Here is a 243,793-nt window from a genome sequence, read left to right as displayed (position 1 = left end):
ATATCAGTGTGTTGGCTGACTATTATGCAAGTGTTTATACGAGTCGCGTTCTGAGAAAACTGGCCTTAATGTGCGTAAATGTCGTTCCAGATTAGCCTGTGCAGTTCGCACAGGCTAATCAGGGACGACACTTTCTGCCTTAACTGGATTTTCGTGTGGAAGAGACTTCCTTTAAACAAAATAAATACCAATGTTGCTACGAATACTCTCGAACGTTTCTTCACGGTTTCGCCAAAAGCAATATCCACAATGATTCGTTCACGTTAACTCGTGTTTTTGTCTGTAAAATATGAAAAATTGTAAAAAACAAACTGAAGTATAAAGATACATTGTTTGAATACTCAGTTTTTATTGACAAGCAAAGTGGAAATTATAAATATATCCGTTGCCTAGTAATAAGGTGGTTTTCATAGGGACCGGGATGTTGACGATTCGATCACCAAAGGAAGCGACGTCTGACACGTGGCTTGTTCTCTAACGCCTAGCAACACGGAAAGGAATCGTGCGTTTAGGTGTTCATATGTAAGATGTGTAATAGGTCCAACTGCATCGCCCTTTATTGCTAGGGATTACAATATAAAAACATACACTCCCCTTTTACTTTTATAACAATTGAATTGTATTTAGTAAAGCGGTGTAGAATATACCATTTTAAATGTGTTGGTTTTACCCAGTGTGCATTGTGTCTGTTAACATAATAGTCCGATCAATACGAAAAGAAACTTAGCATTTGAGACGCGTTCTGAGAAAACTGGGCATAATGCAAGTGCGAAAAGTGTCGTCCCAGAATACCCTGTGCAGTCCGCACAAGCTAATCAGGGACGACACTTTTTGCCTAAATTGGATTTGTGTTAGGAAGAGACTCCATTTAAACGAAAAATGTCATAAGAGCGGAAAGTATCGTCCCTGATTAGCCTGTGCGAAATGCACAGGCTAATTTGGGACGACACTTTACGCACAAGCATTAAGCCCAGTTTTCTCAGAACGCGACTCATTTATTCGTGATCTCAGCGGTCTAGCAGGCTGGTCGAATACGGCAGGGAATCATTATACATTCGCTTGCAATAAACAATTATGTATTGCCAGTTAAATTGACAAAATTGAAAAAAAATGTTTCATATTCGCTAATTTTCGTTTTAGTTATGATATTTGTGAGGAGACCGTAATACTGAACATTTACCATTCTCTAAAATAGCCTTTATATGCATCTTTTGACTATTTATAAACCTGAAAATTATTAAGCGTTGCAACGCGAAACGATTGAATTATTTGGAGAGTTCTGTTGTTGTCGTTAGATTTTGTGAAACTACGCGGATTGCTTATATGAAGTATAAAATACTTCTCTAAATGCATAAGGAAGGATGGGCAGGTCGGACCACAAAGACCTCGTGAAGAGGCCGGTAGGACCTGTAAATAAACTCTGATATACGATTACGATAAGGAAGGATGGCCGAGTGGTCTAATGCGCAGCCTTTTTACTCCAGGACTCCAGGGGTCAGTAGTTCGAGTCCTGCTGAGGGTTACCTTTTTTCATTTTTTTAAATTTTATTCTTGATTTTTTACTGGAGCTTTTTAGATCTAATGTTTAAATGTATCAATATAAAGCATTTAATGACAAACTTCAAAAAAGGCCCATTTAATTTAAACAAATATGTATCTTTAATTGTGTACAATAAATTTTACACGTTTCACATCGTTCGTATAATAAGTCAATTTTAAATAATGTTCGAAGTTCTTATAAATTTAAATATACCGATGATAATTGATTTTAGTTATTACATAAATGCATACAGTTTCGCGAAAGAAATGACTTGGACTCCAGACGATTTGACAGAAATTGATTGAAAGAATAGTCTATATAGTTAACAAATACATGCCTACATAACCATGTTTTTGTTGTTCACTATATTTCGCTTGCACACTCAGTCTAATGTCCATCATCAATAGTTAAACCAATGTATGATCCGCACTCAAGATATCAAAAGGCATCGGATTCTTGCAATTGGCGTATGGAGGTACACACTAATCTCTCTGGTCATGCGGCGTTACCCGGGTGCTCGTCTTGGGACCCAAAACGCGGGTCTGATCGAAATTGACAAACGCGCCACAGTAGCCGCAAATGGTCGCTACGCCGGAATCGCCACTTCGACCCTTTGGCGTCATTCGATTGCTCGACTTGTACCAAAGGCGGTCCTTGTCAAGGCAGACGAACGCTCCACAGCAGCCGCAAATGATCGCTACGCCTGATACACCCGATTTGTCCTCCGGTTTTACCCGGGTGCTTGACTTGGAACACAACAGGCGGGTCAGATCCAAGCATACAAACACCCCACAGAAGCTACAAATTATTGCAACGCCGGAAAGGCCAATGAACTTGGAAAGAAATCTGTTGTCTTCGGCCGAGCTCATTTGCCTACGCATCGACGAAAGGTTGCCTCTATCCAACGTCAAATTCTGCACGAGGGCGTCGAGTTGACGGTCATCCACGGTGTAATTTACGCACGTGTCAAGACAGTAACCATCGGCTAGGAACAAAGTATGAATATTCATTTTGCTACATCGATTTGTAAAGCATACACAATAAATGTTCTAAGTTATTTCTACCGTTGTGTGAAGGGGAAGGCACATTCAATGTGCAACGAAATAATATGGCGGTATAATTTATTTTTTTCGAATTTACGAAACATGCATTTTACACATGAATCTGCGCTTCTTCAAACTGTCTTTTACAATGGCCTGCAACGACATTGAGCATTCGTTCAATAACAACTTATTTATCATTTACACACACTCCGTTGACAAAAAAAATCATTCAGATTCAATACAAAAAAAACGTATCAGTTTATGGACCCAGGCTAAAGGTTTACATCACATACACTTGAGGCTTTTACCTATCAGACATTTTGGTTGTGGAACCCACGATCCGTTTGACATACACATTGTCTCTGCAACTTCGGGCGCGAAACCCTCCTCACATGTGACCGAGTATGTGACGCCTTTCTTGGTGTCGTTGGCAGCGGTAGTACCGTAGCTGTAGACCAACGAGCCACAATCTGTAGTAGTATTGCGAAACACAATAGGGTGGTACACAAACTTGACCCTACAGCTTTGTATTTTCATTAAATTGTTTGCTTGATGGGCGTTTATTGTGTGGTTTATACACATGGCCGGACATAACCTATCGGTTTGGAATCCCGTTGTATGAATGAGTCTTCATTTAGCTAACTTTCTTGCCTATTATTTTATCCATTCTAATAGATTTAACCAAATCCATGTTGTGCAATGTATGTCATTTTGCAGATACAGTTTTAGTGGATGGGTATATCGTATAACGTGCAGATAAAGCCAAAGAGCTGAACATTGTTTTCTAATATTTACTGTTATGCACTTACGAATAAAAATATGAGAGCGCTGAATATCACTTGATGTTATTTGTTTAAAATATATCTGTCAATTGTATCGTGTAAATGTTTCCTCTCAAATGAACTTTCAGTTGTGTATAACAAACAAATAAAATATAAACGAGATTAGTGACTTTAAAATTACAGCCATCAACAAAGCAAACAACCACTTTTGATTCTGACAAATTTAAATACAGCAACGAAATAGTCAGTTTGAAAGAATGATAACCTGATTTCACGCGGTACTCGCAAATCGATTTGTAAAGCATAAACAATAAAAATGTAAGTTATCTCTACAGTTGTGTAAAGGGTAAAGTCTATTCAATGTGCAACGAAATAATGTGGCCGTATATTTGATTTCTTTGAATTTACGATACATGCATTAAACACATGAATCTGCGCTTCTTCAAACTGTCTTTTACAATGGCCTGCATCGACATTCAACATTCGTTCAATAACAACTGATTCATCATTTACACACACTCCGTTGCAAACAAAATCATTCAGATTCAATTTAAAAAACGTATTAGTTTTGGACCCAGGCTAAAGGTTTACATCACATACAATTGAGGCTTTTACCTATCAGACATTTTGGTTGTGGAACCCACGATCCGTTTGACATACACATTGTCTCTGCAACTTCGGGCGCAAAACCCTCCTCACATGTGACAGAGTATGTGACGCCTTCCTTGGTGTCGTTGGCAGCGGTAGTACCGTAGCTATAGACCAACGGGCCACAATTTGTAGTAGTATTGCGAAACACAATAGGGTGGTACACAAACTTGACCCTACAGCTTTGTATTTTCATTAAATTGTTTGCTTGATGGGCGTTTATTGTGTGGTTTATACACATGGCCGGACATAACCTATCGGTTTGGAATCCCGTTGTATGAATGAGTCTTTATTTAGCTAACTTTCTTGCCTATTATTTTATCCATTCTAATAGATTTAACCAAACCCATGTTGTGCAATGTATGTCATTTTGCAGATACAGTTTTAGTGGATGGGTATATCGTATAATGTGCAGATAAAGCCAAAGAGCTGAACATTGTTTTCTAATATTTACTGTTATGCATTTACGAATAAAAAATACGAGAGCGCTGAATATCAGTGGATGTTATTTGTTTAAAATATTTTTGTCAATTGTATCGTGTAAATGTTTCCTCTCAAATGAACTTTCAGTTGTGTATAACAAACAAATAAAATATAAACGAGATTAGTGACTTTAAAATTACAGCCATCAACAAAACAAACATCCACTATTGATTCTGACAAATTTAAATACAGCAACGAAATGGTCAGTTTGAAAGAATGACAACCTGCTTGCAAGCGGAACTCGCAAATCGATTTGTAAAGCATAAACAATAAAAATGTAAGTTATCTCTACAGTTGTGTAAAGGGTAAAGTCTATTCAATGTGCAACGAAATAATGTGGCCGTATATTTGATTTCTTTGAATTTACGATACATGCATTAAACACATGAATCTGCGCTTCTTCAAACTGTCTTTTACAATGGCCTGCATCGACATTCAACATTCGTTCAATAACAACTGATTCATCATTTACACACACTCCGTTGCAAACAAAATCATTCAGATTCAATTTAAAAAACGTATTAGTTTTGGACCCAGGCTAAAGGTTTACATCACATACACTTGAGGCTTTTACCTTTGAGACATTTTGGTTGTGGAACCCACGAACCGTTTGACATACACTTTGTCTCTGCAACTTCGGGCGCGAAACCCTCCTCACATGTGACAGAGTATGTGACGCCTTCCTTGGTGTCGTGGGCAGCGGTAGTACCGTAGCTATAGACCAACGGGCCACAATCTGTAGTAGTATTGCGAAACACAATAGGGTGGTACACAAACTTGACCCTACAGCTTTGTATTTTCATTATATTGTATGCTTGACGGGCGTTTATTGTGTGGTTTATGCACATGACCGGACATAATCTGTTCGGAATCCCGTTGTAAGAATGAGAATTTATTTAGCTAACTTTCTTTCTTATTGTTTTACCCATTTTAATAGATTTAACCAAACCCATTTTGTGCAATCTATGTCATTTTGCAGATACATGCAGATAAAGCTAAAGAACTGAACATTGTTTTCTAAAATTTACTGTTATGCGTTTATGAATAAAAAAATATGAGAGCGCTGACTATCACTGAATGTAATTTGTTTAAAATATTTTTATCAATTGTATCGTGTAAATGTTTCCTCTCAAATGAACTTTCAGTTGTGTATAACAAACAAATAAAATATAAACAATATTAGTGACTTTAAAATTACAGCCATCAACAAAACAAACAACCACTATTGATTCTGACAAATTTAAATACAGCAACGAAATGGTCAGTTTGAAAGAATGACAACCTGCTTGCAAGCGGAACTCGCAAATAAATGACATGGTTCTGTCTGTCCCTTCATACGCGATGTCCCAACGGCCGGACGGGGTCAAGTAGGCAAAGAGCGCCGAGATATTCGTCGTATTAGGTAAACCTGTGAGCAATGTGTTAAATGTTTTGAAATAAACCTTTTAATGGAGAGATGTATCGTGACTTTCAGAATAATAAAATAAATTTAATTGAAAATTAATATACAAAGAAAAACATACAGAAAGGCCTAATAAGTCAATTTGAAATTAATGACAAAATATTCCCGTTTATAGTATGCCAAAACTAGCCGTCAACCCTTTGTTCCAAAAGTTAATCTTATACGTACCTCCAACGAACTTTTTGTTAAAATAAGCAAGATTCGCCGTTGCATCTCCCCCGTCAGCCCACACAAAGCCGCGAGTATGGGTATAATTCAGCCCAATCCATATATACTCGTCACTAAAACAATATTATTAACTATGATTTAGGCTTAAAAAAGTATTTGTAATTGCCATACACATAAAATAGAAGCGAGATTATTGACTTTAAAATTACAGCCATCAACAAAACAAACATCCACTATTGATTGTGACAAGTGAATAAAAAAATAAAGTGAAAGTGAGGTTAAGTGAAAATAACAATGCTACTGTTAATAGTATGCGTACCTGCGATTCTTCCAAACCTATCAGCCAGGCTAATATCAATAACAGTTTCTATCAAAACTTCATTCCTGGCAATGTAAACACACTATATCAATCATTCCTGGCAATGTAAACACACTATATCGCAGTCGTTCATTTAAAACAAGGATGCCATATGTGAACCTGCTTTGAATGCGAATTTTATTACTTATTGATTAAACCGGTGTCTACCTTTCTTTATTTTTATATATGTCTCTCTAAAATTACCAAAGGCATTCATCATTTTTCACTCGATAAAAACATCTTGTTTGTCAATTCATCCCAAAACAGCTTGGCCCAGGCCTGTTTAGTCGATTTTGTCAAAAAGGTATGGCTCAACTTACTACAGGTTGATGCTGTCCAGATATATGCTGATGTCGTTGGATTTCGGCATGGCGAGAAGACCATTGTCCGGACACGTGATAGCGTTCATGGTGAAGGCGCCGGTATACAGTCGATAGCAGCGATCGCCGAACATATACGGGGCACCAGCTAAACACTCTGGGGTGAGATTTGTGATTCATGAGTTTATACCTTATATTTATCGTACTTACGTTCACATGCATCGCAATACATGGATTATTGATATAATTGACGAGATAACTGTCAACATTCTCTGGCTGACTTTGAACCTAATAGCGTGTTTTGTCGTTTACCTTGTGGATAGGTCTGGCATATGTGTCGGTTCGCAATACGTTCGCACTGTGCGTTATTGAATCCGTCTGTCTTGATTTCCACGCAGTCTTCGTCATTCCCTTTGCTGTCCTTAGGCTCATCTGCAGAGTTTCGCATCATACATCATAAACACTAAAATTACAATAAGTAGTCGGTTGGGTATGATAACACAAACGATTAACTTGATCAAATGTGATTGAACTGTGTGTGCAAAACAGCGATTGAACAAAATTTCGGAAACAGACATGAGACTTATTATTCGAAGTAAAGTTTTGGTTTGAAGAGTAGAATAAAATATTTAGCAAACTATTTTATATTTCCATTTTCATACTTCCATTTTTTATATTTTAATTTATAAAGAAAACTTGAAAAGAATTAAATGAGCGATATAAAGGCGACACTCGACAGTGACCAAAGAAGAACGACAGTTAATTGTACGCATGAGCATATCTTAAATAATCAACATGTTGATAAAACAAAGTTCGTAGATGTAAGGTTATTTCATGAAAAACACTATCTACCTGCGTAGATATTCATGGTCGTATGTTGTGTTTCATCTTATGTTAAATCTTAAGCGATTGAAATAAGCGATTATAGTTGACAGTCAACAAGCCCCATGTAATGTCGCGTGCCGTTGTAAATGTGCGATTCCGCATTGATTACCATGTGCCATGATTACCATGTGCCATTTAAAAGCTATATACGATAACACGTGACAAAGACATGAAACACAACGCTGAACAACAAATCTCGGTTTTTGTTGTAACATTTTTGTTTGCTTTAAACTTGAATTGACGATGTGTCATTCAAATTGTTAAATGTACATAAAGTCTTCGTTTGAAGCGTTTCTATATAATGCTTTTATTTAAGTGTCGTGTTCGTGTGTCACCTTAAAATGAGCGAAGGGCGACATTCATTTAAAATAAACCGTTTCAGTAGAACGATACACTGAACTTGACAACACTTGTAAATAACTTCATAACCTGAAACATTTAAACAACGTACTTAGTTTCCAGTACGTAGATGTGGACAGATCTTCCTGGTCGTTCCATTTGAAAAACATTTCTTTGCTGAAGTCCGTCAGTCCGATCCACACGGGTTCGTGATTTCCCGTACTAAAATGAACAAATACTAAACTTAATGTGGTTGCTGGTGATGCTTTTATCTTTCGCTATTTATGGTTTTTATGTGTTTTTGTTTTAAATTTGCACCCGTAGTGCGATCGTAACGAATCCGTAATATTATGGAACTATTTGTTTAATCGCTAAAAAAGTTATTGAATTGCTTGCATCGGTTGCAAATAAGTAATTCTTTTTGGTATATTGCGATGACTATTTCAACATGAAAACGCGATATATTAACAGATGAAACGAAGAAAATGAACCTTTTGTAACTGCTTTTTTACATCAAAACACATATCCGGAAACAGTCATGTACATTAATTCTCAGTCGCAAGTATATTGTTACTATTTTACTAATTATCCTTAAACAACGTAAACAGCTGTTTGATACCTTTACACTTCTCACAACTTTGCACAAAACTATAAGAAAAAATCTACTTTATTTATTCCTTTGTAATAATTCATAAAAAGCGTCGTAGCTGCTATACTTTGTTTCATATATTCTCACTATTTATAATATTACAAATGATATCATATGTACAGCTCAGACTTCTTACCCAAGGATATTATCGCGTATGAATTGCATCTCGATGGGTGTTTTAGGCATTGCTAGGAAGCCTCCGTTGTTATGACAATCCAACCAGGCGGCGCTGTATGTGGTCTCCTGACTAGAGACCGTGTAGCATGTATCCGTGTCAAGACATGTAGTGTCATACGTCAGAAGATCTGAACATCCGAACAAACATTCTATTACAGCACCACTCTACCAGGACACATACACACGTAAACAAAATTGTATTAACCCATTTATGCCTAGTGGTCTCTCCCATCCTTCTAAATTAGATCAATTTATTTCCAAATTAGGGATGTCTAGTACATTTTATATATATTTATTTCTATATTTAATATATTTCTTACATGAATTCCTTGAAGCAAACAGCGCAGACCCATATGAGACGCCGCATCATGCGGCGTCTCATCTGGGTCTACGCTGTTTGCCAATGCCCTTTTTTCTAGACGCTAGGCATAAATGGGTTAAAGGTATTGGTCATATTGAAATCTGAAAGGACAATCAGGCATGTTAATCATGTCGATAAATCAACACACTTTATCGCATCGTAAGATATTTAAAAAGCGGCATGTATTCACACAATCCATTCTTAGACTTTAGACTGAATGAAGAGATTAGGCTCAATAAAACAACTATAAAGTATCCCAGTAAAAGCATTGGTAAATAGTCCGGTCTACAATACATTTCTCACTCACTTTCGTAAGGGTCACGGCTGAGCAGACACTTGACAAGTGCAGTGATGACAATACACTTGACCAGCATTCTCTGATTCATGGTAGTTCTTTTTCTTCCACCCGGTTATTGAAATACGATCTTTTTGAGTCGCGTTCTGAGAAAACTGAGCATAATGCATGTGCGTAAAGTGTCGTCCCAGATAAGAATGTGCAGTCTGCACAGGCTAATAAGGGATTACACTTTCCGCTTTTATAGTATTTTTAGTTTCAAGGAGGTCCCTTCTTACCGAAAATCAAGTTTAGGCGGAAAGTGTCGTCCGTGATTAGCCTGTGCGGACTACACAGGCTAATCTGGGATGACACTTTACGCACATGCATTAAGCCAAGTTTTGTCAGAACAAGGCCCAAATGTTTGTAAAAAATTACACAAATATACATATATGCATATAAAATAAGGTTTCATGCAGATGCACAATATATTATGAAGGATCTACGATGTAAATCTTCACATTATATTTAAAATTAAATATTACAATGTAGGCGGAGAGTGCCGTTCTAATTCACGGTGTTCACCGCACATGTCTAAAATATTATCTTAAAGTGTACACTAATGTAATAATTCTAATAAGAAAGGAAACAACAAACGAAAGTAATTAATTGATATAAATTAAAATGAAGATATTCGCAATTAAAGCTTATTTAAATTATTGGATTGCTATAAGTTTACATTTAGATTACTTACTTGGTCATGCAGCATATCGGTGCCAAAACACTTAAGCAAGCAAGTAGCTTTGACAAGTCTTCAGCAAAATACTACAGCATTTTCCAACCTCATCACAGTATAACAAGGCGACCGTAATGTACAGTTTGAGCCAGTGTTCACCTAATGGATCATCTACATACAGCACAGCATGTTATAAATAAATGGGAAACGTTTTAAACTTCAATTCTTTCAATAGGTCACTTAATAGTTTATATTGACAATAATTCGTCAGCACTCTAACCTAAATGCATTTGCAAATATTCATCAAAGAATTTAAATAAAAGCAATCAAGTACCGCTTATTATGTCAAGTTCATTCGGAAAATTGAGGTTCAGTTCCAAATGAGGACGCACGACACTAGCGCGTGGGTCATAATGGGTGTTATATTTGTATAGTACACTGTGTACCCGCAAAAAACGATCAATACATGAAAACAAATATAAACAACTCAAACATGGAGATACAATAAAATATTCACGATAACAGCAATAATACGACATACGTAGACAATTACTTAAACGGCGGAAATCACCACCCGTAGCCCGTGTTAAAATAAATCAGTGTACAACTATTTCAAACAACGATGCATCATTTGAGTCAACAAAGTCTCCAAGAACAAACATCTATTATCAGTCTTCGATCAGCTATTATAATATTTTCCATGGCATCACTCATGTATGATTATATAAATACACTAATAGGTGTTAATTATTACTTGTAAATGGCGTAAAAGTTGTGATCAGACGAGTCCCCAGGAGGAGGGCACGTGAACATTTACAAGCTATAGTGACGTAGCTGACGATGGAATCGATTCATTGTGTCTTGTTATGAGAATATTGGGCTTTATGCGTGTGCAGAAAGTGTCGTCCCAGATTAGCCTGCTCAGTCCGCACAGGCTAATCAGGGACGACACTTTCCGCTTTTATTACATTTATCGTTTAAATTAAGTCTCTTCTTAGCAAAAATCTAGTTTAGGCGGAAAGTGTCGTCCCTGATTAGCCTGTGCGGACTGCACAGGCTAATCTGGGACGACACTTCACGCACGAGCATTAAGCCAAGTTTTCTCAGAATACGACTCCATTGAACTTTCCTGACGAAGATACTGACCTTTTCTGGTGGCAAACATTGACCCCATACACAGATTCTTATTCAATTAATTCACTTTTGTTTTTCCATTCACCAGATCTGCATGCAAAACACGGCATTCCAATAAGTCAGTGAACGTAAAAAAACACCAAAACCATCTTAAACCATGTTATAACATGGTGTTAATTGGAAAAGAATAAATCGCTTATTATGACATGAGGTCATACAGGCCCTCAGTTGCTTAACTGGAAAATGTAGAAACTAATATTCTTTGTTCAGTGTGTGCGATGTTTAAGTTTGAACCTATTTGTTTTAGCTCGATTGGTTTGAAATAATAAGGTTTATTCGAAACGCTCTCGAGTCCGTTGGCTGGGTATTGAACTAGTACTTTGTATCTATGGGGGAAAAGTAAATAACGATCCCACAGTTGGGATCAAACCCGTGACCTCCCGATCGCTAGTTGGACACTTGTACGATGTTTGTGCTAAAACTGTTGCTCTTATCAATCTGTTTACTCGGAATGACAAAGATTGAATATGTTACGAGACAGTATACACCCTTTTTGCGGTTGTGACTTCATTTTGTTTCATGAGCCTCTAGAGTTAGTTTAACTTTGAACCCGTTGGCTTGATGTGAACAAATTTAGTAAAGGGCCATCGCTTGATGTCGCACAAGTAGTACACACACACACACAGAAACACAGAAACACACACACACACACACAGAAACACAGAAACACACACACACACACACACACACACACACACACACATACTTGTAAAACCTTCCAACCGGGGAAATGTGTTCTAAACCTACCAACCGGGGACCACCATTTCCACATATTCTAGAAAGCTGAAAGTGATAAAGAACAGACAAGTTTCGAACCTAAAATACGATTTTGATATAAAAATTATGATAAATAGGGTAATAAATCAAAGAAAATTTTACATGCACACCGGGGAATTATATGCGTACCAAATGAGGAACTGCGATATGTGCCAATTGGGGAACGGTGTATACCAACAGGGGTACTAAATGCCTTTTGTGATTGACTCAAATATTATTCACATCAAAATAAGCATAAGAGACATAACGCAAATCAAACAATACATTTATGACTTCATCAGCTTTAAGCCGACTACAAGCATGCAAATGCTGCATTATACCATAACAATCATGGTGCAATCAATCAACAAATAAATACAATTCGTTCTTAAAACTAAAAAATAATGTTATTTTTTTTCAAGCCACGCTATTTGTCAAACCGAATGAAGGAGAGGGTGAGGCGGCTTATTTGTTTAATTCCTTTTTTCATCAGAAAAAAGCATTCACGATTTTCACGTACTATGAAGTTTTTTATCCTAAAAGTAGAACTGCCCATATGCATGTAGATTGAGTAGTGTAAATTTACTTTGTCCTTACTCTGACATTATAAAATAACCCATGCATTTAATCCCCTGAAACAGGTAAACATCAGAAAATTCATTCACACGCATGGCAACTTCCACTTCACTTAAATTGTCTTTAATACATTTATTGCATTTTTAAAAATAATAAAATCTGTAACTTTAAACAATCATGAACGTTTCACAACGAATGTGGCGAGGCCTGAGAAACTAAATAGTTTAGTAAACTAGCAAAACGACTTGATAACAATGCATTTTGATGCGCCAGTGACTTAGTCTACGGCGGTAGGTCAATCTGAATAATGATCAGTATTTATTGTTATAATATATGTATTCCAATTTTACAACTGTGATACCATTACACATGTGCTGTATTAAAAAAATACAGTATGTATGCACTTGTTTGAGTAGAGAATGCCAAAAAACGGGTTAACGTTAATAATGAACTTACATTTAATTCTACCTGTCGAAATAACAGATTATATTTTAAGGAAAATAGTCACTGGCAATCGCTTTGTTTTCCCTTGCAAACCAAACACCTTTTTTAAGATTTGAATTCACGTATTTTGTTCAAACTACATTTATGTAAACCAACTTATGTACCTAATTTTTGCATAAAATATAATAGAAAGAGTGTATTTTAAGCACTGAAAAGTTATGCCGATGTGTCATCCATATATTATTTGTTGAAAACAATATAAAAGTTATCATGGTGTTGTTATACACGTATAATTACCGCTGACTTTGACAGCATTATCATTATATAAAAACACTAATAATTAAATATGAACCAAAGCAAACACTTATCATACACGTAGTTTAATATTATTTTAAATCACTTACATTATAGTATATATACTTACTGGGATTGCACATGTGGATCAATTGTAAGTGTCTTGTTGGTGCCAACTTAAAAATAATATTACCAACAGGAAAATTATAACAGTGTGACTCAATTCTGAATATTCAGCACCAAACCGAACAAGATCAATTTCGCATACATGTCAAAACACTTAATTACATTCCAGATGGCAGATAACATGGTTAACATAATGATTAATCACTTAAAACAACCGACATTATAGCATCATATCGCAAAGTCTATAAACATGATTAATTATTAGCTTTGTGCATGCATTTGCATATCACATATAAATATATGTTTCAAATATGTACAGCTTGTTCAAGTGTGTGTATATGAAGAGTATTCGAAAAAACAAGTAAAATAAAACAAGTAAAAAACAAGTAAATAGCTTGTGTTAGAATGCATAAAAGAGGTCAGTCGCAAACGCGATAAATTGTTTTAACAATATCTTAGTCTGGGAAATGGGTATGTTAATTGATCTTTAACCATAAATGAGACAAAAACATAACTAAATCTGGCATCTTAGTAATTTTCATCTATGTTGAATTATAAACTTCAATTAAAAACATGGGAAACAATGCATAACTCCTCGCGAATTTTTGTAGATCAAGCAATTTTGATATGAAAAACATATAAACATACCAATTATATACACAAAGCAAATATGTGAATTGATAGCTAATGAGAATATCTACACGCAAAACAAATGCACAAAAATCTGTGTAGGAAATTATTGTAATGTTTAACAACTATTTAATCAATTCTAGTGCGATATTTACGCAATAATTTACATTTTGGTTAATGTTTACTTTAAAATAACTCTTAAGTACTCAACTGCCAGTCAGACACATGTCATTCAAAACAAATTTTGTAAAATTGACAAAACATTCATTTGTATTCTTCATATTGTAGCAGTAGTTTAGCAGTAGTTTTTTATGTTATTTACATTTATCTTATTACATCTAAAAGTGTTTGTTTGTTATGCTTGAACAAAATGTTTGTTTCCATTTATCCGACTGAATTTTGTTGTGCCTTCTCTGAACGTTTAGCCTTCTAGATTGATGTGTTATCATGTTTGCTATATTCATTCATATTCACCAAGTTTAGGGTAAAAAAAACACTTGTATAGTGAGTAACTCGTAGAAACTCGTAATAGAAAGTACAAAGAAACACTCTTTGGCCGAACTATATACCATTCCTAATTTGTTCGGCGATATGATTATGAAAAAATATCGTTTTTGACTGAACCGTATTAATAAAACATTCAAATACAATAAGCACACATATATCGTTTTCGAAAAGAGTATATAGAACAAGAAAACACAAAAAAATGTGGCAACTTCATCCTTTAACGTATTCTCCTAAACGTGCATTATATGTGTTATATTTTTTTAAGTTAAAAGTCCCCGTCGCTTTTTTGTTTTAATTAAATTTCTGCAAAAGTCTTTGAAATTTTTCCAACTTCTGTTGTGAAGGTCATTCTCACTTTCAATACATGCAAGTATTTCTTTTTTCCCTGGTAATTTACCCATTATCAAAAAACGATCAAAGTGTCTGTGAACAGCTCCTTTTTCGTTTTCACTCCATTGCTTTTTGGCTGCTTGTTTTGTTCTCCTGGTATTTGAAGTACCCTTTTCTGTACATGGATAATAAATCACCATATGACGTCGCTAACTGCCATGTGTCAGATATTCATATTGAATATATATATATACTTCAGTACAATTTTTCATAGCAAAATTACGACAAAAGCGTCCAGGTACTTACGGCACCTGATAATGACATCGATGTCACACGACAAATTTGGAAACATTATTTTGCCTAATGAATCAAACAATTACTTTTTTAAAGATTGGCTGAATACACCGACGTAGCATGTCATAACATATACCAGGTTGTTCCAAACATGTTCTCAAAGTTCGAAAAAGTATACAATGCATATTTTTTACAGATACTAATAAGACAAAATGTATGCACGGTTAAATGAAAGATATTGTACTTCTCTGGACAAATGTGTTGGAAGAAAAAAGAACTGGTTAACGGACTGTGGTTCACGGTAAATTCTGTATGTATTGTGCGGTGGTGGGTATAACATGAACTATCTTTTCTTACCCATGTCAGAATGTATCGTATAGCAAAATATCGAGTAGACGCTATTGTTTTTTTGTCGTTAAGATAAAATATCAACCAATGTCCATATGTAACACGCAAGTTAAATTTCCTAATGTTTCAGAGTTTCATACACAGTAATTGGCAGCGTATAAGTCTTATACTGAAAATTAAAATTAATGAAATTACACTTCTTGGATAAGCGATAATTAACGTTTTTGTGATTATTATGAATTCGATGTTTATAGACTACAGTGGTTAATACACATGCTCACCAGTTTCATTGACAGGTGTAAATTCTAAATTCTTTGTGTATATGAAGATTTTGAAAAACAAGTAGTTCATAGTCACTACAACTGGTAAACAATATTTTATTCTTTTTAAATTCGCATAACGTGTGCTATAACATGTTAATATAATGATCATCGCCGTACGTGTTATGTTAAGCCCAAATACCAATTAGCATCACCCGGAATAAATATTTGCACAATATAATTTAAGGCAAAATTACGCCCATTTCACTTAAGACTAAACCAAACCAGAAAATACGCCTTAGTAGCTTCGACATAGTGAAATATTACAAACCGTCTCATCGACTTCTTCCGTGTGTACGGATGTTGTTTGTCCTGGTTCCTGGCTGTCCGTAGATCTAGTAGTCATTGTGTTGCCTATTCAAAACAACAATAAAAAATGGAATAACACATAATTTAGTCAGAGTTAAAAAGTTCGTTATTCATGAAACCATTTAGTACAACACATTGGCATTAATTCCTTGTACAACAATTACAACAATTTCATGATGTTCATAATATGTATTTAGGCATGTGTAGTAATAACAAATTCACTGTGAAACATACCCTTTTTTGTTCCGTACATTTCTGAAAATGCAAAAAACAAATACACATTATCAGACAGAACGCATTTCAAGTAGAGCTTGACGACGTTTAATGATAAACCATTTTCATTCACGGCTAAAAGGTATTTAACCAGAAAATACACCTTAGTAAGGCAAAATTACGCCCATTTCACTGAAGACAAAACCAACCAGAAAATACGCCTTTGTAGCTTCGACCTTGCGAAATATTACAAACCGTCTCATTGACTTCTTCCGTGTGTATGGATGTTGTTTGTCCTGGTTCCTGGCTGTCCGTAGATCTAGTAGTCATTGTGTTGCCTATTCAAAACAACAATCCAAATTGGTATTCGACATAATCTAGTCAGTGTTAGAAAGTTCGTTAGTTATGAAACCATTTAGTACAACGCATTTGTATTAATGCATGTGTAGTAATAACAAATCACTGTGAAACATACCCATTTTTTGCTGCGTGCATTTCTGACAATTCAAATAACAAATCCACATTATCAGACAGACCGCATTAAAGTAGAGCTTGACGACTTTTAATGATTAAACATTTTAATTCACGGCAAAAAGATATTTGAATATCTGTATTTAAAATGAATAACTCATGAATGAACATGAATGTTATCATAAAACTGATTGGCTATATTTATAAAAATAATAATTCAAAAGACATTTAAAGCTAATTTAAAATGTGATAAATATCAGTGATAAATCCATCGCAAATGCCATCTTTACAATAGAATGTACCTTTCTCCATGGAAGTGTTGGTACTCCATAATCATATCGGAGTTCCTCGCCAATTGCAATGTCTCTGTCGGCGAAAGTGCATAGATGGGGAGCTTGGTTGACTTCAACTATTTTCATTACACAATTTGTTTTGCGTCTCCATTTTCGGCATCATTTATCATTCGACCCTCATGAAATATATCGTTGGTAGCGTCAATGCTGAATAAGACATTTAAATAAACACTTCTGGTGCTTTAAACTAAAATAACGCGCATGCCATATTTAATTATTATGGTGAAAAAACTAAAGATAATTCTTCTTCTAATGGCGTGATGTAAACGTTTGATGTGCAAAGTAAAGATAATTTGTAGTTACCAGCAAGATTTGTCTCTGTATTTAAAAAAGTAAATGAAGCTGCCTTGACTCTCCTTTTCATACTACTTTTCTAATTGCCGTGCATGTTTTACTCGTGTTATCAGATCCCCTTTGTATTCGAGAAGAAAGCCTCCTTTTTTAAAAGGCTTAGTGGCAAAGACTTCTTCGCCTGAAATATTTATATTTGTAGACATTTTATATTAATAATCATTTTGGTCATATAATTGAAGGCTAGATATAGGCGCCAATAGTGTTTTATTCATAAATAATCAATAAATCTTTATGCTACTTCCATACTTCTGCCCAGTATTAAGTAACCCAATAGTCCATGTTTGTTTTCTTCTTTTTAATGGAAAGGGGCTACGATGTTCTTTTATAATTTCTAAACGACTTTAAACATAACCATATACAAAAATATTTGTACCTATGACATCATTGACGGTTTTTACTTCAAAACCTGGTGGATCAACGTAATTCTGGCAGTACGTTCTTGCGAGATCAAGGGGACTTGGACCCTTTTGGCTACTAGATGTTAAAATGGAAATGTCGATGAGAAAAACAACAAGAGCTGTCAGCTCTTGTTTATAGATTGGGGTCATGTTGGTCAAGAAGGATGCAAAATATGAAAGCAGCATGTCAAGGAACAATTAAAATATTTGTGGTGGTACGCAAACTTTAACAAAGACTTATTAATAATATGCATATTCTAAGTGGAAAAAGGGGCCATAATTCTTACAAAATGTTGTTTACAGTAGTCTGCTCTTGTTTATAGATTGGGGTCATGTTGGTAAAGAAGTATGCAAAATATGAAAGCAATATGTCAAGGGACAAAGAAAATATTTAAGGTGGTACGCAAACTTTAACATAGAATAACCAATAATATGCATATTCTTAGTGAAAAAAGGGGCCATACTTCTTACAAAATGCTTTTTTACAGTTGTCTCCTCTTGTTTATAGATTGGTGTCATGTTGGTTAAGAAGTATGCAAAATATGAAACCTTATGTCAAGGGGCAAAGAAAATATTTGAGGTGGTACGCAAACTTTAATAAAGATTTATCAATAATATGCATATTCTAAGTGGAAAAGGGGCCATAATTCTTACAAAATGCTTGTTACACTTGTCTGCTCTTGTTTATCGATTGGGGTTATGTTGGTAAAGAAGTATGCAAAATATAAAAGCAATATGTCAAGGGACATAGAAAGTATTTGCGGTGGTACGTAAACTTTAACAAAGATTTATCAATAATATGCATATTTTAAGTGGAAAAAGGGGCCATAATTCTTACAAAATGTTGTTTACAGTAGTCTGCTCTTGTTTATAGATTGGGGTCATGTTGGAAAAGAAGTATGCTAAATATAAAGGCAATATGTCAAGGGACATAGACAATATTTGAGGTGGTACGCAAACTTTAACATTCCAACGCTCACGCTAACGCCGACGCCGGGGTGAGAAGGATAGCTCCAATATATATATATATATATATATATATATATATATATATATATATATATATATATATATATATATATATATTTATATATATAACGAACGAAAAACTGCCTAGAGCTCTACTTTGTTTAACGTATATTTATAAAATATATTCGTGAAATATGTACCGTGAAACAAGCTTTGTAATCAAATGATATTTATATAAATCGATCTTTAAAATTCGTCATCCAGTATTACTTTAACGTTTACATAAAAACGCTTTTTAATAGTAATTGAAAGTTGTAAACATAATTAAAAAACTTTCCTTAGTTTAATGCGTTTGTTTGCTCGAAACTCCATTTTTTCAACTTACTTTCACTAAATGATATAAATACCGAGTGTATGATTTTTAAACAGCGCAACCGGGGAACTGTTATAAGCCTGGATACACACTCGATTGTAATTTGGTGAAGATTTGTGTATATTTTGTGCATGCCACAAACCCGCTAATCGGGGAAGGCGTTGGATTTCTAATTTAAATTGACAGTTTGGTATTTTATACACGTAGATTAGAGATTTGCGCCTAAAACCAACCGGGGAATTCACACACACACGCACGCACGCACGCACGCACGCACGCACGCACGCACGCACACACACACACACACACACACACACACACACACTCACGCATTCTGTCTGTCTGTCTGTCTGTCTGTCTGTTTGTCTGTCTGTCTGTCTGTCTGTCTGTCTGTCTGTCTGTCTGTCTGTCTGTCTGTCTGTCTGTCTGTCTGTATGTCTGTCTGTCTGTCTGTCTGTATGTCTGTCCATCTGTCTATATGTCTATCTGTCTGTCTGTCCGTCCGTCCGTCCGCCCGCCCGCCTACCCGCCTACCCGCCTGCATGCCTGCCTGCCAACCAACCAGCCTGTCTGTCTGTCTGTCTGTCTCTGTCTGTCTCTGTCTGTCTGTCTGTCTCTCTGTATGTCTGTCTGTCTGTCTGTCTGTCTGTCTGTTTGTCTGTCTGTTTGTCTGTCTGTCCGTACGGAAATAGGAGAAATTCATGAGAACTTCTTATACAATAACATGTGCTCTAGCACACACAAGTTTTTGGAAAATATAGCTTAGCACATATAAAATCTTTATATTAAATGCATGATTTTAAGCATGCTATTTATTCAAATGAATCTTTGTGATGTTTGCTTACACACATAACATTAATTTACACACCTAAAGTACGTTTAGTAGAATACTGAACAAGTTGACTTTAAATTTTTAATGCCAAACCAGAAAATATAGCATATCAAAAAGAAAGAAAAACTAACACATTGTTGTTTTGAATACCCGTGGAATGAAAAGAAGTTCTGTTGGCTTATGCCCTGGAATGGGAGCATCCCCGGTTACTGGGCGTCTTTGACGGGGCATGCATTGACCATAAAGGCAGGAGAGCTGGTGCTGTGGAGCATGCTTCCAGCTGCAGAAGTGAATTTCATGTGATATTAGTGCTCTCATAATTTGATGATGATTCACATGATGTTGTGTGTGTGTTCTTTGAAATCATAAGTATTTCAATCATACTTAGTGTTTCTTTTCACATTTTTTCCTGGCTGATTTATCAGCTGGTTGATCGGTACAAAACTAACACACTTAGTATTAGTATGTTTCTTCTTGAGTCAGAGATATTATGAGAAACAAATATTTTATGATACATATATGTCCAATGTCTACACACCTTATTTTGACTGGCTCGGAATCAAATCTGCGATCTACATATTACATACAAGTCTGACTTTGTCCATGCTAACATACCCGGATGAAATGCTTTTGATAAAATGGGTCATAATTCATTTTATTTGAGGTAGAAGATCAAAGACAATTATTTGGCATATCTTTGAATGTTTTCATCAACAAGGAAATAACTACATATTTTGGAAAAAGTAATATACCTGAACGTTCCTGTGATGAAAGCAGTATTATACCTCAACGGCTCATACACATCAAAATTTCACATTTTTTCATGAACTGAAAGTTTTAAATGACTAAATGATTGTATCAATTTTTGCTTGTGTTATAGCCTTCATACAATTAATAGTACTTGAGCATAATTAACCTATAGCATTTTTTAGCAAACGAAGCATACATAAAGTAAAATAGGGAGGGTACAGTTTATTAAAGATTTATTAAATCGGTTAAACGTAAAGTGTGTACATGATTGATAAAACCTGTTCGAATTTCGTTCATAACATTATTTGGTAAAATGTGTTTTTCATGGGTTTTGTGGTAAAATTATGAAAATGGTGGATGCTTTCATGGAATCTGATGATGTTATATCTTTACCTATATGCGATATATTTGTACAAAAAAAACAAAAATGTATCTTATTATAAAGAAAATAGTTTGCCTTAGGGAAGCAATAATTGTAGTTAATTGTCATTGTGGTATGGATATAATTATTATGTTGATTGTCTTCTGGATGTTAATATTTTTTTGTATTGCAAATAGCTTACCACTCTGCGGCAAATATTATTGTCCTGATTTCTATTTATGTATCATTCGACCTGTTTTACTGATTAAAATGCAATTTTGGACTCAGGTTACATATCCATAAAGCAGGAAATTTTGATTAAAAAAATAACGTCGCTAGCAATAAGACCTCAAATATTACTGTTAAAGTATTCCAAAAATTAATGACTTGAAACGTGGTTAGTATTTGCCAGCTCAGTAATCTGGAGAGAAACGAATAACTACAATAGAGTAATGTACGCAACTACTTCTTTCTTACCGGGGTATAAGTACAATACAATTTAAAAATAAACATTGCTTTTATTTATAACTATAAAATTGACCCATAACTCTCTAAATATATACATGAGTACACATACTTTTTAAAATAGCTGGCACTTCATCATCGATTATCATTTCATAATGTTAATGGATAACCTGTTTGCTTCAGAATCAAACTAAAAAACAAACAGTATCCAGAATCCAAAATGTAGTGTTAATTTCTACCGTATAGCTTAATCATGGCGTTGATTGCATACAAGCTTTGATATACATTTTTAACATATTTGCTTTGAAAAGGTCTTGCGGTTTGTGGATGCTCTAATTTTTATCAAAATAAATTACTGAGTGCAAGACACTCTGTATCGTTTTGATGTGTGTCAGAAGTACCATCCTAGTAGAAACATACCACGTGACAAGACTGCTTTTAGTTCGGAATGCTTTGTGCATTCATTGCTGTGATCATCACACCATGTGATTGGATAGGGAGGCGGAAAACTACAACGGGCGAGGCATGGTATGGTATTGCGCAAGGGGGGGGGGGGGTTAGAGGGTTAGGGTTAGGGTTTGTGTTAGTGTTAGGGGTCGGGTTAGGGTTTGGGTTAGCCTAAACCCAACCCTAACCCTAACCCGACCCCTTACCCTAACCCTTACCCTAACCCTTTTTTGGGGTTATCACCCCTGACCATGCCTCGCCCGTTGTAGTTTTCCGCCTCCCGATTGGATAAGCAATATAATTACTTTCAAAATTGACGTCATTACATGAGCTTATTAACGGTTATTGCATTTCACCTTTTAGAAATTTAAAATGTGATAGGATGTAGTTTTTGTGTTGTCCTATGTTGTACCTTGAGAGCGTTACAATCCTTATTTTGTCAACATGCAAGAGATAAAGAACCGATAGCGCAAGTTATACATCCCAGCAGAAACGTTCGTGGTTTAACATTTTATTTCGTAGAAGTAGAATAGTTCCGATTGATGGTGAAATCCAGTGTATAAATAAGAGTCACTCGATGTGTGTGTTACCATTATTTTACATGCGTGTTTAAACTATTTCTGCAGTTTAAGGATTTGAAATTCGACACTATTTAGTGTAATAGATGATAATCTGTGATTTAACATTAAGACCTTGAATTCAACTCACCGAGATAACTATTTATACACACTTGATGGGTATGTTTATTCACCTGAAACACAAATGATCACACCGGTAATTACTGAAAACGGCTGTTTACCATATAATTTAAATGGATAATGTAGTTCATTTATGTAATCTTCGATGTGCCAAGTCAGCCAATTGGAGATTTCTATATCTGTAAAAAGTAAACGATCAAGGTAAGTTTTTTTTTTTGCTTTATTCTGAAACATTTTGTGTTTTTGATACAATTAAATTTGATACATCTAACATAGTTGCGCTAAATGTTGTCTGAGATGAAGGCTTTCAATGCATATGGGCCGTGCTCTGTGAAAAGGGGTTTAATGCATTTGCGTAAACGGTCGACCCAGATTAGCCCGTGCAGTTCGCGCAGGATAATCAGGGACGACACTTTTTCACTTTTATTGTATTTTACGTTTACAGAAAGTCTCTTCTTAACAAAAATCCAGTTATGGCGGAAAGTGTCGTCCCTGATTAGCCGATGAGGACTGCTCCTCACAGGCTTATCTCGGACGTTACTTTACGCACATGCATTTAACCCCTTTTTCACAGAGCACGGCCCATATGAAGTTTTTACCGTTAAAAACGTGCCTCAGATTTATTCAAACGAATATTCTCTTCAATCGCTTAATTTTTTTAAATGTGTGGGTTTATTTGTTTATTTACAAGTGTGCATTTTGTCATAATTATGGTATAATTGTGAGTTTTGGCGTATCTCTCAATCGGTTCAACCCCAAAGTATTTGCCATCAACGTTCCCAGTTTCAAAATCAGTGTACACCTTACGAAGACTAATCGGACGCCTGAAAAGAAGTCAAAATTATATTTTTGCATCAAACTAATTATAATAATGTAGCTGGCACTATTAAAAATATGCCCTATTTTACGCGTATAATTTCGGTATTTTCAACAAAATAATTGCCTTTGGTAAATCTATCAGGTAAAACTACACATTCCATTTATCCTTCAATCATATTCATTACGTAAATATTAAGGTTCGAACGGTTTGTTCTTTTTAATACATGTGTATTCTATAGACGACCCAAGCTATTTTCGTCGAAATCGGATGTAAGTTCCTGCAGGTATCTATACAAACTGTGGAATCAATATGGTATCTGTATGTCTGAATCCCTGTAAGTTCTTTTCAAGTGTCGTTCTTTTTAAGTAAATATTGACGCTTTCTTAATTTTAATCGCGATTGACAGGTATGCGATCTATTGTAAATGTACTTTATTTAAATTAATATCAGTTAACGTACCAGTCATTATAATGCATCGGAATTCTATGAGGGAATATCCTTTCATATTCCCTTTTTTCGTTGCAAAATGAAGAAAAACAGGTGTTTTTTTCTCACTTTTATTGCACACAAATTTAACCTTGAATCAAAATGCATGAACAGGAATTATCAAACTTGTATATTTCCTAAAAAAAAGTGCGTAAATTTACGAACATTTTTAATGCAAAAAGAACACATTTGACATCAACTAAGAAATTATTCGTAAATTTACGAACATTTTAAGGGAGAAAAATCAGTAGTTTTTTTCATTGCTTGTCACCATGTGGCATAAATTTATGAACTTCTTTTTTTTTAAAATATATGATTAACAAAACCATTATTCGTAAATTTACGCACTATTAAAAATGTTCAGAAATACTTGGTGAATTCATAGATTCTTACCAAAACCAGACTTTTAACAAAACCATACTTCGTAAATTTACGCACTATTTAACATTTTCATTGGTAAATTCATAAATAAAACCATACTTCGTAAATTTACGCACTGTTAAAAATTTTCAGACATAATTGGTAAATTCATATTCTTAGCAATACCATACTTCGTAAATTTACGAACTAGTAAAACTTTTCAGAAATACTTCATCAATTCATATATTCTCAACCAAATCTTACTTCGTAAATTTACGCACTATTAACAATTTTCCGAAATATGATGTCAATTCATATTTTCTTAACAAAACCATACTTTGTAAATTTACGCACTATTATATATTTTCAGAAATACTTTGTAAATTCATAGATTCTTAACCAAAAAATACTTCGTAAATTTACGCACTATTAAAAAAAAAACAGTCATAGATTCTTAACAAAACCATACTTCGTAAATTTACGCACTATTAAAAACTTTCAGAAATACTTGGTAAATTCATAGATTCTGAACAAAGACATACTTAGTAAATTTACGCACTATTAAAAACTTTCAGAAATACTTGGTGAATTCATAGATTCATAACAAAACATACTTTGTAAATTTACGCACTATTAAAAACTTTCAGAAATACTTGGTGAATTCATAGATTCTTAACAAAACATACTTCGTAAATTTACGCACTATTAAAAAATGTCAGTATTTTGTGAATTCATAGATTCTTAACAAAAACATACTTCGTAAATTTACGCACTATTTAACATTTTCAGAAATACTTGGTAAATTCAAAACCATACTTCCTAAAATTACGCACTATTAAAACTTTTCAGACATAATAGGTTAATTCATATTCTTAATAATACCATACTTCGTAAATTTACGAACTAGTAAAACTTTTCAGAAATACTTTGTCAATTCATATATCCTTAACAAAACCATACTTCGTAAATTTACGCACTACTATTTTTTTTCAGAATTACTTTATCAATTCATATATTCTCAGGAAAATCTTACTTCGTAAATTTACGCACTATTAACAATTTTCAGAAAAATACCAGGTCAATTCATATATTCTTAACAAAACCATACTTCGTAAATTTACGCACTATTATATTTTTTCAGAAATACCCCGTACTTTGTCAATTCATATATTCTCAACAAAATCATATTTCGTAAATTTATGCTGCATTAACAATTTTCAGAAATACAAAGTCATGTACTTGGTCAGTTCATATATTCTGCAGTGTTTTTTTTATGGCAATTTCGGGGCCGATATTCGGCCCGATTCCCCTCAAAAAAGAGTATATATTTTACCCCCATTTTGTAGAAAAAATCCCCTCCAAAATTAAAAAATTTTTTTTTTTTTTTTTTTTAAATAACTGTCTTATGATAAATATACAGGGCTCAACATTTATGGTTGTTCTATTGCCCCTGGCAAGTAAAAGTTGGGTCTGGGCAAGTTATTTTATAATCTAGTTGTCCGACCGGAAAAGTGCCAAAAAGAACAAAGAGCATTTAATTTATACTTCAATTGCTGTAACCATTTTGTTAAATGTTCAAAAATAAAAAAGGTTTTGTGGTTTATCATTTTGGTTTATTAAACAATATGAGGTTTACAGTTGATGTGATATTACATGTTTGGGCAAGTTGCTTTACGTTCAGTGCAAGTAGATTTTGGAAGTACTGGCCCGGTAGGGCAAGTTGGTTTTTCGATTAATGTTGAGCCCTGATATATCTCAAATTTATTTCATAAACAACTAATTAAGTATATAACTATAATTAATATGATTTTGAATTATTATAAAGAGTTATATTAAGTTAGTTTTTCCCAAATCAGTTAATTTAACATGAATTGCATTTTTTACCCAAAATGGCCAGGGAAAGGCCTGATGTATCTATATTGTGTCAATATTCGTTGATCAAAAACATTCCAATTTGGTCCATTTTATTGATAAAAAATGCTCACATTTTCCATTTTATCGATTTAAAAAATCCCAATTAGACTCAAAATGGCAAGGAAAACAAAGACTGTGCATGAAGGCTGAACTGTCTGAAACTAATGTTGAAAAAATCATTGGTATATATTTAAGAAAAAGGGCAAAGACATTCAGCTGTGAATATTACATTCATGCATTCATGTGTATTCATATAATAAATATCATTACATATAAGAGTAAATTTTTAATTTTCCCCTTTTCCTGAAAAACGACGTGTTTTTCCCCTTTGGACGGGCCCCGCCACCATTCCCCTTTAGGTGAAAAAAAACACTGAATTCTTAACATACGTTGTACATTTACACACTATTATATATTTTCAGAAATACTCGGTACTTGGCAAATTCATAGCAAAACCAGACTTCCTAAATTTACGCATTATTAAACAATTTCAGAAATACTTGGTGAATTCGTAGATTCTTAACAAAACCAGACTTTGTAAATTTACGCACTTAAAAAAAAAACAGAAATACTTGTATAATTCATAGATATTTAACATAACCATATTTCGTAAATTTTCGCACTATACATTTTTTTCAGAAATACTTGATAAATTCATAGATGTCATCATTGTTGGTATTTATACGAACATTTTCAGGGAAAAGGTCTTTTTTTTTGCATTAACAATCAACATTTTTGATATTTCGTATTAATACAAACTATTATTAACTGTCATCTTTGTTCGTATTAAAACGAACATTTTCACAAACAAAGTCATTTTATGCATTAAAAATCAACATTTTTGATACTTGTATTAATACAGCTATTATAAATTGTCATCATTTTACATATTAATACAAACATTTCCACGGATAAAAAGTCAGTTTTGTCACTAAATATAGTCAGTCGCGAGAGAGCCTAGTCTTTTTTAAGGAGAAATTTGCACAGATTTTCTCCCATATTAGTGTCAGATACTGTTGGATTGTTTGTGGATTTCTTGATGAATTCTTGAACTAGATTGTCAGGTTTTACAACAGGCAAAGTTTTCAATTTGAATTTAATGTCTGGTGCAACATGACTTTCTGACCCATCAGAGCCTTCGACATCATGCTCTTGTAGTACCTTTACTTCTGCAGCGTCGGCTTCAAAAGCTTTTTGCTGAGAAAGAACTTGAAGATTCGCTTCTGATTCAGCCTTTTGTTTCAAAAGAGCTGCTTCTTGTTGAGTATATTTCAGTTTTATCTTGGCAGATTCGGCTTCTGCTTGTTTCAATGCGATGAGTTCACTCCTACAGCTAGAGGATCTCGAACTGTGTGTCTTCACACCACCATGGACAGAGTTTGGCTTCATGCTGGACATGACTTTTTTTAATATTGATAGTTTATTTTGGTCAATCTTTTCCAGCGCATGTAACTTTGCTTTTTCCTGTAGCGACACATCTGTAGTGAGAGCCGATAATTCTTTAAGACTTGCTTCACTTTTCACATTTTTTTAAGTACACTTCAAATTTGTCTTTAACTTTTACGTAACTTTCATAGGTAATTGCTGTTCAATCAGGTTAATTTCACCAACATTACTCTCATAAGTTAAACTACTTACTATGCACAAACTTTCAGTCACTTTGCGCCATGAAGCAGAACAGCGCTTCCTAAAGTCATCAATTCTCTCTTCATAAAGAACCCTTCCTTTTGCAGAAAACGGACGTACATGCTGTGTTGACATACAATAAACTTTCTTAAGCCTGTTGAAATACAGACGAGACTTTAGTGCGACCAGTTTTGAACGTGGATTTAGTTCGATGTCCAGTGTGGTGATTTTTAACCTACCACCGTTCTTTACTTACGTTCATTTTTCTTTGGGTAAATTGTTCCTTTTAGTTAATATATTAAAAGCGTCCATTGATTTCCGGTAAGCATTGTTGACGTTTAATTCATTGTTGAAAATATGCCTAGAAATTTATCGTTGTATGTCGTTGTATGTTGTTTTTATATCCATTTGTTTAATAAATGTTTATTCTGTTGATAAAGACCAGAATCTCATTATTATGCTTTATAATTAAGTCAAACCACTATTACGTAGATCTCAACTGTATCACTATGGAAATGTCCGAGTAACGCCGCATGAGCAGATAGTATAAAAGCGCGCGTTTCTTCTATGAAAAGTCAGTTGTACTGCCGACTTCGTCGAGTTAACATCGCGAAATTAGGTAATTAAATTATATTATTAACATACATTAGGGACTTTGGGCACATAGAGACTGGCTATCCTCTTCAAACGTTCTGAGAGCCTTGAAGTTGGATTCCTACCCCTCAGCAGCCCGGGTCGCTAATAGTTGATATATAAGTCACATACCTTCACACAACACTACAAGGCTCCATACCTAGGGTAACGAGTCACACAGACTCGGAGTCATAACGAAGTGTTCCGAGACACAGGTCTCCATACATAGTCTCGAGGTCATACGTCTCCATACATAGTCTCGAGGACATAGGTCTCTATACATAGCTCCGAGGCATAGGTCTCCATATATAGCTCCGAGACATAGGTCTCCATACAAAGCTCCGAGACATAGGTCTCCATACATAGACCCGAAGACATAGGTCTACATACATAGACCCGAAGACATAGGTCTCCATACATAGACCCAAGGCCATAAGCGTAAATAGTGGGGTTCGAGGTCATAAGAATATAGCAATTGATTACATTTGATTTACTGTTCCAAACCAATTATTATATTAATAACCAATCATAAAGCAAGGTAGCTTGAGGAAAATTATATACTATTGTATTGTGCTTTGGGTTATTGTCTGAACCATACTATAAAGACCGACGCTCGGTCGAAGGCACGTTACAAAACTTGGTGGCAGCGGTGGGATAGCAGGATATCAGACCGTTATCCGTTACCTACAGCAACAGTATGGCGTCAGGCGGAGACCGAGAGCTCGATGCGTTGTATGAAGAGCTAGAGCAACTTCGAATACAAAACCAGAGACTCAGACTAGAAAGTGAGATCTCCGGGCTACAGCTAGAAATGGATGAGATGGACACAGGGTCGACCGACCGCAAAAGACTGTCTCGAGGGGCAGGTATGAAACAAGAATCGTCAAGCCCATGTTTCTCAGAACACACTCGAGCACCAGACCTGAAATATGCTGAAGATACCCCGAAGTATGTGACCAAAAGACGGAGTACATCGCGACCCCAAGCAGAGACCCCGAGCAAGGAGCGTACCGCTATAATGAGACCTGCGACATATGATGGTTCGGGGTCCTGGTCCGATTATAAAGCACATTTCGATGCTTGTTCAGAATTAAACAGATGGACTGAAAAAGAGAAGGGACTGTACCTTGCCGTATCGTTGAGAGGTCAGGCACAGGGTGTATTTGGGAATTTGTCCAAACACTGCAATGACTATACAGAGCTTGTGATAGCTTTGCAAGAAAGGTTTCAGCCGCCCAATCAAACAGAATTGTACCGGGTGCAGCTTCGAGAACGAAAACAGCGTGCATCGGAGAACTTGTCAGAACTAGCGCAGGACATCAGAAGGCTGACAAATTTGGCTTACCCTACTGCCCCAGCCGATGTTAGAGAAACCCTTGCAAAAGAGCAATTTTTAGATTCGCTACATAGCGTAGAGTTGAGGATACGAACCAAACAGGCTAGACCATCGAGTCTGAATGATGCTGTGCGTCATGCAGTCGAAATGGAAGCCTACTACAAAGCTGAGCAAAAGCACCTTGCCTCAAGTCAGGTGCTGACAACAAGTACTGCGGAGGGCGATAGCCAGATCAAACACCAGAACGACCTCAAGTCCTTGCAGTCTGCAATTCAACAGTTACAAAACGAGTTTCGTGAGTGGAAACGACAAAGTAATAGTGCCTCGAGATCATTTCAACCTAGGAATACGAGCTCAGATAGACCACGGAATAACTTCCGAACACCTCGATGGAACCCAAGGCGCACTAATGTTCCCAGGTATAATAATAGTCAAAGGTCAAATACGAATGCGTCACATAAAATGGACCGAAGTACAGGTGACAAAGGTGGTGAAGTTAAGAAATCCACTTTCAATGGGGCCGGCTTATTCTTCGTAACAGCACACATCGATGGTTCTGCTGTAAGCTGTCTTATAGACACAGGAGCTACACTTTCACTGATGTCAACACAGACCTGGAGTATGATTTGTGGCAAGTGTACCGAACTCAAATATTTTGACAAGGACATTTTCGCGGCTTGTGGAACGCCGCTTAATATCAAAGGTCAAACCACGCTAGACCTACGCATTAATGGGAAAACCTACCCAATCACGACGATAGTAGCAGACATTGATGGAGAAATCATGCTAGGTCTTGACTTTTTCAAGCAGTATCAGTGTCATATTGACTTGGCATCAGAGCAGATACTAATTAATGGAGACAGGTGTTCTATCAAAAGCAAAGGAGCTTCAGTATGCGCGGGTAGTACACCAGCGTCGTTTGATTTTAAGATAGAGCATAGACCACGTCGGTTGCATGGAAATGCTGATGATCTAAATTGGAGGCAATTTAGACAGTGCGGTGAATATTGTCCTGACACAAGAGATGTAAAACCTACAGTGGATATCATCGAACAGAGGAAACCCCAGGATGCTGATATAATATTAGATATTGTCTCAGCTCAGAACGCTGATGCAGATGTTTCACGTCTGAAGCAGTGGATCCTGGATAATGCACGACCAAATAATGCTGACGTTGCAAAATGCAGTCTTTTCCTCAAGACACTACTTAATCAATGGGAGCGTCTCGAAGTTAGAGATGATTTAGTAGTGCGGAAATGGGATGTGTTTGGGACCAATATTGTGTATTGGCAGGTCATCGTTCCGTTCAAACAAAGGCGAGTTGTGTTGAAAAACATGCATGGTATCAAGGCACCAGGACACCTTGGTATTAAGAAAACGTTTGAAAAGATTAGACAACGATATTACTGGCCTGGACTTCGACATGATGTGAAAATCTATGTGAGCGGTTGTGACGTTTGTGCTAAACGCATGAGTCCTGCTCGATCAAAAAGGAGGACCATGGCGAAAACGAAGACTATCGCAAGTACTAGCACCTCGTTTTCAGTATGCAAAAAGGATGTACCGGTTACGGTTAGCTTCCGAGACCATATTATGACGTGTACCTTGAAGAGACTCGCATGCAAGACGTGCGGAGTGAACTTCAAGAAGGTCGTATACCTTAAACGACATTATGCCCGAACGGGGCACGATAAAGTTTCGCAAGGCAGTGACAAGGGATGTTGTTATGAGTCTGCCAGTGCTTGCGCGAATGCAGTGAATGATAAGGAAGATCAAGGCGAAAGTGACTGGGATTCCGATCCCGAGATCAGTGTGGACGAGAAGGGCTCTTCTTCAGACGAAGATAGTGACTTTGAGTTAGGTAGGACTGTTAGAAAGAGAACGGCTCCCACTCCTGTTCAAGCGCCGGTTAAGCGAGCCAAAGGTTCGGAGTCTGAACATCCTGGACCCAGTTGTCAAGTCAAAATCCTTGATGAACAGTGTAGAGGCATTGATAAGGTAGAGACTGGGAAGTGGTTGCGTAGTAGCGGCGTTCGAGCGGATTACAAACCGAAGGGAGAGAATGCCGTTCAAGTCGACAGTGTTGTCCAAATGAACAAAAGTACGCAGGATGCAGTTATCGTTGCTGAAAGGGGGACACAGACACGAGACAGCGTGCAAATGCTAAATGAATGTCAGTGCAACAAATTGCACAAGTGCAATTTTTGTGGAATATATTTCGAGGATATGGCCATGTACTTCATCCACCAGGGTTGCCATACCAATGGACAGCCTTGGAGGTGTAATGTGTGCGAACACACATGTAATGACAGGCAGTCATTCTTCATTCATGTCACAATGCAACACAGTGCTTAGACTGTGAAATATGATTGTTTTATTTTCTGTTAATCATTGACACTTAGGTAAAGTGCATATTACTGTTACAGAGTATTAAAGAGTATCATGTTTTGTTAATTTTTGGTGTTCTTTTAAGACTGCTTTGATTTGCCATGTTATGTTGTTTAAGAAAAACAAAATATATATATATAAATACATGAATAAGCGGGACGCTTAAAATCGGAGGCGTGGGTAATGTGGTGATTTTTAACCTACCACCGTTCTTTACTTACGTTCATTTTTCTTTGGGTAAATTGTTCCTTTTAGTTAATATATTAAAAGCGTCCATTGATTTCCGGTAAGCATTGTTGACGTTTAATTCATTGTTGAAAATATGCCTAGAAATTTATCGTTGTATGTCGTTGTATGTTGTTTTTATATCCATTTGTTTAATAAATGTTTATTCTGTTGATAAAGACCAGAATCTCATTATTATGCTTTATAATTAAGTCAAACCACTATTACGTAGATCTCAACTGTATCACTATGGAAATGTCCGAGTAACGCCGCATGAGCAGATAGTATAAAAGCGCGCGTTTCTTCTATGAAAAGTCAGTTGTACTGCCGACTTCGTCGAGTTAACATCGCGAAATTAGGTAATTAAATTATATTATTAACATACATTAGGGACTTTGGGCACATAGAGACTGGCTATCCTCTTCAAACGTTCTGAGAGCCTTGAAGTTGGATTCCTACCCCTCAGCAGCCCGGGTCGCTAATAGTTGATATATAAGTCACATACCTTCACACAACACTACAAGGCTCCATACCTAGGGTAACGAGTCACACAGACTCGGAGTCATAACGAAGTGTTCCGAGACACAGGTCTCCATACATAGTCTCGAGGTCATACGTCTCCATACATAGTCTCGAGGACATAGGTCTCTATACATAGCTCCGAGGCATAGGTCTCCATATATAGCTCCGAGACATAGGTCTCCATACAAAGCTCCGAGACATAGGTCTCCATACATAGACCCGAAGACATAGGTCTACATACATAGACCCGAAGACATAGGTCTCCATACATAGACCCAAGGCCATAAGCGTAAATAGTGGGGTTCGAGGTCATAAGAATATAGCAATTGATTACATTTGATTTACTGTTCCAAACCAATTATTATATTAATAACCAATCATAAAGCAAGGTAGCTTGAGGAAAATTATATACTATTGTATTGTGCTTTGGGTTATTGTCTGAACCATACTATAAAGACCGACGCTCGGTCGAAGGCACGTTACACCAGTACCAGTCATCTCCATCTGCTACTAGCAAAGTGTAGGTCAATTTACTTTTCTGTTCTGGAAACAGATAGCGGACCGATCGTGTCGAAAAAGAACACTGTATGTGGTAATATTCAGTCTTTATTCTTAGATTCAACTCGATGTATGTGGTAAATTGCTGCAATAAAACAAAATAAAAGATGTTCAGTTCTGCAGTAAAGAACAATGAAAATGATGTATTGTAATCAAAAAATACTTTAAATGACTGAAAAAAGGTAAAACGTATAGCCTATATCTAAGTTATAAACAATGACATAGTTACGAAAGCAAAGCTTTGGAAATTACCCTTACATATAGGACATATAGCCGCAACTGGGTCGAAAGGGTAGGTACGACGTAATTTGGGTACGAATAGCATTTACTGAGAAAACCTGAATGAATGAATATACCTCATAAATAATTACTGCCTTAACAAAATACAAGTTATATAGCATTGATAACATGTGGAAACTTACATCATGCGGGGCAATTGACCGGTATAAACGTCTTAAGAAAATGCCGAAATAGCAATATCGGCAAACGCCTCGATTTAAAATTCGTAGGTGAACACACACTGATATATCCAAGGGAAGTAAGCAGCGCAATATTATACGGTTACATATGATCGATATAGCCAGCACACAGGTTTTGTTAAAAATGTATACAAATTGCTAGAATTATTAGTTTGTTTCTCATTGATTGTGTTTTGTTGTTTGACAATAAATTTTAAAAGGATAAAAAACAAAACAAAGAAATGTTCATTTACATAGAAAAACAAATTTTGCTTTCGTGTTCGCTGGGTCGTCTGCACTGAGGAAGGTATAGCGTCCATGATCTTAATTTATGGAAGACATAATTGTAAATATCTTTGATCTTCATCAGTTTTTTTGCCAAAAATTATATACATGTACTTAAATTAGTATTGAATTCAGTATTTATGAAGATGGCTGGTCTTCTGATAAACAAGAATTGTAATCATGCCTTCTTGTATAAATTAATCATGTTAAAATTGCCAGAAACCAGCTTTTTATGGCTTTGTACTTTTAAATAAAATCTACCAATTAATCGCTACTTACAAATAATGTTTGAAATTAGCAGGAAATTATTTTCAGTGCGCAAATATTATGATTATGCATTAAAGAAGTGCAAGACATATATTGAAGTATAAAGAATAGGCGGTGTGCGGTAAAAATGCCATAGGTAAAAATGCCATAGGTAAAAATGCCAGAGGTAAAGTGGTAAAAATGCCATAGGTAAAAATGCCAGACGTTATATAGTAAAACAGATTTTTGAGCAATATTTTTTAAGGATATTGAGTATTGTACGGAAACATTTTTTTTAATTGAACATGTTGTTAATGGTTGGGAATTTGTGTTTCTTTGATGAATCGGTCATTCAAGAAAACTTATTAAATTCATTGTAAAAGGATAGTGAGTATTGTACGGAAACATTTTTTAAATTAAACATGTTGTTTGAGAATAATGTGTCAGTAATACATGTATTCTAAAGATTCACATGCTTTTTTTAAGAAATGAAAGATTCAAATGTGTCTTATTTATATTGTATCTGTGTCTTAAATGTGTCTTATTTATATGTGACTACGTGCTTATTTTTTGAAGAAATGAAAGATTCATATGTGTCATATTTGTATTTTATTCATGTCTTAAATGTGTCTTATTTAAGACTACATGCTATACCGCCAGTGCGATGCAATAGATCTTATTTCTTAATCTCCACTTTCACACTTAGCGCTGTCTTTAATTAGGCTACCTCTATTTCAAGGACAGATTACTGAAAACTAAATAAAAAGTACAACGGTGATGTTGATCCATGTTGATGTTGATTCTAGCTCGATCATATTTAAGTAAATAATATCAGTTCGGAATTATACAATTGCGTATGATATGGTTAGAATATATAGACATTTATTAACATGTATTAACTGTACTGATATCCACATCAAATAATGATTTTACCTGTATTATTTGCCATTGAAAGCGTATTTAAAATAATAATGGTAAAAAAAACGGACGCTTGCAATAATTGTCGTTAAATATTTCAAACGGTATAAATATAAGACAATGGTAGGGCGTTTACTATTTATTAAAGTATTTTTAAGGTACACAACAATTTAGAAATAAATGAAATCAGTTATTTTGGCAGTAAATCCAATTTTTCCAGTACAGTAGCCAGGTGCCTGTGTATTGAGCTAATAAGAAAGCGGTTACTAGATTTACCGAAAGCGCGCGCTTTCGGTACCGGTAGATTATTTGTAGTATTTATCGAACTAATTTACAGTTGCGCACTACGGTACGTTTAAACAAGTTATTGGAAGCGTTTGAGATCGCAATACTTGTTAACATCCGTAAAGGATTAATATGATGATACATTATTATTTTTTTTTTTTTTCTCAAAAATATTTTTTATTAATTTGCATGTGTATGTGTTTCAGGTGAAAGGAAATGGGCTTCCTGTTACCTATGCACTCCAACCACCCGACTTAAAAGCAGTACATCGAATAGCTAGTTTTTTTCAGTCTTTCAGTTAACGGATTAATTGAGTTGCGTTCTGAGAAAACTGGGCATATTGCATGTGCGTAAAGTGTCATACCAGATTAGCTTGTGCAGTCCGCACAGGCTAATCTGGGACGACACTTTCCGCACATGCAATATGCCCAGTTTTCTCAAAACCCGACTCAATTAATGGATGTCAAAAATTATATAACCGGTTAATTGTTTAAAAACATGTTGCATCCCTCACAGTAGTGATTGTTTAGTTATAAAAAGAGTATTTCTGTTATGAAATGAATAAAATAAATAAACGTGTGTTATTTTATTTGTCGTCACTCTTGTGCACAATAATACAAAGTCAACCATTCACTTGCATTGAATGAGATACTTAACACCTGAAAAAAAAACCAGCCCGAGCACACTCTTTCTCAAGCACAAGAACAATTGACACATACAGTGTGTAATGCGCTAAAGAAATTATATTCCACCTTCCACAAGTAATTAGCGCCGTCTTTAATAATCGAGACCTATATTTAAAGAGCAGATTACTGAGAACTTAATAAGAAAAAGCCGAATAATTAGAAGCATACGGTTATAGCACATATATATTGTTGTTTCCAAAAGCTGACAATTTGAAGCGGCAATGTGTTTCATTTTGATGTGACATTAAATCTCAAAGGAAACTCAAGATGACACATGTGTATAAGCAGGTTGCTAATACACTTTTTATCATATGGATTACAATTGTCAAATACAAATTAAGGGTATACGGTTTGAAAAGTAGCGCCGTTCACGATTTAACTGAATACGACACTGAAGTTATTTTATGGAAAAAACCCATCTCAAACACAGTGATCATTGATTTTCGACCATTTTATTCAACAAAAAATGTGTTTCCTTCACAGTTTATTTATGGAACGCTTGAAGGCGCTATTATTATTGCGGACGGTTAACAAATTCAGTTATCATGTAGTTATGAACGGCATAAGACACACATTTGTAGCACAGTAGCAGGCTGATGTATTTATTGAACGTGAATAAAATCATGAACTAAAATGTTTTGAAATGATAAATTTGCCCAGAATAACTGCATAACATTATTCATCTAGCGGCCAAGTGCATGAATCTGCGCTCGACCGCTGTTGGGATAGCTTAAATACGATAGTTTAAATCGAATTCATTTAATAAAGTACAAACATTTTATTTCGGAGCAATTGTGTAGTTGTGCTCCCCATTGAGACCGGGAGGTCGCGGGTTCAATTTTTGAGGAGCGTTTGTAAGATATTTGGTGTGGTGGTAGTGCTACATCAAACTGTATGTGAGTAAGAAACGTGTTTCTTGTAAATAAAATCAATTTAAACGGACTTGTCCACGGATTGTCGTATTTTGGAAACAATCTCACTAAATATAATAGCAACATAAGTTTAGTTGAATACACAATATTGTTGTTCACCGGATTCTAACCCGGTTCCTTTAGAAGCAAAATCTACCTCGCTTCCAAGCAGCCTTTCCAGATTATGTGCAAAGCATAACCGCTCTACTAACACGACGAATTTGCAACTTAGCATTATAAACGGATTATTATTCTACCGATTTCGAATGATGATTATCCGTTAATGAACCAATTTACACGTGTCCGGTTTTTGTTTTTTTTCGTAAATCGTTTCGTAAATTTCAATAACAAAACGTTATGTTCCAAGAATAGTAATGATATGTAAAATGTGCAACTTTAATAAATCAAATCAGTGACAGTGAGAAACAGATACGCCCGACTACCGCACATCATTTGTCAGGCTTCCTACCACAAAACGAAACCATGAATGATTACTTAGACAATGTCGTAATCTTGTGCAGGCTTCTAACCTCAAAGCAAAACAACGAATGATAAATTAGGCAATGTCGTGCAGGATGCACGTTTTTGTTCAGCAGTTCGTTCTTCCCTGGTGCACTTGAAAATAGCTACGAAATTAAACATTTGTCCATAACAACCTGTTAAAAATAAAATTTGATTAATATGTTTTTGTGGTCTGTCTGTTTACATCTAAACGTTATTACAAAATATTTACCGCGAAACATGTTTTGCAAAGGGTGATGTTGATGCAAAGCGAATTTCTGCATTGTACATCAAGAAAAAAAAAATATATTGCCATTGAAGCGTGAAGCTTTCTCAGAAGCATGTTACGCGCTCTGTCAATATTGTAAACATCACGTTTATAGTTGGCGACGTAAATGCACTGGCACAAATAAGTAAATGATTGATGCAAAATTACTAAAACTTTAAGTGTGAATTTAAACATTTGTCATTATTTCGAAAGAGCGTTTTATTTTTAATTTGAAGTTTGGTAAACAAGGAGGACGTGGCTTTTCTTAGAAGACTTGACGCGATGCTAGTGTATTTTTGATACTTGCTTTGCAACTGAATATCATTGTTGGGTTATCAAGTGAAAAAAAGGATGCAACTCTCGTTTGGTGATTGGATATCGGTTCTCAGTCACAACAGACAACATTCCTTATGGTTGAATGTTTCTATCTTAACCGAGTGAGGATATTACCAGTGAGGCCCAGTTTGTACGAGAATGGTTAACAGTAATGTTATTCAACTGATCATTTAACTGGTGTTTAAAATACTATTTTCATGTTAAACCGAGTAAAGTGTCAAAACGTTTTTAATCATTCTAATATAACTCTCGATATACAGTGGAAATCTTCCAAATTTTCTATTATATATATAATGCACCTTCATTGGAAGGCGCACGTCAAATAAATTCCATTTTAACAGAAAAAATGTGAAGTTGTCAAACCACAGATAAAAACCGTTGGTTTTACAAGTGGACGTACCTGTATCACGGTCAAAAATTACTTACAGGTTAATTAACTTAATTGAGATATAAAATATTCCCACACTTAAATAAGAAACAATCGACAATTAAACGAAGTGTGAACAAGTTTGCATGTACATTTTTATTTTTTTGTTTGCATTACTCAATATTTGCAGTTATAAGTTGATTGCAGATATTATCTGTTCAGGTTAAGAACAGTACACTGTCCAAGTCTTAATATATGTATCAGGCACACATTTCAGCCATTTACATAATATTCAATATCGGTTGTAAATAATATCATATAAAACAATCAAGGTATATAAGTTTTAATATTTTAAAAAAGTATTCAAACTGTGATCTATGAAATGAAAAATGCTAAAAATTATTTAGTTAGATTATTTAGATAAGTTATTTAAGAAAAGATGTGAACATATTTCAGGTGGTCACATTCTATAAAAAAATTAAGTTGGAGACACAAAACATTAAGAGATTGTGTCAAAAGAATTAAATAACACTCCGTTGCCAAGATCACGAGACATCATCGATGTTATCAGCTCACTTTGTGCGTGCGCCACTTTTTGTGGATAGGAGGCATGTGGAGTTCTTAAGGAACTCGGACCCAGGATTGTAATAGCTTGCGAACTTTGATTATTTATGGCCCTCATAAAACTGTATGTCTTCCCGAATTATCCGTCATACAAGATATATAGATAACAATCTGAACTTTAATGTTTGATAAACAGGTACAATACTCGATGCGAATAAACAAAATTAAAGAATTAAAGTCGAATCTCGTTGGCTTGTAATCAATTCGCTCGAATTTCCGATTGACTCAAAGTCTCCTCGAAGTACCATTTGCTTTTATTGTAATACATACAATTTTTTTGGTCGTTTTTCTAGGATTCGCAAGGGTCATATTTTCTGATGGCTCGAAGCGCTTCCGTAGTCCCGGTTACAATTTGTACACTACATTTTGTTATTTTATTTTATTTCAGTCTCATCCATTTACATTTAAAACATAGTATATACAAGATATAAAAACACATATATTACAACAACTGTAAATGGCCATTCAAATTTGAATTATAAGAGACAATAAAAATCCAATATAATACAATGAACACATTTATGGTAAAACATAGTGCATGTATTCTGTGAGTGAATGAGTGAGTATCATTGTGTAAATAAGAGTGGTAAGAGTGGGATTAAGGTAGGTGATATGAATACGAGTGAGTGAGTGAGTGAGTGAGTGAGTGAGTGAGTGAGTGAGTGAGTGAGTGAGTGAGTGAGTGAGTGAGTGAGTGAGTGAGTGTAGATGTGTGGCTGTTGAGTATAAGTTAGTAATGGCAGTAGAGGGTTTATTGAGCTATAATAAATTAAAGTCTTGTTTGTTTGGATCGAAGTCGCTTCGAGTCTTTTGAAGTTTAAATCGTTTAGACGAGCTTGGTTAATGTCACGCGATAATTGATTGTACAGTCGTTATAGTACTATATAATGGACAGAACAGAACATATCTATGACATAGACTCTTGGTATACAAGGATGTGATTTCGAAGAAACAGTATCTTAACAATTTGTGCAAAACCGCTACGTTACAATTTCATGCGCTTTAATTAATTCATGAATACCGCACAAACAGTGTTCTTGATAAACTGAACAGAACGATTAACGATAAGCTTGTTATGCTTAAGTCAAATAAATATTCTGTTCTGTTCTGTTCTTGATAAACTAGCGAATAAATATCGTTGTTTAATCTTTCTGTGGTGAGTTCATGTTGTTATTTGGTCACTGTTATTTTTAATTTGCCTTTGATAACTGTTTTTTTATTAGTGGCCTTTAATATTTGTCAATTAAATAATAATTAATATCAAATATATTTTTCTAAAAATGGAAATAAGTTTACAGGGTCGCGTTATATAAATTCGGATTTTTCATATAATTGGGAACGTAATTGTTAAAATAATCGGACACAGTAATGTTTATATCATACTTGATTATTTTAACAAAGCTGAGTTGTTGTGTTTTTGCAATTGTACTCAAACAAAAAAACGAGTTGAGAATTGTAACTTGAGAGAAATAAACACTATCCCCCCAAAAAAAAATCTTAAGAAAATTGTACCAAAATTGTCAATAAATTGGTAATTAATCAGAGAAATCCAATTCATTAGCATTTTTTTACCAATTCATTTAACGAATAAGCAATAAACTGGTTTCTTCAGTGAAAGCCCTAACCCTATATGTTGTCAACTCATTATATAGTCCCGATTTCTGTACACTTTATTTGAGAAAGAAAATACATTGAGTACTCTTTATTGCCAATCCATTGTAACAGAAAAAAGTTTAGTACGATTTATTGCCAATTCACTATATATAAAAAGACAAGCACTTTTTATTGCCAATTCATTATAGATAAAAAATAGAGCATTATTTATTGCCAATTCATTATAAATCAGGGGCGTTGATAACCTCCCAACATTGGGGGGGGGGGCGGTCCAGTTTCTGTACTGGGAACATAAAGAGGTTCGTTTGACATTCGTCCACATGAAAATACACAACAACCAATACAATATGACATGATTAGTAAATAATGTATCCACATTTCGAGCATGCGAGGAACCGTATGCTGCGTAGGATTTGTAGCAGCTGCTTCCGTTTGTCGGCCTTCTCCTTAGCGTGCCCCGCTGACAGCATCTCTCCCACGTCACGAATCGTGGCGGGAAGCGTCACCGGTCGCTCGACCGCCTCCTTGTGGCACTCGCTTTCGTCGTGCTTCCGGAACTTCTCGGTACCCGCTTTCCAGTTGAAGAAGCCGTCACTGATGAAGCTGCCGTTCACCTTCGTGTTGCCGATCTTGCCCAACTTCTTGGCCGCCATGCAGAGATGGCAGAACGCAAGGTCCCGGCTCTGTAAAGAATAACATTGTAATAAATTTTGTGTTAAATATTAATGATAATAATAAGAAACATTATTAAGCAACATTTTTTTTTACAATACGAGTATTTTTTGTATGTTGTGTCTTTTTTTCTAAATTTCGTTTGTATTTAGATCAACGTTAGGTTCATAAAAGATAAGAACGATTGCAAATTAAAATTTAATACTTATATACATACCTCATCGTAGTGGAGCCATGTGAAGGAATCAAACCAACAAGATTGGAATGAACGCTGTTCTGGCTTTTTCTTCCCGAATGTACGCTTAGGAAACGCAAAATTTCGAGGCTGATTAGGAATACTCATTTTGAACATTAAACAATTACATATATGATATTGTTTCAATGATGTCTAATCAAATATTAACTGATGTACTAAGAGAACAAACATATTTTCAAACTAATTACTGTTTTTCACGCGTATATTTACTCAAAATTGTTTTAAGTGGCAGTTACCTTTGAATTAAAGCGATCAATTAAAATTAAAAGAATCGCCTGTCTCTAATCAAAACACCGACAGTGCAATCACGGAAAAGAACAATAAAACAATTAACGCAATGACATTTACCCAGGCCCCTAGTTTATGACACCTAACAAGGGATAATGACACATCACTATTGGCAACCTCAGAGCAGACGGAGAGGGGGCACATGGCTTCTGCACTGACGGCGCGTGATTACAAAAATACTGGGTTTTTTTTTTGGGGGGGGGGGGCGAATTTTTGGGGATTTTACGTTTATTTATATAACGATGACTAGCCGAAATATTGGGGGGGGGGCAGCCGCCCCCCTGCCCCTCCATTATCTACGCCCCTGTTTAAATAGAAATAAATCGAGCACTATTTCTTGCCTATTCATTATAGATAGAAAAAAAAGGAGAAATATATATTTATTGCCTATTCTTTATACTTCAATATATGTCTTGCACTTATTTAATGCATAATCATAATATTTGCGCACTTAAAATCATTTCCTGCTAATTTCAAACATTATTTGTAAGTAGCGATTAATTGGTAGATTTTATTTAAAAGTACAAAGCCATAAAAAGCTGGTTTCTGGCAATTTTAACATGATTAATTTATACAAGAAGGCCTGATTACAATTCTTGTTTATCAGAAGACCAGCCATCTTCATAAATACTGAATTCAATACTAATTTAAGTACATGTATATAATTTTTGGCAAAAAACTGATAAGGATCAAAGATATTTACAATTTTGTCTTCCATAAGTTAAGGTCATGGACGCTATAGTGCAGACGACCCAGCGAACACGAAAGCAAAATTTGTTTTTCTATGTCATTTCTTTGTTTTGTTTTTTATCCTTTTAAAAATGTATTGTCAAACAACAAAACACAATCAATGAGAAACAAACTTATTATTCTAGCAATTTGTATACATTTTTTACAAAACCTGTGTGCTGGCTATATCGATCATATGTAACCGTATAATATTGCGCTGCTTACTTCCCTTGGATATATCAGTGTTTGTTCACCTACGAATTTTAAATCGAGGCGTTTGCCGATATTGCTATTTCGACATTTTCTTAAGACGTTTATACCGGTTAATAGCCCCGCATGGTGTAAGTTTCCACATGTTATCAATGCTCTATAACTTGTATTTTGTTAAGGCAGTAATTATTTATGAGGTATATTCATTCATTCAGGTTTTCTCAGTAAATGCTATTCGTACCGAGATAGGAAATCCACTGGAGGAGGAGTCTTCATCCTTGTATCAGACAAACACAGGAGTGACGAACCAGAAGAGTTGAAATCAGACAACAACCTAGAGGCGGTGTGGACCAAGGTCCAAATTCAAGGAGCACAAGACCTCTACATTGGCGCGTGCTATAAACCACCTTCATCCACTGATCCGGAATATCTAGAGGAACTCAACACCATCCTTACCAGAATCCCAAGAAACGCCCACCTATGGCTGGGAGGTGACTTCAACCTGCCTGATATTGACTGGGAAAATGAATGCCCTAAACCACAGGCCACAAACAACACCCAATGTAAACAGCTCCTGTCAATAGCCAAGGACGCATCACTTGACCAAGTTGTCCAGTCGCCCACGCGTATCACGGAGTACACCAGTAACATTCTTGACGTTTTCTTCACAAACAACATAACTCTCATCAATAAATGTGAGACCATCCCTGGAATAGGCGATCACGAAGCCATATTTGTGGACTCTAGCTTACGCCCAAGGAAAGTGAAGAAACCGCCAAGAAAAGTATACCAATACAGGAAAGCCGACTATCAGTCGATGCGCGATGAGTTGTCCGCACAGACTTCACAGTTTATGGAAAACACCAAGGATATGACAGTTAATGACTCGTGGTCTATCTTTGAAGAGCTCCTAAAAAGGCTTATGAACCAACACATTCCATCAAAAATGCTGTCTGGAAATAAGGTACACAAACCTTGGATCACAAAGGCGGTCAAGGTCCTCCACAGGAAGAGAAATAAACTCTTCGCCCGACAAAAAGCCACAGGAAAGTCAAAAGATCGTCAAAGCTATCTCCAGGCCAAAGCTACCTCTCAGCGACTAGAGAGGCAGGCTTATTGGAAATACATCGAGAACCTCATAGAAGTAGGCGACCAAGAAGAAGACCAGAAAGCCAACAAGCAGAAGAGGTTTTGGAACTTCATAAAGTCAACTAGGAAGGACAACTCTGGAGTGGCACCCTTGAAAGAAAATGGCAGGCTATACAGCGACCCACTAGACAAGGCCAACATACTGAACCGACAATATCAGTCAGTGTTCACCAACGACGAGGACTGTAATGCCAACCCAACACCAGATGGGGAACCGGCACCAACCATGCCACATATCGAGGTTACAACCCAAGGAGTGATGAAGCTGCTGATGAAGCTTAACCCCCAAAAGGCATCGGGCCCAGATATTCTCCCAGCAAGGGTACTAAAAGAACTGGCAAACGAGTGCGCCCCATACCTCTCCCTTATATACCAAAAGTGCCTGTCAGCTGAATCCATCCCAGATATATGGAAGACTGCTACAGTGTCTGCGATATTCAAAAAGGGAGACAGGTACAAAGCAAGCAACTATCGCCCAGTATCACTCACCTGCATATGCTGTAAAATGCTGGAGCATATCATTGTCAGCAATGTCATGGGACACCTGGACAGGAACAATATCCTTACTGACGGTCAGCATGGATTCAGAAGGAGGCGGAGCTGTGAAACACAACTCCTAACTCTGTCGGACGAACTCATGAAGTCACTAGACAAAGGGAAACAACATGACCTTGCCATTCTGGACTTCAGCAAAGCGTTCGACAAAGTTCCACACCAGCGTCTGCTGACCAAGCTGCACCACTACGGCATACGCGGCCAGACCTTGGAATGGATCCGAGCCTTCCTTACAGACAGAACACAGAGAGTTGCTGGCGACGGAGCAATCTCAGATCCCGCCCCAGTAGTCAGCGGAGTGCCCCAGGGAAGCGTTCTGGGACCGATCCTCTTCCTTGTTTACATTAACGACCTACCCCTTACAGTCTCCTCCAAGACCAGGCTTTTCGCAGATGACTGTGTAGTATACAGAGAAATATCCTCGGAGCAGGACAGTGAAGTGCTTCAGGAAGACCTCCGTCGCCTATGGGACTGGGAGAAGCTCTGGGGTATGTCCTTCAACCCAGAGAAGTGCTGCATTTTGCGAGTGTGCAGAAAGCGATCACCACTCCTGTACAGTTACACCCTCAAAGGCCACACGCTTGCATGTGAAGACGCATCCAAATACCTTGGGGTAGAGCTAACAAAGGACATGTCCTGGAAGCCACATATCCAACAAGTGATCAAGAAAGGCAACAGTTCCCTTGGCTTCCTACGCAGGAACTTACGGATAGGCAACGAAGAGGTAAAAAGTGCAGCATACTTTTCCCTCGTTCGCCCCAACCTAGAGTTCTGCGGCACTGTGTGGAGCCCATACCATAAGGAGCAGATCCACGACCTGGAGATGGTCCAAAGACGAGCAGCCCGCTATGTGACGAACAGATATCACAATACTAGTAGCGTCACATCAATGCTCGAACACCTACAGTGGGAAACTCTAGAGTCCAGAAGAACCAAAGCCAAGCTGACAATGGTCTACAAGATAACCAACGACCTCGTGGACATACCAGTCTCGAAATACCTTTCCCCTGGCTCAAGCCGGACACGAGCAAACCACTCCATCAAGTTTCTGCCATTATCGACATCCACTTCATACTATCGCCACAGCTTTTTTCCAAGTATCATTGCCACCTGGAACAACCTACCAGCCTCCATTGCTGAATCCCCTGACTTGGTATCCTTCAAGCGGGGGCTAGCATCAACCAGATTCTGAATAAGTTGTCAGCTCCAGCTACAAAGTAACTCCTAATGACCCCTCGTGGCTGTGCCGGTTGAGGCTCAATCCTCTCAGCGGCCACCGTAGCCGGAGAGGCATGAGGGAGAAGGGCGAAACGTAGCTGGTGTTCTGCTTTACTTTCCTTCTGTCTTTTAACTATCAAGCTCTTCTTACTTTACTGTCCCTCATTCTTTATTCTTACTCTTTCACCACCCGTCGCATAATAATCATGCGTGATTGCAGCGATGTACAATGTAGATGTAGATGTAGATGTACCCAAATTACGTCGTACCTACCCTTTCGACCCAGTTGAGGCTATATGTTAGTGTAATTTCCAAAGCTTTTCTTTCGTAACTATGTCATTGTTTATTACTTAGGTATAGGCTATACTTTTTACCTTTTTTCAGTCATTTAAAGTATTTTTTGATTACAATACATCATTTTCATTGTTCTTTACTGCAGAACTGAACATCTTTTATTTTGTTTTATTGCAGCAATTTACCACATTCATCGAGTTGAATCTAAGAATAAATACTGAATACCACCACATACAGTATTCTTTTTCGACACGATCGGTCCGCTATCTGTTTCCAGAACAGAAAAGTAAATTGACCTACACTTTGCTAGTAGCAGATGGAGATGACTGGTACTAGACATCGAACTAAATCCACGTTCAAAATTGGTCGCACTAAAGTCTCATCTGTATTTCAACTGGCTTAAGAAAGTTTATTGTATGTCAACACGGCATGTACGTCCGTTTTCTGCAAAAGGAAGGGCTCTTTATGAAGAGAGAATTGATGACTTTAGGAAGCGCTGTTCTGCTTCATGGCGCAAAGTGACTGAAAGTTTGTGCATAGTAAGTAGTTTAACTTATGAGAGTAATGTTGGTGAAATTAACCTGATTGAACAGCAATTACCTATGAAAGTAACATAAAAGTTAAAGACAAATTTGAAGTGTACTTAAAAAATGTGAAATGTGAAGCAAGTCTTAAAGAATTATCGCGGCTCTCACTACAGACGTGTCGCTACAGGAAAAAGCAAAGTTACATGCGCTGGAAAAGATTGACCAAAATAAACAATCAATATTAAAAAAAGTCATATCCAGCATGAAGCCAAACTATTTCCATGGTGGTGTGAAGACACACAGTTCGAGATCCTCTAGCCGTAGGAGTGAACTCATCGCATTGAAACAAGCAGAAGCCGAATCTGCCAAGATAAAACTGAAATATACTCAACAAGAAGCAGCTCTTTTGAAACAAAAGGCAGAATCAGAAGGGAATCTTCAAGTTCTTTCTCAGCAAAAAGCTTTTGAAGCCGACGCTGCAGAAGTAAAGGTACTACAAGAGCATGATGTTGAAGGCTCTGATGGGTCAGAAAGTCATGTTGCACCAGACATTAAATTCAAATTGCAAACTTTGCCTGTTGTAAAACCTGACAATCTAGTTCAAGAAATCCACAAACAATCCAACAGTATCTGACACTAATATGGGAGAAAATCTGTGCAAATTTCTCATTAAAAAAGACTAGGCTCTCTCGCGACTGACTATATTTAGTGACAAAACTGACTTTTTATCCCTGGAAATGTTTGTATGAATATGTAAAATGATGACAATTTATAATAGCTATATTAATACAAGTATCAAAAATGTTGATTTTTAATGCAAAAAATGACTTTTTTTGTGAAAATGTTCGTTTTAATACGAACAAAGATGACAGTTAATAATAGTTCGTATTAATACGAAATATCAAAAATGTTGATTGTTAATGCAAAAAAAAAGACCTTTTCCCTGAAAATGTTCGTATAAATAACAACAATGATGACATCTATGAATTTATCAAGTATTTCTGAAAAAAATGTATAGTGCGTAAATTTACGAAATATGGTTATGTTAAGAATCTATGAATTAAACAAGTATTTCTGTTTTTTTTTTAAATGCGTAAATTTACGAAGTCTGGTTTTGTTAAGAATCTATGAATTCACCAAGTATTTCTGAAATTGTTTAATAATGCGTAAATTTAGGAAGTCTGGTTTTGCTATGAATTTGCCAAGTACCGAGTATTTCTGAAAATATATAATAGTGTGTAAATGTTCGACTTATGTTAAGAATATATGAACTGACCATGTACATGACTTTGTATTTCTGAAAATTTTTAATGCAGCATAAATTTAGGAAATATGATTTTGTTGAGAATAAATGAATTGACAAAGTACGGGGTATTTCTGAAAAAATATAATAGTGCGTAAATTTACGAAGTATGGTTTTGTTAAGAATATATGAATTGACCTGGTATTTCTGAAAATTGTTAATAGTGCGTAAATTTACGAAGTAGGGTTTTCCTGAGAATATATGAATTGATGAAGTAATTCAGAAAAAAAATAGTAGTGCGTAAATTTACGAAGTATGGTTTTGTTAAGGATATATGAATTGACAAAGTATTTCTGAAAAGTTTTACAAGTTCGTAAATTTACGAAGTATGGTATTATTAAGAATATGAATTTACCAATTATGTCTGAAAAGTTTTAATAGTGCGTAAATTTACGAAGTATGGTTTTATGTAGAAGAATATGAATTTACCAAGTATTTCTGAAAATGTTAAATAGTGCGTAAATTTACGAAGTATGTTTTTGTTAAGAATCTATGAATTCACCAAATACTGAAATTTTTTAATAGTGCGTAAATTTACGAAGTATGTTTTGTTAAGAATCTATGAATTCACCAAGTATTTCTGAAAGTTTTTAATAGTGCGTAAATTTACGAAGTATGTTTTGTTATGAATCTATGAATTCACCAAGTATTTCTGAAAGTTTTTAATAGTGCGTAAATTTACGAAGTATGTTTTTGTTCAGAATCTTGAATTTACCAAGTATTTCTGAAAGTTTTTAATAGTGCGTAAATTTACGAAGTATGGTTTCGTTAAGAATCTATGACTGTTTTTTTTTAATAGTGCGTTAATTTACGAAGTATTTTTTGGTTAAGAATCTATGAATTTACAAAGTATTTCTGAAAATATATAATAGTGCGTAAATTTACGAAGTATGGTTTTGTTAAGAAAATATGAATTGACCTCATATTTCGGAAAATTGTTAATAGTGCGTAAATTTACGAAGTAAGATTTGGTTGAGAATATATGAATTGATGAAGTATTTCTGAAAAGTTTTACTAGTTCGTAAATTTACGAAGTATGGTATTGCTAAGAATATGAATTTACCAATAATGTCTGAAAATTTTTAATAGTGCGTAAATTTACGAAGTATGGTTTTATTTATGAATTTACCAATGAAAATGTTAAATAGTGCGTAAATTTACGAAGTATGGTTTTGTTAAAAGTCTAGTTTTGGTAAGAATCTATGAATTCACCAAGTATTTCTGAACATTTTTAATAGTGCGTGAATTTACGAATAATGGTTTTGTTAATCATATATTTCTTTAAAAAAAAGAAGTTCATAAATTTATGCCACATGGTGACAAGCAATGAAAAAAACTACTGATTTTTCTCCCTTAAAATGTTCGTAAATTTACGAATAATTTCTTAGTTGATGTCAAATGTGTTCTTTTTGCATTAAAAATGTTCGTAAATTTACGCACTTTTTTAGGAAATATACAAGTTTGATAATTCCTGTTCATGCATTTTGATTCAAGGTTAAATTTGTATGCAATAAAAGTGAGAAAAAAACACCTGTTTTTCTTCATTTTGCAACGAAAAAAGGGAATATCAAAGGATATTCCCTCATAGAATTCCGATGCGTTTTATGTCCTTATCTGTATGTTTTTGGAAATGAATGTTAATAAAAAAGTCTTATTCAATTGTTGAGAAACATAAGTGAACCTTGTTTTAAACAAAACACCCTCGCGGTCCAAATGTGACTATTTGAATTAGTATATATTAAATGATGGGAAATCACATATGTCTCATGTTTTTGTTAACGCCCTTTTTTATCATAATAAAAAGTTGTTAACGAGAAAACCTTTAACTTGCGCGGTAAACGCAGTAGTAGTAGTTGTTCTAATCCCGTTATGAAATAAAGGCATATAAAGTAACTCTATACGCATGCAAATTGTCGATGGGACTGTTTTATAGTAAACCTCCTAATTTTATTTCACAGTAGCCGTTATATTATTTGCTGACAATCTATGAATTTATTGTCAGTTATTGTATCATTATAACCTTCTTATAAAATAAATTTTATATAATATGAGTGAATTCGGATTGTTAAAGCAACTGTCTATATACAAGGGGAAATATCGTCGATATACCCCTTTAACGTTTCTCGTTTATTATGCAGCGAAGTATCATGTGGCCTTCAATAACATTAGAATGGGAAACCCATGGTATGTTTTTCATATGCAGTTTCGTACAAAACGAATGAAATTCGTTACGTTTATAGGTAATTTAATACACAAATTATCCTTTTTATGAACCTTGTCGAATGAGTTAAAGCCATTCTATCTATTGCTATACGTAAATATATTATATAGACGACACCTGCGTGAACAAATGCATACATTATAAATATCTGATTTACTGGTATCAATTACTTCCTTGTATAACACATGTCTTTAAAACAAGTAGCTAATACCCTAAAGTCAATAAATTCACCTTGATAATGTGTGCATACTATTAGGATTACTGTTAAACAGAAATCATCAGATGAACATTTGAAATTTCAACACCTCAGATAAGCATGTTTGTGTTTTGAAGTTATTTCAAGCGATAGGACGTATTACTCACTCCAAAAGATACACCGACATTTCGGCGTCTAAAATCGCGGGTGCAGATATTTGAATAGATATGTCAATAACAATTACACACAAATATGTCAGCGGATGACAGCGCTTATTTGCGCAAATGATGCATTATTGGCGTCGCACTGAAGTGCGGCGACTAGTATATAATACGTTTTTTTTTCGCTTAATGGGAGGAGAAGTTATTTTACGGATCAATGTATATATTTTTGTTTTCAGAATATCTTGCATAGTGGTGATTTTTTTGTGTAAATTAGTGTAAATAAGTACTGCATTTGTGCCTATTACATTTACTAAAACATTTATTGCAAATAATGCAAAGCTAATTCTTTTAATTAATAACTGATCACAGGGACAGGGCAATAATAAAAGATCACAGGCAAATACGCGAACCGGTGAAACTTTCTGGTTTTGTACAAAAAACAAAACTTCATTGTTCCACTATCATAGCAACCACCTAGTTACTAATAAAGGCGCTATAGAGCGCGAAGCGCGACACGTATTATTAATTGTTATAATGAATCTTGACAAAGGAAGCAGCTAATTATCAATGTGGAGCACCCCAGTCTCATTACTATCAAGTCCAAAGGCTTTTTTTAAGAACCACATATAGAAGGCCGCAGGCCTGACCCGTATCTTGCCAGTAGTATGGATCTTTAACCCCGCTCACTATCCAGCGTTTAAACCTCCGGGTTTACATGTAAACCTACTATTAATAGCTTATTAATATCTTAGTTAGAAGATGATTTTTCAAGCGGTTCCGTAGTGTGGTGGCTACACGCTCGCTTTACACGTGAGAGGCCCAAGGTCCGAGCCCCAGTATAATCAAATTATTTTATTTGTGTTCTATGTTAACTTTTTGTTTTGATGTAGACATTTTAGTTTAAATAAATATGCTGGTTGATTGTAACCATTTTTTGTTTTTATTATGCCCATGAAATATATGTGTGAGGAGGGGGGTTCGTAATCACATAAAAACTTTTACAGTGTTTTCATATCAATGAGTACTCAACCCCTATCGTAAATGAGCAACGTAAGAATAAATTCAGAATCATCTCCCCTTGAAGTTGAGAACAATTTTAAATTACGTTTACAAGATGAAGCAGATTTTTTTAAACCTACACAGTTCTGTTCCATTAATGAAAACTGCACACGGATGCCAGTAAAAAAAGGAAACCAATGTAAATAGAATGAACTATGAAATATTTGGGGGTTACAACACAAAATCATAGATAATGGTTATTTGGGGGTTATGACACAACATCATAGATAATGGTTATTTAGGGGTTATAACACAAAATCATAGATAATGGTTATACCAGTATTGTTTTCTATTTTGTTTAAAATAATCGGCCAATATATTTATATTTACAGTAGAAAAAAATCATTCCATGTAACTTCATTGAGTGCCCTTTACACTGAAATTCCCGACGCCTTTTGATGCTTTGCATCAATACTTATCTTATTACAAGTTCAAATACGAGAACTACTTTAAAACATTATAAAAAAAGGGTCAACCCACGAAACTCTCCCTTGAAACATCGTACCTAACTTACATTCACACGTGTACAGCTTAACAAACACATGCAGTCCCTATAGACTTATAAATGAATGCCCTCTTCGCCTACAGTGGGTACTTGGTAGCATAATACCCCAAGAAAATGCTACGAAAGCCGATACTCAATTCAAGTGCAATTAACCCATGTGTTCGCTTCATGTCTCAAATAATATTTTTGGGATACAACCATGTAACGAATTGAAGACTTCACCTGCGGAACAGGATCTACGTTAGGCACAGAAACAGTCTTGTTGGTTGTGCGGTGGTCGAGTGGTAACACTCTGGTCTACCATTCCAGAGGTCCCCGGTTCATTTCCTTGCCGGGACACTGGACATTTCAGAAATGCTTCAAGTGTTTCTCACCCAACTAGAGATGTACTGGTATGAAACCCAGGTAATTCTCGCGTGTATCGGTGCTATACACTGAGTACGTAAAAGTACCAAAGGATCTATTCGCAAAGTGCTAGGGTATCGCACCCGGATTCCTTGTATCTCAATACTATCTCTTCTGCTTGCTGTTTCTTCAGCAAAAACAAAAGGAACCCATTGGTCTGGCACTTTCATGGGTTATCCTTGACTGCGAGGTCAAAAGAAACACAATACAATACAAGTTACGGACCATTTAATTATAGCGGACCGTTCAAACACATAACCCTGCACATAAAAAGTAATATATATGAAATTTGCACAAGCCCAAATGTTATTGTATGTTTTAAAACCGAAAAGTTATTTTATCCACGAAAATGGAAGATTTAGCGAAAGTTTCGTACTATACAGAAAAAAATGCAAACTATTTTTCTGCGATAAATTGGCTTCGAATATCCATTAAATACTAAATATTCATTTCAAAAAAGCAATCGTTAAGATTGTAGACCATTCAACAATTGTAAGGAAGGGGGTGGGGTATGATGATGTTGCGCATCCTCTAAAACATCACATGGAACTTTATGATCAGTTCTTATAGTAATTATGTTCCCGTAGAAAATTGCTTCTTTCGATGTAATTGATTTCATTCTGATTTGCATTGCATAATGCAATGTATTAAATGACAATATTTGAATGGCACTTTTTAAATTGTTATTTCCTGGTGATGGAAATAAACATTTGACGCATGTTGTTTAACGCGAACAAATTTTATTGCAAATGTGAGGCTATTGGTAAAAGATGAATCGGCTTAAACATATCTAGTTTAGTTCAGTTCATGTAAACATAACCCAGTTTCGTGTGTAATCTGCAGCGTTTACAAGTTTCTTGGAATCATCGGAATGAGTTTAAGTGCTTCAAATAATTGGTTATAGGAAAGAGGTATTTTATGAAAATTTTATACCCATTTGAGTATAAATGTTAAATTTGGTTAATAAGACCGTACATATTTTGTTAAACGAATAATGTTAGAATCTTCAGCTGTCAATAGTAGGATCATTCAATGTGGCTATTTAAGCATTTTGAACGTTCACTATTTTTGTTTTTAAACCTTCGTTTGCTAAAGGTATACTTTGGTAATGTCAAAGCGTAAACATAATAAGAACACTTGTTGCAGTTTTTTGTCATATCGAAATAGGGAATAAATACACCATTAAGAACTCGGTTTGACCGCCTTTGGGCGGTATTTTGTATTCAATTATTCAAATGTGACGGTACATGATCAGTGTATTCATAGACATTCAATTAAACGTAGAACGTGTACTTGTGAATGAATTAATTAACAATTGCATTATGTGAAATGAGGTAATAAATTAGAATGTTGGTGTAGTCAAAATAATTATTTAACAAATATGTATTCACCCGCGGTGAGCAGTTGACTACGTATATTACTGGAGTGGCTTAATTAGCAAGCATTGCCATTTTCAATTCAAATTATTTTTAGGTAAAAGTACAACCAACTTACTCTAGCATCTAAAATTATAATCATTATTATATAGTCATTCTAGTAGGGTGGTAGATAATAATAAAGTTTTCGTCAGAAGATCGGTATGTCAAGCATAAATCCATCTAATAAAGCACATCAACTATAGGCCCTCACTTGACATATTACTTTGAAAATAATTTGACGCAGTCGAAACAAAGAACGCTATTCAGATAACAGGTCATTAGTTTGAAAACGTAACAATTTTTCAAAACGATCCAAGGAATTCGTTCACAAAAAAGTAAATATTTCACGGTAAATATTTATTTCGGTTCGATATAAGACAAGACCGTAATATCTCTTTTGATTTTTGCGAAAAAAGGTGGCCCGAGTTGAAGCAAATAATCCTAAACCGGCGCATATTTGAGTTAACCATTGTAAGTAATCATAATCTGGCACTAATTATAGTGAACCATTTCAATAATTCATTAACTGGCACAATTTGGGTGAACCTTTATAAGTGTCCTTATACTGGTTCATATTTTAGCGCACCATTTTTAATTATCATACAAAATGTCACTTTTGTTAGCAAACTATAGCAAGTTATCGTAATCTCGCTCTTACTTTTGCGACCCGTGGCAAATACTCATACACTGTAACTGTTTTGTGAGAACCAAAGAAATATGTCACAATAATTGCTCTTATTTGAGCGAACCATAGCATTTATGATACCTTGTCAATTATTTAAGCGAACGCAAGAACCGGTAGTCATAAAATGGCACTTGTTTGAGTATGCTCGAACAAATGATGGAACAAAGTGAGTGCATATGTATTTTCAACTGATTATCATATGTGTCTTGTTCTGACAAAACTGGGCATAATGCGTGTGCGTGAAATGCCGTCCCAGATTAGCCTATGCTGTCCGCACAGGCTAATCAGGGACGACACTTTCCGCTTAAACTTGATTTTCGGTAAGGTAAGAAGGCACTTCCTTCAAACTAAAAATACCATAAAAGCGGAAAGTGTCGTCCCTGATTAGCCTGTGCGGACTGCATAGGCTAATCTGGGACGGCACTTTACGCAAATGCATTAAGCCCAGTTTTCTCAGAACAAGACACATATGAATAGCCGTCATCGGGGCCACTATCATGCTCTTTACACATATCTTGTGACATCCTTTCCTCTACGTTTTCAAACTTCCGGAAATAGTATACTGAATATACTTTGAATTAAATGCAAATTTACTCGATTCCTACTTTTCAGTTATGGATATTTGACTCTCATGGTTGGCGGTATAAATTATTAACATGGTGTGCGGTTTAAATTCGTTACATGACGTTTGTGGTTAACATTATTTGACACAATGTAAAGAAATAACATCTGCCTTTTTTAAACCCTTACGGCAAACGCATACAATTAAAACGAAAGGGCCTCTTCAGTGTGTTTTTATAGGAATGTATCTCTTTAATGTTGGAGTATGTTATGCTTAGCTGAGTGCAATGAAGTTTTATGAGCAGTTAATAGCCGTAACATTTGACTTGTTTGAGTGAATTCATCGTATATATTTCAGAGGTAGATTATTGCTGATGTGCGATAAAGTGAAACAAATACACTCGGCTAAGAGCAAGTACAGTCATGGATCACAAACGACTAAACGATCTTAACGCCGGAAGTATTGATGATAATACACGTGTTCCTGATGTAGGTAAATCTTTGTACGAGGCTTAGTGTTTGGCTCTTGTTTATTTTATTAGACCTGATTATACATGTACGATGATTTCGTTGAGATAATAACACGATAAACTAAATTAATGATACAATGACAAATGTCAATAACTTTTGCTTTAATGTGTCACTGTTTGAAACAGCAAATTGCAATTTTAAATAACTTCCATCGGAACTAAAGAAAAGTAAATTATATATTATTTGTCTGTGTCATAATCAAACATTGGTCAAACTGATGAAAGTATGTTCGTGTGTCAACTTGGAGACTTTTCCAACGCCACACTTTTCAAACTTGAATATCTCTATGATAAGTTAAGATTTTTTTTAAATTTAAATATGATAAGTTGACTACATTCTGATCAAGGTCACGAAAAAATTATTCATCCGTGGCGATTGACGCTTTAGTACGTGAGGTATGTATAGTTTGGTCTTTTTGCACGTGGAAATTGTGAAACCAAATACTTTTTATACATTTATTTCGATTTCATCATTTAATATGGATTCTTACACCAGTAAAACATAAACTTAGTTTTCAAAAAGTATTGCTTATACGAATATTTAAAAGCGCAACCGCGCATTTGAGTTAATTGCATGTTACCCTCCCCAGCGTCCGATCGTCACTGTCACGTAATTATGTATCGTTCGTGGAAAACACACAGTAACAAACAAAGTTCATTTCCGTTCTCATCGTGATTTATTTGTGTTGATTATATTCTAACACAACGCTTACTATTGTTCGTGAAATACAATTTTACAGCGCGGCGGCCAACATGGCCACCACGTCAAGAAGACGTGACAACTCTCAAAGTTCTTTTCCAAATCTAACAGCAGAATCCCCATCTTACAACAACCACACAGCATTTTATTCATGGGTACATAAACATAAAATTTAGATATTTCCTATCCCATTCTTGATTGGTTGACTGTACTTTTCCCTTGATTTACTAAACCCACCCCTTCGAATAACCCTTGTTGATTGGAAGGATCGCTCATGCATCTACCTTATGTCACAGTTTGTGATGACCATGTGCAGATAATTTCATTAAGCATACTCGATCATATAACCAGATGTTCCTTATGGACAAACCACATTGGTAATATGAAACATAACACTTCTATAATCAACTATGTAAACCCCGATACACATTCAATCCGAACTTGTATCTGTTATGTACCTTGGGAAATTCGAATTACACTTATATAGTTAATTATTTAAATTTCATTTTATACCATATCTGAATTTGGACTTGTTATGTCAGAACTAAGACAAATCAACAGATGTTCCCGATAATTGAACTACATTGGAGAAATGAAACCATACTTCCATAATCAATTTTTCAAACTTCATTACATACCCCATCCGATGACATCTGTTATGTTAATTCCTAAATACCCGCAACATACAGGTACTTTACAAGATGAACTCTCAAATAGTTTGATCACTTTAAACTTTTAACTTCTGTTTAAGTATAAGATAGAAATATTGATGTACATAACCTTTCAACATTTTCTTACATATCAGTTATTATAACAGTCACTAATTAATAACTCAAACATATTATTAAAATAATTCCCTATTATTAAATCTAACTGTACTTAAATTTCTATCATAAGAATAAAATGAAATTGAAGTAAATTTAGAATAATATTTATTTCCACCATGACCACGTGCAAACAGATGACACCATACATACCCTACATGCTAAAGCGTCGGATAGTCAGGGAGGTGTAAATGATTTTATGGTGAGCTTGCCCAGAATGTAGTGAAATGATCACACGAATTTATAATCGAAATCTGAACAAAAACTGATGTATTTCAGTTTTAAATGCGTTGCGTTAGAAAAGTATCCAAGTGTTTTTTACAGTCTCGACGTTTGTCATTGCTCATATAATGCTGAGATGCAATGACTTAAATGCCATAATTTGACCTATTTAGACAGACAGACAGTATTGTTATGCAAATTAATAATATTTTGTGTATCATACGAAACACACAACAATAGCAACACTAACCCAAAGATATCAAATAATGAAAAAGCAAAAACACAAGAATATGCTGATAAATAAAAAATTATTTAAGTTTATACTGTTTGTGATATTAACAAGGGAATTGTATGATCCAGAAAAAGAACAGGTTTTAGGATATGTCAAACGTGGATCTTTTTACTGCATGTCATTCGGGTAAGTAAATGTTGTTTATGTGTAATAAACAACATTGTATTTTTAAGCAAAACATGTAGATCAATGCAATAATCATAGATATCATGATCCGGGATTTAAATTGAAAGTAAAGATAATTACTGATCAAAAGAAGTAGTAGCAAACTGCCTGTTATATATTCATTTTTAGAAATAAAAAGGCAAAATATACTTATGCCAATAAAAAGTTAGATTAAATGTTTTAAGTTAAGCATTTAAGGGATCTTTTCACGTTTTGGTAAATTAAAAAAATGAAAATAGTTGTTTCAGATTCGCACATTTTCGTTTTAGTTTTTTTTTGAGGAAACAGTAATACTGAACATTTACCATGGTCTAATATAGCCATTATGTGCATCTTTTGACCTGAAAATTATAAAGCGTTGCAACGCGAAACGATTGAATAATTTGGAGAGTTCTGTTGTTGTCGTTTAATTTTGTGAAACTACGAAGATTGCTTATATAAAGTATAAAATACGTCTGTCATACATACTTGGCAGGATGGCCGAGCGGTCTAATTGGTTTTTACTCCAAGACTCCGGGGTCACTGGTTCGATCCCTGATGCGGTCTACTTTTTTCCTTTTTTACATTTTATTCTTGGCAAAATCTGTGAAAATGCCCACTTTAACAAAGTAAGGTCCTTTTAAGAATGAGACAAGTTTTTGTTTCAATACGGTCAATAAAACAGACTGGTGTAATTGTTCTTATGCTCTGATGCGGTCTACTTTTTTCCTTTTTTACATTTTATTCTTGGCAAAATCTTTGAAAATGCCCACTTTAACAAAGTAAGGTCCTTTTAAGAATGAGACAAGTTTTTGTTTCAATACGGTCAATAAAACAGACTGGTGTAATTGTTCTTATTGGGACACACAGTTTTTTATTTAATGCTTTTTTTTTTGTGTATTGGAAATAAAAACATGTTCCATTCAAATATAAATAAGAAAGTAAATGAACCATAGGTTATTCTGCCATAATTATTTTCGGAGCTAACACATTCTAAGCATGCGCTCATTATAAATAGCTTCTATAAAAATCATCGACCTCAGAAAATGCACGTGTCCCTTTGGTATAAATGCTACATATACAGATACATATTCTCGCACAGAAACAAAACACATCGATTGCATGTTTAGTTTTTAATAATTAAGTCGGCCATAATTCACTACACCACATCATCATTTCAACATGCGCATGCCACCTTTAAAGGCAAGATCCAATAGAGTATGTAGTTGTTTGAAAATGTGTTATTTGCTTTTAAGGGCATATCGAGCGGAAACATACTTCCTTCCATAATGGTGTATTCGCAATCGACTATCTTTCATCGAACTACCTGAAAATTATTGGACCGTAACACAATGAAAATTTACTTATTCCCACCATTAGGGAAGCGCTGTTTATAAAGTCTATCGAATTCGTTCGGATCACACATCAGTAGTGTCTGAAATTCCGCGTCGAACTGAACACGGGTTGCGATAATGGTATACAAACAAAGGGAATGACAAACAGATTTTAAGTCTGATGGAGTTATGGGAAACATTCATTTCCCATACGAGCAAAAAAATAAATCGGCAAAACTATCATGCCGACAGACGACAAAGCGATATTTTTTTTTAAATTAAAAAACAAAGGAGTGATGTTTTCGTCATCATCATTTTTTTTTCTAAAATGAATTAACCATTTTGCGTTCACAGGAAAACTATGCGCTGACCTCTGATTCATGGAAAAAAGTGAGAGATAATTTGGAGAGAGTACGGCGAGAAATAGAAAGTTACATTAATGGTTCACATCAAAACACAAGTCATAACAATATTAAACAACCAGTAGAAAATACAGAAGACACCCCTATTTCACATGGAAGGGGTCATAGTTATAGAAAAGATGATACCGACGCAAACCAGCCAAACAGAGAAACGGGTAATAAAGACGACAGCGAACCAGTATATTCTACATATTTACAGTGTGGAGACAGAAATATTATGTTGATATGCGAACCAAAGAATAAACCACGTAAAAAAGTCGTGTACAAGCAAGAGGGCAACAGAAATATCATGATCAATCTAAGAGTCAGTTCAAATGCATACCAGTTAGTACAACAGTTAAAAGGCTCTCAGAATAAGCAGGTCATTCCACTGGATTCGGAAGGCTAAGGTATGCATATCAGATAAAGCATTATGTTTCCAAATATGTAGTTGTAATTGGAAGAAATTTGTTTGTGTTTCCATCCGCATGTTGTTTTTCTCGCATGGGCGGGGAGTTGATGCTCAACTTATATCTCGCACCACTCGGCAGCTTGCATAACGACTTCATTTAAATTTAGTTTGTTTCGATTCCGAATTTGGATTGCAACATGAGATAAATGAGACATGCTTCCAAGATCGATTCACCGTTTATAACTTGTATGACAGGTTTGGAAACGAATGTAATTGTGTGTTCGCTTGTTATTTCCAGTTTGGTTGGAAATCAAACGCCGCAGTCAGGTTGAGTCTAGAAAGAAATTTAGATCGCCAGGTCAGAAGGATTCATTCTTTTCGGAAACAAGATCGTCTGCCTCGTCAGAAAGCGACAATCTTCATTATGACACACATAAATTGATATATAGACGGGATGTGGACGAACACAGTTTTCATAGCGATGCCCATGGCAAAAATGCGGAATCGGAAAGTCGAAGCATTGAAGAAAATGCATACGTATTAAACACACAAGAAACTGATGAATGGAAGGACAGTCAGTATGAAATTCTAAGTATTTCAGAAGATAGAGATCTACTAAAAATGAGATTTTCTAAAAAAAGAGGTAAGAAATATCGAAACACAATGTTAAGCATCTTTCAAATCTGTGTATAAAACATTTCCCGACATTTGTGTCGTAAAGCATTCTTATAGAAACGCATTTTTGTCTACCAATGCAATACATGTGGAAAGATATGATTTTGTATACAGATTAGTCTCTTTTCTTCGACATATTTTATTTATGTCTTATAAATAAATGCACGTGTCAATTGTATGTCTTATTGTATGTTTAATTGTACAAGAGTACGTTGTGAATGATTGTTTTGTTCATCATCAGTGTACGCACTCATAGCTTACACTATGGTAAAAGGCATAACACCATATTATGAGCTCCGACTGTTTATTTATAGCTGGAAAACAGGAAGATTTAGAAAGACTTATCCTAAGCCACCAAAAGGTTTGCGATTTTCTGCGTGATTCGTCAAATGCCTTCGACGCGTCGCTTTGTGACTGGATGTACGAAAGCGACGAAGACATATATGATTACATCAAGGGGCAAAGTAAGTTATACAGATACTAACAGGTATGTAATTGTAAAATAAACCGATGCAAGAAGTAAATGAACGTGAAGAATACAATTGACAATACGCTGCCTGTTGACTCTTCTCATCTGGTTACTTTCAATAATTAAAGTAATTAAAAAGCTGCTAATCTACGTATCATAGTAATGGGTATTTATATGAGCTATACTTGACAGTAGTGAGTATCAAAATCTTTATGCCTAATATTTAGCTTTTTAGCCGGATAGTTCGATGCTGTATATATTTTGTCTTTTGATAATTTTAGTACCACCAGGTTATTCTCCTGGAGTAGAAGAAGTGAATCCTGAAGACGACGTTCAAATTGTTAAGTGGACGCAAAAGGAAAATGAAGCCGTGTATGAGTGGACAAGGAACAAAGACATCGAGAAACCGCCGCACCAGCGAGGTAAAGAGCGACGCGTATTTTGTCGTGCATTTAATTTACGAACCACAGTTATTTGTTATTTGAGTTCTGTTATAAATATTTAGAATGCAGTCTTTGTTCAATATTGACGTTAAGTGATTAGAAAATATTGAAAGAAAAATATCGTTTTTAAAAATACAGATTTTTTAATGCAAACTTTATTGAGCATTTGAATGTGTTTTTTGCGACTGATGTACACATAATATAATGATGAGCAAAGCAAACTGTTTCTTTAAAACATATGGATGCAGCCAGCGTGTTCATCGTATGTAAATAAAACTGGTTCAACACCTATTATTCCTATTCAAACGGACTTCATGTTAACTATGATGTATTACTTTTATTCAGCTTTACACAGTGTCCATTCTTCTCCTTCTTGCATTGTCCCCACTGTCCCCGTACGTAAACAACCGCCCTCTGAGGATCCTGGCTTTGGAACATCTCCACACCCGTCCAGACGAGACCGTAAGTGACCTTGTTGTGAATGGGAATTGAAGAATCATCTTAAATGTGTTGAAATTAGGACCTGCATTTGAAATTATCATTATTATAAATACATATATCCCAGTTACAATATAAAGTGTATCCAAGTTACTTTTTGTGTACAATGCTTTTTCGTCAACGTTGATATACTCGACAGGCATTCAAGATTGGGAATGGTATCGAGATGAGCTTACCGATGAAAAAGCCAAAAGGGAACTCGAACATAAACCGGTAAGAACGAGAGTTATATATTTAAAGGCATGTTGATACCAAGCTTTTAAAACAGTATTTAAATCACACGTGGTGGTATGTTCCTCAGACAATATGTAGGTATTCACGACCTTACTGTTTATACAAAATATGTAATAAAAACTTGGAAAACATAAGTAAGATTATTATTTTCCTTAACCCAATGATTTATTGCATATTTGTAAATGACATCCAATATTTTGTAAGTATAACGTATCTCATCGGAAGGTCGATTATAAAATACCTCATAACAATACTGTTTAAATATTACTTTACAAGACATCTTAAGATGGTTTGTTAAACGCATTGAACCTTTAATGTAGCTATCAACTCAATTTAACGGTATGAAGTCTGATGATAAGCACCAACATTAAATACGTGTTCCCCAACCCTTCACTTTGTGTTGCATTCTAAGAGTGTTAATAAACAGATTCTCGCAAAGTTCAGTTCGCCAATCAAAGAACATCAACTCAAAACCAAGATCACACGTAAACAATTAATTTAACATAAAAACCATTGTTTTAAACAAACGTGCACACGAACGAATTTTGCGGGAAATTTGACGAACGATGGTTCTAATGAGTTGATGCGTGCCACACAAAAAACAAATTAACAGCTTAATTCTAAGTTTGCTATTCAAGTTCTATCATTAATGTTCATCTTACGTTTGTTGTTGTTTTCTGAAGGAATTCCTCGAGCAAACATCATCTTAGGTCTACATATATATCAATTATAGTGTTCTCTATCTGGTAAAACATGTTTCGCGACCTCGTTTATCGAATGTGTTCACACAAGACGCCGTGACAAATGTCATCTGTATTGAAATGTATCTGAATAGCACTTTAATATTTGTGAACTTGTTTATCGGAAAGGGGCTCATACAAAACTCCATAATTTATGATATTTAAACAAAACGCGAAATACAATGTATAAAAACTGAAAGTTTAATTTGATTTGTTCAGATTACATACATGCAATTTACATAGATTGTTGTTCATTTTAACGAACATGGTCTATTAAAAACATCAATTTGTACCATAGCCAGGAACATTCCTTGTGAGAAAGACTGCACCAAAAACTGCTGAGCCGGATGGATCGCTGCATGTGTTCACACTGGAGTTTGTGATCGAACACAGCCGAACCAAAAAACTCATGATAATGAAAACTGGGGACGTGTATCATTTCAAGGAATTCAGGCAGCAGGGACAAGAGACCCAGGTACATGACAAAAAGATTCTGTCGTTTATTGCCTGACCATACACTCGAATATGTTTCATACCGGTTTAACACGCCATGTTACTTAAAACTGCCCATATTGGTATATTTAGGCATTATATTTGTTGATTATTTTTGTTAATATTTGATTATAAGTTAAATGCTCATTATTTATAATAAATCAAACGTAAATATATACCAGTACACATACTCGCGTTATTGAATAATACAACTTAGCATTGTGTCTCCTTGTCATTTTGTCAATTATTTCAATACAATTAATGTTTATTGTTTAGACATTCAAAACCGTATCTGACCTCGTGGCCAAAGTTCTTGCCATTGGATTGGAAATCAAAGACCCCAGAACAAATTTATGGACTACATTTCAAGTAAAACCGGTTTGGCTCAGACAATGAGGTTTACCTTCAAGCGAAGGTTGCAGCAAACATTTTGATATTTTGCCACATGTGTTTCAACTTTATAAAAAATGTAACAAGTAAATATTGACAGTGTTTCTCACTCTGAAGTAAGGCCGGCGTTCGAAATCCCAATAAATGCCATACATGTAGCGTATGCCTTATGATTCTTGAGTTTAAATATGGAGTTAAGGAATGGGTAGACAATTATGAAAATGTTTGTTGAAGTGATCGTTGCTATTGTTTGCAGTTTTTAATCTTTAACTTCAACAGTGCTCTGCGAGTATGTACTTATTAGAACTTCCTTACGCATGCTTGCAGTGTGTTTGCAATACATGTCTAAGTAAAGCGTTTAATTACCATCCGCATTTTGCAGATAATTGATTTCTTGTTAATATTCCATAACTAAACATCCATATCAATCATATCATAAACTGTTGAAGTGTATTTGTATTTTAAGTGCAAACATTCCTATTTTGCTGAATCACACAATATGTTAAAAAATCTGACACAAAAACTATTTTCGTTTTACAAAAATGCATCAAATATTTCATGTATTTAGGATAAAATTGCATGTTTACAATATCCACATTGCAATTTAGCAAATGCCTTATATGAACAAGTTGTAGGGAATTTAAAATGTAAACATAGTGAAACTTAGTGGAGGGTTACATTTTTTGTATTGTACGAAGTATTTTTGTTCTTAACAATGAACTAAACGGGGTTATGTTGAAATCGTGTTAATTCAGCTCAATACTCGCATTACAAAGACCAGAGCTATTCGCTTAATGTCACATGTACAGAATCGAACATGGGGAAACATAATATAGACACAAACACGGAAAATAATAAATATTGGGTCGCCATCCGGAAACGGTCGATTAAAAATGCATCAGGACTTAAACCGGTTTTAATAATCCGGTTTAAACAGAGGCGCATACGTATTCACAAGACGCTTATGTGTACATGAAAATAGCATATCAATTAAATAAAAAGTAATCCAACATACAGTATGTTTCTATTAAGTTACCATCAAACCCCGCTATGGTTGGATTTGAACCAAAACCACAGGTTAATAACTTTATGAGGAACAATTAAGCTTATATAAGTATCAAAAGTCATATGCTCATAACTTTTTTATATTAAAATACAAAAAACATCACATTTAACAACAAAAAAGCCATTGGTTTTACCAAATCTTCGTAGTAAAGTAGAGTTTTTTTTCAATAAGCTGCTCTTAACAGTGACTATAAGCAGATTTTATCTGATGCTGCATTCAATGTAGTGGAAGCCTAAAGGGTTCTTTTCCAGAAACGCACTTTATTTTAGATCCATATTGTAAACTGTAAATCACCACTAACTGCAATCTTTTAAAACTTTTAACCAGCCATTTAACCGTTTACACTTGAAAGGAAACACCTACACATTGACTCGGTTGGGCGTTTTCAATTGATTGGCCATATAAACAAAACGTTTTGTTTTTTTAAATGGTATATACATATATTTTAAACATATTTTGACAATTAACTTAATATAATTATTTCCATGGTATTGAGCTAGTAGACACAGCATAACAAATTTTCATAGAACTTGTTCATTTGATCTCCATCAATATGTGCACTCATATGGATAAAATGGCAAAAACTACAACAAATCGTTCAGTGACAATAATCTTTAATAACGTTTTATGTCACTTCTAGTGGGATGAAATGCATATAGTGTACATATTTATTTAATATAATATAATTTCTACATAATAAATGTATTTGAGGAAGATTATCTGAAGAAATTACACTTTTCGTATGCCTACCGCCAATTCATTATCAAGCTCTTGATTTCAGTATAAATGTGTATATCACGTCTCTTTTGAGTATTATAATTGCTTATTTTGATCAACACTTATTCACTCTGATATATGCTGAAATGTTTCTGAATGTGGCTTAATATTTATATAATAATACATTAATAATACAATCCTAAGGTCACCCACAATCCAAATGAAATCCATGCATAAAGCCGCACTTAATCACAAAATGTCAATGTAGTTTAAATCTTACATGACAAGAAATATAAGTTCTATTGGAGACACTATCCACATTTCCACCATTTACATACATGTTACCATAAGCATCAACAGAGATGCCAGTTTCTTTCTGGGCTTCTGCAGAATTCGGCACTGATGGCTTCATATATGTGGAGAACATCGAACCTATTTTTAAATCCTCGTCAACAATCTGAGTTATATCCGGAATAATTGTACCTCGAACTGTAAACAAATACAAAATGCTTTTTTTTCATGAATTTAATTATCCATGTTTACGTTTCATACCGACGCTTTATAGGATTGTTTGTTTTCAGAACAATCCTTTTAAGGACAACGAGCAAATAGACGATTCCTTCACCTCAAATTAGCAAACATCAAAATATGTGTTGCATGATGTAATATGATAAGATGTTATAACTCTAAAAAATATAACATTCTTGTAAATGACTTGAATTTTATCCGCATGAATTAAGTCCGTAAACGAGTTTAGCTTACGTAGATCCGTTGTTCCATGGTCGAAGGTTACTTAGGTTTACTCTGACTCACACTTGACAAGATTGTACATGCCTCTTGAAACTGCTAAAGGCAATGCTTCCATGTGACATCTGAGACATGTCAGCCACCTAAATAAAAAGAAACCAAACTACAAGGTAATATGTCAATAAGGCACAGACATTCTTGATACATCATGCAGTTTAAAAACGTCGTTATTCATAAGCTACAATTAAGAAAACTATTTGATAATATGTAAACATTGTGAATTAAACATACCGTAATAGTTATGTGTTTGCGATAAACTGCTTTCATTAAACAGCAGAATAGCGTTGGTTGTCGGTATCACATTATTTTTGTGTTTCAAACCGCCTTGTCTTTTTACGCACTTTCTTTTTTGCAACAAAATATCACATAAAGTTCTAAAATAAAAACACACCACAATAAGTTCGTGTTTTTATGTCTTTAATTTAAACACATTAATTAATTTCGTCATTTAAGTATATTTTCCGGACTTAGACGTAGATCTATATCCGATCGTTGCCGAACGCTTTCCGAATACAGCGTTATCGCCCGCTTATTACCGATCTGACTACAGCGTTATCGTCCGACTATTACCGATCTGATTACAGCGTTATCGCCCGATTATTACCGATTATTACCGATCTGATAAAGTCCATATTGTCTAATGTTAATCCATCAGTTTTTAATTTCCATGCTTTATTGAAATCAACTTGTAAAATTGAAATTATAAATTTGTGTTAATATATGAAGGAAACTCTAACCGTTAGATATTCTATCACAAATAATATTGTCAACGAAAACTAGTATTCCCTTACTGCCAGTGAAATGATATTAAACTATGTAATATAAAATCGTACTACTTTGTTAATTATACTTTGTTTCAATTGTAAGATTACATTTTGTTTTAACCAATTTTGTATTGTAATTCATGTATTTAGACGATGTACATTTGTATAAGTCTTAATAAACTGTCTGTTCTGTTCTGTTCTTAACGATAGTCGTGTAGCATTGTATGTTAGTATCACTGATTTGGTAGTTTTTGCTTTTTACAAATAAATCGTTATTATTGTGTTAATTAATATATATAACAAATATAATGCATAAGATTCACAATCAGAACCTCACGGGTTATTTTCACGAAATCATCAATGACTTTTTTTCAAAATGCTAGGCTATGAGCCGACAAAGATAGTTCCTGTCCTTTTTACAAGCCATAATATGTAATAATAACTTTCAAACTGATCGTGAGATTTTGGTATTAGTTAAATTGTTTATGGAAGGACATTGTCCTATATTTGTGTACAATTTATGTCTTTTGGTTCATTATAAGGATTATTCCAACGTCGGTTTTTTTTTCAGCTTTAAGTTAATGTTCTTAATGTTCAATTAAGAAGAATATTAAATCGCATGCGATTACATATTGTTTGCGAGTATCTTTGCTGACCACTCTTACGGTGTTCAGATGATAGGTTTAAATGTCGCATCAGAGAATACATTTTCAATTTTGACCCGAGATATGAATTAGGCTTTATCAGATAATAATTTAGTGTATCCTTGATAATAAAAAAAAACTGTCAAATTCGTTTATCAGATGTACGCTTTACACAAGAATAGACATCAGACACACCTTATTGTAAGCACGATTTAAATATGGATACAAATATTCTCCTTGGATTAGTATTGTTTTTCGTCATCGTTTGGATCAGATAATATACCGACTTTTAAAAAAATGGATTCGCATTGGTGGCTCCCTGGACCCCAACGTTTTGACAGTTGACCACTTCAACGGATCGATCTATGCAAATGTTAGCGGACACAGTTTAAAGAAACTATTCAATTTCGACGGCTACAAAATAAACAGAAAAATTCTTCCAAATGATTCTACTTTTCTGTGATTGTCTCGCCTGTTAAACATGTTTTATCAACTTAAAGTTAACTTGTTTTATCGTATTGTTTACGCCACTGTGACTTTGTTTCCAGCCTTAACGACAACACGTAACATAACAAATATAATATAATCTGCGGATGCAATTGTCTTTTTACGCCAACAAGTAGATCATACAAATTAAAATCCGATGTTATTCATGTAAGCATGCCTGGGATCTGAACATGTCATAACAACTGACATGGTATCAATTACTTCCTTGTATTACAAATGGTCTTTTAAGCTGGTAGTGAATACCCCAACGTCAATAAAACCACCTTGATGTGTGCATAATAGTATGATTACTGTAACAAAGAAATCAACAGATGAGTATTTAAATGGTCACACCTCAGGTCAAGAATGTATGTATTTTCAAGTAATTTCGTGGAAAAAACCGTATTACTCACTCCAAAGGATGCACTGAATTTCCGCCTCTTAAATCGCCGGTGCAGATATTTGAATATATGTGTCAATAACAATTACATACAAATACATCAGCGGATGAAAGCGCTACAAATTCAAATACGAGAACAACACCCAACTACGAAACAATATAAAACAAGATAGGTAAAGCCACGAAACATGTCATTGAAACATCGTAATTTACGCACATGCACACATATATGGATAAACAAACACGTATTTTCCCTCTGGACTTATCAATGAATGCTCTCTCCGCCAACAGTGGGTACTTGGTAGTATGGTATCCCAAACAAATGCTACGAAAGCGGAAAGTCTTATGCAAGCCGCATTTGCAATTGCAAGTGCCATTTAACCCATGTTTTCGCTTCATGTCTCAAATAATGTTTTTGGGATACAACCACGTAACGAATTGAGGATCTCACCTACGGACCGGGATCTACGTTAGGCACAAAAACAAGATTTTGGGTTGAAGGTTAGGCACTTATTTACGATTATGCACTTTTGAATTATTGCCAACCGTTAAAAACATAACCCTGCAAATAAAAAAATAATAATATGGAACATATTGTTGTCTGTTTAAAAACCGAACAGTATTTATATCCACGAACATGAGCAATTGAGCAAAAGTTTCGTTTTATACAGAAAAAGCATACATACCATTTTTTTTATTAACTTCGCATTGGCATAAAAAAACTAAGCATTTATTTAAAAAGCAATCGTGATGATTGTAAACCATTGAATAATTATAAAGGGGGCGCTATGATGGTGTTGCGCATCCTCTAAAACCTTTTTGCTTATTGGGCAGAAGTCTAACAATGCTCGAACAATTGATACAATTACAAGTTTTGCTGATTGTGTGTAACAAATACTTACACGTTCCTGTGTATTTGTTATACGATTTGAATGAACAGATTATTTACATGTACAGCTGACATCACGAAAGGTCACGTCAGTTTTGGTGGCTTTTTCAACTAGAAACTACGTAATCAAACAATAAGTGCAACGACTTAAATAAATTGTGCTTAATTGTGTAGTGGTTATGCGTAAATGGTGTGTAATCAAAGCTTTCAAATTGACTATGGTGTAAAATTATGACATACATGAGCAAAACATAACTTGTTTTCTGAGTTGAATATAAACACGTTGGTCATACACAAAAAGTGTACAAACAGCGTTTTTTTTCTTGTCATGACAAATTCATGTCATCTGGAACACGTTCGATATCACGCGCTGTAAAACTGGCAATTTTCAAAAACATTGACATTTTAAAGACAAAATTATGCAATTTATTTTTAAATGCAAAATAACACTTCTTTCTATGATACTATACAACACCTCGCCTATCGATCATCATAGGTCGAAATCAGAAAAAATTGAACTTTAATAACATGTTTTATCGATAATTTAGCAAAAATGTGTATCAAGATAAAAGATATTTAAGTACTGCATCAAAAACAAATCCTTGCTTTTTTTTAAGCTGGCACATCATCATCCATTGTTATTTCATAATTTTAATGGAAAACCTAATTGTTACAGTATTAAGCCAAACTCTATAACCCTGAAAAACACATCAAAGAAACAAGACTTATATCCAAAATCCCAAAAGTATTGTTCATTTCTACCGTGAAGCTTAATGAGGTCGTTGAGTGCATACAAGCTTTGATGTACATTTGTAGTTGAGTGCATACAAGCTTTGATGTACATTTGTAACATATATTTGCTTTAAAAAGGTCTTTCCGTTTGTGGGTGGACTTATTTTTAATTAAAATGAATTATTGAATGCAAGACATTCTGTATCAGTTTGATTTGTGTCAGCCGTACCATCCCAGTAGAACCATACCATGTGACAAAGACTGCGTGTAGTTCGGAATGCTTTGTGCATTCATTGCTGTGATCATTAAACCATACGGTTGGATAAGCAATATACTTTTACAACGGATGTCATCACATGAGCTTATTGTCGGTCATTGCATCACACGTTTTAGAACTTTTTAATGTGACATGATGTAGTTAGTTTTTGTGTTATTCTATGTTGTACATTGTAAGCGTTAAAATTCTCATTTTGTCAACATGCAACATGAAACGATATCGACAAGTTATACCTCACAACAGAAACGTTCGTGGTTTAACATTTCATTTCGTAGAAGTAGAATGGTATTTCCGTTTGATGATGAACTCCAGATTATAAACAACAGTCACTCAAGATGTGTGTAACAATTATTCGACGTGCGTTTATTTAGCGATTTATACAGTGTACGAGATAAATCTCCATACTCACTGTATGGGTATGTTTATTCAACTGAAAAAGAATTGATCACACCGAAAATTACTGAACACGGTTGTTTACGATTGGATTTTAATGAATAATCTTGTTTATTTTTGTAATAATCGGTGTGCCAATTCAGTGGAGATTCCTTTATCATTCAAAAGTGAACGATCACGGTAAGTTTTTTTTGGTTGAATGTGAAACATTTTGTGTTTCTGATACAATTTAAGTTGATACATCTAACACAATTGCGCAAAAATCTATCTTATATCAAGTCGATGCATATGAAGTTAAAGCAGTCGTGCCTCAGATTTATTCAAAATAATTTTCTCTTGTATTGCTTTTAAATTTTTAATGTGTAGATTGATTTTTTTACTAACAAGTTTGTATTTGTCATAATTATGGTATAATTGTGAGGTGCGGTGTATCTCTCAATCAGTTCAAATCCAAAGTATTTGCCAATGTAAGTTCCTAGTTTCAAAACCAATGTACTCCTGATGAAGACTAATCGAACGACTTTAAAAAGTCACAATTATATTTGTGCATCATACTGATTGTAATAATGAAGCTGGTACTATAAAAAATATGCCATATTTTAGGCTTATAATTTTGGTATTTTTCATCAAAACAATTGCCTTGGTAAGTCTACCAGGTAAAACTATAAATGCCATGTATACGTTAATCATCTTCATTACGTAATTGTATAAGGTCCGAACGTTTTTTTAAGACATGTGTATTCTATAGAAGACCTGAGCTATTTTCATATTACAAGACCCCCGGGGATAAGTCAACACCGTTATACAGGATGTATGATCCTGAATGTATACATAAAAACTGTGGAATCAATATGGTATACGTTTGTCTGAATCCCTTTAAGTTCGTTGGTCTTTACAAGTATGCGATCTACTGTAAATGTATTTTATTAAAATTAATATCAGTTACCGTACCAGTCATGCTAATGTTTTTATTTGTGTGTTTTTTTAAATGAATGTTTATTAAAGTATTCTTATTCTGTTCAGGAATACAAGACAAGTGAAACTTGTTTTAAACAAAACAATCTTGCGGTATACATGTGGTTATTTTAATAAGAACTTATTTAATGTTGGGAAATCACATTTGCCTTATTTATAATAACGCTTATTTTTTTAATTTTATCATATTAAAATATTTTATCCCACTTTTACAGCGAATTTGGTTGATTAAAGCCATGTTGATTAAATTTCAATTATAATCAACGTATTTGTTTGCAATCTACGAATTTATTCTTAGTGTTTTATCACTATAACCTTCTTATAAAATAAATTTCTGCACGAAATGAGTGAATTCGGATTGTTAAAGCAACTGTCTATATATAAGGGGAACTATCGTCGATATACCCCTTTAACGTTTCTCGTTTATCATGCACCGAAGTATCATGTGGCCTTCAATAACATTAGAATGGGAAACCCGTGGTATGTTTGTCATTAAAAGCATCGCACAAAAAGGATGAAATTAGTATTATTTAAGGGTAACTAAATACTTAAATTATGCATTTTATAAACCTTGTCGAATTAGATAAAGCCATTGTTATGCGTAAATATATTACATAAATATTCACATGCGTGAACAAATGCATACATTTTGAACATCTGGTATACAGTGTCTCTCATGTCGTGTAGTTTTTATTGTAATGTATAGGCAATTGGTAATTGGCCTTAAATAAATGACAATGTCACTTGCCTAAAATAAAATACTGTCTCACTTGTCTAAAATAAAATATCAGCGGGTAGTAAAACGAATATCTCTCTTGATAATATTTGTGGACTTTTATTATTGACATATAGGAATCAATTAGATTCAACATTTTCCTTGTTAAAGCTCAAGGTTAACCAATTGGATGGTTAAAAGAGCAACATCAACTTATGGAAACAAAAATAACACATTTATATCATAAAGAACAAAACAATGTCGCAAATGTGTACATATTTTGTTTATTATGAACAATCATGCGCAACGTGTCATTGTACTTTTTAAACATACAGTTAAACGTCGTCAATTAACATCTCGCCTGGATGACGATCGCTGCACCCACTTAATCACGTGGCCTAGCGTTACGAAAATTCGACAATTTATAACAAAACATGTTCATCAGTGACTGGGTTTTGTGTTATTTATGATATTATGTAAATACTATACGTGTTTAAATAACATAAACTACCTAACGGGTATTTCGGTTCAACACGCTCTCACACAATTGCGCGAGTACCGAAAACCCCCATAACGCTACGCGCAATGGAGGTTTTAGTATTAATGTACACTTCCTCAATGGTATTTATCGATGTTTTTTTTTCTTCGAAAACATTGTTTTCTGTTGTATATTACACGAACAGGTGTCTTTTACACCTAGGATTTCGGTCAATTATATACGCTTTCCCAGGCCCAACGGGGACCGAAATGCCCCCAAGTTTTTACAAACAAGGGATATCCATAATATCAAACATTGTTAATATAGGAAATTAATCCTTCATTATAATCAAACATTGCTTAATATAGGAAATTAATCCTTCATTATAATCAAACATTGCTAAATATAGGAAATTAATCCTTCATTATAATCAAACATTGCTTAATATAGGAAATTAATCCTTCATTATAATCAAACATTGCTTAATATAGGAAATTAATCCTTCATTATAATCAAACATTGCTTAATATAGGAAATTAATCCTTCATTATAATCAAACATTGCTCATGGGAAATGTAAGCGTCATTATAATTAAAATTGCAATAGAAAAAACATTTTGGTCATTTTCTGAAATAAATTTACGTTCTTTTGAAGCTGCCAATTGCAGACGCTCGCGCGTATACCGACATTCTACATGTTGGCACGTGGATTGCTGATATCGGTAATTTATTGCGTCAGTTTCTGCCTTTAAACGGGGATTTCAGTAAGTTTCGCAAAGCGAAATCATGTAACATGTCATAATGGGGATTTCAGTAACTCGACATATTGAAGCTGACTTTCGTATTTGTCAAGATTATGTTTAAATTCGGCTTTGAAAATGGTTTAACTTAAACGCTTCAAAATAATTATTTATGGTACTCTTAATAACATAAGCATAATTGACACCGTTAAACTGTTTATTATTTACCTTTAAATAAACGGAACTCGTTTACAAATAATGTGAACCTCGATATTTAGTTTTTGAGGAAAATGGCGTTGAAACCGATAGCAACCGGCTCCCTGATTTATCGATTGCTGATTGATCGATTGATGTTTCGATATGATTTCGATTTACAGGTAGAGAGATTTAAATAAGCATGCTGATTAAATCGTGCGGGAAGGTACACACTGTGACTGTTGTGAGAATGGGCTTATATGTACCGTGTTAATTAATAAATTAATATTTCTCCAAAACAATTCTTTCAGTATGTTGTTTTCACAAAGCGTTAACTTGACTCTTTGTCTGTTTATGCGTTTATATAACCATTTAAATCAAGATCTTATATTTGTGATTGGTTTTTAATCTTAATTCTTTCTTTAAACGAATATATTTCGTATTCAGCGTAAAACAAGTTGTATCATTGTACGCCAAAAAGAAGGTCATCTTAATAAAAATGCGATGGAATTTTGTAATCATTCCTGTGATCTGAACATGTGATAACAACTGACATGGTATCAATTACTTCCTTGTATTAAACATGACTCTATCACAGGTAGCTAATATCCAGAAGTAAATAAAACCACCTTGATTATCTATGTATAATTATAGGATAACTGTTCAACAGAAATCGTTAGATACTTATTTGAATTGCAACACCTCATGTAAGCCTGTCAGTGTTTTCAAGTTTTTATTTCAAGCGAAATAAAGTCTTACTCCAAAAGATGCACTGAAAATTCGGCGTCTTAAATCGTGGGTGCAGATATTTGAATAGATATGTCAATACCAATTACACCCAAATAAATCAGCGGATGAAAGCGCTTATTTGTGCACATGATGCATTGCAACAAGTACAAGTACGAAAACAACTCCTAAACAATCAAAGCACCGTAGGTATTGAAGTTGTTCGCTATTGAATAATTTAAGACGCAACTCATTTTTCAAAATAAATCGCAAGTTTGAAATGAAAACAAGCCATTCACATCGATAAAGTGTGTGTCTTAACGAACGGGTCGAGATGTGTGTGCACTTTTTATCATACTTTATATTTTATAGAGATAACTTAGACACAAGAATAACAACATGGCCCTTTTTTGACGTTCTGAAAGCATAGAAAGTATGATGAAAATGATAATGAGAACTGATTATAAAGGTAATTTGCAACAACCATAATATTAAATAAATATTGTTGGAATCTCGAATACCTAATGCACTAAGAATATAATTTCTTGATGGAAATTCCATGTACAATACTTTTTGATTTTGACACCATATACAAATTAAAAATATACAATAAGATGATTGATGAAAATAAATAAAAATAAATATGCGAGCAATACTTTTTACTCACGAATTAGGTAGTAATAAAGACAGCCCTGTTGACGCGTCCCTTGTTGTTTATGCATTACTTGCTACCCAAGCAGTTCACACGGTGTCAATAACTCTGACCTATACATTGATATGGAGCACTCATGCGCTTTGTCGGCATTGCTGTTTTACCTAGCTTTTCGCCTTTAATGATTTTTACATAATGCCAGCTGACACGCATGAATATACTCGAATATTTCATAGGCTGATTCGAGATAAAACCTGTGAACTTTGGCTAAATCACTGTTCTGTTCTGTCTTTGCTCTATGCAAAGGATGTAGCACTGGTCAGTGCAAGGAATTACGGACTACTCTCTGTATGTTCAAACGACAAACATTGTGGCCCACTTACATTGCGCATTAAAATCCATCTCGCAGAATTTCAGGGTCAGTAATCGTTCACTAAATCGTCCGGGAAATATATAATTGACTATCAATAAACACAGTTTTGCTTTGAAGATGAGAAAACAAACATTACCGAAAAAGTATAATGTCACGAAGAGGAAAATCGTTTAATTATTTAACCACAAATGTTTGCCGAACTCGGTAAGCACGTCTGGAAATCGGTTCTGAACGCCTGGATAGGCTTCCCTTATTTATAGGTTTGCTATTTTGAATTCAATTTTGTATCGAAAAGCATTGTGCTAAAATGTGCCATTTACAATTCGCAATGAGATTTTTAATGACCCTCGTCAGGCAAAAATGGGTCTTATTTCATATGCGCCCATCATATATATATATATATATATATATATATATAGCCCACTCAACCTGCGCATCACTCAGTCTGGAGATACATAATGCGACCATAACACATTGAGTGATGTTATAGCGAACAGCATCGCCTCTGACCATACTGCGCAAATGCACAGGTTGAGCTTAAGATAAGCTGGCCGAAATGCATAAGACCCATTTTCGCATGACACGGCTATGAAAGTGTGATTTAAATGTTTCAAAAGAAAACGTCGAAAACTGCGTGAAATCAAATATTAACATACGATATATTTCGATGGTGAAAAAATACACTCATAATAAGGCATGTGAGGACACATTTGATGTGCACTCCCGTAGTATGATTTAAATCTACTTACACTAATGTGTGGTTTGAAAATGATAACACACATTTCATGCGGTGAATATGCGACTAACAAGTGAAAAAACACAACAGTTAAACATTTGTTTTCAATTTAATTATTTAGAAACGTGAATTTCAAACTTTATTTAAAAAGTAAGCATTTGCGCCGACTACCATTCGAAGAGATATTTCTTGTTATATTTAATTGATTTTTATATTCGGCTTTAGCGATTATAAAGCATTGTTATTGTTGTCTATAAGATACCTTTAGTAATTGGTGAACTCATGTTCAACGTTTTATACATGGAGAACTGTGAATTTAAACAAATTTTACCTTCTTCTATTGCGTTGTTAGTACCCGTGACTACTAAAGATCGCCGCTATCTGTTAAGAAAAAAAGAACGTGTCCCAGACCTATCAGATTTAACCGCGCTATAGTAGCATGCACTACAAACGAGGTCACGGAACATCCCATATACTTGTTTAGCAGCTAATATTTACCCGCATCTATTAATAGACTCTGACTATGAATGACCTGTTCTGAGCAAAAATACTACGTCATTAAGACGCAGCAGATAATGGACTATTTTAATCATTCATAAACATGCTCTTCCGCGACAGGTATAATTGACATTGATTTTGATTTGATATTGATTTTTTAGCTCGGGTGTTTTCGGAGAAAATCTGAGGTATTGTCATAGCCAGCTCGTCGTCTGCCGCCCGCCGTCCGCCGTGATAAAACCTTAACATTGGCTCTAAAATCAAAGTGCTTCCACCTACAACGTTGAAACTTCATATGTAGATGCACCTTGAGGAGTTCTACACGCCACACCCATTTTTGGGTCACTAGGTCAAAGGTCAAGGTCACTGTGACCTCTAAAAAAATAAAATAATAATAATTCTGACAAGCTTTCGTTTATTCAAAACTGCATCCGCAGCCGAGCGTTGGCACCCGTTATGCGGTGCTCTCGTTAAATATACGCTTCGTTTAAAATATATCATTTAACTCGATATTCACATAATGTTTCCAGTTGTTAATGAATATAGTTTAAGAACTCAAACCTATTGCATGAATTATACAACCCATTTCTCGCGCAGATGCGGCAGGTACGGCAGTTATCAGTTTTATCGTAGTAAAGAGCGAACTGACAAAAAATGGTTGGTACTAACATTAGAGTTTCGCAAGCGAACAACTATATAACAAGAAAGGTCCACCCACGAAACTTGTCATTGAAACATCGTTACGGTACCTAACGCACATGCACACGTATACAGATAAACAAACACGTACATTCCCTTTTAGCAATGAATGTCCTTGCTGCCTACACTGGGTACGTGGTAGTTTTATACCCTCAAACAAATGCTACGAAAGCGAAAGTCTTGTTCAAGCCGATACTTTTTATCCCCACGTTTTTCGGAGAAAAAGTGGGGATATTGTATTGATATGCGTCCGTCGGTCCTAGCCACCTGCTCCTCATACACTATTAGCACTAGAACCTTGAAACTTACATACATGGTAGCTATGAGCATATGTGCAACGGTCACACTGACGGAATTTTGACCTGACCCCTGGGTCAAAAGCTATGGGGGTTGGGGCGGGGCCGGGTCAGAGATTTTCACTCATTTTTTATGTTATTTAACATTAACTTCTTCATTTCTGCACCGATTTACTTCAAATTGATACTGAGCCTCTCTTATGACACTAAGGTCAATCTCAACTATGCATGGCCTCAAAACCAACCATGGGGCGCCCCGGCCACATAGGCCACGCCCACCCAAAATTGCCTTTTACTATAATTTCTTCATTTCTACACCGATTCACTTCAAATTGATACTGAACCTCTCTTCTGAACATACAGTCAATCTCAGCTATGCATGACCCTATTACCAACACTAGGGCGCCCCGCCCACATAGGCCAAGCCCACCCAAAATTGCCTTTCACTATAATATCTTCATTTCTACACCGATTCACTTCAAATTGATACTGAACATCTCTTATGACAATACAGTTAATTCCAACTATGCATGGCCCTATTACCAACCCTGGGGCGCCCCGCCCACATAGACCACGCCCACCCAAAATTGCTTTTTACTATAATTTCTTCATTTCTACACCGATTCACTTCAATTTGATACTGAACCTCTTTTGTTGCCGGTGGGTTTCCGTGAGGTTCTATCGTGGAGGATAAACTCGTTTGGCTGTAATATATTTATTAATGGTAATAAATATCATTAATATACAACAAAGAGATGTATACTCTTTGAATGTAAAGAATCGAATCTATATAAATATAGCAATACACAAATACAAGTAATGCATGATCCGACGGTGATCCTTAAAATACAAACAATACTAACAATACACACAATACAAAATACAATTTAACAACGAAACATTGTGAAAATACTAAAACATAGTTACCTGTAATATATTTATTAATGGTAATAAATATCATTAATATACAACAAAGAGATGTATACTCTTTGAATGTAAAGAATCGAATCTATATAAATATAGCAATACACAAATACAAGTAATGCATGATCCGACGGTGATCCTTAAAATACAAACAATACTAACAATACACACAATACAAAATACAATTTAACAACGAAACATTGTGAAAATACTAAAACATAGTTACCTGTAATATATTTATTAATATTTATTTGGTAATAAATATCATTAATATACAACAAAGAGATGTATACTCTTTGAATGTAAAGAATCGAATGACTTTAGCAATCATACGATTCACGAGATCGACATTAAACATATCAGTGCACGGGAAAAGGGATGAGTGATCTGAGTATTAGACAAATTATAAACGTGCAACTGTATGGATAAGATGAGCTGAACTTATCTAACCTAGAGCAAAAGGACCTTAACGAATAAATCGAATACTAGTAAACAACTAATCAACGAGTACAATAAGTATTAAAATAACTACCGTTATGAACTCATAGACAAGTCGTGATTTACATTTAAAGTAAACGATATTTAGAAATTGGTACAACAATAAAACAACACAACACAATATAGTTTTAAATTTAATATTAAATACGATCTGTAACATATTACCGTCCTCCGATTTTGATGTCGTCCTCGACATATGCTTCAATTAAATTCGAAACAAAACTCGCGCAATTATCAGTAATACATTATGAACGCGTGAAATCGTCTAAGGAGGATCTCTAACATTTGGAACGTCGAAAAACGCAACTCCGATCATATTAAAAACAGACAACTGTAGACAATAAGGCATATTTAATGTGTAATTATAGCACACACATAATATACACTAGCATACTTAATAATGAATAAAACATCATGAAGATACTCCTTGTAATTTATTTAAAATAAATAAATATGTATAACATATTTTCACGATTTAATGGAGATAATAGACTTTTACACTAGGTAATCTCCAGTGCGCATCCACGCTGGGGTTGTTGTTGCGCGCTTTGTTTTGCGCGGTAACAACCCTGGTTCTCCAGGCTTCCGCTTGTGTGGTGGAACGTACACCGACTTCGATCGACCATTACACCTCAACGTACTGCGTGCTAACGACTGGTCCGAACGCGATCGATCGGATTCTGCATTTGAAGTTTCGTGCGTGTTTGTCGTCTCCGATTCGGATGTAGACTCCGATTCAGATGTAGACGTTACGTCTAGCGGCAGTTGGCGGATTGGTAATAATTGGTTCCGGTGAACTGTCTTGATGATATTCGTATCACTTTCGTGCTGGATCCGGAACACCGGAATCGACGGGTCAGGTTGGCCGATCACAGTATATGCATGTTCTGCCCATATATCGACGATTTTATGAGTTCCTTTTAACCCGTAATTGCGAAGTAAAACTCTGTCGCCCACGTGAATAACAGTTTCTCGTACTTTTCTATCATACTGTTGTTTTGCTTTCTTTCCACGTTCTTGCGATACACGGCTTGCTGTTTTGTAAGCATCCCCTAAGTGTTGTTTGAGCTCTTTAACGTATGTTGACGGTGCTGAGCCTCCAACACCCTGTCGTTTCAAACCCAGTACTGCATCGATCGCAAGTCGAGGGGCGCGTCCAAACATTAACTCATATGGTGAGTAGCCAGTGCACTCATTCCGAGTCACGTTATACGCATGTACCAGTGCTGGTACTGCAGATTTCCAGTCTGCTTTTTTTTCATTGTCCAGGGTGCGCAACATCTGTAACAGTGTACCGTTGAATCGTTCGCACTGACCATTGCCCTGCGGATGGTAAGCAGTCGTGCGCGTTTTCTTTATACCTGTTATCACACAAAGCGTTCTGATCACGCGCGACATAAAGTTCTGACCGCGATCGCTGTGCAATTTCTCAGGAAACCCGTAATGTACGAAATAGTTGTCGAACAGAGCTTTTGCCGTGGTGCGAGCTGTTTGATTCCTTGTTGGAATAGCTTGAGCATATCTCGTCTCGTAAAATGATCCGTGATTACGAGAATATTCTCATAACCTCCCTTTGATGCTTCTAGTGAAAGAAAGTCAATACACACAAGTTGCATAGGTGCCGTTGAGGTTATATTTACTAGACCCGTGGCAAAAGTAGGGGCAGTTTTACTCCGAATACATCTGTCGCATTCTCGTATCCATTTCGTTATGTCACTTGACATTCCAGGCCAATAAAATCTTTCGCTGAATAGAGATATTGTCCTATCTCGACCCTGGTGTCCCATATCATCATGCAATGCTTTAAAAACATGCAATCTGGCCGATTCTGGCAAAACAACCTGTTGTACGGTTTGTTCATGTAACGTTGTTTTATGCATTAGAATCCCGTTATCAATGTATAGATGCTTCAGCACGCGCACATACTTTTTAACTTTCGGCGGAAGTTGACGGACGTTACTCTGATTAGGTCGCCAGTTCAGAACAATAAGTGTCTTGACCTGAGAAATTGTTGGATCAGCATTTTGACCGTTTATCCAGTCATCGGATTTTAGAACTTCCGGTGAGTTGCAGGCTTCATTTATTTTGGTCTGATCGACAACAGGACTTGAATTCATAGGGGTTGAATGCGTGACCAGGACAGCTTGTACCACGTCCTGATCTAGCCTCGAAAGTGCATCGGCCTCAACATTCAACTTTCCCGACCGGTAGTGTATTTTGAAGTCATAGTTCGCTAGTGCGGCGACCCATCTATGGCCACATGCATCTAGTTTGGCTGAGCTTTGCACAAATGTTAGTGGATTATTGTCCGTTTAGACATCAAATGGGATACCATACAGGTAATCATGAAATTTATCTGTGATTGCCCATTTGAGAGCAAGAAACTCCAGCTTACTTGCATGATAATTCTTTTCCGATGTCTTCAGACTGCGGCTCGAAAAAGCAACCACTCTGTCCACGCCGTCGTGTTCTTGATACAACACTGCACCAAGACCGTGCGACGATGCGTCCGTATGCAACTTAAACGGTTTCGAATAGTCGGCAAACGCCAGAACTGGGGCTGTTGACAATTTCTGAACAAGAGTGTCGAAAGCAAGCTGTTGTGCCTCACCCCATGTAAACTTTTTCTTCATAATTGACTGGTTTCCGGATGTGCCGATCAGCAGGTCGTTGATGGGCCGGGCTATCTGGGAAAAGTTTTTAAGAAACTTTCGATAATAACCGGCGAATCCTAAAAAACTTCGAACCTCTTTGATAGATGTCGGTACTTTCCATTTAAGTATCGCTTCGATCTTACTTGGGTCGGTTTTGATACCGTCTTTTGAGACCATATGACCTAGATAAATCACTTCCGGTTTCATAAATTCACACTTGGAGGCTTTTAGTTTGAGCTTATGGTCTTTTAAACGTTGTAAAACTGCTTTAAGTCTTTGAACAGCCTCTGAAAAATCATGACTGAAAACAATGATGTCATCAAGGTATATGAGGCATTCTTTTAGGTTTAATTCGCCCATACAACGCTCCATTAATCGTTGGAATGTAGCCGGGGCATTGCAGAGGCCGAATGGCATCCGGTTACACTGAAAGAAGCCTAAACTTCCTACTTGGAAAGCGGTTTTTTCTTTGTCTTCTTCCGCCATCTCTACTTGCCAGTACCCCGCCTTCAAGCCAAGTTTAGTGAAGTAACGGGAACCGGAAAGGAGGTGAATGGTGTCGTCAATGCGGGGAATGGCATACGCATCCTTGTGGGTACGGCTATTCAGCTTCCTGTAATCAATGCAGAAGCGTATAGTTCCGTCTTTCTTCCGGACAATGACCACGTTGGATGAGTAAGGGCTGGATGATGGCTGAATAGCGCCGATGTCCAACATTTCCTGCACATGCTCACGAACCTCATTTATGAGTCCAGGCGGTACGCGCCTGTAAGGTTCTTTAAATGGTTCGTTATCACTTAGCCGTATATTGTGGCGAACGAGATCGGTATTACCCAGATCTAACGGCCCTGACGAAAAAACATCCCTCATTTCAAACAACATGGATTTGAGTTGCTCTTGTTGTTCCGGTTCTAAATGATAAATATCAATTTTCAGACTTTCGCAGAACCTATCTCTATCTTTCTTGTTTGTTTGTTGTGGTGCACACTTCGCGTTTAATGGTGTCTCTGCGGTATCTGGTGTCAATGAGCGCAGTACCTTTGCAGGTTGCAATTCACAGAGGACGGTTTTAGGGACAATTTTAATGGGTTTGGCTGACAAGTTGAAAATGCGCACCGGAACTCTGGCAGTGTTTCCTCGGCTGTCAAGGCGGACAACACGTGGGCAGACACCAATTCGACTTGACGCCTTCTCTGATGGCTCAGTAACAGCGGCCGAATCCTGTGTTGATTTTCGAACGAAACCGGATATTGTCATAGTTTCGTACGGTGGTAGTTCTACAGTGGATCTGTTCGTAGAAACCACCAAGCCTATGTTCGTCGCCAGAGACGCAGCCATTAAAGCTGCTTTCCATTCCTCAGATAAGTTTTCTAATGGCAGTGAGTGAAGGTGTCGTATCACATTGGTACCAATGATAACGGGTACATTGATATTGTACTCCGTATTGGGCACTACCAAAACAGGTACGTCAAAGGTTTCTTCACTTATGTTTGGAACTGATATGGCTGCTTCGATGTATCCCATATACACAAGTTCGGTTCCGTTAGCTCCTGTAATTGACAGCTGTAAATCTTCTAAGCTATAGAGAAATGGCTTTGGGTCCATTTGTTCATAACAGTTTTGACTAATAGTCGTTACCATGGCTCCACTGTCAATCAAAGCCCGTGTTCGTAAGCCATTAATACAAATATCGGATTCGTTGGAACAACCGATAAGCCTCTTAAATAAATTGCATTTTCGTGGTTTGGGGTCATAACTGGAAACGTCGTCTATTCGACCCTCAATGGCGACGTTTGTTAGTTTAAATGTTCCTTTGATGCTGGTTGATTCGTCATCAATTTATCGGGGTTTGCAGTATGATCATTATTTCGGTTATTCTGATAATAATTGGGGCGTCTCCTGTATCCACCTCTCTGAAACCCTCTCTGTCGGTATTCACCTGTGGTATTTGCAGCTCTATCATTGCCAATCTGCCGACCTGTATGTCCTTCCTTTCTCAAGTCTTCCAACTTTCGATCGAGACTCTCAATTTTCTTCATTAGCTGTTGCAGTAATTCGTTACTTTGACATGCATCTGTCTCAACAGCAAGCTGACTCACTTTCCCTATCTTATGTTTGGTATCCTTGTCCTTTAATAGCTTCACCTCGAATTCCTCTTCGCGTACCTTATTTCGTAGTTCCTCATATGGGACATTATTTTCGAAGTGAACCCTGGTGGCATTTCTCAATTCTTCGCTCTTGAGGCCTCTCCAAAACCTTTTCTTTAGCATGGACCGCCTCTCTTCGTCATCAATTTTGGTCTTTCTAGTTACTTGAAGGAGCATTTCTTCGAGTCGTAAACCCCACTGTGTAACGGACTCGCCAATTTCCTGTTCTGCACTGAGGAAACGGGATAGTAATGTGTCGGTACTGGCGACATTTCCGAAATTGTCTTCAAGTTCGGTCAGGATTTCATCAACCGTTGCATCAGCACGCATATGAAGCATCTTTTTCTTTGCTTGCCCTTTAAGTGCTCTGCGAAGGCCTTGTTTGACAACGTGGTCCGCATATATAACTTTCACACTGTCTACCTCTAATTTGAAATCCTCGAATGACGATTCGCTCCTTGGTACTGGTACCTCTCCTGAAAATGACGAGATGTTCAATTTAATTTCTGTGGCATCTCTCATGCCGTCCTTTTGAATTAGCGTTTTGCCGTATCGTAAAACGTCAGCATCTGGTAATCTTGGTTCTAATGCTGCTTTTTCTTTTTGAAGAGTGTCGATCTTACGCTGAAGTTGGTCAATCTTCTCTTTACTGCTATGTTCAAGCACAGACGCCTTGCCCACTGTCTCATTTTTCCAGTAACCGTCCGATGTACGATTCTCTCGCATCTCAAGTTTGCATTCTATCTTTTGCATCCTCTCAGATAATGAGATTTCCATACCTCTTAGCTTCATTTCTTGAGATAATAATCGCTCTTCTCTGCTCTCAAAACTATGTTTCATGTATCGTTCCTTTTCTGTAAGTCAAACTCTTTCCGTTTCCAATATTCATACATATGCTCTTCTCTTTCCCGATGTTTGCTTTCGCGATCCTCTAGCTCCAGAAGCCGCCGTCGTAATTCTAATTCCCGTTCTGTGTGTACATTTTCTTCCCTGTTACGGATAAGGTGTGCGTGTCGTCCGTATATGCTGTCTGTTTCCGTCTCCTGTTGTTGTGCAGACTTGTTCTGTTCAAACGTCTTGGTTTGCGTTTGTTCGGTGTCATCAACGTACTCATCAACTGTTACGAGGTCACCGACATTTGATCCAAGTCTAATAATTCTTTCCCGTAGTTCCATACGTGCTTCTTCTAGAAATCTGTCCAAATCTTCAAGATTCTCTCCCTCGTGTAATGGAACATAAGACGAAACACGTTGTTGTCTGGTACTACTCGTAATTCGCTCCTGTGTTCGTAATGGGAACTCACATGCATGGACCGATTCATTCAGGCGAGTACGATTCCTCTCCTGGATATATTGTCTACCGTGCCTTATTTCTTCCATCTCTTTTTCTATTTTTCTCCTCTGCAATCTCTCCTCTCTTTCACTCACATTTCTAAACTGTTCTAAACTCATCGTGCTAGCCTAACCTGTCTACTATATATACTGAATACTTATATCTATGTACTTATGTAGAGGCCTCTTTATACTAATCAACAACTAGCACTACTATCAATAAATACTATTCTTTTAAGACAACACTATCTCCTTAAAGCACTATATTATCACAGCAACCTCACGATCACCTCACGTTTCGTATGAAGTTGGTTGCAACATGAAAAAATACTTTTTTCAAACATTCAAATGATGCAGTATAATTAATCCACTGCCCTTGCTCGTAATCTACACTCATTATCTCCCCTGAATTGACCAGTCGCCAACTCCGCCCACATTTTGTCGATCAGCCAATCAGATATCGATTTTTCACACACCCCTCAGCAACGCTTATCTGGCCGCCATTTTGTCCGACAAACAAAGCGTGTTGTACATATGGAATGGACGTAATTTTTAAGAGTTTACACAGATTTTATATCAAATGCATGATCATTACTGTTCGATCATTATTCAAAATTGTAGGTGCTATACATACTTTATAAAAGGTTATTATTTTATCTTTATTTCTTGAACATATGAACGAGTAATGAGAAAACAAACACAATAAATAGTTTAACCACACCAGGTGTGTGTTCTATAAAACGTGTTATACCGTTTGATGCACAATATTATTAAGCAGTTCGGGCAACATAATAATTGCCACACGTGCTTATTAATCTCAGCGTAATTGTCGATGATTAATAAGTAACAGTATGTTGCGTGGATCTCAGAATGAAGGAACATTAAGGCATTGTTAGGTACTGTACACAAGAAAAGAAAACTATTTAATGACTTAAATGATTTCCAATTATATATTTATTTTCTGCGGATCATAAACAAGGGAAATCATTATAAATTGTTAACTTAAATATTGTTTTAACTAAAGAAAAAACAACAAAAAGGTGATTTCAACGCGGCTTAGCCAGCTTAAAGCGACTTCAAGTGTAAAATGTACGGCTTATAATACAACAACAACATTTCTAATACAACATATATTGATACGGGGAGAAATGTGAACATTGCAATTAACATATAAGGGCCATCTTGTTATAAATAAGCAAATGCATAATATGCTAAATGTATTCAATTCGAATGTTCGTGAACAGCACCGTAATACCAACATTTCATTTTTTGATAGTGAAATGTAACAGGTTCGCATTAAACATAAATGAAATAAAATGCATATTAGACTATCTGTTAATGAAACCACGAAATTAGGCATGTATTAAATTATGGTTACAATCAAAATTTAATTTATATCCAAATAAAAAAAATCGGTGTCTTTTTAAAAATAACACAATAAAACAAAGATCTAAACATTTTAAAAAAACAAAAAACCCATCATGATATGGATATGTCATTTGCATTTAATAAAAATATTTTCAAAATTATATATGAATAGCCACCGGGTTCACTGTCAGACGGTTGAATACAAGTTCAAAATCAATATGAAATAAATGCTCATTTTAACAACGGATTTTTCATCACCTCCCTATATGATATGTATAAGAAACGTTTCTGATAGTCAGTCTGCTGTTAACTCATTTATTTTGATTACGCCATTTCTCTCTAAAGTGTTTATGATTGTATTAACGTTTTACAAAGCAGTTTAGGTTAGTGTGCGGCTTTAATAATTTATTTTATAGAAAAGAGCATAATACATCATTACAAATATAGAATTTCCCTCACGTAATCCGCTATAATTGCGATCTGCTTGTCGGAGTTTTCTAATCACTAGACCACGTGACTATGTGGGCGGAGCGATCGATAATTTGGCGACTGGTCAATTGCACTTCCGTTCGCCAGCTTTGAGAAACACTGATTTATTTTATTTTATTTTCTTACGCACTCAGTTTGCTAAATTTTTTTCAATTTATTTGTAATGTGGTCAATTTATTTCAATTTATTTGGAAATTTCCAAAGTTAATTTTACGTGCCGGTATCCTGAATCGAACTCACTTCTCCCGCGAGATAGTCTAAAACGCTCTCAACCGCGCTAATGTCGCTACATATATAAGCGAGCGAAATTAACGATTTTATAGTGCGATACGCGCGTCACTCTCGCGTGCAAAATGCGGAAAATCACGACGAATTACCAATGTGTATAATACAAATACAGCGTATTATACACGTAATGCATTACAATGCATGGTTTCATGTACAATTTTGGTATAAGAATATTTGGTAAATATTTCTGTCGATGCTATAACGTCCACAGAAATATGAAATACTTGTTTACAATACTTAAAATCAAACCCGATACTGTGACTATCTGGACAGATGTAAAGGATATAAATCTGAATGATAATTAATTAGGGATAACACAATAATTCTAGTCTGTCTAATGGTAGAATTTGAAGGTATGCTCTACTGAATTACACCGATTGTACTGATTATTGCGTGCTTAAGTAAAACGGTGTTAATACATCGGTTAGTGAACGAGACAAGTTAGATATTCGTTCTTTTCCAACTTAGCTTAAAATGTAAACAATGAAGCAAGTATATCAAATACGTCTAAATAAACAGTTTCGCAGTTGCGTCTTAAATTAACACCAAGATAACCCGTGACCAATATGCCAAATTTCGTAAAATTGAAATCGAAGTATACTTTATAATTTCGATGGTCAACTTAGTGATAATTTTTACGCAAAATTGCAAATAATATACTATTTGATGCAAACAAATATAAACAGAAAAATACACTCACCAAAATCCGTCGGATCAGCAAAGAATAAACAAAACAATATACTTAGTCCTATACACTATGTAATAAGTCCAATTACAGTGTCAATGCACTATCCAGACTGAACGGCGAATCCAATCCTGGTAACGTAGAATGAAGAATCCTGACGTTGACGTACGTACGTAAAAGTTAATGTGTGCTTATTTATACCGTGAATGTCCCGGGAACGGTTTCTCCGTGAGCAGACAGACCATAGAACGTTCAGCAAACGCGTGTTGTCACTAAACAATCCAAGTTCAGTCGACTGTCTCTTTGGGAATGACTCCCAAATATGTCTCTACTATATCAAATAGCAAAGGCGTAGTTGCCCAATTGAAGCAAATAATGATGCTCGACGATTCAGCGTTGAACAAAACACTTCAACCCTTGTTTTCCTGAATACCACGACGACTTGTTGGGCGCCAATGTTGCCGGTGGGTTTCCGTGAGGTTCTATCGTGGAGGATAAACTCGTTTGGCTGTAATATATTTATTAATGGTAATAAATATCATTAATATACAACAAAGAGATGTATACTCTTTGAATGTAAAGAATCGAATCTATATAAATATAGCAATACACACATACAAGTAATGCATGATCCGACGGTGATCCTTAAAATACAAACAATACTTACAATGCACACAATACAAAATACAATTTAACAACGAAACATTGTGAAAATACTAAAACATAGTTACCTGTAATATATTTATTAATGGTAATAAATATCATTAATATACAACAAAGAGATGTATACTCTTTGAATGTAAAGAATCGAATGACTTTAGCAATCATACGATTCACGAGATCGACATTAAACATATCAGTGCACGGGAAAAGGGATGAGTGATCTGAGTATTAGACAAATTATAAACGTGCAACTGTATGGATTAGATGAGCTGAACTTATCTAACCTAGAGCAAAACGACCTTAACGAATAAATCGAATACTAGTAAACAACTAATCAACGAGTACAATAAGTATTAAAATAACTACCGTTATAAACTCATAGACAAGTCGTGATTTACATTTAAAGTTAACGATATTTAGAAATTGGTACAACAATAAAACAACACAACACAATATAGTTTTAAATTTAATATTAAATACGATCTGTAACAATGGCAATACGGTCAATCTCAACTATGCATGGCGCCATTACCAACCCTGGGGCGCCCCGCCCACATAGGCCACGCCCACCCAAAATTGCCATTTACTATATTTTCTTCATTTCTGCCCCTATTTACTTCAAATTGATACTGAACATCTCTTATAACAATACAGTCAATCTCAACTATGTGAGGCCCCATTACCAACCCTTGGGCGCCCCGCCCATAATAGGCCACGCCCACCAAAAATTGTCTTTTACTATAATTTCTTCATTTCTACACAGATTCACTTCAAATTGATACTGGACTTCTCTTATGACAATACGGTCAATCTCAACTATGTATGACCCCATTACCAACCATGGAGCGCCCCGCCCATAATAGGCCACACCCACATAGGCCACGCCCACGCAAAATTGCAGTTTACTATAATTTCTTTATTTCTACACCCATTCACTTCAAATTGATACTGAACCTCTCTTATGACAATACAGTTAATCCCATCTATGCCTGGCCCCATTACCAACCCTGGGGCGCCCCGCCCACATAGGCCACGCCCACCCAAAATTGCCTTTTACTATAATATCTATATTTCTACACCGATTCACTTCAAATTGATACTGAACTTCTTTTATGACAATAGAGTCAATCTCAACTATGCATGGCGCCATTACCAACCCTGGGGCGCCCCGCCCACATAGGCCACGCCCACCCAAATTGCCTTTAACTATAATTTCTTCATTTCTTCACCGATTTACTTCAAATTGATACTGAACATCTTTTATGACAATAAGGTCAATCTCAACTATGTATGGCCCCTATACCAACCCTGGGACGCCAGCCCATAATAGGCCACACCCACCCAAAATTGTCTTTTATTATACTTTCTTCATTTCTACACCGATTCACTTCTAATTGATACTGAACTTCTCTTATGACAATGCGGTCAATCTCAACTATGCATGGACCCATTACCAACCATGGGGCGCCCCTGGGTCAAACATGCGGCGTGGGGATACACGTCGGCCTCTGCCGCGCCATTTCTAGTTTGAAGTGCAGTTAACCCTTTTTTTCCTTCATTTACCTCATTTCTCAAATAATGTTTTTGGGATCAGGCAACAAATTTAGGACTTCACCTAACGGACCGTGATGTACGTTAAGCACATAAACAGGATTTTTGGTTCAAGGAGAGGCATTATTTTAGGATAATGACTATTTAATTATTGCAGACCGTTAAAAAACAGTTAGCCTGCAAATAGAAAGTTATAATAAGAAATTGGCACATGGCTAAATGGTATTGTATGTTTTAAAACCGAAAAGTAATTATATCCAATAAAATGAGCTATTTAGCGTAAGTTTCAAACTATATAGAGAAGTATATTTCGATTAATTGAGTTCGTATATCCATAAAAAATTTAATGATCATTTGTACAAGCAATTATTAAAGATTGCAGACCATTTTACCATTGTAAATGGTGTGTTGGTGGGGTGGGGGGTATAATGGTTTTGCGCCTTCTCTTAAAACCCACATGACTGTATATAATTTTGTCAATAAAATATATCGTGCTAATAACAAAATAACAATGCTTTATTTTTTATATAGATTTAAATAGGTTTGGGATTCGCGAAATTTTTTTATGCCTTTATCGCTTTTCCTATTGGTGTTGTGCCAGTGACCGGTTGTTCTCTGGAAAACAATCAAATTACGTCATATGTCAAGTCACTATTTCTGTCGCTGATCATGCTCGAAACTAAAGCAGAATGTTTCTTGTTTTGCTTATTGGGCAGAAGTCTTAAAATGCTCTTACACTTGATACAATTACAAGTTTTGCTCAATGTGTGTAACAAATACATACATCTCGTATGCATTCGTCATACGATTTAAATGGACATATTATTTACATGTTCAGCTGACATCACCTAAGGTCACGTCAGTTTTGGTGGCTTTTTCAACTAGAAACCACGTAAACAAACATTTATTACAACGACTTTAATAAATATTGCTAAATTATGAAGCGTAACGCGTAAATGGTATGTAATAAACGCTTTCAACTCGGCAATGATATGCCGCGAGCCCGTTTTTGCAAACAATATTATGGCTGAAGCCATCGGACGTATGCTTCCGACGGTGCGTAAATACGGGTCCATGACACACCATATCCGTTAACTAACCTTATATTAATACATACATTATCACAACATAACTTCGTTATTTTTTTCTGATACGGTTTTAACAGACCGTACATGACTCGGTTTCAAAATCTATAGTCTAGATCAGTTTATGTAAATATAGCCGAGTTAACTTCCGTTTGTAATCTTCAGTGTTTACAACTGTGTTGGATACTTCGTTTCAATGCGTTTTCGTGCTTTAAATAAGTTGTAATAGGTAAGAGGTATTTTATTGAATTTAGACACATTTGAGTATAATTTTAAATTTGGTGACTTATTTATTAAACTGTATACATTTGTGTAAACGAATCATTTTAGAATATTCAGCTTTCAATATTATGACCATTTAATGTGGATATTTTAAATTATAAACGTTCGTTATTCTTGTTTTTAAACTTTTGTTTGCTAGAAGAATATTTTGGCGATGACGAAGCGTTAATATAACAAAGAACATTTGTTGGAGTTAAACTGTGATACTGAAATAAGAAATACGTGCAAAATAAAGAACTCGGTTTTGACAATACGGATATATTTAGCTGACCGCATTTGCAATGCACATAATTACTATTGTCATTTTTTTATTTTCTTATGCATGAGTGAACTGCCATATATAGAGCTTGATTTTTTTGTGTGAAAACTTCCGGCATGTTTACACAGTGTCATTCGCGATAATGAAAAGGAAAGATAAATAAACTGGGAAATTAACTTATTGGAGGAACACATATTTATTAAAGCTTTTGTGAGCAGTTGACTAAGTAGGTTACCGGATTAGCTGAATTAGCAAGCATTGTGATTTTCAATTCGACTTTTTTTTTCTTAAATGGTAAAACTTCAACCACTTGCTGAAGCATATACAATTATAATAATAATTATATTGCCAGTCTAGCATTATGGTTGATAATAATAAAGATAACATCAGAAGATGTTTATGTCGAGCATAAATTCATCTAGTAAAGCACAGTAATTAAGGCCCTTATTTGAAATTTTACGTTGAAAACAATATGATGCAGTCGAAACAAAGAAGGCTATTTAGATAACATGTTTAATTCAAATTAACAGGTTTATTAAACAAGTAAGTCATCATTCAATACGATCAAATGAATGCATATGTAATTATGCTTTAAGCGTTTTATATATTGGTGTGTCATACTTTATACATTTTGTTTCGTGCCTCAGCATCCGGTTATTGATTTATTGTCGTACTTAAATGACAACATGCTAAATTAGATATCGCTTCTAGGCTCAGTAGAAGATTACACTGTTTATGTGATAATGAATGCATTCATTTTTGCAGCCTTGTTTAAAGGTCGTCTAGTGTCACCTATATACTCGTGTTTTATAACTGATCGGTGTATAGGTTTTATCCACTAGTCACCAGTAAGACAATCAGCGCCGCTTTATTACCATTGTAGGGCTTTGAGGAATTTTCCAAGACAAAGCGATGACTAAGCACAGTTTTAATGGAAGACGAACGAACGCAGAGTCGTGTGAATATTAACATTGTGTTAATTTGCTATATCCCGATAATTATTTTAAACATTATATTGTAAGACAAACACGTAATTTAGAATAACTTACTTTCACAACAATTTAAGGAAAGGCGGCCGATGAGTTGTGTAAATTACTTCGTTATGGTTCATTTTGTATTTCATGTTATATCGACAAAATGAAAGTACAAGTTTCGGAATGTTTTGATTTATCATTTCCATGTTTATATAAGTTCGAGTTCTAAAAACATAAACAAACAACATAAGATAATTCCATTTGGGATGCTAATAAGAACGATAAATTGAGAGGTACAGTAAAGCGCTTAAGTTAGTAATATAAGTTAAATGTTTCATAAAAACTAAATAGAGTTATTTGTAGAAGGAGCTTTACGGGTTGAAACACACATCCACGTTGGATTAGGTTAACTGGTACACTGCAATCTTGTATAAATGTGGTTTTGAACAAATAAGCCGAAGTCAATTAAGAACAGTGATATGTTTTCGAATCGAATGTTGGATGGAGTACAATTAATTGACTTTTAAATACTTGTCATTCAATGATAGTTTGGACTTACATGGTTGGTAAGCTATGGCTTTATTGTATTGTAATCGCTTTCTTGCACATACTTGGACATAGGTAACGTTAAGTAGGTTGAAGATTAAGCTGACATAGTGTATTCAAAGTTGAATATGTGGTTACTAAGGTAAACCGGACGGGATACAAACCTAATAAGGTGTGCATTTATATATATTTATTGATTGAAGTCAAGCAAGTTGATAGAAATTGTGAGCTATGTCAGATGTGATCATGTGCTTTTTATCGACCGATGCTAGATGTATTTTAGGCTGAAGTCAGTTTGGACGAGATTTAATGTATGCTTGTAAGAATCATACACAACTTAGACTATGACCGTTAGTCTTAGAAAGATATTTTAGCGCGGTCTTATCCCTGATATAACTATGGAAGAGATAAAACGAGTCACAGTGACATAAACCGAACGGAAATGAAGGAAGATTAGAAACCTATTCATGAACTCGCTCTTATTTTAGCGAACCGTATCAAATAATCATCAAGCGACTCTTATTTGAGCGAACCATAATACATGATCATTTACTTGCCTTAATTTGAGAGAATCATAGAAAATACTTATACATTGTCACTCATTTTCGCGAACGCACGTACCGTTAATAATAAACTGGCACTTGTTTGCTCGAACCATAGCAATAAAACATAAACTGTCATTATGTGAGAGACCATAGCAAGCAATCATTCACTGGCTCTTATTTGAGCGGACGCAAGTACCGTTAATCATAAACTGGCACTTATTTTCTCGAACCATAGCAATTATCATGAACTGGCACTTATTTGCTCGAACCATAGCTATTATCATGAATTGGTACATATTTGAGGATGTCTCAATAGTATGTTCAAAACTGGATTTTCAACGGATATGCATAGCTGTAATGGAGCCCTTTCATACTCTATTTATATATCTTGTGACATCGTAGTCTTTTTGTTTTTAAACTTCCGGACTATGATATGTATCCCACTTTGAAGAAAACACGAATTCATGCGATCCTAATTTTTAATTCCAGTGAGGGATATTTGACACTTGTGGTTTGTGGTATAAAACATTCTTAATATTGTTTGTGGTGAGCATTTGAACATGGCGGTTGTGGTAACAGTTATTTGACACCATGGAAAGGATAAATGTCTGCCTTTTCATGTGATATGGATGAGCGCATACAATGAAAACGAATGTGCGTCGTCATATTGTTTTACCACTTTTGTATATGAGTCTAAACTTTTTTAAATTGTGGTGTGTTTTGTTTAGCTGAGTACAATACACGTTTATAATCTGTTAATAGGCGTTTTTTTTAAGTGTTTGATTACATTAATTGTAACTATGATTTCAGAAGAAGATTGCTTCGTGTGTGCGTTAAAGTCAAACAAATACACTCGGCTTTGAGCAAGTAAAGTCATGGATCCTCAACAACTGAACGATTTTAGCGCTGGCAGAATTGAGAGTGTGGATGATAATACACGTGTGCCTGAATGTGAGGTAGGTATAATTTTGAACGAGGTTGAAATTATAGCTCTTGTGGCTTGGACTTGATTTCACTTTTGTTTAATTTCGCGTGAATAATCATGTGATGATGTCAAAATAACGAAACAGTAAAACGTATCGATAATTTTCGTTTTTTGTTACCGTTTAAAACAGCGAATAAACATTTTCAAATCACGTACATCCCTAATGAAAAATGGGAAAAAAAATTACATGTTTTTTCTTTATCATACATAAATGAGACAGTGGAAAAATTGTGTTGTCGATCTGTGTATTTTTATTTAACTTGAATTGTATGAAGCTTAAGTTCTAAAATTAAAACGACTACTTCCTGACATAATACTGTATTTACAATCAAATGGCTATAATCGGAGGCCTACATATACGATACATTTATAGGAGTGGACCGCCCTGAAATACAGATATGTCCACCATATTAGGGCGCTGAAAATAATATTTCATCAAATAGAAATTGTATCTTATATGTTCGTGTCACAAATCAGTAGGTTCTGAGATCTCGCGCCGAATTTGCAATGTTCTGCGATCATGTCAAACAAACATACGGAACGACATACGGACGTTTTTAAATTATTGCTGATAAACACTATTGCAGCAACATTGTTTGGGCGGACGACAAAGTTGCGACTTATTTAATTAAAAAGCGAATATTTATTCTTTATGTCATATTATTTATTATCTAAAATGAATTTACAAGTTTGTGTTAACAGACAAGCTATGCGCTGACCTCTGCATCTTGGAAAAAAGTGAGAGACAATTTGGAAACAGTACTGCGAGAAATAGAAAGCAACATTTATCAAAGCCGTAAACAACCAATTGAACATACAGAGGATACTTCTATCAAACATGGAAGTAGTTATAGTCATACTAAAGATGAAACCTGCGTAAGACAGCCAAACAGAGAAACTGGCAATAAAGTAGGCAGCGAGCAAGTATATTCTAGACATATTAAGTGTGGGGACAGAAATTTCATGTTAATATGCGAACCGAAGAACGAACCACACGAAAAAGTCGTGTACAAGCAAGAGGGCAACACAAATATCATGATAAACCTTAGAGTCAGTTCGAACGCATACCAGTTAGTGGAACAGGTGAAACACTCTCGGAATATGCAGGTCATTCCGCTGGATTCGGAAGGCGAAGGTGTGTGTATCTTAAATATCATTATCATGACAAATGGTAAGATGTCATAAAATCAAAATAAAGATTGTCCTTATACAGAATGAGTTATTTAATTTTTGCTTTCGCATGTATTTTTGTTTGGGGAGGGGGCGGTGATGCTATATATTTATATATCGCACAAATCGCCAGTAAAAGGAAACAACTTCAATTAACTTTGATTTCAATTTCAATTAAATGAAATAACTATACTGGTAACAGGATAACTACATGAGACCTGCTTCAAAAATCAATGCATCGTTCATTCCTTTTATGACAGGTTTAGAAACGAATGTCAATGTGTTACTGCTTGTTATTTCCAGTTTGGTTGGAGATCAAACGTCATAGTCTGGTTGAGTCTAGAAAGAAATCCAGATCGCCAGGTACAAATGAATCAATCTATACGGATACAACGTCGTCTGAAAGCGACAATCTCCAGTATGACACACATGACTTACTAAACATACAGATGTGGATGAACACGGTTATCAGGCCGATCACAATGACAACAGTAAGAGACCAGAAAGCCGAAGTATTGAAGAAAATGCATACGTATTTAATACAAAAGACTCTAATGAATCTAATGACAGTCAATATGAAATTATAAGTATTTCAGAAGATAAAGATCTACTGAAGATGAGATTTTCTAAACCAAGAGGTAAGAAATATCGAAACATTATGTTAAGGATACTTTGAATCTGTGGTTAAAACATATCCCGACATTATTGTCAAAATAATGCTTATATAAATGCATTTCTCATAAAAATGCAATGCATGATGAAATATTTAGTTGATATACGCATTATTTCACTTTTTGGCAGATTGTATTTATTTCTGATAAATGTATACGTTCTTTTGGAATGAATTATTTTTGTTTCGGTTTATTTGTTTTATTCATCATCAGTGTTTGCATACATAGTATAACAATAGTATGGTAAAATATGTCATGGTGAAAACACATCACGACAAAATTATTAATTCCGAGTGTTTATTTATAGATGGACAACTTGAAGATTTAGAAAGATTGTTTCTTAGCCACCATAGGGTTTGCGATTTTCTGCGTGACTCGTTTAATGACTTCGATGCCTCGATTTGTGACTGGATGTACCAGAGCGAATACATCGAGGGAGGAATTAAACCAGGTGTATACTTCTCAAACAAACCCATACAGAAAGCAAATGCACGTTAAACAAGGCACAAACAAATTATTTAAAAACATACAATTTGTAACATGTTGAATGTAGACGTTTCCCATCTAGTTATTTAAGTAATTTTTGCATTACAATACTGCTCCTGTACGTATCACAGTAAATGGTATTGATATTAGCTATAGTATAAAGATTCTATCGCACCAGAGAGGTAAAATGCGACGTGTATTTTGGCATGCCTTTAATTAATCAACACAGCGTTGCAGATATGTTTTGTCCATGTTTTATTGAAAATGTTTAGGTTGCATTTGTTTAAAGATTAAGTCAAATAATAAACAACAATGTATCATAGAACAGTATGTCTGGTCTTCAGACTTCGACCGATGTGCAAATTATATAATGATGTTCAAAGCATACGGTTTCTTTAAATTATATTTACAAAACTTGTTCAACACCTACTATTTCATTTGAAGACCGTACATGACAATTTGTGATTGAGAATTAAAGTGATATTATGGGCATTTTTCACTGTCGAATTGAGCTGAAAAGAATTAAAAGGTCAAAAGAGTTAGTTAAAATGTGGTTACTGACCAATTATCTGCAACTCATCTTGCTACCAGTTGTTTATTACAAATATATTTTATATGCGATACGATACACCCAGTCCTCTAAGCCGAAATGATCCGTAAAACAAAATTGTGTCTTTGTGTCGTATGACCGAATCTGCATTTAAGCTAAATTTATGTTCACATCGTACATGCATGATCAGTTGTCAAACGAAAGTACGTTTGATATTCAAATGCATTATTATTTTTCTTTCCGGGATTTTGTTTTAGTATGTCGATGCTGCATTAACAAATATAAGTGTATATGAAGTGAAAACACCAAAAATAAACAACGGTTGCGATAGACAACTATGAACTGTTAGATGCCCAAAATATCACTTTAAAGAAGCATCTTGACTGTGTTGAAGTTATGTCATTTATTAAATGATTACTATACTACATATACCTCAGTAATAAAATAAAAATTGTATCCACGTTAATTTTTGGAAATTTCTTTTTTTTCAGAGTTGATTTACTCGCCAGGCATTCAAGATTGTGAATGGTACCGTTCACAGCTTTCGAATGAAGGAGCCAAAAAGGAACTAAAAAATAAACCTGTAAGAACGAGAGTTATATAATTATAAATATTTTTGTAAGCAAAGTACATGGATCACACGTGATGGTATGTTTCTCAGACACAACGTTTGTACTCACGGCCTGATTTTGTTTATACACAATATTTAATAAAAATCTTGGAATACGATTTATATGTAATACGTAAGCTTATTATGTTACAAAATCGGATGAATTATTTCCATATATGTTAATGATATCCATTTTTTTGTAAGGGGCAAATATCTCATCGGAAGGTAGAGTATAAAATACCTCATTATAATTTAGTTTTGACAATTACATAATCGACATCCTGAGATTGTTTGTTGAACACATTGAACCTTTATTGAACCTATCAACTCAATGTAACGGTACGAAGTATCATGATCAGCACACAAAATTAATACGCTTTTCCCAACCCTTAACTTTGTTTTGCTTTCTAAAACTTTTAATAAAATTTGCTGTTCGTCATGACAAGGACATAAACGCAAAAACAAGATCATTTTTGTTTAATTTATAGTTGTTTTAAACAAACGTTCGATCAATAATAAAGAGGTTTGTGCTCAATTTTATGAACGGTTGGTTCGTTCGGATAACATGCCTGCATTTAAAAAACTCGAATATATTTTATAAAGATTAATATGTTTCCGTAGCCGGGAGCATTTCTTGTGAGACAGGCTACAACAAATACTGCTGAACCGGGCGGATCGCTGCACGTGTTCACACTGGAGTTTGTAGACGAACACGGCCGTATCAAGAAACTGATGATAATGAAAACTGGTGACGTGTACCATTTCAAGGAATTCTTGACGCAGAAACATGAGATTCAGGTACATAACAAAAGAATTCCGTCGTTTATTAACTGGTCATCCACTCAAATATGTTTCTTAACGGTTTAACACACCATGTTACTTAAAGATTCCCATAACAGTATCTTGAGGTCTGTTTATTAATTGATTGTTTTGTTAATATTTGATTTTAAGATAAATGCTCATTTTATATAATAAACCATACGTAAACATATAGCAGTACAAATACTCGCGTTATTGAATAATGTATTCTTGTGTTTTTTTTTTTAAATTATTTTAATAAAATTATTGTTTATTGTGTAGACATTCGAAACCGTATCTGACCTCGTGGCCAAAGTTCTTACAAGTGGATTAGAAATCAAAGACTCCAGAACAAAACTATTGACTATATTTCATGTAAAACCGGTTTGGCGCAATACATAAGGTATACCTACCTTCAATCGTAGGTTGCAGCGAACATTTCGATATTTTGCCACATGTGTGTCGTCTTTTAAAAAATGTAACATGATAACATTGACACAGTGTTTCTCACTGTGAAAAGTTAAAAAAAAATCCCGAAATAAGCTATTACTGTATCGAAGAACTTAAGATTATTAAGTTTAAATATGGAGTTAATAATTTGGTAGACAATCGGGAAAACGTTTGTTTTTGAAATATGGAGAATAATTACATGTTTGATTTGAATACTTGCTTAATTAATATGTTCTTCAATCACAGACTACCAGATGATACAGTCTAAGATGTTAAATAGTAAACATGATAACCTTAAAATATTGTTAAATGACATTGTATTTAGCTCAGAACGATTTTTGAAATATAATCAAGTCTTTTTGTATTGTGCAAATATCTAACTGAATGAACCGCTTTGAATTGCTTGGCTAGTTAATTGCAGTTCTTGGCTAGTTAATTGCTGTTTAAATCTATTTTTTGTAAAAGGCTCTTTAAACATACTGACACATTCCATATATACAGACGGTTTATGTTTAGTAATATTTGTTTTTCCTCTTAAACTAATCCATTAATCTGATCTAGCTACTGCACACATGTACATCTGTTTATTGATCTAACATGTGTTAATGTTTATATAAGTATGTGCTTAATTAAATAGCAAAGCTAAACACTTAACTTGTAAACTAATAAAATATTAGCACTTCATAAATAAGTTAGAGAATGTATTTGCTGTTTTCAAACAAAAATGAAAAAGTAATAAGTCTGAGGTTTGTATAACAGGAACATTCAAATAAGAATTGGTACTCGGATTCGATTGTATTTGGTCCCTTGCAGAGTAAACACAATCTCTCTTCAGGCTTCATATGTCGGAATCTCCCGGTATCAATGCGTAATGGCAAGGTTCCAGTTCTGATTTGTGCAATAAACGATCTGAGATGTTTCGGGAGGCACATTGTCACGTAGTTTTCGCACTTATATATATGTTTTATTTGCCGATAGGTTCTGAGTTTCGGCTGGGTTTCGAGGCCCTGCGTCCATTTGTTGATGTCGTTTTTCTTATAGTGTTCGGTTGCCCGACTGAGAAGACTATTTAATGAGATATTGCCCATCGATCTGGATGTAAATGAGTGCTGGAGGTTCAGTGATTCAAAGATGTTTTTAATGTCGGAGTTCCAGCCCTTATTCTGCGAGAAGTCCCAATTAAAAATCCTCTTTGATAGCCTATCGTCTTGCATCTTTACAAGGCGGTCCCACAGGCGCAGTATCTTAATATGGTGTCTTGCGGTAGTAGTCTGACACCCAACGTCGCCGTTAATTACAATATTTGATGCGTGTTTATGCACACCAAGAAAGGCTCGAATCGCCCTATGTTGTATAGTGTCGCATTTCGAGTATGTTTTGTATCCACAAACACCTGAACTGTAATCCATCACAGGTATAACACTGCTGTTATAAAGTTTGGTGTATACGGTAAACGTTAGTCCATTAATTGTTTTAGCTTTATTTAAAATCCCACCGAGAGCCCTGCCCGCCGATTCCGCCAGTGTGTTAGCGGTAACGGAGAAGTCAAGCGTGTCTGATAAAATGCACCCGAGGTATTTATAACTGTCCTTTATATTAATAGCGTGCTCTCCAATGTTAAAGGCACACGTTGTTTGTTGCTGACTTTGTTTTCGGAAACGCATAACGCTCGTTTTCGAAGGATTTATTTTCATGCGCCATTTTTTGCACCATGTATCGATTTTATCCAGCATCTTTTGGAGATGTTGTGCGCTTTTGCTTAAAATAACAATGTCGTCCGCGTACAGTAGGATACATATATTCACCGTTGATCATTATACCACAGTTCATTTCCTTCAATTCAAGAGCAAGATCGTTTATATAGAGTCCAAATAACGTCGGTGAACTTATGTTTCCCTGCTCGACAGAGCATTCGATGTTGTGGTAATCGATTAAGTGATTGTTAATGTTCACCCTCGCTTTCGAAGTGCTGTAAAGATGACGTAGAACGTGATAGAAACCCTATCAAATGCTTTCATCATATCAATAAAACATGTATACGTTGCTAGTCCCTCTGCCTTTCTGTTGCGAATGATGGATCACAGTGTGAATAGGTGATCGGTGCAAGATCTAAGTTTGCGGAAGCCATTTTGCTCATCGACAATTAGTTCGTTCTGGTCAAAGTATTGTGTCAAACGGTTGTAAAGAACACTCGCGAATATTTTGCTCACGGCCGGAAGTAGGCTGATACCGTGGTACACGCGGGTCGCACGTGTTGTTCTTCGGAATTGGATTGATTATTTACGCGGACCACATAGAGGGCGTTATCCCAAATGTAAAACATTTGTTGAACAGTTCGGAGAGCAGATGGTATGAACTTTCATTTTAAAAACTTCGTACGGAAGTGAGTCCTCTCCGCATGCTTTACCGTTTTTGCAGTTTGAAAGAGCTTTTATCACCACCGCTATGCTTATTGTTGTGTTAAGCATCGGGTTCGAGTTATCGTCATTAACATTTTCAGCCTCTGTGAACTGTTGTTCGAGTTCCAATTTAAACTTCTTTACTTCTTCGTAAAATTGTTCATCAAAGTTTGCGCCTTCGCACGCTTCCGCTTTGTCAAAACGTTTTTGGAATTCTCTCTCCCAAAATTTAAGGACACTTTTATTGTCGGTTACTATCTTACCATCTTCGTCGACTGTTTCCATGGGTATTTTATGGCGCCAAAATTCTTTTGGGTTTTCCGTGCATATAGTTTTCAGTTCAACTTGTTTGTCCCTTTCAGACTGCCGCTTACATCGTATAATTTCCCTCTCAAAACGACGTTGCTTTAATGTATACAGGCGCCTGTATTTAAGTTTGTTTCGTTTGGTACTGTGACACTTTAGAAATGCATGTTCACTTTCACACACATCTTTGAAGAGAGAGTCAAGGTCACTGTTCCACCACAGTTTTGACTGATGACGGAAGCCCTTTTTTGATCGTTTTGACATGTCACTGTGTTTTACTTTTGCAAGGAGTGCTTCATAGTATAAGTTACACACCTCTGTATATAAATTATCGATTTCACTTTGGCGCAAATTACACGTTTGTATTCTATCGATCATTTCTATCAGTCAGTTGTTTTCGATAAACTGCGCTGGTATTGAGTCGTAATTAAACCTCTTCCCATTTATTGGATTATTATTATCAGTACACATTCGTTGGCTCTGTTTGTTTCATTATTGATTAACGTTTTAACAGTCATTGTAAAACATAGTACTGATTGGTCAGGCATTGCGCAATCTGGTTTAATGTGGTACCTATTGCTGAGTTCTTTAACGGTATGTACCTCGAATCTGTTAAATAAATCGATGTTCGAGTGTGGGGTGAATATGTAGTCTACCACTGCTTTCCCTTTAGTAGAAATTGACGTGAAATTGTCATATTCCGGAGAAATACGTCCATTTAATACGCAGAGTTTCGCTTCTCCTAAAAATTCGACAAATGATTCACCGTGCCTATTTTTTGTTAAGTCAATTGGTTTTCTGACATTCACATTATCTATATTTACGATGGTGTCGTTTAAATCCGAGATTCGTCCGTTTATGTCACCGCAAAACAATAAGCAGTCCGCATTTGAGAGTAGGTATGCATTGCCCGTTAGATGATCAAAGAATTCGTCCACGTGCTGGCATCAATCTGAACCTTCGGGCGGTAGATAACATACTGTAATGACAATTTAAAACGATGATAGTTTGTTCGTAAGCTTTAGGCTAAGGATGCCTTCGAAAGGTTTGCTATCACACGTTAGATAGAAATTTTCTTCAATCGTGTGTTTAATAAGAATCGCAACGCCTCCTGATCCACATGTTGCTGTTTTCTTTAATTTCTCCCTGTTAAACAAATATGGCCTGTAGTTCTCTATAAAAATAGTATCCGTTGATCTTAATTTTGTTTCTGTTAGGCAAATGATATCAGCATTTAGTTTACTTTATATATCCCTCTTGGGTAAATGGTTGTTCTGTGTCCATCCGTTAATGTTATATATCGAGATTTTAATTGTTTTGGCACATAGCTGGGTGGTATCTTATTTTTGCGATAGATCTGCAGTAAGGGGCGTCTCTGGGATTGGTCCGCGATAGCGCTCCCCTGCGATAAAAAAGCGCTCCGTTTCTAAATCGAACTTCTTTCTTCTCGCACACAGCTTGCTCTATCACAGGTTTTAACCGTAACTTCAGCTCTTTGTCAGTTTTAGAGAGGTCGTCGGTTATATAGTTAGAGTTGAAAATGGAAAGTTTGTCGGTAAAATATCGTACTTTAAATACGATTTGTCTTATTTTCCCGGTTTGCTTTGTTCCTGTTCTGTATGCATTTTCGACGTGTATGTCAGTGTCTCTTCTGGGTTTTCGTTATCACGCTAATGATACCCCACTTGCCTTAAGTTGTTTTTGACAACCTGTCGTTCAAATTCTGCCTGTCGTTTTTGTAGATTTGATATAATTTGATTTGCATCAGCCAGCGATTTTTGTACGGATAAATACTGTGCGCTGAGTTTTGTGTTCTCTTTTTTAATGTCTATTATCTCCGAATGTGCGAACTCTATAGACTTGCTGTGTTCTGTGTACAGGTTCTCTGCACGCCCCATTCTTGTTTCATATTCGTCCAGGCGTTTCGTTATAATGATTTGATTTTCAAGCACATTTGAAATGGAAGTCCTAAGAAAACTAAACTGTTATCGTACGAATTGTTCGAATCCTTCCCCTTGTGTTGTTATATCTGGGTGTGAATCCGCCATTACAGGTGCAGTTTTTTGCTTAAATCAAACACTGGAGCGGTGCTGTCACTGTCACTATCAGCAGGGTAAAGCACTGAACATGTTTGCGAAAGAATGTCAATTATTCCATCATTTACATGTCCGCTAGAGCCCTGACGTTGTTGCTTTAAGTCTTTCTCATTAAGATCCGAATTACTACTTTTTGCGTTTCTCTCTGCGTTTCTCTCTGTTCTTCCCCATGCGTGTAACGGGACGTGATTAGTTATACCGATTCACATGCGCGCTTCATTCTGAGGATTGCGTATCACTCATGCGTGACGAGTAACGGAGAAATAACCGAAGTGAGAACTTCTCAATTTGTCACAGCTAAAATCCAATACAAAGATAAAAATGTAAGCATTCATTTATTTTATCCGGTATTATAGCTATTCTTACAACTTTACAGTTCAAATGAATCTAGGATGGTAGAGACTCACATGCGACACACATATATTCAATCATAATCCGTATACACTATATCAGAATCTCACTATTTTGGTTTTATTTCACAATTTATTATGGCGCTTAGAAAACATCGACCAGCCACACCGGAAGCAGAAGTGTATTCCTAGTCTACTATTTACGGACCCAATAATGATAAACCTAATTTTTATGATAAACTTTTTTCTAAAATAGAAACATTTGGACACGGCGACTATATCATATGTGGAGATTGTAATCTTGTACAAGATTATAAATTAGATTATTGAAATGATAAAAATCTAGATAAAAAACTCATGAGCAATTTTATCTACTATTACTAATAATAGAAGCTTGGTAGATACTTTTAGATAAATCAATGTTGATATTAACCAATATACATAGAGAAAACAAAATACTCTTCAGCAAGCCAGCCTAGATTTTTTCCTTGTCACTAGCAATCTTATGCAACACATTAGCTAGTCCGAAATTAAAGCTAGCTACATATCTGACCATCTAGTTATAACTTAAGATTTAAATCTCTTGGAAGTAGCCCATGGTAAAGTACTTTGGAAATTCAACAATTCATTTTTACATGATGAAGAATATCTATAGACTATTTAATTTTTATTTTTAGAAATTAACACAGTATTGCTTACCTGTGTATAACACCGAACTGCTTAATACTATTGATAACAACTTGTTGCGAATTACTTTAAATGATCAATTGTGTTTAGAAGCTCTTTTTATGGAAATCAGAGGAAAAACAATAATGATTTCATCTTACAATTTCAAGGATAGGGCATTTCAAATTGAAACACTAGAAGAATATTTATAAAACAAATGCTGATGAGCTTAACTTATAGCAACAGGGACTCTCAAATAAACGTGAAACAAAATAAAAGGGATCATTTATAAGATCAATAGCAAAATCGGCAGATAAAGGAGAACAACCAACAAAATATGTTTGTTATTTTGAAAAACAACATTCATCCAGTAAAACTATCCCTTATATTATAAACAATGATGGCCAAAGTATATATGATCAAAACGAAACTGAAGCTGAAGTTGAATAGACAGAAACAGTAACAAATGAAACCAATAGCCATTCGGACATATTTGATGAGCTAGAACACTTACAAATAGTTAAACTTATAAATGATGACGGTCAGTCATAATATGGCATGCTGACAATTGCAGAAATCACTGCTACATTTAAAATATGAAAATGAGAAAAGCCCAGACTCAGATGGCTTCAACACAGAGTGTTTCAAAAGTTATTTGAAGGATCATATTAATTTATTCGAAGAAGTTAAAAGTATGCCTACATCTCAGGATCCTTGTCAATTACTCAAAAACAGGGAACTATAACATGCATATCAAAAGAAAACAAACCAAGGCAATTTGTTCAAAGCCTAAGACCTTTAACACTTTTAAATATTGTTGATAAGGTAGCCTCAGGTACAATTGCAAATATATTAAAAACTTTTATAGATAAATTTATTGCCAAAGATCAAACTTGCCTTATTAAAGGAAGATATATAGAAGAAAACAAACGACTACTATTTGATATTTTCAAATACACAGAAGATAACAAAATACCTTGACTTTCAATGACATTGGACTTTGAGAAGGCCTTCGATACACTCTACTTTAATTTTAATGAATAACAGGTATTTCATTTTAATTTTGGTACTATGCTCAGAAATTGGGTCCGTCTTTTCTTATATAACACCATGAAAACTATTCAGATCAATGGGTTTCTATCAGATTTCATTATACTTTAAAGCGGATGCCGTAATTGTGACCCAATCAGCTCATATATCTATATTTAAAGCGCAGACATTTCAGCCATTCTAATTCGAAAGACAAAAACATAAAATGAATTACGATAAAACAGTTTAATACAAGATAGCTGAATTTGCAGATGACATCTCTCTTTTGTTAGAGGGTTCTAATATCTCTTTTTATACAGTTTTGCAGTTATAACATAATTTTGCTTTAGAGTATGGATCGAACATAAACGTTGTCAAAAGATGTATGAACGTTGAATACGATTTATAAAGACATATTGTGTACATCTTGAACATTCATGTCTAAGCAACGAATTGAAGCTTGAACAGATACCACAGACATTCATTTAATTTGTATTTTTATTTTACGAAGGTCTAAATAGATCTGTAGTTCATTAAACACTTAGTTTAACATGTGTAAAAAACAATAACCAACAATGGAGCTTATATTTCTTGTTACCTAACAAGGGTTTTGATCCAGAATCAAAATTAACAAATATTTGAAACTTTTATTTCAAATACTGAAAAACCTTTAAGTGAAACAAAATGGAATGAAATACTACCGACTGCACTTATGTGCACAGCTTTGTTTTAAAGATAACCAGAAATACTTACATACAATGGTTACATACTAGAATAATACATATAATCTTAGGTACTAAATATCTGCTATATAAAATGAAAATTATTGATGATATTAAATGCACATTTTGTAATAAATATGAAGAAAGATTATATCATCTTTTCTGGGGCTGTGAGCACAAACAAAAAATTGTTCAACATGTTCCAAATGTATTGAATAAAAATATGCCCATATGCCTACACTCTCTTGCCAGGACATGATTCTTGGAATGTTTACGGAAAAAATGAATCCTATCAATATATTGCTTCTTGAAATTAAAAGGTATATCTTAATGTGTAAACAAACGAACGAAATCTCGAATGTTCCAGGACTTAAGAAAAGTCTACTTTTATCATGTGAAATCCAAAAACAGACGACTCGACAAAATAATGACTTCCCAAATTGGTCAGTTGTAAGAATATTCATTCAATGTACCAAAGCCAATATAATTCATTATTACAAAATATGTACAACAAATAAAATTTTAGTCGAATTAATACATGCCTACTTTTCAAATTTAAATTGTGTAGTTCTTCTATACAATATCAATGTAAATCTTTATAAACTTACCAGAGAAACATGTTATTTGTTATTCTTGCCTATAATTTTATTAAAATACAATTAATTCTTGTGGTATGATTTTTACAATGTTTATATATTTATAGTATACATAGTGTGTTTATATGTCTCTCTCCAAATACTAGCTTAAATTGCGTGCAACTAACACAAAAGCTTTTATATATATATAGTATACACAGTGTGAATGTATGTCTTTCCTGAAATATAAACTTAAATTGCGTGCAACTAACACAAAATCTTTTCGACCTGCACATACCTATGGACGAGGTAAATACAGTATATTTTCTTCTTAAATAAATAAATAAATAGTGAACATTATATTGAAACTGCCATAAAACATGTTAACTACCTAAACGGAACTATTCATCATGGAAAACTAAAACTACGATGTGTGAATCCGCGATATTATTTGCAGTTGTTTTTTCATCTTTTACTTCAACAGTGCTCTGCTTTTATGTGCTTATTAAAACTACTTTACACATGCTTGCAGTGTGTTTGCAATACATGTTTAACTAAAACGTTAAATTACCATCCGCATTTTGCTGGACATAAAATTGTTTATTTGCTTTATTGTTTCTTTTCCATGTGTAAACATCCATATGAATAACAAACTATTAAAGTGTATTTTTATTTTACATCTGAACTTTCTTGTTTTTTAACAACCTGTATCACAACAAATAAGTTATAAAAATGACACAACAACTATTTATCATTTACAAACAAATGCATAAAATGTTCCATGTATTACGGGTAAAAATGCATACTTAATATAAATGTACTTTCTTACAGTATTCTTATTGCAAGTATTAATTGCCTTATATGAAAAAACGTTAGTGAAGTTAATATATCAACATAATATATATTAACTCCTCTTTTCTGGCCAATGATCAATAGGGCGAGTGGTTGAACTAGTTTATACAGCTCAAACATTGCACAAAAAACCCCAGTGCTTTCGTTTAATATCACATACTACATTCGATTATGCGGTAACATAAAAAAGACACAAACACGATAACGAGTGAATTTGGGGTCCCCGCCTGAAACGGTCGATTAAAAAAAAACCTGCGGACTTACACCGGTAAAAATAAACCTGTTAAAACATTAGCTTAAAGTGTGTCACAATACACTTATGTGTAAATAAAAATAACATCTCAAGTAAATAAAATAGTTATTCAATATACAGTATGTTTCTATGAAATGACCTTGAAACCACGCTATGGTTGGACTAACACGAGAACCGCATAATTATAACTTTATGAGACACACTTTAGCTCATATAAATTTCAAAAGAAACATGCTAATAACTTTTAATTTATTGAAAAAGCAAATACATCACATGAAACAACAAAATAAACAAGTGATGTTACCAAATCTTTGTATAAAAGTAGACAGATGTTTTTTTCAATGAGCCTATCTTAAGAGTGGACTCAATATCTGTAAATAATAAATAGGGAAACAAATCCAACTTAGTGTTCCCTTTATTTATGTGAAGATTGTATCTGATCTTGTATTTAACATGGTAGTGTAACATTGTATGTCAGTATCACTGATTGTGTAGTTTTTCCGTTTTAAATTAATCGTAATTATTATGTAAATTATTATTTTAACAAATGTAATGTACAACGATAAGATACGCAATCAATACACAGCGGGTTATTTTCACGAACTCATAATTGACTTTTTCACCATGCTAGGTCATTAGACGACAATGATTATTCCTGTCTTTTTTAAAAAGCTATACAATGTTATGAACTAAGTTCAAACGCATCGTGAGTGTTGCCTATATTCGTATATTCATTTCTTTTAGTTTATAAAATAGATTATACCGACGTTGATGTATGTTTTTTTCAGCTCTATGTTTAGTAAATTTCCAACACGAACAATAACAATTCGAATTCGAGTAAACATTGTTTGCGAGTATCTTGGATGATCTCTTGAACGGTGTTCAGAGTTAAGTTGCAATGTCTGATCGGATACTACATCTTCAAAATTGAACGTATGCGTCAGGCTTTATCAAATAATAATTTAGTTTATCCTAGATAATACACGACTGTCAAATACGCGTAGCATACTTATGTACGTTTGACATTTAGAAGAATATACAGCAGATGCACCTTCTTGTTAGCACGATTTAAATATGGGTACACTTATTATCAACTCCGCCAAAGACGGTCCAAGCCCTCGATGAAATATGAGGAGGTATGGGCGTAAGCCTAGGTGCCCAACCCCGTTGAAACATTATTGCTACAGAAACGCCAAACAGAATAACAACATACATCACGGACCTTGGAGAAGGTTGACCTCCAGCTGGAGGACGTATGACAAAGGACTGTGAAAGCAGTATCAACTGGAAGCTATCAGGCCGGAGACCATCATTTCAACCAGGACCACAACTACCATCAGTACATAGAATGTTCGAACCATGTACACGACTGGGAAGACAGCACAAGTGGCCGCAGAGATAAGGAAGTTCAACCTCACCATAATTGGGATTAGTGAATCAAGATGGACTGGGTCTGGGCTTAAGCGACTCACTTCCGATGAGTTACTGTTTTTTTTTGCAAAGCATGAGCATTAGGATGCAGCACACAGGGAGAAGCCCTGATGCTTTTCAAGTCGCCTCTTACAAAGAAGAAGAGGATAAACGCGGACATTATCCAGTTCTACGCCGACGATGAACGACAGTAAAAAGGATGAGGAGTAAAACTTCTAAAATAGACTGTCAACCATCATACAAGACAGGCCAAAGAGAAGCATCCTTTTAATGGGTGACTTCAACTCAAAGATCGATAGTTACAACCAAGGATATGAGGAGATCGTGCGGGAAAAAGATGAGGAGAGATGAACGACAACGGGGTGATATTTGCCGACCTGTACTCTAAAAGTAACTTGGTCATCGGAGAAAGTATTTTCCTTCAAAGAAGGGTACACAAGGCAACTAGGGTGTCAACAGACCTGTCAATGAAGAACCAGAATGACCACTTGTGCAACGCAAGAAAGTTGCGTCACTCTCTTCAGGGTGTACGTTTCAAGCAAGGAGAGACGTGGCTTCGGGCCATCATCTTATTGTCGGCCGATTGAAACTAAAGCTGTAGAAGAGTTGGAAAGGAGAGCCTTGCCAACGCCAACGTTACAACACTGCCACACTTAAATAGAACTGAAAGCAAGAATAATTCAAGGTCACTGTCTCCAATAAGCTCCAGGATGGAGCTGTTTCAATAATAGACAAAAGAGCAGAGGTGGCAAAACGTAAAAAAAGCAGTGACTTCAACATGCACAGTCGTACTGGGCTGAAAGTGTTACGCCCACAAAAGGTTCATATAAGCAGAGGCGCTTCAGAAAATGAGGAAAGACGTGAAACAATGGCAAGTGTAAACAACAGCAGAACAAGAGCCGCAAACGTGAAAGCACTAGAAGAGTACACCTAAGCAAAAAGGAACGTCAAGCGTAGTATAAGATCAGTCAAGCGGAACTTTCTTGAGACGCTTGCAACATTGTGGGAAGAGGCAGTTTATCAGAACAGAACTAAAGATCTGTATTCCTTCACCAAGAGATTAGCGGGAACGTTAACCAAGCAAAAAGGCCAGAAAGTGACAAAATAGAGGAGTAACAAGACTATATCCAAGCAATATATGTCCCTTACCGGCTCCACCATATATATATGTATTTGTTGTCATAGCAACCAGAATTTTTGACGTAGTAATAAAATGAAATAACGTGCATAATGTCCATATTGCCATCTATCCATGTTTCAAGTTTCACGAAAAAATATGAAGAACTTTTAAAGTTATCGCAGGATCCATAAAAGTGTGACAGACTGACGGACTGACGGACTGACAGACATACTGACAGACACACAGAACGCAAACCATAAGTCCCCTCCGGTGAAACCGGTAAGGGACAATAACAGATGCTGAAGGGTAGAAGAAGAGGTGAATAGAGAACTTTAAGGAGCTACTCAATAGGAGCTACTCCTGTGAAACCACCGGAGATTCTGTCAACTACAAGCGATCTGCCAATCAAGTGCTGCACTCCCTCAAATGAAAAGATCAGCAGCGCCATCAAGCATTCGAAGAACGGCACATCTGCATACCTGACAGCACACCGTAAGAAGCGCTTACGGCTGACGTGACCAGTGTGGAGCTACTATACCCACTCTTCAGCGAGATATGGGAAGAAGAAGAAATTCCAACAGAGTTGAAAGAAGGTTACCTAATCAAGCTTTCAAATAAGGGCAACCTGAGTTCCTGCTCCAACTACCGAGGAATCACACTGTGGTCCATCCCAGGAAAGGTGTTTAATCGCATCCTGCTAAACTTATTGACAGACCCACAGTAGACCCGCACCTCATTCTATACATAAATGGTGACGTCACTACGTTATTGTCAACTCTATACTAAGACGCATCAAATTATGCTTCCGCCAAAGTAGTTCTGCGTAGGAATGAAAATGTTAATAATGAAAAAAAATCTTTTTTTTATTGTGTGTTTAAAATGGGTTGATAGTGATTATCAGAAACACGATAACCTGACCGACTTTCGCTTTCACTTTTCACTCGTAAAAGAAGTGCTACCCACAATTCCTTTCGCGTTAGTAAATAGATTAGTAAGACCGGTGTGTACACAATGACCCGCACCTCAGTGACCGAAAAGCAGGCTTTCGTGCACGGATCAGATCGCCTCATTCTGGAACAATCCCTGGAGTGGAATTTGCGGTTGTACGTCAACTTCATTAACTATGAAAAAGCGTTCTACAGCGTTGACCAGGAGTCACTCTGTAGACTTTTGACACACTACGGCGTGCCAGGAAAGATCACCAACATCATAAAGATTGACATGCAGAATCGTTCATGACAGATACCTTGCAGATGCCTTTGAAGTAAGAACCGGTATGAGGCAAGTCTGCTTGCTCTCGACTTTACTTTTATTGCTGGCCATAGACTGGGTAATGAAGACATCGACGAATCAGAAGCGGAATGTTATTCAGTGAGCACTCTGGAAACAGTTGGAATACCTCGATTTTGCCGATGATATGGCTCTTCTCTTCCACACCCAACAACAGATGCAGAAAAAGACAAATATGGTAGCGAACAACTCAGCTAGACGGAGCCACACCATAAACATACGAAAGAGCAAGGTTTTCAGGACCAACGCATAAAACACACCAATGAATTACAGTTCAAGGCGAGGCGCTGGAGGAGGTGGAAAGTTTTACCTATCTTGACAGCATTCTGGACAGCGAGGGAGAAACGGATGCAGATGTCAGAACACGCATCGGTAAAGCAGCCTACCATCGGCTGAAAAACATCTGGGGATTCAGTGAAATTTGCATCACAACTAAGATAAGGCTCTTTAATACCATCGTGTAGCCACAACTCCTCTATAGAGCAGTGACCTGTAGAACGGCTGTCTCCGACATACAGAACATACAGGTCTTTATCAAAACCTTCCTTAGAAAGATCCACAAGAACCGCTTGCCAGACGAGATCTCCAACGAGGAATTATGGAGACGAACAGAACAGCAGCCATTTGAAGAAGACATCCTTTAGAGACGTTGGCGGTGGATACCCCACACCCTTCGCAAGCCTGCATCCAATATACACGAGTCAATATCTGACATGGAACTACCGAGGAAAATGAAAGAGTGGTCAGCTTAGAAACACCTGGCGCCCCGACCTGGATGCAGATGCATAGCAGATAGGCCAAACATGGCGGCAGCTAAAGAGACTCGCCCAGAACCGAGACGTCTGGAGGAAGCTGGTATGTGGCCAGATGGGACAAAAGGCACAGATGTTGAGATGATGAGATACTTATTGTCGTTGGAGTTCTATCGTTTTCCGCTATCGTTCGGGTCAGATGCTATACCGACCTTGAGAACTTCATTGCATTGGTGTCTCCCTAGACACAACGGTTCAACATTTTACAGCTTTAACGGATCGGTCTATGCAAAGGTTAGCGGACACAGTTTACAGAAATTATTAAATTTCGAACGCTTCAATATGAAAAGAAAACTTCTTCAAAACGAGTATATGTTTCTGTCATTTTCTCGTGAATTTGTAGTATACCGGCATCAAATAACATCTGAGATGTTTCAAGTATTTAGTAAGCCTATCAGTGGAAAAGACAATGAGGTGTTTTACGTCGCCAACGATCTGACGAATGGTATAATAATAAGTTCTCCAAAGACATGCGTTTCATCACAAAATCCACCACAAGTGTCCATTTGTTATTCTGATTACGTGGTAAAATATCTGTATCCGTTTATACCCGACAAGTACAAGCAGTACTCAACGGGTGCAATATATGACGTGGTTGATCTGTTTGCCTACTTTGTTGACATACCTGATCTGCAATCGGAAGACAAGTGTATTCCCATGTGTGGTGCATTGATGCGGAAGTCCGAGCTTCTACCGTGGACGGAGTTGTTTACAACGCCGTTGTCTCTTCTACACGACTCGTTAAACATGTTTTATCAACTTAAAGTTTACTTGTTTGTTATTGTATTGTTAACGCCACAGCGACTTTGTTTCCAACCTTAATGATTATAACACAAGAAATATAATATCATCTGCAGATGCAATCGTTTTTATACGCCATTAAAATTGGTAATCCAAACTAAAATCCGATGGAACTTATGTAAGATCTGAACCTGTGAAAGCAATTACTTCCTTGCATTACAAATGTCTCTAAAACATTTAGCTGATACCAAGAAGTCAATAAATTCTCCTTGATAATGTGTGCAAACTATTAGGATTACTGTTACACAGAAATCATCTGATGAGTATTTGAATTGAAAACTACCGGCAAGCATGTCTGTGTTTTCAAGTTATTTCATGGGAATCGATCATTTTAAAAGATGCTTTGAATTTCCACTGTCCGCTGTCTTAAATCGAGGGTGCAGATATTTGCAAAGATATATCAATACTGTTGATTACTTTATTACGAAGAGAACAAAAGGGACATAAATCTTGTACAACATATTATAGACTGGCTACCGGTTACATTCCGTTACATGTCAATATAACATATATCTATCAACATCCTTCTTTCTTTAAAAACAATATTATTAAGATCTATTAACAATATCAATTCAAATGATCAAGACAACGGTTTTAACTCTAAAAATAGTCTTTAACTCATAAAACTAAGATTACTTAACAATAGTGATCACTCTTAGAACAGTCTAAACATATAAACTTTTACAAACTTGACTAGAATTAAACATGTTCAAACAGTTTGTATTTTACTAACTTGACTAGAATTAAACATGTCCAAACAGTTTGTCATTTCTTGACATTTTAAAACTCTGATAAAATTATCAAGCTGGTAGCTAAAATCTCCTTCTTTAAATCTAATCTTCAGTCTTAGACATATGAAAACTATTCATTGATTTCACACAAAACCCTCAAGACACTGGGGTCTTTGAATGTTTCCGCGGGGCCTTAGGCCGGTCTGAAGCTGCTGTTGGTTCTGATTCAGAGGCTGCTGTCGTGTTGCCTGCTGAAGCTGTTGCAGTCATACGAGTAGTTTCAGGCGTCTTTGGCGTGCTTTGGTTACGAGTTTCAGAATTAATATCGCAACAACGAGGCGGAGATTGCTCGCGAATCTGCAATTATATGAACACGATTTCAGGCATACAGCCCACTTTCTTCACTACGCACAATATATCGATCACCATTGATATTTTGAACTATGCTTTCCTGCCAGGGCTTTTTTGCTCTGCTTATGGAAATACACGGATTGACCGATTTTTACTTTTGGTTGATCGTGCGCGTTTTGATCGAACCATTTTTTCACCGATTTCTTACGATTCACTCGCAATTCAAAACTTGGCTCTGCTTTCACGCGCGAAGGTACCATTGTGCGAAGCTTTCGATTCATCATCATCTCAGCTGGACTCCTCTTGGTGTCGGCACGAGGGGTGTTTCGTTGCTCAAGGATCGCCTTCATCGGGTCCGTACGCGACTCGTGGCACTTGATGATCAGCGTCTTCGTGGCTTTCACAGCACTCTCAGCTTTACCATTTGATGCTGAGTGGAGGGGCGACGTAATATGATGCTTTATACCCACTTCTGTGTAAAGTTACGGAATTCTGTGGACATATACTGGGCTCCACCGTCGGTTATCAGTTCTCTGGGAATTCCGAATCTAGCAAAGTGTTTTTTTTCATTTTGTCAATCACTTGCTGAATGGCTGCCGCTGTCAGAAGATCCACTTCGATGAAGCTTGAGTGGTAGTCTACGACGACGAGATATAATCTGTTCTGTATTTGGAACAAGTCCGATCCGACCTTGTCCCAAGGTCGTAGTCCATCACAATGTTGTTTCAACTTTTCCTGTTGAGGGGGAGGTTTTCTGTCTTCACACTGTAAACATTTTTTCGTGACCTCTTTCAGTTCTGCTCTCATACCCGGCCAGAATATCGTTCCGCGGGCTCTTCTGTCCATACTATCATAACCTAGATGTGCTTTGTGCAGTCTTTGCAGCATTTCTTTTCTCAGGCTTTTTGGAATAACTATTGCTTCACCTTTGAAGATCACTCCATCTTGCACACTGAGAGTATCTCTGAGAGGGTGATATTGTCCGAGTTCAGAACTAATGTCACTTTTTTCGGCCATCCAGTGATAAGCAAGTGATGAAGCTCTTGCGTTGACGAATCATCTTCTGTTGCACGTCTGATTTCCAGAATTCTTGCATCTGGAAACTGGTCGAATGCACCATTTTTGACATTGCGAATGCCCAACCGATCTGCAGTTTCATTTTCCTTTGATTCTTGGTATGCACGACTCAGAGCATCGCGAACGACGATGATATCATCTGCGATCACAAAAATGCCTTCGAGACCATTCAAAGCTTCGATTAGCTTTCTCGCAAAGATCTCACTTGATACACATAGCCCAAATGGTAATCTTGACCATCGGAATCGTCCAAAAGGGGTTATCATCGTTGTGAGCTTGCTCGACTCTTTATCTTATCGCACATGCCAGAACGCTTCTTTGACATCCATTTTGGTGAACAACTTTGCCTGGTTGAGATTTGGCAAGACATCATCAAATGTGGTAAGTCTGTACCGCTCTCTTTTCAGCACTTTGTTTAGAGGTTGGGGGTCTAAGCAGATACGCAGGCTCTCTGAAGATTTTCGTACCACGGCCACCTGGTTCACCCATTCAGAAGGCTCTTCGACTAAAACAAGAATACCTCTTTCTACAAGCTTGTCAAGTTATTGTTTCACTTGGCCTTGGATGGCGATTAGTATCATTCGTGCTGGCAAAACAACTGGTTTGGCATCTTCTTCTACGTTGAGCTTAGCTTCACCTAGATCACCAAGATCTTTTTCAACTTTCCCCACAAAGGCATCTGTGTTTATCAGGTTCATTTCTTGCACCGTTTTCAACCCTAACAGGTTCTGGAAGTCGTTCGGGACAACGATGAATCTGACATCATAAATATTGTCAGTTTTTGGATTTTTTACAGGTAATGTCACTTCACCAAGTGGTTTCATCGTCGTGTTGTTCCACATTATTAGTGTAGACGCGTAACCTTTGACCTGTGATTTTCTCACACATTTCTGGTTAATTGTGTTGATCTCAGCACCTGTGTCGACTTGAAATTTCACATTACAGTCATTTACTACCATTGTAGCTATTACTCGGGTTCTAGAGTCAAATTGTGCTAACCAGAATTCATCACTTTCAAGTTCAGCATTTTCATCTTGGACCTTGTGAACGTTAAGTCTGCATTTAGCTTGGAAATGATTCATGTGTCTGCATTTGGAACATTTCTTGCCCGATGCAGGGCATTCTTCCTTTTTCGGCGCATGGAGTTTACCGCAGTAATCATACGGCTGTGATTGCGGCTTAATTGGTAGCTCGTTTTGTTTCGCACAGTGTTCTTTTTTGGTCTGGCTGTACTTTGCTGTACTTTGTTTACATCTTTGTCTCTTATTTCCTGGATATGTTTTAATGATTGTTCATATGCTGGACATAATTTGACCGCTTTGTTTAAATCAAGCTCGTCTTCTCTTAATAATAGTTCTTGTAATTTACCGGATGTGGTAAATACTATCTTATCACGGATCATTCTGTCAGCGTCCTTGAAGTTGCAGGTTGAGGCTCGTTTTCTTAACTCTGTTAAGAAATTGTCAAATGGCTCTTGGACAGGCGCTGGCCAGAATCTGTGCGATTCAAGAACTTCATTTTTTGGGGGGTTACAATATATTTATATCATTTGTAGGACCTTGACGGGATCGTTTTTGTGATCCGGGTCTCCCCACGTTGCCTGATCATATATGTAAAGGATATGTGGTCCTGCACAGCGCAGAAGTATTGCGACACGCACCTTAGCGTCCTTTTTGTCAGATCCGGTTTCCGTCATGTAGACTTCGAATTCCCGCTTCCACTTCTTGAAGTTCTCCGTCACATTGCCGTCTGTGACGTTCAGCAAACTAGGCAGTCTGAATGACGATTATCCCATCTTTCTTCTTGCGTTAATTATTATTCGATCGAAGGTCGGAAACAGTGTCCATTTTTCTGTTTCCTGGCGATATAATTCCCACTACGCTGCTACCATGTTGATTACTTTATTACGAAGAGTACAAAAGGGACATAAATCTTGTACAACATATAATAGACTGGCTACCGGTTACATTCGGTTACATGCCAATATAACATATATCTATCAACAAATATCAGAGGATAAAAGCGCTTATTTGCGCGTATCATGCATTACTACAAGTTCAAGTACGAGAAATACTCCAACTACGAAACAATATAAAACAAGAAAGGTTCACCCACGAAACTTGTCCTTGAAACATCGTACCTAACGCATATGCTCACATGTACAGATACATGTTTCGTACTATACAGCAACTATTTCATTCTACGTATATCCATAAACAACTAAGTATTTATTTAAACAAAGCAATCGTTAAGATTGTAGACTATTGAACAATTGTAAAGAGGGGATTGAAGGTGTTGCGCATGCTCTAAAACCTAACCTGAATGTTTATGATATTGTCAATAAAAATATATCCTGCTATAAACAAAATAACGATTATTTAATTGTTGATATAGATTTAAATAGGCCGGTGATTTTTTTAAAAGGTGTGCCTTTATCGCTTTTCCTATTCCGTTCGTGCAAGGGACCGGTTATTCTCTTCCAAACGATCGATTTCACGGGTCGTCGTTAAATGAAAAGCACGTAATTACCAACGTCATCATTCCCGCCGATGATCATGCTCGAGGTTTAAGCAGATTGTTTTTTGTGTGTTTATGAGACAGTAGTCTTAAAATGCTCGTACAATTATTTCAATTACAAGTTTTGCTGAATGTGTGTAACAAATACATACATCTTCCTGTGTATTCGTAATACGAGTTGAATAAACATATTATTAACATGTTCAGCTGACAACACGTAAGGTCACGTCAGTTTTAGTGGATTTTTAAACTAGAAAACCCGTTAACAAACATTTAATACAACGACTTTAATAAAAGTGCTAAAATATGAAGTAGTTCCGCGTAAATGGTATGTAATGATTGCGTTCAACTCGGCTTTGGTGTGCCCGTATTGTCACATAATTCCACGGCTGAAGACATCGGGAGTATGCTCTCGAAGGTGCGCAAATACAAGTCCATCACAGACTATATCCGTTAGCTGACCTGATATTAATACAAACATTATCACAACATAACTTTGATATTTTGTCTTAAATTGATTTAAACTGATCGGGTATACACTCCTGACTAAGATACTTAATATAGCTTCGCCTATTTATATTAATAAATCTAAATCAGTTAATAAGGTTTATAACCTTTTTAATTTGGTTTTTAAGCACACTTATGTATCACCAACATAGCTATTAAAGTACATTTAGTGATGTTTGTCAAAAATACAAACATATGTAAAGATCCCCTTAAACTGAAAGTGACGTGATTATGAAGATCACAATGGCTGGCGCGGATCGTACGCATGCAGTTTTAGTAGCCGTTTAAAAAAAAGATGGCAAAGTCATGAAAATGATGATACGATATATTTTTAATCCAAACTTTGTAATTACACACCACTTGTGTTGATGGTATGAACTATGCAACAAGTACGCGTTTTGAATGGTTTAATTCTTATTAGGGATGCAACAGGTTACAAAAATTAACCGGGTAGCCTATTATAGTTAACCGTTAAATCACAGGTTTATTGCAAAGCTCAAAATAGTTAAATATACCTTCAAAAGCGTTGATTTTGTATTCCACTTTCAAGGATGAGAAATAAGCACATCAAAAATGTATATTTATTTATGTTTTAAGTGTGGTCATATAATGTGATACAGCAGTGTTCAAGCGTTAAAATAATGTAATGGTGATATAATAACCTATAAGCATCGCACGTTAAAATAAACTGTATGTTATCGCAGCTAATAAGAATGTTTTGTGAGGAAAAGTCTGCTGACAGTACATGACAACTATTCGTTTGTAAAATTCAAGCAGATGTGAAATAAAACGAATTTGTTTGTCTAGTGTGTTTGCAAATCACATTTTAAGAGTAGTTATTTTTGCATTTCAGACATGCACGTATTGTCTATGAATTATAATACATGCTGATACTAAGACGTTCATATATGCTACTATCCCATGCAAACCAAAGGTTGGTAAACGTTTATACAAAGATGGATTTTATTTTCTTTGCTGTCTCTTTTAACCAAGCTTAATTAATTGCTTTGAGAATCGTTTTCGTCTATTTCTTATAGTAATTATGTTCCCGTAAAAATTTAAACTTAAGATGTAATACGATTTCAATCTTAATATTGTATAATGATATTTATTAAATGACAATTATTGAATGACAATTGGTAAATGGTTATTACCCTGGTGATGGGAATACCCCTTTAAAGCGTGTACAACGCAAACACGTTTTTGCAAAGTGGCGGTTATCGTTAAACGGTGACTCGGTTTAAAAAATCTCTAGATAGTCTAGTTCAGTTCATGTAAACATAGCCCAGTTAACTTCCGTGTGTAATCTGCAGCGTTTAAACTGTGTTGGATACATTGGAATGAGTGTGTGCGCTTTGAATAATTGGTTATTGGAAAGAGGTATTTTATGAAACGTGTATACTCATTTGAGTATAATGTTAAATTTGGTTGACCATTTATAAGAACGTACATATTGGTTTAAACGAATCAAATAGATACGTCAGCTGTCAATAGTCGGATCATTCAACATACATATTTAACATTATGCACGTTCGCTCTTATTGTTTTAAACTGTCGTCTGCTAAAGGTATACTTTGGTAATGACGAAGCGTAACTTTAAAACATAACACTTTTTGCAGTTAAACGGTCGTATTGGAAAAGGATATACATTCACAATAAAAAACTCGGTTTTAAAATATGGTAAACAATAGCTAACCGTATTGTGGCGGTATTTTGAATCCAGAATTGAATTTGAATGTGACGGTACATGATCAGCTGTTAAAACGTTTAATACTGTTCATAGACATTCAATTACACGTCAAATGTACTTGTGCATGACTTAACAGTTGCAGTATGTGAAATGAGTGAATAAACAACCATATTGGTGTAGTGATACGGATTATTTAATTGTCGTGAATAATCAGTATACTGCGCGTTGAAACACACTTATTATTAAACATATGATTTTAAAGCAGTGCACATATTTCCTAATGTAAATTTTCTTTGAAATGAATAAATTGACCTAATAGTGCTTTGCTTTGAGTAGAAACTTCCGGCATGTTTACACAGTTTCATTCGCGATAAAACAGAATGATAAATAATATTGGCTATAAACGTATCGGAGTAACAAATACTTATTTTAGCTTTTGTGAACAGCTGACTATGTAGATTACCGGATTGGCTGTATTAGCGAGCATTATAATTTTCGATTCGAAGTATTTCTTCGTAAAAGGTAAGAGAACCACCAACTTGCTCTAGCATATTAAATTATTATATTGTCTAGCAGAATGATAGATAATGATAAGAGTTTGCGTCGGAATATCTGTATGCGAAGCTAAATTTCATGTATAAGTAATAAAGCACAGTTATTACAGGCCTTTACTTGAAATATTTCAGTGTAAACAATATGATGCTGTCAAAACCAAGAGCGTTATTCAGATAACAGATCATTATTTTGAAAACGTTATTATTGTTCTATACGATCCAAGGAATACGTTCACACGAAATAAAGAATACAATCTAAATTTGCATCTAAATTTGCATTGACCTTTTCAAGGCGGTATTCCACGTTGTATTCATGTATGTGAGTTTTTGTGTATTGGTGTGTCGTGTCTTATACATTTTGCTTTGTGCCTCGCCATCCGATTATTGGTTTATTGCCGTACTTAAGTGACCACATGCTAAGTAAGAGTTTCTCTCACTGTCTCAGCTGAACATGTACACTGATTATATATAAATGAATGCATGCATCTTCACAGCTTTTTTAAAAGGTCGTCTTGATTCACGTACATACTCGTTGTTCATTACTAACGGTTGTTTAATTCAGATCCACTAGTCACCAGTAAGACAATCAGCGCCGCGGTTTTCCCTTTAAAAGGCTTTGAGGAAGTGTCCAAGATAAAGCGATGACTATGCACGGTTTTAATGAAAGTAGTTTGAATATTTTAATTGTTTAATGCTCTATATCCCGATAATTGTTTTAAACATTATATATGTTTTATGACAAACACGTCAGTTGGACAAACTTACGGAGGAGACATTTCCGTACTTTCACAATCATTTAAAGAAATGCGGCCGATGAGTTGGGGGAAATTACTTCTTTATGGTTAAGATTTGATTTCATGTCATAGCACCAACATGAAAGTGCAAGTTTCAGAATGTTTTAATCTATCATTTCTGTGTCAATATTAGTTTGAGTTAAAAAATATAAAAAAATGAGAAGAGATAGTTTCAGTTGGGATTATCAATAGTGCAATAAAGTGTTAAGAAAAGTGAGGCGCTTAATTATATAATATAATAAAAAATAATGTAAAATTGTCATAGCACTAATTTGAGTGATTTGTAGAAGGAGCATTAAGGTTAGAAAAACATCTATGTTGAAGTTGAATGTAGCTGTGAAAAAGAAGCCGAACAAAATTTAGAACAGCGATATGTGATGTACTTGACAGTTCGATGGAATAATATTGATTGACTATTAAATACTTGTTATTCAAGGATCGATGAGTGGATATTTAAGAGGTAGGCCATGGCTTATGATATTGTAATCGATTTCCTAAACACCCTTGGACACAGGTACCGTTAAATTATTTGATAAGTTGAAGATTAACATGACATCGTGTATAAAAAGATGAATATGGGGTAACTAAGGTAACACGGGCGGGAAAGAAACTTGATAAGGTGTGCCTATAATTATGTTTAAATAAAAGTCACGAAAGTTGATGTAAAAAAAGGAGGAAAGCCCATAGTATTATTATATATATATATATATATTTATATATATATATATATATATATATATATATATATATATATATATATATATATATATATATATATATATATATATATGCTATAATAGAAACAAGGAGTGCAACTTCATTTGCGGAAAAACTACACCATCTTGACTGTAAACCATGTAACTCGAACAATTTTTAACGAATCAACTATACACCGGTTGTTTTCGAAAGCTAATAAAATAATTTATCAGGAAAAAATAACATCAGAACCATTGATCCAGCAGTATTTCGATACCATCCCTCCGAAGTTGACAATTACGGAAAAAAATGTTGGTCGGACACCATAGTGTCAAATAAAGCTTCAATTTCCGATCGTTTCAAACAGCAGAAACACAAAGATTACATGACTGTTCGTCATTTAAACGGTTATTTCCCGTTCAATAAACATTAATGCATCGATAACAATACATTTTATAGTCATTCACACACCATCAAAAGTGTTTTGCACTCCGAATTGTCAGTAAACAACGAAGAGGTTTAATTTGTGAAGGAAGTGTGGGAATTATCTGACGTCATTCGATAAAGCAATGTGTTCGCATGCATTCTTTTTATTGGTTAGCGGAATTTCCCGAGTATCTTCGTAAAAAGGTGAGTGAGAAATTGATGAAAACCGACCAATCGTATTTTTGTGCTTACAAAATCTCTGACGTCATCAATGGGTTTCCCAGAGTCAAAATAGAATTTTTCTGTTTAGATTTTGCAATCGATCCGAAAGACGCGATACAACGGTGTTTACCATACTTTTTCGATAAAAATGGGTATTGTAACCGATTGAAAAAATGTTTAATGTGCATACAGGTGCTGTTTATCTACCGTTTAATGACTTGGTTATTGAGTTTTAGCTCTTTTAAGTGATTGACATGGAAAATCTCTATGTGGTTTTTGTCTATTTTTTCCAGATTTGGTTAGTTTCTAATTAATGTTCAAGAATATGCAAATGAGATACATATATAATTTGGTCTTTAAAATTAAGCACAATGTGTAGCATTTGTTTAAACACTAATTTGTTTGTATTACGGTAAGATATCATACAAAAATGATGTGATATAGTCGCCCTGGTCCGTTTTCCAATTTTGAGTGGCGGTTGCCTGGTTTATATGAACACTTTCAATTAAGTTTATCTTTGAATACAAGTGAAAAAAAAAGTACTTTCTTAAGTAACTAAAGAACTTGGTATAGTTGAAATTAATCCCAGGGGGTGCATGGAGACCCCTTTTAGGACATGGCCTATAGTGTCCGACCAAACATGATTTTGGAAATGGGTCGACTTCTGAGGGCTGGTATCGAAATACTGCTGGATCAATGGTACAGTAAAGATGGTGTAGTTTTTCGGCAAATGAAGTTGCACTCATTGTTTCTAATAAAGCATATATATATATATTATATTATGGGCTTCCCTCTTGTGGATGTAAAAGGGTGAGATGTGTCAAATGTGATCATGTGCTTTTTATCGAGCGATGCTAGATGTACGTTAGGCTGAGGCAAGATTGGACGAGATTTAATGTATGCTTGTGAGAATCATGCACAACTGACACTTAGTCTTAGAAAGGATTCGATATTCTGAGCGCAGAAAAATCCCTGAAATAACTATGGACAGATGAAACGAGTAACTGTGATATAAACCGAACGAAAATGAAGGAAGATTAGAAACTTCTGTATCACAATGGGGTAAACATAAAAATAAATTCATATCGATCATTAGAATAACGATTTGATAAAACAAAACTGATAAAATGTATGTATATAAATATATAATCGAATTCCATAATATTAAATTTAAACTGTACCTATTTCATCAGACCAATAAATCATTTATCGGTAAACATTAACCATACCTTTTCAAAACATTAAAACAAAGAAGCTGGAAAATAAAACAAACATTTAACAAAGAAGTTTTTATGCCCCCGGATCGAATGATCGGGGTATATTGGTTTGGCCTGTCTGTCTGTCTGACTTTCATTCTATCCCAAAACTTTTAACTTGGTTAAAGTTTTGCGATAACTTTTGCAATATTAAAGATAGAAACTTGATATTCGGCATGCATGTGTATCTAATGGAGCTGCACATTTTGAGTGTGAAAGGTCAAGGTCATCCTTCAAGGTCATCCTTCAAGGTCAAAGGTCAAATATATTGCTTTAAAGCGGCGCAGTAGGGGCATTGTGTTTAATTTTTTAATGTCACATGGTACCCTTTTGCATCAATGGGGCGATATACAACTATCATAAAGTGCATAGAAGTATTAATTACGCATAGTACATACTTTGCAAAAGGACCCATCAGAGTTTATACTCACACAAGCAATAATTTTGAAACTGACCCAGATTTCCCATAAACAAATCAATGTGCTCTTACATATTTATACATATGTATAAATGTATGAAAATGAAAGTTGGTTTATAATAAACAGATAATGGAACGATCAATATAGTTACATGGTGGATACTCAGATCAGGAAGGGATTACTCTTCTCAATCTTGGATTTCAAAATGCGTCCAAAAGAATCAAGGGGAAGCTTGGCCCTGCAAAATGTTACGTATTCAGGTTTTTTATGTGTATCTTTTTGTTCATATTATGAATTTGTAAACAACGCTTCTATTTGGAATAGTCTTAAATAATAATAATCATAGTAATGCGAAGAAAAAAAGTGAAAGAAAACAGTTTATCTAACGCAGGATTACATGCATGAGGTTCGAGTGGTTAAAAACAAAGATTTTCTTTTCACCACGGTTGTTTCTGATAAGGACTATTGTGTATGTGAACCGCTTTCTTATTTTGATTATGACCGATTTTTCGTCGTTTTAAAAACACACTCGGAAAGTTTTCGGAGTAACTGTGAAGCGAGATTACAGAAGTTCATGTGAGATGATATACATTCATAGCAACCAATGCTATTGTGAAATCTTGTTTACAGTAAATACGTTTCACCGAAGCTTATAAGCTTGACTCTTTATCCCTATAAGCAAAAGTTTTTCAACTTGGTATTTCATACAATTATGTTGTATGATGATCATGTCTAAAATCCAAAACTTAAACATGGATATTAAACTTGGTCCAATGATGTTTTTTCGGATCGATATAGACCAAAATCATATTCCGTCTTGAAATTTTTGCGAAGAAAGGTGGCCCAAACCGTAGAAAATAATTATAAATTGGTATATTTAAGTTAACCATTGCAAGTAATCGTAAACTTGCACTTATTTTAGTGAAATATCGCAATAATTCATTTACTGTCACGATTTGAGTGAACGTTTGCAAGTTGTTTTAAACTGGCACTTATTCAAGCGAACCATTGCAAATAATCATACAACTTATCACTATGTTTGCTAACCATAGCAAGTGATAGTCAAAGCGCTGAAGGTACTGAATTTGTTCGCTATTGCATAATCTTAGACGAAACTCAGTTTTCAAAATTATGTTGTAGCTTTTTATATCGCAAGTTTGAATAAAGACAACCTATTCAAATTTATAAAGAGTGTGTCTTAAAGCACGGATCGAGATGTAGGTGCAGAGATAACAATATGTTTCTTTTTTTCGCAATTGGTTGCTGCACTGGCAACCATCTTTAGAATTTTAGTTGCCTTGCTAAATAATTACAAGCCTAGAAGCATGTACCTGTTGTGTTATGTGTATCTAATACTTTATTTATTTTCTTTAAATTATTGAGCAACAATTTTGCCTACATGACAGACTTTTAATGCATCATGTCTTGTTGTGAGCCGGTATTGAATCATTTTCTAGGCCTAATTGATCCACAGTCGCCAATTCGTATTCTTTGTTTATTTGGATTGAGTTGTTTCAAGCTTTGAAAAAGCTAGTTGCCCTACTTTTAGCCCAACTGTAACCAACTTTTGAAATTGAGTTTCCTGGGCTTGAATCTACTGGCTCCAGGCTAACAGGCAATCACTATACATGTAAGTTATTCAAGATGTAAGATCTGACAGTGAATTGAACTCAGTCAATTTGCAAGTCTGAAGACATTAAAGGGAACATTTCACATTTTGGTAAATTGACAAAATTAAACGATTTTATAGTTAAGAGAGTTCTGTTGTTGTCGTTATATTTTTTCATCAAACGAGGATTGCATATATAAAGCATAAAATCAACTCTCATGGTATGAGCACGGATGGCCGAGTGGTCTAAACGATTGACTTTTATTCCAAGGGTCAGTGGTTCGAGCTCAGTTGAGGGTAACTTTTTTTTCTTTAATTTTATTGTAGTTTTTTAATGAAACTTTTAAGATCCAATGTTTACAGTTATCAATATTAAGCATTTAATGACAAACTGTGAAAAGGTCCCTTTTAGATGTTTACTTAAAATACCACAAGGTAAAAATTTAGAACTTATTGGTTTTTTATTTGATTTAAAAGTCATTTTGTTTATTTGCCTTGCCAGCGAGGTTACTTTAAAATTATTTTCATATTTTTTCAAATCATTAATAGAAAAAATAATTTAAGCTTCATTTTTGGAAAACAGGGCTTAATGCATTTGCATTAATTGTCATCCCAGTACCAGAGACTCTCTTTAAACGAAAAACATTATAAAATCAGAAAGTGTCGTCCTTGATTCGCTTGTGCGCATTGCACAGACTAATCAGTGTGCACAGGTTAATCTTATTTGACATGCATCAAGCCCCGTTTTCCCTGAAAGCAGCCAATATGTACATATTTCAATGACCAACTGGTCAATGTTGTCACACAAGCTGTTTAACACTATTGATTACATACACCAACTCGCTGTCTGCAGTGTACCAGTTGTGACGTATAAACAGGCTAATCAAAGTGCACAAGCAGATGCGGTGGTTATCGTTCTTAGCGTAGTAAAAAGCAGACCGACTTGAATTGTATGGCAGGAACAAAGCGAACAAATAATAACATCGCTGTTATATGAGAGAACCGTAGCAATATTCATAATCTCTCTCTTATTCGAGCGAACCATAGCAAGCTGTCATACAATGGCCCTTATTTGAGCGAACCATAGCAAGCTGTCATACAATGGCCCTTATTTGAGCGAACCATAGCAAGCTTTCATAAAATGGCCCTTATTTGAGCGAACCATAGCAAGCTATCATAAAATAGACCTCATTTTAAAGAACCATAGCAAGCTATCATACAATGGCCCTATTAGGAGGGAACCATAGCAAGCTATCATAAAATGTATCTTATTTGAGCGAACGATAGCATTAATGAAACACTGTCTCTTATTTTAGCGAACGCAAGTACCGGTAATCATAAACTGGCACTTGTTTGAGAATGTCTAACTAGTATGTCATTGTCGGATATTGTCATATAAATAGTCGTGATCGGGGCTACTATCACACTGTAGTCTAGTGTATCCTATTCTCTACGTTGTCAAGTTTCCAAAAATAATATACAAAACCTTCTTTGAATGAAAAAACAAATTCGCGCGATTCTAACTTTTCAGTAATTGATATTTGACACTTGTGAATTCATAGCATGGTTTGCGGTATAAATTCTTAACAAGACGTTTGTGATAAACATTATTCGACACCATGTAAAGGATAAACAACTGTTTTTTGTGTTCCCTACGAGAAAACGCATTCAATGAAATCGAAAGTGCGTCGATAGTGTGTTTTATCACTTTTGTATTTTAATGTAAACTATTCAATATTGGAGTATGTTTTGTTTAGCTGAGTACAACATGGTTTTATGAGCAGTTAAAAGTCGTTTTATTTGCATTGTTTGAGTAAATTCTCTGTTTATATTTCAGTGGTAGGTTACCGGTGATGTACGTTTAAGGAAAATAAATACACTTGACTCGGAGCAAGTATAGCCATGGATCATCAAGGACTTAACGATCTTAGCGCTGGAAGCATCGATGATAATACACGTGTTCCTGAGGTAGGTATAATTTTGTACGAGGCTGAGTGCATACTTATTGTTTTCTTTATTAGACTTGATTGCACTTATATAATACTTTCGCGGAAATAATGACGCAATGACGTCACAATAATGAACTGGTAAAATATATTGATATTTTCCGATGATATGTTTCACTGTTTCAAACCACAAATTGGAATGTTCAAATAACCAATATTTCTTTATGAACGATCGAAAAGCATAATGTTTAATGGTTTTATCGTGCGTGGTTATTTAACTTGACCTATATGAAGCTTAATTGCTAGGTAAATTACTTCTTGAAAAATCATTACACGGAAATGAGTTTAAAATATGTACAGTTTTATTAGTGAAAATGCTTAAAATCAAATAGCGCCTGAGGTCTCACATAGACACAACTTATATTCATTGACTTTGAGCGTTGAATGAAATGGGCGATAATTCACTATACCATACAATAATGACAATATGCGCCTGTCACCTACATGAAAAGGATGCAGTACAATATTTAATCGAAGGCCTACACATACATAAAACATATCAGACCGGAACGCAACTACTATAAACGCAGGTCAACCATATGGGGGCCTGCATATATCATCAATTACAAATCTTATCGCATCTGTTCGTGTCACAAATCAGTAGTTTTGTATGACGTACCCTTTGGGTCAAAAGTACAAATACGCCAACAGCTCAAATAGAAATCACTGCGGTCATCAATTTATCACTGTGGTGATATATTTGTAACTGCGGTGATACTTTGGACAAAAGGACACAAACATATGAAAAAAAAATGAATAAACTTATCAACTATCCTTATTCATCTGTTTTATTTTATTTTAAACTATTGTTAAATATTTAATTATTTTCTTGAAATAATCTCGGTTCGTTACGGGGAAAATGCTTGAAAACTGACCCAAAAAAATAAATGTAACAGCAGGTATAAAAATATATCAACAGTCATAATTTGTCACCGCTGTGACTAAATAGATATCACCGCGGTGACAAAATTGTTACCGCAGTGACAAAATTGTCACCGCGGTAAAACTTTTGTCACCGCGGTGATATCTATTATTAGCTGTTGGTGTATTTGTACTTTTGACCCAAATGGTACGGCATAGTTTTGATATCTCGCGCCGAACTTTGAATGTTCTGAGATACATGTAATGTTCGACAAACAGACGGAACGACAGGCGGACGCATTGGAATGTGAATGATACACACATTTGCAGCAAAAAAGTTATTCAGCCATACGACTAAGTGGCAACTTATGTAATTGCAATGCGAATATTTTATCATTATGTCCCATAAATTGTTACCTTAAATGAATGTACCAGTGTGTGTTCACAGACAAATTATGCGCTGACATCTGCATCTTGGAAAAAAGTGAGAGACAATTTGGAAAAAGTACGGCGAGAAATAGAAAGCAACATTTATAGTTTACCTCAAAATACTTTTCATCAACGCGGTAAACAACCAGTTGAAAATACAGAGGACCCTTCTATTACACATGTTAGTAGTAATAGTTCTACTAAAGATGAAACCAACGTAAAACAGCCACACAGAGAAAGTGGCAATAAAGAAGGCAGCGAACAAGTATATTCTAGATATATTCAGTGTGGGGACAGAAATTTCATGTTGATATGCGAACCGAAGAACAAACCACAGGAAAAAGTTGTGTACAAGCAAGAGGGCAACAGAAATATCATGATACACCTTAGAGTCAGTTCGAACGTATACCAGTTAGTACAACAGGTGAAAGACTCCCGGAATATGCAGGTGATTCCTCTGGATTCGGAGGGCGAAGGTGTGTGTATCATTATCATGACATTTAATTGAAATAATCATTGTTTTTAAACAAAAGTTATTTTGTAGTTGCTTTCACATGTTTTGTTTTTGTTGGGGGTGGGGGTGATGTTCTATTTATATATCCCAACTGTCGGCTGTAACCGACACAATTTCAATTAACTTAGATTGTTTCGATTTCAATTTTAGGAAATAACTATCCTGGCCACAGGATAGTTATTAGTTAAATGAGACTTCTTTCCAAAATCAATTAACCGTTTATTACTCGTTTGCCAGGTTTGGATACGAATGCCAATGTGTTTCTGCTTTCAGTTTGGTTGGAGATCAAACGCCGTAGTCAGGTTAGAAAGCAATCCAGATCGTCAGATACGAATGAATCCATCTTTACGGAAATGACTACGTTGGCCTCGTCAGAAAGAGAAAAATGTAGATCGCAAGGCAAGAAGGAATCTTACTTTACGGATTCAGGGTCGTTGGCTTCGTCAGAAAGCGACAATCTCCATTATGACACACATGTATATAAACGTGATGTGGACGAAGACAGTTATCACGGCGATGACTATGACAACAGAAAGGGAGCAAGAAGGCGAAGCATTGAAGAAAATTCATACGTATCTAATACAAAAGGCACTGATGAATGGAAGGACTGTCATTATGAAATTCTAAGTATTTCAGAAGATACAGATCTACTGAAAATGAGATTTTCTAAAAAAAGAGGTAAGAAATATCTCAATATTATGTACAACATTTTTTCATTCGGTTTATTAAACATATCCTTACACTATTGACGTAAAGTATGCTTTTGGATGCGGATTATGATATTTTTCGGAACATTTTTGACGTTTATTATAAATAAATGCACGTGTCCGTTTCTAATGGTATGTCAAATTTTACATAAGTTTGTTTGGAATGAAAAAGTTGTGTTATAGTTTATTTTTTATATACATCAGTGTATGTACTCATTGCTCACACTCACACTGTGGCTAAACACATAACATCATAAAATGAGCTTCGAGTGTTTATTTATAGAGGGAAAACTTGAAGATTTAGAAAGACTTGTCCTAAGCCACCACAGAGTTTGCGATTTTCTGCGTGACTCGTCTAATGACTTCGACGCCTCGCTTTGTGACTGGATGTACCAGAGCGACGAATCCATATATAGTTACATCACGGGGCGAAGTAAGTTATTTGTTACACTACCAGGTACATAATTATCCAACACACCGATACAGGAATCAAATGGACGTTTAGATAAAATTGGTTATATGCTGCGTGTGGACGCTCCTTAGGTTACTATATTAATTCCTTAATTTTAAAAGTAACTCACATACGTATCACAGTAACGTGTATTAATGAGCTATACTGGACAGTATAGCGTACACAAATAATTTATTTCTGACAATTTTAGCACCGTGTAATGTTACTGGTGTAGAGGAAGTGAATCCTGAAGACGACGTTATACCAGGTATATGGACGGAAGAGGAAAATGAACCCTTATATCAGGAAACAAAGAATGAAGAACTGGAGATTCCGACGCACCAGAAAGGTAAAGAGCGACGAGTATTTTTAATAGTATTTTATCGAAACATAGTGGTGCAGTTATCTTTTTAACATGTTGAATTCAATCTTTTTTAAATAGATTATGTTAAATACTAAACAGCCATGCGCTAGGCGCACCAAATAGAAAACATTAAATAAGGGATAATAATTGAACGCCTTTACAGATTTATAAATTCAGCAATGATAAAGTATTTGAATGTGTCTTTTTCGACTGATGTGCAAATTATGTTATGATGTCTAAAGCATTCAGTTTCTTTAAAACATTGTGATGCAGCATTGTGTTCATCGTTTTTTAACTTAGCCTGTTATTTCTTTTCAATCGAACGTCACATTAATTCTGGTGTGTATCTTTTATTTAGCCATTCCAACGTCACCTTCCACTTTGCCTATTGTACCACCTCGTTCTCCTCGCATTGGCACCGTTGTCCCGGTACGTACACCAGTACCGCAAGTGCCACCCGTACCACCGCATGTCCCGACCCATCGCGCTACACTGACAGTACAACCCGCACCACTTCCCGGGTCGAATCAACCGCTCTCTGATGATTCGGGATTCAGAACATCTTCGCACTCTTCTAGACGCGACCGTACGTGACCATTTGTAAACGAGAATTGATGAAGTAACTTGAATGAGTTTAATTTATACCTTGCACTAGGAATAGTCATTATTTTTAGCTCATCTATTTTTTGACAAAAAATTTATGAGCTATTGTCATCACCTTGGCGTCGGCGTTTGCGTTGGCGTTGGCGTCGGCGTCGGCGTCCGGTTAAGTTTTGCGTTAAGGTCCACTTTTCTCAGAAAGTATCAATGCTATCGCATTCAAACTTGGTACACTTACTAACTATCATGAGGGGAATGGGCAGGCAAAGTTAGATAACTCTGGCGTGCATTTTGACAGAATTATGTGCCCTTTTTATACTTAGAAAATTGAAAATTTTGGTTAAGTTTTGCGTTTATGTCCACTTTTCTCAGAAAGTATCAATGCTATGGCATTCAAACTTGGTACACTTACTTACTATCATTAGGGGACTGGGCAGGCAAAGTTAGATAACTCTGGCTTGCATTTTGACAGAATTATGTGCCCTTTTTATACTTAGAAAATTGGAAATTTGGTTAAGTTTTGTGTTTAGGTCTACTTTATTCCTACTGTATCAAAGCTATTGCTTTCATACTTGCAACACTTATTAACTATCATAAGGGGACTGTGCAGGCAAAGTAATGTAACTCTGACTGGCATTTTGACAGAATTATGTGCCTTTTTTATACTTAGAAAATTGAAAATTTTGTTAAGTTTTGTGTTTAGGTCTACTTTATTCCTACTGTATCAAAGCTATTGCTTTCATACTTGCAACACTTATTAACTATCATAAGGGGACTGTGCAGGCAAAGTAATGTAACTCTGACTGGCATTTTGACAGAATTATGTGCCCTATTTTATACTTAGAAAATTGAAAATTTTGTTAAGTTTTGTGTTTTGGTCCACATAGATTCATAGATATTGCTTTCATGCTTGGAACACTCGCAAACTATCATAAGGGTACAGTAAAAGGACAAGTTGCAAAACTCTGTTTGTCATTTTTACGGGATTATGGCCCTTTTTTGACTTAGTAACTTTGAATATATGGTTAAAGTTTGTGTTTCGATCCACTTTACTTCTTAAGTATCAAGGCTATTGCTTTCAAACTTCAAATACTTTCATGCTATCATGAGGTTACTGTACCTGGCAAGTTGAATTTTACCTTGACCTTTGAATGACCTTCAAATTATAAAATTTTGCTAAAATTGCCATAAATTCTTTTTTTATGATTAGATTTGATGGATACTTTGACAAAACTACTCTTACCTGACATACCACAATAGACTCCACCCAAACCATCCCCTGTGCCCTCCCCCCTCCCCTCTCCCCCCCCTATTTTTTGTTTTTGTTTTTAAGATCATCTCATAAATGACCACCACACCCTCACACTATACCCCCCACCCCCCCATTTTTTTTTTGAAACTGTTAAAGAAACAAATATTTATTTTTATTATTTTATGTTTGAAATACCGTCCAACCATCGCACCCAAGAATCCCCCCCACCCCACCCGAATCCCCCCCCTAATTTTTTTTTAAGATCATCTCACAAATTACCACCACACCCTCACACTTTACCCTCCCCCCCCACCCCACCCCCCCAGGACAAGTTGCATAACTCTGGTTGTCATTTTTACGGGATTATGGCCCTTTTTTGACTTAGTAACTTTGAATATATGGTTAAATTTTGTGTTTTGATCCACTTTACTTCTTAAGTATCAAGGCTATTGCTTTCAAACTTCAAATACTTTCATGCTATCATGAGGTAACTGTACCTGGCAAGTTGAATTTTACCTTGACCTTTGAATGACCTTGACTCTCAAGGTAAAATTATTAAATTTTGCTAAAATTGCCATTACTTCTTTATTTATGATTAGATTTGATGGATACTTTGACAAAACTACTCTTACCTGACATACCACAATAGACTCCACCCAAACCATCCCCTGTGCCCCCCCTCCCCTCCCCCCCTATATATTTTTTTTAAAGATCATCTCATAAATGACCACCACACCCTCACACTATACCCCCCACCCCATCCCCCCCAATTTTTTTTTGAAACTGTTAAAAAACACAAATATTTATTATTTTATGTGTGAAATACCGTCCAACCATCGCACCCAAGAATCCCCCTCCCACCCCCCTCTTCCCCCACCCGAATCCCCCCCTAAATTTTTTTTTTAAGATCATCTCACAAATTACAACCACACCCTCACACTTTACCCTCCCCCCCCACCCCACCCCCCATTTTTTTTTTAAACGGTTAAAAAACACAAATATTTATTTTTATTATTTTATTTTTGAAATACCGTCCAACCATCGCACCCAAAAATCCCCCCCCCACTCCCCACCCCCCCCCCCCGATTTTTTTTTTGCGTTTTTTTTTCGCATTTTTGGAAGATAATGTAATAAATTCCACACCCCCACACTATACACCCCTCTTCACTCCGCCCCTCCCTCCTTTGTGATTGAAAATGAGAGTCCTTTCACCTTTAAAAAGAAAATAGATGAGCGGTCTGCACCCGCAAGGCGGTGCTCTTGTTTAAACATATATCCGAGTTCTAATATTAACATATCGAAGTTCATTTCTTTTTCTTTAACATTGATATACTCGACAGGCATTCAAGATTGTGAATGGTATCGCGGACAGCTTGGCAAAAAAGAAGCCAAAGAGGAACTCGAAAGAAAACCGGTAAGAGATTCGAAGAATAGTTATGTATTTAAAGAAATATTTATACCCAATTATTTTTAAAATCATATAGAATCACGCTTGTTGGCATGTACCTCAGAAGTAACGTTTGTATTCACGACCTGAGTTATTTTTTTCTTACTATGTAAGACAAATATGGAAAACAATAGGATTCGTAAGCATATTATTTTCTTAACATAATGATTAATTTCGTATAGGTACATGACAACGCCTTTTTGGAATGGCAAATGCTTCATCGAAGGTTCGAATTTCAAATACCTTATCACTATGCGGTTTTAGGAATTACAAGTCATTTTGATAGTTTGTGTTGACCACATTCTTCTGTACCCATCAGCTCAATGCTCTTATCGTCGTCAAAAGAAAATAAACGCAAAAACAAAAGCACGCTTAAGTATTAAATGTAAACCATTCTTGTTAGCAAAAAGTTGGTTGTTTATGAATGAGGTTCACTCTCAATTCGACGAACCGATGGTTCTTATCTCTTGATGTGTTCTAAACAAAGACCAAATATACAGCTGAACGTTCATGCTCGCTTGTTTGAAATTCTATCTTTACTGTTCATCTCACTGTGGTTTTTGTTTTTGTTTTCTGAAGGCATTACATGCAAAAATCAGCATTTAAGTCAAAATTGATAAATTGTATGATTCCGTATCTGATAAACATGTTTCGCGACCTTGTGATACTACTTTATCCACAAAAGACGATATTACAAATGTCATGTGCGTTCAAATGTATCCGTGTTTCGCGACCTCGTGTTACTACTTTGTCCACTAAAGACGCTTCCACAAATGGCATATTTGTTCAAATGTATCCGTATTGCACTCATCTATGGTTACACTTATTTACCGGAGGGGAGCTCATAGCAAAGTACATAATGTTATGATATTCCAAAAACAAACGCATTTTATATCCGTGAATAAAGGACAATGGCCGTAAATGATTTTAAATTAACAGTGGACAAACCTTCATATTTAAACACTGTGATATTTAATTTCAAACCGAAACATAATCATTTGTTCGGATATGTTTATATTACATGCCAGCATTTTACATATATTGTTGTATATATTTAACGAATATAGTTCATACAGATATCTCTTTTTCTCCTAGCCCGGAACATTTCTTGTGAGACAGGCTACAACAAATACTGCTGAACCGGGCGGATCGCTGCATGTCTTCACACTGGAGTTTGTGGACGAACACTGCCGCATCAAGAAATTGATGATAATGAAAACTGGGGACGTGTATCATTTCAAGGAATTCGAGATGCAGGTACACAGAAAAATAATGATGTCGCACATAACATCGGCTGACCATAAACCCGAATATGTTTCTTACCGGTTTAACATACCATTTTATTTTCAGTTGATGCTTCCGTTATTGCAAAATGATGCAAGAATGGTCGTTGATGATTTTGAAAATATTTGATAATTATTGTAATTCTCATTATATAAAGTAAATTCAAGGAGAAATATATGCAAGTACAAATACCAGCATTATTGAATAACAAAACATATTCTTCTTTCGTGTAGTGCTTTTGTTAATTATCTCATTTAAAATTATTGTGTTTTTTTTGGTTTAGACATTTGAAAATATATCTGACCTCGTGGCAAAAGTTCTAACCAGTGGATTGGAAATCAAAGACTCCAGAACACATTTATGGACTATATTTCAAGTAAAACCTGCTTGGCGAAAAACGTGAGGTATACCTTCACATGTATATTAATATAAACATTTCGATATTTTGCCACATGTGTTTTAATTATTAAAAATGTTAGAATTAAAAATTAGCAAAGTGTTCCAACTCTTTAGTATGGCCGATATTCGGATTAACGATCGAGGACATGTACCTGATAACTTATGATGCATTATTTTATATATTGACATAAGGATTATGAAGACAACTCGGCAAACGTTAGTTTTTGAAGTATTATGAATACTGACTTGTTCAATTCGAAGACTTGCTCAATTTACTTTATGGACAGACTATCATTTGTAGAGGTTGAATAGCGAACATGTTTTTATTACTTTCCTTTAACGTGTTAATAGCCTAATCGAAACCATTGAAAAAGATGAATACCTTCATGGCAAACTAGAAGTACGCTGTGTGAATAAGTGATATTGTTTGCAGTAAAATGGTGTTTTTTTTAAAATATTTTATCTCAACTGTGCTCTTTGTGTACATTTTAAGTGGAACTACATTTACAATACTTGCAATGTATTTGCAATACATGTGTAAGTAAACTTTTCATTAGCATACGCGTTTTGATGGAAATAAAATTGCTTAATATTGGATTTCTTGTGTTTCAAGTCCATATCTTAACACACATATCATAAACTATTTATGTATTAAGAGTGTTATTATATTTTATCATATAAACTTTTTTTTCAAAGACAATGCATACGTAGGATAAATGTTTGACATTATCTTCAGTGAAATTGAGTAAATTTATTACAATTGCTAATTAAGTGTCATATAAAATGGTAATTTGCAGATTTCTTGAAACAGTTTCATATAGATATTCATTTAGATTTTCAACTTGGCAATTAGGATAAGAAAGACTAAAAATGTTCAAACCGCCTCCTAAGCGAAAGCGCGTGGAAATGTCTCTAGAAGACAAAATCAAGAGTCAGAGATGTTGCCTAAACCTACACTCAAGATGCTGCACTATTAATGCATGCTATATATAAATAAACTATTAACATTTGCTGAAAGTATGTGTTTTTCCACATTAGGCTATGTAATTGACCTTCTGAAAGTAAAAAAGTCAACTTTCCCTCTAAACCGGAATCCTCTCAAAACCGGAAATTTCACTTGGTCGCCCTGGGGATGTCCGGTTGCGAGGGGTTCCACTGTATATTCCTTATTTTAAAAAAAGTCTGAAGGAAGTTCAAATATAAACATAGTGTGAATTAAACTTTACTTTTTTGTTTTGAATAGCATGATATCCTTTTTCAGGCCAATAAAACGTATTCACGCAGCACAAAAATCGCATTGCAAAGACCAGCCCTTTGAGCTTAATTTTTGTTTGCGAGTATCTTTGGTGATCACTCAAACGGTGTTCATATGTTAAGTTTCAACATTACATCGAACAATACATCTTCAAGTTTGATCTAAGATATGCGCAGATAATAATTTATTGTATCCTTGATATAACATGACTGTCGAATTCTCTTCTCAGATGTACATTTGACATTGAGACGAATAGACAGCATATACATCTCATTGTAAGCACGATTTAATATGGATATACTTATTCTCGTTGGATGAATATTGTTTCCACCATCGTTGCTATACCGACCTTGAGAACTTCATTCGCAGTGGTGGCTCCCTGGACCCTAACGTTTATACAGTATACTACTTCAACGGATCAGTCTATGCAAAGGTTAGCGACTACAGTTTACAGAAACTTTTCAATTTCGAAGGCTACACTATAAACAGAAAACTTCTTCAAAACGATTCTACGTGTCTTTGATTGTTTCGTGAATTTGTAGTTACCCGGCATCCAATTACATATGATGTATTGCAAGTATTAAGTAACTCTATCAGTGGAATAGCCAGTGAGGTATTTTACGTCGCCAACGATCCGGTAAATGGTATAATAGACAGTGCTCCCAAGTCATTTGTTTTACCAGAACATCAACCACAAGTGTCCATTTATAATTCTGATTATTTGCTGGAATATCCGAATCCGTTAACATCCGACAAGTACAAACAGTATTCAGCGGGTACAATATATGACGCATTTGAGCTGTTCTCCTACATAGTAAACATACCTGATCTGCAATCGAATGACAAGAGCATTCCCATGTGTGGTACATGGAGGCGCAAGTCCGAGTTCCTGCCGTGGATGGAGTTGTCTACAACGCCGGGTTCGCTCTTCTACACGACTCTTGTCTGGAAATGCATGGATGGCCTTCAGTGCGTGTCATCGGCTGTTATGAATTTGATAAAATCAATTTTTTTCTAAATATCAGACCGCGCCTTCCATTGATGAACAACCGATCGCAAAATCTTGGACGGTGTTGAAGAAAAAATTGATCAGCGTCGAGTTGCGGGTTTACCTGACATTATAGTTCCGAATGTAAACATTTCGTCAAATGCCAGAGCATATTTTTACAACATGGCCACACGCGTCAGAATTTTTTTTACAAAAGGGAATCTTACCATGAGAATAACCGGATCTGCAAAGTCTGAGATAGCAGGAGTTTCATCCCATTTTTTGTTTGATATCAAGGGCGTCATTCACATGACAATTCCACCACACCCACACCGATCTCACACCGATTATTCTCTCCAATTTATTTGAGATCTGGTTTTGCTAAACCATACAACGGGAGAAGCGTTGAAAGCGTTTGATAATCCGATTACTGGACAGTCACTAGACACGGACCTATAATCAATTATTAAATGTAAGCCATTCGTTCAGCAAGGATTCAATGTACACAATCGACAAACCTTCATTCAAAGCCGTTGGCTTGATCGGAGCAAACTCGCCAGCTGAAGAGCCCACGGACGCCTTGAGGCTAAACCTGTTCAATTTCATCTTTCCTTACGAAGAACTTTCTAAAGACCCGACTCAAGCACATTTCTACGGCTCCTACTCCACATTCACATCATGGCCCGACTGGATGGCAATGAATGGAATAAGCGGAAATGTCGTTTCAAAATTCACAGCCGTCAATTTTAGGTCATTCGCGCCTCTCTATAATATCAAAATAATAAGTATGTATTCAAATCATAAACAAGATACTTGTTGTACATTTATGCATTTAACTTTGTTTACATTATAGAAAAGTTATGCATATACATCATAAACACTTCTGTTATGCAACCCTAAAATTGACTTAATTAAAATACATTGAATTCAATGTGCATACAACAGTGTTCACATTAGACCATTATCCCGGACTATGTGCCTTTTAAAATTCTGAGTCCAACTCAGACATTGTTGTCCATATATTTGCATACAGTTATACACGTCACTTTATGTTTTTGTGCTCAGAAATGTGAAAATCTCATTTCAAAATAAATATACCAATATCAAACACGTTATTCTTGATATTAAAAAGCTTGTTGGAAACCACATTGTCTAATGTTAAATGCAAATACTAAACCGTGTTCATCGCTGATATATGTGTGCTTTTTGTGTTCAACAATGCACGCATATTAATGTTGTATAATATATTCACACCAAAATGTCTGAACAAACTAGTTTTATGCCAATAAATTTTTATGCCAGCTTAAACTAGTGATCAATCGTCAATGGTGGTTATATTTGCATGCACTGACGATATATCTCATCAAAAGATCACATGACAATGCAATCGTAAAATCTCGTACATTTATTCAAGCGCTTGTTCCCTGCTTGACGGAGCAGTACAAAATCTCGTACATTTATTCAAGCGCTTGTTCCCTGCTTGACGGAACACGTAAAATCTCGTACATTTATTCAAGCGCTTGTTCCCTGCTTGACGAAGCACTCGTACATTTATTCAAGCGCTTGTTCCCTGCTTGACGGAGCAGTAAAATAGGCACATACGGGCATTGCTACAAACACATTTAACTCTTTACTAGCTTTGCATCAACGATAAATGCATAATAAAAGTCATTACTTCGTGTTCATATCTAAATCACAAGCATTACGTTTAAGTTATACTATAAACATAAGTTTTCTACGAGCAAATATTAGCTTATAGTTAATAAAAATATAGTGATGTAGAAGCGAAAATTAAAAAAAAATGCTTCGCATAAAATGCGAGCAATGGTATATATTTTATGGTGTTGGTTGTTTGTTTTTGTTATTGACTCGGTAAAAGTCTTCAGTTAAATTGAAAGTCAGATTGTAAAACTCACCATTGAACGGTTAACGGATGATTTATTTGCATAATCAACAATACATGCTTTTAGCAAAATACATAAATATAGTGATGTAGAAGCGAAAATTGAAAAAAATGCTTCGCATAAAATGCGAGCAATGGTATATATTTTATGGTGTTGGTTGTTTGTTTTTGTCATTGAGTCGGTAAATGTCTTCAGTAAAAATGAAAATCAGATTGTAAAACTCACCATTTAACGGTTAACGGATGATTTATTTGCATAATCAACAATACATGCTTTTAGTAAAATACAATCATATCCTAAATGCATATACACAGTAAGATGAAATTCACCTATACACAAAATTGTGTACGCATCGCAACGAAGCCGTTATCGCAAATAAAACAAGTTATATACTTAATATACTTAATATACTTATATACTTAATATACTTATAAGTAATGCAACAAATCACATACAATAATAATTGTCGAAATCACAGACCAGAGTAGTGCCATCACAGAAGATAGTAATGCAACAAATTGTATACCAAAGTAATGCACGAAATCAAAGACCAGAGTAGTACCACCACAGAAGATAGTAATGCAACAAATCAAATACCAGATAAATGCACTAAAATGACAGATCATAATAATGCAACAAATCACAGACTAGAGTAAACCAACAGACCCCAGACCAGATTTATGCAATCACAAAAGTGTGAAAAGCAACAAATCACAGACCACAAACCCAGAGTAATGCAGCAAATCACAGACCAGAGAAATACAATCACAGAAGTGAGCAAATCAACAAAAAAAGAGCAATGTGAAAAAACACAGACTGAGTAATCCAACAAACCACGGACAAGCAAATCGCAGCAAGTTGCTTAGCGGTACCTTCACCAGCAGCTCCATCTATTGAAAGGTGTTGGTTCTGGCTTTGAACCAATTTACGAAGTAAAAACAAACAATAATTACCATGATAGAGATTTAGGAATAATTACACAAATATTTTGGTTTAGGAATTATTATTACCAATACGTTGATTAAATCAAAAAATTATACCCAGCCATTTATCAAAAAACACTTATAACTGTTTGTTGAAATAAAAAATCATTACCCAGAGATAGATAACAGAACAATATGCATACCCGCAACATAAAACTCTTTTAATAGAAATTACACAACGAAGTTTTTATACGAATAGTATGTATAAGAACGTTAATCGCAGTGTTAAGATCCAGACCCTAACAAAAGAATCTTTATATTACAATGTAATGGGCCATTTTTAAAGATTTTGGCAGATATTGAAGCTCGTCATTAAATTCTAGGAAAGAGGACAATTTAAACGAGCGAGGCCTGATAAAGGGGAGATAACCCTGGGTTATGGTTAGGTTATGGTTATGGTTAGGGGACGGGTTAGGTTAAAGGTATGGGTTAAGGCTAACCCTAACCCAAACCCGACCCCTAACCCTTACCCTAACCCTCTTCCCCCCCCCCCTCCCCATGGCATTACAATACCATGCCTCGCTCATTGTCGTTGTCCGCTTCCCGCTTTATACTGAAAAATGTAAGCATTGGATCTTAGAAGCTCCAGTAAAAACAAGATAAAAAATAAGGAAACCCTTAACTGGGCTCGAACCACTGACCCCTGGAGTAAAAGTCCAATGCTTAGACCACTCAACCATCCGTGCTCATACAATTAGTAATGTATTTTATACTTTATATAAGCAATCCTCGTACTGTCACAAACTATAACGACAACAGCAGCACTCTCCAAATTATTCAATCGTTTCGCGTTGCAACGCTTGATAATTTTCAGGTTCTGAATTCGTCAAAAGATGCATAACATGGATATTTTAGAGCATGGTAAATGTTCAGTATTACTGTATCCTCAATCATATCATAACTACACCAAAAATGTGCGAATGTGAAAGAATTTCGTCAACTTTACAAAAACGTGAAAATGTCACTTTAAACAAATTTTACAATTTTTATATCGAGCATTAATAAATAAAGGAACATTATTCATGTGTACGCCAACACTAAAACGAGAGGAGTTGTTCCCCTTCGTGTAACTGCTGCTCTCGTATGTTAAATAGAGAATAATAGGTTAGTGTTGATTATAGATCAGGTTTATCATGCGAGGCTTAGAAAACAAAAAGCCTATTATTCTAGTTATCCCACTTTTTATTCAGTAAACCTTGTTATTTAAACAAAATTAGTTTAACTGGATAATTTCGAGTTTTTATGAGTGTTTGTCGTACTCTGATAATGACTGTAGTGTAACCAAGGTAACTGTATTACTCCGCGTCCCAAAAATAACCGCTGATCACAAAATCATTTCTTTTAATCAGAACATCGTTCTGTGACAAAGAGTCGTGCGTTATTAATTACAATTTTATTAATATTGAATTGCAAATCTAAAGTTGTATAACATCAATATAACATTGAGTTGTTAAATACAAGGAACTACATTTGTTTAGAACGTAGCCTAACAACGTAGCACGTGTCGTTGATTATAGATGATATTTAATCAATGGGGCATTAATCAACCGAATTTGCTGTAAAAGTTGGATAATACTAATTTACTGGACATATTTAACCCATGGAATTATGTGTTTTCAGTCATATGTAATATATTTAAACAAATTGATTTTAGGTACAATGGAAACTGATTTAAGGTAATAGTGTTAAACGTAACACATTGACTTGTTATATGTTAACCATAATAATGACAACAGCATTAAACCATTTAAATAAAATGTTGGATTATTTAGTGAATTTGATTATAAACGTTAACAAGTAGCAGTAATATTAAGCATTATATGACTCGACACGTTGCTACGAATAACAATTAAAGCTTTAATTTTCAGATGGTATCTTTAATGAAAAGTGTAACGTAAATGTTTAACTTATTTATGACATTTAATGCTTAATTGTTAAATGTTTATGACAATACTTTGATTTTAATATAATATCATGGTGTAAAAGGTTTTTATTTCTTACTCAAAAATTTAGAGCGGTTGGGAATTGGTTGTTTTTATTAAATGTTAATACTATTGATGATTGCTTAAGTATGACCTAAATATTTTGTAAAACGGTTTTATATATAATATACTAATACATTTTATTTGTATGTGCACCTTTTCTTATCGCATACACAATTATAACGAACAACCCATTTAAATTTACAATTGATAACTTTCCACTAAAAACTTAGATTAAGTTTACCACTTTTTTGTTTTCTTGTATGTAAATGGTCAAAAACAAAGCCTGTGTTACAATTAAAAAATAAACATTATAAACTTAATACATCTCACAAAAAGCCTATCATAGGGGTATTCCACTACGACCCGATTCCCCACGATTTGTCCCGATTTCCAATATTTTGAGGTCGGGGACAATCGTAGCTCAATCGGCGAAGGTCCTAACTCATTCGTAACTAGTCGTGGGCCGGTCGTAAGTGATTCTTGCAACTAGTGAGCTCACGAAAAATCGTGGCCAGATTTTAAACGTGTTTAAAATTTGGCCAGGACCTTTAAGACTGAATTTAATCGCAGTTGATTCGTAACAGCGTCGTAGTGCGTTCTTTGGCATTGTGACTCAATCGGGAAATTGGTGATCACGTGATCTACGAATCAGCTACGACTTTGTCAAGACTTTCACGAGTTCACCAGATAAGTTGCGAGCCCGCTAGGATTCTCGCGATTTAGATCAAGACTCTCACGAGTGAGTGAGTTGCCAGCCCGCTAAGGTTCTCCCGATTTAGATCAATATCAATAGATATTGGCGCCTTATTCATGGGTGCGTTCGGTGAGGTCCTAGCTTAGTCGTGACCGGTCTGCATCGTTCGTAGTACAGTCGCAGTAGATTCTTACACGTCGTAGTGAACTCGCGACCCTATTCACAAGACTTCAACCGAACCCCACGATTCGTCGTAACTCAATCGTACCAGTGTCGTAACTGAATCGTAGACTTATATATATTCACAACATTAAAATAGGGTAATGTGTCAAAAATAATTAATACAGAATAAATAATAATAACAATACTTTTTTATTTTATTAAATGTATTTATAAATGAAGCTGATTATTATCAATAATGATACTTTATATTAATAATGAAAATTATTATCATGATGATAATTATTATGTTCGTTGTCAATTCACTGTCTTGATTATGCAAATAACGTCAACGCTTTAAGTTACGTTTCGAAACTGTCCAATTTGCGGCCTTTGAAATTTGTTTTCTACGCATTTTACAGTAAATCTTATACTATGAGAAGACATGTGTTTGGTTTCACTAGTTACTTGATGTAATAGCGTAAGGAGGTCGCTATTAACGGTTTATATGAAAACGATGTATGTCGCTTTTTAAGGATATTCATTTACGTGCAGAAATATTGCACTTTTATTTCGGACATTCTATAATGGTCCATGTTAGAACATTTGAATTTCGTTGATAGAATATTACCGAATGAAGCAATAGTGATAAAAAGCTATATAAATAAATAAGATAAATTGTTCAAATCAAATTAACAGCTCGAAAGCACAACTTGCTATATATAGATTTAAAGGTAACGGTCAACACAAACATTATGGTTGTTGGGTTAGTTGACAAACAATAAATGACGATTATATTGAAAACAATTTTATTTTATAGTTTTATTAGAGATTTATTGAGTATTGTATGTATTTGGTAGTTGTGTGTGTTTTATTAAACAAACATGACGTGGACTGAAACACAATATTTAAGATTTGTTATAACAGTTTAAGAGACGCTTGTATTTTATTAGCAAAAATGCCTGAGCCAGTGGGAAACATTGTGGTGATTTTATAAAAAATCACATTTTAACATCAATATGATACATTTTTAAAATTGACTTAATGTTGGTGTTAGCAAGTGATCGGCACCACCTATTTTGATAATTGTATATCAACATCTTAATGCGTACATTGAAATAAAAACATCATTTGAAAACATAGACACACTTGGTGCAAACTTATGCATTTTTTGTACAACAAAATTCATCACAAAACATGAATGCACTTGGAGCATTTTAGATGTTTTTATGTATTCAAATACGAACATCATTTTCCATATATTAATACAAGTTGTGCAATCTTAATATCGAATAAGGTAATTCACATCAACGCTAGTGCGTAAAACCGTTCATTGGAATCCACATTTTAGGTTTTGTGAGCTGATGAAAAAAGGAATATGCAGTGTATTTCAGACGCTATGAGATTGAAAGTATTTCTAACAATATGTTATTACACAATTTTATACTTATTTGCATTTAGTAGGTTTTAGTGTTGTTTTTTTTTATAAATCAAACAATATTTTTAATATCAAAACATTTATTTCAATCATATGTCTATACGGGGAGATTATTTGCTCCCTTTAATTACGTATATTGATATACTTCCGAATCTGTGTTACCACCATTTATAAAACGATAACACATTTTATCGATGCATCTTTAACATGTATCCAAAATAACAAAGAATTACTGTATTCGTTAACATCGGGTGAGGCGGTAGGACGAATACATCGCCTTGGTAAACAGACAATCTGAATGACAACAATGCCTCTTTACTTAGTGTTAAGTTTTACTCACCTGGCTACGACAATGGGCGTTTGATAGCATATAATGATTTATGAATGAAGTGGGAGCATGTCTTAACAGGAGGTATTTATGATGTTGTAAAGACTTTGATTCTCGATAGAGGACACGTCAGATACTTGCAACAAATTATGCACTATGATATGAGTCGCGTTCTGAGAAAACTGGACAAAATGCTTGTGCGTAAAGTGTCGTCCCATATTAGCCTGTGCAGTCCGCACAGGCTCATAAGGGACGACACTTTCCGCTTTTATGGAATTTTTAGCTTCAATGAAGTCCCTCCGTACCGAAAAGTTTTGGCGGAAATTGTCGTCCCTGATTAGCCTGTGCGGACTGCACAGGCTAATCTGGGATGACACTTTGCGCACATGCATTAAGACAATTATCTCAGAACAAGGCGCATATGCAAGACTAATATTCTTCTTTAAATGCATTTAGTTATATTATTACTATTCTTAAACTAACGTGTGTAGCAAGAATCAATTTTCATAATAATGCTCGAAATGAGAAAACAATATGCGTCTTTTAATTAACACATGCGAAATATAACCAATGGTGTTGTTCCTTTTAAAAAAATCATACTACTATCCAACATATTGTTTGAACACAAACTGGGTCAATGTTTAAATAAGATTTTTTATGCTATTTTTCTGAAGGAATACATATACCGACCGGAAGAATAGTGTGCATAAGAAACTTGTTTTTCAGTGGTCACTTAAGATTCAGAGAATTGAAATAATAACGGATGTGGATCAACACGAGAATCGATTGATTGTAGATACCTTCCGTTGTACCCTTAAGTCTCCACCTAACATCTGCGGCATTGTTTGACTCCGTTTCTCTCAGTCTGTATCATACAATTATGTCACGTATACCCTATTGCAAATGAAAAATGTATTGTTTTTATATTAAGAACAACGACGGGTAGGCATAACAACCTTGACAACATTGGGCGTATTCATCGACCGCCTGCACCTTATTGTCTATTTCCGTGGATGTCCGGTTCGATCAGTAGTTGGTGCATCTGCTTCTAACATAAGTGGCACGCGCGCAAGCACACACACACACACATACTAACACACACGAAAGAACGTTTACACATGCCGATACACCAGGGCGGATTTGTCTTGAGACGCACTGACGTAATACATGACACCGAAGCTCGAATTGTCTTGAGATGCACTGACACAGTAAATGACACCGAAGCCCGATTTGTCTTTAGATGCACTGACACAGTACATGACATCGAGCCCGATTTGTCTTGAGATTCGCTGACGCAGTACATGACAATGAAGCCCGATTTGTCGGTTGACGCACTGACGCAGTACGTGACACAGAAGCCCGATTTGTCTGTAGACGCACTGACACAGTACATCACACCGCAGCCCGATTTGTCTTAAGACGCACTGACACAGTACATGACATCGAGCCCGATTTGTCTTGAGAAGCACTTACGCAGTACATGAAACCGAAGCCTGATTTGTATTTAGACGCGCTACATCACATCGAGCCCGATTTGTCTTGAAAAGCAGTGACATATTACATGACATCGAGCCCGATTTGTCTAAAGGTGCTCTGACACAGTACATGACACCGAAGCCCGATGTGTCTTGATATGCACCGCTACAGTATAAGAACACGTTTTAGTTTGTTCACGGGTCATAGTTGCAAGTACATAAATTTAGTGCATGACATTAATGAAATTTTACACTACATCTCTCTCGCTCGAATTATGACATTGAAGGAAAAGGTTCAGCTAGCGTTCGAGTCTGTGAACCCTGTGTCCTGGCACAATTATCTATTGTTGTTACCACTAGAAAACGGATCCGGGCTGTCATCTCATATTTATCTGTTTTATAGTTTAAAATCTTAAATAAAACAATCAATGGACAAACGTAAAATCATAGTCCTAAATCAAAGCGAGTAACTCTTAGTAGAATTGTCGTTAAAGGGAGAAAACTCGACATAAAAGGATTGATAATTGTTCGTACAGTAGCATCCCCTGTTGTGTAAATAATTTCGATTCTAGCTATTAATAGAATGCAATGATTTTATAGAAAATGCTTTAAATCCTGTTATGAATCTGGGAAATTTCATTAAAATCAAATGCTTAAGACAGCAATAAATAAATATAACCACACTTATTAAACGCCATTTAAGCATGATCCGTAATAGGCGTTAACGTTATATCGGGAGCCTTTATTCATGTATGTCTTCATAATTCATTTCGAAAACTCTTTTGATAAACCAGTTTAAAACCATTTTCATGATTGGCGTCCGAAGCACTATGAAATTAAAAGGTTTAAACGAAGCTTGCCTCTCTTGCTATGACAGACGTTTCTGTATAGCTGATCGGCTCATCGAAAGTATTTTTTCCTCTCGAGTCTGCGCTTAATAGCTCATGCCCGCTAGATGTTTATGTTGTCGTATTGCAGACGAACAAAATGCTTTGGCGCGACCTTATATATATTCATACGTTATAAAAAAACTTCAATTATATAATCAAATAGCATACTACCAAACAATAACTTCCTTTAAGTACAGTACACTATTAACCACGCAATTAAAGGTAAACCATATAGTGTAGTGTGAGAGTAAGTAATTATCGATTATCAAAGGTACGAGACTTGATTCAGAATGTTGTTTTTTCACGATGTATGGTTATATGCAAAATGTGTAAATATTAATGCATTGGTTCCCATTTTCAAAACTAAACGAAATGAAATAAACATTGATTGGTGGTGGCAAACTGATATAAATGTGAATGGTCAAAGCTAGCTTAATTACAACTACACAGTTCATTTTCGAATTGCAATCACTTGCATGCTTAATTATCATGTTTCAGTATATGTAACGATGAACTGCAATTATTCAGTTGATGTAAAAAATATACATGTATGTTCTGTTCTGAAAGTTCAGAATGTACCGACCTATGTTTTCACCCAGTTTAGCTTTACTTGTATGGTAATTTCGGCAAAATGTGTATGCTTTTTCACATGTCAAGTCATCTGTTAAAGTGATATTATGGGCATCTAACAGTTTTTAGGTGTCAATCGCAACCGTTGTTTAGTTTTGGTGTGTTCACTACATATATACTTATATTTGTTAATGCAGCATCAACAAACTAAAACAATATCCCGGAAAAGGAAAAATAATGCATTTGAATATCAACCGTACTTTCGTTTTGACAACTGACGACAGAAATGATTCGATTTACGATGTGAATCTAAATTTAGTTTTAGTGCAGATTCGTTCATACGACACAAAGACACTATTTTGTTTCACGGATCATTTCGGCTTAGAGGACTGTCCAGTCATGAAAAATTTCGAATATAATATATATTTTTCATAAAAAACTGGTAGCAAGATGAGTTGCAGATAATTGGTCAGTAACCACATTTTAACTAACTATTTTGACCTGTTAATTCTTTTCAGCTCAATTCAACAGTGAAAAATGCCCATAATATCACTTTTAATATACCATTGCACACATAAACAGTTTTATATTTGAAGACATTCAGGTAACGTTTACTCTTGGGCCTGGTGAGTTATTCAAAAGGGTTGAGCCACGACGTTCGAAACTGAGTATCTGCTAAATATATGCCAAAGTCAGTTATGTTAGTGGTATTGTAAACATTGATTTTAGCAAGACAACAAGTGTACCAGACAAGATGAACTTGCATAAAGAAGTCAATATAAAGCTATAATAGTCGAATATTTGCTGTAATTATGTTTATTCAATGATTAACTGAACATTCATAGATATGTATCCATTTATTATACCCATTTGGATTAAATATTAGAACATAAGTAGACGGTACATGAACATCTGGCTTTATAGGAATCGCCCGAAATCAAACGGGACTACAACTGCATACATACTCGTACACATTGTTTGATTTGATGCGGTTCACATGTATAGCATGATAACATTTCTTAACGAAAATTATGTAATAGGATGTGTTTTATTTAAATTGTCAGATTGTACACAATGCATGTTAAGCGTCGCATTAATTAAGACCGGCTTTGAATAATCGTTTAATGAATGCATGGCTACTAAGCAATACTGTGTAAAAATGTCATCTGCAAAAAAGCGGCACTAACGGGCCATACCGTTACATAAATTCTATAGTTTTACTTTAATGCAAATGTAATATCACGTATGTGTGCAATTCAGAAGCGCTATCGAGCCAATAACGAGTGTACATACACGTTAATAAACATACGTATATCCAGGTATAATACATTCATAAGAACGATGATTTAACTTGCACTAACAAATACGGTTATTGACCATAAATCATGTAATTGCGAATATACAGTATTGTTAAACATTTAAGTAGCAAACATAACGTTCAAGAAATAATACAGCCGTTATGATTCATCTGGTATTATTTTAATCTCAATACACATTTAACGTAAAATTTGATTTGTACTAAATGTATCTCCTGTTTGATTATGATGTGTTTTTAGAAGAAGGTTCGCAATGTTTCAAACGATGCGCTTCAATTTCAGTCCAAGTCCGTTTCACGTTAGCGACTAAAGTTTCTCCGTATTTTCGTATCACTGTGTCATCGGTCACAAAGTTGTCAGTATTAACATTCTTGTTTTCCCAGTACCGGTAGTGAAACAACATCGCCTGGTCTTCAGAAACCAAGTCTATTTGCGAACTCGATTGTAGGACGTCATGCACCCTAAGCCATGTTACCATCGATGTTCTAGCAATATATTTTGAGCGCTGCCCATGCACCCAGACTTTTGGTTCATGTTTCGATAACAGCAACGAATATAGCTTAAATTGTTTCGCCAATGCATTGCTTGAACTGTTCTCGTCATAAGTTTCCTTAAGAAAGAATGTATTACGAAAAATAAATGCTCCAGAACTCGAATTCGCTACGAAATCCGACCACGTACGTACGTTGTCCTTCCTGGGAATTATAAACTCATCCATATCCACATTAACGATAAATTCAGATTCTGGTTTATTGCGAAACAAACAATCCTGAAGCTGCGCGATTTGTCCTACATAGTGAACATCTTTAACTGGTATTGGCCATTGCACAATTTCGACTATGTTTCGCTCCGCGTACATTTTTAAAACACAACGTATGTTTTCAGCTGATGAATTATCGTACACAAAAAACTTCTCTGCCCCTAATAAGAGATTAAGTTCAACCCATTCCACAAGCGAATGAGCGTCGCTGAAATTTCCAAACAACGGCATCAGGCATACCGTAAACTTTCGTTTGTACGACTTTGGTGTTTCGGACACTTTTACAACAATCAGTTTAGACGGTTGTTGGCAGCTCGTTTGGACGACTGACGCATACGCTGGCTGTCCATTCGGCGAAGAACATCGGAAAAGATACGAAACATATCTGTAAAATATCAGGTCATAGTAGAAGTCATTATCGATACCGCTGGTCACTGCATACATAAGCTTTGGTCATATTCAAACATTCGTCAGACGTTTGATGTTTTGTGATTAAAAATCATAAACACATTAATATCACATTAATCTTTATGTTTATACAAAGTTTGTTATTACTTTTGCATTTAATTATTCATTGTATTTCTAGTATAAGAAACTGTTATCGCATATAAAACCTCTTAAGAAATGAAGGATCGTCCGATCTTGGTAATACCAATTGTTCTATAAATACCAGTGTTCGTAGTAAGATCCAAATTTACGTTTTGAGCTATCTTACTGTATGCGGATTGTCAGACGAAATAACGGATTGGCAGATAAATAATTGGCAATCTACTGCCGAATGTGAATAACAAGCTTCATGAGATTAGGTTATACTTTTTTTGGGTTCTTAAATTATCAAATGTTATCTTTTTGTAGTAAAACCAATTTAAAATGGGGTTTTAAGGGACAAACAACATGTCGGACATAATAATCACATATAAATTCAAAGTTTAATTAAATTATCTGCAGTACATTTTGGGAAAGGAAAGATTCCTCATTTGTGGACGAATTGACTATATGAACGGACAGACAGATGGATGTCGGTAGACTGAGAGTAAACCTTAGTCCTCATGCGATAATCGGTAGAGACTTGTACAGACAATTATTGACACTTTGAGCTAGGTGAATACAATTTTATAAGTACGGGCCTTATAAAAGAAATCAACTCACTGACCTTTGTCCATTGTATGGTGTAAGATCTTGATACAGTTCTAAAGCCCTCTCTTCCATTCTTTCGAACGTCCCGTTTCCATGCGCGAACCACAGTTGGCATGTACCTACAACTTCACTTGATTTGAGCCCCACGAGTACCACATGCTTGGCTGCGTGTTCGTAGTAAGCAGAAAACACGAACGTAGAATTGCTGGTGTCAACGGGAATCCAGGTTGCTTGGCTGAGCATATCTTTGTTAAGTGTAATGTCTGTCGAGCATTTGCTTTTGAAATACATGGGCCTTGAATTGGAGTCCTCGACTGGTGCTGCGGAACTTCCGGTTGTATTCTTGCCATAATTAACGTGATGACGTAATGTCGATGATTGTAGAAACAATTGATTGTGTTGTATTTTTTGAAGTGGAAACAAAACCATCAAAATTACTATTTGCAATTATATCAAGAACAGGACAACACACAATATTCTCTGTCGCATTTTCAACAAAAAGGAAGGCGAACACATATGGAACAACTACACAAACACTTAGCTGGATAGAACTTAGATATCAATGCAAAAAAAAAATGAAATATATGTATTTAAGTAAAATTTATATTGTGAAATCATGCTTTTAAAATGCAAAGGCATGTATGTTTATTAACATATATATATATAAATACGCTACGCATCCAAAGTTATTGCCATTATTACAAGTCAAACTTTATCAGCAACGTAAGCGATTCATACAAACAAATAACGGCGAAAATGTTAACATAACTTATAGTTTAACGTTGCTTATAAGCAAAGATTATTGAATTTAACAGAAACAAAAACGTTGAGTTAAATTAATTACAACGTTGAACAATACTCTTCCTTCAATTATTGCGACAGTTTCAATTTAAATTGAGTATCTGATAAGGAATGGCATATTATGTTAATGCAAGTTATACTTCATCCTTCCTGCACATATTTGACCTCTCTTCCATTTTTAAAGAACACTTATCAGCAGTGCGTTTCTCCATTTTAAAGAAGAAAAGTCATGCGGTTCTCCATTCGACTCTGCAATGTAAAGTATAGATTTAGCGTATAAAGTTACTGAACGTACCTTAAAGTTTATTGCATGTAAAAATGCTTAGAAACCATTGTTAATTTTATAATAAATAAATGCAATATAATCATAATCAATATATTAATATATTGATAAGTTATATGCATATTATTTATTAATTCATTAGATAACAATGATAACCTTTGTCACAAATTACATTTTATCTCTCAAGTATTTTGCGGTATGTTCTCTTTTCCGCCATCTTGAATGGTTATCATCATATGACATCATTCACTGATGATATGCTTAGACAAATGATGTCATTGATTGAAACATGTGTATGACGTCTTTGTTTGTTTGTTTTATTTGTGCATACATGTCAAGCAATTTACAATTCAATGCAATCAAGGCAATAAGTAACGTATAGATTGCATTATTATCATATTCAGAAACATGCATTACATGAATGGTGCCATTTATCACAGATCCAAATAAGATTACGACATGATGTATACACAGGATAACCCGTAAAGCTTAGACATGTAAACATGAAAAAGCTTATTTCCAACGGGGTCCCTGGATTTAGTCGAACTGATCTTATACGTGACTATAAATATATTGTTTTTTCAGTTCTTAATATATAATCGACATGATCCTACACATGATTTCTTCTACGAAATAAGTGAATCTTTCAAAAGTTGACATGATAATACACTGACACGAATAAAAAACATAAAAATAATGAATTACATAAAAATAAAACAAATCTAAAAGTAAAAATACATGGAATTCTCGTCTACCTTCATATCATTTAATAGATGTGTCTTAACAAGTTTCTTAAAAGTAAATTTCGATTCGATGGACTTTATATTATCGGGTAATGCATTCCAATCCGTAATACCATTGTAGTAAAATGAAGAACTAGTAAAGCCATCAACTTGAGGTACATAAAAATTAAATCGGGATCTATTCCCATACTGATGGACATCTGTACATTTGACAAAATTGTCTTTCATATAGCTTGGACATTTATTGTAGAAAATCTTATGGATGTGGTTAAGCCGAAGTTGCTTGCATCTTTGTTCAACGTTCAATAAACCAAGTTCTTCAAAATGCGATACAACAAGTGATGTCCTACAATGGGAATTGTTAATAAAACGAACCATTTTATTTTGGACTATTTGTAACTTGTGCTTAAGCTGTTTCGTGAGTCCACAATACCACGAAGAGGATACATAATCTAAATGACATTGTATTAATGAATTACATAAGCTTTTTCTAAGACTTTTATTTAAAAAATCACGTTGTCTATATAAAAATTTAAGTCTAGAGTTAACCTTCTTGACGATATTATTTACAATAGAAGTACCGGACAAATCAGCATCTAGAATAGAACCAAGATATTTTACATACGTCTGAGATTTTATAACATGATCATTACATTGTATATGAAAATTGTTCACCTTGGTGAGTTTACGTTTCGAACCAAAAAGAATACATTCTGTTTTGCCTAGATGGAGGGATAGCTTATTGTCAATTAACCATTTACTACAGGACTCGAGTTCTTTGCCTAAAACTTGACTGATGGTACTTGGATCTTTATGTGAATACAAAATAGCACTGTCATCAGCATAGAGTATTAATTTACAGTTGGATGATATAGTTGTTTTCATATCATTAACGTAGGTCAAGAACAAAAGAGGACCCAGTATACTCCCTTGGGGAACACCACACACTACTGATTTGAAATCCGATTTAGCGGCATTAACATGTACAGACTGCGTCCTATCAGCTAGGTACGAGCGAAACCACTCCACAGACTCCACTCCCATCGCACGAAGCTTCCGACACAGAATGTCATGATCTACAGTGTCGAATGCCTTCTGTAGATCTAACATAATCATACCAGTAAACAAGCCATTAGAGGTTTGTCCACGTATATGATCAGACAGGTGAATAAGACAGGAGTCAGTGGAGTGATTCCCCCTGAATCCACTCTGATACTCATACAACAGACCGTTCTTCACTAAAAAGGATTCCAACTGGACTGGTCATCCTACTACGATTATAAATAGGGCCGAACTGTCGTTTGGCTTCAGTACCTTTTAGGCACTCGTAGACAAAGGATCTGATTAGAAAGGATGGATAACCAGGTAAATACGATTCGATAATGAATAACATCAGACAAGAACTTTGAGAAATGACTTTTATGTAAATAAAAAAAATATTTAAATTATGAAAATTATGATTGTCGTTTATTTACTTTAGGATTATTTGTGGTGTTACAGTGCTAGCGCTTGACCAAAATGTATTTGAGCCAACCCGTTTTCGGTGTTTCTGCGCACGAAAATTGGTTAAGATATAATAATATATACTATCAACTTGTTTATATTTCTTCTAATGACAGCAAGGGCATATCATAAGTTTTGATATAACATACAGTTTTCAATATAGAAATGATGATTATGGTAAATGTCAAAGTACAAACATAAGTTATTTTATGCATGTACATTAAACAGTGGTGTCGATTGTCCAAAATTTAAAATCCTGAAAATTAGGCAGGGGTCAATAAACAGCATGTAATGTAACAGTTTATAACATATCGTTTATTCTGATAAGTTTATTTTTATGATGGAAATTAATAAGGAGATATTTCAATAATATGTATCTTATAACATATAGTTTATTCTTATGATGGAAATTAATAAGGAGATATCTCAATAATATGTATCTTATAACATATCGTTTATTCTTATGAGTTTATTCTTATTTATTCTACATTTGGACTCAAATCGTACATCAAATCATTTCTGTCTTCAGTTGTCAAAACACCTATATACTGTTTGATTCCAATAATGTCGCTTTAATGGAATTACCATTTTTATTCATTTGCTTCTTAATATTAAATCACTTAAACTTGTTTTATTAGTAGCACAGCCCCATTAATATTTTTATTTAGTAATGCCCTTGGAATTTGTTCACGTCATTATGTCATTATGGATTTTTGTGACGTCATACGACCGACTTTCCCAGTTGTAATCTACATGCATAGGTCATTGGGTTTATAACGTTCCATTTTATTTATGTTTTCTCTCTGATAGGCGTTTCTTGTTTGATTTAATTATTTTTAATTTGTTTAGCAGTCACATAAACAACCAAGCTATGTAATATGGAATTTTTACACCCATTATTGCTGCTTCTTCCTGTATTTGCGCGATGATTATCTGAGATATTAACTATATGATTCTATATTCTCAAATCTTTTCTATAAAGAAGGAATGTAGTTGACAATTGTTAATAGTTTTATTTGATCGTTCGTCAAAAAGTTGTAATTCTGTTACTCTTGTATCTTCAATGCAATTGAGTAATTAAATAGTAATTAAATTGAATGCGTTTTAATTCCCTTTTATTATTGTTTAATTTGAGTTACAATGCTATGACGTTAAATTTTATTTACACTTAAATGTATTATGAATATTGCTGGGCCAAGTGTGAGGTTGAGCGCTCTATAACCAGGTTTAAACCCCCAATGCTTTGCATTGACCGTTCCAAGGCGGTGACCCCAGCTTTATTCATATTTTGTGTTTATGTTGGTTTGTATTGTGCTGTATTGTGCTGTTTTGTACTGTTTGGGCAATCGGTCACTTGCCTTAAATAAATTAAATTATTGTTTAATTTGAGTTACAATGCTATGACGTTAAATTTTATCTACACTTAAATGTATTATGAATATTGCTGGGCCAAGTGTGAGGTTGAGCGCTCTATAACCAGGTTTAAACCCCCAATGCTTTGCATTGACCGTTCCAAGGCGGTGACCCCAGCTTTATTCATATTTTGTGTTTATGTTGGTTTGTATTGTGCTGTATTGTGCTGTTTTGTACTGTTTGGGCAATCGGTCACTTGCCTTAAATAAAGGACCAACTAATTGTTTTTAATGAAAATTCAATACTGCTCCAGCAGCTGGATTTCACTTCTTTATATTATGATGGAAATTAATAAGGAGATATTTCAATAATATGTATATGCAATGTTAAGATGAAGTTTGAGAATTAAATAATACATTTTGGGAGATATTTGCATAAACTTAGACCTGATTTGAGATTTATTTTAAGTACGTTTACACCCAGGATGGGGTTCAATAAAATGAAGTCAATTAGATAAAAGAATCGAAGGACATTTACTTAACAATGAGTTCAGGGTCAGCATATGGATACGAGATTAAAAGTACCCGCACATGGTCATCAAACAGCACAGATGAAAGGGTCACCTATTTGCATAGGATACACAAGTTATGGTACTGACAAATATAACGGGATTACTCTATACCAATATAAATTGATTAGATGTTAGTATATTTGCCAAGCAAGTAAATGCATGAAAAATTGTTCCTTCTAGAATATTCTGACGAATCAACCAATGAATAATAACCAATAATAATACCAATCAAAATCTTAAAAGAAAATACATGCAAATTAAATTAGAGACAAAATGGGGATGTTTAGAGAGAAAGGGGACTCCGCGGTTAGGTTAGAAAGATATTACAGCTAGACTTAGAAAATAATTTTGAGACTATAAATACAATTTTGATGTCAATAAATAGTAAGAAAAATAAAAGAAAGAATTTTGAGGAGTCAGAGACTTGTTTTACTTTCACCAAAAACATTAACATTCGATTACATGACACGTGCTTAACTGGTGCGCAGTGACAGGATCCACCCAGGATCAACCGGAAGTGCCACTTCTTTCACGGGCCAGAAGGACGAAATCGTGCCGAACCTCCACAACAAACGGGCAAATTCGGTGAGTGACTGACTTATTTTCCTACGGTTAGTTATCTAAGATGGCAGATCAACGGTTCCAGAATTCTTACAAAATTTAAGTGAACAAATTAGAGGTGTATCAAATGCTATTGGAACTCAAAGCGTCTCACAGGTAGTTCAAACTTATGACGGAAATCCTAAAGAATACAAAAATTGGATCAAAAACATAGAGAAATATGGGGTACTTTCACGTTTGGCGGGGATCAATTGAAGTTAGTAGCTTACCAATCTAGTAGGGGACTTGTTAGCGATTACATTCATAGGTATTTGACTGATTTTCCTGATGAGTCATGGGCAACCTTAAACTGAACTTAAAGCAAGGTTCGCAGAAATCCAGGACCCTCATTATGCTTTCGCTCTCTTAAAAACGGTCAAATAACAACCCGACGAAAATGTGCAATTATTCGCGGAAAGGCTCCTGTCTCTATCGAATGAAGCGTATGAAAAAAGTTGAAGATAACCTCGAAATTATCGAAAGTCAGTTAATTGGAACTTTCATTGACGGCCTGAGACATGATTATTTACGCCTTTATTTAATGCGAGAAAATCCAACTACTTTAGTGGCGGCGGTCAATTCTGCAATGGCTGAGCAGAACATAAGAGCAAGATTCGAATTATGGTCGCATTTAAGTCATAATAACGTTCAACCGACACTTAATAGACCTGTACCCATGGAAATTGATCATTTGAGACCATCAAACACTTGCAGGTATTGTAAGAAACAGGGTCATGTTAAACAAGACTGTAGACGTAGGAAAAACAAAATAAATGTATACGCGGTAGGTCAGAATGTTATGCAGTGGGACAAAACGGTAACGCACGCAAGAACGAATATCACAACAATTGGAGCGACAAAATAGACTGTTGGAATTGTGGAAAATTGGGACACTTCAGTAGAGAATGTACTCAAAGAAAACCGTACCTTAATAAAAAAAACTAGGAGCGTCTTACCAAAAAGGGGTATATGATAATGACGGAAGCGTAAAGACGTATAATATTGCTTTGTGTGGAAATCCAAATTCTTGTCTCATTATAATAGGGAATTGTAAATTTAGAAGCTTGATAGATTCAGGGCAAGAACTTTCCGTACTCAGTAAAAGAGCTTATGATCTATTAAAAAACAAACCACCACTTAAAATGACAAAATTTAATCTAAAAGCACTTGATGGTAACTCGCTATACGTTCGCGGGAGTGTAAAATTGAAATTTAAAATAGGAAGTATATATATTGAACATCCATTTTTCGTTGTTGAAAACATAAATAGGAACGTAATACTAGGAAGCGATTTTTACAAGATAACGGTGTCCGTTTATACTTTGATCTAGGATGTTTAAGGATAAAAGATCGTTATGTACTTCTAGAAGAAGATGTACACCTTTCAATAATAGCGAGGCTAACTAGACATACCGTTCTTAAACCACAAACTGCATATAGACTCCTTGCTAAGACTAAAAGAAACAGCGTACGCTCAAATCGAAATTATGACTTCACTGGAATAAGTAATTCTTTCTTTGATAATGAACCCGGTTTAACAATTGGTAACTCAGTAGTCACAGCAACGCGTGATCGTAGATTCCCCATTCTAATTATAAACAATACCATAAAACAATTAGACTAAAACGTAATTGTCCCATAGGCCAACTTCAATCTATTCAAGATAACGAAATATGTTCTATAAAAAGCATTATCAAAAATAACACATCCAAATCAGGCTTGTCTAAAGATGAGATCCTATCAGTTTTACATGTAGCTGGAGATCAAAAAGAAAATATTCTCCCGGTACTCTTAAAACACAGAACTCTCTTCGCAAGAAATAATTTAGAATTAACACAAACTACAGCGATAGAATTTACCATAGATACAGGGGACCATCCACACATTAAATTAAGGCCGTATCTAACACCATTAAACAATTAGGTATTCATAGATAGAGCTATTGACGAAATGCTAGCGGCAAACATAATAAGCCCACCAAGAAGTCCGTGGAGCTTCCCTATTGTTTGAGTAGATAAAAAGAAAAATAACCTTGATTCAAATAAAGATAATAAAGAGGAAAAAAGGTTTTGCGTCTATTTCAGACAGCTTTACAAAATTACAAAACCAATTGCCTATCCATTACCATTAATAGATGATATATTGGCGTTATTAGGTAAAAGTAAATATCTTAACAGTTTAGATTTGATATCGGGGTATTGGCAAATACCTATAACAGAAGAGGACAGAGAAAAAACGGCTTTTGCTTCAGGATTCAGGGGTTTATTTCACTTTAACGTAATGCCATTCGGTGCATCTGGGGCGGGATCAATATTTCAAGAATTAACTAATAAAGTACTTAAGGGTTGTGAAGGATTCGCTGTGGCATATTTAGATGATATTCTAATATTTTCACCTGACTTGCAATCTCATTTATCACAGGTAAATACAGTACTTCAGAGTCTCAGTAAGCACAATCTGAAGCTTAAACTATCAAAAATGTCAATTCTTACAAAGGGAGACTAGATACCTAGGTTTCATCATAGACCAAAACGGGATTAGACCGGATGCATTGAAAGTGGAGGCGATTAAACAATTTCCAAGGCCCAGGTGCGTACGAGACGTACGATCCATCTTAGGAGCAGCAGGATTTTATAGGAGATTTTGTCCATCGTATTCAGACATGCAGAGCTCAACATTTATGGTTGTCCTTTTGCCCCTGGCAAGTAAAAGTTGGGTCTGGGCAAGTTATTTTATAATCTAGTTGTCCGCCCGGAAAAGTGCAAAAAAGAACAAAGAGCGTTTAATTTAGACTTTGATTGCTGTAATCATTTTGTTAAATGTTCAAAAATAGAAAAGGTTTTGTGGTGTATCATTTTGGTTTATTAAACAATTTGAGGTTTACAGTTGATGTGATATTTCATGTTTGGGCAAGTTGCTTTACGTTCAGTGCAAGTAGATTTTGGAAGTACTGGCCCGGTAGGGCAAGTTGGTTTTTCGGTTAATGTTAAGCCCTGACATGGTCGAGCCTCTTATCAATCTCACGAGAAAGAATGTCCCGTTTATATGGTCAAAACAATGTGAAGATAGTTTCCATACAATTAAAAGACTCATTTACACAAATTCCTTACCTTTCCTATCCGGACCCAAACAAAGGTTATATTCCGTATACTGATGCCTCTGATAAATGCGTAGGAGCTTGTTTAACTAAAATAAAAAATGTGAGGATAACAAAACTGGAGATTATGTAGGTGAAAAACCGATATTCATTCTATCGCACAGATTAAACCCAACGCAATGTAAATATAGTACCATTGAGAAAGAATGTTACAGCATATTTTACAGTCTAAATAAATTGCACCATTATTTACACAATGCAGAATTTGTTATCAGGACAGATGATAGGCCATTGAAATATTTACTTGAGTCTCTGATGCAAAACAAGAAAATACAAGTATGGGCTTTAAGTATAGCGGGTTACAACTGCAAAATTGAATATATATCAGGAAAAAAGAATATTATTGCCGACTTTCTAAGCCGACCCCCAAACACCAAAATAACAAATAACCAAGGCGACCAAACGGAAATAGAATTAGATATTAACGATAAACATTATACGATTATGATGGAAATAAATAAGGAGATATCTCAATAATATGTATATGCAATGTTAATATGAAGTTTGAGAATTTAATAATACATTTTGGGAGATATTTGCATCAACTAAGACCTGATTTAAGATTTATTTCAAGTACGTTTACACCCAGGATGGGGTTCAATAAAATGAAAAGTCAATTAGATAAAAGAATCGAAGGACATATATTTAACAATGAGTCCAGGGTCAGCATATGAATACGAGATTAAAAGTACCCACACATGGTCATCAAACAGCACAGATGAAAGGGTCACCTATTTGCATACCCACACACGTTATGGTACTGACAAATATAACGGGATTACTCTATACCAATATTAATTGATTAGATTTTAGTATATTTGCCAAGCAAGAAAATACATGAAAAATTGTTCCTTCTAGAATATTCTGACGAATCAACCAATGAATAATAACCATACTAGCTGAGGACCAATTAAAATCTTAAAAGAAAATATATGCATATTAAATTAGAGACAAAATGAGGATGTTTAGAGAGAAAGGGGACTCCGCGGTTAGGTTGGAAAGATACTACAGCTAGATTTAGAAAATAATTTTGAGACTATAAATACAATTTTGATGTCAAGAACAAGTTAGAAAAATAAAAGAAAGAATTTTGAGGAGTCAAAGACTTGTTTTACTTTCACCAATTACATTTACATTCGATTACGTGACAAGCAGCCGCGCGAACTCAACAGGAATAAAGGACAGAGCCCCCCCCCCCCCGTACCACCAAGAGCCCATTCTAATTGTTCTTTTTTTATAGTCTTGCCATTGCAATTTCAGGTGAATACAATTCGAAATCATAAACCAAACCGTCCGTTTCACCGCTTATGTATTCGTCATTCTGTTTCTTCTATCAAGAACTTCGGAAATAATTTACAATTAACGAAAAATAATGTATCCGAAAACGAAAGTCCGAAATATTGTACGCGTTCTCACATGAAATAAAATGTGCATATCGTTTGACTGCAGAACATTCAAACCAGTGACCTAGAAAATACGTAATAAATATACAGTTTGGTTGACATATTGCTTTACATGTGGGTAAAAAACAACTTTCTTATTATTATTATACCGGATTTATATAGCTTTATATAACTTTCTTATCACCTTTTAATTTCAAACGATAATCGGCAGAAACGTGTAACATCATCGAAATAGAACTAATTATTTAATTATCATCTTTAATTTAGATCGGTTGGTAGAAAGGTGTAAATTGATCGGCTTATAGATAATGTATTTATTGTAACGCCTCTTTTCATTTGTTGATCTTTAAATATGACGTTTGCAATCGACCGCTATATTGTTGGCAGACGAAAATATCAATTGTGTATTCCAAGTAAACAGTGTCTGCGCATGATGACCCAATATTATGTGCGAGCGAACTCAATGTTGATTTGCTAGCTACCACGTGCGCTTCCATAACAATAAGGTCAAGCGATGTCTCATGTTCTGATGCGGACCGGTTTTCGTGTATTCTTCATTTTGCGAACGATTTCATTGAAACAAAGAGAAAAGTATAGAAAACCAGCCTGATTTAAATGGCGGTTTTTTTTTCAATGAAATTTTACGAGATTTTAGCATTTTCGCAAATCAGATTTTCGTTTTTGGCATCGTCTGACGGCCACCAGACGGACAGGCACAACGGTAGTTACCTGTACTTATTCCCTGTTTCCTTCGCGAATTGCAAAGTTATATATTGTATTTCTTATCATATAGTTTTATGTTTTCTCTTTTATTAAGTTCAATGATAAATTAAGTTGAAATTTGATCGTTCATTACTCAATATGGAGTCTGCAATGTTAAACTTCGAATTTGGGTCGCAAATAATGTTGAACCAAATGTAAGGTGAAAAACTAAAAATATACAATGACGAAAAAATCATGTATTACTGCATTTCAAAATCTTACGTGAAATAAGTCCAAAAATACCCATATTTCAATAATGTGTTCTATTGATCCATTTGTGAGTTATCCACATTCATTTCAAAGTGAAGCAGACGACTAAAGTTGTGTGAACACTCGACTTATTGACAGCGCTTCATACCGGATATGCTAGTTAATTTAAGGCCAAACATATTTTATTCGGAGAGTTTTCAGACTGCCTTTTTAATGATTATATTTGTTGATTTTCCACTTTTCATTTTAGCATCAACAGTTTGTAAATTTTTATAAAGACGATGTAAGCTCTTCTGCAGCCATTAATTTCAGAGATGACTTTGATGCAACCTTACAAGTTATAGAGTATACAGTTTATTATTGTCTTTTGTTAGTGTATTTATTGTGTAGAACAATTACAGATATACACCAATGACAGGTGTACTCAGTAATAACATGTTCTATCGGCACATTGTACTTATTTAAAAAAATATTTCAGCATTGTTACACCTTGAGGGGAAAATAGTTTGCACTAGCAACACAAGCCCTCTGTTTTTCAAATATTACGCCACCATTTGAGTTATGTATGCAGTAATTTCAAAATTATGTTCATCAAAAATGCTGTAAAATTAAGGTTACATCAATCTTTTAGAGCTTATATAAGCTCATCGTAGTTTTTGAGATATAGCACTAAAATAGTTGTGTGACAGGCGGACGGACGGACTGACAGACTGACATACGGATGGACAGACAATGCCAAATCTATGTCCATTATCTGTTGGCGGGGGATAAAAATGAGTACCAACGAAATCACCGTTTATATTTCATATTAAAATAACAGTAAGGTAAACCGTCCATAAAAAAACTGAATAAATCAATAGTTTATTAACTGCCTACGGCAATTTATAACAACGTCACATCTGATTTGATTGCCCATCCTATACGACGAATGAGGATTATTGGAACCGCTAGGTATCTACATAATAATTGTACAATCACACACGTGAGGTTTCTTAACATTATCTTTTACATTGATTATTAATATTCGAAAAAATTTACATGCTTGCTTAATGTGAACTTTTAATACATTCTATAGAATTCTTAGCATATTTGAAGATATATTGGGCTTGACGAAAGACGAAATATTACAAAGTCTCATTAATGATTAAGAGGACGTAAAACAACATTGGCAAGGTCCATTAGAGCATTGCTTATAAAGAAAGTGAAAATCGCGTTAGGAATGCGCTTCTTAATAAGACATTTCCTCAAGAGTATGTGTTTTAATTACATTCCGATGTTGAAACCCAGGTAATCGATACTTAAGTTACCGGAACTATCGATACATACCATTTGAACACTGATTTAGCCATTTCGTGTTTTCAAAATTTACACAACCTTAGCCTAAGGTTACTTTATCTCGTACAAGTGTACAATTGTTTCTCGGCGAGTAATGTGATCGAAAACATGAAGTATTGTTAATATATTTACTTAATCTAACTGTGTTTAATATATTGCACGCTTAAAATAGAACTGATCGTGCTTGAGAGTAAAACTATCATTTATTCATTTAAATGTACTTGAAATGTTACAAACGTTGATAAATTATACATGTTGTTCAAAACAAAATGCGATAATTAGATGGAAATGATAGTAAACTGAACATTGTTAATTTCCAATACAGATTCCTCGTATAACAACAATCGTTTTTGAAATCGTTTGTTCACAACACCATGGGATTTAAACATGTTTCAAGAAAGAAGATCACAATGAAACATACACGCCAACTAGCGCAAGAATATTTCGCTGGGGATGACCGGGATAAATATTAGTTTTAGAGGGAACGTATATCTATATAATAACACGTACACACTGATCTCTCGCACGCCGACCATACTCTATGCACACGCACACACTGGTTCTGGGACCGTACTTGGCCGACGACAAATATGCAGACGCAAATATACTGAAAAACATCAATGGATACTGACTTGTTAAAGAGAGCTTTTAACGTTTAGGTTATAGACAAAATTGAAACAAATTGATTAACATGTGCAAACTATCGTTGTAGTTTGATACTTGCAAGGAAACAGTAATACTGAACATTTACTATGCTCTAAAATAGCCAATGTGTTCATCTTTTAACGATTTAAAAACGTGAAAGTTATACAGCGATTGAAATTATTGAATAATTTGGAGAGTTATGTTGTTATCGTTATAGTTTGTGACATTACGAGGATTGCTTATATCAGTTATAAACTACACCCTTCATTATATGAGCGCGATTGGTCGAGTGGTATACGTGTTAATCTTTTACTCCACGGGTTAGTGTCTTTCTCCCAGTTGAGGCTACTTTTTTTCTTTAAATTGTATTGTTGTTTTTACTGGAGCTGTTTAGTTCCAATGTTTACATATATCAGTTTAAAGCACTTATTGACAAACATCAATACATGCCAACATCTGTGAATTTGTCCCTTTAAAGTTTATATTTTCATGAACACAAACACACAAGAGATAATTTTCATACGACGACTTTCAGACAGTAAACTTCCTTGTTTACGACTTAAAGACATACTTAATTTCTTGTTTTACCAAAGTAAAACCTTCATAATTTACAGCACTTCTTCACCAGTTTATACCAAACGTGTAACTTGTGTAACCACAATAACACAACATCAAGTTATTTACAGGTACTTGTTCACCAGTTTATACCAAACTTATAATGGTCCAAATGTCAGCGCATATATATATATCCTTTTTTATTCATTCATTCTTTTATTAAATATTTTAACAATTTGTAAAACATGCTACATAAAGCATAAATTACACATAAAACAAGTTTTATCTGCTTATGGCATAAGACATATCAAACCAATAAAAATCACAGTTGATAAATCAAGCAAACAAATATACAGGTTTATATAAATTCAATCAATTATATAATTTAAACCATACATGTGTACATAAAATTTAAACCATGTCGCAAACATAACTTAATCTAAAAATTTGAGACAGAAAATAATAATACTATTATTGGTAAATAAATGTTATATATATATATATATATATATATATATATATATATATATATATATATATATATATATATATATATATATATGTGTGTGTGTGTGTGTACATAAAATTTAAACCATGTCGCAAACATTAAAATACAAGGATATCACAAAATAGGAAGTAAATCCTTATTTCCATTGTGGTCCTTACTTGAGATAAAAAAATATCAGAAATAGTGTAACAAAACGATTTGTAGTATTCGTTTTCTATGCACTCTTACATATTAACAATGCAGACACGTGTAAGGACATGATTGTTGAGATGTTAGTGCGGTAAACCAATCGTTTAAACCTATTTTAATGATATGAGTCGCGTCCTGAGAAAACTGGGCATAATGCATGTGCGTAAAGTGTTGTCCCAGATTTACCTGTGCAGTCCGCACAGGCTAATCAGGGACGACATTTTCCGCTGTTATGGTATTTTTAGTTTCAAGTAAGTCCCTCCTTACCGAAAATCCAGTTTAGACTGAAAGTGTCGTCCCTGATAAGCCTGTCCGGACTGAATTGGCTAATCTGGGATGACACTTTACGCACATGCATTATGCCCAGCTTCCTCAGAACACGACTCACATTTATATTGGAGACTTAAGTGCCATATTAAGTGCAGATTTTGGCAAATGTATAACGAAGTTAATGGTATAAAGAAACTTTCTTTAAAAAATGTTTAGTAAGTAAAATACACACAATGATTTAGAACTAAAACCATTAATACATAGAAAATGTACAGTATCGAACATAAAATAATCTCGTTTGTAATATAAACTGGTTTTTACTTTTTTGTAAATAATAGTTTGATGTAAAGCTAGGAATACTGTATTGGTGAGCGATAATAAGCTATTTAATAAATGTTATATTGGGTAGATATTCTGTTATAAAATAAAGGATTATCTATGATAAATATATATTACCTTTACATCCACTAGTTTGGAATTTTAATAGAACAGGTCATACGTCAAAATGTTCCGAAAAAAGCATTATCTTAAATCTTAACACTTGAATAAAGAAGTCAGGAACACAGACTGTTTCTCTTTAACAAAATGAAACAAAGCTTATGCAATGTTTACTTCTCGAATCTTATTCCACTCCACCCACAAACTCGTTACGACCGTAGAAACAAAAAGCTGCGTTTAGCTGTACCTCTTGTTCAGGCAAGAAGTGAATCATATTGATGCTTATTTTTAAAACAGCAACAAAAGTTTGGAATGCGGTTTCTGAAGACTTGAAAGATTCTCAAAAGTTGTCCTCTTTTTTAAACCTCTCTTAGCAACAATCTCACAAAATCTTCTAAATAATTCAGTATTGGTACAAGAGTTAGTTCGATCTTTCACGCACGATCGCACATTTGAGTATACAACCCTTAACCCATTTATGCCTAGTGGACTCTCCCGTCCTTCCAAATTGGATCAATTTATTTCCAAAATAAAGGATGCCTAGTATATTTATTTTCTATTTTCAGAATATTTCTTACAGAAATTCCTTTAAGCAAACAGCGCAGAGCCTGATGAGACGCCGTCGTGTGCGGCGTCTCATCTGGGTCAACGCTGTTTGCCAAGGCCTTTTTTCTAGACGCTAGGCATAAATGGGTTAATAACGACCATTTGCCAAAATCACTATGTGATTGTTCTCTTCGCTCAAAACAACTTAGTTTTTGGGTGTGAATACCTTACACTGGAGTAAAAGAAACTATACACTCTTATTATAATTGTCAAATGATGTATCATCTTGTCAAAATGTTTCTCTTAATATGATAACTGGCTAAAGCCGAACATAATTGATGGTGTCAAGTGTCTTTCTTCCGTTAGTGTTCGTCGAATTTCTTCTTTTCCTTATTCTCTTTCTGCTCTGCCTCTTGAGATACTTTATAGTGACACTTAGGATACTAGCCCTTAATCTTTTAATATATCTCTACATTATAACGCGTAATGTACATTTATCTTTCGCCACCGGTTTATTATTGTTTTAACCGAGTTATATGGACATCTATGGAGAAGAATTCATATACGATTTTTGTTTCTTGTTTTCTTATAATTAAATTCATGCATTTAATTTATTATTGAGTCGTTTTAAAAATTATTTATAATATAATGTTTAAACCAAAAAGTCATCTCATAAATTTAACGATATTGGTAGCATGAATTACTCCTGCGGTGCAATTTGTTAAACAAGTTTATCAAAATAAAGACTACAATTTAAACAACGATTATACGCATTTAATATAAACTTTAAGTTATAAAAAGTTAATAGAAATAGTTTACATTGTAGATAAGATAAATGGAAAAGATTCATAATAAGTTTTAAGACTTATGAATGTACTTTCTAATGAAACTAGTAAATGAATATCTAAGTTTTTATTCGTTTGTATTTCAGGGTTTCTTTAAAACACTGTGTTGAATAAGTTGCACTGATATTTGTATCAATGTTTAGAATTTAAATGTTATTAATATGTTGTAGATGGATTTATGATTAAAATAACGTTGTAAGATTAAGTTTTAACGTGATGTATGTTAAGATATCTTAATGACTGTGTATAAACACGAAGTTTTATATCCGACTTGTCATTAAAACTTTCAAATATAGATAACATTGATCCATTATTTTGCCTTTGTCTTAAGTATTAGTCTATGTTTTTTATTTATTTTGTCTTGCTTATGATGGTAATCATGATGATTGATGTTATTGTGGTTGAGGAATATGAAGAATTTAAAAGATCTAGTACATTTACATTCAACCACAAAATACAAATATTTCAATGAAAGAAAAGCGAAAATAAAATATCACAGATGTATCCTTAGCAGTGAGGCAAATTTAATGCTTTATATTCCTGTTTGATTGTATTATTTTAGACTTAAATAAGGTTTCCGATTATTACTCACATTATGTCTTAACCCTTTGCATGCTGGGAAATTTGTCGTCTGCTAAAATGTCGTCTGCTGAATGTTTTAAATTAGCATTTTCTTCCATTTTTTTCAAAGAATACTATCAGAATAGCAAACAGTTTGGATCCTGATGAGACGCCACGTTCTGTGGCGTCTCATCTGGATCCAATGTGTTTGCAAAGGCCTTCAAAATTCGGTTCCAGCACTGAAAGAGTTAAGTTGAACATTAAACTCTGGCTAGTTAGTTTTAGATTCAGTTACAATGGAACATTCATAATGAACTACAGATCTCGTTATGAATGCGGATGTTGCATAATAAAAAGCCATTAACTTTAACAAAAAAAAATCATTAAGAAGGTATCGAAATAGTATCGTCTTAAAAGGCTACCAAGTATAGGCAGATATATCATAATATAATATAAAATATAATAATATATTACCCGTGAAGTTTTTTCAAACCATCTTATTTCAAGATATTTTTAGTTAGTCAAATGTTTAACAAAATAATTAAAAAACATTTTTAAAGCCATTAACTTCTTCTTAAAAATATAATAATTTATAAATTAATTTAAAAAAAATGTGTGACGGCACAGTTGGTATGACCACCACCCAATCCCCCCTGTCACAAACTGTCACTCTTTCTTACACTCCTTCCCTGCCCCTGAATCTTAACCGTCTTTTTAGACGGCCCTTTTTCATTTTGATTTTTATTTATTTAACGTGTTTAAGCTTTCTAACAATAAAGATACATTTTACATAACTTTCTATACTTAAAGAATGTATTGATCTCACCTTCGGAAGGACAATTTATAACCGCTATGTATCCAAAATCATTATAGTCCATTGGTGAAGCTTAAGACTGTGAGACTCATGTCAACGTATAAATATGCATAACACAGACAAACCCTTTTAACACATCAGGCTAATGTATTGACTATAAAAAAAATCAGTGGTTTTGAGTTTCCACCAAATACGTCCTGTTAACAGTGGGGGTTTCATGTTACACGTATTCATCCATTACCGTTTTAACTTGGTCTTTATGTGACAACATGTTTCAAGTGGCAGTGCGGCGATTAATAACCAATAATCGAACAAATACCGTAAACTATTGTAAACTTTAATTATGTATAAACGCAAACATGAATCGACTACAAATGATTACCTTTCAGATAAAATTTGTAAAACATAAACGTATAGAACAAACACTTTAAATATATATGTTACTAACTAAAATCCGTGATTGCAAATTTACATGCAAGTCATTTGTTTATGTTTCTTATGTTTCCGGATGCTATTTAATATCAGCAATGTCACAACGTCCACAATATTCGCCAGATGATTTTTGTGTCATTCATGAATAATAAATCATTATTATGTTTGTGTGGCCAATAACATAGCATTGTTATCGATATCGATAAAATTAAACAATTGGTGAAATTGCTTTGTTACAAAATGTACTCTTGATTAATTTAAACATGTTCGATAAGTTCTATTCTTCTTTATTTCAAAAAGCAAATGTACACGCTAATTAATTACGTTTGTATTTATGTTGAGTTAAAATTGCACTCGTAACTGCATGCAACATTAAAGGGACAATTCGATGTTAGTATCCCGAAATATACACGTATTTAAACGTGTCCTACTAATTCCTGTTTTTTATAGTACTTAGTAAAGTCACCTTGGTAAGACTATAGTATGAACAATGTCAAATGCAGCATTCGTGAATAATGTAGGTTTATTAGCAATAAATACGTCACAATTAATGCATTTTGGCCGCTCTCTGTATAAAGGGGGTTTAATGCATGTGCGTGAAGTGTCGTCCAAGATTAGCCTGTGCAGTCCGCACATGATAATGACGAACGACACTTTCCGCTTAAACTGAAATTTTGCTAGGAAGGGACTTTCTTAACCTCTACCATATCTTCATTGATTTAAGGAGGCATATGGCAGGGTAAGTTTCCAATACAGATTCCTCGTATATCAACAATAGTCTTTGAAATCGTTTGTTCACAACACCATGGGATTTCAACATGTTTCAAGAAAGGAGATCACAATGAAACATACACGCCAACTAGCGCAAGAATATTTCGCTGGAGCTGACCGGGATAAATATTAGTTTTAGAGGGAACGTATATCTATATAATAACACGTACACACTGATCTCTCGCACGCCGACCATACTCTTTGCACACGCACACACTGATCTCTCGCACGCCGACCATACTCTTTGCACACGCACACACTGATCTCTCGCACGCCGACCATACTCTATGCACACGCACACACTGGTTACATCATGTATAATCTGGGACCGTACTTGGCCGACGACAAATATGCAGACGCAAATATACTGAAACACATCAATGGATACTGACTTGTTAAAGAAAGCTTTTAACGTTTAGGTTATAGACAAAATTGAAACAAATTGATTAACATTTGCAAACTATCGTTGTAGTTTGATACTTGCAAGGAAACAGTAATACTGAACATTTACTATGCTCTAAAATATCCAATGTGTTCATCTTTGGACGATTTAAAAACGTGAAAGTCATACAGCGATTGAAATTATTGAATAATTTCGAGAGTTATGTTGTTATCGTTATAGTTTGTGACATTACGAGGATTGCTTATATCAGTTATAAACTACACCCTTCATAATATGAGCGCGATTGGTCGAGTGGTATACGTGTTAAGCTTTTTCTCCACGGGTTAGTGTTTTTAGCCCAGTTGAGGCTACTTTTTTTCTTTAAATTGTATTGTTGTTTTTACTGGAGATGTTTGGTTCCAATGTTTACATATATCAGTTTAAAGCACTTATTGACAAACATCAATATATGCCAACATCTGTGAATTTGTCCCTTTAAAGTTTATATTTTCATGAACACAAACACACAAGAGATAACCTTCATACGACGACTTTCAGACAGTAAACTTCCTTGTTTACGACATAAAGACATACTTAATTTCTTGTTTTACCAAAGTAAAACCTTCATAATTTACAGTACTTCTTCACCAGTTTATACCAAACGTGTAACTTGTGTAACCACAATAACACAACATCAAGTTATTTACAGGTACTTGTACACCAGTTTATACCAAACTTATAATGGTCCAATAAAATCGCTTTAAACAACTTTTAACTTGATAAGCATACATTGTTTAATGTCAGCGCATATATATATATATATATATATATATATATATATATATATATATATATATATATATATATATATATATATATATATATATATATATATATATATATAAATATCCTTTTTTATTCATTCATTCATTTATTAAATATTTTAACAATTTGTAAAACATGCTACATAAAGCATATATTACACATAAAACAAGTTTTATCTGCTTATGGCATAAGACATATCAAACCAATAAAAATCACAGTTAATAAATCAAGCAAACAAATATACAGGTTTATATAAATTCAATCAATTATATAACTTAATCTAAAAATTTGAGACAGTAAAATAATAATACTATTATTGGTAAATAAATGTTATATATATATATATATATATATATATATATATATATATATATATATATATGTGTGTGTGTGTGTACATAAAATTTAAACCATGTCGCAAACATTAAAATACAAGGATATCACAAAATAGGAAGTAAATCCTTATTTCCATTGTGGTCCTTACTTGAGATAAAAAATATCAGAAATAGTGTAACAAAACGATTTGTAGTATTCGTTTTCTATGCACTCTTACATATTAACAATGCAGACACATGTAAGGACATGATTGTTGAGATGTTAGTGCGGTAAACCAATCGTTTAAACCTATTTTAATGATATGAGTCGCGTCCTGAGAAAACTGGGCATAATGCATGTGCGTTAAGTGTCGTCCCAGATTTAACTGTGCAGTCCGCACAGGCTAATCAGGGACGTCATTTTCCGCTGTTATGGTATTTTTAGTTTCAAGTAAGTCCCTCCTTACCGAAAATCCAGTTTAGACGAAAAGTGTCGTTCCTGATTAGCCTGTGCGGACTGCACAGGCTAATCTAGGACGACACTTTACGCAAATGCATTATGCCCAGCTTTCTCAAAACACGACTCATATTTATATTGGAGACTAAAGTGCCATATTAAGTGTAGATTTTGGCAAATGTATAACGAAGTTAATGGTATAAAGAAACTTGCTTTAGACAATGTTAAGTAAGTGAAATGTTACACTCAATGACCTTTAGAACTAAAACCATTAATACATAGAAAATGTACAGTATCGAACATAAAATAATCTCGTTTGTAATATAAACTGGTTTTTACTTTTTTGTAAATAATAGAATGATGTTAAGCTAGGAATACTGTATTGGTGAGCGATAAACAGCTATTTAATAAATGTTATATTGGGTAGATATTCTGTTATAATATAAACGATTATCTATGATAAATATATATTACCTTTACATCTACTAGTTTGGAATATTAATAGAACAGGGCATACGTCAAAATGTTCCGAAAAGAGCATTATCTTAAATCTTTACACTTGAATAAAGTAGTCAGAATCACAGACTGTTTCTCCTTCTGTTGTATACTTCTCGAATCTTATTCCACTCCACCCACAAACTCGTTACGACCGTATAAACAAAAAGCTGCGTTTAGCTGTACCTCTTGTTCAGGCAAGAAGTGAATCATATTGATGCTTATTTTTAAAACAGCAACACAAGTTTGGAATGCGGTTTCTGAAGACTTGAAATATTCTTAAAAGTTGTCCTCTTTTTTTAACCTCTCTTAGCAACAATCTCACAAAATCGTCTGAATAATTCAGTATTGGTACAAGAGTTAGTTCGATCTTTCACGCACGATCGCACATTTGAGTATACAACCCTTAACCCATTTATGCCTAGTGGATTCTCCCGTCCTTCCAAATTGGATCAATTTATTTCCAAAATTAGGGATGTCTAGTATATTGATTTCTATATGTAGAATATTTCTTACAGAAATTTCTTTATGCAAACAGCGCAGAGCCTGATGAGACGCCGCATCGTGCGGCGTCTCATCTGGATCTACACTGTTTGCCAAGGCCTTTTTTCTAGGCGCAAGGCATACATGGGTTAATAACGACCATTTGCGAAAATCACTATGTGATTGTTCTCTTCGCTCAAAACAACTTAGTTTTTGGGTGTGAATACCTTACACTGGAGTAAAAGAATATATACACTCTTATTGTCAAATGATGTATCATCTTGTCAAAATGTTTCTCTTAATATGATAACTGGCAAAAGCCGAACATAATTGATGGTGTCAAGTGTCTTTCTTCCGTAAGTGTTCTTTGAATTTCTTCTTTTCCATATTCTTTTTCTGCTCTGCCTCTTGAGATACTTTATAGTGACACTTAGGATACTAGCCCTTAATCTTTAAATATATCTGTACATTATATCGCGTCATGTACATTTATCTTTCGCCACCGGTTTATTATTGTTTTATTATTGAGTAATATGGACATCTATGGAGAAGAATTCATATACGATTTTTGTTTCTTGTTTTCTTATAATTAAATTCATGCATTTAATTTATTATTGAGTCGTTTTAAAAATTATCTTTATAATATAATGTTTAAACCAAAAAGTCATCTCATAAATTTAACGATATTGGTAGCATGAATTACTCCTGCGGTGCAATTTGTTAAACAAGTTTATCAAAATAAAGACTACAATTTAAACAAAGATTATACGCATTTAATATAAAATTTAAGTTATAAAAAGTTAATAGAAATAGTTTACATTGTAGATAAGATAAATGGAAAAGATTCATAATAAGTTTTAAGACTTATGAATGTACTTTCTAATGAAACTAGTAAATGAATATCTAAGTTTTTATTCGTTTGTATTTCAGGGTTTCTTTAAAACACTGTGTTGAATAAGTTGCACTAATATTTGTATCAATGTTTAGAATTTAAATGTTATTAATATGTTGTAAATGGATTTATGATTAAAATAACGTTGTAAGATTAAGTTTTAACGTGATGTATGTTAAGATATCTTAATGACTGTGTATAAACACGAAGTTTTATATCTGACTTGTCATTAAAACTTTCAAATATAGATAACATTGATCCAGTATTTTGCCTTTGTCTTATGTATTAGTCTATGTATTTATTTATTTTGTCTTGCTTATGATGTTAATAATGATGATTGATGTTATTGTGGTTGAGGAACATGAAGAATTTAAAAGATCTAGTACATTTACATTCAACCACAAAATACAAATATTTCAATGAAAGAAAAGCGAAAATAAAATAGCACAGATGTATCCTTAGCAGTGAGGCAAATTTAATGCTTTATATTCCTGTTTGATTGTATTATTTTAGACTTAAATAAGGTTTCCGATTATTACTCACATTATGTCTTAACCCTTTGCATGCTGGGAAATTTGTCGTCTGCTAAAATGTCGTCTGCTGAATGTTTTAAATTAGCATTTTCTTCCATTTTTTTCAAAGAATACTATCAGAATAGCAAACAGTTTGGATCCTGATGAGACGCCACGTTCTGTGGCGTCTCATCTGGATCCAATGTGTTTGCAAAGGCCTTCAAAATTCGGTTCCAGCACTGAAAGAGTTAAGTTGAACATTAAACTCTGGCTAGTTAGTTTTAGATTCAGTTACAATGGAACATTCATAATGAACTACAGATCTCGTTATGAATGCGGATGTTGCATAATAAAAAGCCATTAACTTTAACAAAAAAAAATCATTAAGAAGGTATCGAAATAGTATCGTCTTAAAAGGCTACCAAGTATAGGCAGATATATCATAATATAATATAAAATATAATAATATATTACCCGTGAAGTTTTTTCAAACCATCTTATTTCAAGATATTTTTAGTTAGTCAAATGTTTAACAAAATAATTAAAAAACATTTTTAAAGCCATTAACTTCTTCTTAAAAATATAATAATTTATAAATTAATTTAAAAAAAATGTGTGACGGCACAGTTGGTATGACCACCACCCAATCCCCCCTGTCACAAACTGTCACTCTTTCTTACACTCCTTCCCTGCCCCTGAATCTTAACCGTCTTTTTAGACGGCCCCTTTTCATTTTGATTTTTATTTATTTAACGTGTTTAAGCTTTCTAACAATAAAGATACATTTTACATAACTTTCTATACTTAAAGAATGTATTGATCTCACCTTCGGAAGGACAATTTATAACCGCTATGTATCCAAAATCATTATAGTCCATTGGTGAAGCTTAAGACTGTGAGACTCATGTCAACGTATAAATGTATTTATTATCGTTGTGTGAATGAATAAACTGGTTATACAGGTTTTTGAAGGTGATATATGTCCAATGGTGCGGAAATCAAGATTTCCTCGTGCACAGATTTGTAGGTTTAGTCATTCGACAGGCAAGCAGGGTAGAGCGAAGACTTGATTTAAATCGTTTTATTTATTTTCTCAACCACATTTCATTGTGAAATTTGATTTATTTTTGTGTCGTTTTGGCGATGGGGATGCCGATTTGAGTTGGTTGATGCCCCTATTTATCTCATAGGAAAAACAATTTTGCACTTTCTAGAATGCAACGCATATGGCGTTTTGGTGGTACACAGATGGCCTAGTGCAGCATTTTGGCCATTCTTATTTGAGGCTGGTAATGTACAAATGCACTTTGAGAATGATATTATTGTGTTTGACAAAGGGCAAACTATTTGTATGAGTAATAACCACTCTGTTTCAGTTCAAGACCTTTTTCAAGAAATGTTCTTGCTATTCGAATTTAACTATACTATATGTCGTTTATATGTGAATCAGTGATATGAATGGTTTGACTGTTTTGCTATACTTATGGTATAGTTGGGATTTTTCACGTGTTTATATGTGTAGAAATGATTCAATGGATGTTGTTTTTGTATAGCCATTAAGTATGTATAGAAACCATGTTGGTGTATGTCCGTTTGCACCTGGTGCTTACGAAGTCGTGTACAGTACACGAGGAATGGAATATTTGCAAAAAAGAAAGCAAAAACAGTACTTGCAAAAAAGAAAGCAAGGGTTAAAAATAATAGTTTTAAAAGTATAATACTTGCAAAAAAGATAGCAAGGGTAATATTTATTTCAAATTGGAAAATACTTGCAAAAAAGAAAGCAAGGGAAACGGTTTTGTTACAGAAAGTCAATTTAAAATGTTGGTGTGTGTGTTTCGTGTCTGTCTGCCTCTGGGGTAGACGCGATTGTGTGTGGCATTTCGTGGGCTCGTGGGGTTGTGGGATCGTGTGGTCGTTGTAATTCTGGTTTGGTTGTGTTTTCTGATGACGGATTGAAAAGGGCCAATTCTGGGCCGCTGGTTCGGAGGTGCTTAGTGACTAAAGCGGATGTGTAGAGGCTTTGATTCTTTGATGTGAGATGTGTAACGGTGTGTTTGGTGCTTTTTTTTTTTTGGGGGGGGGGTGGCGGTTTGGGGACTTTGAATTGAAAGGATGCGATACAATATTTTTGAGGATTGTGCTATAATTATTATTTTCAATATTAAAATGGTTCAATTGTGCAAGGGCGAACAGGTTTTGACATTTTGTAAAACAAATGCAGTTTTATGCCCTGTCTTCTACTTGAAAAAATGTATCTTGGTTGAAACTATTCTAGATATTGCAATATATGTTTCGTTTAGAAACATAACAAATGGTAAGAAAATGAATAAATACATTTTAGTTGGCTCAAAGCAGATGAGTTACAGTAGACAATTAGATATTTTGCACCACATCTTTCGTGAAATTTGACTTAAACCTAATGTTTACGGGTTGCATTAATTTCGGTCAGGGGAAGCAACTGCTGTTGCAAATAGCGGTGTATCTGATAGTGTTAAAAAACCATGGGCAGTGGAAGACTGTTGGCGCTTAGGATCACTGCGTGAGAGATTCGGATGAAACACAAACAATTGTTTCTTCTCGTTTGGATTTGTAAATATATATGGTACTTGGTGTTGTATGTTGTTAGTTGTGCGTTGTTTTTTTGCCCCGTTCTTTTTCTGTCGATAAAATACCCTGCTTGTCATGACACCTAAACAAATGTGTCTGTTTTTATTCTAAATGGTTAGATGATAAATATTTTATGTTTGTCATAAAATGTAATGGAATATAAAACATAAATGTATTTATTATCGTTGTGTGAATGAATAAACTGGTTATACAGGTTTTTGAAGGTGATATATGTCCAATGGTGCGGAAATCAAGATTTCCTCGTGCACAGATTTGTAGGTTAAGTCATTCGACAGCCAAGCAGGGTAGAGCGAAGACTTGATTTAAATCGTTTTATTTATTTATGCTCTGTTTGTGTGTTGATGTTAATATAATGTTTTATGTGTTTCAGTGAGTTTTATGAGAGCAGACGGATGACTGACTTGAGATAGAAAGGGGCATTGGTTCCGGACATTTTACCATGGGATTTACATAGTTTTCTAAAAAGAATACTTAACGTTTACGATATAGTAACAGCTGATTATTTGTAGATTTCTCTAAAATTAGAGGTTTCAGGAGGTGATGAAGGCACCTAGACACCGGTCTTTAGCCATTGGTCCTCATACGTCCCCCTGCCATTAAAAGAAAAATGAAAAATGAGCAGTAGGGTTGCGTATCCCGCTCGCGGTTACACCTGAATCGTTCGTTACCGACGATTATTGTTTGGGGTGTACGTGAAGTCATGTGCACTTCTCTCAATTGATGGTAATGAATAAATCTTGTAATTATCGCAGCTGTTTTATCAAAACTAATGGTTCACTTTATGTACTTTTCGCAAATAGGCGTTGTGGATGGGCATAGGGGGCGTCCTCGGTGCGCTTTGGGCATCGGCGGCGGACGGGCGGTTGTTAGGGCCGTGGCGTCCTTGTTTGGGCTTGTGATTTTGAATTGTGTAGTTAAATTGTGCAATTGTATGATTTTGAGTTTAGGCTTGACGTCTGATGGGTATTAATAATATTCAATTATTCACATGTAATGCATGAGCATGTTTAATGATACGTATAACGACGTGTTCTACAGAATGGATTTAGTATCGTTTCAGTTCTTAAATATATGAGAAGGATGTCGCAACGTTTACTGACGTCTCGAGACTTTTCAACTGAGCGGTGCCATTGGGGTCGATATCTGTTGCTCATTGAACACATTCGATCGTCAGAAGATTTGTTTCTTGCATTTATGTGCAGAAAGCCCTGTCAGATACAAACACCCACTCCGTGCGTGTGTTTCAAGAAATAAAATACCCTGCTTGTCATGACACCTAAACAAATGTGTTTGTTTTTATTCTAAATGGTTAGATGATAAATAATTTATGTTTGTCATAAAATATAATGGAATATAAAACATAAATATGCATAACACAGACAAACCCTTTTAACACAACAGGCTAATGTATTGACTATAAAAAAATCAGTGGTTTTGAGTATCCACCAAAATCGTCCTGTTAACAGTGGGGGTTTCATGTTACACGTATTCATCCATTACCGTTTAAACTTGGTCTTTATGTGACAACATGTTTCAAGTGGCAGTGCGGCGATTAATAACCAATAATCGAACAAATATCGTAAACTATTGTAAACTTTAATTTTGTATAAACGCAAACATGAATCGACTACAAATGATTACCTTTCAGATTAAATTTGTAGAACATAAACATATAGAACAAATACTTTAAATATATATGTTACTAACTAAAATCCGTGATTGCAAAATTACATGCAAGTCATTTGTTTATGTTTCTTATGTTTCCGGATGCTATTTAATATCAGCAATGTCACAACGTCCACAATATTCGCCAGATGATTTTTGTGTCATTCATGAATAATAAATCATTATTATGTTTGTGTGGCCAATAACATAGCATTGTTATCGATATCGATAAAATTAAACAATTGGTGAAATTGCTTTGTTACAAAATGTACTCTTGATTAATTTAAATATGTTCGATAAGTTCTATTCTTCTTTATTTCAAAAAGCAAATGTACACGCTAATTAATTACGTATGTATTTATGTTGAGTTAAAATTGCACTCGTAACTGCATGCAACATTAAAGGGACAATTCGATGTTAGTATCCCGAAATATACACGTATTTAAACGTGTCCTACTAATTCCTGTTTTTTATAGTACTTAGTAAAGTCAGTAAGACTATAGTATGAACAATGTCAAATGCAGCATTCGTGAATAATGTAGGTTTATTAGCAATAAATACGTCACAATTAATGCATTTTTGCCGCTCTCTGTATAAAGGGGGTTTAATGCATGTGCGTGAAGTGTCGTCCAAGATTAGCCTGTGCAGTCCGCACATGATAATGACGAACGACACTTTCCGCTTGAACTGAAATTTTGCTAGAAAGGGACTTTCTTAACCCCTACCATATCTTCATTGATTTAAGGAGGCATATGGCAGGGTAAGTCATGCAGCATTGTGGGTACCATATCGCTGTACAACCTTAACGCAAAACCTGACTCGAATCATCGAACATCTCTATGTCAAATCCACCAGTGTTGTCTATTTCAACAGCAGCATAAAGGACTGGTTCTGAACTATAGATGGAGTGAGACACTGCTTTTTTCTTTCCCCCACCCTCTTTTACAACTTTTTAAAGAGGATTATGACTTACGCCCTGGGATGCATTGATGAGAAATTCAGAATTGGCGACATGACCATCTAAACGTACATTTTGCCGATGACATAGATGGCGCAGCCGGAAGCGAGACGGAGTTAAACAACCTAATGGAATGATGAAAGTAAACCTCCATTGCCTTTGGGGCGATTTGAGAAAACCTCCATAACATCCGGCATGCAGATCAGTGCAGATAGACCAAACTAATGACCAACAACAACAACGACATCAGGGACTATGACGAGCAGCTAGAAACCGTCACCAGCTTCAACTATCTGGAAGCAATCGTCACAGATGTAGGATCCAAGCATGATATACTCGCAAAAACTGCAGCAGCACTCCTACAACTTTTGACATCTGGAAATACATTAATATAGTACTCAGCTCAAAGATCAAACTGATGCGCACCCTTGTAATGTACATATTCCTGTACGTCTGAGAGTCACGCACGCTAAGAAAGGACTTGGACATAAAGATACAGGCCGTGGGAATGAGATGCGTCCGAAGACTCCTCGGTATCTCCTTCAAAGACCGCATCACCAACAAAGAGGCCCGATACAGAAGCTGGAATGCAATCGGACCCCACTACTATCTTCTGACCGCCATGAAAAGACGGAAACTCATGTCGAATGGAAATGTCCTCAGACCACCATAGCTTGCAATGACAGTTCTACAAGGCACTGTACAGAAAGGGAGCAAGATGGAAAGATAACATCTCATCATGAACAAGGTTGAGACTTAGCGATACCTTGAGACTATCCGAAGGGCGACAGGAATGGAGATATAGAAAATACATGGTTGGTGCCGGGATGGAGAAAGATTATCCGGTGAGGCTTAGAACAAAAAAATAGGGCGAGCTTTAGCGAGCCCTATTTTTCGTTTTAGGGCCGAAATAGTTCCACTATAAACTGTTACTTTTAATACTTTCCTTTTGAAAATATGAAAAGAAATAAAAAACGAATCGAGAGTGTGATATTTTTCTTGCTAAAAACTGAAAAAAAAATCAGCAGCAAAACAAAAACTAAATTGTATTTACCTTAATGACAACTTTAATTCATTGCTTATAACAATACATTTACAACGATATACACATCCATTTTCTGTTCTTCCATCCCTTTGTCGAAAGACATTTTCTGTTTTTCCATCCCTATTATCGAAATGTATTTTAAACCACACTATTTTTGATAGCGTTGTATCGAATGCTAACCACTCTGACCCATAACCCGATTAATGAAATCGTAATCCTGCCGTAATGAATTATTTAAACCCTATCGAAGTTACAGATATGAATGACAAACATACAATCCGAAACACGTTTATGATTCGTTCGATGCTTTAAAAAAACTTGTTGCTAGTTTACCTGCCCCAAGGGTCGTTCAAACTGCATGTCAAGTGAAGTGAAGCGAACAAAATTTAATACCAAATTGAATTGAGCAAACATTTTATTATTTCATGAAATGCAAACATACAATTTGACCGGGCCCTGAGCAAAAAGGGGTTTAATGCATATGCGTCAAGTGTTATCCCCGATAAGCATGTGCAGTTAGCACAGGATTATGTGGGACGACACTTTCCGCCTAAACTTGATTTTGCTTATAAGAGATTTTCTTGTAACGAAAAATATCATTAAGTTGGTAAGTTTCCTCCCCAATAAGCCTTTTAGGACTTCACAGGCTAATCTCGGACGACAATTTACGCATAATTATGCAACAAATCCCCTTTTCACCGAGCACGGTCCAATTTTTTAATGTCCACCAACAAGTGTTCCATACGTTATGGGATGAATTTACATAATTATTCACATATTAAGATGCTGAAACAAATGTTCGAATGCATTTTGACAAATAACAATTAAAGCAGCCTCTGTAACGCTCAAAATCAACTAAAATTTCGTAAAATCAAGATAACAACTTAACAATCAGTGTTCCTTACAGCAATAACCCCACATTCAACGCTAGATGTGGTATGATTGCATAGATTTTTGTAGATACAAATGCTCGATTTTATTTGTTTGTGACACAATTAATTATATCTATTCATACGACGCACAAACGCTAAAATGATACCATGTTATTGTTCATGTGTCGCATGAATAGATATCACTGCGGGAAATTAAAAAAGAATTAAATATGCAAAACAAAAAATAACAACGAACATATTGTATTTTATTTTGTATTTACAAACATCTATTTTACCATACCACATCTGGCGTTGAAATTTCGACAATTGCCATTAGGAACACTGATTTCTAATTGTTAAACTTTATTGTACGGAATCTTGTACGAAATGTTCGTTGATTTTGAGTAGTAATGGGGCTTTAACGCAGTTATTGTGTGCCCTGAACAGTTGTTATCATTCACACAATTAACCATGTTTTTTAATAGGAAAGCAGACACTTTATTTCTGAAAGCACACATGATGCAAATACAAAAACGCCATCGGTCGTGGGACTGTTTTCTAGCATATGTTTTCATTAAACACATTTGAATCATGTTTTCAACATCAGATATAAATAATTACTTATCCGCGATAACCAGAAGTGATTTTTGTAAAAACAACATAAGCGCTCTGCAAACATTCCTATCGATCTCGCGACCCTGCTTCCTTTCGTTATAATTCAATAAGTGTGAATATATATTATATCTACAAACGTACAGATCCTGTCAATATAAATTAAAAACAGTTGTCTTGTAATGCGACAAAATGTTATCAAAATAATGTCAGTTTCATCGCAATATTAAGTTCAACGCAACTAGTCTTTGTTAAAGACATGTCCTGTTTTCTATCAAAGTGTGAATCGTGTTTAATATTATTCATGTTTTAAGAAACACTTTCACTGTTAAATATTGTGTTTTTTTTTCTTTTTGTCGTTGCTGTATTAGCTTAATAAAGAATCAAATTGGAAAATATCACCAGCTTGTTTAAGAAATTATCTGTGAACAAGGCTATTGTCAAGCAATATGGTCCCCTACCGGCTCCACCATTGTCAGAAATTCCACCATTTTAAAGAAATTTATTTTTTCGGTTGCCATAGCAACCAGAATTATTGACGTAGGAACAAAATGAAATGACGTGCATAATGTCCATATTGTCATCTATCCATGTTTCAAGTTTCATGAAAACATATTAAGAACTGTTAAAGTTATCGCAGGATCCAGAAAAGTGTGACAGACTCACAGACCCACAGACGCACAGAGCGCAAACCATAGGTCCCCTCCGGTGAAACCTATAGGGGACAAAAGGAATAGCGTAATATGTGTATAATGCCATCAGGGACCTGAATGGACATCGCCAGTGTAAACGAGGCCTTGTCAGACGAAAACGGACATTACGTAATATGCGCCCAGCGTAGCTCCAGAACAACCTGCGTAAAAGCGCATTATGAGCCTTAATTGTTCTCAGAAAAGTTCAAAACTGGCTTTAATGCATGTGCAAAAAGTGTCATCCCAGATTAGCATGTGCAGTCCGCACAGGCTAATCAGGGACGATACTTTCCGGCTAAACTTGATTTTCGGTAAGGAGGGACTTCCTTGAAACTAAACATACCATAAAAGCGGAAAATGTCGTCCCTGATTAGCCTGTGCGGACTGCATAGGCTTATCTGTGACGACACTTTCCGCACATGCATTAAGCCCAGTTTTCACAGAACGCGGCTGATATCATATGCGCCCAGCGTAGCTTCAGACCAACTTGCGTACTAGTGCATTATGGTCTACAGCCATCATTTCCGCTAAAGAAGCCTCGAACTATTGCATGACTTTACAACGGACGCCGTACTAACAGTAACTATAACCATTGCATCGTTAGGTGGAAGTGATATTAGAACCCAACACGTTGATCGCGCTTCCATCCACGTACAGACGGACTAGAACGAGATGATCCCGTTAAGTATTCTGATCGTTCCAGCAATGTAAAACCCATCGACACAGGGCTCACCTCGGTCGCGACAATATTCCCGTTCCTACAGAGGCTGAAGCTAGCACACCCAGTTAAAACGATTCAATGCTTAAAAATCACCATTGTGATCGGCGCAGACCACTTCTTTGATTTGTTTAAAGTCACTGTCCTTCACGGAGAAGGTTCCACCGCGGGAAAGTCCAAGCTAGGCTACCTGTTGCCGGGCCCTGTCAATAAGAGGGCTACTTTAAGATCCACAATCGATACACACATGATGAACGTGGTAACCTCCACCAGAAGATTCTGTACTTAAGAGATCCGCTGCACATGGCCAAAGAGAAGCATTAACAAAACAGAAACAGAAAATAAGTACAAATTTAAGACCATATTATGAACCGCCACATTCTAATAAAGAATAAATAGCTGTTATGTTAACAAGAAAACTGTTCATACTTTATAGAGTCGCAAATAATTATAAAGTGTCATTAAAACTAACGGCAAAATTGCTGCAGATCACAGTAGGTAACCGGTATTCATCTACCGTTATGTCAAGATGTTTCTATGACGTCCAGGCCCGTTTTTACCATAAAGACTTTAAATAAGATTTCGACGATTAAAAGAAATATTGCGTATTTAATTCACATTATCAGGTGGTGGAATAATTTACTGCGGATTTTAATCGCGGAAACAATCGATTTTTTTTTTATTCGGGACTCAAAAGATTTTGTCAGAAGCTCTCAATTGTTGGTACGGTTGGATTTAATGAATTTTAAGTAAGCCATCGGTTTGCATTATACATGCATTTTACAATAAGCAATCAACTCATTGTTTTTTAACTGCATCATTTATAGGAGTAATTATTCATTTGCTAACATCTGTAACAATGTCGTCAAAGAACGCGCAGTATACGTTGCATCAATGAATAGTTGAGTTACAAATACTACATCCAATCGTATCATGTTATTAACATTAGACAGCTCATATCTTTTTCTAACATTTATTGGTATACATTCCTCAAGGTATTTAGTCAGAATACATACACGTAATACAAATGAACACATGATGTACTGCTCTATTTTTGTCACCGATGTAAAGGACTGTCCCTGAATGTCCTTTATAAATGTTTGTAGTTGAGCGAGTTTTACCAAGTTATAATAGAACTGCCCTTTGCATTTTAGCTTTCGAGCAAATATATTAAATATACTACTTGATTTATCAACGAGTGTATAACGGACCGGTGAGGTAAAAATATAGTACCAGCTCTGTACAAATTTTATATGAAAGTAGCTTAAAATATTATTGTGCAATCAAAATAAATGCACTAAAGGTCACCACGTAAAATTATAACAAGCAAAGTAAAAAAATACACCGTAACAGCTGGAAGGGCATGCAACGTATTCTTCTCTTTATTTCATTTTAAGCTGGAATATTATTTTTCTTATTACTTTTTCCGTCATCAAAAATTCATTTTTTTGTGGTAAAATGAATACAGTGAGCAATGGTGAATTAGTACACGTATGTTTAATCGCTTGGCTATAATGTGTGGAGATTTATGATCCGCGACATGCGAAAAAGGTTCTTATCTCATGAGCAACCGGCGTAACTGGTAACATCGGAGTAATCGGATCAGGAGCTACTCCGTTCGCTTTATAAGACAATGGCACCATGCGTGACTTTAAGCGGCATGAAAGCTCCGGATCAGAGGTCGCGAAAGCATATAGCATAACACCGATTTCCGTAAGATGCGACTCATTCAGAATACCGTGAATATCGGAACAATTGAATGCGAGAGTTCAGACGTTTTTAGACGTTAACCCGTAATGCAACAATGCAGCGTAGATAAGGTGCTACGTTAGACTCTATATATGCATGTTGCCTGTCAAGCATTGCCTCCCATACACTTAAACCAATCGTAAAAGTATTGGGTAGGTACCTATCTACCTACCTGCCGTCCGACCTCCCTGCCGGCCCCCCTACACCCACTGCCTCCTTTCCTTCCTCCTTCCCTGCCTACCTCTCTGCCTTCCTCCCTGCCTCCTTCCCTTAATGCCTTCCTGCCTGCTTACCTGCCTGTCTTCCTCTCCGCGAGACTGTCTGCCCGTCTCCCGACCTCCCTGCTTTCCTCCCCCCCCCCTGCCCGCCTGCCTGCCCGCCTGCCTCCCTCCCTCCGTTCCTCCCTCCCTCCATGATTTCCTGCCTCCATCCCTGTCTGCCTGCCTACCTCCCTCCCTGCATGCCTGACTCCCTCCCTGCCTGTCTCCCTTCCTTCCTGCCTCCTGCCTGTCTGCCTCCTGCCTGACTGCCGTTTTGCCTGCCTACTGCCTGCCAGCCTGCATGCCTTCCTGCCTGCCTGCCTACTTGCCTTCCATACGTACATACATACATACATGCGTACCCTAAATAACAGTTAAAAAACAATACTCAAAACCTAGCGAACATCACATTTACTTTAATGCATCTACAAGTTTCGACTAGGAAGTGTGATATTTCACGAAAATAGTTCGGTTTATACATCACATACCAACAAATGAACATGACTGGATTTATGCACTTCGAGGGGTTGTTCAATTATAATAATTATATTATATATATTGTCGTTCGTATTTATCTGATTTTTTATGACGCAGACAGTCAATCATTTCACATTAGAAATTTAATGTGTTAAAAGGTAATACAATCCATGATACTTAAGACGTTCTACTTAAATACTTTGTCAATTTCGTGTGTTTTATTCCAAAAATGTATAGTATATATTTTACATTAATTATCCTAGCACCGTTACACGAATGTAGTTGTGGGCTTTTTTTTAAGGGACCTTTTCACGTTTTGATAAATTGAGAAAATTGAAAAACAATTGTTTCAGATTTGAACATTTCCGTTGTTGTTAAAATACATCCGCTTCTATGTTAGCGCGAATGGCCGAGTCGTTTGATCGCTAGACCTTTACTCCAAGGGTCAGTGGTTCGAGCTTGGGTGTGAATTACTTTTTTCTTTCTTGAACTTTATTTTTGTTTGTTGTTTTTTGTGTGTAAGAATTATCAAATGTAAGTAAAATTCTATAGCGTGAACTCATATATGTTTATTTTTTAAAGGATAATTTTATCAATTTGAAGTTTTATACCCAGAAAATTAATTGAAACATTTGCGACTGTGTGCAATTTAAACATTCATAAATATTGCGCTTTGCAATGGTGTTAAATAATGCCACTGCACAAAATATCGTATGAAATATATGTCTAAAGTTTTGACCGCTACGCTGAAATATAATAATATTATTTTTTACGACAAAACATTTGCACTGCACATGTCTTCAAAAGGTCAAAGTTGAGATCAATCGTGTTTGGACTTCAGTAGCCCAGTCGTCCCTCGAGGCTACTCCCCATAACATGGCAATAGCAGACCGAGCATCGCCATGAATGGGGGAGTACCCTCTATGACATGTTTCAATGACTGCTCTCTCCGGAACTCATTTCTTATCTCTATGCGACATACTTTATATATGTATGGAAATCTCACGCAAACGAGCTGTAAAGAACCAATTACATTGTTAATACTATTACGTATAGAATAAAACGATACATACACTTTTGGTTATTTAATTTTTTAGCCATTCATGTCTTATATTGAAGATAAGTTTTTTCATTAAATTGATAATGTTATGACCACTGCATAGTTTGTATGGAATATGATTTTCCTGATAACAATGCTACGTAGAGACGTTTCCGGTGGTTATAAATAGATAATACACTGGAGGTTTGGTAAGATAAAACACATAGCGAATGTTGTTTTCATGTCTGCAGGTTTATCTTGAATACAGATTATGTGAGGAAATTCTCACGCAGCAATTGTAGCAGCTGCATATCTTGAGCGGCCTCACATAGTCTACAATAACTATTGGTATGTTCCATGTCTCATGTAAATATGTTAGTAAACGTGTAGAACAAGATATTTATGCCAATATAAGAATAATTCAATTTGAAAAACTTTTATCACATGGTCATGTTTATCAACATTCGCTTGACTTTAATAAGCACCAATGGTTTTTACAAAATATGAAATACAAGTTCACATTAGACAACTCTCAAACAAATAAAACGGATAATTACCGCCCATAAGAGCGCAGCTGGGTTGACCGTTCACAATTATTTATCAAAGACTTGACCTGTTCATTTTGTGCCCGGACCCACTTAAACCAGGTTCATATATGAGCTTTATATAGTCTTGAAATAGGCCTTGAAGGGCCTTTTCACGTTTTGGTAAATTGAAAAAAAAATGTTTCAGATTCGCAAATTTTCGTTTTAGTTATGATATTTGTGAGGAAATAGTAATACTGAACATTTAATATGCTCTAAAATATCCATTATGTGCATCGTTTGACGGTTTGAAAACCTAAACATTATAAAGCGTTGCAACGTGATGCGATTGAAAAATTTAAATTTTTTTGTTGTTGTCGTTATATTTTGCGAAACTTCGAGTATTGCTTATATAAAGTAAAAAATACATTCCCTCATAGCATGAGCACGGATGGCCGAGTGGTCTATGCGGAAGACTTTTTACTCCATGACTCCAGGAGCCAGTTGTTCGAGTCCAGTTGAGGGTTACTTTTTTCTTTTTTTAATTGTATTCTTGTTTTAGTTTTTTTTACTGGAGATTTTAAGATCCAATGTTTAAATTTATCAATATAAAGCATTTAATGACAAACTATAATACATGCCAAAATCTGTGAAAAGGCTCCTTTAAATGCCCAATGCTTTATTATTCATCTGGCAATATTGCAAAACAATGAAAGTGTGTGTACAAATTTGTGATTGATAACACGACTATATATGATACAATAAACTCTTCCCTAACGTATAGTTTAATATTTTGTACTGTATATGACACACGTGTACGTGCAGCCCATACTTGAAATGTCACCAGAAATTTGTTTAACTTTATATTTAGGTAGACTGAGGAGGATACCCGACCTCATGTATCATTGACCTCATTGTTTCTAATGTGTCTTCCTTGCCACAACACATTTTAAGTTCCTGAAACATTTGTAGTTTCCCATTAACATCATCAGGATTTGAATAACAAAGTTTACTCGATGTACATGTATATGAGACGTTTTATAATGTCCCATACGAACCAGACTGCTAAGGGCACGGTATAACTTGAGATTAAATTTCAAACTACTAAGTATTGTTAAAACTGAACATATGCATAAAACACAATGTATATGCACGATTTATTCTATCTATATAGTCAATAAGAGAATTGATCGTCCAAATGTTAAAACTAAAACTAAGCATTATATAGTACGAAACATATTTCATCATTTTGCATCTCAGAAGCAAATGACAATATGGCATGTAAACAGTCCCATTACGTAACAAGGATTTATGAAAATCCACATATAATCCATATAGAAAGTGCATTTTATAAATAATATTAGTACAACAACATCTCATAAATAAAGAATCTTAAGTTTCGTTAATGAATAAGTAGAGGAAAGATCGGGTTCTGAAAAACGCATGTGTTTGCATGCTATTAAGCGCATCAAAAACGGTTAAATAAAAATCACATAAATAACTAACAAGGGGGCAGTCGTCCAACTACCTTGGTACTGTATGAGAGGAGTAAAACTGTGTACTCATCATTGTACATAGTATATGTATGGCGAACAGCAAACAGCACAGTCCCGCGTTGACATCCAATTGCCGATCCCCCAAGTAACAAAACCGTCATATAATGTCTCGGAATTTAATGATTGTCCATCAACTTAGAACAATACTATCGTGAAATCTCAACCGTACGCACAGAGTAACGCTGCTCTCGATATGAGCCTCTTTGGCACACAGTTGAATAAATATAATGCAACGGTATGCAATGCCCACAAAGTCCCGACGGAACGTCCGTCAATGGAGAGCACGTTTCGAATACAAACAACGGAGCCGCCGATGCCACCGAACGTTCAGCCCGCTGCACAACACACAAAGGAACTTCTGGTACCACAAAATGCATGTTCCTATCTGTCACCATCACACAATGGGAAACTTCCGGTAACACAAAACCCCGCTACTCCTCAAGTGCATTTATCGGCAGCCGATACTCGGGCCACAAATCCATTTCTAATATCTAAAAACACAGATCAGCATAGACAGAATAATAATTCTGTTTTGCCTCCGACTTTTAAAACTCCACTTTTGCCAACTGACAATCAACTTACATGCACTACAGAATATGAAATTCCTAATCAACCATTAGTGTATAATAACACAGAAACTAGTACTGATAGTAGCTTAAAATCCCGTGGAAGACCAGCTGCAGGCTGTTAAAGGCCAAACATGTGTTTAAAATTAATAGCATGGACAATCAATAAAATATTCATGAAGATTACCGTGCTAAACGGTTTTTAGGTTTTTAAAATGTGTTTAAATTCTTATTGTAACCAGATTTTAATAGTATTTAGAAGTTAAATTATTAAGTCGGAGTTTAACCTGTTGATTGTTGGCGATGTGCTGGTTGTGAAAAAGGGCAGTTCCTACCAACTATTTATTTGTCCTTGACCTGAACCTTGGTGCAACTTTAAATATATCAAGCTTGGAATCTGACCTATTTGGATTTGTATTGCGGGTCAGTCCGGTCAAAGTCAATGTGTGTTCTCTAATTAGATAAACATTTGGTTGACACTCATTACATCTACTCAAGTATTTCGCTAGAATGATTTAAAGCTGTGTTAGAAAAGAAGCCTCTTACGTCAATTGCTGTGTATTGGTGACTGGTGACAATAATGTGAAGTTAAGGAATTTGTCTAACCTTCCTCATGCAACGTTTCTATGGTCTATGCTACGATACTGTTTGGGTGAAATGACCACTTTATATGGTCTGTTCTTAGACACTTTTGGGTTACAATGCCTAGTGTCTATATGGTCTATTCTGAGACACTGTGGGGATGAAATAAGTGTCTATGGAACATTATGAGACACTGTTGTGTGAAATTACAAGTGTCGCTGGTATATCCCGAACGAAACTCTTTTGGATTAAAGTGAAAAGCGCATATAGTCGATGCTAAGAAATGTTGGGGTAAGAATATCAAGTAGCTATGGTCAATTCTAAGACACTTTAAGACAAAAATGACTGATGAATATGGTCTATTTTGAGACAACGTTGAGGGCGGAATGACACGTGTCTATAGTTCATAGACACTGTTGATACCAGCTGATAAATTTGTATTGTATATTGTGAGATAATGTTGAAATGAAATGATTGACAATGAGACATTGTTTGGTTAAGAGAGATGACACGTGTTTATGGTCTATATATGGCCTATTAAGACATTTAGGAGATTAAACGACGATTACCTATGGTCTATTTAGAGATTCTGTTAAGATGAAATGACAAGTGTCTATTGACTGATCTGAGACATTGTTGAGGCGAACTAACGAGTGTCTTTTTCAATTCTGAGATCTGCGGATAGTACAAGATAAGCGTCTTATTTCCATTGCATTTCCCGGTCAGCAAATAGCAAGGGTCTAATAGATTTTGTGAGAAAATGCCGAGGTATATGAGGTGTTATGAGAGTGTGAATAAACATTTCCCAGGTCGGACCTCAAAGACCTCGTGAAGTGGCCGGTAAGACCTGTAAATAAACTCTGATTTAAAAAAATAAAGAATAAACATTTCAATAGTTCAACAAGCAAGCCAACATTTTGAAAGCACATGTCAATCGCGCAGCAAAAGTAAAATTTATTTAAGGGACTTAAATTTAGAATAACAAAACATGAACGTTGAAGTGTGCCCGATGCATATGCAATAAATAATCAAGAAAAAAGCAGCTGGTATGCCGCATTTATCTCCCATTTACTCACTTCAATCTTTTTAATATTACAAAACAACTTGTTTGTAAGTAATTAGTCAACAACAAACACAGACATATAAAACTGCAACAGGACCCATGCTTTTCAGACCATCTTTAATATAACAACCATGAAACAAAAAAAAGATAAAACAGTTTGTGGAAAACGCGAAAGCCAAGAGTAGTGAATCCATAAAGATACTTTAAAACGTACGTATATTTCTTTATGAGAAGAACAATTAAGCAAAAAATATTGATGAACCAAAAAAGGCCAAGTGACACATAATTGCATACTCTTCATTCACGCAAGGTCTTATTTTTAAATGGGACTATACAACAACAACAACATTTATTCAGCAGTAAAGCTTATATAAGCTCATAGCCTACAGTATATATGCATTATACAATTTATAAGAAATGGTAGAAGATAGAGATTGGACGATAGTGTTATGAACTGGTTGACATGGTTAGTTATGAAGGGAATACATAATTGCATATGACATTGCAACTGCACATCTTATATGTACTAATTACTTACAAGACAGACGATTGGAAGAATTTTAACTATTATTTGGAGAAATAAAAATTTGTTAATACGAATGGTATATGATGGTGTGTCTGAAATACAATTTTAAGAATCTTATTTATGTGGAATATTTTAAATAAATTACTTTAAACATTTAAGTAAATTACGTAATAAACTGTTTCGTCATATTATAATACAATTCTCTTTGTGTATGTTATGAGATATATACAACGACAACAACAACAACAACAACACACATCAATTCATCAATGAAGCTAATATAAGTTCATAGCTCTCACATATGAAAATGAGCATTAATTTAATTTATGCAAAAATACAACAAACAACAACATATATTCATCAATAAAGCACTATCTCTAAATTTTATCCAGCCTTATCTTACAGGGGTTAAATTCTGTAAACATCATTCATTTGCCGATCAAAATACGCAGTTACAAAAATGGCCGAGTCTACCGATAACAGATTTAGGTAATTATTTATAAACATTAGTACTATTAATTTAAATGGGATTGTGTGCTTAAGTTTAAAGTTAATGCGCAATTGCAATTAAATTTACGGTGTGCACAAACAGTTAAATAACAGACCGCCGATGGTTACGCATAGAAACTATGACTGGACTATAATGCGTTGAATTAACATTTATGATAAAAAGAGTAGGGTCATATTAAATCTGCTAGTTGGTAGTTTCAAATAAACGTGCAAGAAGAGCGCAGTGGTGTTGAGGTCCGAGGTACAGTGTTGATACAAACTAAGTTAGTAAATGTCGTGAGTCACGAAGCACGCTGATTGAAATGATGAGTGTGCATTTGAAATCAAACCTTGTCGACCGTCATTTCAGGCCTGAGACTGTCAACGAGGTTTATAATGCACAATCATCATTTCGTCAGCGTGCTTCGTGACTCTCGCCGAGGGTAGACACGGATGGTCAATGACATCCTACATCAACATTGTCCAATTTGACCTTATTGCTAAAACAATAATGTAATAGTTCTTCTGTTGACAGAAGCGTCTGTTGACAGACATTCTTTTTTCAAATCCGCACTTTGTGGTGCTTGGTTCAGTAAAACAAATTCACAAGTTTTTAGGTGATACCAAGTTACTGTTAAGTATGTGTCACAAAAAGTTGTCATACTGTTATTCTGGTGTTTGTTTACCATTGAGTAATCAAATGTTAATTAAATTGTAGATATTATTTTCTTGAGTTTCTGAAAAAAAAACAAAAAAAAACACAAAAACGGTTATGGTAGATGTTCCTGTATAAAATATATTTTGAAAAAACAGAACATTTCGTCTAACTTGTTCTCCGACTGGCAAGAGTGACGGTATCTAATTGACTAATTGCGGTATATCAACATCCGCGGAGAAAAGTTTTGAGTTATGCATTTGGGCTAAGTGTGATTTTCGATGAAGTTGCTGACATATCTTTAAATTCCAATTTTCCAAAGAAGTCATATTTATGCTTAATCTGATATAAAGAAAAGCAAAATAAAATACCTTGCAATTTTGCCGTTTACTATTGGGACCTTATATGTACATGACTGAGTGTTTAATCCCCAGTATTATTATTTTTTAGATGAAATAATTGATAAAATTGTGACTTGTACACACTTTATTTTCGCGAGCAATCAGTGCTGGATATTGGTTAGCAAAATATCAAAATAAGCCGTCCAATGCATCAAATGACTATTATCGTTATTAAGATAAACGTGTCAATTACATCTTCGCTAATAGCCCAACTCCATGCAGTTTGCTAGTTAAAGGGGCCTTTTCACGTTTTGGTAAATTGACAAAATTAAAAAAAGTTTTTTTCAGATTCGCCAATTTTCGTTTTAGCTATAATATTTGTGAGAAAACAATATAACTAAACATTTACAATGCTCATAAATAGCAATTAGATGCATGTTTTGACGATTTAAAAACATGAAAATTATAAAGCGTTGCAACGCGAAACGATTGAATTACTTGGAGAGTTCTATTGGTGTCGTTATATTTTGTGAAACTACGAAGATTCCTACTATAAAGTATAAAATACATTAATCATTGTATGAGCACGGATGATCGAGTGGTCTAAATGGTAGTCTTTTACTCCAGAACCCAAGGGATCAGTGGTTCGAGCCCTGTGGAGTTGTTTCTTTCCTTTTTATAATTTTATTCTTGATTTGTTACTGGAGGTTTTTAGATCAAATGTTTACATTTATCAATATAAAACATTTAACGACAAACTTCAATACATGCTAATATCGGTGAAAAGGCCCCTTTACATGTTCGCGAGTAACCCAAAACAATAGCGCCAATTATCAAAACATACCTCCTGTTTGTAACCACTAAGGTACTGATTTATTGCTTTCTTACTTTGTTAATTGACATGTTAGTTATTACCGTCGATGGTGAGGCATGATGTTGTAACGAGGTGACAGCGCAAGTTGTTAGAATGTCACAAAGCGTTCATTCGCACAAATTATTTCATGAAAAAAACACATAAAAACAGGTTAAATATTTCCCGAAAATGTAACCGGTTAACTGGTCGTTTCGGTATATTAGCCGGTTAACCTCTTGCATCCTTGTTTAAAATCATTGCATCTGTTTACTCTCTTAAAGGTTAAACGGTGAGCGCTGCAATCACAGTAAGGATCCGATTTCGAGTATAATGCTATTCATTTTCTACAGAATTGCACAATTTATTATGTTTAGCAAAATTATACAATGTCGATGATAATAACGTGTTAAAACATTACGAATAAAACAAATAATTCAATCGATCGGTATTGTTTGGAGTGGAGTGACGGCATTAATTAAATACGAGCTAAGCTAAGAACTAGTCAAATATGTACGCGATTGGTGAAGTATTTAAAGCATTATGTGCAATAAGAGAAACGCGGGTGTGTGATATTTAATTCACTAAAGGCGATTTTACATTTAAATACACCATTTGCCGTAAAAGTATAATGCAAAAATAACTGCAGAAAACTGGTTACGCGAAGAAAATTAAAACAACAAATAACGTGTGCTTTGACTTTTTGCAATAACCAAGTAACCCAATATAATCATCTTATTTATGAGGTCTGTTGAACAGTTTTGATTAAAAAAACAAAACAAATAAAGTTAAGGTCGTAAATAAAATATTATGGGTTAAAACGGTGTATGCTCGGTTTCCGAAATGCCATGCAATTGTAGTTTAAAACTCTTTATTTTATCTCGATTACATGGAAAACCGAAGGCTTATTAAAACGCTATCGATTCCGTTTCCTGGGATTAAGATCCAGTACTTGGTGTCTTTTAGAGAGATCTCAAGAACGCTCCCATAGGTGGATCAAACCCATGACCTCCCGGTCGCTAAGCGGACATCATATGAACCTTGCCACGGCGATTCATGACCTTTCTTTCTGACCGAGCAGCCAAAACGTCACGAGTTCACTGTTAATGTCGCATCCGTTGATGACGAACGCCAAAAACAGACGGAAATATTTTCATTCTTTCGTAACAACATTGGCCATGTTGACCTTTTTTGGAAAATCCATTATAGTCGCATTTTCATCAATATTAGCAAATTACACCTTATTGCTATAATGATATTTTATAGTCGGTTTGGCATGATGCAGTTTTGACAAAGCAACTTCTTTCTATTACTTGTAAACAGTGCACTGCTTGTTACGAATGAGTGCAGCCTTGATTTTAGACAAAATATTACCGCTGTCTTACACAGCGAAATAAGTATTAATCGCAGGATAATTGCAATAAAAGGTCGCCATAAAAATCCAGTTAATAGGCACAGTTACAACAATATAAATTGTGTTTTATAAAACTAAATTACAGCGATTATTTGTATTGACCCTTTTTTAAATACACTTCTGACACTCAGGGAAAGACAACTCTATATCTCTGTCATACCGCCGGCGTATATTGATATCCTCGGGCGGTATCTTACACAGTTGACGAAGTAAGTCGATTTGCTGATTCGGCCATAAAGCACGATGAAAACGGTAACGTTGCTTAACAAACCTATTACTGCAATATATTTATGTAATGTCAAAAAATTATCGTTAACGCGAATGTTGGCTATTTTAAACCTCCGCCAACAGTTTGACTGGAACCAGCATTACTGGATCAAATCCCTGCCTTCATAACCAACCACGTGATGATAACCTAGCCACGCAGAACAGAAATTTTACCGTTGTTAGTTTTACTTGTTTTAATTTAGGTCATTTCTTTTTTATCATGAACCTAAACTTATACACTATTTTCAAAATATAAACGAAAATGCGACTACTATTCACAATAAAATAATTAAACCAAATCTGGTAGGATTTTCTTGTGATGGCAGAGATTGTATGTGGGAGCAAGGAACGACGTGGGGATTGGGCTATTTCATGTTTAGTGAGACAACAATTTCAAAAAACGCACCGGCTTATAATACTTTTAAATGATATTCACGTCAATGAAATGATAAATCATATATGTTGCGTAATTGCAAAAGCCATCTTTAGAATGCAAAAATACTAAATTATAATGAGATACATGGTGCAGTGTTGACAAACAAAATGTTTTTGGCCTGAGGCGTAGCTCTTAGGCAATAGCAATGATACAAATTTCTGAGACAGTCAGAATTGGCTGGCTGCCAAAACCCACGAATGAATAAATTCCCAAAAGTCCGATTTACCACTTGGCGGTAATTCATGCGCAATCAAAGAAGTTATTCGCAGATCTCAATAACCCGCCTGGTAAATACAGAACATCACTATATAACATGACAGTGTCATAAAACGTGTAAAAAATATTATTGAAGCAAAATTTCTAAGCATTGGCTACGACATAGTTTTTATTATTGTTCGCATACTCATGCAAGAATAAGTTCCTCACTTGACGGTCTAGGCCGAAAAGATACGAGTGTGTACGGAGACAGTAAGAAAAATATTTTCTGATACATTTTTGAAGACATTACATTTGGTATTTATAAACATATTTTAAGATAATCTTATTTTATTTTGCGTTAACGAGACATTAAAGAAAAAAGAAAATGAAAAAACAACAACAAATATTCATGATCATTCTCGGAAATATACGAAGTTACCGGATATGATATTTCACTGCGCAGATCGAGCGCGCAAATCGAGCGCGAAAAGTTCTACGTGTGACAACTACACAATCTGTACACCGTTCTTCATCAGGGTAAAGGTCCAGTCTCACTATGATGCCGGTGGAGCCCCTTTCCGTGATCCGGGATCTACCGGGATGAACCGGGGCTCTACCGGGATGAACCGGGGCTCCATCGGGGACGGCCGGGATGAACCGGGGAAAACTGGGGCTCCACCGGGAAAGCATTAAAATGTGTAATGCCTCCAGGATGAACCGGGAGTCACCGGGAAGGACCGGCAACGACCGGCGCCGCACCGGGAACAACCGGGACGGCAACGGGAACAACCGGGACGGCACCGTAGCTCCACCGGGGCCCATACAGACCCCGGCAGAGCTACGGCAGCGCCCCGGTGAATGGTTAGAGTCCCGGTATAGCTACGGTATATAAGAAAAGAGGCACTCTGCCGGAACGCCACCGGCATTCACCGGGGCTTTACCGGCGACGACCGGGGTAAAACCGAGACGTTGCAATAGCTCTGCCGTGGTCTGATGCCGGTATAGTCACGGTGAGTACAGACGGTGTTATGGTATATCGGGGCCCTGCCGGCTTTCACCGGGGCTCAACCGGGGCACTACCGGCGACAACTGGGGCTATGCCGGGACGCTGCCGGCTTTCACCGGGACACTACCGTCGACAACCGGGGCTCTGCCGGGGCTTCACTGGGATAAACTGTAGCCAGTCCGGGTTGACCGGGACTTTGCCGGGCTGTTGACCGGCTTCAACCGGGGCGGCACCGAGAAATAGTGTGACTGCGTTAAAAAAATCTCTACGAATCATCAAACGTAACACTTCGTCCATCTCCGGATTTTCCGTAAAGAGTAGACTCGTACCTATCTTCCAGCCATCTTGGCTTTGATACACCCAACGCGGGATCCGCCTGCGTTACAAGGCGATATACTACGCATAAAAATAGTGATGCCATACACAGAGGGTAAACGCATTATTATCATTGCAAATTATTTTCTTATTACTTTTTCATGCGAAAACAAGCAATTGAATTAAATATAATTACATAATAAATCATTATTTGACTTTTACGGCAAACGGTATATTGCATGGCATTGTTTAAATTTCAGAGTTAAAATGGGTTTCAAGTCTGATCTAGATTATGCGATGAGCAAGCTGATTATAGAGTTTAGTTTTAGCGACTACCAATTGAAAATCCTAATGAGTCTTTATTATTTGAAAAATACGATCGCAGTTCTTCCAACTGGCACAGGAAAAAGCTTTATTTTTCAGGTAGTAAGATGTTTTCGCGATCTTTACCACGATTTTGTTGAAAATAAGCAATTTGCTAATTCGACATCTAGCGATTATTCATAAATATATCTGACTGTTCATTATTCACAGATTTCAAATTAACTATGGACACATTCCTAGTTTGAAGAATGGAAAAAAGTAGCATTTTCTGATTGCATTTTCCAGTTCATTCAAAAAAGATCGTGTTATAAAATAATTTAAATATTGACTGCTGGAATTACGACGGAACAACATCGTTGTTGTAATGTGTCTTGTTCTTTTTTTTTACAGGGGTTCAGATTTCCGCAAAGCGTTCAACAGACTTGGAGACATGTTTGTTTCCCAAAATACCTTACTTGGCACTTACAGCGACTGCAACACCAAATGCTTTAAAAAAACTTATTGAAATTCTGCAATTCAAGAAGACGACACAAGTATTAGCCAACCAAGACCGCCCTAATATTGTTTGGGGAAAAAAAAGAAAAAAAGCCAAATATTCACATATATGAAAAGTATGATATGTTAATGCATGAAAGGCTGCCCGAATTAAAAGACCAACATATTGTACTGTGATAATTTGGAAGCTCTAGGCTATTGCTTTTAACTACTTTGCCATGAACTAGGAAAACGTGCATATTGTCCTGAATCCAGTACACAACCGGAAGATGGAATTGTAGCACCATTTCACAAAGACTACACGGACAGAATGAAAGCTCAGATTATTTCTGAGCTTATAGAGAACAATCCAAAAGTTAGTTTAGTGCTTGCAACAGTTGCCTTAGGTATGGGTCTAAACGTGCCTGCAATTGCAAGAGTAATTCATATGCAACCACCTACAACACTTGAAAAGTAAATGCAAGAAATCAGTAGAGCAGGTCGCAACAGTAAACCTGCAAGTGCCTTGTGTTATTATTAAAACAGTGACATTGTGAAAAACAGGAAAGGCATGGACAATGAAATGACTCATACATTCAAAACATTTCACATGCTTGCGCTTACATTTGGTTAATCATTTTGGCTACAACAATGCAGTGTCCCTGATAAAATTGGGCAGCATCTTTCAATTAAGTACATGCTATGTACCTATCCTTAAACATGACACAGTTGCTTGACCTTTCACATTTGATCAATCCAAAATTAATGTACTTGAAATTGAATAAGAAATACCAGATGTTTCTTGGTCAAGTTTTGTGAAAATAGTCTAAAAAAGATGTATTTTAATGCGAAAGACAATGTCATGTTTACTGGAATATTTTATATCTATAAAAAAAATGACAGCTTTCAGCTAAATAACATTTTAATGGTTTTTGAGCAACCAGACCCAGTTCAATGACAAGGTGTTTATGTTGGGTACTTATCAGTTCTGATATGATGACTTCCTTAATGCATGCATATATATTACACTAGTCCAACTAATTTAGGTCAAAAGTAGACAATGTCATTTAATTTTGCAACTATCAATATTGGTCCTTCTTTATGCATTGCAAGTAGTTACTTAATGCCTGGTAAAAACATGACATTCATGTTTAATATCTTTGTAATGTTTTGCATATTTAAGTAATGCTATTATCTCACTATATGTATATTGAAAATCTTTACAATACCAATAAACAGCTCTAACTGGATTTGCTTGTTTTATTCATAAATGTAGCACTATATGTTGACATTTTTCTGATATTATTGTTAATATATATGTGCTTCTATATTGATTTAATATATAACAATTAACATCTCTTAAAGTAGAACAGTTTTGTACGTGCTTTCTTTGTGTATTATTTAAGTTTTAATAACCATACTTTTTGGACTAAAATGAACATAACCATTGAAGCTCAATGTCTGTCTATATTGTTCCAATGAGGCAATAAATGCAAACGGTTAATATACATGCCACTTATTCACAATTATTACAGAAATCATTACTTACAAAAATATACACCGGCATTTGTGTGTACTAAGATTAAATACAGGACTTACATCATCAGGAAACATGTTCAAATGATAATCACTGTGTGTTAAAAGCTTTAAGAATGATTAAAATTCCCAGTATCTGAGATCATACTTAGATTTCAATGTTTCAACAGTTCATATAAAATAAGTTTTTTTTACAAATGAACAAATTTTAATGGTTAGCCCATAAAGGTAATATATACCTTTAAATTGTGTGAGTACTGGGCTGGTATTCTAGAATCTAGTAAGAGAAATCTAAAAATAAATTTGACTTAGATGGAAAATTTATATCAATTTTTGTGTGTGCCAAATTCCACAGTTTAAGCTCTCAAAATGAAAAATTTACTTCAATACATTGAATACTATTTAGAGTTGCACAAAACTATACCAGAATCATGAACATTGATATGAAAAAGAATTAATGATTTTCTTAGACAAAACTGTTAATTACATATTCAAAATGTATTATTGTATTATTCATTCGTTTTTTTAGTACCAAAGCGCGTTTCTCTTACTTTATTATTTATAGTTATTGCATATTTTATTATTCTGACTGCATTTATAAACTTTTTCATTTTTTCTAGTATTTACAAAATCAAATTAAACAATAAGTTTTTATGTAAAATCAGTTTTTATATGAAAGTGTCTATTTCACTTATTAATTAAAACAGCATACTCATTATTGAAAAGATTATTCCAAGATTGATATCATGTTCCAACTTTGCATTGTGTCGTTAATTAAACATTGTATTGCACTGTATGGGAAGCTATATTGATAAAGTAATGTATGTTGTATTATACAAAATGCAATATTTCTACCACAAGTATACCATATAAGGCCTATTGTTACTAATTAGGCACTGTTTTGATGCACTTAATTTATTAATTATTACAACATTTCAGGATTCTTTATTTTTTTGTTCATCATGTTTTGCAAAAAAGTTCGTTAATGCATTTCAAACTATACTTATTACACACTAAAATGCACTTAAACCCTTTACCACTTAAATACGTGCATGTATTTTCGCACATTTATAGTGCCTTAGAAACTGAAAGTTATATTTAATTTAACAGGCTTCATCTCCATACGTTAGATACTGATGAGCAGCAAACAGCATGCTGATGATAATTCTACACAATGATGCATATTGATACTAGATATTTCTAAATTCCATTTCCAACAACAATTCCACTACCAGTTCAATTGCTTCGAACACAGTTGAAAATAACACTATTCCACTCTAGAAACGTGAAAAATGTACTTAATTTTTCAACTTTTTGCAATAAAAATCGTCGTCCACTCTCTGTTTGTTCGAGCATCCTCCTGATTTTATCAGCGTTTAATAGTATTTCATAGTATTTCCCGCAGCAAAATTCATGTTCACAATATCACAATCTACATGTTTGCTTGATACAAAAGAAAACATGTCCCTGTCCTGTTAGAAGCACAAATCACATTCTGGCATGGGTGCCGACATTTTTATCGTCCATTTTGAGCTACAAAAGTAGTCCGAAAACAAAATGGCGCCCGTGCTATACCAGAGGCTACTTTATGCAATAAAAAGCCGGTTGGATCCAGAGTGTGCGAATCATCCCGGTCCTCGCCGGTCGACCGGCGTTAGCAAACTGGGATGGACCGGGGCTCTACCGGCAAAAGTGAGACTTGGGCTTAAGTGGATTTTCTTTTGTATACACATTACAAAGGAAGAATGAGGGTTTTCCTGATCTGTTAATTATGTAATAGAAAGCTATTTTAGGCTATTGAAAGTGATTTATTTGACGCCAACAATAACAGTTTTTTTTGCGGCCATGTTGTTGTTGTTGTATATCTTCACCGCCTATGTAGTCGAACCTCTACCAGATCTGTAGAGGTGAACAAAAGGTTATCGTTGCCACAACCAGTATCGTGCTGTCCTCCACCGTCTGTGTACACTGTAGTATATACACAACTATTGTCTTGTCTTACAGTCTCTGAGCTTCTGATTAATTCAGTCTTGAATTAAATATTTTTACTATTATTTTATCTAAAAATAAATGTACCAAATCTTTAAACATTGTATTACTGATTGATAAAAAAACGTCATAAAGAAATACAAATAAATATTACCCAAATAAAGTCTTGCTTTTAAATGACCTTATTTTGTTATTGAATTCCCCACTTTCGATGTGTGAAATATTTTCTACATTCCTGTTTAATTCTTAACGGTAATTGAGGTAATTAGTAATTGTTGTTGTTGCAATCAATGGCGACCTCCATACTCACGTCCAAAATGCTACTATCGTGGAACGAAATCTCCATGGTTGTAAATTTGACTTCCTGCAGGCGCTGTAACGCTGTAAAGAAGACACTGTAACATGTCTTAGTCGTAAGAGAAGATTTCGTAACATGTACACGAAGTCGGCATGCTACAACTTTTTTGCAAAATCGGATAGAAATCAGCAAGACTAGTATACACATGTTTGTAAAAGAGTGAACTTGATACAAATCATTGAAAGCAACATTCGTGACAGAAACTGCAAGACAGAAACAACGAATTTATTGGATTTTCTATGTTTTGAGAATGAACTTCTTTCTTTTATCATGATTTCACGCTAGAAAATGTCTCTTTAGCTTAGGTAGCAAGTAAAGAAACAATAATAAATGAAAATAAATGCGATATCCCGTTTAACGTGTAAGTTTAAACCAAGAATTTACCTGTGTAAACGCGTGTGTGTGTGTCTATAACTGTCAAGACGCTGTAACCATTGTAGTTATCACGCCGTATCGCGTTGTCGTACAGACGCACCTCTCATTGTAACGTAGTTCAGCGGGAGTGGTCTTACAGGGGTTAAATTCTGCATTCATTCATTTGCCGATCATGTGTGTACACACCGGTACACACCGGTCTTACTGACAATAACGTAGTGACGTCACTATCTATGTATAGAATGTTTGCCGATCAAGATACGTAGTTACGAAAATGGCCGTGTCTACCGATTACAGATTTAGGTAATTATTTATAAACATGAGTACTATTAAATTTAAATGGGAATAAGTGCTTAAGTTTAAAGTTAACGCGCAATTGCAATTAAATGTACGTTGTGAAAAGTAGTTAAATAACAAACCGCCGATTGTTAAAAATAGAAAATATGACTGGACTATAATGCGTTGAATTAACATTTATGATAAAAAGAGTAGGGTCATATTAAATCTGCTAGTTGGTAGTTTCAAATAAACGTGCTATATAAAGAAACAAGAGCGCAGTGATGTTGAGGTCCGAGGTACAGTGTTGATACAAACTAGGTTAGTAATTGTCGTGAGTCACGAAGCACGCTGTTAAAATGATGAGTGTGCATTTGGCCTGAGACTGTCAACGAGGTTTGATTTCAAATGCACACTCCTCATTTAACTGCGTGCTTCGTGCCTCTCGCCGAGGGTAGACACGGATGGTCAATGACATCCTACATCAACATTGGCCAATTTGACCTTATTACTAAAACAATAATGCAATAGTTCTTCTGTTGACAGTCATTCTTTTTTCAAATCCGCACTTTGTGATGCTTGGTTCAGTAAAACAAATTCACAAGTTTTAGGTGATACCAAGTTACTGTTAATGTGTCACAAAAAGATGTCATACTGTTATTCTGGTGTTTGTTTACCATTGAGTAATCAAATGTTAATTAAATTTTAGATATCATTTTCTTAAGTTTCTTTAAAAAACACAAAAACGATTATTGTAGATGGTCCTGTATACAATATATTTTGAAAAAAAAACAGAACATTTCGTCTAACTTGTACTCCGACTTGCAAGAGTGACGGTATCTAATTGACTAATTGCGGTATATCAACATCCGCGGAGAGAAGTTTTGAGTTATGCATTTGGGCTTAGTGTGATTTTCTATGAAGTTGCTGACATATCTTTAAATTCCAATTTTCGAAAGAAGTCATATTCATGCTTAATAAGATATAAAGAAAAGCAAAATAAAATACCTTGCAATTTTGCCGTTTACTATTGGTACCTTATATGTACATGACTGAGTGTTTACCCCCCAGTATTATTATTTTTAAATGAAATAATTGATAAAATTGTGACATGTAAACACTTTATTTTCGCGATCAATCAGTGCTGAATATTGGTTAACAAAATATCAAAATAAGCCGTCCAGTGCATCAACTGACTTTTATCGTTATTATAAACGTGTCAATAACATCTTCGCAAATAGCCCAACTCCATGCAGTTTGCTAGTTAAATGGGCCTTTTCACGTTTTGGTAAATTGAAAAAATAAAAAAAAGTTTTTTTCAGATTCGCAATTTCTCGTTTATAATATTTGTGAGGAAACAATACAACTGAACATTTACAATGCTCTTAAATAGCAATTAAATGCATCTTTTGACGATTTAAAAACATGAAAAGTATAAAGCGTTGCAACGCGAAACGATTGAATTATTTGGAGAGTTCTATTGTTGTCGTTATTTTTGTGAAACTACGAAGATTCCTACTATAAAGAATAAAATATATTAATCATTGTATGAGCACGGATGATTGAGTGGTCTAAATGGTAGTCTTTTACTCCAGAACCCAAGGGATCAGTGGTTTGAGCCCTCTGGAGTTTTTTTCTTCCTTTTTATAATTTTATTCTTGATTTATACTGGAGCTTTTTAGGTCCAATGTTTACATTTATCAATATAAAACATTTAACGACAAACTTCAATACATGCCAAAATCGGTGAAAAGGCCCCTTTACATGTTCGCGAGTAACCCAAAACAATAGCGCCAATTATCAAAACATACCTCCTGTTTGTAACCACTAAGGTACTGATTTATTGCTTTCTTACTTTGTTTATTGACATGTTAGTTATTACCGTCGATGGTGAGGCATAATGTTGTAACGAGGCGACAGCGCAAGTTGTTAGAATGTCACAAAGCGTTCACTCGCACAAATTATTTCATGAAAAAAACACATAAAAACAGGTGAAATTTTTCCCGAAAATGTAACCGATTAACTGGTCGTTTTGGTATATTAGCCGGTTAAGCTCTTGCATCCTTATTTAAAATCATTGCATCTGTTTACTGAAGTTAAACGGTGAGCGCTGCAATCACAGTAAGGATCCGATTTCGAGTATAATGCTATTCATTTTCTACAGAATTGCACAATTTACTATGTTTAGCAAAATTATACAAGGTCGATGATAATAACGTGTTAAAACATTACGAATAAAACAAATAATTCAATCGATCGGTATTGTTTGGAGTGGAGTGACGGCATGAATTAAATACAAGCTAAACTAAGAACTAGTCAAATATGTACGCGATTGGTGAAGTATTTAAATCGTTATGTGCAATAAGAGAAACGCGGGTGTGTGACATTTAATTCACTAAAGGCGATTTTACATTTAAATACACCATTTGCCGTAAAAGTAAAAAGCAAAAATAACTGCAGAAAACTGCTTGCGCGAAGAATATTAAAACAACAAATAACGTGTGCTTTGACTTTTAGCAATAACTATGTAACCCAGTATAATCATCTTATTTATGAGGTCTGTTGAACAGTTTTGATTAAAAAAACAAAACAAATAAAGTTAAGGTCGTGAATAAAATATTATGCGTTAAAACGGTGTATGCTCGGTTTCCGAAATGCCATGCAATTGTAATTTAAACCTCTTTATTTTGTCTCGATTACATGGAAAACCGCAGGCTTATTAAAACGCTATCGATTCGGTTTCCTGGGACTAAGATCCAGTACTTGGTGTCTTTTAGGGAGATCTCAAGAAGGCTCCCATAGGTGGATCAAACCCATGACCTCCCGGTCACTAGGCGGACATCATATGAACTTTGCCACGGCGATTCATGACCTTTTTTCTGACCGAGCAGCCAAAACGCCACGAGTTCACTGTTAATGTCGCATCCGTTGATGACGAACGCCAAAGACAGATGGAAATATTTTCATTCTTTCGTAATAACATTGGCCATGTTGACCTTTTTTGGAAAAATCCATTATAGTCGCATCTTCATCAATATTAGCAAATTACACCTTATTGCTAAAATGATATTTTATAGTCGGTTTGGCATGATGCAGTTTTGACAAAGCAACTTCTTTCTATTATATGTCAACAGTGCCCTGCTTGTTACGAATGAGTACACTTGATTTTAGACAAAATTTTACTGCTGTCTTACAAAGCGAAATAAGTATAAATCGCAGGATAATTGCAATAAAAGGTCGTCATAAAAATCCAGTTAATAGGCACAGTTACAACAATATAAATTGTATGTTATAAAACTAAATTACAGCGATTATTTGTATTGACCCTTCATTAAGTATACTTCTGATACTCAGGGAAAGACAATTCTATATCTATGTCATACCGCCGGCATATATTGATATCCTCGGGCGGTATCTTACACAGGTGAGGAAGTAAGTCGATTTGCTGATTCGGCCATAAAGCAATATGAAAACGGTAACGTTGCCTAACCAACCGATAACTGCAATATATTTATGTAATGTCAAAAAATTACCGTAAACGCGAATGTTGGCTATTTTCAACCTCCGCCCACAGTTTGACTGGAACCAGCATTACTGGATCCAATCCCTGCCTTCATAACCAACCACGGGATGATTACCTTGCCAGGCAGAACAGAAATTTTACCGTTGTTAGTTTTCCTTTTTTTAATTTAGGTCATTTCTTTTTTAACATGAAACTAAACTTATACACTATTTTCAAAATATTTACGAAAATGAGACTACTATTCACAATAAAATAATTAAACCAAATCTGGTAGGATTTTCTTGTGATGGCAGAGATTGTATATGAGAGTAAGGAACGACGTGGAGATTGGGCTATTACATGTTTAGTGAGACAACAATTTCCAAAAACGCACCGGCTTATAATACTTTTAAATGGTATTCACGTCAATGTAATGATAAATCATATATGTTGCGTAATTGCAAAAGCCATCTTTAGAATGCAAAAATACTAAATTATAATGAAATATATGGTGCACTGTTGACAAACAAAATGTTTTTGGCCTGGGGCGTAGCTCTAAGGCAATAGCAATGATACACATTTCTGAGACAGTCAGAATTGGCTGGCTGCCAAAACCCACGAATGAATGAATTCCCAAAAGTCCGATTTACCACTTGGCGGTAATTCATGCGCAATCAAAGAGGTTATTCGCAGATCTCAATAACCCGCCTGATCAATACAGAACATCACTATATAACATGACAGTGTCATAAAACGTGTAAAAATATTATTGAAGCAAAATTTCTAAGCATTGGCAACGACGTAGTTTTTATTATTGTTTGCATATTCATGCGAGAAAAAGTTCCTCACTTGACGGTCTAGGCCGAAAAGATACAAGTGTCTACGGAGACAGTAAGAAGAATATTTTCTGATACATTTTTGAAGAAATTACATTTTGGTATTTATAAACATATTTTAAGATATTCTTATTTTATTTTGCGTTAACGAGACATTCAAGAAAAAAAATGAAAAAACAACAACAAATATTCATGATCATTTTCCGAAAATATACGAAATTACCGGATATGATATTTCACTGCGCAGATCGAGCGCGCAAATCGAGCGCGAAAAGTTCTACGTGTGACAACTACACAATCTGTACACCGTTCTTCATCAGGGTAAAGGCCCAGTCTCACTATGATGCCGGCGGAGCCCCTTTGCGTGATCCGGGATCTACCGGGATGAACCGGGGCTCTACCGGGATGAACCGGGGCTCCATTGGGGACGCCCGGGATGAACCGGGGAAAATCGGAGCTCCACCGAGAAAGTATTAAAATGGGTAATACCTCCGGGATGAACCGGGAGTCAACGGGAAGGACCGGCAACGACCGGCGCGGCACCGGGAACAACCGGGACGGCACCGGGAACAACCGGGACGGCACCGGGAACAACCGGGACGGCACCTTAGCTCCACCGGGGACCATACAGATCCCGGCAGAGCTACGGCAGCGCCCCGGTGAATGCCGTTAGAGTCCCGGTATATCTACGGTATAAAAGAAAACAGGCGCTCTGCCGGAACGTCTCCGGCATTCACCGGGGCTTTATCGGCGACGACCGGGGTAAAACCGGGGCGTTGCAATAGCTCTGCCGGGGTCTGATGTCGGTATAGACACGGTTAGTGCAGGCGGTGTTACGGTATATCGGGGCTCTGCCGGCTTTCACCGGGGCTCAACCGGGGCACAACCGGCGACAACCGGGGCTATGCCGGGACGCTGCCGGCTTTCACCGGGACACTACCGTCGACAACCGGGGCTCTGCCGGGGCTTCACCGGGATAAACCGTATCCAGTCCGGGTTGACCGGGACTCTGCCGGGCTGTTGACCGGCTTCAACCGGGGCGGCACCGAGAAATAGTGTGACTGCGTTAAAAAAATCTCTACGAATCATCAATCGTAACACTTCGTCCATCTCCGGATTTTCCGTAAAGAGTAGACTCGTACCTATCTAACAGCCATCTTGGTATAAGGTATATTGCATGGCATTGTTAAAATTTCAGAGTTAAAATGGATTTCTAGTCTGATCTACAATATGCGATAAGCAAGCTGATTATAGAGTTTAGTTTTAGCGACTACCAATTGAAAGTCCTGATGAGTCTTTATTATTTGAAAAATACGATCGCAGTTCTTCCAACTGGCACAGGAAAAAGCTTTATTGTTCAGGTAGTAAGATGTTTTCGCAATCTTTACCACGATTTTGTTGAAAATAAGCGATTTGCTAATTCGACACCTAGCGATTATTCATAAATATATCTGACTGTTCAATATTCACAGATTTCTGAGTAACTATGGACACATTCCTAGTTTAAAGAATGAAGAAAGTAGCATTTTCTGATTGCATTTTCAAGTTCATTCAAAAACCAAAATCGTGTTATAAAATAATTTAAATATTGACTGCTGGAATTACGACAGAACAAAATCGTTGTTGTAATGTGTCTTGTTTTTTTTACAGGGGTTCAGATTTCCGCAAAGCGTTCAACAGACTTGGAGACCTGATATGTTTGTTTCCCAAAATACCTCACTTGGCACTTGCAGCGACTGCAACACCAAATGCTATAAAAAAACTTATTGAAATTCTGCAATTCGAGTAGACGACAAAAGTATTAGCCAACCCAGACCACCCTTATATTTTTTGGGGAAAAAAGCCAAATATTCACAAATATGAAAAGTATGATATGATAGTGAATGAAGTGCTGCCTGAATTTAAAGACCAACATATTGTACTGTGATAATTTGGAATCTCTAGGCTTTTGCTTTTAACTACTTTGCCATGAACTAGGAAAACATGCATATTGTCCTGAATCCAGTACACAACCGGAAGATGGAATTGTAGCACCATTTCACAAAGACTACACGGACAGAATGAAAGCTCACATTATTTCTGAGCTTAGAAAGAACAATCCAAAAGTTCGTTTAGTGCTTGCAACAGTTGCCTTAGGTATGGGTCTAAACATGCCTGCAATTGCAAGAGTTATTCATATGCAACCACCTACAACACTTGAAAAGTACATGCAAGAAATCAGTAGAGCAGGTCGCAACAGTAAACCAGCAAGTGCCTTGTGTTATTATTAAAACAGTGACATTGTGAAAAACAGGAAAGGCATGAACAATGAAATGTGCTCATACATTCAAAACAATTCCACATGCTTGCGCTTACATTTGGTTAATCATTTTGGCTACAGCACTGCAGTTTCCCTGATAAAATTGGGCAGCATCTTTCAATTAAGTACATGCTATGTACCTATCCTTAAACATGACACAGTTGCTTGACCTTTCACATTTGATCAATCCAAAATTAATGTACTTGAAATTGAATAAGAAATACTAGATGTTTCTTTGTCAAGTTTTGTGAAAATAGTCTTAAAATATGTATTTTAATGCGAAATACAATGTCATGTTTACTGAAGTATTTTATAACTATAAAAAATTTGACAGCTTTCAGCTAAATAACATTTTAATGGTTTTTGAGCAACCAAACCCAGTTCAATAACAAGGTGTTTATGTGGGGTACTTATCAGTTCTGATATGATGACTTCCTTAATGCATGCATATATGTTACACTAGTCCTACTAATTGAGGTCAAAAGTAGACAATGTTATTTAATTTTGCAACTATCAATATTGGTCCTTCTTTATGCATTGCAAGTAGTTACTTAATGCCTGGTAAAAACATGACATTCATGTTTAATATCTTTGTAATGTCTTGCATATTTAAGTAATGCTATTATTTCACTATATGTATATTGAAAATCTTTACAATACCAATAAACAGCTCTAACTGGATTTGCTTGTTTTACTCATAAATGTAGCACTATATGTTGACATTTTTCTGATATGTGCTTCTATAATGATTAAATATATAACAATTAACATCTCTTAAAGTAGAACAGTTTTGTACGTGCTTTCTTTGTGTATGAGTTAAGTTTTAATAACCATACTTTTTGGACTGAAATAAACATAACCATAGAAGCTCAATGTTTGTCTATATTGTTCCAATGAGGCAATAAATGCAAACGGTAAATATACATGCCACTTATTCACAATTATCACAGAAATCATTACTAACAAAAATATACACCGGCATTTGTGTGTACTAAGATTAAATACAGGACTTACATCATCAGGAAACTCAAACATGTTCAAATGATCATCACTTTGTGTTAAAAGCTTTAAGAATGATTAAAATTCCCAGTATCTGAGATCATACTTAGATTTCAATGTTTCAACAGTTCCTAAAAAATAAGTTTTTTTACAAATGAACACATTTTAATGGTTAGCCCATAAAGGTAATAGATACCTTAAAATTGTGTGTGTACTGGGCTGGTATTCTAGAATCTAGTAAGAGAAATATAAAAATAAATTTGACTTAGATGGAAAATTTATATCAATTTTTGTGTGTGCCAAATTCAACAGTTTATGCTCTCAAAATGAAAAATTTACTTCAATACATTGAATACTATTTAGATTTGCACAAAACTATACTTGAATCATGTACATTGATATGAAAAGAATTGGTGATTTTCTTAGACAAAACTGTTAATTACATATTCAAAATGTATTATTGTATTATTCATTCGTTTTTTTAGTACCAAAGCACGTTTCTCTTACTTTATTATTTAAAGTAATTGCATATTTTATTATTCTGACTGCATTTATAAACTTTTTCAATTTTTGAGTATTTACAAAATCAAATTAAACAATAAGTTGTTATGTAAAATCAGTTTTTATATGCAAGTGTCTATTTCACTTATAAATTAAAACAGCATTTACATTATAGATTATTCCAAGATTGATGCCATGTTCCAACTTTGCATTGTGTAGTTAATTAAACATTGTATTGCACTGTATAGGAAGCTATATTGAATAAGTAATGTATGTTGTATCATACAAAATGCAATATTTCTACCGACGAGTATACCGTATAAGGCCTATTGCTACTAATTAGGCACTGTTTTTGATGCACTTATTTTTTTTTAATATTACAACATTTCAGGATTCTTAATTTTTTTGTTCATCATGTTTTGCAAAAAAGTTCGTTAATGCATTTCAAAATATACTTAAAACACACTAAAAATGCACTTAAACCCTTTACCACTGAAATACATGTATGTATTTTCGCACATTTATAGTGCCTTAGAAACTGAAAGTTATATTTAATTTAACAGGCTTCATCTCCATACGTTAGATACTGATGAGCAGCAAACAGCATGCTGATGATCATTCTACACAATGATGCATATTGATACTAGATATTTCTTAATTCCATTTCCAACAACAATTCCACTACCAGTTCAATTGCTTCGAACACAGTTGAAAATAACACTATTCCACTCTAGAAACGTGAAAAATGTACTTAATTTCTCAACTTTTCGCAATAAAAATCGTCGTCCACTCTCTGGTTTTTCGAGCATCCTCCTGATTTTATCAGTGTTTAATAGTATTTCCCGCAGCAAAATTCATGTTCACAATATCACAATCTACATGTTTGCTTGATACAAAAGAAAACATGTCCCTGTCCTGTTAGAAGCACAAATCACATTCTGGCATGGGTGCCGACATTTTTATCGGCCATTTTGAGTTACGAAAGTAGTCCGAAAACAAAATGGCGCCCATGCTATACCAGAGGCTACTTTATGCAATAAAAAGCCGGTTGGATCCAGAGTGTACGAATCATCCCGGTCCTCGCCGGTCGACCGGCGTTAGCAAACCGGGATGGACCGGGGCTCTACCGGCAAATGTGAGACTTGGGCTTAAGTGGATTTTCTTTTGTATACACATTACAAAGGAAGAATGAGTGTTTTCCTGATCTGTTAATTTTGTAATAGAAAGCTATTTTAGGCTATTGAAAGTGATTTATTTGACGCCAACAATAATTGGCGAAGCTGTATACGCCAGCTTTTCACCTTACCTGACCTTTGTAACTGTCCAATAAAATTCAAATAAAACTTCCCGCGGCTAGTTCAGAATGAATATACTTCATTTATCCCATAGGCCGATTTGAGCATTCCACCGGAACATTGGAAACATGTCCGCGTCTTTGTAACACTGTTTTACTGCGTGTTCAGCATGAAACATTTTTATCTCTAATGAAAAGGCTTAATAGATAGAACAGTTTTACACTCAATCTCGACATAAATACAGTTTGTGCGTGCACCTTTTATTTTCAGAGGCAACAGCGTTTATACTTAAAGGCTATTTTCTCATATTTAGTACTGACTTCCATATTCCTGTCAACATGTTATCATGTAAAAGTATAAAGAGCAGTGGAAGCGTGGCCTCACTTTAATGCATTGCATCTCAACCCGCGAGATATCACGGGTCAGTTTGCGGTTAGTGTGTGGTTTATTTACAGGTCATAGCTGCGTCTTCGAATACGCTTATGTGCTGACTTGAGTTCGCGGCTAGTAAAAGAATCGTTATTGACGATGCTGGAACAGCGTCGTCCAAGGTTTCATAACCAGTAGAACATTTTCTCACAATGGCGGCCTATGTAAAAGACCGAGCCAGTCCGATTGAGATAACTCGATTTTTCAGTTACTTCCCTTTTGCATACGCCACTGCGTAGAAGCATTGATAACATTCTCCTAGCAGAGTTGTCGTTCGTGTTTCAACATTCAACAATGGCCGTCTTAATGAGAGTCTCGATTCAAAACTTTCTTATTGCATACATATGCTTGTTTCGCTATTTAGAAGCTGTCATTTAGGATATATGCATTATTTATTCACTAAATTTCCGCTTATGACAAAAATAGTTGAAATTCGAAGGATATATACTCGATGTGAATGAAGGACTTTCTGGATCGTAACAGCTTGACACGGCAAAAATGGCATACTGATTACTGGTATTTTTAGTTATCAATATAAGTCACATTGTGCTTTATAAATTGTATTCGAGCATTTTGCGACTTATTGAATGACTATGATACCCGATATCAACATTTCATCGGGGATTTGCAGATCACCAAGCTGTCCTGAGATTCAACATTGATTTCAAACTCTTTACTGGTTAGTACTCTTTCTTAGTGTTAGTACTTTTTATCATTTTAAAGTTAAATGAACTGTGTCACAGTAAAAGAGACATTAAGGCGATTGTGGCCAGTTTGGATCTAGATCAGCCAGCAGTCGCTTGAAAGCTGTTTGCTTAAAAGCGTTTTTCTGACAATAACAAATAATTTAATTGGATACTGATTTGACTGCGCGTTTCCTGTGACCTGGCTCAAATAACAGAATTGTCATTAATCAAATTATTTATTTCGAACATTAATCAATTGTTTTTCTTGTCCCTCGGGATCAATGACTCCAGCACTTTCCTGTTGAGAATTGAATACTGCTAAAGGCGATGCTAGGGGGCGTGAGAGATGTTGCACCTTCCAGTATCGCTCGATTGTTCATTGTCGTCTCGGGTACTACCTACATGTACCCCGGGTACTCTTAAGTATACTTACATGTATCCCGGGTACGGTAAATATACTAAAATGTACCCGGGAAATTTAACCTTAAATCAGTCGTTGTCGACTATTTTTTTGTAATAATTATATATACACATTTATGTCAATTGTCTGTAGAATGGCCTCTATATTATCGGAACACATACTCAAAAAGCATGTTGATGCAGTGTGATTTGAAGAGAAGTGTGTTTAAGATAATCGGTTGCGCCGACATCGGATTTTGGGCGCGAATACAACTCGGGTACAGTCTAATATGGACCGAGTACAATTACGTTTATTTACCGTACCTGTGGTACATGTAAGTATACTTAGAGTACCCAGGGTACATGTAAGTATACTTAAGAGAACCCGGGGTACATGTAAGTAGTACCAGAGCCGACAATGACCAATCAAGCTCCATTATCCCTCATGAACCGACTCAAAAAACCGAGTCGGCAATATTTGACTTAATTTTTGGTTTTGTTGCTCTCGAGGGATCGAAAATTTCAGAATCTTCCTAAAAGCCCTACGGGTTTGATCCCCAGAAGTTAACAGGTTGTCATTTTTGACAGTTCTACTTTCACTTTCATTTTGTGATATCAAACTATAAACAATTATGTGGCTGAGAAAAATATCGCCTTTGCTTTTTGGCGATGCTGGAACAGCGTCGTCCAAGGTTTCATAACCAGTAGAAAAATTTCTCGCAATGGCGACCTATGTAAAAGACCGAGCCAGTCCGATTGAGATAACTCGATTTTTCAGTTATTTCTCTTTTGCATTCGCCACTGCGTAGCAGATTGCTCGTCATTGATTACATTCTGCTAGCAGAGTTGTCGTTCGTGTTTCAACATTCAACAATGGCTGCCCCAATGAGAGTCTCGAGTCAAAACTTTCTTACTGCATAAATTGGCTTGTTTCGCTATTTAGAAGCTGTCATTTATGATATATGAATTATTTATTCACTAAATCTCCGCTAATGACAACAAAGGATGGAATTCGAAGGATATATTCGATGTGAATGGATCACTTTCTATGGCTTCGCCCATGAGAGACTTGATAACACTCGTGTCAAAACTTTCTTACAGCTTAAATCGGCTTGTTTCGCTATTTAGTAATGCAACAATTAATGGAATTCGAAGGATATATTCAATGTGAATGACGCACTTTCTGGATCTCGACAGTTTGACAAGGCAAAACTGGCATACTGATGATACTGGTATTTTTAGTTATCAATTTAAGTCACATTTTGCTTTATAAATTTTGTTTAAGCATTTTGCGACTTATTGAATGGCTATGATACCCGATATCAACATGTCATATGGGATTTGCATATCACCAAGCTGTCCTGAAATACAACACTGAATACAAACTCTTTACTCAAATTACTGGTAAGTATGAATTCTTTCTTCTTTCTTTTTAAGGTAGCGCACCTCTAATGATTTCCCGCGATTTATTTTACGATCATTGCCGATCTTAAATGATCGGTTATTTGCGAGAGATGCATTTTATTTTTTTCAAACTTCGAATTTTGATATGTGTTTACATAATTCATTTAGAATACATTATTTTCACTATAAATATTGACTTTGATCCAATTATGATCTGTAAAATACGATTTCTTCAAAGATAGACGAGCCTTTTTACCTGTTAACTTATCCGTATCTAATTTAAGGTTGCACTGATGTGAAGTTGTCGTGGCCGAATGGTTAAGGCGATGAACTAGAAATCTTTTGGGATCTTCCCGCGCAGGTTCAAATCCTGCCGACATCGCATACTTTTTGCGACGCGTTTTATTTCTTTTCTAACGTAATTTGATTTAATATAGCATATAAGCTATGTTTATTGTCAAATATGTTGAAAATTGTAAGAACATCCTACACTTTTTTAAAATTAAAACAACGTTATGGCTAAAAAGGGTAATTTACTGCTGAAAAAAGGAATGATGCATGTTGCATTTTTATTTTTATTTCAAAAAGTAAACGGTAAATATGTCTATTTCTTGGTATTTTTGCTGTATATAGTGTTTCTATAAAAAAAATAGTTTAAAATATAACTTAAATGATACTATTTTGAATTTTATGACACTTTGTTTTTAACCGACCCAATTTTTACTTGGCTGAAATCACTTACATTTCATGGCGCTTTCCATAGATAAAAAATTGTAAAAAATAAATGTCTGTAAAAGAATACTTATTTCATCTTGTTTAAACTTTAAACACCTTTACTGCATCTGTACACACCAACTGCATGCCCATATTTGGAAATCTGAATAAATTATGGAACTTTTATATACCCCAGGGGTGAAAATAAACTGGACAAAAGCCGAGCATGAGAGTGGGTTTGAAAAAATCGGTATATTTTTTTAAAAGGCATGGAAAGCCTACCTACAAATTTGCATGTAGTTCAGTGAAGTGATGCTGATTAGGAAAATAATTAATTAAATTATATTTGGATATGTGCCCATTAGAGGTGCGCTACCTTAAGTAGTTGATGTCATTACAGTCCAAATAATTAGACGTAATTTACCGTTTAGTCCATGTATATGGACCTCATATTTATAGGAGTAGATATTATGTTAAAAGGGGCCTTTTCACAGATTTTGACATGTTTTGAAGTAAGTCATTAAATGCTTTATATTGATAAATGTAATTGGATATTAAAAGCTCCAGCAGTTAAAAATCCAGAATAAAATTCTTTAAAAAAAGTAGTCCGCAGCAGGGCTCGAACCAGTGACCCCCTTAGTCCTGAAGTAAAAACGCATTAGCCTGCTCGACTATTCTGGCAAGTATAAATGGTTGACGTATTTTATACCTAGTATAAGCAATCTTCGTAGTTTCACACAATTAAACAACAACAACATAACTCTCCAAATTATTCAATCGTTTCGCGTTGCAACGCTTTATAATTTTTAAATCGTTAAAAGATGCATATAATGGCTATATTAGACCATGATAAATGTTCAGTAATACTGTTTCCTAAAAATAACGTAACTAAAATGAAAATTTGCAAATCCGATACAACTTTTTTAATTTTTGTCAATTTACCAAAATGTGAAAAGATCCCTTTAAAGTTAAATGAACTATATCCCAGTAAAAGAGACATTGAGGCGATTGTGGCCAGTTTAGATCCAGTTCAGCCATCTTGAAAGCTGTTTGCTTAAGAGCGGTTTCTGACAATGACAAATAGTTTAATTGGATACATATTAAACTGCCCTTTTCCTGTGACCTGGCTTAGTTAATTCAGAAGCCTGGTAACAGTTTAACGTTAATGTTACCAATGTGTCAGACCAGGGCCTGGATTTTGAAATCTAGGACATGCATGGTCAGAAGATGTCATTAAAGATTATACATTTTTTCAATCACATACAAATGCATACAAATATAAATAGTAAAATGCAGCAAGTCAGAAGGCATTTGACTTCGGCTGGTGCCTTGGCACACCAGGTGTTTCGGTTGCAATAGTTTGATGGACTCACTACTTGGATGTGTAGTTACATTATTTACAGTATATCAAACAGTATTTAGCATGAACCAATGATTTTTTCAAACATAAATTATTGATGTAAAATGCATGAAGGAATAATATTTAAGGTTTAAGAAGGCATTTTCTTTTGGTTTTAAAGGATATCTTTGAAAATTATATTTTCATGATTTTTTTTGCAACAAGGGGTAATGCATTTTTAAAAAATGTGATTAATTTTCTGACAAAAAACTGGTACCATGAGTAGCGTGAAACAATTATTTTTTTAAACATTTGTAATTGATGAAAAATGATTGCAAAAATAATATCTAAGGTTATATAAAGCATTTTTATGCCCCCCTTCGAAGAAGAGGGGGTTTATTGCTTTGCACATGTCGGTCGGACTGTTGGTCTGTCGCTCCGTCCACCAGGTGGTTTTCCGGATGATAACTCAAGATCGCTTGGGCCTAGGATCATGAAACTTCAAAGGTACAATGATCATGACTCGCAGATGATCCCTATTGATTTTCAGGTCACTAGGTCAAAGGTCAAGGTCACATTGACAAAAAACATATTCACACAATGGCTGTCACTACAACGGAGAGCCCATATGGGGGCATGCTCGTTTTACAAACAGCCCTTGTTTATTTTATTTTAATAGGTTACTCTGAAAATTCTATTTTTCATGATCTTTTTTTGCAACAAGGTGTTATGAAATTTAAAAAATGTTACGGGATTTTTAGACCAAAACTGTACTATGATAATACTATCACTTCGCCAAAACATTTATAATTATATTGTTTATTCTTGAAAATGCATTTCCCCTATTCACTAAAAATAACACTTTTAATCAGAAAATTCATATATAATGATGTTTACTTTTATTTTCAAGAATCATAATGCCTCTTTTTAGTTGTATTAAGCCACAAGTTGTTGTCAGCCACTTAAGGGTTATATGTTGCCTTTCTTTTACTAAATGCAAAATGATTCTACACTTTGCGACATTCATAAAATATTTTATGTCTTTACAACACCGACAGGCTAATAAATTTATATATCAAGTACTTCCATACTAACAGGACCATTCTAGGCGGGCAACCTAGCAACCTTGATTTGTTCATATCTTCCTATCAATCTGTTATATGTGTTATGAGTCATTTGTTCGGAGAACATTTAATGTTTGTTATAACTTTTAAATAATTCAATGTTCAAAGTGATATTGTTATTGACCGATAAACCAACATACTGATTAAAAGGGAATATTTTATAAATTATTTGCATTTTATCTTACATGCGAAATATTTGCCTAAATGTTTTTCAAACTATAGAGAAATCTATATCTTATTAATTATTGACGACGTTTAACAAAAAAAAGTAATAGTAAAATGGTTTCCGGATGATAACTCAAGAACGCTTATGCCTAGGATCATGAAACTTCATAGGTACATTGATCATGACTCGAAGATGACCCTTATTAATTTTCAGGTCACTAGGTCAAAGGTCAAGGTCACAGTGATCCGAAATAGTAAAATGGTTTCCGGATGATAACTCAAGAACGCTAATGCCTAGGATCATGCAACTTGATATGTAGATTGATCATGACTCGCAGTTGACCACTATTGATTTTCAGGTCACTATATCAAACGTCAAGGTCACGGTGACCTGAAATAGTAAAATGGTTTCCTGATAAAAACTCAAGAGCACTTATGCCTAGGATCATGAAACTTCATGTGTACATTGATCATGACTCGCAGATGACCACTATTGATTTTGAAGACCCTAGGTCAAGGTCACGGTGACCCGAAATAGTTAAATGGTTTCCGGATGGTAACTCAGAACGCTTATGCCTAGGATCATGAAATTTCATAGATACATTGATCATAACTCGCATAAAATTATGACCCCATTTGAGGTCACTAGGTCAAAAGTCAAGGTCACGGTGACCCGAAATAAATAAATGGTTTCCGGATGATAACTCAAGAACGTTTATGCCTAGGATCATGAAACTATATAGGTACATTGATCATGACTCGCAGATGACCCCTAATGATTTTCAGGTCACTATGTCAAAGGTCAAGGTCACATTGACTCAACTTTGAAAAATGGTTTCCAAATGATAAGTCAAGAATGCTTATGCCTATGATCATGAAACTTCTTAGGTACATTGATCATGACTCGCAGATGACCCCTATTGAGTTATAGGTCACTAGGCCAAAGGTCAAGGTCACGGTGACCTGACTCAGTAAAATGGTTTCCGGATGATAACACAAGAAAGCTTACGCCTAGGATCATGAAACTTCATAGGTACATTGATCATGACTCGCAGATGACCCCTATTGATGTTCAGGTAATTAGGTCAAAGGTCAAGGTCACAGTGAGATAAAACAGTTTAATGATTTCCGGATGATAACTCAAGAATGCTTACGTCTAGGATCATGAAAATTCATAGGTACATTGATCATGACTTGCAGATTACACCTATTGATGTTTAGGTCACTATGTCAAAGGTCAAGGTCAAATTGACTCAAAGCAGTAAAATGGTATCCAGATGATATCTCAAAAATGCTTACGCCTAGGACCATTAAACTTTATAGGTACATTGATCATGACTGGGATATAACCCTTATTGATTTTCATATCACTTGGTCAAAGGTCAAGGTCACAGTGACTCATAACAGTAAAAAGGTTTCCTGATGATAACTCAAGAAAAGCAAGGCATAGGATCATGAAACTTCATAGGTAAATTGATCATGACTGGCAGATAATCCCTATTGATTTTCAGGTTACTAGGTCAAATGTCAAGGTCACAGTTACAAAAAATGTATTCACACAATGGCTACCACTACAACTGACAGCCCATATGGGGGGCATGCATGTTTTACAAACAGCCCTTGTTTGTCTTATGTTGGTAGATGTTCATCTCTGTCAATTCTAGGTTAAGTTTGAAAGTAGGTCATATGTGGTCCAAACTAGGTCAACAAACCAAATCACAGAAAAGGTTAGTGAACACTCAAGAGATCACATTTTCTTCCAGATCTTCATGAAAATTGGACAGAAAAGAATGTTATCCCGATGAAATAAAGTTTCAGATTGAAAGTTGGTAGTTTGTCAAAAACTAGGTCATTTGGTTAAAATATAGAAAATTTCCTTTACCTTTCTACAGGTCACATTATCTTCCTGATTTTTTATGAAAATTGCTTACAATGATCTTAATCAAATCAAAAGCTGTATTTGCAAGTTGGTCCTGGCAGGCTAAAGCTAGGTTACAACTTAGTCAAATCATACACAAGTTTTTGACACTATAGAAGGAGTTTTGGGTGAGCGATACAGGTCTATCTTGTTTTAGAACAGCCTGTAGTAAGAAAGGGAAGGAATTGTATTTGTTTCAAAAGTAACATTTTATTGTTATTGGAAGTAACTGAGCAATTATATGATGTCATAGTTTTGGTTATTTTGCTCACTTGTTATGATGTGACAAGGTGAGCTTTTGTTATCACTCTTTGTTGTATTTTATCCAAAGTTTATTGTGAACACATAAGATAATTTGGGTGTCACCTCTTTGCCAGATTCTTATGAAACTAGTCTTCTCTATGTCATTTTTGTTTTCATATTTTATCAAAATTAGGGAACTAGGTCAAATATAAGAAAAGGTCTGTTAATACTTTAGTGGTCCCATTCTCTCTCTGATTCACTTGTAAATTGGTTAGAACATTATTTTAAATGATTTCAAAGTCAAGCATGAAAGTAGCATATTTAACATTTAGGTCACAAGGTCTAGTCTCAGTGATTAACAGGTCATGTTCCAAAGTGGGTCATGTGCTTCCAAGCAGTTGATCAATAACTAAAATCATTAAAATCCATGTTAAAAATTACATTTTTTACCTGATCTTCATGGCAGTTGATCAGAATGTTCAAATAAATAAAAGTAGGATCTTGGTAACAAGACTCAACTAGATCGGATAGACGCAAATAGTTTGTTCATACTCACAATGCCTTTTTTTCTAGATCTACATGAAAAATTAGTTAACACCACTAGGAAACAATCAGTTTCAGGTGAGCCACATTGTGCTGTTAAAGCTATCTATGTATAGTATAGATTGTTACAAAACCTTGTTTATCAATAAAAATAAATGAAAAAAATGGCTTTCTAAAACTTGTAGTCTTGGATGATATATTCATCAATTTGTAATCTACGACAATCTTTTGAGAAGAAAAATACAGTTTGATTATTATTATACCCCAACATACTGTGATTGGGGGCTAGCACAGGAATTCTAAATTATGTTCCTCGAAAAATAATGGGTTAGCATATTGTTGCTGTTTTATCCAGTTGTCTGGACCATTTCTCCCAAAATAATTTTAAGTTCAAATATGAGATATTTAGGTAAATAAATTTCATTGAACTGATTGAAGGGATGCAGTGTCCAAGAACGAAAACGATTGCACCACAACCATTTACTATTGGCCTGCGGATAAATGATAAGCAATAAAAATTACACAATTGCGGTGATGTAGATTAACTTAAATGGATACTTATTTATGTTATGCTTTCCGGTGATTTATACAGAAATATCAGTGAAGTAAACTGGTATTTCACCTTTTTAAACAGTGAAAAATAACAGTGAAAATATCGATATTTTTCGCATTTTTTCTGGGAAAATCGATATGCCACCGAATCCAACAAATATCTTCTATATATCCATCCTCTTCAAAAGCATCGTCAAACCAGTACTTTCAGTACTTTGATAATATGATAAAGACGCTATCCGTGAACTAGGTGAATTGGAATTTTCTTTAGACCAGAAAGATGTTAAATGAAGATATTCAGCGACATTATTATGGTATGTCAATAATAGATTCTTAATTTGTTTCCAACAATGCTATGATAAATATTATTTTTAATTAATTTAACAAGAATTATTCCACTATATTGACTAATGTATTAAGCATGAGCGCGATGATTCTCGATACTGTTAATAATCGAATCAAATAGCAATGCCCGACAAACCACTAAAACAGGTTTGTTCGAAGAACGCGCGTATAAATATTTAAAATATGTACGGATACTTCGCTTGTGGCCGGTTGACTCATATGTTTAAATTTCACTTCCATTCTTCGTTTGGTTTTCTGTTTCGTAACTATAGGTTTATGACAAGCAATACGTAATAATGTATTTTTTTTAATAAATATTTTACATTATTACATATTGCTGGTCATAAACCTATAGATACAAAAATATGTTTACTCGCGTTCTTCAAACCTGTTTAAGTGGTTTGTCGGGCATTGCTATTTGATTCGATTATTAACAGTATCGAGAATCATCGCGCTCTTGCTTAATACAGGCTTAATAAGCCGCGAAAACTCCGCGTAACATCCCGTACTGCGTGTGATGCAGCTAAGAACTGCACAGAAAAAGACATTCGCTATCCTTGATCTCATTCATTGAACTATCAACGCCGTATATCTTTTTTAAAGATATTTCTTGTTATTATTATTTTATCTAAAAATAAATGTACCAAATCTTTAAACATTATATTACTGATTGAAAACGCTATAAAGAAATACAAATAAATATTACCCAAATGAAATCTTGCTTTTAAATGACCTTAATATGTTATTGAATTTCCCACTTTCGATGTGTGAAATATTTTCTACATTCCTGTTTAATTCTTTACGGTAATTGAGGTAATTAGTAACTGTTGTTGTTGCACAATGACGACCTCCATACTCACGTCCAAAATGCTACTATCGTGGAACGAAATATCCATGGTTGTATATTTGACTTCCTGCAGGCGCTGTAACGCTGTAAAGAAGACACTGTAACATGTCTTAGTCGTAAGAAAAGATACCGAAACATGTACACGAAGTTGACATGCTACAACTGTTTTTGCAAAATCGGATAGAAATCACCAATACTAGTATACACATGTTTGTAAAAGAATGAACTTGATACAAGTCATTGAAAATAACATTCGTGACAGAAACTGCAAGACAGAAACAACGAATTTATTGGATTTTCTATGTTTTAAGCATGAAGTTCTTTCTTTTATCATGATTTCACGCTAGACAATGTCTCTATAGCTTAGGTAGCGAGTAAAGAAACAATAATAAATAAAAATAACGTGTAAGTTTAAACAAAGAATTAACCTGTGTAAACGCGTGTGTATGTCCATAACTGTCAAGACGCTGTAACCGTTGTAGTTATGACGCCGTATCGCGTTGTCGTACAGACGCACCTCTCATTGTAACGTAGTTCAGCGGGAGTGATCTTACAGGGGTTAAATTCTGCATTCATTCATTTGCCGATCATTGTGTACACACCGGTACACACCGGTCTTACTGATAATAGCGTAGTGACGTCACTATCTATGTATAGAATGTTTGCCGATCAAGATACGTAGTTACGAAAATGGCCGAGTCTACCGATTACAGATTTAGGTAATTATTTATAAACATGAGTACTATTAATTTAAATGGGAATAAGTGCTTAAGTTTAAAGTGAATGCGCAATTTCAATCAAATGTACGGTGTGCGAAATAGTTAAATAACAAATCGCCGATTGTTACACATAGAAAATATGACTGGACTATAATGCGTTGAATTAACATTTATGATAAAAAGAGTAGGGTCATATTAAATCTGCTAGTTGGTAGTTTCAAATAAACGTGCTATATAAAGCAACAGGAGCGCAGTGATGTTGAGGTCCGAGGTACAGTGTTGATACAAACTAAGTTAGTAAATGTCGTGAGTCACGAAGTACGCTGTTAAAATGATGAGTGTGCATACCTTGTCGACCGTCATTTCAGGCCTGAGACTGTCAACGAGGTTTGATTTCAAATGCACTAACATCATTGCGCAGCAACGGGACCTGCTACGTGACTCTCGCCGAGGGTAGACACGGATGGTCAATGACCTCCTACATTGGCCAATTTGACCTTATTGCTAAAACTATAATGTAATAGTTCTTCTGTTGACAGTCATTCTTTTTTCAAGTCCGCACTTTGTGATGTTCAGTAAAACAAGTTTTTAGGTGATACCAAGTTTAATGTGTCACAAAAAGATGTCATACTGTTATTCTGGTGTTTGTTTACCATTGAGTAATAAAATGTTAATTAAATTTTAGATATCATTTAGTTTCTTTAAAAAAACAACAACACAAAAACGATTATTGTAGATGGTCCTGTATAAAATATATTTTGAAAAAAAAACAGAACATTTCGTCTAACTTGTACTCCGACTGGCAAGAGTATCTAATTGACTAATTGCGGTATATCAACATCGGCGGAGACAAGTTTTGAGTTATGCATTTGGGCTTAGTGTGATTTTCTATGAAGTTGCTGACATATCTTTAAATTCCAATTTTCGAAAGAAGTCATATTCATGCTTAATCTGATATAAAGAAAAGCAAAATAAAATAACCTTGCAATTTTGCCGTTTACTTTTGGGACCTTATATGTACATGGCTGAGTTTTTACTCCCCAGTATAATTATTTTTTAGATGAAATAATTGATAAAATTGTGACTTGTACACACTTTATTTTCGCGAGCAATCAGTGCTGGATATTGGTTAACAAAATATCAAAATAAGCCGTCCAATGTATCAACTGACTTTTATCGTTATTAAGATAAACGTGTCAATAACATCTTCGCTAATAGCCCACCTCTATGCACTTTGCTAGTTAAAGGGGCCTTTTCACGTTTTGGTAAATTGACAAAATTAAAAAAAAAGTTTTTTCAGATTCGCAAATTCTCGTTTTAGCTATAATATTTGTGAGAAAACAATAAAACTGAACATTTACAATGCTCTTAAATAGCAATTATATGCATCTTTGACGATTTAAAAACATGAAAATTATAAAGCGTTGCAATGCGAAACGATTGAATTATTTGGAGAGTTTTATTGCTGTCGTTACATTTTGTGAAACTACGAAGATTCCTACTATAAAGAATAAAATACATTAATCATTGTATGAGCACGGATGATCGAGTGGTCTAAATGGTAGTCTTTTACTCCAGAACCAATGGATCAGTGGTTCGAGCCTGTGGAGTTGTTGTTTTCCTTTTTATAATTTTATTCTTGATTTTTTACTGGAGCTTTTTAGATCCAATGTTTACATTTATCAATTTAAAACATTCAACGACAAACTTCAATACATGCTAACATCGGTGAAAAGGCCCCTTTACATGTTCGCGAGTAACCCAAAACAATAGCGCCAATTATCAAAACATACCTCCTGTTTGTAACCACTAAGGTACTGATGTATTGCTTTCGTACTTTGTTTATTGACATGTTAGTTATTACCGTCGATGGTGAGGCATGATGTTGAAACGAGGCGACAGCGCAAGTTGTTAGAATGTCACAAAGCGTTCACTCGCACAAATTATTTCATGAAAAACACATTAAAACAGGTTAAATTTTTCCCGAAAATGTAACCGGTTAACTGGTCGTTTCGGTATATTAGCCGGTTGACCTCTTGCATCCTTATTTAAAATCAATGCATCTGTTTACTCTCTTAAAGGTTAAACGGTGAGCGCTGCAATCACAGTAAGGATCCGATTTCGATTATAATGCTATTCATTTTCTACAGAATTGCACAATGTATTATGTTTAGCAAAATTATACAAGGTCGATGATAATAACGTGTAAAAACATTACGAATAAAACAAATAATTCAATCGATCATTATTGTTTGGAGTGGAGTGACGGCATGAATTAAATACAAGCTAAACTAAGAACTAGTCAAATATGTACGCGATTGGTGAAGTATTTAAATCGTTATGTGCAATAAGAGAAACGCGGGTGTGTGACATTTAATTCACTAAAGGCGATTTTACATTTAAATACACCATTTGCCGTAAAAGTAAAATGCAAAAATAACTGCAGAAAACTGCTTACGCGAAGAAAATTAAAACAACAACTAACGTGTGCTTTGACTTTTTGCAATAACTATGTAACCCAATAGAATCATCTTATTTATGAGGTCTGTTGAACAGTTTTGATTAAAAAACAAAACAAATAAAGTTAAGGTCGTGAAAAAAATATTATGGGTTAAAACGGTGTATGCTCGGTTTCCGAAATGCCATGCAATTGTAATTTAAACCTCTTTATTTCATCTCGATTACATGGAAAACCGCAGGCTTATTAAAACGCTATCGATTCGGTTTCCTGGGACTAAGATCCAGTACTTGGTGTCTTTTAGGGAGATCTCAAGAACGCTCCCATAGGTGGATCAAACCCATGACCTCCAGGTCGCTAGGCGGACATCATATGAATTTTGCCACGGCGATTCATGACCTTTTTTCTGACCGAGCAGCCAAAACGCCACGAGTTCACTGTTAATGTCGCATCCGTTGATGATGAACGCCAAAGACAGATGGAAATATTTTCATTCTTTCGTAATAACATTGGCCATGTTGACCTTTTTTGGAAAAATCCATTATAGTCGCATCTTCATCAATATTAGCAAATTACACCTTATTGCTATAATGATATTTTATAGTCGGTTTGGCATGATGCAGTTTTGGCAAAGCAACTTCTTTCTATTACTTACTACACTCTCAACAGTGCCCTGCTTGTAACGAATGAGTGCAGCCTTGATTTTAGACAAAATATTACTGCTGTCTTACACAGCGAAATAAGTATAAATCGCATGATAATTGCAATATAAGGTCGCCATAAAAATCCAGTTAATAGGCAAAGTTAAAACAATATGAATTGTGTGTTATAAAACTAAATTACAGCGATTATTTGTATTGACCCTTCATTAAACATACTTCTGATACTCAGGGAAAAACAACTCTATATATCTGTCATTCCGCCGGCATATATTGATATCTTAGGGCGGTATCTTACACAGGTGAGGAAGTCAATTTGCTGATTCGGCCATAAAGCACGATGAAAACGGTAACGTTGCTTAACCAACCGATTGCTGCAATATATTTATGTAATGTCAAAAAATTACCGTAAACGCGAATGTTGGCTATTTTCAACCTCCGCCCACAGTTTGACTGGAACTAGCATTACTGGATCAAATCCCTGCCTTCATAACCAACCACGTGATGATAACCTAGCCACGCAGAACAGAAATTTTACCGTTGTTAGTTTTACTTGTTTTAATTTAGGTCATTTCTTTTTTATCATGAACCTTAACTTATACACTATTTTCAAAATATTAACGAAAATGAGACTACTATTCACAATATAATAATTAAACCAAATCTGGTAGGATTTTCTTGTAATGGCAGAGATTGTATGTGGGAGCAAGGAACGACGTGGGGATTGGGCTATTTCCTGTTTAGTAAGACAACAATTTCCAAAAACGCACCGGCTTATAATACTTTTAAATGATAGTCACGTCAATGAAATGATAAATCATATATGTTGCGTAATTGCAAAAGCCATCTTTTGAATGCAAAAATACTAAATTATAATGAGATACATGGTGCAGTGTTGACAAACAAAATGTTTTTGACCTGGGGCGTAGCTCTAAGGCCATAGCAATGATACAAATTTCTGAGACAGTCAGAATTGGCTGGCTGCCAAAACCCACGAATGAATGAATTCCCAAAAGTTCGATTAACCACTTGGTGGTAATTCATGCGCAATCAAAGAAGTTATTCACAGATCTCAATAACCCGGCTTGTAAATACAGAACATCACTATATAACATGACAGTGTCATAAAACGTGTAAAAAATATTATTGAAGCAAAATTGCTAACCATTGGCTACGACATAGTTTTTATTATTGTTTGCATATTCATGCGAGAATAAGTTCCTCACTTGACGGTCTAGGCCGAAAAGATACGAGTGTCTACGGAGACAGTAAGAAGAATATTTTCTGATACATTTTTGAAGACATTACATTTTGGTATTTATAAACATATTTTAAGATATTCTTATTTTATTTTGCGTTAACGAGACATTCAAGAAAAAATAAAATAAAAAACAACAACAAATATTCATGATAATTCTCGGAAATATACGAAGTTACCGGATATGATATTTCACTGCGCAGATCGAGAGCGCAAATCGAGCGCGAAAAGTTCTACGTGAGACAACGTACACAATCTGTACACCGTTCTTTAGGTTACAATATACTAAATCATTTTGGTGTTCAATGCTATACCCTCTAAAGAATGGAACGTCATTTATTTGAAGACACAATTCTCTGTATGGGCACTTGCCATGACTTTATTTTTGAATATTTCTGTGTGCATGTGGTAGGGAAAACATTGTTGTATACTACAAATTCAGTGTTTTGCTTATAGGTTGGAGACTACATGAGATTTTGACAGATTGCGGGAAACCCTTATCAACTGGAGATCAGCCGGTAAAAAGGTGGCCTTAAAACAGTGACCGTTGATTCGCGTCGAGTTCTTTCTTACATACTGCATGACCTATCTTTTTTATTGTTTAAATCCATTCGGCTTGGCATGCTCTTTAAGAAAAGGTATGGGTATGGGGGTGTCTACGCGCAAAAGTTTGACTTTATTTTTCGTTGAAGTTGTCGGTTTTACATTGAATTTGTTAAGGAAATCTTTTGGTATATTGTGACCTAAATTTATCAGGGTAAAGGCCCAGTCTCACTATGATGCCGGCGGAGCCCCTTTGCGTGATCCGGGATCTACCGGGAACAACCGGGATGGCACCGGAACAACCGGGACGGCACCGTAGCTCCACCGGGGCCCATACAGACCCCGGCAGAGCTACGGCAACGCCCCGATGAATGCCGTTAGAGTCCCGGTATAGCTACGGTATATTAGAAAACAGGCTCTCTACCGAAACGCCACCGGCATTCACCGGGGCTCCGCCTGGGCTCCGCCGTGGCTTTACCGGCGACGACCGGGGTAAAACCGGGGCGTTGCAATAGCTCTGACGGGGTCTGATGCCGGTATAGACACGGTGAGTGCCGGCGGTGTTACGTTATATTGGGGCTCTGCCGGCTTTTACCTGGGCTCAACCAAGGCACTACATGGGACAACTGTGGCTATGCCGGGACGCTGCCGGCTTTCACCGGGACACTACCGTCGACAACCGGGGCTCTTCCGGTGCTTCACCGGGATAAACCGTAGCCAGTCCGGGTTGACCGGGACTCTGCCGGACTGTTGACGGGCTTCAACCGGGACGGCACCGAGAAATAGTGTGACTGCGTTAAAAAATCTCTTCGAATCATCCCGGTCCTCGCCGGTCGACCGACGTTAGCAAACCGGGATGGACCGGGGCTCTACCGGCAAAAGTGAGACTTGGGCTTAAGTGGATTTTCTTTTGTATACACATTTCAAAGGAAGTATGAGTGTTTTCCTGATCTGTTTTTTATGTAATAGAAAGCTATTTTAGGCTATTGAAAGTGATTTATTTGACGCCAACAATAAAAGTTTTTTGCGGCCATGTTATTGTTGTTTTATATCTTCACCGCCTATGTAGACGAACCTCTACCAGATCTGTAGAGTTGAACAAAAAGTTATCGTTGCCACAACCAGTATCGTGGTGTCATCCACCGTCTGTGTACACTGTAGTATAGACACAACTTTTGTCTTGTCTTACAGTCGCTGAGCTTCTGCACTCAACCGCTAGGGTCAATCCGTATAAATTCGGACAAAGGGACTAATTCGGACAAAACATCGTAAATGCATTTTACGTCACACTACACCTGGCCCCAGGCCTTCAGCGCCTACAGCGCCTACAGCGCTTTGATTGTCTTTAGTCCCGTGGAGAAACCAGCACGGTACCGTTTTCATTCGATTTCCGACTATAACACCTATGTCAATGACCGCGGAATCAAACGGTCGCGTGCGTTTTTTATACGATAAACTAATGAAAGAAAACATAATTGTTCAACGTTATATTACTGCTGAAATTGCACTACCCCCCTGCTTTAAAATGAACATCCGCCAACTCCTCCATATTGGTGACATTTTTAGGGTTTTCATCGTTTGTACATAAACATAGGCTAATGTGACTGTAGTTAACAATACTTTTAAGGTAGCGCACACCTAATGATTTCCCGCGATTTATTTTACGATCATTGCCGATCTTCAATGATCGGTTATTTCCGAGAGATGCACTTTATTTTTTTCAAACTTCGAATTTTGATATATGTTTACGTAATTCCATTAGAATACATTATTTTCACTATAAATATTGACTTTGATCCAAATATCATCTGAAAAAATACGATTTCGCGATTTCTTCAAAGATCGACGAGCCTTTTTACCTGTTTACTTATGGACATCTAATTTAAGCTTGCACAAATGTGAAGTTTTCGTGGCCGAGTGGTTAATGCGATGGACTACAAGTCTTTTGGGATCTTCCAGCGCAGGTTCGAATCCTGCCGACATCGCATACTTTTTGCGACGCGTTTGATTTCATTTCTAACGTTATTTGATTTAATATAGCATATAATAACCTATGTTTATTGTTAAATATGTTGAAATTTTTATGCACATCCTTCAATTTTTAAAATTAAAATACATTATGGCTAAATTGGGTGATTTACTGCTGAAAATACGGATGATGCATGTTGCATTTTCATTTTTTTTTCAAAAAAGTAAACGGTCAATCCGTCTATTTCTTGGTAATTTTGCTGTATATAGTGTTTTTATAAAAACTACGTTTAAAATATAACTTAAATGATACTATTTTGAATTCTATGACACTTTGTTTTTAACCGACCCAAATTTTACTTGGCTAAAATCACTTACATTTCATGGCGCTCTTCCATAGATAAAAATTTGTCAAAATTAAATGTCTGTAAAAAATACTTATTTCATCTTGTTTAAACTTTAAACACCTTTACTGCATCTGTACACACCAAATGCATACCCATATTTGGAAATTTGAATGAATTATGGAACTTTTACCCCATGGGTGAAAATAATCTGGACAAAAGACGAGCGTGGGGGTGGTTTTGAAAAAATCGGTATATTTTTTTAAAAAGCATGGAAAACCTACCTACAAATTTGCATGTAGTTCAGTGAAATGATGCTGATTAAAAAAATAATTAATTAGATTATATTTGGATATGTGCCCATTAGGGGTGCGCTACCTTAAACTAGCTTCGTGGCCCTTGCGTGTGACACACTGTAGGTTTTTTAAATAATCCAATCCTTAGTCGCCGCTCTAGGGTGGAAAAGTCGAATTTTTACAAGAAAGTCCCGTATTTTGATATGCGATCTTAAAGCAGGGAATTAAATTTGATGGTTTAAAAATGGTCATTTTGAAATCATTCAATGCTCGGGGAAGTTACAGTCCGAAAAAGTTTATAGACAGACATACCAAAAGATCAGACCGAATAATCTATAGGCCATAAGGATTTTAAAGGGGCTTTTTTTTACAGATTTTGGCATGTATTGAAGTTTATCATCAAATGCTTTATATTGATAAATGTTAACATTGGATCTAATAAGCTTCATTAACAAAATCAAGAATACAGTTTTAAAAAATTAGAAAAAAAGAAATCCTCAACTGGACTCGAACCACTGATCCCTTGAGTCCTGTAGTAAAGGACTACCGCTTAGACCACTTAGCCATCCGTGCTCATACAATGAGAGATGTACTTTTTATATTTTGTCAATCTACGTGAAAAAGACCCTTTAAAGGGACCTTTTAACAGATGATGGTATGTTTTGAAGTTTGTCATTAAATGCTTTAAATTGATATGTGTAAACATTGGAATTAAAAAGTTCCGATATTAAACAAAACTAAAAGGTAAGAAAGAAAAATAAATCCACACCCAGGCTCAAACCACTGACCCTTGGAGTTAAAGTATAGCGTTCAAACTACTTTGCCAACCGCGCTAACATAATAGCAGAGGTATTTCAAATACAACGAAAATGTGCAAATCTGAAACAATTTTTTTTCAATTTCCCCAATTAATCAAAGCATTAAAAAAGGTCCCTTAAAAATAGCTCACACCTACATTCGTGTAACGGTGCTAGGTTATTGAAGTAAAATATATGTAAGTAATAATATGCATTAAAATAACAACAGAAACAACAACACGAAATTAACTACGTATTTTATGGTTGACGTCTACAAAATATCATGAATATTATTACATTTTTAAATATGTTTTATTTCTTGGTTTTAGTTCTAACCTTTCCCCATATTTCAGTTCGAATATAAGAAATGTACAGTGTGAGCTCAGACTCCAGAACAACGAGCCTCGTTGTTCCGGAGTCTGAGCTCAGACTGTACATTTCAAATATTCGGAGTCCGATATAGGTTAATGATTGTGAAGAGGTTTTTTATCAATCCCCTAATCTTGCAGTAATTGAGCAACCCCGCGAATTGCATAAATCCTGTCATTTTCATTTGTTGGTTCGTGATATATACACCGTATAATTTTCGTTAAGATTCACACTACCTACTCGAATCTTGTAGATGCATTAAAGTAATTGTGACGTTCGTTACGGTTTTGAGTCTTGTTTTTTAACTGTTATTTAGGGTATGCATGTATGTATGTATGTACGTATGGTAGGCAGGAAGGCAGGTAGAAAAGTAGGCAGGCAGGCAGACAGGAGGCATGCAGGTGGGAAGGCAGGCAGAAAGGCAGGCAGGCAGGCAGGCAGACAGGGAGGCAGACTGGCAGGGAGGCAGGAAGGAAACGAGGCAGAGAGGCAGGAAGGAAGTAAGGAAGGGAGGCAGGCAGGAAGGGAGTCAGGCATGCAGTGAGGGAGGTAGGCAGGCAGGCAGACAAAGGGGCAGGCAGAGAGGCAGGCATGCAGAGTGGCAGGCAGACAAGAAGGGACGCAGGCAGAAGGCAGGGAGGAAGGGAGGGAGGCAGGTAGACAGGAAGGGAGGGAGGGACAGAGGCAGAGAGACGGACAGGCAGGCCTGAGGGGAAGAAAGCAGGCGGGTAGGCAGGCAGGGAGGCAGGAAGGGAAGAAGACAGGGAAGAAGGCAGGGAGGGAGGTATACAGGGAAGGAGGCAGGGGTGTAGGGAGGCAGGCAGGGAGGCCGGAAGGCAGGTAGGTAGATAGGTACATACCCAATATATTAACGATTGGTTTAAGTGTATGGGAGGCAATGCTTGACAGGCAACATGTGTATAGATGAGTCTAACGTAGCACCTTTATCTACGCTGCATACCTGCATACCGGATTAACATCTAAAAACGTCTGGACTCTCTGATTCAATGGTTTCGATATTCACATATTTTGAATGAGTCGCATCTTACGGAAATCGGTGTTATGCTATATGCTTTCGCGATCTCTGATCCGGAGTTTTCATGCCGCTTGAAGTCACGCATGGTGCCATTGTCTTATAAAGCGAACAGAATAGCTCCTGACTCGATTACCCCGATGTAACCAGTTACGCTGGTTGCTCATGAGATAAGAACCTTTTTCGCATGTCGCGGATAATAAATCTCCACACATTATAGTGAAGCGATTAAACATACATGTACTAATTCACCATAACTAACTGTATTCATTTAACCACAAAAAAGGAATTTTCGATGACGGAAAAAAGTAATAAGTAAGAAATATAATATTCCAGCTTAAAATGAAATAAAGAGAAGAATACGTTGTATGCCCTTCCAGCTTCATATTACGGTGTATTTTATGACTTTGCTTGTTATAATTTTACGTGGTGACCTTTAGTCGATTATTTTAATTGCACAAAACTATTTTAAACTACTTTCATCTTAAATTTATACAGTACTTGTATTATATTTTTACGGCACCGGTCCGTTATAAACCCGTTGATAAATCAAGTAGTATATTTAATATATTTTCTCCAAATGTCAAATGGTAAAGACAGTTCTATTATAATTTGGTAAAACTCGCTTAATAGCAAAAATTTATACAGGACATTCAGGGACAGCGCTTTACATCGGTGACAAAAAAAAGAGAGCAGTACATCATGTGTTCATTTGTATAACGTGTATATATTCTGACTAATACCTTGAGGAATGTAACAATATTCTTACTAAATACCTTAAGAAATGTATAAAAAATAAATGTTAGAAGAGATAAGTGTTGTCTAATGTTAATAACATGATTTGATTGGATATAGTATTTGTAACTCAACTATTCATTGATGCAACGTATACTGCGCGTTCTTTGACGACACTGTTACAGATGTTAGCAAATGAATAATTACTCCTATAAATGATGCAGTTAAATTACAATGAGTTGATTGCTTATTGTAAAGAGCATGTATAATGCAAACCGATGGCTTACTTAAAATTCATTAAATCCAACCGTACTGTTGTGGCTGACCTGGAGAGTTGCGTCTGACCCATCGGAAGCGCGTTGCGCATGCGCTTAGAGGAGACGCCCGGAGCCAGTCCGACCGTTAACGAACGAACACTCAGTGAATAAGCTTGTGATTATTGTTATTAAATCGTTATATCTTTTAGCACATGTTAAGTTTTACCTGGAAAATAGTAAAGATACATCATTAGCGACGAGGCAAATACTTAAAGAACAGCGGGATTCCGGGTAAATTAGAACGTTTTGCATTTGCCAGTTTGGAACATCGTATTTCACAACTGAGATCGTCTAGAGTACGTTCGTCGGTGCAGATCGACCAGCCAGCGCCGTAGCCACGCTGAGGCACACCGAGGCAGTTGCCTCGGCTAAAATTTGCAGAGCAATGTTGAGATTACCAGGAAAAAAGGGAAATTTATGTTGAAAAATAAAATCTATGTAAGAAATTTAGGCAATTTAATGAATTTAAGGCACTATACTATTCACAAAGAAATATTATCATTGAGTATAATTGGGGCATGTTGAGGCAGATAATTATTTCAATTTAATAACTTCAATTGATGTCAAATTGGCTTAGCAAAATGATTTGGAAACCCGTTTATTTAAAGGGGCCTTTTCACAGATTTTGGCATTTTTTAACTTATTCATTAAATGCTTTATATTGATATATGTAAACATTGGATCGTAAAAGCTCCAGTAAAAAAATCAAGAATAAAATTGAAAAAAGGAAAAGAACATTGCCCGGAGCAGGTTTCGAACCAGTGACCCCTGGAGTCCTGCCAGAGTCCTGAAGTAAAAACGCTTTAGCCTACTGAGCTATTCCGCCGAGTACACATACTTGAAGTATTTTATACCTTATATAAGCAATCTTCGTAGTTTCACAAAATTTAACGACAAAAACTGAACTCTCCAAATTATTCAATCGTTTCGCGTTGCAACGCTTTATAATTTTTAGGTTTTAAAATCGTCAAAAGATGCATATAATGGCTATATTAGACCATGGTAAATGTTCAGTATTACTGTTTCCTCACAAATATCATAACTAAAACGAAAATGTGCGAATCTGAAACAACTTTTTTCAATTTTGTCAATTTACCAAAGCGTGAAAAGATCCCTTTAACAAAGCGTCGCACTGTACACTTCGATGCTATAATCATGGTGGACATTGGAACGTACCGATCTAGAATCGGGTGTTTTACGGCCAGGTCTGGGTCTATTTTTACCTGGACACACTTCGGGTGGTTGGCGTTTTCGGCTTTATTGGTATTCTCCTTTTTATGACCGGCGTCGAGTTAAATCCGGGACCGTTTCAAGTTGGAAGAATCTTTGTTTACATACGAATTTTCAAATCATCCCGGCTGCGTATTAAACTTTTTCTATATAAAGAAGTTGTTCTTTTTAATAGTCAATGTAGTTGATGATAGAAATAACAGAAAATTATGGCGCAGTGCTAAAACAAAATTTTACACAAGAAAATTACAAAAAATGGCCAGAAACTTTACTGATTTAAGTTAAATATTTGTACTCCTCGTGATAAGCAATATGTCCCTGTGACGCAATCGGTAACACGTCAGACTCTTGATCCATCGACCACTATTATATTGCCACTGCGTTGGTTCGAGCCTCAGTAGGTCTTTTTTTTTCAAATAACTTCCATCAATAATCCTTTTTATATGTGCTTATGATTGAAAACGCTTTTGATTTAATGTATTTAAACATTTTTTGGAAAAAAAGAGCCGTATGGTGCTTTCAAGCTCTAAATGGAAAAAAATCGTCCATGAATTTTTTCACGATGAACTTGTCTGAACTACAACAGCAAGTTAGCGGAAGCTGATTTGATGTAAACTAAAAAATAAAAATTATAAAAAAACTCATAACGAATTAAATCTTAAGTTAATATAATATTATATAGTAGCATGCCAATCGTTAACCGTTTATGGCAACATAATCTAAAATTGACAATAAACTTGTGGCAGATTTTTTTGTTGACGTTATTGATACTAAACGGTCATATGTAGCGTCCACGATTCCGATAATTTAGGTATAAAATGTGGTTTAAATTGCCTTTAACACGCACCAGAGCCATTCTAGGTATAACCAAATTCCAGGGGGGGGGGGGCAGGCATGCCCCTGGGCACCCCTAGAATGACCTAAGATACTGCCTCAGCTAAAATTTGGGTCTGGCTACGCCACTGCCAGCACAGAGTAGTTTTAAACAAATTTGAGCCAGTTTGGCAGTATTAATTTGTATTTGAAGTGTTTTTCTTGAAAAGAAAATTGTTGTTGTGACGTCACGAGTTGATGAGCACACAGGTGAACATGTACTAGCCATTTTAAAATTAATCCTTACAATTGAACACGTGTTATCCACATAGACACGTTTTAAACAAAAGATGAACTTGAGATCAGTCTTTTCTCTATGTAAGTCGCCCAATCCTCCCTCGAGGTCAGTCCCGTAACACATCAATGACAAACCGAGCGTTGCCGTGCAAATGAGCCTCGCCTCTATGATTTTGTTTCGCGCTAGTAAACCTGGCCATTCAGTAGTTAGATTTTAAATAAATTGTAATATTTCTCTGTAAATCAATTTAAATTGCATTGCAATGCTGTGGGGTTCACATGTATTATATAATGTTTTAGTATGATATTATATTTCGCGCCGGTTAACCAGGCCATTGACTATTACATTGTAAATGAATTTTAATGTTTCCCTTGATAGCAATTTGAATTGAATTGCGATGTTGTGCGGTTCACATTATTATATAGTATTTTAAAATAAATCTGGGTAAGGTGTGAGGTTCGGGCACCCTAAATCCGATTTCAACCACCAATTCTATTTTTCAAATTTACCGTTCCAACGCAGTGATCCCGATTGTTGAAAGTTGCTGTTATTGTTCATCTGTTATTTGTGTGTGTTTAATTGTATGACAATAGGACAATTACCTTAAATAAAGTAAATCTCCGGGGTTTGGGTGACGTCCATTTTGCGGTGATTAAGCATTGAGGAGAGGCAAGGACTGTGGTAATTACGGAGCTATTACAGAAAATCTTGGAAAGAAGAAATGTCCGAAGGAGTGGACCCAGTTTCTGATCACGCACCCCTACCGAAAGGGGGCAATTTCAATTTCAAACTGTGTGAGAACTACATCACCATTAGCCTCATCAGCCATGCAAGCAAGGTAAAGCAACGCGCCATACCTAGCCTCATGAAAAGACCACGTGTGGCATGATGACCGATGGAAGGTTCTGAGAGGATTCGACTTTCATTGACGAAGAGCTGGTGCAAGTTATCCACCGATTTGTGGAGATTTTCGCGTCGTCGTCTGTCATCTGATCGGTAAGGGGCATGATGATGATGATGATGATGATGATGATGATGATGATGATGATGATGATGATGATGATGATGATGATGATACATATTTTTTTCGGACTTCATTTTACCTTCTAAACATAACTCTGTTGTATGTTTTGCTGATGTCTGCATTGTAGAAAATACACCGTTGACAGAAGAGTGTTTATTTTCATTATTATGGGTATTTTATTAACATAGAGCAAAGAGATAGTTCCTTCTTTTCGTCAATAAAAATACTTTTCTTAAATTATCTGGCATATATGTATACGTTTTCTATATCAAAGGTTGCATCTGACATTGCCAGCTCACATACAAGTTATAAAAATCAAATATAGCATGTATGCCCGCAGTAACTCTTGGATTAAGTTAGATATTTAGATATAATTAACGTATTATGTTCATTTTATGACCCGGTCTGCGAATAACAAGGGTCTTAAAGATTTTGTGAGATAAACATAACGATTAGGTTTATTAGGTATTTATGAGTTATACGAGTGAAACTGTGCATTTAAATGAACAGAAGAGCTCTTTGATGAAACGGAAATGCAATCAAACATAATTATAACATTTTGTTTTAAAGAAATAATGTATCCAATGACACTATGGAATGTGAAGTTAAGCGTTTGAGATAATATGACCGTTTAGCTTTAGGACAAACTGTCAAACAGTTAATAAAGACGAATTTATGGTAGAAACAATAGAAATGGTACAATACTGATTTCATCAGGTTGTTAAAAACTGAATTATTACTATAGTTAATGTACAATAAAAACATAAAAAAGTTATTGATCGTTAAATCTTTCTTAATACACTACAACAATATTCATTGATAAACCTCTGATCATGCCAATAAACTAACACGATTCATTTTTTGGAAAAAAACAATGAGTTAATAACCTAAAAACACTATTTCAATACACTTATATAAAATTGTTTATTTAAACATTTAATACAAATTGTTAATATGAGCTACACACGACACATGTGCCAATAAATAAAAAAAAAATACTCAACGCATGAGTAAAACAAAGTGTCTATTAGCTTTTTGGAATACATTTCCGCTACCGAATCTTCTTTGCATCCTATCCTGTTTGCACTCTTTATGCTATTTAGTGATAAAGATGGCCTTGGTCAATGGACGGTCATGAGGCTTGAGTAAAATCAACATTACATTTCAAGATGCTGACACTATTAAGTGGTTATCAAAATGACCCTATAATTTTATATGTTAATTAAATAGGGTCATGTTTTTTTGTTTGATTTGAGTGCTCGCATGTTACATAAGTATCGCAGTAATATAATGGCAGTGAGTTAATCTACTCACAAATTTCCTGGAAAGGTTTTTTACTAATACTTAGTGCACATAGATGTTACGAACTGACCGATTCCCTGCTTGAGTGAGAGATTGAGGAGACAAACAAAGTAAACTGATGCTGTAACTGTTCGTAAGATTTGTACACGATCTGCAGAGACATTGTAATATATACAAGTGTCTTTCAGGCATGCAAATGTCCAATCAATATATTTGAACATTTCGAATCATGTTTGTGAGTTTGAATCGATTGGGTACGTTTTGAGCAATATTGTCTTTTTAAATGAGGAATTTGTGCAGAGCTATTATGAAAAATATAACTGAAAATCTTTTTTATTTATGTTGAACAAAATCGCACTTTATAA

General features: G+C 35.3%; 7 protein-coding genes and 1 long non-coding RNA gene across 17 annotated transcripts in view; 4 read left to right on the top strand and 4 right to left on the bottom strand.

The window, feature by feature from the left end:
- Nucleotides 1-1,707: 1,707 nt before the first annotated feature.
- Nucleotides 1,708-4,286, bottom strand: LOC127874980 (uncharacterized). Its single transcript, XM_052419704.1, has 3 exons — nucleotides 3,981-4,286; nucleotides 2,892-3,053; nucleotides 1,708-2,525 (listed from the first exon to the last, which is right to left on the bottom strand). Exons 1-3 carry the CDS (start codon nucleotides 4,252-4,254, stop codon nucleotides 2,023-2,025), a joined length of 939 nt encoding a protein of 312 aa, XP_052275664.1. The 5' UTR covers nucleotides 4,255-4,286; the 3' UTR covers nucleotides 1,708-2,022.
- Nucleotides 4,287-5,012: 726 nt separating this feature from the next.
- Nucleotides 5,013-10,455, bottom strand: LOC127875443 (lymphocyte antigen 75-like). The gene is made up of 9 exons (XM_052420505.1): nucleotides 10,244-10,455; nucleotides 9,523-9,665; nucleotides 8,814-8,982; nucleotides 8,141-8,250; nucleotides 7,117-7,236; nucleotides 6,805-6,961; nucleotides 6,127-6,239; nucleotides 5,779-5,904; nucleotides 5,013-5,232 (listed from the first exon to the last, which is right to left on the bottom strand). Exons 2-9 carry the CDS (start codon nucleotides 9,599-9,601, stop codon nucleotides 5,048-5,050), a joined length of 1,059 nt encoding a protein of 352 aa, XP_052276465.1. The 5' UTR covers nucleotides 9,602-9,665; nucleotides 10,244-10,455; the 3' UTR covers nucleotides 5,013-5,047.
- Nucleotides 10,456-14,835: 4,380 nt separating this feature from the next.
- LOC127874920 (uncharacterized) lies at nucleotides 14,836-18,220 on the bottom strand. 2 transcript variants are annotated; one of them, XR_008047179.1, is made up of 6 exons: nucleotides 18,118-18,220; nucleotides 17,340-17,537; nucleotides 16,822-16,904; nucleotides 16,588-16,608; nucleotides 16,316-16,398; nucleotides 14,836-15,257 (listed from the first exon to the last, which is right to left on the bottom strand). It is a non-coding gene; the product is annotated as an uncharacterized LOC127874920 (long non-coding RNA). The 2 variants fall into 2 exon arrangements; XR_008047178.1 differs by lacking the exon at nucleotides 18,118-18,220 and adding an exon at nucleotides 17,694-17,918.
- A 4,604-nt stretch (nucleotides 18,221-22,824) lies between these two features.
- LOC127871144 (uncharacterized) lies at nucleotides 22,825-68,172 on the top strand. The gene is made up of 10 exons (XM_052413871.1): nucleotides 22,825-23,238; nucleotides 56,178-56,308; nucleotides 60,220-60,676; nucleotides 60,977-61,321; nucleotides 61,668-61,817; nucleotides 62,104-62,244; nucleotides 62,611-62,727; nucleotides 62,903-62,976; nucleotides 64,036-64,212; nucleotides 64,506-68,172. The coding sequence occupies exons 4-10, from the start codon at nucleotides 61,300-61,302 to the stop codon at nucleotides 64,623-64,625; spliced, it is 801 nt and encodes a 266-aa protein (XP_052269831.1). The 5' UTR covers nucleotides 22,825-23,238; nucleotides 56,178-56,308; nucleotides 60,220-60,676; nucleotides 60,977-61,299; the 3' UTR covers nucleotides 64,626-68,172.
- Nucleotides 54,043-139,345, top strand: LOC127871138 (uncharacterized). 3 transcript variants are annotated; one of them, XM_052413859.1, is made up of 10 exons: nucleotides 54,043-54,066; nucleotides 130,274-130,404; nucleotides 131,752-132,208; nucleotides 132,520-132,924; nucleotides 133,237-133,386; nucleotides 133,616-133,753; nucleotides 134,127-134,354; nucleotides 136,961-137,034; nucleotides 138,163-138,324; nucleotides 138,635-139,345. In XM_052413859.1, exons 2-10 carry the CDS (start codon nucleotides 130,339-130,341, stop codon nucleotides 138,752-138,754), a joined length of 1,800 nt encoding a protein of 599 aa, XP_052269819.1. In that variant the 5' UTR covers nucleotides 54,043-54,066; nucleotides 130,274-130,338; the 3' UTR covers nucleotides 138,755-139,345. The 3 variants fall into 3 exon arrangements, with proteins under 3 accessions (XP_052269819.1, XP_052269816.1, XP_052269817.1); XM_052413856.1 differs by lacking the exon at nucleotides 54,043-54,066 and adding an exon at nucleotides 122,035-122,150; XM_052413857.1 differs by lacking the exon at nucleotides 54,043-54,066 and adding an exon at nucleotides 122,250-122,982.
- LOC127871146 (uncharacterized) lies at nucleotides 97,764-109,705 on the top strand. Its single transcript, XM_052413873.1, has 5 exons — nucleotides 97,764-97,958; nucleotides 98,299-98,442; nucleotides 99,519-99,610; nucleotides 100,259-100,435; nucleotides 100,718-109,705. Exons 1-5 carry the CDS (start codon nucleotides 97,937-97,939, stop codon nucleotides 100,835-100,837), a joined length of 555 nt encoding a protein of 184 aa, XP_052269833.1. The 5' UTR covers nucleotides 97,764-97,936; the 3' UTR covers nucleotides 100,838-109,705.
- A 13,531-nt stretch (nucleotides 139,346-152,876) lies between the features above and the next one.
- LOC127871140 (uncharacterized) overlaps nucleotides 152,877-243,793 on the bottom strand; it is a 210,633-nt gene continuing 119,716 nt past the window's right edge. The window contains exons 1-4 of one of the 7 annotated variants that reach the window (XM_052413862.1): nucleotides 179,114-179,199; nucleotides 163,597-163,672; nucleotides 154,649-155,682; nucleotides 152,877-153,880 (exon numbers count right to left, since the gene is read on the bottom strand). In XM_052413862.1, the coding sequence (XP_052269822.1) occupies nucleotides 152,959-153,880; nucleotides 154,649-155,061 (1,335 nt within the window). In that variant the 5' untranslated portion in view covers nucleotides 155,062-155,682; nucleotides 163,597-163,672; nucleotides 179,114-179,199 and the 3' untranslated portion in view covers nucleotides 152,877-152,958. Of the gene's footprint in view, nucleotides 153,881-154,648; nucleotides 155,683-163,596; nucleotides 163,673-166,030; nucleotides 166,140-172,736; nucleotides 172,858-179,113; nucleotides 179,217-243,793 lie in introns of those variants that run through there. The other 6 variants (XM_052413861.1, XM_052413863.1, XM_052413860.1 and 3 more) reach the window with 6 other exon arrangements.
- LOC127872526 (octapeptide-repeat protein T2-like) lies at nucleotides 237,072-237,386 on the top strand. The gene has a single exon (XM_052415849.1). The coding sequence runs from the start codon at nucleotides 237,072-237,074 to the stop codon at nucleotides 237,384-237,386; it is 315 nt and encodes a 104-aa protein (XP_052271809.1).

This window comes from Dreissena polymorpha, chromosome 3 (assembly GCF_020536995.1).
Source record: "Dreissena polymorpha isolate Duluth1 chromosome 3, UMN_Dpol_1.0, whole genome shotgun sequence".
NCBI lineage: Eukaryota > Metazoa > Mollusca > Bivalvia > Myida > Dreissenidae > Dreissena > Dreissena polymorpha.
The sequence above is the reverse complement of the archived record's forward strand: the minus strand, read 5'-3'. Positions and strand labels throughout refer to the sequence as shown.

Coding starts and splice junctions, on each gene's coding strand:
- LOC127875443 (XM_052420505.1), bottom strand. CDS start 9,601: ATGAATCAGAGAATGCTGGTCAAGTGTATTGTCATCACTGCACTTGTC. Junction 8,251..8,813: donor ATACGCGATAATATCCTTGG/GTAAGAAGTCTG, acceptor TGTTCATTTTAG/TACGGGAAATCACGAACCCG. Junction 5,905..6,126: donor TAACAAAAAGTTCGTTGGAG/GTACGTATAAGA, acceptor CATTGCTCACAG/GTTTACCTAATACGACGAAT.
- LOC127871146 (XM_052413873.1), top strand. CDS start 97,937: ATGAGATTTTCTAAACCAAGAG. Junction 99,611..100,258: donor AGGAACTAAAAAATAAACCT/GTAAGAACGAGA, acceptor ATGTTTCCGTAG/CCGGGAGCATTTCTTGTGAG. Junction 100,436..100,717: donor CGCAGAAACATGAGATTCAG/GTACATAACAAA, acceptor TTTATTGTGTAG/ACATTCGAAACCGTATCTGA.
- LOC127874980 (XM_052419704.1), bottom strand. CDS start 4,254: ATGTGTATAAACCACACAATAAACGCCCATCAAGCAAACAATTTAATG. Junction 3,054..3,980: donor ACAACCAAAATGTCTGATAG/GTAAAAGCCTCA, acceptor ATACTACTACAG/ATTGTGGCTCGTTGGTCTAC. Junction 2,526..2,891: donor ACAACCAAAATGTCTGATAG/GTAAAAGCCTCA, acceptor CTTTGTTCCTAG/CCGATGGTTACTGTCTTGAC.
- LOC127872526 (XM_052415849.1), top strand. CDS start 237,072: ATGCAGGTGGGAAGGCAGGCAGAAAGGCAGGCAGGCAGGCAGGCAGAC.
- LOC127871144 (XM_052413871.1), top strand. CDS start 61,300: ATGAGATTTTCTAAAAAAAGAG. Junction 61,322..61,667: donor GAGATTTTCTAAAAAAAGAG/GTAAGAAATATC, acceptor GTTTATTTATAG/CTGGAAAACAGGAAGATTTA. Junction 62,977..64,035: donor GGGAACTCGAACATAAACCG/GTAAGAACGAGA, acceptor TTTGTACCATAG/CCAGGAACATTCCTTGTGAG.
- LOC127871138 (XM_052413859.1), top strand. CDS start 130,339: ATGGATCATCAAGGACTTAACGATCTTAGCGCTGGAAGCATCGATGAT. Junction 132,209..132,519: donor TCTGGATTCGGAGGGCGAAG/GTGTGTGTATCA, acceptor TTCTGCTTTCAG/TTTGGTTGGAGATCAAACGC. Junction 138,325..138,634: donor TCAAGGAATTCGAGATGCAG/GTACACAGAAAA, acceptor TTTTTGGTTTAG/ACATTTGAAAATATATCTGA.